Source organism: Microtus oregoni, unplaced genomic scaffold (assembly GCF_018167655.1).
Source record: "Microtus oregoni isolate MIOR12 unplaced genomic scaffold, Mior012 000027F_ref0000203, whole genome shotgun sequence".
Lineage (NCBI taxonomy): Eukaryota > Metazoa > Chordata > Mammalia > Rodentia > Cricetidae > Microtus > Microtus oregoni.
Genome location: NW_024543086.1, coordinates 4965532 through 5218142, shown reverse-complemented (window position 1 = coordinate 5218142; position 252611 = coordinate 4965532). Strand labels below are relative to the sequence as shown.

General features: G+C 44.7%; 2 protein-coding genes across 3 annotated transcripts; both read right to left on the bottom strand.

The window, feature by feature from the left end:
* Positions 1-6531: 6531 nt before the first annotated feature.
* Positions 6532-31225, bottom strand: Ttc1 (tetratricopeptide repeat domain 1). The gene is made up of 8 exons (XM_041676613.1): positions 31123-31225; positions 29587-29949; positions 22116-22176; positions 20293-20405; positions 17171-17207; positions 16146-16294; positions 14113-14167; positions 6532-7172 (listed from the first exon to the last, which is right to left on the bottom strand). Exons 2-8 carry the CDS (start codon positions 29914-29916, stop codon positions 7039-7041), a joined length of 879 nt encoding a protein of 292 aa, XP_041532547.1. The 5' UTR covers positions 29917-29949; positions 31123-31225; the 3' UTR covers positions 6532-7038.
* A 20816-nt stretch (positions 31226-52041) lies between these two features.
* Adra1b (adrenoceptor alpha 1B) lies at positions 52042-168902 on the bottom strand. Of its 2 annotated transcripts, none has more exons than XM_041676633.1 (4): positions 168779-168902; positions 109084-109130; positions 107436-108577; positions 52042-52749 (listed from the first exon to the last, which is right to left on the bottom strand). In XM_041676633.1, exons 3-4 carry the CDS (start codon positions 108382-108384, stop codon positions 52151-52153), a joined length of 1548 nt encoding a protein of 515 aa, XP_041532567.1. In that variant the 5' UTR covers positions 108385-108577; positions 109084-109130; positions 168779-168902; the 3' UTR covers positions 52042-52150. The 2 variants fall into 2 exon arrangements, with proteins under 2 accessions (XP_041532567.1, XP_041532566.1); XM_041676632.1 differs by lacking the exon at positions 168779-168902 and adding an exon at positions 111358-111482 and having other exon boundaries at positions 107436-108950.
* Positions 168903-252611: the final 83709 nt, after the last annotated feature.

Below are 252611 nucleotides of genomic sequence, written 5' to 3'. Positions count from 1 at the left end.
ACTGTTTGATTCAGTTGAGCTGAATATCCATAAGAAGAAGCCTCTGGAGTCTGGATCAGTTCATGAGGCAGAACTGCCAATAGCACATTCTGAGGTGGTCCAACCATGCTTGCAAACTGTCCGACAGACAGTAAGGCCCACTCCCTCAACATCTAAATGCTTACTTCTTTTGCTTCATTCAGTCCTCCAGCAAAGTTCTTCAAGTTCTGAGCTTGTGGATTTCTGGCTTCAAGATACTGACTGGAAGCTCATTTTGTTGGTGCTTGATGTGCCAAGTGTGAGCCCAGGCGATGGCCCAGTTTGAGTATCAGCCTGGCACTATACCCACAGCGGGACAGTGCTGCTTTTCCAGTGCAGCTGGTTTTCAAGTGTTTTTTTTCCCCTCACATCTTCTGTGACAGCCTAATGGCCTCTTACTCTCAGGGTTTGATAGCAGTTCTAGCAATGAGAACTAGCAGCTGACTGAGGAGTGACCTGCTGACAGTCACCATCACAAGCTGCTCTCTGTAGACTGCCATTGGCAGATATTGGGGGTGGGGATGGGGAGCAGTAGGCCTTGCTATGCCCAGAATGGGAAACTTGATGGAAGTTTCTGTCCCACCCAGACCCATAGCCATTCCGTTCCAAAGAAAAACACAGAGGCTTATATTAACTATGAACTGTTTAGCCTATTAGCTCAGGCTTATGATTAACTAGATCTTATAACTTAAATTAATCCATAATTCTTGTCTATGCATAGCCACGTGGCTTGGTACCATTTCTGAATGAGGCATTCTCATCTTGCTTCCTCTGTGTCTGGCTGGTGACTGACTCTGCCTGCCTTTCCTCTTCCCAGAATTCTCTTAGTCTGTTTGTCCTGCCCAGCTACTGGCTAATCAGTGTTTTATTAAACCAATACAGGTAACAAATCTTTACATAATATCCCATAGCAGAAAACACGAATTCCAAAGTTTCTCAAGTGAAGGAAAGGAGGAGGTGGGACGTTTTGGCTTGGGAAGCCTCTGTCTGTGTTTTCTTTTTTTTTTTCTTTCTTTCTTTTTTTTTTTTTTTTTGAATTTTCGAGACAGGGTTTCTCTGTGGTTTTGGTTCCTGTCCTGGAACTAGCTCTTGTAGACCAGGCTGGCCTCGAACTCACAGAGATCCGCCTGCCTCTGCCTCCCGAGTGCTGGGATTAAAGGTGTGCGCCACCACCACCTGGCTTGGGAAGCCTCTGTATGAAGGTGGAAAATTGAAAGTAATCTTTAAAAAATTATAACCATCTCAAAAGAATTGTGAAGGTAGTGCTGGTGAGATGGATGGCTCAGCAGGGGAAGGCACTTGCCACTAAGCCTTGCTGTTTGAGTTTGAGCCCATGTGGTGGAGAACTGACCTCCAAACACATGCTATAACAGACATGTATAAACATGCACATACACACACACAAAATGTCACCAGGGAGATTGAAGTTCTTGATGCTCTGAAATACAAGAAGGGTATTTTTAACCTTTGGAGGGTTTTATGTAGTCATTCTGATGTTCTAAGGCTAGCTTAGTCCAGCTTCTTGGTCACAAGTAGTACATTTTTTCTAATTTTAGGACCACTTAGGAACTCTGTAGTGTGCTCAGGTCAGCTGCACACTTCAAACATTAGGCTGATTAGATTAGAAATGACTAATATTCCCTGTACAGTATACTGAAGAGACAGACTCCCAGTTACTTGATGGAGCAATCCCTGAGCTAGTACTTTTACCTCTGTCACCTAAATTCTAGGGTTACATTGACACCATGCCCAGTTAAGGTGCATAGCATATGTATGTGTGTGTGTGTTGGCATACAGCATTTGTGATATTTGAACTGACCTTAGGGCCTCATACCCACTAGGCAACCTTCCCATTGAGCTGTAGCCCTAGCACAAACTTTTTAATTATTAAGATTTTTTAAAATTTATTTTTGAGACAGGGTCTTACTATGTAGACCAGGCTGTCCTCAACTCATTTCCACCTGCCTCTCTGCTTTCTGAGTGCTGTGATAAAAGGCATATGCTATCATGCCTGGCCATTAGATATTATAAAATTTTATGTAAATATTTCACTTGCATAGATACTCGTGTGTGTGTTCACATGTGCTATACATACATGCCTAGTTCCCACAAAGGTCAGAAAGCACCAGAGTTCCTGAAATGGGTTATGAATTGTTGTGAGCTATCATTGTAAGTTCTGGGAATTGAACTTGGGTCTTCACCAGGTACAACAATTTCTTAACTGCTGAGTTGTCAGCCCTACCTGACTTCCTTTTATATTGATTTTTTTTAAAAAAAAAAAAAAAGGCTGACTTCATACTGACAGATCTTCCTGCATCTGCCTCCCAAGTACTGGGATTACAGGTGTGAGCCAAGCTCAGCCTCCAACTTCCTTTCTTGAAGGGAATCCAAATGATTGAACTGATCAAGGATGGAGTTGACAGGCTGAAAAAGGTCACAGCCACCAAACTGAATTCATGGGGATTTGCAAAGGTTGTGTGAGTGCAGAGAACATACATTATGCACAGGACTGTCACAGAACTCAATTCCTTAAGGAAGGTAGGGGCTGAGTGTTGGGCACGGTGGCACATGCTTGAGGATTAGGGAGACAGAAGTAGGGAGATCTCTGAGTTTGCGGCTGTCCTGGTACTTTATAGTGAGTTCTAGCCCAACCAGGACTAGATAGATAGGGAGACCTTATCTGAAGAGGAAAAAAAAAGGGGGGTGGGGCTTAGTAAGAAAGGAGGCAGGATAAAGGAGTAACCACAGAAGACCAAAGAAGCAGAGGTATAGGGCTGACAGCTGCCTCTGGACATAGGCTAACAAGGCTGCCGCACTGTATTGGACTAGCTCTGGTCAACTCCAGCAACTAGGCCATGCTTTTAATCCCAAGGACAAGCCTAGAGGAAAACCTAGGTAAGGTAAGGAAAGCAGAGGCTTGCTACTACTTTTTTTCTGTGTACAGTCTCCCTTTAAAGCTCTTAGCCAGGTCCCAGAACTCAGGAGGGTGAAACAGGAAAATAATGAGTTTGAGGCCAGCCTGGACTACAACAGAAGTTGCTATCTGAAAAGCAAGCTCAGCAGGGATAGGAAATTCAAGGTCATCTTTAGTTATATAACTAAATTCAAGACCAGTCTGGGATACAAGAGACCCTGTCTCAAAGAAAGCTCCCCCACCCCCAGCAAATAAAGCTATCATTAACTTGCACAGCTGTCTGACCTGTGTCTCTTGGGCTCCTATCATACTTTTCCATTTTGACATCCCAGCCCCTGCTAAGCTGGTTGTAAAAGGCAGGGTTTTCAGGCCAGCTTAGCACTTAGGATAATACAGCCTCTGCAAAACGTATCTTTCAGGTTTAACACTTGCTATTCACTCCCACCCTGCTGTCCATTCAGAATGCCACTACAACGTCCTTATCTAGCTTGAATACCTTGTGAACTGATAGCAGTAGTTTTATAGGCAAAATCAGGGACTCAGCATCAAAAAAATTATCAGCCCAGCTAACTTTTTTTTTTTTTTTTGGAGACAGGGTTTCTCCGTAGCTTTTGGAGCCTGTCCTGGAACTAGGTCTTGTAGACCAGGCTGGCCTACAAGATCTGCCTGCCCCTGCCTCCCAAGTGCTAGGATTTTTTTTTTTTTTTTTTTTTTTGCAGCTCAGGAATTTATTAATGAGGGGGGTTGGGCCATTGGGTGTTTATATGGTTGGCCCCCAAGTGCTAGGATTAAAGGCGTGCACTACCACTGCTTGACACCAGCTAACATCCTTAAAGTGGTCCTTATCTTCAATGCCAAGACAAGCACAATGCCGTGTACCTGAGCAACTCTGAAGAGCCAATGTCTTGGCATTCTGCTGAATTGTAGCTGTAGGTCCATTACTGTAACGGGAGTCATGAGGCCAGACGTAGCAGCGGCCCAGCCTGTGTCCGTATGTCTCCACACTGGCTGCAGTGCTGTTAAGACAGGCACATGCAGAAAAAGATTTGAACATGACTGGTGGTTCAGGCTCTGTCAACTGAGGCTGAGATAGGAAGATCACAAGTCTAAGCTGCCCAAGACACACGGGCCTTAGAGTTTGAACTCAGTGGTTGAGCCCTTGCCTAGTATGCCTAAGTCCTGAGTTAAATCCCTAGCACAGTGTAGGAGGGCATCCAGGATCCTAAGAGTAGAAGGAGAAAATAACAGTGGTATAAACCCACAATGTAAGTGAAAAATTAAGTAATCTATGGTGAGCTGAATAGACTCACATGAGTATGAATTTACTGTATAAAAGCCCTAAGTTTGGTCAAGCCTCTGGAGACATTCCACCACTGGACAAGTAGTGAAAGTTGCCATATGGTGTGGGTGTAGATATGAGAAATGGTGGAAATATAGCCAGAGAGGGCAGGGACACTGAAATTACAGGACAGATGGGGACTTCTGAAGTCTGAGGACAACGTCTAAAGCAAGACAGGAAAACTCTAAACCAGGAGACAAGCCCCAGCCGAAGGTGTTGTACATGACTAAGACTGAGCAGAGTAGTGTCATGGGTACGACTGCTGGACTAGCTGCCGAGCAATCCTGGTAGAGCCCTCCGTGTTTGTCAGAATTACACTTTCCCCAACAGAGCACTGGTGGAAAGTCCTGGTAACAGCAGGGCCATACTTTTATTTTTGAGACAGAATCTCACTCTGTAGCCATGATTGGCCTGGAACTCAGTCTGCCTCTGCTTCTAGAGGGTTAGGACTAAAGGTTTGTACCACCATACCCAGCTAGTTAAGTAGGATCAGAAACACCAGGGTACCAAGTGTTTTCCTGACCACACAGAAAGTATATCAATTTGATGCCCTTTCACTACCTCCCATTGATGTCTGTGAAACATGAGAAAAAGCATGCACACTTCCTACGCTGACACTGGGGTTACTTTGTAGCTCTTTAGAATGGGTGTAGTGGCACATCTGTCATCCTGGCATTTGGGAGGTGGAGGCGGACTTGGGCCGCATAGAGAATCTGAGGCTAACTTTGACTGAGTCTTAAGAAAACAAAAGCAGTCAGGCGGTGGTGGCTGAACTCTGGAGGCAGAGGAAGGTGGATCTCTGTGTTCAAGGCCAGCCTGGTCTACAGAGCTAGTCCCAGGGCAGGCAGGGTTACAGAGAAACGCTGTCTCAAAAAAGAAAAAACAAAATATAAATAGCCACCATGAGACACAGGCAGGTAGAATCCAGGGAAAGCTGACTCAGCAGTTAAGAGTACTTGTTGCTCTCGAAGAGGACCCAGTTTTGCCTCCTAGCATCCACATGGTGGCCCACAACCATCTGTGACTTCAGTTTCTGGGGACCCTATGTCCTCTTCCGGCCTCTGTGAGCCCTGCATGAAGATGGTCTATATAAACTTACATAAACACAGAGGCCTTGAGGTCCTGCCCTGTCCTGGGTCTCTTCCTAAAAGCCTTGGAACCTAGGGGAAGGTGTGCAGTGTGAAACTCTTGATTCCCATGCCTGTCTTCCAGAACTGAGACTTAATCAGACTGGAATTTATGGTGATCATTGTGCCTCAGTCTTTCAAGTGCTGAGGTTTACAGGTATTGGCTACTATACTTTTTTTTTTTTTTTTTTTTTTGGTTTTTCGAGACAGGGTTTCTCTGTGGCTTTGGAGCCTGTCCTGGAACTAGCTCTGTAGACCAGGTTGGTCTCAAACTCACAGAGATCCGCCTGCCTCTGCCTCCCGAGTGCTGGGATTAAATGGCTACTATACTTAACTTTGCTGTCTACATGCTAAATCTGGCATCCAGTTTTCCTGAAAAGGGTATGTGGAAAAAAGTCACAAAAGTTGTACAGAAACCCTGGCCAAAAGGTACTTGGTGTTAGGTGCTTTTGGCCAACCTAGATTATAGTGCAAGTTCCAAGGCAGCTGTCCCACACAGCTCACATAATGACGGCAGCTCATCTCCAAAATAAGGTCCACATGTCACTGGTGCCAGTTAAGAACTAAAAACTCACTAGCATCAACAGATGCCTAAGGAAAACAAAACAAAAAACCAACCCAACCTCTCCTTGCAACTTCTGCCTTAATGCAGTCTGAACAGGTTCTGTTTGGAAACGCATACCAATCTCAAGGAAGCTATTTTAAGCTGAGAATAGCACTGATGCTTGGTCAGAACCACTTTTTTTTTTTTAAAGAGTATGTATGCTGTGTTCTGCTTGCATACCAGAAGAGGGCACCAGATCTCATTACAGATGGTTGTGAGCCACCATGTGGTTACTGGGAATGGAACTCAGGATCTCTGGAAGAGCAGCCAGTGCTCTTCTCCAAGCCATCTCTCCAGCCTAGAATCACTAATTTCACAACCACACAAAGCTAAAGGTTGCCCCAGATGGCTGTCTCCAGGATTTCTAAATTCTGGCACACTGGGTCATTTATTCAAGATAGTTAAACAGCAAAAATCTTCATTAGACTTGTGAGTTCAGAATCAGTGATTGAAAGCAGAACTGTTTCTGAATGTCAGAGTCTGCTTCAGCTGCTGTTAAGGAAACAAAATTAACAATGCAGTCCCCAACTGTCACAGAAGCTTTTATTAACACAGAGGAACTCAGGAATGCTGAAGCCCCTATAGTACAGTCTCTGAAAGAGTATGAGCAGGGAGGGGCAGCAGGAGGGGACTCTGTCCAGCAAGTATGGTCATCACCCAACTGACAGGCTTGCATGGTTAGGGAGAGGCTTTTGCTGGCTAGCACATTTGTGTGGCTCTAAGAGGTCAGCCTTGACAAGCAGGCTTCTCCCAGGCCAAAAACACCAGAAAAAACAAAACAAACAAAACCCCAAACCAGCCAAAACCAGGGACAGCAGCTGCACAGACACCACCTTAAAATGGAAATAACGAGGCTCATTCCACCAGGAGGCACATCCCACCCTGATCATAAAATAAGAGCAAGAAGGTGGCTCGGGCTCTACTACACAGCCTTTTTTGGGTAAGATGCTTTTAAACATTAAACACTGGCAGGGTCTTGCTCCTTGTGAACAGTTCATGGCCTCCCAGTCAGCCTTTACGACTACTGCTATGTCTGTTATCTATTATTATTTGGATTTTGAACAAAATTGATGGAATAGGAGCCAGTAGAAGAATCCTGCTTGATCTGGAAATTTTCTGTAGAGAGCCCAAAAGGTCGCAGAACCAAGTTGCCAAGATCTTTTAGTTTACCTGCAATATAAAAACAGCTCAGATAAATGCTGGAACAAACAAGCAGGAAGGTATCAGTTGACTTTGCCTTTTGTCACAAGTTATAGATAGGCTTGCTTTCAATAACTTGACACTTTGGGAGGGTTTCTCGGCCTCTTCTCAGTGATGCTGTCTGTCGCTCCCCTGCCTGAGTGACGCTGGAGCTTGAGGTCCTTGAGGTCCTCCAAGGAAGATCAAAGCTGCCTCCTGTCAAGCTGGCTATATAATTACCAAAGAACAAGGACTTCCATCCTGAGTGTTGGGCGAAGGTGCTGGCCAAGCCCGGTCTTCTGGACCGTGAGGACAGCAGCCCCCAAACTGACCTATCTGCTCCCAGGAACATGGTAATAGCTGCCTGCAGAATCCAATCCAACATGACACATGTCTACTCAGCCTTCTTCATTTCCAAGCACACTCAGCCTCCTACTCAGCCTCCATAAGACTCCTGGTATTTTTTTTTTTTAATATTTTTTCATTTGTATAGCGCCATCAACCTCCACAGCTCAGTGTCTACTGCCCCAGCTTTCAGCTTTACTCACTTATCTCTTAGGTAATGAAGACATACCATAAACAAGGATTCTTCTACTGCTCTAGGACAGAAGAGGCCCATGAGCTTGTGTGTTGAGATGGAACAGGAGGTATTGGGGATTCATGCAGCAGTGGAAAAATTTTAAAACTCTGAGTGTTTGGAAACTCCTGACTGGGACGGGAGAATACAAAGTTTCAATGTTTCCTAAACTGTTGACTTTTTTCTAGGTTTTTCCAATGGAGATAAGGATGAGGGTAGACTGGAAGAGACAGCTTAGTCCTCAGAGCTACATGCTCCTTCCTGTGCTCCTTGCAGCAACATTTGCCACCCTGAGTCCCCAGCCAGAGTGATGACCAACTGAAGAACTTGTGGTCTCATGGTTTTCACCATGGGAACTTCTGGACTTCATCTGGAGAGCTAGTCCACAGAACGTGTCTGTGAAGAGTGAATCCATTATTGGAGACAGCTACCAGAACCGGGGGTGATCACTCTCTTGCAGGTGTCCGGAACTGAAATCTGGAACACACATGCTCACTGCTGCTGTCTTTGAGCATCACTGACACAAACCTTGGGGACCTACACCCCCAAGCAGCCAAAAGACGAGGAGCACAACCATAGGGACAGATGTTTTGGTGGGGCATCACAGCATACCAAAATTAGGCAGGTGTCCTCAGAGAAGCCCGAATCATGATCAGCTCCCCAGAACTCCAGGAGCCAGCCCATTCTAAGGTTGTTAAAACAGGCAAGGAGAAAAAGTCACCAAAATACAAGGTATCTTTGGGACAGGTGTGGTGGTACATGCCTGTAATTCCAGCACTAAGAAGGCTGAGGCAGAACTATCATGAGTTCAAGCTAGCCTGGGCTATAAAGTGAGCCATCATGCTCTATAGTGCAGTGTTCTTAGGCTTGTCTGAATGGTCTTTGAGTATTAAAGACTATTGCAAGCTAAGAGTGAAGTACTCAAACTTCTCTAGGTTCTCATTTTCTCCAGCTGGCTGAAGGACCTGCCTATAGAGGACCTCTAAATTCCATGCTTCTCCAAATGCAGAGGAAACTACAATCTATCAGCATGCTCAAACCAAGGCCAACCCAGGCATGTAGGCATAGGTCAAGTGGAGGCTACTCAGGCTCCCAGTGGCTTTGCTGAAGTTGTAGTGGAAGACCCCTCCTGATCTGGCAGGTAAAGACACGGAACAGAACAGGATTAAGTCTCCATAGCTGCAGAGACCTATGAAAGACCTTCTGATGGATTAATTCACTTAACATGTGCAATGTGCATGTGTGCAGCTTCTTTTGTAGTACAGACAAAGTAAAAATGTGCACAATGTGGTCTACACAGTCCCATAGATTAAGAATTTGAGCTGGGCAGAGGTGGCAGATGTCTTCAATCCCAGAACTCGGGAGGCAGAGGCAGGTGAGTTCGAGGCCAGCCTGGTCTATATAGTGAGTTGCAGGACAGGTGCCAAAGCTACACAGAGAAACCCTGTCTCAAATCCCTCCTTCCCCCCACCCAAAAGAATTTGATAAATAAAAGACACAGAGACAGTGAGCCATACATCCAATGGAACATCCAATGGATGGGGAAGAAGACAGGAGGCTGCATTCTGTATTCAGGTCCTGAGCCAGGCCTAGTGGCCTGTGGCTGTTATACTGCAGAAGTCCACTGACAGTTTGAAAACAGTTTCAAAGTTGACACTTCTGGTGGCAAAGTGAAGAATAGACCCAAGGGAAAGCTTAAGGGTGTTGTGGAAGTTAATTCTGTGGCATTATGCAAGAGGCCATCTATTTATGGAACAAGCATCTCTATGATATTTGGTGAAGAGTCTGAAGCCAGAACCTAGCCAGGGTGAACTCAAAGGAACACAATAACATATATGGTAGACTCAAATTATGAGTGTCTGAAAAAGTCACCTTTTGCTGTTTGTGATGATGATGCAGAGAAGCAGTCAACTTCCATGAAGACTGCTTAATACACACAATCACACGCACTTTCCTGCTGCTATTTAGACCAGTCAATGTTCAGAGGCTAAAGCAGCCTCCTCATCCCCAAGACAGCCTATCTGCCATACTTGTCCCTGCCCTGCTAATCCTATGTCTCTCTTGCCTTGACAACAATCAGATTTCCTTATTCCCTCCTGTAGCAAACTTGGCACTTTCAACCTGAACATGCCAATATATCCCTTGTAAGGTAGAACCTATTGTACTAGGATGTTATGGCAGTGAAAAGTTCAAACCAGCTGTACTGACAAGGCTGTTTAGGACTAAAGATCCAGCTCTGATTAATCTTAGTTTCTCTGACTCAAAGCAACATTTTATCACAATATTCCAAGTGATTGATTATACAAGCATCCCTTTGAAGATCCTAACTGTGTGAGGGACAGCTTACTGCAAGGACAAGCAGGGATATTCTTCTGTGCTGTGCCTACAGCACAAAGAGGGAAAGATGAAACCCAGTGACTGACCTGATGTTCAGGAAATGCTTCTTAGCTGAGCCGAATTTCCTCCTTGTGCTTCTGTGGTATGGCCACATCCTACTCTGGCTCAGAAGCCCTCACGTGAGTTGCCTCTACCACATCTCCCTCCTCAAGTAGGGATCATTAAACATGAGTTGCCAAAACATGGATTGATTGCTGGGTTCCACTCCAATTTCACTTCAGTATGTCTGGAGTAGATATGAAACTGAGCATTTTGGCCACTCTACTAAATTTTGAAAAACAGTCTCCAAAGGCAACTTGGCAACTTCCTTTTGCAGTTAGTTACTGGAATCTTAAGACACTGATGAAAAACTAACTGTAACCTTCCATCTCTAGTAACAAGAGGAACACAGCAGCTGGTATAGTTCCCCTTTCTGTGAAAATCAGTCAGGAGCCTATTTGCACAGGTAGATGACTCTTACCTCAGTTCAAATAACTGAGATGACAGGAGATTCAGAAAGAGCCACTAGAGCAGAATTTTCACAGTTCTACTTTTGTCTGGAAGGGTTCCTGGTCAGAACAGCATAGGATAAAGCATTTTGCAAATGATGAGAAATACCTAGGTATATATAATCAGATACTTCTGAGACTTACATTAGCAGCATGGCCACTGAGTACAAACCTCTTACTCTCCCAGTAAACCGTCAAGAACAGCTCACATCACCCAATCATGCGCGTCAAAGCTATCCCTAAGCAAGCACTCCTGTGAAGGATGACAGCTTTGCTCACCAAGCAGCTACCTAAAGCTGGGTAGTAAGTAATGCTAGGAATTTATCCTTGTCCTTCTACAGCTGAACTTTAGGAACCACGAAAATGCCTGACCAGTTTCACTTTTATTTACTTTTTAAACAAAAACATTTATTTTATTTTTGATTATGTGTGCATGTGTATCTGAGTGTATGCGCATGGGTGCCTGAAACCAGCCTCAGATTCAAGACTACTGCATGTATCTTACTGGACATATGAAAGCCTTCTGCTTTTTGTTTGTTTTTATAGACAGAGTTTCTCCATGTGGATTTTTGACTATCCTGGAACTCACTCTGTAGACCAGGCTGACCTCAAACTCTCAGAGATCCACCTGCCTCTGCCTTCCTAGACCTGGGATTAAACGTGTGCGCCACCATGCCCAGCTGCTTTCTGCAACAATGGTTAATTATTGGAAACGATAATATTTTCCTATCATCATTCCCCTGCATTGTAAGTATCAAATTAGTGTAAAAAAAATCTTTGGATTTTGTTGTATTAGAATACTTGATTTTAAAAACTGTATTGCTAATCCAAAAAAAAAAAAAATGGAGCACAGATCTAAACAGAGAACTCTTCAACAGAGGAATCTAAAATGGCTGAAAGACACTTAAGGAAATACTCAAAATCCTTAGTCATTGACAAATGCATATCAAAACAACTCTGAGATTCCACCTTATACCTGTAAGAATGGCCAAGATCAAAAACATTGATGACAACTTATGCTGGAGAGATTGGGGGGTAAAGGGAACACTCCTGCATTGCTGGTGGGAGTGCAAGCTAGTATAGCCCCTTTGGATATCAGTATGGCAATTTCTCAGAAAATTAGGAAACAACCTTCCTCAAGACCCAGCAATACCACTTTTGGGTATATATCCAAAGGATGCTCAGTTGTGCCACAAGGACATGTGCTCAACTGTTTCATAGCAGCTTTGTTTGTCATAGCCAGAACCTGGAAACAACCTAAATGTCCCTCGACTGAAGAATAGATAAGAAAAATGTGGTCCATTTACACAATGGAGTACTACACAGCAGAAAAAAATGACATCTTGAAATCTGCAGGCAAATGAATGGAGCTAGAAAATATCATTTTGAGTGAGGTAACCCAGACCTAGAAAGACAATTTCATATGTATTCACTCATAAGTGGTTTTTAAACATAAAGCAAAGAAAACCAGCCTACAAATCACAATCCCAGATAACCTAGACAACAATGAAGACCTTAAGAGAGACATATATGGATCTAATCTACATGGAAAGTAGAAAAAGATAAGATTTCCTGAGTAAATTGAGAGCATGGGTACCATGGGAGAGGGCTGAAGGGGAGGGGAGAGGCAGGGAGGGAAGCAGAGAAAAATGTAGAGCTTGATAAAAATCAATAAAAAAATAAAAACTGTATTGTTGACTTGATTTTCATTTAAAAAAATTCATGAGATTTTGGTTTAATATTAGGGCAGAATTTCTCAAACGGCCCTAAATATACTTCTGCCACTTTGCAGTATGTATTTATGTCAAGTGGCATTCTCAGAATTGATAATTATAAAACCAAAATATCACGCAACTCTGAAAACAATGCTCTATGTCCTACTGCATCAGATATTCACTCTAAATTTAATTATGTAAAAATACATTTTCATTACCATGCAAATTTGCTCCTATATTTAAGACATGGTAAATTAAAAAATAATCATTTCTAGAATACTAATTTTATCTTATGTGAATGTGTGTCTGAGTGTGTATATATGCACCATGTGAATGGAGAAGTCTGAGGTGGTCAGAAACAGCACCGGATCCTCTGAAGTTGAATTCCAGAAGGTTGTGAGCTGCCATGCAGTTTCTGGAAGCCAAACCTGGCTCTTTGGAAGAGCAATAAATGCTCTTAACTGCTGAGCCATTTTTCTTGCCCCTCAAAGAGTTATTTTTATATCTCAAACACACACACACACACACACACCCCTGTATACATAGGATCATGTAAAAATTTCATGGGAGGCAGAGGCAGGCAGATCTCTGGGAGTTCGAAGCCAGCCTGGTCTACAAAGTGAATTCCAGTACAGCCAGGGCTGTTACATAGAGAAACCCTGTCTCAAAAAAGAGTGCAAAAAGTCCATTAATTCACCTACTATTGACCTATTGGAAAGTCTGTTTGAATTTTCTAGATACTGATGCTAAGCCATATATGCCTAAGCTAATGTGCTTTACATTAATTTTCCTTTAGGCCTATGCCTTTGCAATGCACAGCAAAGATTCAGAAAGTATTCATAGGAAGATGAGGCAGCTTTTGAAAAGGGATGTATGAGAAAGGTTAAACAGACAATGCAAAGTTTGTCTGGAACGTTCAGGTTTTTAGGAAAATAGAATGCAAGAGACTCTGATTCCATCTTGGAAATATTCTGGCAAATATGAGAAGTAATAAAATAATGGGATAAGTGATTGCTCCAACCACCACTTGACCCTTGCCCTATTTTGTGTGTGAATAGAGACCAGAGGTCAACAATGAGTATCTTCTATTCTTGTCTATTTTTTCAGACACGGTCTCTCAATGAACCTGGAACTCTCCAATTCAGTAAGAGCAGATGGCCATCGAGGTCAAGGGACCCTTCTGTCTCTGTCTCTGTCTCCCCAGCATTCGGATTAAAGGTGAGTACCACCTTGTCTGGCTAACAGTAGGGCTTTGAACTCAGGGTTGCTGAGTAATCTCTTCAGCCCACCCCCCATCTGTTTCCCATATTTCTCATGTCTTCTCAAGCCCTAAAGGGATATTTAGTGCCATTTTCAAACAAAAACTCCCGTCATTCTGACATTACTAGCTGTAATGGCTACACATTAATGAACTTAAAACCTTAAGAGGAGATTATGCAAGGGAGAAACCCAACTGTTTTATGAAATTATCATGTAGAATTTCCATTCCTAAAAAAGCTGATCCCCTCTCTAAGCCATACTGCGTCCCTTGAAATTACAAACAGTTGAGCAGGTCCTCATTCCTAGTATTGCTGCAAAGAAACATCCACACACACACACACACCCCAGTCTCAATGACACACGTGTACATATGAGCACACACCTCAAAGAAATTCTGAGCTACTGTGTTCTCTAAGCCAATTAAAAACACCGATGGGCCTACTCTACTTCTCCTGGCTGTTACGATCAAGGGAATGGAAAGGAAGCAAACTTACCTAACATCTCTTCTTTTAATCTTTCATTACGTTCTTCAATTTGCTTAGGTAATCTCTGAGGAAAAAGGGAGATTTATTTAAATCTCAGAAGCGTTTAAAAATACGATGTAAATAAAAAGCACGTTAAAGAAAAAACAAAAAAAAAAGGCCAGATGTTGCAAATGACTAAAACCGAGGAAACAGCATCTTGTCTAGTTCACACTGTATTTGCAGCTCATTCTTTAAGATAGATTTATTTATTTATTTATTTATTTATTTATTTTTGGTGAGACAAGGTGTTGTTCCAGGCTGGACTTGAATTTATGGCATTCTTCCTGCCTCAGACTCCCAACTGCTGGGATCAATGGCATATGTGCACCAGAACACTGGGGATGTTTCATTAGGGTTAGTTAATTATACAAGCTAATGCATTGCATTTTAAAGTATAGCATGTACTTTAACCACATTCACTTCCAATTATCCTTTTCCTATTTCCTCATATGTTGGTAAATAAGAGCTGTAATTTAATAATGGAACAAATGAGTTCTTTATCACAAGCCCCACTCCCACTAACCTCCTATATTCAGTTCTCTTAAAAATAATATTTATTTTAATTTGTGTGTGTGTGTGCGTGTCTATGCTAGGAGGCCAGAAGAGAGTGCGGGATACTCTAGCTGGAGGTATAAGTCGGTTGTGAGTCACCCGCTGTGGGTTCTAAGAACTGAATTGGGTCCTCTGCAAGAGCAGGAGGTACTCATAACCACCTGGACATCTCTTTAGCTCATGCTCGCGCGCGCACGTGTGTGTGTGTGTGTGTATCAGAAAACAATTTTCTGGAGTCAGGTTTTTCCTGTCATGTGGGGGTTCTAGAGTTCATCTCAGGACATCAGGCTTGGCAGCAAGCACCTTTAACTGCTAAGCGTTCTCATCACCTTCTCAGTTCTTAACAGCGTCTAACCCAAAGGAAGACCACAATAAAAGTTTGGTGAATAGGCTAGTTGGTGCACACACCTGTAATCCCAATAACTTGTGAGACATAAGCAGAAGGATCACTGAGTTGGAGGCCAGTCTGGTTTATATGAAGAGTTAGCAGCTACATATTAAGACTTTGTTTCAAAAATCCCAAAACAGGATGAGACGGAGTGATTGCTCAGAATTTAAGAGCACTGGCTGTTCTTCCAGAGGTCCTGAGCTGAATTCCCAGCAACCACATGGTGGCTCACAACCATCTAGAATGAGATCTGGTGCCCTCTTCTGGCCTGCAGGCATACAGGCAGTCAGAATGCTGTATACATAAAAAATCTTAAAAAAACAAAACCAAAACAAAGTAAGGGGTAGCAGGATGATAAATTTGAGGTCAACTTGAGCCACTATCTCAAACAAAAAAATAACACAAAAGGGTAGTTCATAATCACCTATTACCTCCATTTCTGGGGAATCAGATGCTTTCTTTTAATCTCCACAGGCACTGAGCACCATGTGGTACATATACACTCACGCATGCAAGCAAAACACTCATCCACACAAAGTAAGATAACATTTTAGAACTCACTATGGAGAACAAAATACCCCTGATGCAACAAAGAAAAGCTTATACAGGTCACTTATTTATTTAATTTTTTGAGCTAGGGTCTTTCTATATAGCTCAGCTAGTCCCAAATTTATGTTCTTTTGCTCCAGTGCTGGGATTACAGGAGTATGCTGTCATGCTGGCTCCTGTTTCTTTCAGAGTGCAGATCAAATGGTACATGGTCACAGTGAGTAGGTAGCTTCATAAAGATCTATCTCCCATATATTTGGGTAATCATAAAAATAGAATTTAGTTGTAATCCAAAAGACTAAAAAGTCGCTGAGTACAAAGCAAAAAGAAACAAAATATTTTGGGGGTGGGGAGACAGGGTCTCTATTACACAGCTCTGGCTGACCTGGAGCTTGCTATATAGACCAGGCTGGCCTCAAACTCAGAGACCTGCCTGCCTCTGCCTCGCGAGAGCTGGGATTAAAGGCGTGCGCCACAATACCCAACCCAAGAAAACACTTTAAATTTGTTTTACCATACAAGCTTCTCTTGCTTGATGTACCGATGGATCTTTTTCTAATATCAATTTATAATCTTCCAGTGCTTCATCTAGTTTGTCTGTTTTCTCATACAACTCCGCTCTCCTCAATATTGCACGGATGTAGCTGGGGTTTAACTGAATTGCTAAAAAGAAAAAAAACTGTTATCACAAGAAAGGGTCCTGAGTACCTTTGGAAGAGCCCTCACTCATTGCTGCTGGTGGTGCAAATTAATACAGCCACTATGGACCTGTTTGGAAATTCCTCAAAAAATTCATACTAGAGCTACCATATAACCCAGCTATTCCACTCCTAAGCATATACCTAGAGAGCTCCATATCCTGCCATAGAGATAAGCACATCAGTGTTTACTGCTTCTCAGTTTATGATAGCACAGAAATGGAACCAAGCTAGATGCCATCAACAGACAAGTGGGCAAGAAAAATGTTGTACATATACAAAGTAGACTATTATTCAGCTGTGGAGAAAATTTCAGAAAAATGAATGAAATTAGAAAGTATAATATTAAGTGAAGCGATTCAAACACAGAAAGAAAAAAAAGAAGCCTACACATTCTCCCTTTAAGTGGATACTAGCCTGTGCTGTATACATGTAGATAGCTAAAGAACTGTGAGCGTGAGTTCTGCAACTAAGATCCTCCACAAGTCACAAAGGTAGGTAATTTGCATGTTCTCCCTTTACGTGGATACCAGCCTGTGAGGTATACATGTAGGTATCTAAACAGCTGTGAGTGTGATGAGTCACAAAGGTAGGTAATTTGAAGGCTACAGGAGGTAAACTCTGTTCCACACTTGATTCTGATATTTACTGCTATAGGAAATAGGCTGGAGTCCACTGGAAGGATGCTTACTGAGATGATGCCTACACAGTGCCTCTGAAAATGCCATCCCATAAAGCCGCTTCTTTAAAAGCCTCAGTGTGAGGGGATACTCGCACGAGTACACATGCAAATCTGTACGTCTAGCTGAGGCAACGTCTTTTCAGTCAGCACAAGTTTTACCTTTGCTGCAGTCACTGATGGCCACTTCCTTCTTGTCCTGAAAGGAAAGATGACATTAACATATCATATTCCTCTGGCTTCATCTCAAGGGTTAAAGCGCTCTACATGGCAGCTCTGCTGGAATTAAGAGTTCCAGGACATCAGACACCCTCTTCTAATCTCTGAGAGCATCAGGCATGCATATGACATACATACATACATGCAAGCACTCCACACACACATAAAACAAATGGCTGACACACAGAACAACAAACCAGTCCTCTTCAGTAGCTAGCGGCTACTCTACCACATCTAAACTGGAACCATCAGGCCCCTCTACAGGGCACAGCATCTGTTACAAACCTACCCACTGAAGACAGAAAGATAAACAAGACAAACAAGCACCTGGTTTAGCTTCTGCCTCTAGAAACACAGCTGTAGCAAGGACACTGGATTCTGGTCCAGCTGACATGGTCATGCTACTCTCCCTCTGTGGGACTCAGTTTCTCATGTCATTTACTAGCAGGCTGAACTGAATGCTGGATAACAAGCCTTCAACTTCAAATGTCTTTTGTCCAAACTAGTAGTACAATATCACAGAAAGAGGTTGGTTTATATAACTGTTCTACAACTGTAATGACCACTTTAGCAAATACTATTTTACAGAACATTCTAGAGCAGCATCTAAACTGTATTTTGGGATGGCTGAGTGACTGGTGGTGAAGTATGAAATAATCTTTCAGAGTCATGGAGGTTCTGGAACTAGACAGTGGTGATGGTTGTACAACACTGTGAAAATCTTTAATTTATACTGAAATCAGTAAATGTACAAGTATGGACAAATGCCCTGGGTTCTAGCCCCAGCTCCACATAAAAACAGCTGTGTTTGAGAACATCTTTTATCCTAGTCTGAGGCAGGAGAATCCCGAGTTTGAAGCCACTCTGGGCTACAAAGGAAGACTGTCTGGTTGGTTTTTGTTTTCCCCCTCATATACAATGCTACTGTATTTTAAAAATGGTCAAATATTTTGGCGAGGGTTATCAATGAACTGCCTATGAAAACTGTGGAACTTAGGCTGCAACGTAACACTGACAAGCTTAAAACACTGCTCATGTGAATAGAGAGAAGGCTTTTAGATGGGAAGGTCAGAACTATTACTTTAAATGGAAAATAGCTAGCCCAGCATATCTCTTTTTGCAAACTGGAGTTCCTGAATAACTACCGTCATCCCGCTTGCTGTAAGGTATCATGTTAGTTGCTCTGACATGCTGAGGTCTTGGGCTGCGGCACTTCTCTGGGCTCCATGTTTGCATTTCTGCTCCTGTATACTAATGTTAGCTTTGCTGTAATCTTTGTCCCTGAAACTGTGCATATTAATGATCCCTGATCTTTCAAACATGTAATAATAACAGCCTATAAGAAAAGAAATGCAGGAGCCCAAAGAAAGATGCTTGTTTCCTACAACTTCGAAATGAGGACACTAAAAGCCTTGACATAGGCGGACCATGTAGAAAGCACACTGATGAACAGGAGTGAACTGTACATGAGTGGAGGGAAAACTTGAAGTATATTAGTGGTATAGACAATTACTTTTGAAATGTCTTATTTATTGTATGCTAACTCACATATATAAATCCAATCACAAAATATAAATCCATAGTGGAAAAGGCCTTAGGATTTGTGATAGATTTGGAGATTGAATGTCTAGTTAAAATTTGCTATGTTGGGTCAGCATTATTGGCAGTATGTATCATTTTAATAACCTAATTTTAGTTATTAATGCAAAAGTATTAATGAGAAGTAAAAACATTCTATAATCAGGTTTTATCAAAGTAATCAATACAATGAAACAATTTAAAATTCCGCATAGAGAAGATTTCTATTATTTTGGAAGATACTTGGAAGATAAGTGGGGGCAGGGGACTATTTTCCCCACAGAATCCCTGAACATGAAGGTCAACCCCACATTCTTATTCAGTATTTGCTCAGGCCTGGAATTCACCAAGTAAGCTAATCTGGCTGGCTAGAGAGTCCTAAGGATCTGCTGCCCCAGCCCCAGTATCACAAGCACATCCACAGCACACAACTTTCTCTTAGGTTCTGAAGACAGAATGTGAACCCTTGTGTGTACAAGGCAATCACTTAACCGAGATATTTCTCTAGCTCTCTAATTCTATTAGTCTTTTATGGATTTATAACCTGGAACCTGGAACTTCTTTATAAAAAAGACTTAGATATAGGAAGACTCTATCTCTTGTTTTTTCTTTTCTTTCTTTCTTTTTTTTGGTTTTTTTCGAGACAGGGTTTCTCTGTGGTTTTGGAGCCTGTCCTGGAACTAGCTCTTGTAGACCAGGCTGGTCTTGAACTCACAGAGATCCGCCTGCCTCTGCCTCCCAAGTGCTGCGATTAAAGGCGTGCGCCATCACTGCCCGGCTTCTTTTTTTTAAAGATTTTATTTTATTTTTTACTATATATACAGTTTTCTGCCTGCATGCATACCTACAGGCCGTAAAAGGGCACCAGATCTCATTACAGATGGTTGTGAACCACCATGTGGTTGCTGGGAATTGAACTCAGGACCTTTGGAGAGCAGTGCTCTTAACCTCTGAGCCATCTCTCCAGCCCTGTTTTTTCTCTTTTCTTTGATACACGGTTTTTCTGTCTAATAGTCCTCGTCGTCCTATTTTGCACTTAAAGACACCTTTCATCTCAAGTGTCAGCCACTTCTCCCAGTGTTCCTATTTTTTAATAGAAAACCAAAGCCTTAGTAACAAGTGTCTTTTAGCCTGGAACTAGTGTTTCTCGTGCTTCCAAGTCTTTATCATTTCAGAAGCTCAAAAGCAGCAGCTGCAGTTATTCTGGGATGTGCACCACTTGGCTCCCTGCTTCACTAAGCCACCCTAGTGAGTGGGAACTTGTCAGCCTGCCTTCATGAAAGCATTCATCCTGCCACTTTAATGTTAATGAAAGCCTTGGCCAAATTTTTCTAAGTATTTTTCTATATACTTTTCACCAAGGAAATGCATGGTAGAAAAAGAATAGCAACTTCAAGTTCCTGCACTTGTTTTGGACACCGGAAGATCACACACGAGCCTATAAGCACTGGGCATCATGCACTTAGGAAAAGGTCAACAGCTCATACCTGTTTCATCCTTGCAGCAGCTCTATTTGAAAATAGAACCGACCGATCTGTCTGGAAACAGGATGGGCACATCTGAAGGGCTTGACTGTAAGAACTCTCAGCTTCTATGTAATCTGAGGATAATACCGTAAGGTGAAACAGTCATCACGATTTAATTTTGTCAGATCTCAATGTAGTTTGCTACTCACAGAACCAAAGGTTATTAGTTTTAAACATCATTTCCCACTTTTTCCTCTCTGTAAATAGTGCTCGCTCTTTCCAGTGGCACCAGGCATGTGTTTGGGAAAGTGCTGCACAAGCTGTCAGTCAGGAGCCCTAAATGCTCAGAGCAGCAGCATGCCTAGCTGCTCAGCTTCCATCTGCTTCAGCAATTTAGAAAAGAATTTTCAAAGGTGTTTAAGGAACTGGATAGGTGAAAGACTAACATTTAAGGTCCATGATTCAAGGTGCAGAAGACAATGCTAAGGTTTGGGGCTCAGTGATGGAATGTTTGACCAGTGTGTGTACAGCTTTGGCCCAGTCCCTAGCACTGGGGGTGGGAGGGAAGAAACAAACTACTGGTTTAGTATTAAAAAAAGTAAACCAGGGCCAGGCATGGTGGGTGGCCCATGCCTTTAATCCCAGCACAAGGAAGGTAGAGGCAAGTGGATCTCTGTGAGTTCAAGGTCAGTCTGGCCTATACAGTGAGTTCCAGGACAACCAGGGCTAGAGTGTGAGACCCCACCTCATAAATAAATAAATAAATAGTAAACCAGTTGGGTGTGGTGGCATGTACATTTAATGTCAGGAGACAGGTGGATCACTCACAGTTCAAGGCCAACTTGGGGGGGGGGGTGTTTAACCTAAAAACCATGAGAGGAAAACTTGAGTGCCCTCTATTTCTTAGCTATGTGCACTTTGAAAATGTGACAGACTGCATAACACTGAGTATGTTCTGGAATGAACTAAAGTATTCCTGAAAATGGGAAGAAATCAAGAGCACTGCTTGGGTATGAATGCAGCTTGCTCCTCCAATGTTTCATGCACTTGTGGAGAAGATCTACAAAAATCAAAACTAAGGTCTACTGGCAGGTCATAGAGCGGTGGTATTGCCCAGGAGGGAGAGGAGGTGTAGCACACTGGCGTGAGTCTGTATGGCAGCAAATCGTCACAAGTCTGAGCCTGATTCCCCTCTCTCTCATTTCCTGTGTGGTTTGAGATGTTAGTGCTTCCTCCTGCACACATTCCCGCCATCTGGCATGGGACCCTCAACAAGGCAGCCACTGTGTTTTTTGACTTTTAGCCTTCAAAACTATAAGCTAAATCATCCTGTTTCCTTATGAAGTTAGCCTGCCTTAGATATTTTGTTACAATAATTAAAATCTGACCAACAACCCAAGAAAAAGGCACATGAAAGCCAGAGAAAGAGGCAGGTGTGTTGGCAAACGTGAAAGCTCAGTTCTTGGGAGGCTAAGGAGGAGCGTCACAGCCTATCCTGGTCTAGAGAGAGAGAAGGGATCTTGTCTCAGAAACAAACAAAAAGACCAGAGAGGAAGCACTAACAACTACAATATCAACATCAACTTAGTTTCCTCTCCTGCTGGAAAGCAGCAAATGGGGGCTGGGACGCTATTTTCACAGCAATGTTGAGGTTAGGGGTTTCCAAAGCTAGCTGAAGAGCGCTCTCCCCAGTTTCTGGATTCAAAGCTAAGTTACAGGAAAGAAAACCTCCGCTGGTGCAAGAGCTTCATGGTAACTGCCCCTTGCTACTGTTCCCGGTGTGCTGGACTGTGAGAGGAAGTGTCGGGTTGGGCGAGCAGACATCAGGGCACTGTGGACCTCACCTCCTCTCTTAAACTGTTCGTTCCCCTCCTCCTTTAGTTTAGCACTCTCTTCTCTTCTTTTCTGAAAGAGATCAAAGAATTACATAATTTCTCACAAAATTATAAATGAAGTGTGGTGGCTCGTGCTGTAGTAATTCCAGCGTTCAGGGGGCTGAGGCAGGAGGATGCTGAGAAATTGAGGCCGGCTTGGGTTATAATTGAGACCTTGTGTCAAAAATTAAAACTTAAGTTTGAGTGTCTCCTATCAGCTTCTAATAATTTTAGCAACTTATACAGGTGGCTTCAATTTATCAAACACAAGGCAGAACAAATGCTAGCCTGCAGAGAAAGATGGGGCATGCTGAGTCTGCTTCCTTCAAGGGACAAGCTGACACTGTGCTTGCTCCAAAGCCAACTGGAAGAACCATCTGGAGGTCTGCTTCCCACCAATGGACAGTGTTCTGTCCAAAGCCCCCGTCCAAAAGCAAGCAAGCAAAACATCCCATAGAAGCCTCTCCCCCATCTCTTTGTTTAATCCTGAAACCTGATTAAATAAAAACTTCAAACGGAAGAAAATAATATAAGCAAGCTATTTCATGAACAAGTGAAGCTTAAAACCTAAATAACTGGTACTCTCAAGATCAGGAGCCATACCTGGCGGTAGTGGCACACACCTTTAACACCAGCATCCCAGAGGCAGAGACAAGCAGATCCCTGAGTTCGAGGCCAGCCTGGTATACAGAGCAAGTTCCAGGACAGCCAGGGCTCAAGAGAGAAACCCTGTCTTGAAAAAAAGATTAGAAACTAAAATAAAAAATTTAATTCCCTGGAGAAGACCTGTTAATGTATTAGTGAGGCCATGTATTGTTAGATGCTGGGTCAAACAGAACACCCAAATCTCGGTAAGGGTGCTAAAATCTAACATAAACTAATACCACTCTTTATCAGATATCTGTATGTGAACAACAGAAATTCACTTCAGGAGACAGCATGCCAGTAGTATAGCATCTGACTAGCATACTTAAGGCTCTGGATCCAACGGCCAGCACCAAAAGTAAAAGGCAAATGTACCCCTTTCCCATAGGAAGCCATGTGTTCTAAGAGTGTACAGCTACGCAGGCAGTGATGATAAAAGAAAAAGAACTGTAACACTAAGATCCTATTTTCTCAATACTCTTAAGATTAGAGAGTGTGTTCTCCAGTGCATGGGTTACAGGTTTAGAACACCAGAAAAACACAATCCTAAGCAAAATATATTTGCTAGATTTATTTGCTAGAGTAGATTTAGGGAAAGATACCAGGAACTCAGATATCAATGGGAAGCTTCAAGTACAGGTTGAAGAGACAGGTAGGGCACAAAGCAACACTCCTGATGACCAAAGCAGAAAATGATTAGTCTAGCCAAACAGACTGTAAGAGCAGCTCTAGTTACCTCCTTGTCTAGAGTCAAGGTCTTGGTCAGAAGTATCCAATAAGCCACACACAGGCTACCTGACTTGCCTGTTAGGAAGGGGAGTAATAGACATAGGTTGTAGCTACTCAACCTGATGCCAACATAAGAGGCCTGCAAATGGGAATGCAGATTTGCATGCCGAAGAGCCAAGAAAACCCCACAAGAAATGCAGATAACAGTTATTTTAATGCAGAAATCTGTCAGCTTCTGTCCAGCTTTTAGGGTCTTTCAATTTTCTTATTTTACCTCTAATCTCAGCCTCCTTTCATGTCTGTTCTCCAGAGGCAACTTATAGGGTGGTTCTACAGAGTCGGATTAAGCAGCAAAGTAGATGAGACTCTTGAACGGAGAGGGAGGAAGACATAGGAGACCACTCATTCCTTGGTAAATTTAACATTCAATTTTCAATGGGCAAAGATGAAAGCCTTGACACATCTACAAAGGGACAGATTATCGGGGTCAGCCCAAGAAATTTTAATGAATTCTTTATAATCAGAAGGATAAAAGTTAAACTACCAGAGACAAGAGTTCTGGAATATAATTATGAGGTCATTATGAGGTCAATTACTCTATTCTGGCTGATAAACTGTCACCCAATGACCTACAGTGCAGTAGAGAGTCACTATCCCCTGCTCCACTGATGGTGTAAACTGAGGGAGGATAATGCAGTTATCAATACCATGTTGACTGTCTCCATGGAAAGAACTAAAAATAGCACTTTGAGGAGAAAGCTAACTATCTCCCAACTGTGCCAAAGATGGACTTGACTCCAAAACAAAGATGGGTTCATTCTGTGGCCAAAGGACAGCCCATGAACCCTATCCTATGATATTCCCGGAACCCAAGGACAGCCTTCACCGATAGGAGTGAGTCTCTCACGCACATGCTGGCAGCTGTGCTGGTATTCTGCAGCACTACGGTACAAATCTTCCCAGGTCCTGTTTTATGAACACAAGTTTCCCGTGTACACAGAGCCCTGTCACACACCTCCACAATGACCTTTCCAGAGAAGCCTCACAGGGTAACATCTGATCTTGAATTCTATTTCCACAGAAATTGGAATCAAAAAATATTACCAAGCTTTTTACTCAGTATGAGCACAGAGAACTTAGGGGAAACAGTAACATTGCTCTGTATAGACCATCAGAAAAACTGGCAAGGAAAATCCCAAAACTTGTGCCACTGATGTGTGACGAAATTTTCAACAGTTCTGTCCCCGCTCAGAACGGAATTGCCCTCTCACTCACAGCAATCCTCATGCTCCAGCTCCGCCATGTGCTAGAACAGCACACCTGCCTCCAAACCAGTCTTCAGCACAGCACTGAAAACTCAGCACATCTTACTAATACAACATTTCTTTGCTTTCTGTCTTCTGCCACACACGTCAGCTCCTTTGTGCTCCCAAGACAATGAGAGGTAAGCATGGAGCTCCTTTTACATATAAGAAAAATCAAGATTCAGAAATCTCTTGTTTTTGCTGGGCCTGGCTATAAGAGGATTATGAAGTCAAGTTCTCAATGGACTAGTGGTGCACTCCTTTAATCCAGCACTGGGGAGGCAGAGGCAGGCAGATCTTTCTGAGTTTGAGGCCAGCCTGGAGTACACATCAAGTTCCAGGACACTGAGGGCTACATAGAGACCCTGCCCCCTCCCCCAAAACAAACAAACAAACCACGTGTGTGAGTGTGTGTGTGTGTGCATACACACACATGCAAAAAGATAGAAGCTTGATCCACAACCAGAAAAAAAAAGGAGTCAATAAAAACTGTCTTGGGGGCCTGGGTTTAATCCTCAACAGACACACACGTACAGACATAAACCATATGCTCATACACACATACCCCAAATCTGTTTCTCTTGAGTATCTTCAGACATTAGATCTAGCACACTAATAAGTAGCTAATCAAAAGAGGAAATCCAAAGAACTAAAACTGTTTAAGACTGTAATCAGCATCTGGAAGGTGGAAGCTGGAGGATCAGGAGTTGGCTAATGCCAGGCTTAGTTCAAGAGACTCTGTCTCAAACCCCCCACACCAAAAACAAACAAACAAAACCAGTCATTATGATCGCTCAGGAGGTTAAGGGATGAGGATTGGCATGAGCGCAGGATGATACCCTCTTTTAAAACAAAAACAAACAAACAAACAAAAAGAAAACCTCAGCCCCTATAAAACTATCCAGGGCATAAGAATGGATGGATCTGTACAGATGGGGGAGGGAGTGCAGCGGTAGAGTCAAGGTTATGCTCAGGTCAAATAAACAGAGCTAGACACAACATTGGTAGGCTAAAAAGAGTGATTTTTTTTCTGCACATACTTAGTATGTAGACAATAACACCGAACTTAAGGTCTTAGAGAGTAGATTCTCTGATGGTCAATATTAAGTGTAAATTTGACAGAATCTAGAATCACCTGGCAGATGGGTCTCCAGGCACGCCTTGGAGAACTGAACTATCTTTTTTAAGACAGGATCTCTCTCTGTAACAGCCCTCACTGTCCTAGAACTTCTTCTGTAGCTCAAGCTGGCCTTAAATTTATAGATCCACCTGCCTCTGCCTCCTAAATAGGCAAGTCAGGTAACCTGTGTGTAGTTTATTGCTACTTCTGCGCAAGACCTTGAATCTACATATTATATTACTAACATAAAATAAATGGAAGCTAATAAAGAGTTGAAGTGTAACCCAATAGGATAACACTGGCTTAGCATGTGTAAGGTCCTGGGGTTTACAGGCACACACCACTGTGCCTGCTACTAACTTTTTTGTCTTTTCTTTGTTTGTTTTGTATTTTGAGACAAGGTTTTTCTGTATAGCCCTAGCTGTCCTGGAACTCGATTTGTAGACCACCTGCCTCTATCTTCCGAGTACCAGGACTAAAGGACTGGTTTGGCTACTAACTGATACAGATGTTAGCTTAATATTTCTTAAAAAAAAAAAATAACAAGACAAAAAAACAAAAGCCTGCACTACTGACATTAATTGAACCCTAAACTGACTTTCTGGAGAATTATTTCTGTAATGCTAGACAGTACTTGATTTAATTTGCTGAGTCATTTTTTGTTCAGATAGTTCATGAACTTGGTTATTTTTGCTCTTTAATTCTCTTTTGATAAAACACATTAGCAGGAAATACAACACCTTAAGACAGACGTAGTGAATGACTATAATCTCAGTTCCTGGAAGGTAGAGGCTGGAAAATCAGAAGTACAAGGTCATCTTAAGGTACACAGTGTTTGATGTTTAAAGCCAGCCAGGGCTACATATATGAGACCCCATTTCAAAATGCTCTCCACCCTACCCCTTAAAGATAACTTTCATGTTAAAAGCAATTTATTTAATAGTGAAAAGTGTCTGTGAGGTATATGCCAGCAATACTTGCATGCAGGAGGCTGAGGCAAAGGCATAATGAGTTCAAGTCCTGGGCCACATTTCAAGGCCTTGTCTCAAGAGGAAACTAACTAGAGCACAGTAGCTTATGCCTGCAATCTCAGGACTTTGGGGAGCTGAAGCGCTGGGATCGGCAGGATTGCCATGATTTGAAGTCAGCCAAGGCTACATCTTAAGAGCCTATCTCAAAACAAGCAAACCACCTCAAAGAAAGAAGGGGGAGAAATAAGAGGTAAACTAAGAATGTTTCATGTAAGACCACAGATGATGTGCAGTCAGGGGATTAGTCACTTAGTGACTGTGAGAACTGAAAAGCTCTGAGGTGGGCTAGAGGGCAAGAGGATTAGATTCCTGCCACCCAAGCCCATGATGGCCTGATTCATGATCCTGTATCCTTCCTGTCTAGTGCTTTTGCTAAATTCATAGCACATGGTAGGATCAGGGCATGCTCATCTTGAAGTAGGGCCACATTTCAAGTAAGCTACTCTCCCTTCTAAAAGTTCATTAAAGTTAAGAATTTCCTTGTTTTGTGTGTTGTTGCTGGACCTCTTCTTAGCTTTGTCAAATGATATTTCATATGAAATCACTTTAGTGATTCTTTTTTTTTTCCCCCTTTCAGTTTTCTGAGACAGAGTTTCACTGTTTAGCTCTGGCTGTCCTGAAACTCGCTTTGTAGACCAGAGTGGCCTCGAACTCACAGAGATCTGCCTGCCTCTGCCTTCCAAGAATTGGGATTAAAGGCATGTGCCACCAACACCAGGCTCATTTTAGTAATTCTTTATGGACCCTGAATCTGCCACATGAGTTATCTCAACCTATTCCTTTGGTGTTCTATCCCAAATACTTCACCAAAGTAGCTCTTTGATGGTATAAACTACAATCTGCATTCAAGCTTTTTGCAGATAAGCAAAGATACCATGGGAACTTGTCAGACTATCTGGCTTGTCAAGTAAGGAAGGAGGGCACCAAGGAGGGCAGCTGTGTCTCCAAAAGAAAACCCTGCCCAGATATCCATGGGCAAGGAAGTTGAGAATGATGTTTTGTTATTAAATGCTACACCACACTGTGGAACTGGGTCAAGGAGATCTGAGCTGGAGGAATCTGCTTGGCCATTTATTAGATGTGTGGTATTGGTCTTACCACCTGCCCCACACACATGAACTTAAAACAAGTAACATTTGAGCTTAGTGGCTCGGACACTGTAGGCTTCCTTCACAATGTGTTCCTTGACACTTACTGTGCTCTGTAGCCACAATGCCAACAAGGTATTCGGGATTCACCAGTCATATTTTGTTAATAGTGATTAACAAGTACAACTCATAACATAGTTCTAAATCAATTTACAAAAAGTTCATTACAGAAATTTCAGCAACTTACTTTAGGAGTAATCATTTAAAAAGACAAAGTAGAAGGTGGCAATCAAGATGTAGTTTAGCAATTGAGCACCTGCCTGGTATTTATAAGGACTTGGATTTGATCTCTAATGCCACACAAAACAAAACAAATCAAAACACAACAACAACAACAAAAATCTAGCCTGGCAGTGGTAGCACATGCCTTTAATCCCAGCACTGGGAGGCAGAGATAGCTGGATCTCAGTGAGTTTGAGCTCAGCCTGGTCTATAAAGTGAGTTCCAAGACAGCCAGAAATGTTACAAAGAGAAACCCTGTCTTGAAAAACATAAAAACAAACAACAACAACAACAACAAAAAAAAAACCCAGAAAAACAACAACAAAAAAACCCCCAAAATTCGTATGTGTAGAAACATGGTATAAGCATGTTACAGACCTTTAAGGTAGAAAGAAGACAGAGTTCTAAATACACAGGAAAAACCCAGCAACTTCTTTGTTAAGCTGCATGCTCTCCTGTGCTACTGCCTTATCTCAGGTCTGTCACTGGGAAATCACTCAGGACAGTGTTACTCATCACGGATCGGGTGGTCTATTAGACTTTCATCCTAGACCACTTTTTCTTTTCTTTTTTTACTTTTCTTAATTTTTTTACAGTCAAGGGTCTCAATGTGCACCCCAGGTTAGTCTCGAATATATGGAATACTGAGGTTGCAATCAGGTGCTACCATGCCAATACTATATTTATTTATATTTAACATGGTATGAACCAGGCTCTGGCTGTGCATGCCTATCGTCACGTCACTAGGGAAGTGGAGGCAGGAAGACTGAGAGTCAAGTTCAGCCTGGGCTATGTGGTCACACCCTATTTGAGAAAACAAATAGCCAGGCGGTAGTGATGGTGCATGCCTCTAATCCCGGCACTTGGGAGGCAGAGGCCAGCAGATCTCGGTGAGTTCGAGGCCAGCTTGGTCTACTAATCAAATTCCAAAACAGTCAGGACTGTTAAACAGAGAAACGGTCTCAAAAAACTAAAAAATCAAAAAAAAAAAAAAAAAAAAAACAAAAAAACAAAACAAAAACAAAATAATGAATTAAAACCTTAAGAGTTTTAAGCTAGGTAGGCATGGCGGCTCAGGCGTATAACCTCAGCATTTAGGGCGTAGAGTCAAGAGGACTGCTACAAGTTCATTTTACATACTGAGTTTCATTCAGTCCAGCAAAGATGACACTGAGAGACCATATTTCCCAAAAGTAACAACGACCAAAGTGGCTTAAGAGGCAGATTAAGCATCAAATTTACCTGTTTCTCTTCTTCTGGCATGTTTTTTTCCAGTTCAATTAGGTATTCCTCATCGAGTTCAGAACTAGACTCATCAGTGGCTTTGTCCCCCACCATGTGTGCCCCTGGCTGCTCCTCGTCAAATGAGGCACTGCAGTCATGAAAACACTCCTCTTCTCCATGGTCCTCCTGCAGATGGGCACTATCATCCTTCGGTAGTTTGCTCTGGGAAGGCTGACCCTTGGGATCAGAAACCTGGGGGCTGGCTGACTCTGCTTCCGGAGACTCTGTAACTTTCAAACCATTGAACAGATCTTCTGGAACCTTACAGTTTTCTGACTTATCATCCATGCTGAGTTCAGGGAGGGAGGTGAGGCTAAATGTCTGGAAAAAGGGGGAAAAAAATGTGTTATGTAATATATGTATTTACGTATTCTTAAATTCTGTCTCATACCTAAACAAACCTCCACATCCAATCTCCAAAAACAACTTTCTATTCTCTGACTGGGAGTCATTATTTTTAAAAATAGGCTATTACCAAGTGTGGTGGCCCACACCGGTAGTCATTAGGGAGATGGAAAACAGGAAGTTCAGAAGTTCAAGGTCATCCTTGGCTACCTAGCAAGTTTGAGGTTAGCCTAGGCGACAGGAGACCCTGTATTAGCCCGTTCTCCCACCAAAAATAGATAATAAACTCACACTCGATACCAATTATCATTTTAACTGATAGCGTTTCCTAGCCAAATATGGTAAGACCAATATCCCACTTCCCAACGATGTTGGAGATAGAATCTCAGACCTTGTGATGCCACCGTTACAACCACTGAGTCACACCCTCAATCCATACCCTAAATTAAAATGCTGATTCCAATGTGACTCTTCCACACCCCTCTGTTTTCTGGGTAGCACACATTAGGCAGCAGCCAAAACGTGGCAAGAAGAAAAAGAAAAGGTTCTAATCTTTGTTAATAAATGACCAAGTCGTCAATAGGAAACAACGACGTCCGTCTGGGCCACCATCGCCACCGGAAGGCGAAGAATAAGTTTCTTGTGGAGTGCAAGATGGCATCTGTGCCCAAACCCTGCCCATCAACTTAACCTAAATGCAAGCGGTATAGCTTAGGTAGCTGATTCTGGAGGGGGAGCCTTTGCGCAGGAATTTTTAAAAGGCTACATCAGGGGGTCAGAACCAGGCATTGGAAGGGTTGGTTCTGCTGTCCAGATCCTGACATTGATCTGCAGTCGGGCTAGGACACCGGTATTTTTTTTAAGTGACCAGGTGATCTTTATCGTGCAGCCTATAACTACCCCTGTCCTAAAAGCTGAGTCAGAACACCCACTCTCACTCTGGTCGCAGCAAAACCACGCCAATGGCCCAGTGTCGCGTTAAAGTCCGAATTCGTCCTAGCCCGTTCCAAGAAAAGTTAAAACGGAGGGTCAGGAACGCGCAGGCTTCGCCTCTACGCGGATGTCGCTCCCCTCCCGGATCTGAGTCAAGGCTGGGAAAGCGCCTTCCCGTGCGATACCACGCCTGTTCCCCCCGGCCACACTCCTCACCCCACGCCGCGAGACCCACGAAGTTCTTCCCAAGCTCACGGATTTCTCTTCAGCTCTCTGGCCCCGAGACCTTTACTTCCTCTTAATCAGGTGCACTTCCGGCCTCACTGACCAATGGCGTCGTTGTTGGCAAAGCATTCTGGGAAATGTAGTGGCCAACTCAAAGAGAGTGAGCGGAAGTGGCTGTGTGACGTCACTGTGCGGCTCAGTACTTTGAGCCACTGCTGCTATCTTGAGTTGCGTCAAAACTTAGTCAGCACATTTTTTTTTTCTCCCCAAGACAAGGTTTCTCCGTAGCTTTGGAGCCTGTCCTGGAACTAGCTCGTTTGGAGCAGGCTGGCCTCGAACTCACAGAGATCCGCCTGGCTCTGCCTCCCAAGTGCTGGCATTAAAGGCACATCACAACTTTTTTTTTTTTTTTAAGCGAGTATTCGTTGTTTTAAAAAGTCACTCTGGCGTTCCTCGTGATAAGAATGTGTAGAAGAATCCGAAAACAAACTTTATCACCAAATAAACATTTTCCTTCAGTATTTTCCTAAGTACCTTTTAAGATGTCTGCTAGGAGAGTAACTGTTCTATGACACTAAATATTACGTAGGTGTTCAACTCATTTCCTCATGGTTGTACGGGGTTTCTCAGAGCCTGTCTTATGATATAGTGGAACAGAAGGAATGCAAAAACAGATAGGTGAGTTCAGCTGCTGAGTGAGCCCCTCTACCTGTGAGATAAGGCTTCCATACCCTCAACTATCCTGTATTAAGCCAGGGATCTGCAAAAATGGAAACAATGTCCCTTTTCTTGAGACTGGATTGCAAAGATGGAGAAAATTAAAGAGATGTGGGGGAGAGAAAGGAGCCCCTCATCAGATCTGATTGAAGTCTTTCCTAGGCTGAGCCAAGAATTTCCCCAAGGGGCTAGAAATATGGCTCAGTGGCTGAGAGCAGTGGCTGCACTTCCAGAGGATCCGGGGTTCAGTTCCCAGCACCCACATGGCAGCTCACAACTGTCTGTAACTCCAGTTCCAGATCTGATACCTCGTCTGGTCTTCATGACCACCATGCATACATGTAGACATTCATACACACACACAAAATAAATTAATAGGGCTTGGAGAGATGGCTCAGCGGTTAAGAGCATTGCCTGCTCTTCCAAAGGTCCTGAGTTCAATTCCCAGCAACCACATGGTGGCTCACAACCATCTGTAATGAGGTCTGGTGCCCTCTTCTGGCCTGCAGGCATACACACAGACAGAACATTGTATGTATAATAAATAAATAAATATTTAAAAATTAATTAATAATAAAAAAAATTGAAAAAGAACTTCCACAGAGCTATACAAAATATCATAGACAGAAACACTGTTCTCAGCCTGGTCTACAAGAGCTAGTTCCAGGACAGGCTCCAAAGCAACAGAGAAACCCAGTCGCAAAAACTAAAAAACAAACAAACAAACAAAAAACAAAAAAGAGAGAAAAGTTAGAAACACTGTTCCTTTAATTTATTTTTAAAAATATAGATACTTTAAGAATTAAAATAGAAATAAAACATGCTTAAGGTTTAATTATATCCAATAAATCATGAACCATATCTCTGGCTCTAACCTGTAGTTTTCCCACAAATAAGCTTGTGAGGGGCTGGTGACATGACTCAGTGGGACAAGGCACTTGACAACAGTTTGATGATCAGAGTTTGATCTCCAGGACCCACACGGTAGAAGGAGAAAACCAACTCCTGCAAGCTGTCCTCTGATCCACACTAATATATCCTGCATTCACACATCGGTACTCACCTCTTACTGTCTGCCTTTCTTTTCTTGCTCCCCCGGATACTAACTGAGATAAACAAAAGGTATACCATTCCCATAGCGTTTATGTGATCTGGTTCACCTGGTATGATGTACAATGTTACTAGCTTAGCTTAAATTCCCCTGATCAAATATTTACTATGTGATAAAAAATTAAAAAGTATACTACATTATGCTTCATAATTTTCTTTTGAGGAATAAGATAAGAATCCCACTTCAAGGGGCTGGAGAGATGGCTCACTGGTTAAGAGCACTGGCTGTCTTCCTAGGTTCAAATCCTAGCACCCACATGGCAGCTCACAACTGTCTGTTACCTCCAGGGGATCCAATACTCTCACACAGACATAGATGGAGGCAAAATACCAATGCACATAAAATAAAAAGAAACAAGTCATTAAAAAAAAAAGAATACAGCTTCAATCTGGGTTCAGTGCATAAGGCTGTAATCCAACCACTTTCAAGGTTGAGGCAAGAGGATTGTTGTGTGTTTAAGGTCAGTTTTGGTTATATGTAAGTCCTAGCCTGTGTCTACAAAAATAATAGAAGCTAACCCTCCTAAAGAATCTGAGCTTCACGGGAGTAGAAATATTTGAAAGAACTCAGGTTGCCTGGGCATCTTAGGGAATACCATTAATCCTAGAATTTGAGAGATAGAAGCAAGAGGACCTGGGAGGCTCAAGGTCTAGCCTTGGCTACATAGTTAGTTTGATTTTGTGATAGCTGGGACCCTGCCTCAAACCAAACCAAACCACAAAATCCCAGCCAGCCAAAACAACACAGCATGGCTATTGACTCCTGATACGTCTTCCACTGTTGCTGACAACTGAACCTTCACAATGCCATCAGGATGGTTCGTGTTCTTACCCCATCATGGTTCATGGGGCTTAAATGAGGCATTGAGCCCTGAACACCTAGTAAGGCCTTGGCACACAGCTCTAACATAGAATAGGTTTCTTTCAACTGGGCTTGGTGCTGCACACCTGTATCCCCAGCACTTGGGCGGTGTAGACAAGAGGATCAGCAGTCTGAAATCATCCTTGGCTACGTAGCACATTTAAGGCCAGTCTGGGGCGAGTGGGACTTTGTATCCAGAAAAAAAAAAATCCTAGTACTCAGGAGAGGCAAAAGGATTATGGATTCATGGCTAGCAAAGACCCTGTCTCAAAAAACAAATAAAACGAAACGACAGGGGCCAGTGAGACGCTCAGTGGATAAAAGGCCTTTGCTGTCACAGCTAAAATCTGGGTCCAACCCCCAGCTTCACACTGTAGAAGGAAAGAATCAGCTCTCACAAGTTGTCTTCTGGTTTCCATATGCACACCAAGGCATGTGTTGTGTGAGCAAGCGTGTGTGCATTCACGTCCGCAAGTGTGCACAAGCACACACACACACACATGTCACCACGCCACACTAAATAAAAGTTTAAAAATCAGAACCCAAACCAGTAAAACCAAACCCTTGACATGAATCACATACAGTTGTTAACCATTTTACTGTTAAAACATTTGCATAACTTTCTGTCCATCTTGGCTAGAATAAAGCCTGAAATTCCTTACTGTGACCTCCTAGACCTTTGTGGTTCAGCCTCCTCCTCGGTCTCTGATCTTTGTTGGGGGTCACTTTTCTTTTTAGCCATTCACTATTTGTAACTTACAGATACTCTTTTCCCTTCTCTAGATGTTTGTCACTGTGTTCCCTCTGGGGGACACTGGTGACAGCTGCTCCCTATCTTGCTCACACTCTTTCTTCAGGTCTCCCCTTCACGCCACCTAAGTGTGTCACTCTATCACATGGTCTCCTGCATGTCCATCAGCATCTGGAACAGCCTTGATGATTTGCTTAGTTGATTTGTATGCCCCTTTCCCCAGGACGTCAAGATGCACAAGGACAGCACTCTTGGCTGCTTGATATCCTGAGCAGCATCTCAATTTCTAGATTTTCCTGGTATCAAGGAGAAAATAGGAACTCAAATACAGCTTTTTAGTTCAAAACAATTTTGAGACAGGCTTTTTTGTGTAGCCCTTGCTGTCCTGGAACTCTCTGTTGACCAGGCTGGCCTCGAACGCAGATATCCACTTGCCTCTGTCTCTCAAATGCTAATATTAAAGACTTGTGCTACCACTGTCTGGCCAAATATGGCTTTTTAAACTACTTCATTTATTCATTAATTCACTTATATAAGACAGGTTTTAATTTTTCCTAGTCAGGCCTTGAACTAAAAATCTAGCTGACCTTGAACTTCTGATCCTTTTGTCCTAACTTCCCCAGTGCTGGAATTACAAGCTTGTACCACCACCTCTGGTTTTATTCATGCTGGGGATCGAACCTAGGTCTTTGTGTATTGGAGGCAAGTACTCTATCTTTTTTCTGGTTTTTTGTTTTGTTTTTTTTTTTTTTTTTTTGGCAAGTACTCTACTAACTGAACCATATCCCCAGTTCCAAAACTCAAATATTCATTGTGTAAACATATAACCCCAGTAGGTTCTATTATTGCAATGTTAAGACAGAGGCTCAGAGAATTTAAAAGTCTATCCTCACCCCACCCACCCCCAGTTACAGACAGCTGGGAAAACAGAGTGTGGATTTAAAATCTGAGCTAGCCACAGGGTATATGTTCTTCTAAAGGACTAAGACACTGAACAGATAGAGTAATTTAACTGAAAAAATAAGAAGTGCCTTTGAAAGTCACTTATACCTACAATAATATTTGTGGGTGTATAGTTGGCAAGAGAATCTTGTAATTGTTCAGTTTTAGGCAAATGGCTCAGAGCCTGGTTGCAAATGAGATCTTTGTGGCTGGTGATGGATGGCTGAAGATACCATGTGTAATGGAGACTGGCAGTCTTGGAAGGAGTTACCCAGGAAGGTCAGCATCCTGTTGCCAGATGCCCAGCCCCCATTTGCCCTCAACCTTGGTCATTTGGCCAACAAAGACTTCAAAACTGCCATTATAAACAGAACAGTGAGCTTGCCTTCTCCCCAGGATTCATCAGCCGGGGCAAATAATTTATTCTGAGTTATGAAACACATTGTCAACATCTTATTATATTAAATATTGATGCCTATGTTAAAGGATAATGCATTGTGTGCATTTTCCACTTTGTAAGTTCAGGCAGGAAGCCAATTCCTTCTCTCTCTCTCTCTCTCTCTCTCTCTCTCTCTCTTTAAATTTGAGATAAGGTCTCACTAACTATGTAGTCAGAGTTGGCTTGGAACTTACTACGTGGCCCAGGCTGGCCTTGAACTCACAGAGATATGCCTGCCTTTGCCCCCCCCCCCCCCCGAGTGCTGGGATTAAAGGTGTGTGCACATGCCTGACGTTTTAAGCTAACTCTTTCATACTAGTCTTCTCTACTAGAGGGAAAAATGTAGTAGGATTTTCCAACATGGATCAGAAAGCATTCCTACAAAGGGTCAGGCTGCCAGCATTTCTGATTTTGTGGGCCATCTAGTCTCAGGTGCAGCCACTCAACTGCTACTGTCCTGAAAGGTAACGCAACAACCCTATAAATGAGTAAGAATGTTTGTGTCTCAATAAAGCTTTATTGCAACAACAAGCATCAGAGGCTGATGAGGTGGCTCAGCAGGTAAAGGTGCTTGCTACCAAGCCTAATGACCCTAAAGTCCAATGCCTGGAATGCTTGTGGTGGAAGGAGACATCTGACCTTGAAGTGTTAGTTACGATCATGGGCACGTGCCACTCACTACTCATTCCCAGCTAGGTTCCACCTCTTAAAACTTCTGTCACATCAGAATACCGTCACCGTCTGGTGTCTGAGCCTTTCAAATATGGGAGGCGTCTCACCCAAACTACAGCATTAACTTCTGAACTTCTCTTGAAGCCAGAAGAAAAGGGCAGCTTCTCCCCTCAACATAAATAGCTCACAGTTTCTATGAATCACTGGGGAAATAATTGAAAACACCAGCTTCTTTTAGACACTTTTAGTTATTAGTTACTTTTATACTGCTGTGATAAAGTACCATGACCACGGCAACTTACAGGAGAAAGAGTTTTGTTAGACTTACAGTTTTAGGCGGTTAGAGTCCATGATGGTGAAGCAGAGGCATCAAGGGGAAAGAACTGGATGCTCTCAGCAGGAGATGAGGGCTCAAGTCTTGAACCACACTCAGGAAACAAAGAGGGCACACCGGGAAGATGGTGCCACCCTTTGTAACCTAAAAGCCCACCTCCAGTGACATACTTCCTCCAGAAAGGCCTTACCTTCTCTCCCAGTTAGCTTTTTTGTTGTTTTGTTTTTGAGCTTTTTTGTTGTTTTTTGTTGTTTTGTTGTTTTTGAGACAGGGTTACTCTGTGTAACAGTCCTACCTGTACTGGAACTAGCTCTTGTAGACCAGACTGGCCTTGAACTCACGGAGGTTCAGTTCATTACGTCCATGAAGCAGAGCATGGTGGCATGCAGACAGATGTGGTGCTGGAGCTGAGAGCGCTACATCATCTTCACTCAGAGGCAACAGTCAAATGACGGCCACACTGGCTGAAACTTGAGAAAAGAAACCTCGGAGTCTGCCCCCAGAGTGACACACTTCCTCCAAGTGCCACTCCCTTTGGGGGCCATTTTCTGTCAAACCACCACACCTCCTAAACCTGTCTGAGCATCACCACCAGCTAGGGACCAAGTGTTCAAACAGCTGAGCCTACAGGGGACATCCTCACTCAAGCCCCACAGCTGCCTTTGTTTTGCTGTGACTGAAATACACCCTAGCAATAGCAGAGAGTAGGAAAGTTTGGTTTCATCTCATGGTTTCAGAGGGGTTTCAGTCTGTTCTGGTTGTGAGGACATCACAGAGGGGTTCTGTCCCTGAGAGCAGACCAGGAAATGGGAAAGCGAGCTGAAACCCAGCGTGGGTATACTCTTCAAAGGCCTTCTCCTGGTGATTTACTTCATTCATCAAGGCCAAGATTTTCAAGGCTCCATAGCCTTCAAAATAAGACCTTAAGGTGGTAACTAAAGACTCAAAGCAATAAGCAATGGGGAACTTTCCAGTGCATTCGAACCACAATAGAAGGCATTTTGCCATCTCACAGAGCCTTGTTTCTTTGAATATATACCATGAAAGTACTCAGCAGCACCCCCATGTGACTGAGATCCTGTCTTAAATATAGTACACCATGTATTTGTAAAACTTTGGTACTTATCTATTTTTATTATATGAAGAAACTCTTTTTAGCTTTATTTATATTTATTTTTATATTTATAAATATATTTATATTTATTTATTTTTATTTATTTATTTATTTATTTTGTTTATTTGTTTTGTGAGATAGGGTCTTACTATGCAACCCTGGCTGTCCTGGGATTCCCTATGTAGACAAAGTTGGCTTTGAACTTATGGGGATCCTCCTGCCTTTGCCTCCTGAGTGCTAGAATTGGAATTATAGGTGAAAGTCACCTTGCCTGGCTTTGTTCAAGTTCCTCCTTTCCTCTTTCCCTTCCTCCCTCCCTTGCTCCCCCCCCACACTTTTCCCCAAGACAGGGTTTCTCTGTGTAACAGTCCTGTCTGTCCTAGAACTTGCTCTTTAGACCAGGCTGGTCTCAAACTCACAGAGATCTGCCTGCCTCTGCTTCATGAACACTGGGATTACAAGCATTTGCCACCAATACCTGGGCTTTTTCTTCTTTTTTAAAAGATTATTTTTCAGCATTTTAATTTAAATTTTTAATGATATTGTATGGGCTAGTTTGTACGTCGACTTGACCCAAGCTAATGTCCTCAGGGAGGAAGGAGCCTCAGCTGAGGAAATGCCTTCATGAGACCCAGAAGTAAGGCATTTTCTCAACTAGTGACCAATGGGAAGGGCCCAGCCCATGGTGGGTGGTGCCATTCTTGGGCTGGTGGTCCTGGGTTCTATAAGAAAGTAGGCTTGAGCAAGCCATGTAAAGCAAGCCAGTAAGCAGTACCCCTCCATGATTTTTGCATTAGCACCTGCATCCAGCTCCTGTCTTGTTTGAGATCCTGTCCTGACTTCCTTCAATAATGAACAGCCATATGGAAGTGTAAGCCAAGCAAACCCTTTTTCCCCCAACTTTCTTTTTGGTCATGCTGTTTCACTGCAGCAATAGAAATGCTAAGGCAGGTATGTGTATGCATGTGGGTTTGTGTACGTGAGTTGAGTGCCTGAGGATTCTTGGAAGAGGAAAGCTCAGTCTACAGTCATTAGAGAGGAAGCCAGACACAGAGAAAGCAAGATGAGAATGCCTCACTGATAAAAGGTATCAAGCCACTATGTAGCTAACATAGACAGGAATAATGGGCTAGTTTAAGATGTAAGAGTTAGTTAATAAGAAGTCTGAGCTAATAGGCCAACCAGTTTATAATAAATGTAGTAGACCTCTGTGTATTTCTTTGGGACTGAACGACTGTGGGATCAGGAAGGACAGAAACTTCTGTCAACAATAACTGTCTGGGGGCTGGAGAGATGGCTCAGAGGTTAAGAGCATAGCTCTTCCAAAGGTCCTGAGTTCAAATCCCAGCAACCACATGGTGGCTCACAACCATTTGTAATGGAGTCTGGCGCCCTCTTCTGGCCTACAGGCATATACACAGACAGAATATTGTATAAATAATAAATAAATATAAAAAAACAATAACTGTCTGGCATCTCCTCTAAATACCTACCTGTCATCATTTCCAATCCTTTACAACATGGTCTGGTTCATTACTTAATTCAGCCATATATGTCAAAATGTGGATGTTTTTAGGGCATTATTTTAAAAGATACTAAGAGCTCTCTCAAATATCTAAGTAGACAGGTGCCACTGTACACATGGTGAAACCAAAGGACAACCTTGGGTATCGATCTTTGATTTCTACTACATTGGAGACATGTGCCTGTTCTTTGCTGCTGCTGTAGACCAGGCTAGCTGGCCTATGAACTTCCAGGGTTATGTTTCTGCTTCCCATCCTGAGGCACGTGAGTTGGGATTACAGCCACATGATATCACATCCGTTTTCACATATGTTCTGGGGATGCGAACTCTGGTATTTGTGTTTGCATGGCAAGCATCTTACACAATGAGCCATTTCCCAGCTTTCTATTTTCTCCTCTGGGGAAATTGTGCAAAGAACTAACTACAACAAATTGTTTTTGCTAATGGTTATAATCAATAGCCCTTTAGGTCTTAATTTTCTGTTATCACTTTGTGTGTGTGTGTGTGTGTGTGTGTGTGTGTTTGTGTGTGTAACTGTGCATGCCACAGTGAGTGTGTGTAGAAAAGAGACACTGGTTCTTTTCTACACTTTGGTCCTGGGGATTGACTTCAGGTCACCATAGTTGTTGGCAATCACCGCTACCTGCTGAGTCACCTCACCAGCCCTTCAGGTGCTTAGACCTTAGATTTGGGGATGAATTTCTTGGAAATCACTGCTTTGAGGGGCTCCTGGATATGATAAGAAGAAACCTGAGTATACTTGGACTCTCGGGTCATTTCTGCCGTACTTGCCTTTCAGGGGAACCAACTCCATCTGCAGCATCCTCCTGGACGAGTGTGAATAAATATAAATATAACAGAGGACTGTTTCTACAACGTTCCCTTACCTCAGGAGGATGAAGTGGAGGAGGCTACAGCCCTCGCTCTCTCGTCGTCCCCTTGGAGGGATTCTGCGACATAGTCACATCCAAGTCCCCATGCTCCCTCAGTACCAAAGGTCTGGACCAGAAGTCAGCTCCTCCGTCCTCAGTGACAATTCCCAGACCTCAAGCATCCTTCTGGATCACTGTGACAGGGCTAGGATTGGATGCAGCTGGTAACAGCCTGAGCTCTAACCAACATTTTACCCACAACCTATAATTTTTACAATCTTGAGGGCTGCAGCTCCTATTTTCAATTCCTGAGACCTTACATCAGTCATTGAGTAGCATAGTGTTTCTCCAACCTCAGCAGTTAGGGTAGCCCAGCAGAACCTCTGCTGTCTCAACAGCCCTCCACTATGTAAATAAACTTCATTGCATCACTCTCTCACTCAGTACCATTTATTTTCTTTTTGAGTTCTGAAGTGAGGTCTAGCTAGGTAGTCCAGGCTGGCCTAGAACTCACTTCATGGCTGAGGCTGGACTTGAACTCGTGGCGATTCTCTTACCTTGGCCTCCCATACTAGGATTATAGGCGATCCCATATCCTCTTCTGTCTCCCTGAAAACTTCACTCATGTGCATATATACCCCCAGCTTTAGTGATGAGCACCTTGTTGGGGTGTAGTGGATAAACACATGGACACTTATGCTATTAACCTTTCTCAGTGCCCCTGATCAATGCAGGTGACATCTTTCTTCCACACACCTGGACCACTGCCAATCTGCTGACCTTCAGAGTGACCACATACAACCTGAGCTTCACCATCCTTTTGAGGGTCCACAGATTGAACATTATACTTATGACTCAGCTCTTTGGGAGACCTCATCTTCCTTGGAAGGTGAGCAAGAGCACCGAGATGGCTCTCATGGCTCTCGCTTCACAAGAGAGAAGTCACAAAGGGATTGAACATTTTGGCAACTGCTGCTCCACTGATGGATGCTAAAGGGAAAAGCTCTGTTTTCTTTTTAAATAGGAAAGTTATGTATATGACATTAAAAAGCATGAACCAAAAATAAAGGTATCAATAAATTATGCATTGTCAAAATGAAATATTCCTGCACTTCAAAGGGCATGACTAAGGAAGTCAAATAGATAGTATCAACTGGGAGAAAATGTTTGTAAGGCACACACACACATACACATACACACACACATATGGAACTGCATGCAATATAAATAGAGAAATCTTTTCAAAAATTTTTATTTTTAATTATGTGTGGTGTGCACTTGAGTGTTGGGGACCAGCCTTGACGAAAATACCTTCTGCCAGGGTAGGGGCATGGGGATCAGAAAAATAAGTAAAGAGTACAAAGACATGAGTAAAATTATAAAACAGAAAACAGGATGGTATCAGGAGTGTATTCCAATGAATACTGAAATTCCTGTGTTTAATTTTCAGATGCTTTTATGCCCGAATTCAAAAGGGGGATGAAGGCAACAAAAGACTTCTTAACATGATACAAAAGACAACTCAGACAGTTAATTGCTTTAACACTTTGAGACATCTGCTGTGGGACAATGGTCTGTACCCTGTCACTTGTATTTTAAATAAACGCTGATTGTCCAATAGCCAGGCAGTACGACCAGGCAGGAAGTAAAGGTGGGGCAAAGAGAATTCTGGGAAGAGGGAAGTTTCAGTCTGCAGTCATCACCCAGACACAGAGGAAGCCAGACACAGAGCAAACAAGATGTGACTGCCTTGCTGAAAAAGGTACCAAGCCACATGGCTAACATAGACAAGAATAATGGGCTAATTTAAGATGTAAGGAAGAATTAATTAATAAGAAGCCTGAGCTACTAAATCAACCAGTTTATAATTAATGTAAACCTCTGTGTGTTTCTTTGGGGCTTAATGACTGCAGGACCGGGCGGGACAGAAACCTCTGTCAACAGACATCAGGTCATTAGCACTTTGTTGTTTAGACAGTGAAGCCACCCTAGACCAAATATCCTGAAGTCAGCCATTCCCTAGGTAAAACCTCCTGTTACAAAAGAAGGAGCAGAAGTATGCTTACATATCCTGATCATCTGTCAGGATGGAGTGGATCTACCTGTATGTGCCCTCTTAATGTCAAAAGAACCAAGTCACCGCATCCTGGGTCAGGATGTGTGGCCCTGGTTGTTGTCAACAATTTTTAGCAACCTCCAAACTCTGACCATCTGACAAGGTGGAAATCGGCTCACATTTCTGGGCTTCCACACCTGAGTGTGTGCACTTGCACAGACCAAGAGAGGATGTCGAACTTGGGTACTTGGAATTGAATCTGGGTTCTCTGGAAGAGCAGCAAGTGCTCCTAACAGCTGAAATATGTCTCCTTCTCTATAAATTAAGAAATCTTACACCCCAGCTTGAAACAGTACATCTTACTAAGATGAAAATATCTAATTAAAAAAATAAAAATGATTAGTCGTGGATATACCATCAAAAATGCATGGAGGGCAAATAAGCACATAAATGACATTTGACATTATTAGTCATTAGGGAAATGCAAATGTAAGCCCCTGGAGAGTAGCAATTATAGCCGACTAATGTGTCTGGTGCTGGCCAGGAGGCAGAGTTAAACTATCTCATGCCTTGCTGGCAGGAATGCAAATTGGCCCAGCAATATTAGAAACAGTCAGGAAAATTTTGTAAAGTTAAATATGCATTTACCAGACACCCCAGCAATACTACTCTTAGGTATTTACCCAAGAGAAAGTAAGTGTGTGGGTGTGTGTGTGTCTACAGACTATAGCATTATTAGTCAAACTTAGGAAAACTACTCTTTTCCAGAAAAATCATCAACCCTGAACGATGTTTTCAAGGGTCCTAGAATCGCTGAAGCCAATACACAGGTTCCAGGTTAAGTAGTCTTAATCTAGAATTCCAGAACATTCCCCCAAATGGGAGCCAGGGGAAGGGCTGCAGAGAAAATCCAAGCTGAATTGCAAAGCATGTGTTCATTTGCGTCGCTTACTCGCCTTGCACAGCAGGTGGCGCGCCCGCCTGCCTCAACTGCGAGTTGGTCACAGTTCAAGAACCTGTTGGTCGCAAGGAGGCGTGGCTCGGTGCGGGTCCCTGTCTCCTCCAAAGTACAGCTTCCTAGTGTTGCAGGCAAGCAGGAAAAACGTTCGGTTGTAGGCGGCGAGGAGCAACCCCAGGGTCCTATTCTTTCCCAGTGGTGAGCTGTCGCTGTGGCGTTGCCCGCCTGCAGAGCGCGGTGAAGAGACACGCACGTCAGGGGTGCTCCCAGCGCTCGGATGTGGTGTCCCAGCAGAGCTTCTGGCAAGAGCAGAAAACACAGAAATCCGACTGCAAATACTTCCACATGTAAAGGAGGAAGTTGAAACCTTCCTGCATTATTTAAAAGGCACGAAAGCTGGAGATGTAGCTTAGTGTTAGACTCTTGCCTAGTTTGTGCGAGCAAGGAGGATTTAGGTTCAATCCCTTGTACTGCAAAATCCAAGTAAAATAAAACCAAACCGAAACGCATCAAAATAACGACGGTTTGCTTTTTGGAAACCCTGACTCTCTTACAAAACTGTCATTTGCCTGTACACCGGGCTTCTTCCTCGTGGGCAAGAGTGTACATGTAAACCAACCGGGAACCGGGAATGGAGGGTAGAAGTTAAGCCTGGAAAGCAGCGAAGCTCATCCTGAGGAGGGAAGGAGAAACTTCTCTAACACAGCGCTGGGGAAAGTGGGTCCCAGAAGACGGTAGACATTGTCAGGCTATCCAATTAGTTGACACGTATATCCGTCCTTACAAGATGAAGGTATCTGATGTGCAAGCAAAATAGTGTTTTGTAGGAGGATCAGGTTTTCCAAAAACCAAACAGGAGTTGTTTGTGTGGGGTGCAACCTAGCTCTGTTCCTAAGGCAATGATGCCTTAGAGCAATGCAGGCATGGTGGAACACATCTGTCACTCCAGCACTGCCGAGGTTGAGGCAGGAGGATTACCTGGAGTTCAAGCCTAGCTTGCGTGAGTTCCAGGCTGACCTGAGTTAATATGTAATGTCCTGTTTCTGGGATGATGATGATGATGATGATAATGATGGTGATGTTTGGTCATGGACCAACTGTGTCTTATGAGTATAGATAGACAGATCAGGTGCCTGCCTGGGTCTTCCATTTGCTAAAGCAGTTGGAAAGAGTGGCAGGTAGGATATGTCTGTTTTTTTTTTTTTTGTTTTGTTTTTCTTTCTGAAACGGGGTTTCTCTGTGTAGCTTTGGCGCTTGTCCTGGAACTCACTCTGTAGACCAGACTGGCCTTGAATTCACAGAGATCCTCCTGTCTTTAATTTAATTCCAGCAATCAGGTGATTGCTGGAATTAAAGGTGTACACCACCACCTCCAGACATGTCTGCTTTTTTTTTTTTTAAAATAAGCTTTCTGAATAATCCTTCCTCTCTCCCGGTTTTTGTTTGTTTTATCATTTTGTTTGAGACAAGCTCTTGCTCTGTAGCTCACCTGACCTGGCACTCACTGTGTAGCACATGCTGGCCTTCAAACCTCTGATTCTTCTGTCTCCATCTCCCAAGCGCCGGGTTCACAGGTCTGCACCACCACACCTGGAAACTCTGTGAGTCTGAGAACTACGGCCTTTGGTAGTTTAGATGCAAGAGCCATGTTCTGAGTATACAACTCCTTCTAAAGTTGATTTTCTACTCCAGACGTTCAGATGTGGGTCTGTAATCCCAGCCCTTGGGAGGCTGAAGCAGGAGAACTTTGGTGATTTGGAGGCTAACCTTGGCTATGTAGTGAGTACCAGACCTTCTTGCAAGGTGACTCAGCCGATGAACAAGCTAACCACTGAGCTTGACATGAAGTTTGATCTCTGGGACCTACATGGTGAAAGAGAACAACTTGTACAGATTGTCCTCTGGCCTCCACAACATCAGGGTGGCATGTGGCCTGCTCCCCTATGTAAAATAAATAAATAAATAAATAAATAAATAAATGTAAAATAATCTAATCAGAAATAAACAATAAAAACAAAACAACTTAGCCAGAATGTGGCTAAGTTGGTAGAGAACTTGCTAACAGGTATGAAGCCCTGGATTCTTATCCCAGCCCTGCAGTAAGCCAGACATAATGGTACATTCCTGTTGTGTTTGGAAGGTGGAGGCAAGAAAATCAGGAGTCCAAGGTCATCCTCCATTGCACAGTGCATACCAGGCCAGCTTGAGTTATATGAGAACCTCTCTCAAGAGTCTCTCTCCTTATTGTTGATAGTGCTGACCTATCATTAATATTGATACCATTGAATATTAATTAGCTGTTTCTTCTTCTTCTTCTTCTTCTTCTTCTTCTTCTTCTTCTTCTTCTTCTCCTCCTCCTCCTCCTCCTCCTCCTCCTCCTCCTTCTTCTTTTTGAAACAGGGTTTCCCTGTAGCTTTGGCTATCCTGGAACTCACTTTGTAGATCAGGCTGGCTTTGAACTCACAGAGATCCACCTGTCTCTACTTCCTGAGTGCTTGGATTAAAGGTGTGCACCACCGATGCCCTGTTTTGTGTGTTTCTTATATGTTTCTCATTTCTGTTTCCTGCTCTTTGATTTCTCATTGTAATGGCGTATAGAAGATTATATGGTAACTCCAGTTTTATCTGTGAAGTTTGGGGCTCAGGAGCATCAAACCTCAACAAAAACTAAAATCCAAACCAACTAACCAACCACAGCTAAACCCACTGAGACCTGGGGAAGGGTGTCTAACAAAAAGGGCTAAATTCGTGACTTTAAAAAGTTTCAAAAGACAAGTATCACATGGAAAAATCTTCCAGCCCCTTTTCTCATCACTGTGACCAAATGCTTGGGCAGAAACAACTTGATAGGGGGAGGATTTCTTTTGGCTTATGGTTTCAGAGGTCATGGCTGCATGACATCATGTATTCAATCAGAATACCACTGTGGCATGTTACTGTGTAGCGAGACAATTATTCCCTCCCTAGAGAGATGCAAAGTAGAGGAGAAGGAGAAACAGGAAGAATCTGGGTCAAGATGCAACCCCTCCCTACATGCTCCCAATGACCTAGGTCCTGCCTCCTTCCTTTTACTGCCTCCCAGTAATGCCATACATTAAAAATCCATCACCATCCCATCCTCAGTGGAAGATAATGCTTGATGATGAGGCCTAACCTGCTGAGAATGACGCCGGGCCATCTACCCCTGTGACACACTTGATGTGGCAATTGCTGACCTAGTGTGTTCGAGCCAGACTGATTTCCCTGAAACTGAACCTGGGTTTTCTACATTGTATTTTCAAATCTGACACAGGCCAGGTCCATTGTTCTTATTGCCTTCCCTCCCCGTCGCCGCCTCTGTGAATTTAGATTCTTCTGTATTTTGATGGAATTAGATTTGTTGAGAGATCTGTAGGCTGATTTCCATGTGTTCATCAAGAGATTTAAGGCATGAATAAAACATGAAACTAGCCTTGCTAAGCTTATTTTTCATTAGCTATCATGAGACCAATTAAAATTTAATTTCTTTGATTTATTTATATGTATGAATCTTTTGCTTGCATGTATGTATGTGTATCGTGTATGTATGTGACTCACATATGTGCTTGAGGTCAGAATAAAGTGTCATATCCAACGGGGTTGAGAGCCACAGTGTAGATGCTGGGAACTGAATCAGGTCCTTTAAAAGAGCAACAAGTGTTCTTAACCACGGAGTCTCATCTCTCCATCTTCATCAGATAATTTTAAAAAGAAATTTTATTTGTTTATTATTATCTCTGTGTGTGCATGCATGTACGTGTGCAGGCATGCATGCGTACACACATGCCATGGTGCATGCTTGAAGGTCAGAAGACAACTTTTGGGAATTGGTTCTCTCCTTTCACTGTGGATTTTGGAGACTGAATTCACACCATCGAGCTTGTAGGGAAAAGACATGTACCTGCTGGTTCATCTTTGAGACAGGATCCCATGTAGCTCAGGCTGGTCTTGAACTCCTGATCATCCTGCCTGTGCTACCAGGTGCAGATATGTCACCAGATATTTGAAGAAGCTGCTGATGTTGGAAATATTAAAGATGGCTGGATGGAAGGCATGGGATACATGCCTATAACTCTTAACACTTGGGAGACTGAGGCAGAGGGATTGTTGTGAGTCTGAGGCCCACTTCAGGCCCAGTTCAAGGCAATGTGGATATGTGATAAAATTCTGTCTCCCAAACCAAACCGGAACAAATAATATAGTGCTGATTCGTGCAAAGTCTTTCACATTTTGTCTTCTTTATCTCCCATTTTAACCTTGAAAGGTAGGTGCTAAACAGATCCTCAGCGTACTTGCAAGACTAGGCACCTAGGTGGCATCTGGTCTGGGTGGGAGCATGGTTGCAGCTGTTCTGTGCCTCCTTCGTCAGGCCCTCACCCACAGCATGTGTGCTGTCTGAGACACCCAGACTTGCTTTCCCCAGTCATACTCTTAGAACCACCAGCAATGTGTGTGTGTGTGTGTGTGTGTGTGTGTGTGTGTGCATGTGCAATTTGTGAGCATGCGTATGTGTTCACATGGGCATGTGTACATATATGCAGCTGTGCACCTGATGTGTGTTTCTGCAGAGGCTAGAGGTGAACGCCGGCATCTTTCTCAATCGTTCTTCACTTTAGCTTTTGGGACAGGAGCTCTCACTGAACCCAAAGCTTGCCATTTCAGCTGGACTGACTGGTCAGTGAGGCCCAGTGTCTACCTGTCTCCATCTCCCCAGTGCTGGGGTGACAGATGTTCACCATGGTGCCTTGCTTCATTTTTTTTAGTTATTTTTTTGAGAATCTTATATATATTTATATCATTTCCACCCATCTCTCTCCCTACTTTAACTCCTCCAGTGTTCTCCTACCTCACTCACTCCCAAATTCATGACTTTTTCTATAATTATTGTTGCCACACACACATGCATGTGAATACACATGCACACATGCATGCGCACACACACGAACATGCACACACATGCAAACACACTATCCTGAGCCCATTTAGTGCTGCTCTTACATACACGTGTTCAGGGCCGACCACTTGGGTTTAGATAATCTACCAGGAGGTTCTTCACTAGAGAAGACTGATGCCTGCGCCTCCCCTCCCCCCCCCGCCCCGCAGCCATTGATTGCCTATAGCTCTTTATCTAGGGGTGGGAACTTGTGAACTCCCCCCTGAGTTGTCATGTGGGCTAGTGCTGTCATTATGCAGGTCTTACTTAGGTAACCGTACTGTTGAGAGTTCATGAGTACAGCATCCCTGTCTGGTCTAGAAGAATGCTAAGGATCCTGGTCCTCTGGTTCTTACAATCATTCCACATTCCCTGAGCCGTACATATAGGGGTTGTATTGCATATGTATATTGGGGCCGGGGCCCTGTTTTTCTATGAGTGCTGGAGATTCAAACCCAGATCCCCATGCTTGTGCAGAAAACACTTTATCCACGGAGAGGCACTTCCTCACTCCGCCCACAATGTTTTAGTAACTTAAAAATACTTTCTCTTGAGAAAGTGTCTTAGGTAGCTCAGGGTTGCAGAGGCTGGCCTTGAACTCCTGAACTTCCTCCTGCCTCACCTCCCAAGTACTGGGATTACAGGTGTGCTAGACTAGTCCAACTTTTATTCATGTATTAAAATTTTATTTTTACTTTTATTTTGGCCTGATCTCTTTGAGTAATGTTTCTTTAAGCTTCAGGAAATACACACACACACACACACACACACACACACACACACGTATTTGTGGTTTTTTTTAATTTGTCTTAAGACTGTATCTCACTCCACAGCTCAGGCTTGCCTGAAACCATGTAGCCCAGTCTGTCTTCAAACTAACCTCAACTTCCTGAGGTTGCAAAAGTAAGACACCGGTTCCGGCCCACAACATTCTTTAAGTCTGTGATGAACATGTGTCTTTCTTTTTAAAGACGAACCCTGGCAAGGCATGCTGGCACACAGCTATATACCCAGCACTTGGGAGGCTGAGGCAGTAGGATGCTTCTGGACGGATAACAAGACCTATCTAAAGAAAGAAACAAACCAAAAGAACCCCCTGCAAAGAAGTGAACCCCGAAATCTAAGGCTCTGGAGTCTATGAACAACTTGAAGTTCTTTTTTGGTCTGTATATTTAGATTTCCTAAATTTCAAATATCCACGTAGACAACTGAATAAGGAAAACCTCTGTGCATAGCTGCCGTTTGCTGAATGCTCACCGAGTGTCTGGCACGGTGTTTGCTGTTCCGCCCTCACTGTATCCTTTGGTCTCCTCAGGGCTAAAAGTACACACAATTGTTTATCGTCCATTTCTCATAGTAAATTAAGTTGAGGTTAGACTGGTGACATAAACTGCTGAACATGACAAGCTGCTGAGTGGCAGAGGTGGGATTTGATCTTGGCTCTGGAGGGAGATCTGTCAATCCAGCTTGCCAGGCCGCTTGCTTCGTTACTCTGATGGGCAGATTTACTCTGACGCAGGTCTGAGCGGTGACAAATGGACCTAAAGCATTCGGGTGGTCAGAGGCTGCAGAGTGACACGACTTTGTCCTAGGCTGGAGTCCACATCACAGAGGACCTGTCCATTCCCAGTGCTCTGGTAAACTGCCCTCCCTGGGCCAGCACACAGTGAGGGATGTGGAGAGGCCAGCGTCATGCTGGCTTGGCTCGAGGCTGATCTGGGGCCCAGTACTCTCTGGGGGGGGGTGCTAGCTACTACTTGGCCAATGTTCACTCCGGAAGGAGGCAGGCAGCTGCCACCACTCTGCACGCCCCCCCCCCCCCCCCAACGTCTGGGCGACCGCCAGATACCAGACACTGATGAACTAACTGTATCCAAGCAGCGCAGGAAATGCCTTTGGTGCCTGTGGTTTCAGATTTCCAAGATCCAAATTTAAAACCCGAATCTGTCCAATCATTAGCATGTCCGTGTTGATGCCAGGGAACAACCTCAGCGAACCTTGGTACTTCCTGGTGGGCTGTAGGAGCGTGCCTGTTTGTGAAGTGGGAAAGGAGGTCAGAGATAGCAAGGCGAAATGCCTGAGGCCCCGCAGAGCCAGGGCTTGACCCCAAGTCTGGCTGGGCCAAATTGCTTTCATTCTACAAGACCTGCAAGACCTGCGAGGTTCCGGGGTGATCCGGACAGGCCCAGGGAAGGAACTGAGGGAGGAGGAAGCTGAGAAGGCCAGGCTCTGTCCTCTCCATGTGTCCCCACTCTCTTCTCTCAGGATCCTGTAGAAGGATCACTTGAAGGAAGATTTGTGCTGCTAATAAAATGTGTTTGGAGGACCCAAGTTATTTCTTCTTCCCTGGGAATAATAAGGTTTATCCCCCGCTTCTATGTAGGAACAAGAAGAGGTGGTTGGGAGGATGTCCTCAGTTGTAGCATGATAACACACAGTCCTGGAGACACAAGCAAAATTAATGGGTTCTTGTAACTTTGGTGAAACTTCGGCAAATTCTTTTAAAAAATATTGCTGTTGCATTTTAGTGTGTGTGGTGTGTGTGTGTGGTGTTTGTGTGTGTGTACATGTGACACACTCCACAGTGCCTTAGAGGAGGTCAGAGGATAACTTGGCCAGATTCAGTCCCCTAATTTCACCATGTGGGTCCCAGGGATCCAATTCAGGTTGTCAGGTTTGGCAGTGAACACCCTTACCTGCTCAACCATCTAGGCGACCCTTGCCAAATTCTTAACCTCAGTCATCCATCTGTAGAAACAAGGACTTGGCTGAGATAATTCTAGTTCACTTAGGACACCTGGGCATCTAGGATTAACTCATGACATCCTAGATGGAGGATTCTAAATTGCTTGATTTATTTATTTTTTTAAATTTTGGTGTGTGTATTTGTGTGTATACTTTTTGGGATGGCATTGTCTATAGTTTCTGTGGTATTGACTCCCGTAAGTTGTCCTTGGGCCCCCACACCTGCTGTGGTACCTGTTCACCCTTACAGCGAAATAAAATAATAAATACGATAATGGTAATAGCAACAGTATCACTTATAATGATAGCTTAACCCCTTACCCCTTTGTCTGTCCCAAAAGAAAGGACCTAGAATTTGATCACACATGAAGGAAGAGGAAATGCGAGGCTCTCCTTGTCTCTCTCCTCACAAATTACTCAAAGCCACACACGAGAAATGATTTTTAATATCTGACTTGGTTTCCAACCCCATTAAAGTGCCAACATTGACTAGAGAACACGGAGGGGCTTGAGAGGTACAAAGTCAAGAGACGAACAATAAAACCTGACTTCGCCAGGGCTCACACACACTCCGCCTCCACGCGCAGGCGGGCAGGCCCCCCACAACGCACCCATGCAGCCCACACGTACACCGCACAGACACACGCACGTGTACCCACAGATAAATACGTATAGAGGAGACTCTTAATATATATATACAGAGAGAAAAGAGAGAGAGACTTAAGTCCCGGCCGGCCGGCGTCAGGGGGCCCCCAGGCTCTCAGCATGCTCAGCCCAGCTCTCCGCTGTACCTGGCACCCATGCCCCTGCCAGAAAAGCAGCTGCCCCTCTCCCCGCCCCCCTCCCCCTTGTCCCCTTGAGACCCTGTGTCTACCCGGGGCTGACACTTTTCCCCCACGCCCTCCCTCCCCCCACGATGGTGTCCTCCCCCGGGGTGTGTGTGTGGGGGGTGGGTGGGAAGGAAAGGGACCCTAATAGTGCCCGGGCGCCAGGGGCATGTTGCTCTTGAAACCCGGCTGCCCATTAACCAGATCGGTCGTGGCGTCGCAGGCCCCGTTGCTGGCGTCACCCTCGGTGCCGGGGCTCTCTGGCTCGCCCAAGAGCTTGAAGGTGAAAAGGGGCCCGGAGTCGAGGCGGCTGCGACGGCCCTGAGGCTCTGGCAGGCTGAGCAGCGCCCCGGGTTTCCACTCGGGGAAGGCGCACAGCTCCACTGGTGGCTGCGCTCCACGACCCAGGTAGCCCGGGCTGGGCGAAGCCGAGGGCAGGGTCCTCTGGCTGCCACTCATGCAGCTGCCGCTGTCGTCCAGAGAGTCCTTCCGCGACTGCGATCGCTCCAGCGATCCGCCGCGCGTCCACGGCCGATAGGTGTAAGCGCAGCCGCCCAGACGGCGGCGGCGGCGACGCCGGCGGCCACCGCGGCACTGGCACCCAAGGATACGCACGAAGGCGCGCTTGAACTCCTTGCTGGAGCACGGGTAGATGATGGGGTTGAGGCAGCTGTTGAAGTAGCCCAGCCAGAATACCACCTTGAACACGGCGTCCGGGGGCTTTAGGGTGGAGAACAGGGAACCTGCAGGGGTGCAGACAGAAAGATAGCGGTTGGTCAGTATACTCTCTTCTCCGCTGCTCTCCTAAACTCTGCTTGGTGGCAGTTTCCCCACACCCATGTTTTGTCCCAGATGATTTTCTATCCCTGCAAGCTAGCCTTTTCCATTTTTAAATAAACAAATTTATTGGGGGGTGGGGCAGGTGCTCATTGGTTAAGAGAACTTGATGCTTTGTCACAAAGGCCAGCCCCCACAGGAAGAAATCCCCAAATTCCGGATCCAATGCTTCTGACGCCCTCTTCTGGCCTCGGGAACACTACACACATGCGCATATGTACTCACACAGATAAACACATGGAGCTTGGTGATGGTGGCACACACCTTTAATCCCAGCACTCTGGAGGCAGAGGCAGGCAGATCTCTTTGAGTCTGAGGCCAATCTGGTCTACAGGGCGAGTTCCAGGACAACCATGGGAGTTACACAGAGAAACTCTATCTGGGAACAAAACAAAACACGAATAAACGAACGAAAGATAAGTCAGGTGTGGTGGAGTACACTTTTAATTTCAGCACTTGGGAGACAGAGGTAAGTGGTGCTCTGTGAGTTCAAGGTTAGCCTTGATCCCTAGTGAGTTTCAGGTTTACAAAAAAATAAATAAGAAAGAAAGATGAATGAATACCAGCTAATAACTTCTCTTCTGTCTATGAAACCTCTCCTGATTTAGGTAAATAGATTCTATAGTCCCAGCTGTTAGGTTTCACAGTTCAGCGCTTATTCCTTGTACCCACGCGATCTTAGCAATCTCTTGTAATGGCATACCTCATTTGGTCCAGGCTGCCTGTGCCAGGGGCTTTACCTATATTATTTAATCTTTCTCAAAAACTTAGGGAATATGTACCGATTTGTTCCCATGGTAAATAGGAGCCATGTTAAAAACCCCAAAACAAAAGCAAAAGAAGACAACATAAAAGACTTTAAGAAAATGTTGGAATGAAGGAAAATGACATAGTATTTCAAAAGGATAATCCACCATGCAAAAAGAGAAGCTGTTTATATTCTTTCAAGCAGCTAAAAGGTTGATATTAAGAATATAAGAAACTCTCTAACATGGAAAAAGAGCGGAAGAGGTCTTGTGTCCAAGGCCTCAGGTTCAGTTCCAAGGACTGCAAAGACAAATGAGGGAATAGCCTTCCTCCTTGTCTGCTAGGGGACTGTCAGCATTCGGGTATCTGTACTGGCCTGACCTTGGAGTAACATCCTCAGCTGCGGTCACTAAGAGCACCTCCTGTGCACATTCACTATGTTCCCTTTTAAAACACCTCCTTTCTCTCTCTCTCTCTCTCTCTCTCTCTCTCTCTATCTCTCTCTCTCTTTCTGTCTCCATCTGTCTGTCCCATCCACCTCCTCTCTTCTCTTCTGCTACTCCTGTCCCCAGAGGCTGATCTCCCCTCTCCCTCCCCCCTTTTCCTATGCATTTTCCCCCAATAAAAACCTCCGCCACCTGATCTCTGTCCCATGGTATGTTTCTCCCTCTCTCTCACCACTTTTTAAAAATTACAACAGAGACGGCTCAGTGGGTAAAGGCGGTTGCCACTAAGCCAGGCAATATGAGTTTGGTTCCTGGAACCAATATGGTGAAAAGAAGCAACTGGTTCCTGCAGTTGGGCCTCTGACACCCACATCTGCACCATCTCAAATAAATGTTAAAAATAAACAAACAAATCTATATGCTGGGTTATGCCTGTAAGCCCAGTGCTCAGGAGGCTGAGGCAGGAGGATTGCTGGAAATTTGAGGTCATTCTGGAATGCATATTTCTAGGTCAGCTTGGGCTTCTGAGTCAGGTTAGTGTGCAGTGCAAAATGAGATTCTGTCTAAAAACGAACAATCATAAAAAAACAAAAAAAAATCAACAACAAAAATCTCCCAACCAACCAACCAACCAACCAGCCAAAGGTGCAAAACTAAACAGCTCCCCAACACAAAAGCAAGACCAAATAAGAAACTCAGAAGAAGACAGGGTTCCCAGCAGCAGTGCACTCAAAGGAAAAAAAAATACAGGCAAAGAAAGCAGATAATTCACACGAATGCAGACAAGATGCTCCAAGCATCAGGCTGTTAAATCCATTGAAATAGAAGCCACAAAGCGAGAAAACACGTTTTCTCAGATGATAGAAAACATTAAGAAGCTGCCAAGTAAGGCTGTGAGGACATGAGGAGCCCCCGATGTTGACCGCTAAAGGGACAGGTTGTGTAGACATCTGGGAGTAGATACTGGCATTATTTGGTTCAACTAGATGTGAACACACTTTGAGCTGGGACAGGTCACAGCACTCGAAGAATTTCGCATCGGACCATAAGGTGGCACATAGGAGGAGGATGCCTTGATAGTGTTGTTGTTGGTGACAGAGAATAGGAGAGAACCTGGGGAAAAGAACGGAGGCATACGTAAACCTGGATAATGTATAGCACTGATGACCCACGGCGGCATACCTTATGGCAAGATGGAAACAGTCTAAATACACCATTCTTCACGGGAAAAAGTGTAAAACAGGGTGAGATTTATGAATAATTTCGTTCAAGTAATTCACCAAACAACCAATGTGTCTTGCAGAAACATTTTCAAATTAAGAAACACATCACAGAACCATATGAAACATGTAGTGTTTGCCTAGGGGTAGAGGCAGAAGGACATGGAATAGGAAATGGGGATAAAAGGAAATAAATCAATAAAATAAGAGCGCTCGGCATAGACTGATGATGAAGCAATGCTGCCACCCACAAACACGGCCAGCTTACCCTCCGAATTTGAGACCCTACGTCATTTTATGGCAATGTCAAATTAGAAACAACCTCTATTTTAAATATGAGGCAACTGAGACCTGGAGTGGGTAAGTGGTTTGCTCCCGGTTACACAGCACGTCTGTAATTTAGCAGGCACTGAAACTAAATTCTATCTGAATACGAAATATGTTTTTAAATAAAAAGATGCAATCATTAACACTCTTTTTAGAGAAAGAGAAGCTATAAAAAGAGCAAAGAGAAGATGCATATTTTAAAAACAAGCAAAACCTTATAACGCAGAAAAGTCACATTTAAACAGCGTTATTTTTGAGACAGGATCTAGGTATGTAGCAGGCTGGATTCAAACGTGGAATCCTCTTTGCAATCCATTTTCAGGTTTTCCTGTTGTGTTTACTTATTTATGTATTTAAAACAACAGGACTGTAATTTACAGAACATTTTGTACTTTCAACCCATTACACCACCATGCAGCCTATGGCATACAGACTTCCGTGTTCTGTCTTATGTGTCCTGTCATACAGTGAGCCTGACTTGTGGGAAATCTAACTTGATGGATGGATAGAGGTACTTCCAAGTGGTGTGGATACTTCTAGGATCCCTTCCCTTGGGCTGGTGAGTTGGCTCGGTGGGTAAAGGTGTTTGCTGCTAAGTCTAACAACCTGCGTTTCTTCTTTAGGTTTCCCACAGATGAAGGAGGAAACCAACTCCTGAAAGTTGGCTGCTGGCTTCCACTTGCAAACTATGCGCCCCTACTTGAACAAACAAAAGTAAATAAAATGCATTTGAAAAAAATCTCCCTCTTTGTTCCTGGTTTGTGTTTACATTCTTCTCTGGGGGACACTTTACCTTCCTTGTCTGTCTTACTGTTTTGGGGAGTTCCAACTCGTCTGTCTCCATTTAGCAGCCCATGGTGGTGGCTGTTGTGGGATTGGCTGGGCTACAGGAACAGGACTAAGCTATCCTGGAGTTTATGCCTAGAAAGAGTACTATGCATAACGGATCTCACCTTTAAACATATGGAAACGTGGAAGTGGGTTGCCATCTGTGGAGCCGAGATGGATAAGGGTGCTGCTTCATGTTCTGATTCTGACAAATTACACCAAAAGCCTTGTGACCTATTACTAAATCCAAAGATACTGCTTTGGATGGAGACACTGTGCAGAAGGCTCCTCCCTAAATGTGGCTTGTAGTGAGTGAATTCACAGTGTCCTGTGATGGGAGTGAGCTGTATGTCTTAGGCTATGGGCTTCTTTCCATAGCAGAGTCTGAGGGTCCAGGAAACAAGTCTTAACAAAAGAGAGAAAGGAATGAGAGCCTTATGCACTACCAGAGGAGGGACGTGCTGATGAGCACAAAGACAGACAGCCTGCTCCTTCACAAGGGGACGAATGGGAACCAGCATGGTGGCTATGGATACAATGTGACCAAAGGTGGGACGGATCCAGAGCAAGACAGCCCACTTGCTGGGCATAAACGTGTAACTTTGCCAGGTGTCAAACCTGTTGAAGATGGTGGTGAGTTGAGTCACTACACAAATCACAACATCTCATCTGCACTGTGTGTTGTGTCCAAGGCCTGTGCTAAACTTCCTTACAAAATGACCTCCTGTGGCCACGGCCTTGCAAAGTCTAGGCAGAGGACTGATGACAGTTTTCCTTATGGGAATTCGTAGCGATATATTGTTCACTCCTGTGAGTAAAAGGTACTCTTGGCTCTCAGACAGTTCGGGCAGCATAAGGGGTGACTGAATGTAGAATTCAAATGACCTGGACCGGTGTTAGGAGGTGACTGTGGGACTTTGGAAGTGCCAGTCAGTTCCCTCAGTTTCTTGTCTACAAAGTGGGAACAGTAACTTCTCACAGAATTTTTAGAGTATGTGTGTGAAACTATCTATCTATGGACATGGGGTGTGGTGGCGTGTGTCTAAACTTCCAGCACTTGAGTGGAGGAAGTGGGAGGATTAGAAACCTAATGTCACTGTCAACTACATATTCAGTTCCAAGGTCAGCCTGGGCCACAAGAATCTCTGTTTCAAAAAAACAAAACCAAAACAGAAATGAAAAAAATAAGGGAAAAGTAAATGAGAAAGGAGAAAGGAAGAAAATACCCAGGTTAAAACCTTCACAAATGATCTGGCACCTTAAAAATAATAACAAAAGGTGGCTTTTTGAAAGATGCATGGGGGGGAGGGTGAAAATGAAACACACATACACACACACACACATACACACACATACACACAGACACACACACACAGACACACACACACACATACACACAGACACACACACACACATACACACATACACACACATACACACAGACACAGACGCATATGTTACACACACAGACACACACACACACATACACACAGACACACACACACACACACACATACACACACAGACATACACACAGACACACACGCATATGTTCCTCTGCATCAGCACGAGTGTGGTTCGGGTACCTTCTTCCTTTAAATATAAAAATCCACAGCTGCTCAAGATGCTTTCGTAAAATGCTGCAAGATTTGCCTGTGACCTCCTTGCCCATCTCCCTTGCATCATCCTCAGGTGACTGATGAGAAATCCACTGCTTATAATATCCAGTACAATACAAACGACACACGAGTGGCCGTTACACTACAGTGTTTAGGGAATAGCAAGAAAAAAAAAATGTCTGTACCTCTTGAGTACAGTCGCAACTTCTACCCTCAAATATATAGGCAAATTATTTATTTATTTACTTTTGTGTTAGGTGGGCACACGTCATGGAGTGGGTATAGATCTCATGAGAGATATCTTCCGGGGGGTTATAATTATTTCCTTCTTCCGTGTGGATCTGGGGTGTCAAACTCAGGTCATTGAGCTTGGTGACAAGTTCCTTTACCCACTGAACCAAGATGGTTAACCTCTTGGGTGTAGAACTAGAGGATACAGAGGACCAACACCTCCTGACCAGCCTTCAGGCCACCAGGAACTTCGCTCTGATCCTCCCTGGTCAAGTCAGAGTGACATCTTTGTTCTGCGCCCTACGGAACACACCCGGGCGGATCTCATTTCACCATTTCATTGCTAGTTTGTTGCTATTGCCAAGCCGTGCCCACTACCCAGACTGTCAATTCCTTCCATATAGGAAACATTAATTTTACTCTCCCTGCAGATTTATGTATTTTACTATAAAATGATAGTGCTGAGTTAAAGATTACCTGTTACAAAAAAAAATCTATAAAGGAATAAAAATTTTTTCTCCAGTCAAGTACAGAGAACCAGAGTTAACGGCTGTGCTTTTCTTCTGTGATTTTTTTTTTTTTTAACTAGAGGTCACAGTATGTGTACCTTTTCCTAAATTGCTTTGCTCAGATCTTTGCCCTTGCCTGGGTCTACACAGCTATGTCACCCCCTCCAATGCCACATCATACTCTGGTCTGGATGCATAGTAATTTATTTTACACGCTCTCTAATGCCAGTCAAGCAGGTGATTGATTTCCAATAGCTACCCGTTGCCAACCGCAGCGATAAAAAGCCTCAGGCATTTACTTTCCCCGCGCTTTGTTTGTAGGCTACACTCCCCTGTGAGACATAGCTGGGGCAACTGTACTTTAGGCACTGACAGCTAGCCGGATTGGCTATCGCCCTTGTGGTCGTTCTGGCCCCATTTGTGTTCTGTTTTATTTTCTCTTCCTTCAGACCTTGGTGTGACACCACCCTGCTCTCCAATAGCACTTCTGAGACAGGGTGGTGTTTGCTCTTCGACGCTGGCTGTCTTCCAACTTTCTAGGCAGCATATAGACCGGCTTTAAATTCAAGATCCTTGGTCTTCACAGTGGAGACTCGGAAGCGTTTGTCAGCGCGCATGAGTCCTTCAGCGAGGCCATTTATTGCTTGTTAATTTCTTTTAAAGACAGACTCCCTGTAGCTCAAGCTTGGTTACATAACTGAGGGTGACCTTGAACTCTGGATCCTCCTCTGTTTACCTTCCCAGTGCTGGGTCCACAGGCGTGTGCCACCCTACCCAGCATCCTCAGAGATTTCTGATGGGTTGGGATGGAATTTGTTTGTGGGTAGAACCCTGAATATTCTGCCTGCAGCCATGTGACCGGGCAAGTTTCATATGGTCCTTAGGAACCTCAGGTTCTCATCAGTCACAGGGAGTGAGCAACAGCAACTACACCCGGTGTTGTTTAGGATTAAGCAAGATGCAGTTTGTTAAGTCTGTAGGGGAGCTCTGTGAACTAAGTCTCTGCCCCCAATCAACTCCAAAGTCATAGACGTTTACCACATAGTAATTATTCCTGTACCGATGGGTCAGGGAATGTCATTAAAAAAAAATACTTGGGACCTGTGATTGAAAACTTTACATATTATTTTGGGTTAATTACTTTCCCATCTGGGGCCTCAGTTTCCCTTCTTTGACTTAGCTCGAGCTAAGTACTCTGCATCTGTGAAGTTTAGTGTCTGTGAAGTCACAGTTCCTTGTGGGATTAGGGCACGGGGATGGGCTTCCCTTGGCCCGCCACACGGGGGCACTGTGAGTCAGGGACTGTCAGTGCCCCGGTACAGATTCCAGGAATAGTTTGGCTTCCTCTCTCAAGTTCTCCACTGGCAAGTCCCACTCCCCACCTCCACCCCAACACATTGGAGGATTAAGGCTCTACTTGCTGGACCAGCCCATGCCCTGGTAGAAGCCAGAAAGCCATAGTTAACTGGAGAAGGTGCTAAGCCTCTTTGGCATGAAAGAAGATGGACCATGTCGGTCTTTTCCCCTGGGCACCCAAACAGATCCTTTCTTAGAACAGGCTGCCAGGAGACAGGAGTAAAAACAACAGGAAAAGTGGGTTCCTGGAAGGCAGGTGACCTGTACTGGGCGGCAGGCTGCAGCGGGCTCTTTGGCAATGTCACTAACTCAATGTGAACATAGCTTGTATCTGAGCCTGGCTCTGTTTCTCCAGCTAGTGAAACAGTCCCAGTGCTTCTGCCCCTGCTCCGTAGATTTCCAGGCCTTGGCAAGTCGCCTGCTCAGGGACGAGAGTGACTCACTCAAGGTCACTCAGTCTGGTGGAGAGCAGATAGCCATTAGGACCTAAAGGACTCAACACTTGTTTCTGGAGGGGTGGAGTTGGGGAAAGCGAAGGTAAGCAGATCTTCATTCTCAGGAACCGAGTGTGGGAGAGGCACCTTGAGAGTGTTGGGCTCAGATGCTTGGAAAAAGTAGAGCTTTTTTTAATTTTTTCTTTTCTGCAGGAATGAAGCAACTTGATGTTTGAAGGCTGGGCATGCTAAAACTCTCCGTGCATTCAGCTCTCATGGCTGCTGTGAGCACACTGTCACGCAGCTTCTGCTCTGCTATGGACACCAGTGGGGCTGCCACCAGGAAGGGGACAGAGGCCGCTGTCCACAGGCAAGGGTTCTCACTGTAATGCCTTTTCTCATTTGTGCCCAAGGTGGGGTCCACACGGTCTCCGAGCTGCGTGAAACCTTCTTGTATTTTTTTTTCCTCAGAAAACATCTGTTTTGCTGTCATATGGTTGTAAATTGACCAGGAATCCTCCAAAGGCCGAGACTCCTGACCTTAAAACTCGGCTTACTAGTGTCCTTCTGGGCCACCATTTACTTCATACTTTTCTTTAAATTTATTCACATTTGGTACCTAATCTATAGAACACAAGGTGGAGGGGAAAGAGGTTGGAGAAGAAGCAGGAGGTAGGAGGATGAATTAAAACAAATTGTATAAAATTTCCATAATGAAACCTATTTCTTTGTAGGATAACTAAAAATATATCATCTAATAGATGCATACAAAAGCTGTGTTTGAGCTGGGCGGTGGTGGCACACGCCTTTAATCCCAGCACTTGGGAGGCAGAGGCAGGCGGATCTCTGGGAGTTCAAGGCCAGCCTGGTCTACAAGAGCTAGTTCCGGGACAGGCACCAAAGCTACAGAGAAACCCTGTCTTGAAAAAACCAAAAAAAAAAAAAAGCTATGTTTGTAAATGTTTAATCATTACTTTAATGAACATAAATTAGTAAACTAGGCTCTTGTGTGTGTTGTATATGGTGGGTGTACATCGCTGCGAATGTACACTGAGGCTATCTGGTGTCCTGCTTGATCACTGTCTACCTCATTTCACCAAGATAGCATTTCTCACTGAACCCTCCTGTCTCTGCCAAGCCCTTCAAGGGCTGGGGTAACAGGTATTTGGGACCATGGTCTGACGTTTTACATGGCTGCTGGGGATTCGAACTCAGGTCTTCATCCTTGCATAGCAAGTGCTCTTAATCACTGGACCATCTCCCAAGCCCAGAACTATACTGTGAACTCGACGTCCCTCAGAAAGGAATCAAGGGTCTCGAGAGAAGCTTTTAGTACTAGTTGAAAACCTGTGTTATTTGCTATAAATGAAAAGCCATGGTTAAGAAAATAAGACTGAAACACAATACTCTCAGTACCTTTTGGACTGTTCCATACTAGCAGGCCTCGGGCCTGCTCTCTCTCCCTCAGAAAAGAGAGGCTAGTACAAGTGAAACGACTTGACATTTTGATGCTAAAATGAGAGGCATTTTTTTTTTTTTGAGGGACCCAAAGTATTGAAAGATGTGACCTGAGAATCCCTTTCTCCTTCAGGAGCTTAGTCCCTGGCACATAGTAGGTGCTATGTAAATATTTGATCAGTGACTAAATATAGAATTCAGAGGTACTTGGCCATTTAGAGCTGTCATTTGAAGCTATCTCATAGACCACTCAAACACGTATTGGATTTGATTCGACCAGCAACTGAGGTAGCCCTGGGAAGCACTGTGCTGGAGGCCCCATGGCACCACGCTGGTTACTTGGTGACTTGGGATCAGGCTTCTTAAGCAGATCTAAAGAGACAGCCTCTCTGAAAGCGCTGAGGGGCTGAGACCTCGCCACTTGCTTGAGGCATTTCTATCATTTCTCTCTACCTTCTACCAAAGGGGTGCTGGCAGGAGGAGGTAAGGCTTGGGTGAGGGGGGATAAAGTGGAGGAACAGATGGTGTTGTAAGCCCACCTACGTCAATTGGCTTCTGAGAGTCTCTGAGTGACGTAGGGGGATTGTGAAGTTTAAGGATCAAAGGCTAGCACCCAACCGGACCTTCCGGAGAGAAGAGTGCAAAGAGGTCATCCCGAAGGGTCTATCCCACAACTCTGAAGAGTAAACTCTGAGGGATGCTCTCAACCTGCTGTGAGGGAGCACTCGTCGCGGCTACTGTGCATGCTTGTCGAATAATAGCTATGATTTAACAAAATGCCTTCTTAGCACTTAGCGCTGGGCTAAACGCAGGACGGCTTTTTGACATTGTGGTGGTTAGTTTTAGTTGTCAGTTTGGTGCAGTCTGGAAGAGAGCCTCGGCGAAGGGTTGTCTAGACAGGCGGGACTATGAGTGCACCTGTGCGGGATTGTCACAGTTCCCTTGGTAGGGGCTTCTGAACTGTGCACAAGTTCAGCTAAGCACAGGCGTGCAGGCGTTCACTCTCCCTCTGCTCCCTCTGTGGGTGTGGGCTGCTTCACCTTCCTGCTGCTTTGACTTCTTGCAGTGATGCACTGTAACCCGGAACTATGAACTGAAACAACCCTCCTTCCCATTAAGATACTTTGGTCAACATATTTTATCACAGCAACTGGATAAAAAGCTAGAATAGATACCCTGTTTTATCATTCCTATTCATAGGAGAGCCCCACTCAGGTAATGTATATCCTCCAGCCTGCATTTCTGGTCTGTAGCCTATGGTTACTCCGTGCCGATGCACAGAAGCCCAGATTCTACAAATAAGTTCCCAGAGGTCGTGGAGCAGGTGGGAAGTAGAGATTAGAATTTGAGTCTTTGAATCCAGGCAACCTCGAACAAAAGCTTACCCAGCAGAACAGTAGAGAGGAAACCGAATATATGTGCTGATAGATATACAGACTGGAAGGATGGACAATGAACATCTATCAACACTGCTTACCCCCAGGTGGGAGGAATTATGGGTGAATTTTCCTTTTGGTGCTTTTTTGGTGTTTTCCAATCCCCACCTCCACACAAACCAATTATGTAATCAGTTAAAACCCAGTTAATATCACTTAAAGACTAAGAAATCCAAGCAAACCAGATATTATGTTTAATCACATCCTTGTTGTGCATTAGCCCACTTTAAAAATTACATATTTTGACCCACACTGGAGCACTGGACTGAGCTCCCAAAGTCCCAATGAGGAGCAGAAGGAGGGAGAACATGAGCAAAGAAGTCGGGACCACGAGGGGTGCACCCACCCACTGAGACAGTGGAGCTGATCTATTGAGAGCTCACCAAGACCAGCTGGACTGTGACTGAAAAAGCATGGGATAAAACTGGACTCTCTGAACATGGCGAACTATGAGGGCTGATGAGACGCAAAGGACAATGACACGGGGGTTTGATCCTACGTAATGTGATGGCTTTGTGGGAGCCCAGCCAGTTTGGATGTTCACCTTCCTAGATATGGACGGAGGTGGGAGGTCCTAGGTCTTACCACAGGGCAGAAAACCCTGACTGCTCTTTGGACTGGAGAGGGAGGGGGAAAGGAGTGGGGGGAGGGGGAGAAGGGTGGGAGGAGGGGGCGTGGGGGGGAGGAGTGGGAGGGAAATGGGAGGCTGGGAGGAGGTGGAAACTTGTTTTTTTTTTCTCCTTTTCTCAATAAAAAGAAAAATTACATATTTTATGTCATTCCCATGACAGCATGATGAGCGAAGCAGGATTGTCCCTGTGTTTGATGAAGCCACAGTGCCACGGATAGAATGCTCCACCAAGGCCCCTACAGGTAAGGGGCAGAGACCTGGAAAGGAAACCTCTGTTCGTCCCCAGTGTGGACTCTGCCCTGCTGACCTTATTCTCTCACCGTGGGGACAAATGGAGACTCTTTTTATTTCTCACACACTCCTTGCTGCACATACCCAAAGGCCTTCACTTAACACTGGTGCGAGGACCGGGCCAGTGAGCATGCTTGCAGACTGCTAGAGGGAGTCCCCAGAGTTTTCAGCCTTGTTCATCGGGTGCCCGGAGCATCAATATCGAGCCGGGTGGTTCGCGGCATCCCTCTAGGTTTGGCATTCAGAGGCTCTGGATTATAAACTCGGATTTGACTTATTTCACAGTTATCATCACCAGGCAAACCCATGATCTCAGGGGAGCCAGTGGGAGGTGAAATCGTTTTGATTAACTTGGAAATTGAGTGGGAACTTATTTTTATTTTCCTCCCCGTGCTCTTATTAGCAGTATTTGGTTAAACCTTCAGCCAAGCTGCGTCTTCCCAGCTGAAACAGTTTGGCCCAATAAAAACCAGAAAAAAATATAAAACACTTGCTAATTCCTTCAGTGTTGGCTCTGTAAAAGGAAGCCTTCCTGGATTTGGAAACTCCCTTCGAGGTTTTTCATTTGCCGTTTAACCCTGGAACAAGATCACAAACTCGCCCGACAAATAGTACGAGGTTGGGGCCAACAGACCCACGTGAAGTTTGAAAACGAACTGGAAGTGAGAGTCGGCAGACTAGCTGTTTACAACTGGTTCCTAGAGGAATTATCAAATAGCATATTTGCAGATGGCCTCTACGGCGTCCTCCGGGTGACTCAGCCTTTTGCTGATGAGGAGGACACAGGGGGGTAAGTGGCCAGCAAGGTCCCATGTCCAGGAAGGGATGGGCTAGGACCGAAAACCCATCTCTGATGCCCAAGTTCTTGTCCATTGATAGATAAGAAGGGAAGCACACTCCTGTTCATGTCCTTAAACACCAGGTGCCCCACCCCCCATCTAAGGTTTCTTATCACCCAGAACATTCCAAGTGCCTTTTCTGTACCTAAAATGTGTCCCCTGTCACTCTTTACCTTGCATTTCAATTCTTTGGTCCATGCCTCATCTCTGATTAGACCATGAACTTCTAGAAAAGAGAGTTTAGGTTTGACTCCTCTCTCTGTCCAGAGCCTAGCATCGGGCCTAGCAGGTTATGATAGGCACGTAACTAACATACATTACACGAATAATAGCAGAGGTAAAAATAATAAAATAGGCATACGTGAATGGCCAGTCAAAGTGAAACGTCTGGGTAAATAATACCTAGGCATGTGTAGTATGTAATATCTGGGCGGGGGAGATGGTGGACATGGGTTAGCTATGTAATATCTGGGCTGGGGAGATGGTAGACATGTGTTAGAATGTAGTATCTGGGCTGGAGGGACAGCTTAGTAGCTAGAATGCTTGTACAACCGTGAGGATGGGAGTTCCGATCTCTAAACCCACATACATGCTGGGTAGGCCTTGTGACCTGCCTAGGAGAAGGAGAGAGGGTGTATCTAGAGCAAACTGGCTACTGAGACTAGCCAGGAGTGAGCTATGGGCTTGATTAAGGTATATCACCTTAACGAGTAAGGCAGAAAAGCAATGGAGGATAATTCCCAGCACCAACCTTATGTCTCTACATGTCCTTGTACACACACATGTGTGCCCATGTCCATATGCAACACATACATACAGGCAGACGAAGATGGACAGGGACAGACAGACAGACAGGCAGGCACGCACACACACCACACACACACACACACACACACACACACACACACACACACACGGGAGTAAAAAGAAACACAGCATCTCTGATCCAGAGCGTCAGATCTACTTCTGCACAGGACTCTGAGGTGAGAGGTGTTATCCCGCGCCACACTGTTGGACTTAACTTATTTGAATTTTGTGCGAGAGTTTACACGTGCACTCAACTATGGCGACTCCCCAGCAGGCACATGCTACCACGCTTGACTTTTAATGTGGGTGCTAGGAATCAAGCTAAGGTTCTTACGCTTGCATGGCAAGTGCTTTACTGACTGAGCCATTTTTTTCTGTGCCCATCTTATTTCATTTTCAAGACAGAGTCTTGTGTGGCCCAGGCTGGCTTTAAATTCTATCTGTAAACAAAAAAAAAATTAAAGAAGAATATAAAACCGGGAGGAAGATTGGGTAGGAGGTGGCTGGAGGAGGTTGAAGGGAGGTTACAGTGGATAGATATGATCAATATATATTGTATAAATGTATAAAACTGACAGATAATTAAAAAACACTGTCTCACCACCAGCAACAACAACACATGTTGTTGTTCATTCAGTATGTAGCTCAAGACCACCTTGAACTTTGATCCCTCTTCTTCCACCTCCTGAGATTATAGCTAGGCAGACCACACCTGTTTATGCATGCTGAGATAGAACTAGGGTTTTAATGCATACCAGATAAGTACTCTCCCAACTGGGCTACAGCCCCAGGCATACAAATTTATTTTTAAAATTTGTTTTCTTGCATCTCTTGGTACTCAGGGAAAAGCATGGGATTGGCTCCCTCGTCCTCGGTTCTCTTGTGGCTCCAATAGTTAGTAGGATAAAGTTCAAGCTTCTGGGGCTGGAATTTAAGACTCATTGAAATTGGCTGCAATGAACTGAGCTGCAGCAACACAGGCTGGTTTTTCTGGCCTCTTTTTTACTAGCGCTCGCTGTCCACCGGCCTGGGATGGATCGCCCTTCCTCCCCCTCCTTTCCAGACCTGGCTCAATATCCTCCTTCTTACAACCTCTTTCCTCTAGGGTGTGAAAACAGAAGAAGGAACAAGCACACAGAGAAGCTCTCCTAAGATCTGGGTGGTGCTGGCAGCAGTCCGGCAGGAGGGACGGGCTCTGTCGTATCAATTTACATTGGTACACATTGGGGCCTTGTGCAGATGGGACTCATCTAATACCACAAACAGCTCCTAAGGGATAGAACTAGGACTCAAGCTGGAGTATCTCTGGGCACAAAGTTGGACTTCCATAACACACAATAATTGTTTCTTTACTTTAGGACATGTCTGAGATAAGGGAAAGCCAACATTGTTTACTTATGTCTTTTTAATGGTGTGTTCATTATATATTTTTTCTTTAGTCCTGAAAACCTGTGCATGTATCTAGAAGTCAAGAGTTCTGTGGATTCTTTTCAGCTGGCAGCACTGGTTAAGCAGATAGCTTCATGTCATATGGTTTCAGGGACCCACAGGCCCAGCGAGTCTTCTCTTTGATTACCCAGGAAGCGCTGAGCCCCAGGATTAAGACTATGTGCTGTTTCTGCATGTGGGCGTGTACCCTTGAGTGCAAGTACTCTTGGAGGCCAGAGGCATCGGATGCCCTGGAGCTGGAGTTGCCTCCATGTGTGTGCTGGGAATTGAACCTGGGTCCTCTAGCAGAGCAACAAATACTCTTAATCACCAAGGCATTTATCTAGTCCCATCTCTGTTCTTTTGAGACATGATCTTGCTCTATAGCTCCAGGATGTCTTGGCTGTTACTACACAGCCCAAGTTGTCCCTGAACTAATGGCAGTTTGCCTATCTCAGCCTCCTGAGTGCCAGAGTCACAGGCAAGCACCACCATATCTGTCTCCCTTCCTCTTCTTTACTTAGCATTACTCTTATTTTACTTTACCCAGCTCAGTTATCACCTCTGCCTTGAGACCTTCTGTGACTGCTCCAGGCAACTTCTTTCTCGTTTCTCACCAAACAGAGCCCATAGTGCACAGGCCAATGTAAGAATTCATTATGTAAAAGAGGTGCCACAGGTATCTTTAGACATCACACAAACTCTTTATAGATGGGGTCTAGGTTTCATACTGCTAGCATGGGGTTGGACATATGGTCAACACCTATTAATTAGCTGTTGATTAATTGATGGGACTGAGATCCACCTGATGGCATCAGCCCAAAGAGAGGAGTAGATAAATCTTCCACATCACTGAAGATTCTATGCTTTGACCTCATGGGAAATAGTGATTTTTCCCTATTGAAGGTTTTCACAAACTGAGCATTGGTGAGATTTGTGGGGAAGGCAGCTACAAAACTTTATAAAGGGGCATAAAAAGAAGACATGTATAAATGGAGAGACATAGCTTGCTTTTGTACAGAAGTTCCTATCCAACATAAATCTGTTTCTTTCCAGAATCCCATGAACGTAATAAAAAAAAAAACCTTATTAAAATTCCAACAATTTTTTGGGGGGAGGTGGTGTTTTTTTTTAAAATCCAAAATCAAACATAAGCACAATTATGAAATATAGAAGGATAATTACGAGAAAATGTCCAGGAAATTCGAAAAACGTGAAGAGGAATTATGGGATAAATATGGGGGGAAATGGGGGGGTGTATACGATCTCTGTTATAAAGTATTAGAGCAGGAAATACAGGAAAGGGTAGAGAGATTCATAAAGTTATATAGTTTAGATAAAGAACCAAATGCTCATGAAATTTTATGTGTCATTTCAATGCTTTCAGGAAAAATAGATTATCTGTAAATGATGTTGAGGAAATGAAAGGAATGAGGTTGCATCCTTTCTTTATCCATTTCTTTTCTTTCAAGACACGGTTTCTCTGTGTAGACATGGCTCCCATGAAACTGACTTTGTAGACTAGGCTGGCCTCAAACTCACAGAGATCCACTTGCCTCTGCTTCCTGAGTGCTGGGATTAAAGGTGCGCGCCACTACTCCTGGCTTTTTAATCTACGTCTTATACAAAAATAGATTTGTAACAATTCAAGATTTTAAATATTCGAAAACTCCATTCAAATATTAGAGGAGAGCTGGGCCTCGTGGCACAGATCTGTAATATTGGGCACATAGGAGCTTGAGGGAGTAGGAGTAGGGTCACAACTTGTAGGTGTACCTAAGCGTTTACCTATGGAGCAAGTCCAACTCCTGTCTAGGCAACTTAGTGAGACCCTTTCTTAAAAAGAAAAACAATAACAAAAGAAAAAGTCACCATAGGACTGGAGATGTAACTCAGAGGCAGAGTGCTTGCCTGCTTGTGTAGGGTTCAGTCCTCAGTATTGGGGGAAAAAAACAGAAGAGAATATACACAAATATTTTTATGGGTTTGATAAAAGGAATACTTTAAGGTGTGGCAGAATTTTAGGACTGGTAAGGAAGAAATATAGACGAATTTGTTGAGATATGTCTGTAAGGCCATGGATTTTATTTATTTATTTACTTATTTTGGGGGACAAGACATGGCCTTGAACTTTCTACATAACCAAGGATGGCTTTGAACTTCTGATCTCTCTGCTTCCATCTCTCTGATGCCTAGATTACAGGCATGCATGACCACATAGGGATTAAGTGGCACTGAACCAGGACTTCATGCTTGCTAGGCAAACACTCGATTAACTGAACTAAGTCTCTATCCCAAAGACTGCAATCTTTCAAAGCAAAGATGTAAGAAGAATTGAAAGAAATACTAATTTTGTTTCTGTTTTGAGATTCTTTGGTTGAACCCAGGACCTTGGGAATGTGAGGCAAATACTGTGTGATTGTGCTACATCTCCAGCCCAAGAGAATAAAAGGAAGGGCATCTCTGATACAGAAAAGCTTTCTTTGAAATCAACCAGAGAAAAACAATTAAGTAGAAAACCAAGCAAATCAGATGGTTAAAAAATTAAGGTAAGGACAGTGGTCAGCTAAGGACTTGGTGAAAAGTAAAATTCTTCTACAAATAAACAATACAAGATAAAAAGCAAGAACATGTTTGAGAGCTAACGGTTGAGATGAGAGCTTAAAAGTGCTGTGGGGGTCGGAGAGATGACTAGCAGATCAGAGCATTTATTGTTCTTGCAGGGGACCAGAACCACAAAGTGACTCACCATCAGCTGAAACTCCATTTCCAGGGAATCTAATATCCTCTCTGGACTCATTAGGCACACACACACATACACACACACATACATGCACACACGTACGTGCACACACCCACACGTACACACACGCAGACACACAAAATCTTAGATGGAAAAAGTGCTCATGTTCTCTTTGCCAAGGGAGCGGGAGAGGAGACATTTTTGTGTGCTTCAGTGGAGGGTGTGAGTGAGGGGTGGAACGTGGTATTACCTAATAGGATCAAAATGAGCATGGTTTTTTATTTATGTATGACATCCAGGAACTTGCCCTCTAGAAGTGTTCTTGAAAGAGAGCAAGATGAAAAGAGTAGGGAACCAAAACAGTGCTCCCCCAAACTGAGAAATAACCTACATTGCCAACAATAGGGGATCGTAAAGTAAACCATGTGGCGTTCATGCCGCGAAAAGCCATATAGTTACTAAAATGGTAAGTTTAGTCTGTGGTGACTTACGTAATAGGATCAGAAAGGAAAAGGTAGCAGGTTTCAGGAGATCATGACTACAGTCTAATTTTGAAAGGATTTATCTGGTTTATTTTATGTGTGTGAACGTTTTGTCTGCATGTATGTGTGTGCGCTGTATGCATGCCTGCTGCTCACTGAGGCCAGAAGCTGGCCTTGGGGCCCCTGGAATTGGAGTGACAGAGGATACAAGCAGCCATGTGTGGGTGCTAGGAATGGAACTCAGATCCTCTATGAGAAGAACCCACCTCTTCAGGGCTGACCTCTCTCTCCTGAGCTGAAACATCGGATTTTTATAAAAACTCTTTCTTTCTGGGTAGACTGTTATCTTAATAACAAAAACAGTCAGAATGGATACAGACTGAATTGTTGACAGTGTGTGTTTCTGAAGGATGGGATATATGAAAAAAAATTCACTTTGCATCTATTTTTTTTGTAATAAACAAATTCTGCTTGACTGGAGGGTGTATGGGAGAGGTAGGTTGAAAATATAGGGTCAGAGGGACATCTACACAAAAAGATCTGGTGGACACCGTGGGCTGGTCTTTCCAGCCCAAGCATATAGGGTATGAGGCAAGGGACCAATGAACTCTCAGGGTCTCTCCTCCGTCTGCCCGTAAGCCTTGTGCTCACCATTTTGAAATGGGCCTGAAGCTACAGGAAAAAGTACCCGGGTCTCTTTGGCCTGAGTTTCCCTGAGCCCAGAACAAATAGGCCGCCCAGTGCTTGATTCTTCCTCCAAGTTGGTAGATGAGCGTGTCCTGGACTGAAAGACCTAGGTGTCTCAGATGAAAGGCTCCACGACAGAACAGGGACAATTACTGGCCTTGGGGAGCCAGATGGGAAACCAGGCAGATTGGGCCACTTAGGCCATTAGACGCCACAAGATTCCTTTCATCGTGTCTCCCTGCCGCTGTTGGCTCATTTGAGTTTTCTTTCTGACTCATCCCTTTGTTCCATCCTTTGGTTGGTGGGAATCAAACTCTTCCTAGCTCCAGACCAGTCTTCCATCTTTAGCTTGGCCCTGGACCCCCGGATGGCTCTGCGCATCTCCCTTCCACCTGTTTGGTCCCATCTGGGACACAGTGTTCCCTCAGAGGCTATGTCTGGGGATCGTGCTGTCTTTGTCATCCAGAGCCCTCTGTGTTCCTTGACTGCACGGCGAGTGATGCCAGTCCCCAGCTCCAGGGTATCCTGCCTTCTTACTGGAAACCCCCCCTTTGCCTTCTTGTGTCCTGAGAGCAAAGCACGCTGCCTGGCATTGTGAAATTTTATATGATGAAATGACTGTTCTTTGCTGTGTGACTGGCAGTCACTCTCCAGATTCTAGAATTGTGGAGTTTGTCCTGGCTCTTAGCTACGTCTGTGAGCATGCCCTAAAATGACCCTGGGTGCTGTGTCAGTCAGATAGGAACAAGAAACTCCACAGAGGCGTGGCTGGGGAATATTAAGAATGCATGGTGTGTTTCAAAAAACTAGAAAAATCAGTTTTTGAAAGTTTTTTTTTAAAATCATAAATGATCAGAATCGTATGTGGTGTCTTATGCTGCAATTCCATTTGTCTTGCGTCAGAAGCAAGCAGGGGGACTTCTGAGGTCTAGGTCAGCAGGAGCACTTAGTGAGACTCTGCCTCAAATGTAGGAAGAGATGGAGGGACGGAGAGACGGTTCATCTGGGAAGAGCACTCGCGGCTCTTGCAAAGGACCTGGATTCTGTTTCCAGCACCCACCTGGTGACTCACAACCACTGTAAATCCACTTCCAAGGGACTCTGCCTATCTGGCATCCATGGGTACCAGGCATGTGTGCAGTGCATGAAATATACTGTAGCAAAATCTTAATATCTATGAAATAAACATAATAAACCATAAAAATATGTAAGAGAAAGGAGAGAGAAATGACCAGTTTAGTGCTCGAGATGCTACCTATGTTCACCCCAATTTAGAGATTATGTAATGTGTAACTGTATCCAAATATCACATGGTATTCCATTACTATGTTCTTTATGTTTTTTATGTTTTTATGGATCATTGAAAAAATTTAATTAAAAAAATTCTGAAATTCCTGCCCTTTATCACAGCTAAAAACATCTCATAGAAGGGCAGCATTCCGGAGGGAAGGGCCTGGAAAACAATTCCTTGCTCAGTTCACTGACACGCTGTAGGATAGATACAGAGATGGGTGGGGTTGGCTGTGGCCACATGGGAAGACTTTGAGAATTCTGAATGTATTCTATTTGTCCCTGTATCATTTATACACGTGCCACTGCCACTCAGACATCACCAGGGGGCGCTCTTCTTGAAAGGTAGGTGAGATGCCTAGTCATTTCTCTACAGTCCTTCCAATTCAAAGCCCTCCCTTGGAATGTCTGGGTTCCTGGGGGATGTCTGACTGCAGCCTGCCTCCTGCCTCCTGTTTTCCAGACCCTTGATGATCTCCCTGCTTTCCTCCCAGGTGGCAATGGTCCCATGAGAGAGAACAACCTCTCACACAATGTGTAGTTATGAGTCCTGAACTTCATGGCTGACAACCATAACCTCCACTGTGATGGAATGTAGACCTAGGGCCTGTGGGGATTCAGTCTTGAGGGTGGGATCCACAAAAAGCAAAGAAATAGGGCTCTAATAAATGGGACTCTAGAGGGCAGGGCAGTACTTGCTTAGCATGTCTAACAGCCTGGCTCCTATCCCCAACACAACAAAAAGTTAGGGTCTCCAGAGTGCACTTATTCTTTCTCCTCCATGTGAGGATGGAGCAGTCGACCTGAAATCTGGAAGGGGCCATCAAAAGAAACACATTGTGCTGATTGGAAAAAAAAAGAAAAAGAAAGGACACAGGCTGGGGGAGATGGCTCAGTAGTTAAGAATACTTGTTGCTTTTGCACAGGACCCAGGTTCAGTTCCCAGTACCCATATGGTGGCTCACAATCTTCTGTAACTTTAGTGCCAAGGGATCAAATGTCTTCTTCTGACCTCCACAGGCACCAGCCATGCATGCGACATACATACATACATACAGCCAAAAACTCATACAATAAAATTAATATTCAAAAAGAGAAACAGAAACCCATCTGTACTAAAAATAGAGCAACCTGACAGTTCTAGCCTATGGCTCTTTCTTGGAGCAACCTGAACTGACTAAGACCCCAAATATGCAGAGAAAATGCTGGATGCTGGGCTCCCTGACCCATTCCTGATGCATCTCTGTTCTTTTGGTGGCTCTGGAAGACCTGAATTATTGTTATTTTTGAGAGAGGGTTCCATGTAACCCAAGCTGGCCTTAAACTCCCTAGGTGGCTAAGGATGGCCTTGCACTCCTGATCTTCCTGCCTCTACCCCTAGAAGCCCTGGGATTCTACTCGTAAATGGGCTCTATGAATGCAGGGTTTTAGATTGTTCCCGTCAGCAGAAAGTTCTCAGGCTTTGCTCTACTTCACAGTGAGCCTCAATCGAAGATCTCCTAGTGCCTGCAGTCGGCAGAGCATTTAATCAAGCAGATTAATATTGATCCTGGAATCAAGGAAATTTCACTGATTATTTTGTTCAGCATCCTCAAGCTTAGGAGGTGAGTACAAAAATTTTGTGCCGTTTAAATGTTATCAACAGCAGCAGCAACAACAACAATAGAAAACAACAACAACAATAGAAAACAACAACAACAACAACAACAGAAAACAGCAGTTCAGTCATTAAGCAAGTTGTTCAGAACTGCACAGTGGTAAAAATGGGATTCAGTTCTAGGCCTGACCGCGAAACTCCTGGTCTCCCCTCTACCCCTGACTTTTTTAGTTTAGAGACTTGTATGCCCAATGAGGCATTGGGTATGGGGGTGTCTGGAAGAAAACCAGAGGTGCTGGTTACACATAGGGAAGGAGAGACTCGTAGGGGATTGGTTGGGAAGGAGGCATCATTGGAAATTATTGCTTTAAGAAAAAGTTCCATCTTTGAAAGGACAGACCAGAATGGTAGGGAAGAGTACTCCCTTTACTCGTGGAGGTGCGGGAGCTACTGAGTAAATGCATTTCAGAAAAGCCTATAGTAGGAACGATATTCAGCTCCTGAGAGGAGTCCAGCTTCCTGATTTCAGAGTAGAGAGCAGGTGCTGACTCTCACTGTGGTTAGAAATGGACTTGGCCTTTGTGATGGCTCATGTTAACCAACTTGTCAGGGCTTAGAACTACTGAGGAAAGCGGCCTCTGGCCATGCCTGTGAGGGGTTATCTAGTTATATATCAACTGGTGGGAAAACCTGCCCTAACTGGGGGCAACATTACTGTTGGATTCTGGACTGAATAAAATGGAGAAAGCAGGTTGAACATCGGCATCTGTCACTCTGCTTCCTGACTGCTGATGTGGAGGGACAAGGGATGTGGAGGGAAGGAGCTGCCTCAAGCTCCTGGTGTCATCTGCGTCATCATCAACTGCCCTGAAGCCGAGAGCCCAAACAAACCTCTCCTCCCTTCCCTTGCTCCTGCCAGGTGTTTTGCCACAGCAATGAGATGAGTGACAGATATGGTCTTTATGATGTGAAGATGGCGGTCTGATATAAATAACAAAACAACAGTAAAATCAGTTACCACTAACTGATAGCAGGCAGGTGGCAGGGGCTTACTAACACCTATGGCACATTATCCTGTTCAGTACCCAGAGGTTAGATGTAGGAGCTACTGTTAATTGCCCCACCCCACCCCCCATTTTACAGGTTATTTTCTTTGTCAGTTTGTTTATAGTATGGGGATTTGAACTTAAGGCTTCATAGTGCTAGGTAGTAGTACCTCCCACTCAGCTATACCCCCAGCTTTATTTTCCCCTTTTATTTTGAGACAAGGTCTCACCTGGTTGTCCCAGCTGCCCTCAAATTTGCAACCGTCAAGCCTCAGCTTCCCAACTAGCAGGGATCACAGTCCCAGGTCTCCAGGCTCAGCACACCTCATAGATGTTAAAGCTGAGGTTTAGTAGGGAAGCAGTATCTCAGAGCTCACTGTGAGTTCTCCTGTTACTATCTTCTATGGTGTTATTCATATGCAAATACCAAGATATCAGGTTCCCTAAAGAAGTTCTAAAAAGGTGTGAAAATTGGTGCAAACACCGTGGAAACCAGTGTGGAGCTTCCTCAATAGGAATGAATAGAAGTAGGTGAATTATATGACTGAGCTATACCTGTCCTGGGCATGAAGCCAAAGGACTCTATTTTCTGACACAGAGATGCATGCTCAGCCGTGTTCATAGCCATTTTCACAATCTCTATGACATAGAAACAGCATAGATGCCCATCAGCTGGCAACTGAAATGTGCTCTCTACATACAGTGAAATCATATTCAGAAGCGTAGGAAAATAAAATTGTGAAATTTTTAGGTAAATGGATAGAAGTAGAAAACATTATATGGGACTGAGACATTGCATACTCTCGCTCATGGAAGGGTCCTAGTGTGGAATCTTTAGGTTTGTGTGTTTACCTTGGAGTATGTGATGAATCAAAGAAAATAACAAAAGGCCCACTGGCAGAGATGAGGAAGAAAGAGCTCAATGGAGGGGCATGGTAGAACACTCCTGATATGGAGGGAGAAGGACAATAATGGGGAGGGAGGTTTACGTGGAAAGAGGGATGGGAGGCTAGGGTAGAGGAAGGGACCAGGGGAAGGATAACTCACACTAAGGATATCTGAAAAAAGTCAAATAGAAGCTTGCCCACATTCCCCCTCTCCACAAATTCATATTTGCATAAAAGAGACAGAGGCTAATACTCCTTCCAGAGACACAGGATGCCAAACAAAAAGCCCAGCATCAGATGTGGGAGACCTCCCCTTGAGTTGTTGATCAGGAGTGTCTTGGAGACTCCCCAGACAATACAGTCTGAAACCACTGCTCTTGGCTGACCCCTGGAACTTTATGGTAAAACTCTATTGTCGAAGACACCGCACACTTTGAGCACAGAGAAAACAAAGCATTTGGGAGGTAGAGGCAAGAGGATCAGGAGTTAGAGGCAAGCTTAGGCTACATGACCTTATCTCAAACCAAACAAAATACAAAGCAGAATTCAAAGGGAATGCACGTAAAGAAGGGGGGGACCATGTCAGGATATGAGTACATTAGCTTTCAGATGACCTTTTCTCTCAGGCAAATTGGGAGAAACTGTTAAGAAATGAAAAATCATCTTTCCCTTTGTCTGGACCTCACAGACCAAAGCTCATAAGAAGGTGGAAGGAGAAGGGATCTTAAGTCACAGATCTTCCTGAGATTACATACAGACGAGCAGCTTCCATGGAAGCCAGAGACTAGCAAAAGGCATGTCTGGAGAACAGAGGAAGCAAAGAAAGATGAAAACACAGAATTCAGCAACTGTTAAAAGGAACCTCAAATCCTTGTTTCTGTCATCTTATCATATTTTTGACTAGGATGAAAGGATTTTGTGTATGATAATACCCCAATGGTGGCTGTGATTGGGTGGTTGGGCCAGCATAGTTTGGATTCTAGTCTGAGAAATTGCTATATTCTTTCTGTTTCCCAGTGGCCTGGCCTTCCCGTCCCAACTTAACAAACGCAATTCTGCTCTGGGCCACCCCAAAGGGATCAATCAGACCTGCCAATTCTTTTGTCTACTTCCTTCCTTGCAGTCTCAACTTGATGTTCAACCTCAAGCCTGACAGTGTCACTGAGCCTCAATGGCTCATTTTGAGAAATGGCCCTATTTCTCGCAGAGATGTCTTCTTAGAATGAGGGCATAGAGAAAGCCCCACCTGGCTCAGTAGCAGCGAGAAGAGGTGACTGGCTGGGCTTTGGTATTCATTTTTCCCTTGTGCCTCTCCCCATGTGCTAACCCATTGATTGCCCCAGGAGGGCATCAGGAGAGCTGATGCAGTCTCGAAGGGCAAGACGTGGGTGGGAAACTAATACCGCTGGAGCCCTTATTACATCCTGAGAGGTGAGCCAACTGCTTCTCTGTGTCATCTTATCTAAGCGTCACCACAGCCCTCTGAGGCTGATCCACCTGACCACTAAGCAAACCATGGCCGTGAGTCCTCAGGGCTTACAAACTAAATACTAAAAGAGTAGGATGCAAAGAGAGGCCATGTGCAAGGTCAGCGTGTGAACGAACATGTTTGGCAAGAGCATCTCAGACTCCTTCTTCTGCAAGAGCATCCCAGACTCCTTCAGAGGTCGCTGACACGCATGAATGGAGGCAGGCTAGCCCATCTGCTCTGAGCTCTTGCTGGCTTAGGAGAGGACAGAATGACCTTAGGAGACAATCTTGACCAGGCTACCTGCCTCTGTGTGGCTAGTGTTCCTTTGTCAAGCTGGGTGCTTTATCCTTGTCTCTTTGGAGCTGCATCTTTCCCCTATGGATTTATTAAAAGAAAAAGGATGATCTGGTAAAACCAGCATTTGAAGTAGGGGTTCATTAGCCCCACTTTCTGTTTCACTTCCAATGTTGTTAAGGCATCAAGCCTCCAAAAAACGGTGTCTGTGAACTCCTGAGAGGGAAAGGGTCACCCGATGCTCAGATGTGCGATTTCTTTGTAACTGGTTCCTAGCTTCCATCAGGGTTTCCAAAGAGCCCTGTACTAAAAAAAGGGATAAGGACCATTGATTTAAAGAAAATCACTGTTTCAATCAAGAGCTGGCTTGTCCGCATGCAGGACCAAGCACTAAGAATGGGCTCCATTTCGCTAACGAACAATTCGAGGCTAATAGTGTTGGCGAGGAGAATAGCATGCCCTGATTGTGGGAGTATAAATTGGCTCATGATGTCTGGAGGGAAATTGAGAGCGATGACTGAAGAGCTTGCAAGAGTTATGTATCCGAGTTCTCTGGAACTGTGGTTCTGAGAATGCATCTTAGCAGCTACTGTCGTTAAGTCTGGAGTTGGAGTGACAGATCAAAATTTAGAGTCATTGTCTCTATCTCTGTGGGAAAGCCAATCTCTCTAAGCTACATATTCGCCACCTACAGAGATTTTATTTATCCCTAGAGTTCTTTGGAGGGTTAACTGAAAACACACATGTGAAATGTGTAGTATGGCATCCAAAGCATAAAATTTCAACAAGTATGGGGTAAGGGCACTTGCTGCCAAGCCTAACGGCCTGAGTTCAATACCCGGGACCCACATGATGGAGGAAGAGAACCAATAAACATAGGTTACGATTTGTATGCAAAAATTTGTTTGTCATATGGTGTGGGACGTCCTTCTGTCTATGTGTTTCTTTTATTGGTTAATGAATAAAGAAACTGCTTTGGACCTATAGCAAGGCAGAACTTAGGTAGGCAGGGAAAGCTAGGCTGAATGCTGGGAGGAAGAAGGGCAGAGTCAGAGAGATGGCATGGAGCCACCGCCAGAGACAGAAGCACTGAAACTTTGCTGGTGAGCCATGACCTTGTGGTGATGCACAGATTAATGGAGATGGGTTAAATTAAGATGTAAGAGTTAGCAAATAAGAAGCTAGAGCTAATGGGCCAAGCAGTGATTTAATTAATTATTAATTAAATTATTTCAGGTCTAAGCTAGCGGGGCAGCCAGGAACCAATAAGCGGGACTTCTCCAATAGCCATATTATTTATAATGACTGAAATTGGAACCAACTTCAAAAATGCAACATAAGTAATTGGCCTAATGATATATGGCATTAACCAGTTAAGGTTAATGAAGTAAGTATGACCAGAATAGAGTGTGTCTATTTCATAATAGACATATACATACATATACATATAAACTCATAAGCATAAGTGTATGTATTCATATACAAGGAACAATCCTCCTCCCAGAAGCCATAAGTTACTAAGCAAATGCCCAGTGCCAGGTGTGGGATACCTCATGTCAAATTGTTGGTCAGGATATTCTGAAGACCCTCCAAACAATACAGGTACTCATGACTGGTCTTGGTTGCCAACCAGAATTCGATAAAATCCTATTGCTGAAGACATCACATACATTGTTCACTCGACATGGAAAAATTTGAGTTGATATTAACTAGGAAGCTTCCTATATGCTGGCTAGTTAGCATAGTTCTAGAACGTTCTATGGAGGCTACTGGGGGGAAAAGTTACAACAGTCTTATCCATCTATGAACCCTGTAAATTGCAACAATGACCAGTGTGTCAAGATATGCCCATGGGGCAGCAGTGACATGAAAATTATGAAAATAACCAACTGCTTCCTGAATTAAAGTCCATTCCACAGGGGGAAATCTGTGCCTGGTACTGCAAATATGGCCAAGAACCTGTGGTCAGGGAGCTCACAGGTGTTGAGGTGAACCTACTATTATTTTACTAAATGTTTATACTATCAAACTACTTCCTATAGTAATATCTCTATACTCACAAATTAGTGCACCCCTCATATCTCATCAGAGAAGGGTCTTTTCTCGATGGAAAGTAATTAATGCAGAAACTCCCAGCTGGTTAAAAAGAAGAGACGATGTGTCATGGCGAACTCAACCACAAATGGGACATCTCCGACCACAAAAGACTCAGGCACCATTGTGAAAGAGAGAGAAGAAAGACAGTGAGAACCAAAGGTCAGAGAGGACTGTAGTTCAACAATGCCTTCTGCACATGGCAGGTCTCCTGTATCAATGAACTCAGCAGCTATGGTTGCTTGCATATGACTTGCATAAGATCAAGCCAGTCAGCATTCTAGCACAGAAGCAGAGGGGCCCATGAGTCCTCAGCCCTAGCTGAGGAGCTATTGGCAGCGGAGAGCCTCTGGAGGAGGGAGATTCAGCTTTCTTGAAGGGTGTGACTGCTCTTAGGTCAACCACACACCAGTGGGCCCTACAGTTATGAGTAATATGGGCACCACAAGTAGGAACGGGTGGGTTATTAAAAAATAGATTTTTAAAAGATGCCATGAAATTGGAAGGAGGTAGGGAGGTGGGGTGGATACGAGAGGAGTTAGGGGAAGTAGTCACAGGTGAATATGATAAAGATACTTTGCACGAAATCCTCAGAGTTAATTACACTAATACAATATTATAGTGAAATATTTGTAGTGTGGAAAGACACTGGGGAGATTACAAGGCAGTATGTATGATCTTCCACAGAAAAATGGCTCAATAAATGTTCTAGACTTTTCAGTGGCTTTGCTTAGGGCATGGGTTTTTATGATCTTTTTGCTTTCTAAATTTTTTGTAATGAACACATGTAGTTTTTTGCAATAAGACAAAACTGACTTAATGAAGCCATTTCATGAAAGAAAAAAACAATGGCTAATCACTATTGAGAAACGTGCCATGATTTTGACCGCTCTGGGGCAGGTTCCTTTTCTTATACTGAAAATCAGAGTTTTTGTTTGTTTTTGAGAGGCTCTCATTGTATAGTTCTGGATGACCCAGAACTCACAGAGATCCTCCTGTCTTTGCCTCCCAAGCATTGGGATTAAATGTGTGTGACACCATGCCTGGCTGGAAATTGAGAATTTGTAGCCACGCAGAGTGACACATTCCTATAATCCCAGTACTCAGGAAGGGAAGACAGGAGGATACAGGAATTCAAGGTCATGCAAATCTTAGATCAGCCTGGGTTCCCTGCGACCCTGTCTTAAAAAACCACAGCCATGTTCAATGGGCAGAAGAGCTTGTTCAATTATGAGCACCGACTTTGAATCCCTAGAACCTACGTAAAAGCCGAGCCTCTAGCATGATGATCCTAATTCTAGTGCTTCTGTGGGGAGATGTGAGTCTGACACAGAAGAATCCTCAGAACTCTTGGTGTAGCTAGCCTGGTCACAAAGCAACAGATAATAGAAGACTTTCTAAAACAGTAGAAGGGTTTGGTCCATGGCTCAGTGGTTAGAGTGCTTGCCTAGCAGGTCTGAGGCCCCGAGTATTTACTTAGCTTTCTATGACAGTAAAAGAAAAGAAAGATACCAAACAAGGATGAAGGTGAGGAGCAGCACCCAAAGTTGTCCTCTGACCTCCACATACACGCCTGTACGCAGTGCACACATGATTAAAAACTAACCAAAACCAAGGGGCTGGGGGAGATAGCTCAGTTGGTAATGGTCTTGCCTTGCAAGTCCCAAAGCCCGAGTTCAATTCTTAGAACTCACGTGAAAAATATGTAGGCATGGTGAGGTACACTTGCAGTGCCAGCTTTGGGAGGTCTAGAGTCCATGGGCTTACTGGCCAGACACCTTAGCTTGCTTGGCAAGTTAGAGGCCAAGGAGACATCCTGTCATAAGGGGAAAAAATGTAAGGAAACAGAAAAAGGTGGATGGCACTTGAGGAGCAACACCCGAGATTCTTTGCTTTCACACTTACACGTGTAATCTCACGTGTGCACACAAGCAGGCACACATACGTACACGCTCCAAACCACACACACACACACACACACACACACACACACACACACACACACACAAGAGCTGTGCCTTCTTGTTGAGACCTTGGGAACTATAAATGAAATCTGTTGTTGTTTTGTTCTGTGTTTTAGAGACAGTGTTTTCCTGATTGCCTTGGATTGGCAATTGAACCCTCACTTCTCTTGCCTCAGCCTCCAGAGGGCTGGGGTTACACACATGGAGGGCGAAAATGCTTAGTAATGTTTAGTTCAGGTGGTAGGAGGGGAAGGGAGACTCCTTCACCTTCAGGGCTTTCCCAAAGCCACCTGGGTCACGAGACCGTGCATTCTAGAGGCCCAGCTGGTTGGATTTTTGAGGAAGCACCTCCAGCTCTGGGCTCCAGAGCCACTGTGGTTGACTCCAGGGTATGGACTGAAGAGGTCAGGGACCGCGCCATTCGGCAGTGAGCATCGGTCTGCAGTCAGGGTTCCAAGCTTTATCTCTGCGGAACTGACGCAGGAGGGTGGCCACGCTTGCCAATCAGACAGCAGCAGTGCCATTGATCGAATCAGTTTCTTTCACAACACAAAGCCAAAGAACTCGGCAACAGCTCGTACCAGCTTTTGGGTAACCAAAAAACACCATGACGTCCTCTCCCTGAGAGGTTACTGTGGCCAGTCTAGATTGCCCGGCTAACTGCTGGCTCCCTTCTCAGTGACAGATAATATGGAGTTGTCGCGGTAGCTTCTGGGTCTCTCATGTGGTCTGACTCCAGGCTTGGGCGATTTAAACAGTGCTCATTCATTTCTTTCCTGGATTTACGGCAGGCATTAAACTTCATCAGCCTTAAAGAGCCATTGCTCTCTGAAAGGAAGCAAAGCCGGATCCATGGTTCCCCACTACATTTATGAATGGCTCTGCCGTTAATTGGAAAGTCCAGGTATGAAAAAGACAGTGAAAGTGGAAACCACTGGAGAAAATGGGGCTTATGGCAGCAGCTGAGTATTGGGACCCACGTTTCCAGTCTGTGTACTGCAGATCGAAGAAATGCACAAGAAGTGGCTGTGGTTGAGGGACTGGGGGGACCCGCAAAGCAGGTTGGAGGCTTGGCTTTGCTGTGTGTAAGCCCCGAGGACTCACGGCCATGGTTTGCTTAGTGGTCCAGTGGATCAGCCTCAGAGGGCTGTGGTGATTAGATAAGATAACGCAGAGAAGCAGTTGGCTCACTTCTCAGGATGTAATAAGGGCTCCAGCGGCATTAGTTTCCCACCCTCTGCCCTCTGAAGAGAGTCCCGAAATCCTGGCTTCATTCTGCGTTACAGGCTCGTGGATCTCAGGCTCCCTGCCCATGGGGTTGGACTTCCTGGTTATCAGTTATTCTTCTAGACAAGGCTCGCTCCTGGATCTCCAGAATTTGATCACATTTATGTGAACTCTAATTTTTTTTTTAAATACCTGGTTTCATGAGGTAGGTGAGGCTGGCCTTCAACTTCCTAGGATAGCCCAGGCTAGACTTGCGCTCACCGGCTCCCTCAGTTTCCTTAGTGATGGGATTGAGGTATGAACTGCCCCACCAGGTTGAGTTCTGACTCTTTATTTTTATTTTTATTTATTTATTAAAGATTTCTGCCTCCTCCCCGCCACCGCCTCCCATTTTCCTCCGCCTCCCCCAACCAAGTCCCCCTCCCTCATCAGCCCGAAAAGCAATCAGGATTCCCTGACCTGTGGGAAGTCCAAGGACCACCCACCTCCATCCAGGTCTAGTAAGGTGAGCTTCCAAACTGCCTAGGTTCCCCCAAAGCCAGTACGTGCAGTAGGATCAAAAACCCATTGCCATTGTTCTTGAGTTCTCAGTAGTCCTCATTGTCCACTATGTTCAGCAAGTCCGGTTTTATCCCATGCTTTTTCAGACCCAGACCAGCTGGCCTTGGTGGGTTCCCGATAGAGTTCTGACTCTTAAGACAGAACGGCCAAACAGAATTCTGAGGTAGGAACTTATACAAAGTTTGAAAGTAGCATGCACAGCATTATCTTAACCTTTAATATGACAGTCTTATTGTATTATGTGTATAATGAAATGTAAAATTATATGTTTTTGGAGGACGGTATAGGAGAATCCCTGATGGAGGAGTAGATCCTGCTGTCATTGTAGAAATGGGGGAACGTGTTAAGCAAGATGGAGTGAGCTGGTTTACAGAGGCCCTAAGGAGCTATGTACAGATACACTGTGACGCTGGAGGATGACACCCTTTTCTGTCTCATTTTGGGGGTTCCTTACAGGGGTGTGCTCACTTGGAGAAAGGGATAGGGTTGTATGCTACGCTCAGCACACTTTTCTGCAAGTGTTCCCATGTCAACAGAAAGTTAACCTAAGGAAAAACAGAGGTTGAAATCCATCACAAATCCTGGATCAAGCTTTTTCCCAGTGACTCAGGTTTTCCTGTTGAAGATCAGAACTCATCCCATGCTGCCATTTCTTCCTCTTGGACCACTCCTGCAGACTCTCTGCATCTGCCCTGGAGCCCCTACAATCCACCCTCCTACATCCAATGAGAAAACAAGGTTTGTGGGTTCTTCCTCCCTCCCCTCCTTCCTCCCTCCCTCCCTCCCTCCCCCTCCCTCCCTCCCTCCCCCCCTCCATTCTGCTGCCATTTTAGATGACAGCTATCTGAAATACAAATTCACGTTAGGACCTTTGCCTGAGTGGTCCCTGAGATCCCTGCAGGACAGCTCCAGTCACGTGAGTTTCAGTCTACAGAAGGGAGCGCTCCCCCCACATTGTCTTCCTCTGATTTCCAGCACCCTGTCTCTTCTAACTCACCGCTTCACTTTCCTTCCTCACTAAGGCGTATAAGCACCTGGCGTTTGTCTGTCTGATGCTTTACTAAATCAAAGTGGGGTGGGGGAGACTGTGTTTCTTTTCCTCGTTCCCGTATCTGCAGCACCCGTTAACACTTGGTACGTAGGTGGTGCCTGGAAGATCTGACTGTGAGCTCCTCACGTGCTTTTCACTTTCTGGACATCAGCTTCCACATCTGGAAACATGAGGCTGATGACAAGCCTCTCCCGCGGCCCCAGGGGTCTTAGGAAGATTAAAGGCGATAATGTGCGTGACTTTCTTGGCACAGAGTGGGGCCGTGTGCCTGCGGTGCTGACTGTGAGCCTTTGGTAGGCTTACATCCACCAGACAGCTTTTAATTCAGCTATCACAAGCTCCAAATCATCTGTTATTAAGGGCATTTTGACAAAATGATAACATGGCCTGCAGAGAGACTAGATCTCTCAGCATTATTCTGATGTTTTCTTGGCTGGGTGTTAGGCACAGTGTGGTACTGTGTGATGTGTAATAATAAGTGGACAGAGGCCTTCTGCTGCTCGGGATGATTGTTCAGAAGATAGGGGATCGGGATGTGGAAGGATAAACAGCCCAGGGTGTTGCCCTGTGATCATGCATATGACAATAGCCCAACCCTCTGTCCTGGAGATGCAATGGAGGCACGACCCCTGACCCAGGAGATGGCAACCATAAGGAAGTTCAGAGACAATGCTGTAATAAATGGGGCTGTTCATTCCTGGGGCATCTTAAGTAAATTGGTATCTATAGAAATGTTTTATTAGCAAAGCGAAACAAATCAAAGCTTGCTTGTGAGAGTCAGAAGTGGACAGGACCTGCATCCCACACAAATACGGGTTTGCACACTGAGAGATGCTGAAGTAAACTAGCAAGTCTTGGGTAAAGAATACACTCGAGGGCCTTAGAGTTGGCTCAGTGGTGAGGAGGCTTGCCACAAAGCCTGAAGACCCGAGTTCGATCCTGGAAGGAGAGAAGTGACGCCTGAAAGTTGTTCTCTGACTCATGCATGCTGTGGCATGCTTGTGTACACACACACACACACACACACACACACACACACTCAGACATGCACCACAGACATGGGGAACCCCAGTATCGCACTCCTGACAACATGGAGCCACCTGTGACTATGTCTTTCTCTCCATAATGGAATGTATCTCCCAAAAACTGTAAGCCAAAGTCAGCCCTTCCTCTCGTAAGCTTCCTCTAGTCAGATATTTGGTGCCAGCAATAAGAGAAGTAACTCACACCATGTCTCATATTTGTTAGCATGCTAGTTACGAGGACATTCCAGGTGCAAACAGCTGTGTTAACTGATAAAGGTTAGCAAAAAAGAGAGCTATTGACTTGAAAGGAGGAGAGAAGCTATGGGATAAAAGTAGGAATAAGAATGAAGGAGATGAGGAGTGGAAGGAAGAGGGGAGGTGAACTACAGAGGGACTGTGGCTGAGGGTCAGTGTGGTGGTCATTCAGCTACCCACGCTGGAAGAAAGTCACAGCGGGATTTTAGCGACATGAGAGTCTTCCACGTGTCCTCTTAAGCATCTTCTTTCTTTTTCTTATGATAGAAGTAAAGATTGGGGGAAGGGGATATCACATGACAAGCAAATCTCTTCCTCTTCCTAGCCATGAAAAAGAGAAAACCTTTCCTAAGTAGGTCACACATAGATCCTCAATCCTCTCACAGAGTTCAGGATACCAGAAACAAACAGAAATGGGAGGCAGACGCTACAAGGGAATCTGGTTAGGGAAAGGTGACATCAGACATCGCAGGCAGGAAATCAAAGCCTAACTCAACACCTTGAGGGACTGGAGTTACGGATTTAGAGCTGTTCAGGTCTGAGCTCCTCCAGCAGAGTCTTAACCAGAGCAGTCTCCTGTGGGTGTGTGCTCAGTGCTAGAGAGCTCAGTTTGAAGCCAGGCACAGCATGTGGGATCCCAGCAGTTGGGAGGCAGAGACAGGAGGATTGCCACTTCTGTGCCCACCTGCGCAACATAGGGTGTTCAAGACCATACTGAGCTAATGTTTTTGAGGGAAATCCTCAGCTAACAAACAGGAGTAACTGGTCTTGCTTAGGTACTTTGTTCTTTGAAATTTCTTTATTATATTCCTGCCCCAGAGGTGATCCAATTTCTATTTTAATCTAATAAGAAAGCTTTGAGATGTTAATTATAATGCAATAAATCAATTTTTTTTCAAAAAATGAAGATAGCGCTCCTTAACTTGTATTCTCAACCCCATGGCAGTAGCCCGTGTTTTAGATGACCCACTGCCAACTCTCTTCTGTTTGTAAAAATTGCAGCCACCAGAGAGGTCATCATGGAGATCTGGGTGGGGCCCAGCAATCAGTTCCCCACGGGGAACTTTGCAGTTAAAAAGAAACTTTGTCACAAATGTCACATGAAAGAAACCCAAAGGCTGCCAGGCCACCAACCGGAGCCACACTGCAGTGAAAGTGATGGAACTCCCAGATCTGCAGAGATACGTTTGGTAAAGTTGACACTCTGTGTAGCTCCTGGGAGCTTGCCCGTTTATAAGGGATTTATTATTATTATTATTATTAATTATTTGCATGGGCATGGTGTGTGTGTGGGTATGTGTGTGCCACAACATACACGTGCAAGTCAGAGGACAACTTCATGGAGTCAGTTCCCTCCTTCCAGCTTTGAGATGGATTCCAGGGACCAAACTCGGTCACAAGGCTTGCATGGCCTTTATTGGGCTGAGCCATCCTGCCAGTCCTATCTCACCTGCTTAAATAACTGTTTTTGCTGTTTCCTTTCTTCTTATACAATCAATGCACGTGGTTGACTGAGAAGCACGAGAGGAGAATAAAAACCACCATCGATGCTTATAGCCGCTGCCACATGGGCTGTGTATTCCATATATGATTCCATAGTTAAAGAAGAAAAAAATCCAACGATACTGTTAAAACATGATCAAGGAGACTTCACCCAGAACCATCTTCATTCAGGACCATCCCGATAAGGATGAGAATGGCAGCAATGAGGTTTTTGCAGAGGGGAGAGAGATGGTAAGACTCCAAATACGGCAGGGGCAAGGGGGGAATATACGGCCAAGGTGGAGTGGGTTGGGGGGCAGTGGAAGGAAAGTCAGGTGGAGGGAGTCGGTGCTGCGCTAACCTGTATAGGATACTTGTTGGAGACAAGCCAGAGTCATGATGTCTGTGGGGGCTGGTGGAGGATGGACAGAGACGGAGGGTGGGGTGGAGTTTACTTTTACACAGATTAACCAGATTCTTGCTGAAACTGGACCACACAAGGAAGTGCCAAGGTCAGTCTAAGAGAAGGCTTAGGAAATTGACCGAAATTTGATCCAATAAGGAGTCTGTCAAAATACTCTCTGTCTATACTGCAGCTGACTCCAACGCTGGACAGATGTTGGAGCCAATCTCACCCTTCCTCACAGTTCCTTTGATTTCATTTTTTCCCCATATTATGAGTCCTTACTGTGGGCCAGGCCTCTGCGAGGTGAGACCCTGTCTCCTGAGGCAGAAGGACATCTGAGCTCATCTGAGCCCTGAGTGCCAAAGCAGGGGTGGCATTGGACAGAGAAGGCACAAGGGAGGTAATGGCTCCTCCCTGGGACTTTGCAGTAGGTTTGCAAAGAGGAATTCACATCTAAGCTGGAAGAACTCACAGTGCAGAGCTGGGTGTGGAGGTGCATGCTTGTCAGCCCAGCTTGCAAGAGGTAGAGGTAGGAGGATCATGAGTTCGTGCCAACCTTGACTGCATGGCATGTTTGAAGGAAGCCTGGAATACCTGAGATCCTGTGCCTTCAAAAACGAAGAGCAAACAAAAGTAGAATGTTTAGTACAGAGGGGGAAGGGTGTATGGGTCCCGGGTGCACAGGCTTCGGGTATAGCTAATCAGGGAGGTCCTTGCTCCTCTGGCTGGAAGGGTCTAAGTGTGGGCCACTCATAGGTTGCCTGACTTAAAGTCTTTTAAATTCTCATACAGACACGGTGTGAAAGTAAAGTGCCACCCCCTTGTAGGCAGCGAGTGGAAGCCCGGAGAGATTAAGTCATGTCCAAGGCTGCACAGCTAGTGAGGGACACAGCCCAAAGTCTGGAGAGAGGAAGTAGGTGTGACGGTTAATTTACCAGTCAACTCGACAGGCTCGAGGAGCACCTAGAAGATAAGCCTCTGGACTGGTGTGTGAGAGATTTTCAAGGTTAGATCAGCTGAGGTTGGAAGATGCCCTCTGCATGGGGTGGCCCAGCCACTCGGAGTCCTAGACTGAATGGGGCAAAGCAGGCTGAGCACCAGTGTTCATTGTTTTCTAGCTGTGAGCATCTCAAGCTTCTGCTGCCGTGCTTTCCCCACAACGGTGGGTGCATCCTCAAACTGCGCAAATAAACGCGTGTGTGTGTGACTCCAAATGTGGACAGCTAGTTCTGCATGCACAGGACTTCAGCAGTCACCCACCGGAGCTCCGCAGGGCACCAGCCTGGCCAGGATTGTGTCCTGGGAAAGGTGCTGTGGCAGCAGTGAGTAGAGTGCTTTTAAGCAATGCAGCAACTTAGCTTGTGGTGACCTACTTCACACACAGACAGACACACAGACACAGACACACAGACACACACACAGAAGCACACATACAGACACACAGACACATACACACAGACACACACAGACACAGAAACACACAGACACTTTTAGACACACTCACAGATACACACAGACATACAGACACACACACAGACACATACACATATATGGACACACACACACACACAAACACATACACACACAGATACACACACACACATACACCCTACACTTTTTAAAACCACCAACCCACCCAACCAATCAGGGCCTCTGAGAACCTAGCCCTTCTTGCTTCTTTCTCATTCCCAACTGGACATCCGCATGGGTATCCCAAGCTCTGTCCTAGTTCTAGAAGACAGGGCGGAAGGAGATTCTCATCTCACGTGAGCTCACTTTCCTCGTCTATTAATGAAGCCCCGGCATTTTCCTTTAACTACCCCTTCCCTCTACAATTGGCTCTCAGAGTAATGGGGCTATGAAGATTCTCTCTGGCCATCACGGTTTTAGGGGAGCTAAGGCTACATGAGGCTTAGACGTCCCAAATCGCGTAGTTTCTTTGTGCGTCTTCATTAGCTCATCCATTTTGAAAGAGGGACTCATGTAGTGCAGGCTGGCTTCAACTCCCTGCATAGCTGAGGATGGCTATGAGCTTCTGATCTTTCTGCCTTTGCCGCCCGAGGGCTGGGATTATAGGCATGCACCACCATGCTGGGTTTATGTAGTATTGGGAACAAAACCCAGGACTTCCTGCATGCTAGGCAAGCTCTCTCCAAGCTGAGCCCCATTCTCAGGCAATGTTGGCTTTCTTACTGGGTCTTGCCCAGCCTGAGGCCCAGCTTTCCAAGCATAGTGGAAGACACAACACAGTCATTTTTTTTTTTTTTTTGTCTTCAGGCGCAGCCAATGGCAGCAAATAACCTAATTAGGACCGCACAAGCAGCCTGCCCAGTGAAAGCTAATTTAATTAGAGTCTTATTAGTTGTTATAACTACTTTTTAATGAAGCCTTATTGCATTCAACTTCACAGATCTCAAGCAATTGTATTAAACGTTGGCAAATGAGCCATCAGTCTTTGATTTCTATCTGGTGGTGTTCACACCTATCCTGAGATTCAGGTGCCTGAGGTTCCGTTCTTTCCTCTTTATTTATTTTTCAATAGCCACTTGCAGCTTTTAAGGCACACTCCCTTTCTTGTCTGGTTGTTAATTCCTTGGGATTCTCTCACTCTGACACTGGTGATGTGGCGGCTAGGGAAAAGACGTGGAGAAAGGCTCCCTGTGTGGGAAAGTCTCTCTGCACTGGGCCCCTCCCCTTTATTTCCACCCTTAATCATATCCTAATGGTGAAACCGCAAGGCCCCAGGTTGTGAGGCAAATGGTGTTTTGGAGGCTAACACAGAAAACCACTATCATAAATTCACACCTCCGCAAGGATTAACTCATCACATTAGCTAATTGGTCAATAAACAAGACTTCCAGAGAATCAATCCTGGATGGGGTAGTTTTCATAGCGGAGGAGAGAGAAGACAAGCAGCAGCTCATTAGTCTCTACTGTGTTTCAGGGACCGGGGTAGAGATGCTTATATCTGGTATCCTGATTAGCTCTCATAACAACTTGATATGAACACATTACTATTATTAGTTTACAGATGAGAGACGGGAACCCATGCAAATCTCAGGACAAGTGATCAAGGAACACTAAATGATGACAAGGTTCACAGTTTGGCCCCTAGGAGGGGCTGATTTGTGTTCTCCCTCTGACTCTGTGTGTGAGTGTGTGTGTATGTGTGTGTGTGTGTGTGTATGAGTGAGCCACACACATATGTAGAGGTTCAGAGGGCAACTTGTAAGAATCAGTTCCTTCCTTCTACCACGTGGGCCATGAGGATTGAACTCAGGTCATCCGAACTGATGGTGGGTGTCACTACTCAATGAAATACATCTCACTGGCTCACTGGGCTGGCTAGTTCTATAGTACCTGGTTACATCCCAGAATCCTCAGAAAGGAGCGAGCTTCTGATAGGAAGAGGCCTCCATAAGACTGGGCTGTAGGCAAGTCTGTAGAGAATTTTCTTAATTAGTGATTGATGTGGGAGGGCCCAGCCCCTTGTGGGTGGCTCCACTCCTGGGCTGGTGGTCCTGGGTTTTATAAGAAAGCAGGCTGAGCAAGCCATGGGAGCAAGTCAGTAAGCAGCATTGTCTATGGCCTCTGCATCTGCTCCTGCCTTTTGTTTCTTTCCTGACCTGACTTCCTTCCATGATGGACTATGATGTGAAAGTGTAAGCCAAATAAATCCTTTCCTCCCCAACTTGGTTTTGGTCATGGATTTATCATAGCAATCATAACCCTAATTAGGGCACTTTTTTAAAATCTTTCTTGATATTTCTAGGCAGGGGGCTGTTATTCTTAAGAAGGTAGAATTTAGTATTAGCCTGGTCTAGCTCAGGCCCCACTCAGCGACATTTTCTATAGGGATGGCTCTGGGAGCACTGCTTAAACACAAAAATTTGGTTTCCTCACCTCTCGAAGAACTTAACATTCTTGCTGTGACAGTAAAGGGTATGTGTCAACTGTAACACCATGAACAGCGTCCCTCATCTTCTGAACTCTGTTAGATTGGTGTGAACAGGAACTGATGCAGGGAGCATGGTCTAACCTCATCCAACTGTTGGTTCTTGAACTTGAGCCTACATCAGCATAGCCCAGAGGGCGGGGTACCTAGAGATCCTTCCTTGGCTGTACCTACTGTTCAGAACACAGTGCTGGTGATGCTGTTGAATCTCAGGGGAGGTGGCTCAGAGCTGGTACTCCCAGGACAGACACAGGCAGAATATTCTTGGTCCCCTCTAAGCCTGGGATGAGTTAGAGGAGCTGGGCTCGTTCTTTCCTCTTTTCTACCTCACTGCTCGGGCTCCCTGAGCTGTTGGAAGTCATGCCATGTGAGCAGGAGCCAAGAAGTTGACTTCATTAAGAGGCCTTATTTATTTACATATCACTATGCCAGACCCTGGGCTCATTCATTTGGGCTGGAGGAATGTTTGTGGTTTCAATGAACCAATTCTGAGGCTGAAAGTGATGACACATTCCCTTTTGCACAGGGGTAAGAGGCAGACAGGCACTGAGGAAAAGCTTCCAGTTAATCTATTAGCCTGCAGTTCGAGGTTTTTAGGTGAGGCTTATACTTCGATTTACCAAAGAGAATAAACCTTAGGTATGTGGAAGAAACAGTGCTGGACTTAGGCCATTCCTTGCCCAGGAGGCTCACCTGGCTGATCAACCAATGAGATGCAGAGGGTGAATCATCTCAGACAGATTAGAGTCATTTATGGCAGTTTGGGTTTTGTTTTTCTTTTACAGACTAATTAATTAATTAATTAATTGTGGTGCTTGCGTGAGTGTGTTTATGTGTGTGTGTGTGCGCGGTCGTGCGTGTGCACATGCACACATGTGCACCAAAGTGCACACATGGAGATCAGAGGGCAACTTGCAGTAGTAGGTCCTCTTTATCTAGGAGGTAGGTCCTGGATATTGAAATTGGTACCTTGACCTGTTGACAGGCTTGGGATACTACCATTTTTTGAAAGATGCATTCCTTTCTAGGAATTCATGATGATGGATTTATCATAACGATATGGGCAGGTTGTTATCCTCGTTCCTGGGCCGAGGTTGAATTCGAATCTTTGTCTGTTGACAGTTGATGCCTGCAGACTACTGGCTAGTGTTTGTGGCCTGGCTGAATCCTTCCTGTATATTTCTCACCAATTCTTCACTACACTGTACGAGGGGGAGGATCTTGTTCCCTTTAACATCTGGACTAATCAGGGCTCAGCGAGATGGGTGGAGACAGTGCTCTGGGCATCCAGGGACCCTGAAGAACACTCGAGGATGTTTCTGAGGAGGGGGATGTTTGTGATGCCCTCTTCACAAAGATAAGAAGTGGCAGGGCTGAGCTGGTGACAGATGACAGGAAGGGCTTCCCAGTCTGGTTCTGAGATGCCACTGACTGAGGTCTTGCCTCTGCTCAGTTCCTTTGAAATCCTGGTTTTGTGTAAGTGTGTCAAAGTTTACCTCTTACCCATCTGTCTAGCGGCCAGTCCCAGCAACTCTAGATTTAGTCCAGTCTGAAAAGAACGCTGCCTCTCCTTCTGGATCAGCGGTCAAGGTCAAGATTGAATTATACCCTGTCCGGCCAGAGCCCATCCACTTGTTGAAAAGCTCCCCTTACAGGGTGCAGAGTGGTGTTTGAGTGAGTGCCCAGAGTATGAGCCTGGGCTTTTCAGGGGACAGCTTGAATACCGAAACTAAAAAGTTGAGAGCATATCATCCTCTTGCCTAAATATAGATTGTAGTTGTTTTTTTTTTCTTCTAAACTAACACAGCCCCTTGGTGCTAGGGGCTACAGCTACAACATTTTCTTTTTCTGTGACAAGGTCTCCAGACTAGGCTGACTTCAGACGTCCTATAATATAGCTGAGGATGATCTTGAACATTGTTCCCCCTGGCTCCACCTCACTGGTGTTGGGATTATAGATGGGCACCACCACTCTTGGCTTATGGGTGCTGGGGATGGAACCCAGGGCTCTGTGTATGCCACGTGAACACTCTATCAACCGAGGCCCAGCACCAGCCTGGAATCAGCATTTTCTTTCATTTCTTCATGGTTTTAAGTTGGGGCATCACACCTGGAGCCCGGAGGCATTGATGGGAACCATGGTGGGCTTGGCTGCCAAGTGGACGATTGAATCTGGTTTGCACCATAGGCAGCTACTCTTTATTCCCAGTTTTTGGGTGATATGCACACATTCCAGGCTCTCGCTTCCTCTGGCAGATCGCTGCTGCATTCCAAGAGGGCAGCACCAAGCCCTGCTTGAACTCTGGGAAGCTGACCAGACTTAGCTGGGAGGATCTGAGGCACTCACGCTTGTCTGGGTGCCTCAGGGAGGAAGTTGACTTGTTACTTTGACGCCTGAAATTTCCGGAGCCCTGAGTAGCAAGGGGCTCTCAGTTAAAAGGCAGCTTTGGGATCAGGATGCAGCTATATTGGTAGAGAGCTTGACCTTCAAGCACAAAGCCCCAGGCTCTGTCCCCAGCACTGCATAAGCCTGTCTGGTGGCACACATTTGTAATCTCAACGCTCAGGAGGTAGAGGTGGCAGGGTCAGAAATTCAGCTCCTTATCAAGTTCAAGGTCAGCCTGGGTTACTTGAGATTCTGTCTCACCCCTGCCTCTCCCCACCCCTGAATATTTTCATTTCTACTTCAGGGATTTGATCTTATAAAAATTTACCAAGGTAAAAGGTGGTGAAGCATATGTGAGAGATAAGCATGTGGTTTTGTAAAAACAAAGACTTTCTAGATGATAAATGCCGTTCCACAGAATTCTGTTTGGAGAAATGGGAATGCTATGCAGTCCTTAAAAATGAACAAGGCTGTTCTACTTATACTGAAGTGGAAAGGTCTTCCTCATACACTGTACAATGAAGAAAGCAAGTGTGACATACTGTTATAGTATGCTACTTCCATGAAAAGGAATATACACATATACCTATGTATACAGATACATCTACACAAATACATATACACATACACCTTCGTATACATATACACCTACATATATACCTACAGATACATATACACAGATACACATACAAATACACCTACATATACAGATACACCTACATATACAGATACACCTACATATACAGATACACCTACATATACAGATACACCTACATATACAGATACACCTACATATACGCATACATACAGATACATAGCACAGACTATTTCTGAAAAGTTAAACCAGGAACTGGTGACAGTAGTTGCCTCCAAGGAGGAAAGGGATGACCAGGACGAGGGTATAAGAAGGACATACCTTTAGTGTAAACTTATACCAAGCGAGTGGGTGGTCTCATGAGTGCATTGCCGATTTATTTACATAATGGGGTTGGCTAGGCACATCCTGGTATCTTTTATTATAGAATTCAGCAGCACACCGAAAAGAAGGGAAAAACAAAAAGAAAGAAAATGAGAAGATTGAGAATTTATTGGTATGGTGAGAAGTTTGTGTTTGATAAGCGTTGAAAAAAAGCCTGGGTGATCCAACTTTCTCTCTCTCTCTCTCTGTCTCTGTCTCTCTCTCTCTCCTGGAAAGTCCATAGAAAAACACTAAGCGTGATATTATAGACGGTGCTGTAGTCTGAATGCCTCAACCTCAGTTCTGCTGTTCGTGGATTTGCATGTTAGAAATCTCTGTCAGTGGCGTTGGGAGAGGGGTGTCTGGGAAGAGATGTCATAAGAACAGAGCCTTTATGTCTGTGGTTAGTGTCCTCATAGAAGAGGCTTGGGAGTGCTCACTGGTACGTTTCCTTATGGAAGGTGCTGTCTATGAGGGTGTGAATCGGCCACCGTCATGACCTCCGGCTCTCTAGTCCCCAGAAATGTGAACAATAAATTCCCATCGCTTATTAATCACCAAAGTCTGATACATGCCATGAGAGAGTCTCCCTTTCCTGTCTTTTTCATTTATGATATTATGTATGAATGAATGGTTTCTTGCTGTTGAGAACAGTAGGAAGAATTCTTATTTTGACAAGAACACAAAAGGAAAAAAAAACATCAAACAACCTGCTGTGTTTTTGAATGGAAGAGTGGTCAGGGCAGTGGCAACATCAGGGAGAACCAGGAGAATTTGAATGTGTTTCTGTGGCTGAGAAGCAGAGAGCAGGATATGGATAAAATTACAGGGAAAGCCGGGCGATGGTGGCGCACGCCTTTAATCCCAGCACTCGGGAGGCAGAGGCAGGCGGATCTCTGTGAGTTCGAGACCAGCCTGGTCTACAGAGCTAGTTCCAGGACAGGCTCCAAAGCCACAGAGAAACCCTGTCTCGAAAAACCAAAAAAATAAAAAAATAAAATTACAGGGGAAATTATGAGCTAATGTTTACTGCCTAAGTGTGAGGACCTGAGTTCAAATCCCCGGAACCTACACAAAGCTTGTGGAGGCAGCTATTATCACAGCGATCCTAGAGCAAGATAGGAGATGGAGAGAGGAGAGTCCTCAGGAACCGGAGGGTAGGATAGCCTGAGCACACTACAGAGAACAGCAGGATCTACCTGGTCTCAAACAAGGTGAAGCGTGTACACACGCACGCACATAGATTAAGTGACTAAGGATAGATACCTTCTCTTTCTTCTGAACTCATTAAATAGCATGGAAGTCCAAACAAGTCTGTCAAACCGAATTTTCATTCTGTTAATCTTCTTAATCTGGTATCTTTAATTCCAAGTATTTGGTTTTTGCAGTATGTGATCTCAGAAGAGGACTGGAAAAAGTTAATAATCTGCTCCTACTCATTAAAGTGGCCCTTGAAAACGAATAAGCTAAAAGTTTTAATTTTTGTTTCTTATGAGTGCGCGTGCGCACGTGTGTGTGTGTGTGTGTGTGTGTGTGTGTGTGTGTGTGCAGGTCTGAAAACAACCTCAGGGATGATCTTCCCCCTCCATCTTATTTGAGTTCAAACCCTTTGTTAAGCCCTGTGTGCAACAGGCCATCTGATCTATAATTCCCACCTTGTTACACAAAGCCTGGGTTCCAGGCAGGAGGTACGGAGCCTGGCTTTAGGTGGTCCAGGGTTCCAAACTCATACTTCTTCAATGAGCGCTTTGCCCACTGAGCCTTCTCTGCACACCAGTACAGTGATTTTGAAAGTGGGATTGCTGGTTGGCACGATGGCTCAGTGGGCACAGAGGCTCAGTGAAGCCGGACTGCTTGAGTTCCACCCTCGTGGCCCACGTGGTGGAAGGAAAGAGCTATGACTTCCGTGGTTGTCCTTTAACCTCTGCCCTCTGGCACATGCATCCCTCTACCAAACAAAATAAATAACATGTAACAAAAAAAAAATAAAAATGAGATTGCAGGGCTGGAGAGATGGCTCAGTGGTTAGAGCACTGCCTGCTCTTCCAAAGGTCCTGAGCTCAATTCCCAGCAACCACATGGTGGCTCACAGCCATCTGTAATGGGGTCTGGTGCCCTCTTCTGGCCTGCAGACATACACACAGACAGAATATTGTATACATAATAAATAAATAAATAAATATTTAAAAAAAATGAGATTGCATATAAAGGCTTGACTTTCTTTTTCTGTGCAGATATCATGGATATTCTACTTCCTGATAGATTAACAGACCTATATCTAACCAATTCGTTCATAATATCACATTACATTTTCCTATACTCAAATTGATTGCTTGATAAAACTGAACACATCAGAAGCTAAGTTCCTGTGGTAATTTACCATTGACTTTACTGCCGGGAAGATAGTGTACTCGGGGTATGCGAACTCTGGCCCTGGAAGGAGCAGATTTCGTTTCTCTTTTCCCATTTTTCTTTTTCTTCGGACTTAATCAAGATTAAAAAATAAAGTAGGTCATCAAAGCAATTGCAAGAAGTAGTCAAGCAAAAGAGAAAGTGCACTGGCGTAGACTGAACATCTTGTGCTCCTAAGACAGTAGTTTGAGAAATATGTTTGCTGTTGTCGTTGTTTTGTTTTTGTAATCCAGACTCTAGAAATCTCACACCCAGAAGTCTATGCTTGGGACCTCCCAAGGAGAGGTCCTCAGCCTAGGCTATGAGGAGTCTGTGAATTTGGACGGGAAGAAAAAAATATTTCAACACAACAAACAAAATAAACCAAAGCTTTTGGCCGCAAGTTTGCCTTTGTTCGGCGAGAATGCAGGCCAGGGGGCCACAGAGGACTCTGCAGGGGTTGTCGCCAATAGAAGTCAGGTCTACACGATCCTGCTCCATCTGTTGCAGAGCTCATGAAACGTTTCCTCTCGTCGCCACTTTGAAACTATGGTACTTGCTGCCAGGCTGTGTTTGTTTAATATGCTAAGCACCTTTCCCACTCAACAACCAATTTGCTTTTCAACATAATAATAACTGCATTTTAGTATAATTGGTAAGCTTTGACTTCTTGCCTCTTCCGTGGGCTTACTTGGAGGAGGGGCTTTATTAGACTGCCAAACTGGTCATGGAAGTATAACAGCCCTCCTCCCCCCAAGAACACTCGTATTCAGGTAAATTCCGAAGATCTGGGTACAAACGGATTTTTGGAGAAAGGGCCTTCTGTCTTCTCTTCATGCTAGGGGACCGCATCTGGCCTGACTATATGAGACGATGTTAAGCTTTTTTGATTTATACTTCCCTGCCTCTATCTGCGAGCCCTGTGCTGATCCTGAGAACTATGGGGTAGATCCATGCTTGCAGGTGACAGTGAGCCCTACCCCTTGATCTCATTCTGACCTCCTTCTGGGGCTCAGCCTCCAATACACACATAAGCAGAGAAGTGTGATGCCAAGCTCCCCATTCATCCCACCATGCCACAAGAAAGTGTAGGGGAGCAAGACTGTGGACAGATAGCCCACTCAAAAACTCAGTAGAGGCTCTTCGAAGAACGGTCTGCGTGGGCTAGACCACGATGTTTCTGAACCTGTTGGTTTGACTTGCTTACTAGGGCAACGTTTGTAGCACAGTGTATGTGGAGGAGAGCTCAGCTAACTTGTGGGTGGGTGTGGCTGAGAATGCTGACCACCTTAAGAGGACAGGCTGCTCTGGAGTTTGGATTCCATGGTATCCTGTCTGACCCATGATGCACCTTGCCAGAGGCTAGGTGAGGCTGACAGATGGGCTGAGGACCCCCTCCCCAACAGTCACGCCAACCCTACAAGTTCCTAAACACACAACTAGATTTCTTTGTCGTTCCAGCCCACCCTTCTGTCTGTTTCTTCTATAATCTGTAGGCTTTCACTATTTAAAGCACTTTCCCTATCCGGTTCTAGAAACGATCCATTTCTTCCAGCCACTCTCTTGGTCATTAAGGATTTAGGACCAGTGAGCCTACTGGGTATCCCAGCCCTAGCTCAGCTGCTCACTTGTAGAGCCAGAGCAAGTGAATGAAATGAGGGATACTTGCTTTGAAAATTTCCTACCAAGGGTTAAACTAACCTCTGCCTCCCATGAAATCCACAGATGGCCAGCTGCAGTCTTGCTCATCTGCCTTCCTGGGCTGTAGATGAATGCAACCGATTCCAGCTTACTGTCGGTTCTGTGGATCTGAACTCTGGTCCTCATGCATATGCAGCAAGTGCTTTATCCACAAACTCCATCTGCCCAGCCGACAGGCTCCTTTCTTCATGCGTTTTTTTAAAATCCAGGAAGAAACCTCAGGGATCCAAGGCCATTACGTAGTTTTCCAAAGTAAGGCCTATTAGCTGAGATCAACCAGGACCCCTCTCTACTCCTACGATTCTGTTCTGCTGAGGGATCGCTTTCCTTGCTCTCCCTTTCCCCTTGCAGGTGTTGTTTCAGGGGCCATGAGAATCTGGGGGAGCGAGTGGGGTTAAACCTACATTCTGTTCCATTGCAGTTCTCTGCACTCGGTGTATGTAGTTCATAGCCTTCTCTTTCTGCATAGCTAGGTCATCACTAGCCAGTCGCTGCGGAACACAGTGTCTAGAAATACTCTCTTCCACAATGCCAGCTTGCCTGGCCTGTGACATCAAGGGAAGGACATAGGATGACTTGTGATGGAGAACTGTCCTGCGGTGCTGGCATCATTTGTAGGTTGGAGGAGGAGGCAAATCCAGTCTCAAATGTACAGAAGCCAGAAACGGCACTGGGGGGAGAGTTTCTAAATATTTCTGTCCTCCAATTTGATAGAAATCTGATCAAATATGCTTGTCATTAGCAGCAATAAAAGTCTTCAAAAAGTGTCAACAATCAAAGAGAGGTTTTGGTTCATCTTGCCAGTGGAATGACCCAATTATTTTTATGTTCTTTATATCCTTTTGAGGTTATGATCAGTGGCCATCTGCCCTTCCTTGTCTCCTTCTAAGAATAGAGGTTTCCCTCATGTTTTCATACACTTCCACCCCAGAGCTCTTTAATGACAAGCCCCTCTGACGGCTTGGATTTGAACTCATAGCTCTTCATCGGCCGCTCTGAGGCAAAGCTCCCCAGCTCCCCTGATGTTCACATCCATAACTATGCAGTAGGAATCATTTCAGTGACTACATCACAAACCAGAGTATAAGACAGGTCAGGGGCTGTGGGGTGGCACCAAGTGGCAAGGTCTAAAGTATGGGGGTCGCTAGCGTATCATTATCTGAGGTGTTCAGGGAGTAGGGGTGCTGCAGACAAGTCCTGCTCATGTGGGAGACAGCAGTTTCCAGACAGAGGCTGGCAGCCATCCACTGTTCTTACAGCTTCACACATATTCAGGTAAAGCCTTCACAGGGTCCTTGATGACCCTTTGGTACTTATGTGGCCCCCTGTGCCCTAGCAGATTTGCCCACCTCCACCGTTGGCACCTGCCCTGTGTACCCGACCTATCTTTTTCTACAGCCCATCCCTCCTTCCTGGCTGCTCTGTCTCAGCCCACTTGCTTTCACTGGAAGGCTGAGACTGGCTCATTTCTACAGCCTACATTTCCTCCTTTCCTCCTTTCTTTCTCCCTTCTTTTCTTCCTTCTCTTTCCCATTTATCTTTATGTATTGTCTGCGATTTCAAGACCTTAGGAAATTCAAATTTCAGATTATTTTTAGAGGCAACTGACAGAGTTGCCAAATTTTTGTTTTCTTTTTTTTAAAAAATATTTATTTATTTATTATGCATACAATATTCTGTCCAGACCTCATTACAGATGGTTGTCAGCCACCATGTGGTTGCTAGGAATTGAACTCAGGACCTTTGGAAGAGCAGGCAATGCTCTTAACCGCTGAGCCATCTCTCCAGCCCCCTGTTTTCTTTTTTTAAAGTTATCAAGAAGGACATTACAACACACACACACATGCACGCACACACACACACACACACACACACACACACACTACATACAACTATTACCATTCATTATCATCTTTCCTTCTAAAATGCTATTTTTGGTGTCTTAAAATAGAAAGGATATAGTCTTCAGATTGAAAGGACAGTCATTTAGATTGAATACATCTCATTTTTAAAAGAACACAATGTTTTCCTCATTTTGTCATGAGCCAGTGGAAACTCTGGGCATCAGATCTCTGACGAATTTGGGGGAAGCAGTGTACTAACAATAGAGCTAGCACAATGAGTGTTTATTGAGTACCACATGCGGAGTAGGATTCTACCATTTGCTAGGTGTGTGACTTTGGGCAAGTGATTAACGCTCTCTGAACTTGGTGTCCTCATCTTTGGAGGCAGGGATGATGTGGCTTGCCTGCAGGGTCACGACCCCACACAGTATGCCCTGTGTGGAAAGGGTGCTCCATAGTCCTCATTCTATGACACCATGCTCTGGTATAGGTTGATGGTAGGGTCCAAGGGCCAGGGCTGTCAAAGCAACACCTGTCAGATGCCTCTTAACATAGCTGGGTTTCCCCACAGGGGCTGTTAGCCTCAGGTCACATGTTCTTTGCTCAAATCATAATAACACCCAGTAGGTCCTGCCCGCTGTCGGGTTTCATGAGTCTTGGAGGATGTCTGGAGAAAACTCTGGGAGACATCCTCTTGCCTGTGCTCAGGTTTTCCCTGATCCTGCCTTCCCCAGCTCAACAAATAGTACCCAGATGGTTCTCTGCCACCATCAGAGTTATTCTGGACACACGTCTTTCATTAACCTTCCTGTGCCCCCTCACACCGAGTCCTCAAATCTGTCTGTCTCTTGCCATTTCCACCGTCACCTGCCTTGTGTAAGTCACTGTTTCCTCTCAGCACATTTGAAAGCTTCCAGTCCCATATCCAGTCTGTTTCTACATGTTGGCCAGAGGGACCTTTTTCAAGATCTTTGTGTGTGTGTGTGTAGGTAACTATGCACATGAGCATAGGTGTTCTTGGAGGTCAGCAGAGGGTGTAACAGATTACCTGGTTGCAATTCCAGGTGGTTCTGAGTGACTCCATGTGAGTGGGTGCTGGGAACCAAACTGTGGTCCCCCGCAAGAACAGCAGCTGAACCATAGTTCTTTAAGTCCCATAATATGGCCTATAGTCCCAGCATGGCTAGGCTTCTGCCCATGCTTGCAATCTTGTTCCTATCCTAAGCTCTGGGAAATTTCCCATCATTTCCTGCTCCAGAAGACCTTCCTGCTGCATGGATCTCTCTTCTACAAATATTCTTGAAGAAGAAGCTGCTCTAAACTGTTCAGCCTTCTCCCTCCATGGTACTCCCCTGGGATCTCATCATATACTTATTCCTTTTAAATAGTTTCCGTTTCTCATCACAGATACATTTGCGCTTTTTCTTGTGTTTCTTCAAATACCTCCCTAGAAGTAAGTTCCATGACACTTACTTATTTTACTTACCATAGTTTTTCTAGGAAGATCCCTGGACATAGTACCCGTTTGGTAAATTCATATTAACTCAGTGAATGAATGCATGATTAAAGATGTGATCCATATTCTTAGGAGGAAGGCAAGTTCCCTCCTGCTTTCTCCTTCAGTTTGGCTGACTGACTGACAAAGGCCTTGTTCTTGAAGATGCTTAGCACCCACATTGCAGGAGGTTTGGAGAAAATCGAGCTTTAAGTTTGAACATGGATAGCCTGCCCTGACGCTTTATTAGCTGGTCTCCCTCCCTACCCCCCCTTAGGTGTGGACAGGATTTTACAATGACGGTGTCCTTCCTTTCTTCTGACAGGGTGGTGACAGGGTGGTTTGCAGTTTCCTCAAGAACTTTCACTATGATAGCAGGTTGCCATCAGTGGGCAGGGAGGTCAGGCGCAGTGGGACAGACAGTGGTCTCTTCTGAGAGTGCTGGACTCAGTCTCTGGCTCTAGTGATGTCATGCTGTGTGACCCTGGGTAAGACTCTAACAGTGGTGAGCTTTGGTGTCTTCATCCATGAGGAGCTAGCAGTTAGCTCACAGGGTGTCTCTCTGAGAGTTAATGGGGTAATACCATAGGAAGTCCAGGAGAATGTCTGGACAAGGTATGTATTCGATAACCATATGTTGAGTAGGCAGGTAGAGACAGTATTTAGCTTTGGTTCAACAATTCAGCTTCTAGTACAGAAGCAAAGACATAGTAGACACTTTAGGAAGACTTTGGTTAAATATTTAATAAATGGCCAAATGTATTTTAGCTCAGTAATATTTCCCTCTTCTAGGAAGGATTCCCTGTTTATAAAAAAATTTCCCTCCTCCCCGAGTTCTCAAAGCCACTGTTTTCCTCGAGGGACTCTCCAAGGCTGAATGGGAGGATCCACCCCTGTTTGTGAGGGTGACCATCCTAGCTGATGTCTGAGACCCTCATTCTCACTTGTGCTCATGGTTCATAAATCCCGCTTCCCTCCTTTGAATGAGAAGAGAGACAAACGGACGAAGACAGATGGCTGTTTGGTTCCAATACTATATGGAACACAACTGCTTCTTTCAAATTGACCTTCATTTATTCGGAGGGGAGAGCAGTTAGTTCAAGAACGGCTTCCTGGTGCCTTTCAGCATTTGAAAAGGAGGAAGAAGGATTTGGAGTAAGGCAACTTTCCAGTGTTTTCTAAACAGCCCACTAGACCCAGCCGCTTGTTGGCTGACTGGCACTTCCTACCACTCATCCTTACAGAGAAATATATACTCTCTGAAGAGTCCAGCCAATCCATCAGACCTTGGCCAGCCTGTCTCCCCTCTGGTGGGAGTTGGTCTTCATTGTTTTACCAAGCAGCTTGAGGTTCTTTTGGACATCATGCATGGTCCATGGGATAGAAATACTACTATATTCTGGTTCCAGATTCTCTGTCACTCCCTGGCCCAATTCCAGGGGCCAAAGAAAGAGGTTTTTGTTTGATGAAGCGCATCCCTGATCTTGAATAAATGAGCGCTGATCCCTGATGCAACTGGGTCTGAGGCCACAGGGAAAGGGTGGGGAGAGATGACTGGGGTGGCGCAGGTGGGGAGGGCTCCATGGGAGGCTTCTCTGCAGGTGGCCCAACCCTGCTCCCAAAAATAAAAATCAGGGAGGAAGAAAAACAAGTGGGGGGCCCAAGAGCAGGGTCCTGTAGGGCCATGTCTATTTTCCCTCCTTCAGGAAGGAATCCCAACCCTTCTCTCCTATGGAGAAAACAAACACAGCTATGGAAATCTCATGCCATCCAGGCACCTGCAAGTCTAGCTGGACTGGAAGTCGCTCCTACCTGGACGGTCCTGTGTGTCAAGCGTAGCCTTCCTCACATCTGCTTTTGCCTCCTTTGAGGAAAATGCCTTTGATGGAAAATTTAGAATTGAGAGCCCCCTTCAGATTCCCCAAATGCTCCTATTGCCCCATGTGCTGGGCATCACTGGAGGAAGTAGGAACCTATAGCCCCATCATCTTGCTGTAGTGTTCTTAAATTATTCAGAAAACAAGCATTGAGATGCGCCTTCTGTTTCAGTTTTTGACCTTTCCACAGCCATTACAAACCCACAGCTCATCTACAGGGATGACCTCACCTACTGGGTTTCCGTGGATGAACAATGCTTATTGGGCCCACTCAGTGACAACACACTGGAGGGTTCCCTGGTGATCATGGCATGGACTGTCAGTTTCCACTGACAGGAGAGGGGAACAAGCCTGAGGGCACCACAGGCTGGGGAAGTGAGTGACCTTTCACTTCTACTGCATGGACACTAAGGACCCCAAATATTAGAAGGTCAGGGTCTCAACAGGCATGAGCAGAAAGCAAAAGAAGACACGGAAGGCAGGTTTGTCAACTTGAAGCATAGGATACAGAGAGAAGCCGTGTCATCTCATACCACTGGGTGGCTAGGGAAGGTCCGAGCTTGAACCACTTAAGGATACTAGGCTCCAGAGGGGGTAAGAGATGCTCTGACCAATGATTTTCAAAGTCTCGACTGTGGTCCACCCCTTCAGAATCTAAACATGTAGACTCTAGATCCATCTGATGGACTGAATCTGAGTGTCTGTAGGCGGCACCCAGGGGGCTGTGTTACTATGGGGTTCCTTGGGCGGTCATTATACTCAATAAATTTTCCCTCAGTCTCATTCAACCATCTTATCCTCCACACATGAGATCTGAAGACCAGAGAGACACACAGCAACAAGTCCAGTGTCACAAAGTTAACTGATGAGCAAGACCAAAGCAGAACTCCGTAGCCCGTACCACCTGAGTCTATTCTTTCTATTTCAACTTGTTGAAAGCTCCCATTCCCCTTGAAGCTCGGAGCCAAGGATTGCACCAGTGATCATTTCTGAATCCCACTGGACTGCTTTTCTTCTTAAACGTGCCCTGGTCATAGCCTCTGTATGTTGGTGGGTATATCCAGGAGGAAGTAACAGGTGCAGGATTGGGAAAGGATACAGGAGAAACCCTCTGTTACCTCCACTAGGGTGAATGGGGCTTGATTTAGAGTATTGACATCTAACTTGGATTAAATACTTGCTGAGGTTCAGATCCTTTCCTTTCTTTTCATTACAGCAACACAAACCCCTTGGAGCAAAGACTAAGTAGTCCCATTTTGCTGATAAAGAAACTGAGGCTCACTGAGGAGCAGTGATTACCCCAAGGTCATATAGCTGATGAGAGACCAAATCACACCTACACAGAACCATGATATTAGAGACGGCCCTATGCAGTTCAAGCTAATCCATTGTTAATCAAACAAGGCTGACAAAGATCCCAAGACCTTGAGAAGGAGATTCATTCTCCTCTGCATTGGGACATAATCACCCCTGGGACAGAATTTCAAGCTCTTTCTGTTTAATACCATTGAAAAAAATATTTCTGAATAGCATTAGTCTGCCAGACTTCCTTTAAAAAAAGATCACAGAGACAGTATGTTACATAGGTTTTTTTTTTTTTTTCAAAAAAAGGGAAACTCTTGGTAACCATTTACTGCCTTTTCATTCACCCGTTTCTCGCAGAAGCGGTGTGACTCTGGAGTCACAGCTGCAGCAGGGGTTTGGTTATCTAGAGACCCTGCAGGGATGGCTGGTGTGTGAGGTCTGTTGCATGTATGCGGTTGCTGCCCTCTGGTACCAAGCCCTGAGCACTTCCATTCATCTCCTTCCCCCCTCCTTCTCATCAGAGGATAGGAGAAGAAATCAAAGCAGATCCATGCACCAGAGAAGGAACAAGGATTTCCCAAGCCATGTGAATACTATGTCACGGCACCTCCCCTCTGTTTATTTTAGCTAGACCTTGGGTTTGTTTTTGCTCCAGCAGGAAATGGACAGCCTTTTGAACAGTTTACTTACTAGGACCCCCAAGTCAAAACTGATGGACGCATTTTTGTAGATGGGGCAGGAGGCACTGAATTCCATCTTGCTTAGTTTTGGCTTCTTATAGTTAAAGCTGAGGGTCAGCTATCATTAAATTCTGAGCATTTCCTAAATCACCAGAGTTCGGAGCTTTTTGGGGGGTGAAAACTGAGGATGTTTCTCTTTCAAATCCCGAGCTTCAGAAAACTTAAAGACCCCTGAAAAGCTGTGTGGCTGTAAAATGCTGTAATATCTGGTAAGGACGACGGTGCAGAGAGAGGAGAGCCCGCAGAGAGGGAGGAGGGTGGGGGAGGCCGCAGCCACTGCAAGGTTGAGAAACGTGGTCCCTGCAAATATTGAATGAACACTGCCTCTCTCTGTAGGAGCCGCCTCCCTGCTTCCCCAATGCCGCGTCTGCAGTAACTACAAACTATTTGGTATGCTGCCTTAGTGACGGTGCCTTCTCAGACACATCGTTACTACCAAAATAACACCGGTGTGATGTTGGATCCCCGTGTCCTTTTTAATTATTAAACCGAGGCCAGTGAGTGAGTCATTCCACATCCCAGATTCTCCTCCAGAGCTTCTATTTCAAGTGCCTAGTACCTTAGCTTTTTTTTTTCACCAACACCTGAAGTTGGTTCTTAGCCAGTTCCCCAATCTGCAAAGCCTTTGCAGAACAAACAGTATTATCCAATCTCCAAACACACATTGATAAAATAAAAATAGCCAAACCAACACAAAAACTTTAAGGGTGAGACTATCAGGAAACCCAGGGGAAAAAAGGTCTATCTCCCCTCTGCCAGTCCCCAACTTACCAAGTGGGAGAGCGATGAAGAAGGGGAGCCAACACAAGATGAACATTCCGACTACAATTCCCAAGGTTTTGGCTGCTTTCTTTTCCCTGGAGAACTTAAAAAGTTTGACAGCTATGGAACTCCTGGGGTTGTGGCCCTTGGCCTTGGTACTGCTGAGGGTGTCCTCATGAAAGTTCTTGGAGTGGATCCGCAGGGTCAGCTCCTTGGAGTTGGACATCTCCTTCATGACTCCCGCCTCCAGGTTCTTGGTGGTCCTCTTGGCCACGATGTAGACCCGGCAGTACATGACCAGAATGACCGCGAGTGGGATGTAGAAGGAGCCCAGGGAGGAAAAGAGGGCGTAGAAGGGTTCTTCGGTGACCCCGCATTCCTTGTCATCATTGGGCGCAGGTTCTTTCCAGCCAAGGAGAGGCCCGATGGAGATGACCGTGGACAAGACCCACACACTGAGGAGTGCCAAGATGGCCTTCCTGCGGGTTACCAGCGTAGGGTACTGCAGAGAGTAGCGCACCCCAATGTAGCGATCAATGGAGATGGCACATAGGCTCAGGATGGAGGCCGTGCAGCATAGGACATCCACCGCTGCCCAGATGTCACAAAAGATGCGCCCCAGCACCCAGTAACCAAGCACTTCCAGGGTCGCGGAGAAGGGCAGGACTGTGAAACTCAAGAGCAGGTCAGCAATGGCCAGGTTGACAATGAAGTAGTTGGTGGGCGTCCGCAGGTGCCGATTGCAGGCCACTGACAGGATGACCAGGATGTTGCCCACGATGGCAAAGAGGATGAAGGCGCCCAGCACCAGGCCCACAGAGATGGCCCTGGTGATGTCCAGCTGGGGCAGTGTGGAGTTGCTCGAGGTCTGGTTGGGGCCAGTGAAGTTGGCATCTTTCAACTCTCCCCAGTGGGCAGGTGCTGATGTGTTGTGGCCGGTGTCCAGATCGGGATTCATTTTAGAGTCCGCCCTCCATAGCCAGGAAGGAGATTGGGCTCGGAAGGGCTGCGACCAAGGCTCCTCAGCTGCCCTGAAACTTTGCTCCCTCTGTGGTCTTCTTTCCAGAGGCGTCTTCCTGACGAGAAGTCATCTCCCCCGGGCAGCCCAGCCCGGCAGCACGTCGCCTGCCTGCACCCAGCGGCTCGCTCGCCTGTCAGAGGGAGGAGGAAAGAGGGGACGAGGCGGCAGCTCCAAGTTTAATGGTCCACGTCAGGCGCGCCTGGCCGGGCTGGCGCGGGAGCTCGGGGAGGAGCGGGCGCCGGGCCGGGGGTGCCCGGCTGTGCCCGGCCGGCGGCGGGACTGCGGACCGCGGTGCCTTCTCCGCCCAGCGATCGCGAGGAGGGTCTGCTTTCAATGAGCCGCCTCTGGGCTGACTGCACGGCGGTGACATCAGGCGGGGAAGCCCGGGCGCCCTGACTCTGTGCGGCACTAGGGGGCAATGCGGGTCCAGCCAAGGCGCGCAGCCCCGACGCCGCCGCCAGCTGGGTCGGCCAGGAGACCAACCGCGCCAGGCACTGTTCCCTCTGTGGGGATGGGGCGGGGAACAGAACAGGGATCCGGGTGTGGGCATCCCGGTTCATACACCCCAGGGGGCCCGCTGGGATTATTTCCCCTCCTGTTCATGCTTCAGTTAAAAGGTGGGCTGGGGATGCTTACCTCTAATGGGGTCTCCTGAAGTCAAGCCAATGCAACTTGTCCGACTTCTACAAAAGGAAGAAAATCCCATTGTTAGGCAGGTGGTAGGGACTTGAGTAACATCTGAGACCAAACATATACTTTTTTTCTTCTTCCTTGTAACCTCTTTGGCCTTGATAAAACCTAGAGGTTCAATTATTCATTCATTCTTTTGTTCACTTATTAGGGCACGCATTCCTTCAGTGGGCTGTTAATGTTCACTTCCAGAAAACGGTTCGGTCCTAGGCTGTTCTCCAGCAGCTGCAGGTGTAGCCAGATTCCTGACTTGTGTGTGGGAGCTTACATTCTAGAGAGACTAGACAAAAGACACGAACCAGTGAGATTGAGGTATGACATCTCAAGGCAGGAGTGAAGATAAATTGAAGACAGGGACACGCAACCAGCGTATAGAGGAACGTGAATTTGGAAGTTTGTTTTGTTTTTAAAGACAGTCAGGTTGCTCTCCAACTCATTGTGGAGCATAAGAATCACTCTGAACTCTCGGTTTTTCTGTCTCCCGAGGGCTGGAATTACAGGTATGTATTGACCATTGCCAGTTTGTGCTGTACTGGGGATGGAACCCAGGGCCTTATGCATACTAGGCAAGCACATACTCTACCAACTGAACAGCATCTACAGTCTGAACTTGACATATAAGTAGGTGTTTGGAATGTCACAAAAGATAGTGTTGAGTAAGGGAAAGAGGGGAATGGGGGAGGGAACTAGCTGGCCCTATGGGAGTAAATAGTGTGGACAAACAGCCTGCCAAACTCTGCGGAAGGGGCTTGGGTGATCTTGGTTATCTGTTGGATCTTTTCTTGCATTGCCTTATGTTCATGTTGGATATTAAGCTACAAGGCCTGTTTGCAGAGTTGGGTGATGGTATGCAAATACAGGAAGAGAAAAAAATAAAGGCAAACCAAGAGAGTGTTTTATTGTTAGTTTGATTTTTTCCTTGAAACAAGGTTTCCTTTTATATTCCAGGTTGATTTTGAACTCAAGATCCTCATGTCTCCATCTTCTGGTGTTGGTTAAGCCAACACATAGGTCCTCGCCTGTATGCTAAGTTCATTTTGCTTTTTCTCAAGACCTGATGAGAGAAGAACTAGCCTTATTCTGATTTCTGTTTCGAGGATGGGACTCCAACTCACAGGGAAGGTAAACCCTTCGTTCCAGTACATATGGAGGAGTAGAGCTGAACCCCACTGCTGGTTCTCCCTACTCCAGTGCCGAGTACTTAGCTGAGATTCACACAGGCTCTATAGGGCAAAGTAGGGGTCAGAGTGGATAGAGGTTTTTTTTTTTTTTTTTAAATGGCTCATTTTGGGGCCCAAGTTACTGCTGCCGGAAAGGGACCCACATTTGCTGAGTGAGCTCCTGCTGGTAGTGAAACATTTACTCATATCCCTCTCTTTCCCCTCTCCCCTCTTTCTTCTTTTCTCTTTTTGACTGGGTCTTGCTGTGTAGACCACATTGGCCTTGAACTCACTATCATGATGCCCCAAAATTCCAAAATCTTCTGGCCTCCGCCTCCCCAGTGCTTGGGTGGCAGAAAGGAGCCACCACACCTGGCTTGCTTATTTTCTTTACTCTTTAACAGGTCTTTGAGAGAAGCATAACCATTCTCCATGGACTCACAAGAACAGTGGAGCAGAGAGTTAGCCATATACTGGAAGCATGAGGCAGGACAGGATAGTGGCTGTTGAACAGAAAGGAGACACCCGATACTCCTTTCTTTGAGTCTACAAGCCACAGCCCAAATTTCTCATTTCGGCTTTTTGATAACCACTGTGTTTTGATTAAGGGGCGAGGAAGCAGGCACAATGCAAGATGAGTCACTTGCGAGTTCTTCAACCTAAAGTTGGATTCCTCATCTCTTTCTATTTGTACTTTTTTAAAATTGATGTTTTATTAAACTCTACATTTTTCTCTGTTCCCCTCCCTGCCTCTCCCCTCCTATTTGTACTTTTTGGATCGAATTAATGTTTTATTTGTTTGCATTTTTTAGATTCATTGTATTATTTTGTGTGTATGAGTATTATATCCACATGCACGTCTGTGTGCTACACACAACATTCATGCCTGGTGCCTGCGAACGTCCAAGGATGGCATGGGGTTCCCGGGAACTGGAACTGGGACAGTTGTGAACCACTGTGTAGGTGGTGGGAGCTGAATCCGAGTCCTCTGTAAGAGCAGCAAATGCTTTTGACTGACGAACCACCGCTCCAGACCTTGATAGTTAGAGAGATGCCTTACTTGTGGCCCAGGCTGGCCTAGAACCCACTGTTAGCTCAGGATGGCCACAAATCCATGGTAATCTTCCTTTTGTCCCAGCGTCTTAAGTGCTGCTATATATTTAAAGCCTTAATCTTCTCCAGTGAAAATGCACAGGTTCTCCAGTTTCACAAAGTATACAATTCCGAGGAGTTTCTCTGAGGTAAAAATCAATCAATCAATCAATCAATCAGTCAATCAGTCAGTCAATCAAATGAACCTAACTGTGGTGCAGACATTCTTGAAAACCGACTCCCCCATTTCAATTATCTGACCTAAATTGCCTTTAGATATTTAAAACTATGCGATGTCTAGGCTCATGGTAATGCGAATCGTAGGAGCTCCCAAGACCTTAACTTACCATTTTGGCATCATAGAAATGGTGCAGAGGCAAAGGGCAGCTGGCACAGGTAGTCGGGCCATTGACCCTTTTCTCTGACCCACAGAACAGGGCTTCCCCTGATGCATAAAAAAAGCCACCAATAGCCATTCCTGACTTACACAATGAGATGTGGACCAGGACAGTGTCTGCAGCCTTCTGTCTGGGATCTTAATGAAGAGGTTTTGTTTTGGACAGCTCTGGTACTATTGTGTACAGAGGCTAGTCCTGATGACCTTTGCAGATACCCTTGTGTGCTGGCTGGAGAGACTAGCCCCTAAGTCCATCCGGCTACCCTCCCTTTATTGCTTCTCCTGTGGGAGGTGGCAGTGGGACACCATCCCAGTTTCCTATGTATCCTGAGGGCTAGGAAGGCTGATATTTCCTGGAGTTGTTTCCTCTCAGGGGTGATGCGGGGCATGAAGAAAGCACTGGTGAGCTGGGGCAAAGCTGATTTGTACGAAGTCAGGGATGTGGATACAGCAAGGGAGAAGTAGAATAAAGAACAAGTTCCCAGTCCACGTTTTGACTGGTGGCCTATTTCTCACTTCCCGGGGCATTACTTTTGGAAGCTACTAAGCAACCAGCAGCGCACCACAGAATCCGCTGAAGTTGTCTCTATGTAGTCACAGCAAACAGATGCTGTGTGAAAACTCAGTGCCTCCAACATTGTTTTCTTATGGTGGCAAAAGACCAGGAGGGAAGAAACACACACACATGCACACCACACACACACACACACACACACACACACGCACGCACGCACACACACGTATGCACGCACGTGTGCACCCACACACACATCATAGAGAGCAAATTTGGGATTCAGGGTTGCCTTATCTATATTATCAAAGAAAATAGCTTATTGTCCAGGTGAGGACTTGTGGTATCAGTCAGGTGTCAGGATGTGGAAGAGATTATTGAGGCCGAGGGGGAAGTCACACATCCTTGCCGGTTTCTGACATGCTGTCTTTCACACAGGCCAAGCAAACATGTCCCACCACCAAGCAAACAGGTAGCAGCCTTAATAGCAGACACGAGGCAGGGCCCCCACTAATCGAACCCTGCTGACGGTCACCTCTTTACTCTCCTCCGTCCCCAGTCTCACTGGACATGCCTCTTTGCCCTTCTGGAAGAGTTTTGACCCATGGAATTGTTTAGGTATCATGAGGCTACAGACGATATTTCATTTTCTCAGTACTCCCTGGGGCAAAGCCAAGCACAGAGCTCTGACTCACTGGAGGCCTGGGGAAGAAGGATCTTTTCATTACCCATCTTATTATATTAGAAACCTCTGATGTTGCAGACTTCCATTTATGTGAGTCCTCTAGGAGAAGCTGTCTCTGAGTCTGAAGAGAGGGGAAACTGAGGCTGGCAGTGTTTTACCTAGGGCACTTATGGGAGGTAATCTCTCTTCTGAAATTGTACAGTTATTTTATTTGTACTTATGGCTTACTGTGTCTCACTCTCTGCAGGTTCAATCCAATCAGATGTTGACAGGTTCATGGCTTTTGTGTGAGGTACCACACAGAGTGCTGGGGGAATCAAAGACGACTTAACTAAGCAAACGCTAACCTGTCACACACCACCCACTAAGCATGGGGAATAAAAAAATGCATGCTATAGAGAGAACCTCCTATATGCCGGGCACTCCTCGTAACAGTCCAAGTGAGGACTCATGCTCATTTTACAAAGGAGGAAACTGAGGCTCCGCAAGGTTCTGGACACGACCAAGGCTATCCAGTGAGCAGTCAGCCTCCGTATGCAGAGCAATATTATCTGGCTTCAAAGCTGCAGTACAGTCGTCTCTGCACCAGACTGAGATTTTTTTAAAAAAAAAAATGCAGCCGAAGGCTCTGTGTCAGCCTGAAGGAAATCACAGCAGGAAACATTGAATATGGCCAGGGCCCTGAGGGAGGGGAGGTCAGGCAGGCGGAATGGCAGGACCATTTCCCATAGAAGGTTCTGCAGAGGTGCTCCTCGAGCCAGCCTGCCTTACCCACTGGTACTCCGGCTGACAAAGACTTGACGGCTGGTTTGGATTCATTGTAATTTCCACTCCATTCTTTAAAAAAATGTGGTTTGGGAGAGGGGAATAAAGTATTAAGAGTCAGAAGTTTGACATCTAACTAACTGGGTTTATATCTTATTTTCATAATTGGTGATCTTGGGTAAATCACATAACCACCTTGGACTCCGAGCTTCCCTAGTGGTGAGATGACAATCACCATAGTTCCTGCTTCCTAAGGACATGGTGAAGACTTGAGTGTGACATTATGTGAATAGTGCCAAATGCAAGATGATAGTAACATCGATCAGCCAGGGATGGCAAGACGTTTCGTAAGTACTTGGCATGGGGCCAAAATTCTTGCCATACTATGTCTTATTTAATTGTGACAATGATATCAGGTAGATGCTGCTATTGTGGACAATGGGTGGATGGGGAAACTGTGGTTCAGTGATTAAATGAGGCGCTAGGACTAGCAGACAGTATGGGTAGGATACAAAGCACCCCATAAATGAGGTGAAAAAGAAAGAGGCACTGATGGTGTGGGGTGCCTACTCCATGAAGTACCCTGGGGCTGTGGGCTCCCAAGGGAGAAGTTTTGCTAGAGGCACGAAGAAGGGTCCTGTCCTTTTATCTGGACAGGGGATGCTGGCTGCAGCAGACATACATGCTACTTCTAAAGACAGCATACATGTCAAAGACTACCAAGAGTGAGGGATCTCAGCTCCCTGTGTGCAGACTGGCTTTTGTCTGCGGTAAAGTTCGATGAGATTGGATTCCCCCCAATCCAGCGCATGCACCCCATCCTGTAAGCAGGGAGGGTTCCGGAACAGCACTCAGCAGCAAGCTGGTGAAGATAAATCGACTAGTCATCCAGAGGCTGAATTCACGTCCCACTTTAAGGGAGAGCCTGGGAGCCTAGGGCGCAAGGCTAGGGTGCCTGTGCATAGACTCGGACAGTTCGACTCTCTGTGGGTCCTGAGATTGAGTCTTTTATGCCAGTTAGCCAATGTCTGAGAAAATGATGCCAGAGTCAACTAACAACACCTGTGGCAGCCATCAACGCTTATGGCAACAGGCTCCTCACAGTTGCCTCTTCACCCTGAGCACTACCACTACACATCAGGACCAGGAACTTCTAGAATGTCAGAACAGCATCAGCATCAGCCGCTGCCACTGCCGCTGCCGCAGTAACAAGCAGCAACGGTAGTAGCAGCAGCAACTACACCAACAACCCACCCCAACTCTAAAGATCATCTAGCCCAGGGTATACAAACTATAGCTCGTGGATTAAACCAACCGGTGCGCCTGTTTATTTGTTTTAATTTTAAATAAAAGTCTCATTGAAATCTAACCACACTCGTTTTGTTTGTGTGTAGGCTAGGACTGTTTTCACACTATATGGGCAAAACTGAGTTTTTGCAACATCTGGGTCATCTGGCCTATACAGCCAGATTTTGCTATATTTGCTCTCTGAAACGTTGTAGAAAGATCTTAATTGAGTCTGGCTTTCTAATTTTACACGTGGGGACACAAAGGCCCTGGAAGAGGATGGGGCTTGTCTTGAGGCCGAGCCAGTGTCAGTAGCCAAGAGATGTGACTCCACGCTCGTAGCTCTGTTGCCACGGGTATCATATTTCTGCATCATGCCACAGGCTCCCAGTGTGAATGCAGTTTTAGTAGCTCAGCTGGGTGACCTTTGGACAAGCTATATAGGCTGTTGCAGTCCCTTAACTTCCTTGTGCCCCAGGGATAATGCTTTCAATTCCTTGAGACAAAACACACGGTAGTAGATGGTTGTGCAAATGAAAGATGCTCAGGTCTTTAAAACTTAGGCTGTCAAAAACCCTCAATAAAAGGCTGCCACTGTTATTACATTAACATGCTCTGTAATTTTATATTTATAATCTAGGTATGCATGTATGTATATTATCATGGTCACCTGTGCATCTATTTATTTATCATTTATCTGTCAATTACCTATTATTTTTTATGCATCTATCATGTATGTATGTCTATGTCATATGTACGTATGTATGTATTTACCTATCATATATGCCTGTATGTATGCATCTATTGCTCTTGATTTTCTTTAATTCTTTGTTGTGACTTGTTCGGGATCAAATTCTTTTTTTTTTTTTTCAAGACAGGGTTTCTCTGTAGCTCTGGTGCCCGTCCCGGAACTAGGTCTTGTAGACCAGGCTGGCCTCGAACTCCCAGAGATCCGCCTGCCTCTGCCTCCTGAGTGCTGGGATTAAAGGTGTGTGCCACCACCGCCCAGCGAGGGTCAAATTCTTGTTTGGACCCTTAACCAATTTATTTCTATCCTGCTACTCACAACTGTCCGTGACTCTTTGACTCTCTCCTACTCTCTGTCTCCCTCCTTCTCTCTTTTACTTTGGGGCAACAACATGAATCCAATGTTTTACTATTTATTATTTATTATAGAACACAACTTGAACTGATGAAGTGAATTGATGCTGATCTTCCTTGTGCTCATGAACTTTGCAGTCTGAAATGATGGGGAGGCTGAGGATTGGGTCTAACATTGAACAAGGGGGTGGGTTAAAGGAGGAGAGAGAGGAATACAAGATACAAGGCTTGAATTTCTCTGTCCTTTTTCTTCTTCCTCATTCGTACTTTCAGATCCAAACCACACAAGCCTTTTGGAGGATTGTCACTTGTGGTGGTCACCACGTTCAAAGCGTTCTAAAGGAAGTGGTGGGAATCTTTTCCTTGGGGGCATCTAAAAATTGTATCTGGACAAAACGCCTAGCTCGGGTGTGTGTGTGTGTGTGTGTGTGTGTGTGTGTGACAAACCAGGCCCCAGGGGAACAAGGCAGAGGAGTGGACTGAGACTGGCTTCCACTTTCTTATCTTTCTTCTTGGGTAGAGATATCCTGGGATGAATATAGGCAAGCTTGTCAATTGTGTGGGGCATCACTTTGGGCACAGGGACATGGTGAGGGGGATGACGGAGGGAGGGAGGAAGGGAGGGAGGGAGGGAGGGAGGGAGAGAGAGAGAGAGAGAGAGAGAGAGTTTCCTTTGCTCATCTCAGTAGAACACTGGGTAATGATGAGACAGGAAATGCCCAGAGATTCTCAGCTGTTTACTGGACACCAAATAAAAGATTTGGAAGCTTGCCTGGAGAGTCCTTAAAAGATGAGGGGATGAAGAGGAGGCTTCCTGGTCTCTTGTCTTCTTATGGGGACTCTGATGGTGAGTAGAAAATGTTTTGGAAACTTTTAAACAAGAGAAATCTGGGATAATGGATGTTAGTTACAAGATGTGCTTCCCAAGAGGCCCTGTCTATCTCTTCTGCTCCCACAGAAGTGTGAAGCACTTCATGATGGACTTTGCCTGCTTCCTGTGGCCCCATTTATATTAACAATGATTTTTTTTGGTGCGCATAGGCACCGGCATATGCCAAGGTCACCCACATGAGTCACCTCATCTAACCCCCCACAGTATTTTTTTTTTTGGTGACAGATATTGTTGGCTCTGTTCTATAGGTAAGGAAACTGAGGTTGGGAGAGATTCAGCAACTTGCTTGGGAATATGCAAACGTGGGATTGGAATAGAGGCTATCTGATGAGAAAGCTGATACTTTTTATCTCTTTGGTACCCCACATTTGGCTCTAGTTTGATGTTGCTGCTAAAAAAAATCAACAGCAAAAACACTTCAGAAAGTTCTGGGCAAGTCTCAGTAGAATATGGAGGCAGAAGTCTTTGGGGTTGTGATATGGGAAAGCATAAATGTGAGCCCTTCTCTGTAGGATCCAAGGATTAGATCTCTCCTCCTATGAAGAAAATGTGTCCTATGCACAAATGAAATGTTTTTATCTGTAAAGTTTGAAATCTTATGCCAAGTGTGGTGATGCATGCCAGTAATTCTGGCACTCAGGAGGAGGAGGCAGGAAGGTCAGGAGTTCAAGGCTTGCCTCTCCTATATTGCAAGTTAGAAGTCAGTCTGACATCCTTAGTCATTAGACAAATGCAAATCAAAAACAATTTTGAGATTTCATCTTACACCTGTAAGAATGGCCAAGATCAAAAACACCGATGACAACTTATGCTGAAGATGTTGTGGGGAAAAAGGGAAGACTCCTGCATTGCTGGTGAAAATGCAAGCTGGTACAACCCCTTTAAATGTCAGTGTGGTGACTTCTCAGAAAACTAGGAAACAACCTTCCTCAAGACCCAGTAATGCCACTTTTGGGTATATATCCAAAGAATGGTCAATCATACCAAAAGGACATGTGCTCAACTATGTTCATAGCAGCATTGTTTGTCATAGCCAGAACCTGGAACCAACCTAAATGCCCCTCGACCGAAGAATGGATAAGGAAAATGTGGTATATTTACACAATGGAGTACTACACAGCAGAAAAAAAAACCCGACATCTTGAATTTTGTAGGAAAATGGATGGAGCTAGAAAACATTATTTTGAGTGAGGTGACCCAGACCCAGAAAGACAATTATCACATGTACTCACTTATAGGTGGTTTTTAAACATAAAGCAAAGAAAACCAGCCTACAAACCACAATCCCAGAGAACATAGACAACAATGAGGACACTAAGAAAGACTTACATAGATCTAATCTACATGGGATGTAGAAAGTAGAAAAAGGCAAGATCTCCTGAGTAAATTTGGAGCATGAGGACCTTAGGGGAGGGTTGAAGGGGGCAGGAGAGGCAGGGAGGGAAAAAAAAGAAGTCAGTCTGGAATACAAACAATAGCGACAACAAAGATAAATGAACAAAAAATTGAAATCTGAAATTTGGGGTAGAAAAGACAGCTTAGTCCTTAAGAGTACTTGACGCTTTCGTAGAGAGCCCGGGTTTGGTTCCCAGCACCCATGTGGTAACAAACAGCAGTAACTCTAGTTCCAGAGGGTGTGATGTTCTCCCCAACCCTTTTTGGGTCTTTATGGTAAGTAGGCCCACAATCAGTGCACATATACAAAGGAAAACCCCTCAAATAGGATTAGTATAAACAATTTAAATTTTATGGGTAACATGGATGGAACTGGATGATGTCACTCATCTGTGGGAGCTATAAATGTCAATTCTTAGGGTGAAGAGAGCAGCAGAGTAGTGAGGAGAGACCACAAAGGGCAGAGGGAGTCTGGGTAATGGGAGCTGAAGTAGGAAGAAGTAATTCTAGAGGCACAGCAGAGTTTGTATGGTAGCAACACTCTATTATCTAAAAATACCTAGGAGAGCCTGAATCCTTTCAGTGCAGAACAGGACAGACCCTGCAGGAGGTAGAAATCCTCACTGTTAGGATTCAGTCATCACACAGTGTGTGTATACACAGCAGATTATCATACTGTGCCCTACAAATATCATGTGTTTCTTTAAAAATATTCTTTTTTAAATCTTTCTGGGCATCTCAAGTAAGCTTACATCATCAGGCTCCTACCTCGATTTCTCCAAGAAGTGTGAGGGATGGTAGTGTCTAATTTTTGTTGTCAACTTGACAGGAATCTGGAATCAACCCAAAGAGAAGCCACCGTGAACTCCTGGGAGAGATTCCTTTGATTAGATTATTTAAAGGGGAAAGACCCACCCTAAATGTGTGTGGCACCTTCTGGTGGCAGCCTAGATAAAAGGATATGGAAATAGGGAACATCCTTTGCCTGCTTGCTATCACTCTTACTGGCAAGTCCATCCATCCTGTTGCTGCTACTGGTACTAGAACCAATTTCTCCTGGTTTTCAACACTGGTTGAAGACCAGCAACTCACCAAGTATCTTCCAAGCCTTCGGTACTAGATTGGGACTGCTGAGGTATCCAGGCTACTGGACTGATCAACCACCAGATTAGTAGACTCTCTGATGTGAGACAGCCATGTTGAAATACCCAGACACTGTTTTGTAAGCCACTCGAACAAATAGACACATACACACACACACACACTCATTCATTCTATCAGTTCTATTTATCCAAAGAACCATGACTAATATAGAAACCCAACTAAATAACTGTTATTTATTTTTATGTGTGTTGGTGTTTTGCCTACATGTATGTCTGTGTGAGGGTATCAGATCTTGGAGTTACAAATGGCTGTGAGCTGTCATGCGGTTGCTGGGAATTGAACCTGGGTCCTCTGGAAGAGCAGGCAGTGCCCTCAACCTCTGAGCCATCTCCCCAGCCCCAAATAATTGTCTTTCTAAGGTCTGTAAAGCTTGCTCACTAGCTGTTGCTGGAGCAAGCGCGAGAGGATGAGAGCGGGAGAGTGAGAACCAGGTGGTGGTGTAGCTCCAGACCCCAAGGACAGCATGAGATGCCAGTTAGCCTTAAGGAAGTAGCTGGCTGCACACCAGACTGGTTTCATCTGGGTAGATCGTATTTTCACTCTCGCCTCTTCTGGGCTTCGCAATCTGGAAAAGCGCCTTCATTTGTTTAACCTCCCATCTGTTTGTCTATAAAATGGGGGTTTTAATAATATTTACCACAGCAAGTTGTTGAGAGGATTAAATGGAACTGTGCCTGGAACCTAGAAAGCTTTCAACCAATGTTAGTTGTTGTTGATACTTTTTGTATAATCTGAAAAGTACACAACAGATTTCTCAGTCCTGAATGATTTAAGTACACACTCGCTGAGCCAGCCTCTCATCTGTCCTTCTGACTCTTGATTGACAGTGGACATAACTGATGTATTCTTTTCCTTTGTTTATTTTTTTCTAAGATAAATTTCCATGAAGAAACAGGAAAACCCGTAATAGAGAACATTTGTAGAGAACTTTTTGTATCCCAGGATACATACGTTGTATGCTTTATAAAGATTTACCTCCTCCAAGTGTTTGCGTAGGATGAAGTGCATGTGTGTATATGCACATGTGCAGTGGTGTGTGTGTGTGTGTGTGTGTCAAGGACAATCTCTGACATCATTCCTTTTTAGGTACCATCCACCGATTAGGCTGTCTGGTCAGTGAGCCACAGGGATCCGCCCGTATCTAGGTTGCCAGTCCTGGCATTAGAATCATGTGCCACCACAACCATCTTTTTTACGTAGGTGCAGGGGATTGAACTCAGTCCTAGATTCTGCAAGGCAAATATACTGCCAGATGAATTCCCTCTTTAGCTCACGGGACTCTTTCATTTTAACACACAAATACTACCACGTACACAGAGATAGTCTATCTGTCTTTACTTTCCAAATGGCCATATTCAGAGAACCCAGAGCTCTCTGGAAATCATTCTGCCTTTCCTGGGTTGGAGGCGAAGCCAGTGTGGGTGTTGGCGATCTCAGGGAGTGGGGTATGGTGGGCAGCTGGCCCAGTGGCTCTTGCTGTGCACAGAGAAAGAGCTGAACTCCACAAGCAGGGCGGCAAGCACATGGCCTGTGATTCTTGGACACTGGAACAATTATGTCAATAGGAATTTTCCTTGTGCATCAGGCCAACGAGGCTCATAGATATTAATGCTTTAGTCAGGGAGACCATTCGCTCCCTAGGAGCACAGGGAAGGAAGGGGCGGGAATGTCCATGTGTATCCTCCCTGATCCCAGACCTTGAGAGGGCCATGAACCTGGGAAGGAAGGGGACGAAAAGAAGGGGGCAAAAAGCAGGAGAAAAATGCTGAAGAATATGCATTTTCAGTTAAATTCCAGGGCCTGAGTAGAGTTCTCTACTTGAGCTGAGAAAGTAAGCTACAATGAGTCCTAAAATTAGATTTCTGGGCACTCGATGCTCTTGCGCTGGTAAAGTACGTGGTACAGGAGCTTGTGTTTCGCACAGGTAGCCTAAGAGGTTCTTTTGCAATAGACTGGTGGACCATGTTTAGGAGACATCATTAAGTCCAATGTGCCCATTTTACAGATAATCAAATAGGGGCCCTGAAGGTACAAATGATTTAGCAGAGGGTCTTGGGCACAGGGTTTTTGAAGGACCAAGGCCTTTAAACCCAGGTGATCTGAGTGATAGCCCTGGCCCTCTTGTCTCTGTGGGGCCCACGACCAATGGCCTTGCCCTTTACTTGCTGAGCTTCACTCCTGCCCGTACCCCACCTTCATCCCCAGATTGCAGGTCACTTACTTTTTCTTGTTTTCTACTTTAAAAAAATTTAATTAAAAGCGTTAGCATATAAAATCACCAGATTTCATTATGCCATTGTCATGCATATTTATCAGTGTACATTGCTCATATCTACCCATCCATGACCTTAAAAACTGTAAAATTAATTTGTGTGTGAGTGTGTGTGCATGTGTGTGTTAGGGCAGAAGACAATTTTTAGGAATTGGTTTTCTCAATCCACCACCTGGAGATTGACCTCAGATGTCAGCCTGAGTGGCAACCATCTCTACCTGCTGAGCCGTCTCTCCTGCCCCTCCCTCCTGTTACTTTTGGGGTTCTTGCCCTCCTTTTACTAGTTCACTTCCTGTTTTATGATGCCCCACCCCTGCCTGTGATCTTCCTATGACTGACTTCCCTTGCTGATTCCAGGCAAGGGAAGGTTACCCTGTTCTCTGTTTCTATCGTGGCTCGTGGCTAAGAGCACCGAGTTGCTCTGTGGCCACACACTTCTCTCTGTGTTAATTTCAGCACCGTCAGATGCTCTCCCTAGACTCAGGCTCCTTGTGAGATGGAGAAATGTTTCTTTTTGTTTATCTAAGGACCCAGGGAGTGCTGGATGAACAAGAAAGTCTATAAGTGGGCAAATGCATATGAACGAATGGGACGAGGCTGACAGTAACCTTAACTTAAGAGTTAAAATAATCAAGATGCCTGTGAAAACTTTGACCCCATGGCATCCCATTTGTAAATATTTTTATTCATGGTTAGTTTTACTTTTTAGGTTTATTTAATTAATCAGTTTTTTTTTGGAGACAAGCTCTCATGTATCTCAGCCTTCTTCTAACTCATGATAATGCTGAGAATGACCTTGAACCTGTGGTCTTCCTCTTGCCACCATCCGAATATTGGGATTCTAGGTGTTTGTCACTATGCCTGGTTTATACCATGCTGAGGATCAGACTCCAGAGTGTCCTGTATCTCAGGCAAACACTCTTTCAACTGAGATACCCTTAGCCCACTTTTTGGAGACAGTGTCTCATACCATAACTAACATAGTCTGTCCTGGATCTCACTATGCAACCAAGGCTGGCCTCAAATTCATACTGCCTGCATCCTCGGCCTCCTAACTGTTGAGACTATGGGTGTGAGCTACCATGTCTGGCTGTGTGCAGATATTTCTAAAGATTTATTTTATGAGCATGAATATGTGTCTGCATGTATGTCTGTGCACTATGCATATGCCTGGTTCCCTTGGGTGTCCTGAGTTACAGTTGGCTGTGAGTTGCCGTTTAATTGCTGGGAACTGAACCCAGGTTGTCTGTAAGAATAGCAAGTACTTATAAGCCCTGAGCGATCTCTCCAGCCCTCACAAAGACATTATTTGAAATTGTGGGTCTTTTTTTTCTGAAACAGCACTTTTTGCCACCCTCGTATCAATTCCTGAAGCCAGAGTTTGCTATATGCTACATGTCAAGAGAAGGTTTAAAAGTTTTATAAATTTTGTATTTCTGTGGGGAGATTTTGTGTTGGGCATGAGCTCTGCTCTCCTTGACCTTCCCTTCTATTATTTCCAAGAGCCCGGTGAATCCAAAGGTCCCATACTGCCCTCAGCAACTCCTAAATTGTGACCTTCTAACCTGTTCCCAGACAAAGTCTGCCAGCCTCATGTCCTGTTGTCTTGAGGCTTGGAGTGTCAGGAGCACTTCCTGGGTCAGATTGTTGCCCCTGAGAAATAGCGTTTTTCTGTGGCTCCTCTTCCTCACTTTTGAACTTGGGCTGAAATTATTCTAAATTACTCATGCTCACCAATAACAGCCTCAACTCCTTGACTCTGTGGAGCCCAAGAAACACTGATTACAGAATTCTGGTGGCCTGAAGAGACGCACTGGGCATTTCAAGAGAGTTCAGTCGAGTTCCATGCTGAAGAGTGGTGACAGCAAGTGCTGTGAATTAGGTTAGAGTGTGGATAATGCACCTTGTGCCAGGCCTAACCCACAGTAGGCCCGCTCAGTAATGTTAGTTCTTCCTACCCGTAGAAGGCCTGGAGAGATTTCCTAGATGGAGTGGCTAGGAGGTAGTAGTCTCTCTGAGTTCTGCAGAGCACATTCAGCTTCTGATGGAATCTTTGGGGCTTGCAAATGAGCCCATTTACATTCAGGACTGATTTCTTATCTATATTTTTTACTTTGCTTGAGTGTATATAGGAAAGAAATGTTCAGAATCACAGCTGGTGGGGACGGGAGAAGTCATGTGGCTCTTCCTTTATGTCACAGGCAAGGAAGCCGAGGACAAACGCCTTGACTGTGGTCACCCAGAGGCAGAGCCAGACTGAGGTTACTGAAGTCCAAACAATAGTCATGAAATTAAGTGTATTCATATTAACCACATGTTATTTCATTATTTACATACTAAGTGAGTAGCAGCAGATTTATCAAGGCATATTGTACAGTGAACTGTAGGAAGGCATATACAGTGTAGGTGTGAACTATAGGAAGGCATATACAGGGCAGATGTGAACTATAGGAAGGCGTATACAGGGCAGATGTGAACTATAGGAAGGCGTATACAGGGCAGATGTGAACTATAGGAAGGCGTACACAGGGCAGGTGTGAACTATAGGAAGGCGTACATAGGGCAGGTGTGAACTATAGGAAGGCGTATACAGGGCAGGTGTGAACTATAGGAAGGCGTATACAGGGCAGGTGTGAACTATAGGAAGGCGTATACAGGGCAGGTGTGAACTATAGGAAGGCGTATACAGGGCAGGTGTGAACTATAGGAAGGCGTACATAGGGCAGGTGTGAACTATAGGAAGGCGTATACAGGGCAGGTGTGAACTATAGGAAGGCGTATACAGGGCAGGTGTGAACTATAGGAAGGCGTATACAGGGCAGGTGTGAACTATAGGAAGGCGTATACAGGGCAGGTGTGAACTATAGGAAGGCGTATACAGGGCGGGTGTGAACTGTGAAAGGCAGAGAAAGCCAATAGGAAGCCTTCAGCCTCCATTCAGAGAATACCACTGCTAATGTTTTAGAAGATGTTTATCTAGGCTTTACATACACATACACACACACACACACACACACACTCAATCACACACTCGTTCACAACTTTCACACATACTCGCATACTCACACACATGCTCATACACTATACAAACACACATAGACACACTTCATACACACTCACAAACTCACACACTCATATACACTCACACACTCTTTCTCACACACTCATACACACATTTACCCGTACCCAGAACGCTTATACACGTACACACTCACATACACGCACACTCACTCATATGCACACTAACACACATGCAATCACACACTTGTTCACAACTCTCTCACACATACTCACACGCACACTCATACACATATGCCTATATACACACTTACACATACACATATTCATGCACACTCACGCTCTCACACCTTTTCTCACACATTCACACACACTCACCCATACCTTCATACACGTATACACATACATGCTCACATACACACACTCACTTATACACTCATACACACACTAGTACATACACACACACTCAAATATACTCGTGTACACACTCACTCATGCATTCTCACACACACATATACATACTCACCCATAACCACACATACTTGTACACACACACACACACACACACACACACACACACACACACTGTTTGGGCGGTCCTCTGGGTCACTGACCTCCCAGATCCAGGCTGACTTTTCCCTTAGATTTAGGGGTAGACACATGGGCCACTCAGAGCTCACCAGTGCTCAAGACTCTTTTGATGAGGAATTTGAAAACAAAAAGATGTGTTTGAAACAAGGTCTGGAGGTTTTCCACAAGGAGGGGGCCTATTTGGGTGAGTAGAACTGACTGCATCGGGAGACAGTCCCCCCCCCCCCACGCGTTCCCATGGAGTTATCAGAGTAACTTCAGTCCTTCAAAGCAGCTAGCTGGTTATTATTTCCAGATCTGATTCTTAGCTGGAGGCCTTTGAGCAAATCACTTAACCTTTCTGAGCCTGGTTTCCTCATCCGTACACGAGACAATACTTGAGAGAGTCGAGTGAGGGCAATATGTGTTTACTGCTACTATGCCTATGAACAACGGAAACAATTACATTTCTATCGGTGTCTATTAACTCTTGCTATATGTCAGGACTTATGCCAGGCAGTTGATAAATGTTCCACTTAATTTTCACATCCATGAAAGGCGGAAGAAAGAGTGCCTGCCTCTGGGTCCTGATGGAAGATGGACAGGCGGAGCAAGGCCCCAATGGTCTGATTCCTGGTGCCATCGTTTTGCTGATTGCTTTTGCTTCCTTCAGCTTTTGGAATAGAGACCTTGATACTTTTCAGGCCTTCTTGACTGGGACTTTTTTTTTTTTTTTTTTTTTTTTTTTTTTTTTTTTTTTTTTTTTTTTTTAAGCCTTCCAGAGGGACAGGACTCTGACTGGTGTGGAAGGAGGAAGCATGCCTGTTGGCCTGTCAAGGGAGAGTGCTGAGACACTGGCCAGAGCCCTCTGTGTCTGGGAACCTCCCTTTTGGCTGGGTCTGGGTGTTCCCTAGGTAACAGTGGGGGAGGGGGACACACAGCAGAGATTTATGTGCCTGCTGCTCCCAGCAGCTCCTTGCCATGCTCTGTCCAAGAGAGACAGTGTCTGGTCTCAGGTGACTCATCAGGATGGAAGCAGACACAAGCTGGTGGTGTGGGAGGAAGGATATCCCCCACATTCTCACTTCCCACGGTCAAAGCGGGGCTGAGGGGACTTCTCCAGCACACAGACTGCTGAAAAGGCAAGTGTTTTGGCTCCTTTTATAGCCGGAGAAACTGAGGCCCCATTCTAATAGCGCCGTTGTTTTATTATTAGTTTTTCGGTAACATTGGTGGGAGAGTGGCTCGGTGCCAGATAGAGAGTTAGCCTGTGTGGCGGAAACAAACACACGCAAAACACAGACTGTACCCTCAACAGTGCCGTTGACTAAGCGGAAAGGGAATAAGATACAACCACAGAAGACTGTCACGAAAGGTGCTGGCCCCAAGGGCGGGCCTGTTGGTGCTTTGAGTTTGAATACCTTCAACTTTCCTGCAAACATCGTTCCTTCTTTTCCTTTCCCTTCTCTGTTGTCTCTTCCTCCACCTCCTTCTTCTCCTCTGTACACTCACCTTCACCATGTCTTCTTCATTGTAGCAAAAACTCATAGCACAAAATTACCCTCTTAATTTATAAACTGGCACAGTATGTGTGTTCTAGAACTTTCCATCTCATCTGACACGAACTGTGCCTATTAAGCAATTTTTGGTATGTTCTTCCTCCTGATCAATGGGATTTTCTGTTCTACATTCCTGTGTCTGTGACCTCACCTGCTAGAGCAACAATTAGTAATTGGGACCTCCTGAAACTGAGAAGCTTCTGTAAAGCAAAGGACATGGTCAACAAGACAAAATGGCAACCACAGAATGGGAAAAGATCTTCACCAACCCCACATGGAACAGAGGGCTGATCTCCAAAATATACAAAGAATTCAAGAAACTGATCATTAAAAGAACAAATGATCTAATAAAGTAAATCATGTGATATTTATCATTTCCCCCCCAGTGGATACTATATTTAACAAAACATCCTCAAGGTCGTCCAGTGGGATCTCCTTTCGGCAGGATTAGTGATATTCTATTGTACCTAAGCACGGATTTGTCTTTATTCATCTATGCATGAATAGACATTTGGGTTGCTCCTGATACTTGGCTCTTGTGACTAAGACAGGGCCAATATCTCTCTGAGATCTTGTTACCACATCTTCTGGTTTGTGCCCAGAGAGAAGAGTGCTGGCGTTTATGATATTTCAGTATTTTTGAGGAATTTCCACAGTGTGTTCTCCAGCAGCGGTGCTGTTGTTACAACCCCGCTGTCAGTTCAGAGGGATTCCCAGCTTTCGACGTCCTCACCAACACTTGTTATTTCCTGTTTTATTCCCCCTGTGGGTTTAAATGTTTATTTATTTTTGTGTGAGCATGTATGTGTGTGCACACATGTATGTGTATGTTCGTGGAGACCAGAAGTCAACCATGTTGTTTCTGAGGATACTGTTCATATTGTCACGTGAGACCTGACCTCTCACTGGCATAGAACTCACTGATCTAGGCAGAAGGTCTGGCTGGTGACCCCTGCAATTTGTCTTTCTCTACTTTCACAGTGCTGAGATCGTAAGTGTGTGTGTGCCAACATACCCATATTAAAAAAATAGTTATTCATTTTCATGTCATTTGATGTATGTAGGTATTTTACCACATGTGGCCACAAAGGCCAGAGAAAGTGCTGGACCTGTGGAGCTGGGGTTAGAGATAGTTGTAAGCCATCATGGGGCTGCTGGACCTAGGTCCTTGGAAAGAGCAACAAGTGCTCTTAACCACTGAGCCGACTCACTAGCCTGGGTACCCAGATTGGTTTTTTTTTTTTTTTTTTTTTTAAATCTAGGTTTTGGAGATTGAACTCAGGTCCGTGGTATTGCCGACAATTTTTTGACTTTTTTTTTAAAAAAATGACTTTTTAATCATTCTGGTGACTTCTCTAATGGGTGTGTGGTGATAACTCATTGCTTTGATCCGTATTTCCTGATGATTAATGACAGTGAGCATCTTTCCAACATGGGTCATTTATATAAAGTCTTTGAAGGAAATGCCCATTATTTCTCTCACTTTAAATTACGTTATCTTCCATCGCATATCCTTTGAGTATTTATTTCTGATGCCAAGGAGGACTGAGATGATTTTGAAATCCCCATGAAGCCTTCAGAAGGCTTTGGTGGGCAGAGGGAATGGTTATCATCTGTGTAATGCAGGTGGTTGTATCACATAGTATTAAAATTACATCTTAGATGTTTCCCAGTTTACAGTGGTATGCCGAGAGACTGAAAACAGTATTGAACCTGCTGGGAGTCTTGCGGTTTGTCTAGATGCCCAGGGTGAGTGATGGGGGTGGTCCTGCCGATAAGTCCCCCTCACTTTATCCTGTGAGGAATGTGGCCCTGCCATGCTTAGGGTGAGAAGGAGGAAGTCAGATTCAATGGGCTCTTCTAGAGTAAGGTGTCTGTGGTCTTCAGTCTTGGGAGACTCTTGGAATGACATGCATTTTACACGGTAAATAAATCTACATTTCGGTTTCTACAAAAAAAAAATCATAAATGCCCCTTGAGGAAAGTTTCCCGTTGGAGGTGATAAGCTTGCTTTGTTCATCCAGTTCTGCACCTGTTGGTATATTCTCAAACGGCGAACATCCTGGTAGATATTGTGGGGGCGGCAGCACTGGCATTAGGAACAGGCATGATCTTTAGAGGTGTCGGAGCCTTGAAGATGTCACAAGCTGCCCCTTGTGTCTGTCCGAGGTCTTTGGCCTCCCTTGCTTATGTGTCTGAGGCTATCTGTAACTCTGTTGACTCCACCTCACCAGCTTCTGGCTGGGTTCTCAGTGGGGGAGCGGTGACCCGGGGGCGGGAGAGACAGGAGAAGTGACACTTTCTTTGTCTCTGTCCTCATCCTCATCTTCATCTCCTTTCTCCTCTTTCTCCTCTCTACCCTCTTTCTCTCTCTGCCTCGGGCTATTCTGGTCCACCACCTCCATGACCCTTGCTCCACCAGACAGGTATACAGCAGTGTGTGTTAATGGACTTGCTATATACCAGCATGAATTCACAATAAAACAGAATAATATATATATATATATATATAATATATTTCAGAAATCATTTTAATAACGGAATAAAGGGCCTATATGATAAAACTTTACTGAGAGGCATAAAAGAAGACTTGTGTAATTGAAAGGATACATTACATTTCTGGAAGTATTGAGAAGGTGTCAATGGCCTGCAATTCAATTTATCCAGTTACTGCAGCTCCATAGGAAAGAGCAGAAGGATTTGGAAGGAACTTAGCGAAATGATTCCATAACACTTCAGCAATAAATGCTTAAAGAGAGATAATAAATTTGAAAAAAAAAAAGGGCTAGAGAGGGAATACTCTACTGGATTAGATTCTCGATTGTGTGACTGGGGTAAGATAGTAGTGTTGACAGAGGCTAGCTTGGAGTGGACTGTCTATCTAAACGTGGGGCTATTGGTGAGATCGAACATTGTATACAGGTGATATCTGTTTGTTGCAATGATAATGATTTTCGGATGTTTGAAAAGGATAAAATCAAAGCCCTACCCACTTCCTTTCTTGCACAAATTGCAAAGCCTAGGCATGTGTGTGGCTCAATAATAAAACTTAACTAATATGCACATGATTCTGTCTTCAATCCCCGTATACATTTATGCACATATACATATAAATTAGATTTAAATATAAACATATAAATCACCAAAGTAGGAAAGTATAGGTAAATATTTTCAAAATTCAGAACATCCTTTTCTTTTCAATTTTCTTTTTTTAAAACTATGGTACTAATCAGGAATAACCATTAAAGCAAATGAGAATATAAATAAAAACGTATTGGGGCTGGAGAGATGACTCAGCAGTTAAGAGTATTGGCTGTGCTTGCAAGAGGACCTGGGTTCAGTTCCCAGCACTCACATCATGGTCCAAAATAGTGTAAATCCAGTTACAAGGCATCTGCTGCCCTCTTCTGTTCTCCATGTTGTACTGCATGAAGGTAGCGCACAGCCATATATGCACAAACATAAAATAAATCTTAAGCATATAAATAAAAATCTAAAACTCATATTTCAAAACCTTCATGTCACCAACTTAAAGCACAAAGGATACATTAAAGTATATCTTGAGCATGCATGAGTTATAGACAACGAATATCCTAATATTAGAAAAAATCCTAGAGATCAATCATGAAAAAGTGAATAGATACCCAAGCAAAATGTGAAAAATATCCACAGTTACATAAAAAGAAGGAAGATAGTAAAATAGATGCAAACCGCATACCAAAACTCACTGTGCAGAGAGAAAGGAACGAGATGTATTCTGAACGGAGTAGAGGAAAGACTTAACACCCCCTTTGATACAGAAAGCCACTTCTTGAACGTGTCCCAAAAAATGCAAACACACTGGAGACTGGAGGGACGGCTCCCTGGTTAAAGAATGCATGTTGCTCTTGCAGAAAATCTGGGTTGACTCCCAGTATCCATGTCGAGCAGTTTACAACCACCAGTAACTCCAGCTCCAGGGTATCTGTGTCCTCTCACAGGTGCCTGCATTCATGTACATGCACACACACACGCACACGCACACACGTGTACACACACATGCACGCACATACATGCACACACGCGCACACATACACACACGTGCACGCATGCACACAATTATGTAAAACAAATCTTATAGAGATGGCTTAGCGGTTAAGAGCACTGAATTCTCTTCCAGAGGACCTAAGTTCAATTCCCAGCGCCCACATAGCTACTCCCAACTGTCTGTAACTCAGCTGCCAGTGGATCCGACAATCTTCATACAGACACACATGCAGGAAAGCATCAATGCACGTAAATGTTTTTTTTAAATAAATATACAGACCTATTTCTCAGAGTTTTGATACAAAAGAGGTGCACCTCCCTACACTCCCAGTAGAACTGAGAACAGCCTGGATGGCAGGCTCACTCGTAAGGAACTGCCTGAAATGTCCGGTCCCCTACACTCCCTCTGAGCACTCCACCCATTATGTGTTTAAGATGATGATAAAAATAGTCACACCAGAGTCCATGTTTGGTGTCACTGTATAAATAAAATAATATAAAGTGGAATACAAAGATATCAAGTCACACAAAAAATTAAAAATCTACCTAAATAAAACATAAACATTTAGTCACTTTAAAGAGACCACAAGTGTGTTCGCATAAACATATCCCTCTGCCTCTTACGTTGTTTAGGCCAACAGCAGAGAAAAGCAATCACGTGGGATTTCCAGATAACTGAAAAATCTCTACTGCCTAACACTAGGTGTTTTTAAAACACTGTCTTCTGCATGTTTAGATACACAAACACTTACCATTCTGTTACAATAAATTACTGTATTCAGGGCAGCCACATGCTGCATAGGCGTAAAGCCTAGGAGCAATACACTGCACTAAACAGCCCAAATGAAGTCGTAGGCTAGACCTCTATGACAGTCACACGACAACTAAATCATGCATTTATCCAAACAAATTTTCCCCTCTAAGTGAGGCATGGTTGAGTGTATTAACTGAGATCATGTTTGAGCAGGTAAGGTAGGGTTCTATGTGATTTTATGCTTCCCCATATTCAGAATGTCTTTGAAGTCAACTGAGTATAAAGCGCACTTGGAAGGCTATTACATAACTGGGCGTCCCTAGCAATAGGGACCTGGGATCCCAGGTAAGCCCTTAGCAAACCTCACATACCAGTTTACTTCTGTCTCTTGATTTCATGGTACAGAACAAAACCTTTTCTGGCTCATGTGTTGAGACTGAAGACCACGAAATGTCCCAACTTGTACGTCTCAGACTGGAAGGAGCCACACAAGCCCACCTCGTTTCCCCAGTTTCCCAAGGACGTCTGTGTACAGCCTGTGGTGTTTATTGGCTAAGCCTGTTGGTCCGAGGGGTGGCCGCACGAGCAGTCAACAGAGTAGACCTCTTCTCCCTGCCCATCTACTGGGGTCTGTGATAGCCCCTCCCACCTGATACGTGCTCACAAGGGTTGCCTGCAATTTTGGTTCAGAGCCTCCCTGTGAGTGTGTGTCCCTGCTAGTGTGCCCATGTATTAGATCTCGGCTGTGGATCCTCAGGAGCCGCTCACATGTGCTTTGAGAAGGCTAGCTCTGTGGTCTGGAGTTCAGCAATTAGGTTAGACTGGCTGCCGAGAAAGCCCCAGGGATCCGCCAGTCATTACCTTCCCAGCTCTGGAATTATAAGCATGCATCGCCATGCCTGACTTTTGATCCAGAGTCTTATTGGCAGGTTCTGCAGCCTAGGTCGGAAGGCCTTCAAAAGAGTGCTGGAAGCATTTGTGATAAGAAAATTTAAATTCATAGCCCCCTTCCCAGTGACTGCTTTGATGGCATTGGGCAACGAAAGCCTTGGTATATAGGAATGGTGTATTTCATTCCTGGCTTCATTACACACTGCGAGATCTGAGCTGTGTCTGGGTGGGGCAGAGCAAACAGCTCACAGGCTTTTCCTCTGTGTGGCTCTTGTCGGTGACAGCAAGGTCACATTCTATCCAGACTAGAAATACGCTCTTTAGATCGTACCTATATACATAGCACCCTGAACTGATGAAGCAAAGGGCTGACTGGGCTCATGTGAGTGACTACCTGGTGCAGGTGAAGCTGGGGGCAAAGCTCATGTGGCATGGCCAGGATATTGTTTCTCTATCTGTGGACCACGAATCTTTGATAAAGGTCCTATTTTCAGAATTTTCCTTCATTGTCACCTGAAGTACTGTCCATACTTCTTGGGGGGAGATGTCCCCCAAGATCTCAAGCCAACCATCCTTTAAGAAAATCCTTGGGCTTGCGAACCACATTGGGCCTGATTGTGCTGCCAGTCTGGCTTGGAGAGTCATTGTGGCTAAGGGCGGGTGAGTCACACTGCTTGGTCTAGCTCGGTTGCATGGTCTCCACTGGAAGGAAGCTTAGGAGCTGAGGGAGGAGAGTCCCGATCCCCAGACATGAGGGTGTATGGTGCCATCGGATTGGGAGGAACTGCACAATAGCGAACCCAAGATCAAAGTTCACTACATACAGATCTGGCAGCAACTCTGAGGGCACTGTCTTTTAAATAACTAATTCCACAGCCTATAAAACTGAGGTCCGTCCAGGAAGGGGAAGGAACTTTCTAGAAGACCCAGAACATATTAAATGAGGGCGAGGGTTCTGCAGATTTCATTTGCTACTCTTTGCATTGAATAGGCTCCTTTAAGGCAGTGGTTCTTAACGTCCTAAAGCTGCAACCCTTTAACACAGTTCCTCATGCTGTGGTGACCCCCCAACCATAAAATTATTTTTATTGCCACTTCATAACTGTAAACTTGCTATTGTTATAAATCATAATGTAAACATGTGTGTTTTCTGATGTTCTTAGGCAACCCCTATGAAAGGATTGTTAGACCCTGCCCCCCAAGGGGTCTTGACCCACAGGTTGAGAAACATTTCTTTAAGGGCTGATCTCTATAGCCAGTCATGTCCCTAGCACAGGTTTAATTTTCATGAGGTATCATGGCAGCGGGGCTGTCATGTGTAGCTGTGTAGATACTCAACTACACAGTTTAGGAATTTTCGCAGCCATCAAGATCTATATGATAAAGCTGTGCAGAGTGTAGCCTGGGTGGGCACCCTTAGGCATCTGGAAGACGGATCAGTTCTTCCGTTAAGATGGCAAATGTGTGTTACACGTAGTGACACTTTTGCCTGCAGTACTATGACAGGCACTACCTATCAATCACACCACTTCTTCCTGCCAGTCCAGACTGGGTCTCAGGATCGTTCTCCCTCAGCCCTCCAGTTCCTTGCCAGTTTTCCAGCTATAGCAGGCTCTTGAGCCCAAACCTAGTCACCTTACTGCTCTAGGTCTGTAGGCTGAGGCAATCCTCAGTCCTCTGAATGATCCCATCCTGGCTCACTACCCTACTCTCTAGGGTTATATGAACTAATATAAGCAAAGGCCTTGGAAGGTGACTAGTGCCTTGTGAAGGACTAAGGATTAGTATTTTACAATAATAAACATCTAAAAAACCCAACGTCTTTAAAGTTGTCTTGTTAGAAGTTGCACATGTGACCAGCCCCAAGTGTCCGTATTCTCAGTCTGTCTATCCCCTAAGATATAAAAATAATACTGGGGAGTGTTGTTGGTGCTGATCAGAGTTTCAGTTCCCTCCCTCCCTCCCTCCCTCCCTCCCTCCCTCCCTCCTTTCCTCCTTCCCTCCCTCCCTCTCTCCCCCACTTCACAACACACTCCTTTTGAGACTAAGTGCTTGTATTTTTTTTAATAACATAGGGGTGGGCAGAGACTAACTGCTGGAGCAGGAGTCTCCTTGTCCCTTTCTTTGTCTCTGTCCCTTGGTCTCCTTCCTGCTGTCGGTGCTCACAGGACACCAGGTGACTAGTAGGCATGGTCGTATGGTAGTGCCACTGGAATTTTAGAGGCAGATGATCATATATGGCAGCTGCTGAGACCCCTGCATGATTGGCTTGCTTACATGAGAGTCAGAGGCAGCGAAGGCCTTGGACCAGCCCTGCCTGGGGCTTCCCTGTCCGTGGTCTGCTTAGCAAGCCAGGCTGGTGTGCGGAGAAGATGGGTGGGAAGGAGGGAGTGCGGGTATGGTGTGGAGTTATATGGTGTGGCACATGGCTAGCTTTGTGACATTAGACTCATGTTGGTCTATAAGGGTGACAGATGGGCTCCAACCCACTTGCTGGCCTGTGCCAGGAGTTCTCACAGTGTGCCCTGCATAGATATCACCAAGCAGCCCGCGGAAGGAAGGACTAAAAGTTTTAAAAGGCTGTGCATTTTTAAAGTATTTTTGCAAAGATACCATCTTTCTATTTATGATGTTTCCTTTAATAATATTTCCTTTTAAGATAAATGTTGTAAGTTTTTTTTAAAAAAGATTTAATTTAAAAGTGAGTTAAACTTCTTAGTTTAACATAATGGGTTGTGTGACAGTGGTGTAGCTTGGTCTGTCTGTAAGACTCCTAACAGTGAGATCAGGACCCGTCCCTGGAGCTTGGCTGGCTTTTGGGAACTTGTTCCCCATGCTGGGTCCTCCCTCAACTTGATGAGCCACGCTTTGTGCAAGCCAGTGGGAGGCCTGCCCCTTTGTGAACAGAGACTGAGAAGGAGTGGATGGGGAAGGGGGTAAATGGGAATTGAGGGAGGGAATGGGAGGAAAGGAGGGAGGGGAAATTGGGATTGGTATATAAAATAAACAAAAATAATGTTAATGATAAAATAAAAAAATAAAAGTAATGGGCTTGTCATGCTGCTGTCATTGTTTGTTGTTTTTCTCTTCCCCAGTGTCCTCCACAGGCCCCTCCCCCACTCTGTCTGATTCTCTTTCACCCCTCCTTAGACCTTAAAGGGGAACCCCGGGGGCTAGCCATGAGCTGCATATGACTGTGTCTCATTTGATGGCGGCTTAGGGAATGCTGACCTAGAATGAGGTTCTGAGTGGTATCAGCTCTCTGTTTCTGAGTCTGCAAGTTGACAGTGACCTTGTTACCTTCTAGGCATCTGGAAGGGTGACATGAGGGGCACACGAGCGTGAAGGGTTCTGCACGGTGCTTTGAATGAACGCTTGTAGTTCCACATCAAGTGTGATCATGTTACTGTCTCATCTTCATTTAGATATTGCCATCTAAAATGATCTGGTTTATAATTGTTCTCCACAGTTCTGAGAAATTCCAGACACCTTGAAAGCTAGATGTTAAAAATATAAAATATAACAAGAATGTAAACATTCATGTTTGGAGTGTACATGCACATTCATGGGTGTGTGTGCCACACCTGTGTGTGTGGGAGTGTGCATTCGCAGCGTGCATTTGGAAGTCAGAGGACAACCTTGGATGCTTTTTTCCCCTCAGGCTCCTTTTGCTTTTGATTTGAGACAGGGTCTCTCATTGACACTGGACTTTGTCACATAGGCCAGGCCATCAGGCTCCTGCACTTCCAGAGATCCTTCTGTCTTTGCCTACCATCTCTGAGCCTCACTTTATTCTATGTGGGCTCTGGGGATTTGAACTCAGATCCTCACACATGCAAGGACAGCACTTTATCAACTGAGCTATCTCTCCAACCCATCTATTTGCAGTTTTTGCAGCAAAATCTGTACCTTGACAGATGTGAAACTCTCTGCTTCCTTAATTACTTCTTGCAGGGTAAATGTTTATGAGCACAGCTGCAGAACTGTTAACATGTCTGGCTCTGCCGTGCTGGCTCAGGTACTACATGGTAGAACACATGGGATGCTATTGAACATGTTGGGCAGCAGACCAGAAAGAAAATCTTTGTCTCCCAAATAAAGGAGGAAAAGAACTTTGGATAAAAGGTTACAGGCTCTTTGTTGTTTGTTTTCCCAGGCCAGTGCTCGAACCTAAGCTAGCAGGGGTCTTGTTTGCCTGTTTAAGGCTGGATCTTGTATCCTGCATCAGAGCTGGCCCAAAGCAGGCACTTTGTGTCTGTGAGTGGAATAATTCCATAGGCGTGTGTCTATGGAGCATGGTGTCTGGTGGTGGTAAGGGGCTCACTGGTAGCTCAGCAAGGTGCAGCTTTTGGCTGACTGGCCTATTGTGGTCACAGGTGTGCTATGTGAAAGGCTGGTATGAGTTCCTTAAAACTGAGTTCAAGAGTGACTGGGTTTACTCGGGACAGTTTGGACTGGTTATTCAGAGAGCCCTCTCTAATCCAGCCTACCCGGCCTCTTAAAGTCGCCATTCCTAGTGCAGATTCAGTATTTGCTGTGGTTTTAGAACCACAAGAGCCTACAAGTACCCAGCCTGCCTCTGATCCATCAGCACAGCTTCCAAATCTCTGGACTGGTATTCTCAGAAGCTTCTTTCTGAAATGATGGTTGTGCTGTCATTTTGGCCATTTTCCGTAGATAGCACTGCCCCTGTCCTCTGTTCAGTAGAATAGGGCATCTTCTATGGAGCAAGGACCTGGGAAGCACTTACTGAGTAGATGGATGGATGGATGGATGAGTGAATGGACAAACCATATCTTTCGTGACATTTGATGTCGTGTCTTCCTGGCTTTGTATAATCCTTAGTCTTTACCTGTGAGGTGTTGGTCCATGGGCCTTGCTTTCCATTTTATTTTGTAATGAACAATACTTCACAGTTTATGGTGGGGTTACATCCTAAGAAACCCATTCTAAGCTGCAACCATTGTAAGCTGAAATGTGTCTGATACATGTAATCTATGTACCACCATAACTTAGCAACAGGAGATGAACAGAAGACCAGCGGCTTTTCCTCTTGATACAAGGTGACTGAGCTCTGTCTAGCTCCACGGTAGAACACCAAGAGAGTATTAGATTGCATATCACCATGCCAAGAAATGATGAAAAATCAGAACCAGCTGGGTGGTGGTGCACGCCTTTAATCATAGCACTCGAGAGGCAGAGGCAGGCAGATCTCTGTGAGTTCAAGGCCAGGATGGCCTACAAGAGCTAGTTCCAGGACAGGCTCCAAAACTAAAGAAAAAACCCTGTCTTGAACCTCCAAATCAGACTCAAAGTAAAGTTTCTACTGAACTTGTTTCATTCCACACTTATTTACTTAATTTATTTAATATTTACTTAAAGTAAAATATTCTTTAAGTCAGAAGTTGGGATGGCTAGTGTGAACTGTCAGCTTGACTGGACCTAGAAGCATCGGGGAGATGGACCTCTGGGCATGCCTATGAAGGTTGCCATGATTACATTAATTGGCATGGGAAGAGGTCACCACTATGGGTGGAGTCATTCCCGGACAAGGATTGTGAACCATGTATATGGAGAACGGTGCTTGCTGGACAGCAACTTTCATTTATTGCTCCCTTCTGGCTGCAGATGTGTGACTGCAGATGTAGTGTAAATGCAGATGTGGTGTGACTGCAGGTGTGTGGCTGCAGATGTGGTGACTGCAGATGTGGTGTGACTGCAGATGCAGGGTGACTGCAGATGCGGTGTGACTGCAGATGCGGGGTGACTGCAGATGTGGTGTGACTGCAGATGTGGTGTGACTGCAGACGTGGTGTGACTGCAGATGTGTGACTGCAGATGTGTGGCTGCAGATGTGGTGTGACTGCAGATGTGGTGTGATTGCAGATGCGGTGTGGCTGCAGATGTGGTGTGACTGCAGATGTGGTGTGACTGCAGACGTGGTGTGACTGCAGATGCAGGGTGACTGCAGATGTGGTGTGACTGCAGATGCGGGGTGACTGCAGATGCGGTGTGACTGCAGATGCGGTGTGACTGCAGATGCGGTGTGACTGCAGATGTGGTGAGTGCAGATGTAGATTTAATGTCACTAGCTGCTTCAATCTCCTCCCTTAATTTCCCCATTGAGATGGTACTAAGAGCTAAAAAGAGCCTTTATACCCTAGAGGCTTCAGTCAAGATATTTAATTCTAGCACCAGGAAAGGACACAAAGGCAGGTACTGTTTACTTTCAGTTAGCAACTTTGAATTTTCAGGTTCGGGTGCCCCTTGGAGCATCTGCTCCCAACCTCCTCCTCTTCATCTTCATCCTCACTAAGCACAAAGTAGCCACTACCTTGGGCCAGAAGCTCAAGTGAGCTCATTATTTTACTATTTTATTTCTTATTTTCAGAGAAGGCCACACAGCTAGAAAGTAGTAGAGCCAGAGAGATGTAAAACCCAGGCCTGACATTCCTCTGAATAGACTGAGCCCATTCAACCTTCTCCACTTTCCTCCTCGAGATAATCCAGTTTACCAAGGCATGTTCTAAACTCTAGCTTGGCCTACTGAAGCTTGCAGTGCAATGTCAACCCTTGGACAGTTGGCACCATCACCTCAAGTCACCAAAGACATGGTTTACCACCATGGGATTTTGTGGCTGTTCCAGGCTCTGGGACCTCACCTAGCTGCCTCTCAGTCACATTTCAGTAGCTACATCAAATAACAATCCTGGTAGGCATACAAAGACATGTGTTTGCTTAATTAATTCTTCTCAGAATAAATAACGCTTGCTTGGGAAACCTTCAGTTCAGTGATGGGCCCATACCAAGTATGCTCAAGGAACACTATTTTCATTAGCTACAGGATCTCTTTCAAATATTTAAGGTCTTAGGCAAATAAGCGAGACCCAATGCTGCCCTTTCTCATACAGTGGGGACCTGGTGTGTCTACACTGGGTGAACAGTTTGGAGTTTGGACCCAGTTCTGGCTCCCCTGAACACAGTTTTGCGCTTGCCTCTCAGGGAGGCAGGTCTAGCGAGTGTGTGAGGTTGCAAGAAGGGGTTCCGCAAACCCTAAGCAATGATTCTAGGACGCTTCGCCTGAGGGCTAAAAGAGAAGTCAATTTATTTGGTGCTTTTCCACTTTTAAATTATCCAGTTCCTGCAGGATTCTCAGCTCAGGAGCAGTTGAGTGCAGGATGGCCAGCCCCCTTGTGGTGGTAGAAGCGGCCTTTTTACCTGATTCTCTCCCCTTCCCAGCAGAGTTATCAGAACTGCTGAGGTGCCCGCCCCTGAGGGATTGGGTCTTAATGGATACAACACAGGAAGGCAGAAGTTGAGCAGAGGAAGGGTAGTGTGAGCAATTACTGAGCCTCCTTTGTACTTAATGCTGCATGTACCTTTATTTATTTACTTTTCAGTCAGGAAAGTCATCTTGGAGGTTATTGATTGAAGGCGAGCTGAAGTATAAAGCAGCGTATGGCTCGAAGGGTTATTGAAATGAGTATTGCTGAGTTAACGCTTGTAGCAGAGAGCCCTTTGAGATGACATTTGCTTTATGATATTTATTTTTCTTCAGAAGAAGAAGCCAGGAGACCATCTGAATCTCACTGAGCTGACGCTCCACCCCCCTTAGAAAATGGGTAGGTATCAGGGACTCTGTATGCAGGCGGTGGAGTGCATAGGCAAGGGCAGGTAAAAGGGAGTTGTCACAGGAGCTAGGGACAGCGGGTCCAAAGGGGTCTCTTTAGCCTGGCTATGACTGAAAGTGACTATGGCAGAAATGTCTATCCGAGGCGGTGACACTGAATGTCTCCCCCTCCACAAGCTTGTTTTCATCATGTGACATTGCACTCTATCAGACAGGCAGGCCTCTCCATTCTCTTCTCTTGAATAAGGGCAGATCTTCGCACCTGGCTTGAGTAACTGTACAAGTAGCCTCACGGGGCTTCTGAGTGGTCTGTAAAAGGCAATGAAGATTCTATTGGCTCTTGGAAGCCAGTAGCCATCTTGTAAAGAGAATCCGGGAGTCCTGTGTGGGTGTTTCAGCGGCTGGCTTCAGCCAGGCCTCTGGCCAACAGACCGCATCAACTACTGGACATATAAATGAATGAGCTGTGTGCAAGTGCAGCCTCCAGTCCTTGAGTATCCTTGTTGAGACCTCAAGGTATCGTGTGTAGATTGGAGACAGATTATCTCTATAAGGCCAGAGCTGACTTTCTGATCCCTAGACACCATTAGCAAAGATAAAGAATTGCTGCTTTAAGTCACTTAATTTTGGGGTGACTTGTACAGCTGTAAAGGACTGATTTAATAGATAATGGTTTAGAACAGGAAAGTGAGGAAGTGATCTTGTTCCTCAAACAATCCCTGGTTGATATTGGAAGGAGTTGGGGGTTCAGAGTTTGCAAGGATTAGTCTCTCGCTAGATAGGGTCTGGGAGAGGTGGGAATACAGTGAAGAACTTTCTAGGTGGGTCAGATCCTTGTGAGCGAGACAGGAAGACAACTCAGAGTGCCATTAGGTTTTGAGTTGACCCTCAAGGTCATAAGCACCCTTCCCCATGGTCATGGCAGGAGCAACATGCTCCTAGACCCCTGGATGCTTTGAGAAGCCAGCACATTCCCATATCTCAAAACGTCTGGAACTTTCATGACAGTACCCACTTATCTTCTAGTGCTTCTTTCTCTTCGCTAGAGTTGAGAATGAACTTCCACAATCCCTTAGGTTATCACAAGTTCAGAGTTCAAGGTGCAAGATCTGAGTCACAAATGAAGATGTCATACTCATTGAGGCTCTCGGTTATAAGTAACAGACAGTTCTCCATGACTTAGACAGAAGATGAGATTGCTGAAATTCTTATTACTGGAAAGATTAGTGATCAGAAGCCAGTACACAGACAGAGCCGGCGTTGAGATTTTCATAGACCTAGAGCTTGTGTGTTGCTAAACTCCAGATGGAGCCACTGGAATGATCACCACTGTAGTCCTCACAGCCTGGGTGTGGCTTCTCTGTAAGGCTGGAACTTCCCTGTCTCTGTCTCTTTTGGTAACTAGATTCTGAGTCCAAGTCCAGGAGCCGATGTGACTAATTGGGGGGACATAGGTGATATGCTATCTCCTGGCTTCAAGAAAGCTGGGAAACCAAGACTCTAGGGCAATGACTCTCAACCCGTGGGTCACTACCCTTGGGGGAGGGGTTTCCAACAACCCTTTCACAGGGGTCACATATCAAATATCTGGCATATCAGATCTTTACATTGTGATTCATAACAGTAGCAAAGTTACAGTTACAGAGTAGCAAAGAAAATGATTTTATAATGGGGGTCCCCACAGCCTGAGGAACTGTATTAAAGTGTCCCAGCATTAGGAAGGCTGAGAACCTCTGCTGTAGAATGTAGTCTTTGTGTGATGGGGATTTCTCCCCGGATGTCAAGGAGCTTCAAGTACTGGGCAGACTACAAATGTCATATGCCCACTTCCGGATTGTTTTGGAATTGTGATTATGAGCACGTTTGTATTGGTGTGTATTTGTAAGGTAGAAGGGAAATGAGACCTTGAGTTTGAGAACTCCAGGGAAAGTCCTAGGGAGGAAGATTGCTTTTAGAAAATATGCGTGCATTGCCAAACTGCCTACTTTTCCCCAGTGTCTTTCCCTGTTTTGTGCTGTATCAAGTCCTGGATTACTCCAAATCACAAACCCCAGCAGGTGGAAGGTTGGATGGAGAGAGAAGTCCCTCTTTCTGTGCTGCTGTTCCTTGTGTGGGCTCTGGGAGTGGCTGAGTCTGATAATTTCAGTGTTGGCCTCAAGAACTTGGTGCTGGTCTGAGAAGCCATCCTTGTTGGACTTTGTTTTGACTTGCTTCTCCATCTCCCTTTCTGACATCATGAGTTGCACCTCTGGGCTTGGGTAATGGAACGTTCTTTTGCTTGTTCCAGCCCTGAGGGTTGGCTGTCTTCTGGGCATCCTAGTCTCTGGTTCTGGCCCCTCTTCCTTTTGTGTTCTCATGTTCAAGACTTTGCAACAAGTTACTTGGAACGAATCCCCTCTACTTGAAATTCCTCATATGGTTCTAGTTTCCTGAGTACACTCTGATATACATCCTAATTTGGCTAAAAACAATATCCATCTGCAGCATAGTTCTCAACAGCGAAAAGTTCTAATGTTTAGAATGCTCCATTCTATCTTTTCCCTTCTGTCTGATGAACTCACACGCACCAGATAAAACTTCATTTGGGCATCTGTTCTCCCATGGAATGTTCTCCCAATACTACTCTCACCCCAAAGGGTTAAATGCAGCGTCACATACACACAGTGAGAGGGGACAGCAATGCTTGTTCACAAAGAGTGTCGTGAAAACTACAAGTTTCTGTGCTCAAGAAGAAACATTTAGCAGCATTTCCTTTTATTTTTTATATCTGTCTGTCTGTATACATACAGGTGGGCACACATATCATGGCCTCATGAGGAGGCCAGAGAACTACTTGTGGGAATCAGTGCTCTCTTTCCACTATGTGGACGAGGGATCGAGTTCAGGCAGCCAGGCTTGGCAAGCGTCTTTACTCTCTGAGCCACATTGTCGGCCCTCTAGTAGCTTTTCTTAGGCAAGCGTGCGGATCTTGAAACCTGAGGTTCTAGCCCAGACTTGGTTCGTGTTGAGCTGTGTAACCTTGGGCAAATCAGCTGTCTCCCCTGGGGTGCAGTTTCTTCTCCCAAGAAATTAGTGTATATCCTTAGAAAAGTGGTTTCCAAACCTTTAAAAGTTGTAAGAGGAATGATTTGAACGTTCAGTTTGGAAGATAGAAATAGACGTGCTTGTTACTGTGAAGGATGGAAATGGTAGAGTTACTCCATTGTTATCCCATTGCTCCTAAACTCCCAAACTTGCCGGCACCTATGCCAAACCTCAAGGGTTCCCTGGAGGATGCGGATAACTATGCTACATGGCTTTCTCTAAACATCCCAGTTAAACAAAATGAGGATCAAAGCCACTCAATATGTCGCTATACATTGCTCAAATGAAACTTGGACCATGACCTTCTATTATTAGTAGACTTATAAATCGGTATGCAAACGTCCCTTAAATTCATTTCAAATAAGACACACATATTTTGTTACCCCAAGTATCATGCAAACTCAGTTACGTGTATACATGAAATCCTAGGGGATATCTGCAGAAGATGGGCCAAATCCTTTCACCAAGAACTTGAGAGGAACATCAGAATATCATTGAACACTTTGGTCCAAAAAGTCTTTGAATACTTGGCTTGGTTTTCCTCTTGGCACCAGGGCCTCTTGAAATGAGCCATGTCTGCGTTGGTTCATCAGCTGACTGATGGGCGCCATTGAGCGTTGGTGGTACTCACCATTATCTCAGCTTGGTACAGTGGGGAATTATCTTTGCAGGCAGCCACAGGGGAAACACTTGATATTTTTTTTTTGGGGGGGGTAAACATTTGTACTAAATTGTGTTTTCATTAAGGAGAGAAGAAGCATGGGCCAAGGGACAATTTAGAGACAGAATCTGTTCTAATGAGGCTGGGATTTGCTCTGAGTTGCTACTAAGGAGAAACTTTGACCGTGAGAACTATTACAAGATTTTCTGTCCATTAAATTTACCACCACCACCACCACCACCACCACCACCACCACCACCACCACCAGGACCAGCACCAGCAGGACCAGCACCAGCAGGACCAGGACCACCACCACCATCAATCACCATTGCCATCACCCCTCCCCTTTGCCCTCCCCTTCACTCCGTCACTATTACTGTCTCTGGAGACCCTACACACCACTGTGTCAAGTAGCACACTTATCATCACCACCATTCCCCATTTCACTATGCTTACCCTTGTTCTGCCTTTCCTTTTGAGACAATGCCTCATCCAACCCAGGCTGGCCTCAAGCTAACTCTACAGCTGAGGGCAACCTTGAATTTCTGATCCTCCCGCCTTTACTTTTTTAATGCGGAGCTTACAGACACCTACCACTACACTGGTTTATGCAAACGGGCTTCCTGCATTCTAGGACAGTCTTCTGGGAAAGTCAACTGAGCTATGTCTCCAGTTCCCTCCTCACAGAGAAAGAAGTTTAAAGAACTCTTTCTCTCTCTCTCTCTCTCTCTCTCTCTCTCTCTCTCTCTCTCTGTACATGTGTGGGTCAGAGGACACCTTTAGGTATCATTTTTAGGAATGCCATCCTTTGAGACAAGGTCTCTCACTGGTCTGGAGCTCACCACTTAGGAGACACTTCTGGCCCTAGACCTCTATACCTGTTTGTCCCCGCCTCCCCAGCTCTGAGATTACAAGCCATGCACTACTCTGCTGGTATTTTTTTATTTATTTATTTATTTATTTATTTATTTATTTATTAAGGATTTCTGCCTCGTCCCCACAACCGCTTCCCATTTCCCTCCCCCTCCCCCGATCAAGTCCCCCCCCCCCCCTCATCTGCTCGAAGAGCAATCAGGGTTCCCTGACCTGTGGGAAGCCCAAGGACTGCCCACCTCTATCCAGGTCTCGTAAGGTGAGCATTCAAACTGCCTAGGCTCCCACAAAGCCAGTACGTGCAGTAGGATCAAAAACCCACTGCAATTGTTCTTGAATTCTCAGTATTCCTCATTGTCCGCTATGTTCAGCTAGTCCGGATTTATCCCATGTTTTTTCAGACCTAGGCCAGCTGGCCTTGGTGAGATCCCAATAGAACATCCCCATTGTCTTAGTGTGTGGGTGCACCCCTCGTGGTCCTGAGTTCCTTGCTCGTGCTCCGTCTCCTTCTGCTCCTGATTTGGACCTTGAGATTTCTGTCCGGTGCTCCCGTGTGGGTCTCTGTCTCTGTCTCCTTTCATCGCCTGATGAAGGTCTGCTGGTATTTTTACACTGGTCCTGGGGGTAGAACTCAGGTCTTTACAGGTTCATAATGGAGCCATCTCTCTGATCTTGTTCCTCACTGTTTTGCATTTATCATCTAGCAAATAGCTGGACTGGAAGCAGAAATGACATTTAAGCCATGTCTCAATTACAAGCCTTTATAACTTTCCTCCTGTCTCACGAACCCCACAACCCCAGGCTATCGCCACATGCTCTTTGTAGCATGGTGTTAGTACCAACATCAGTCTGTCCCCTCACTCAGAAACCACCCAGGGCCTAAGAGGTTTGAGACAGTTGGACTGTCTGCTGGCCAGCTCAGGAGACCTGCTGAATCAAGACCAAAGCCAATTAGCATGGGAAATGTGCCAGCTTCTCTTGCAGGCCCCAAGAGACAGTCTGGCTTTCTCGCTGGTGAGAACTTCCCACAGGCAGAGTGCTCAGCCCTGCAGGGGACTCTCCAGAAAGAGTGACCTGTCCGTCTACTAGTATCACAGAGTCAGTGAATGAGCAGATGAGGAAGAAATGGAAAAGAAGGGGAAAGGGTGAGGAGCACAGAGAACAAGGGGTCAGGGCAGTGACCGAAGAATGTGCTAAACTAGGCAAGACTGGCTCAGGGTTTCATGAGAAGGGAGGTTTAGGCTATGGTGTCGGGGGTGACAAGCTGAGATCATTGTTACAAAAGCATCAAAGGAACACTGCATCTTTTCCACTTTCAGATGACATTGACTTACAGCATTTTTTTTTTTTTTGAAACAAGCTTTCCCCTTTTGGGTGGGGGGTTATATAGCATGGAGGCTAAGAGGGCAGGCTCTAGATCATTCTGCTTCAGTTTTCAACCTCAGTTTCACCATTCACCAGTGGATTCAGAGCACATTATTTAATCTCTTCAAGCTTTGTGTGTCCCCCCACCCCTTACAAGTATAGAAAAGATGGCGCGTGTTCAGAGCAGTATGGTTATAGATTTGTCCTGTATAGAATGGGGTTCATATGTTACCAGTCTCACATAGTTCTCACAAGGGTTAAGGAAGGATGTCTGTAGAGTAGCAAGTGTAATGACTAGCAAGCACATAGTCATTTAAGATGCTTTCGTCTGCTGCCAAATCGTCTACTCAAAACAACTTTGAAATGCAAATATGGCGATCTTGTGTGAGCCGAGATTGAAGGAGATGCTGTCTCTAAAGTTGGTTAGGTTAGTGATGTTTTTAAGAACCTGGGTTTGAGCTGGAGAGATAGATTAGGGATAAGTACTTGAGAAGACTTGAGTTCAAGTCCCCAGAACTCATGTAAATCTTGGTGCATTGGGGTCATTACAGCTGCAAGACAGGAGACATCTGGATGCTTGCAGGTCAGCTAACCTGGTACACACAGTGACAAATAACACAGAGACCCATTTCAATAAGGTGGAAGGTGAACACAAACACTTGAGGCTGGCCTCTGAACACCATATGTGGCACATGCATACACACACACACACACACACACACACACACACACATGAATATGCACATACATCACACTCACATATATACACATCACACTTATAAACACAGAGGGAGCCTGTGCACCTCCTCCCCCATTTCTATTTTGCAGTCCTGAGTTTCAGCCACCCACCCTTAGCTGGAAATGGGATGATCACATGAGTCTTGGGTGTGGCTTCTAGATATGGTTCTATGAAGTGAAATAGGCAGGATGTCTCCTTTAGTACTCTATTTCATAGGGAATAGGATCCTAACCACAAATATCTTCCTGTGTCTCATCTACTAGAGCTGGGTCACATGCTTATTCTAACCTATCACCGGCAAGAGACCTTTGAGCAATGGTGCTCAACCTGGAATTAGCGGTGGCCATCACTTCACCAGAGGTTGTGTGGAGGGAGGTTGGAGGCCTAAACAAAACTGATGTGCTCTTAGGAAATTGATTAGGATATGACTCCTGTCTAGAGACATGATAGAAGTCTCTACAATCAATATATAAAACCAATAAAGCAATAAGTGATCGCTTGTAAGGTGCCTTTGAAGACAGTATTTTATATTTATAAAGACTTTTATTGAGGCTGTCGGACTAACTCAGGGACTGGAGTGTTAGTGACACTTCTACACGGATAAATAGAATGGTGGGAATGACAGTGGCTTCCTCTCAGTGTTTTCATAAGCCATCCCCTGTATCTTGTCACATTTCCCCACAGAGTTGGAGAAAAAAAGCACATTTAATTTTATCTATACCACATTTAATAATTTAAAGGAGGAGAGAACAGATTTCTTTAAAATTGAGTCTTCCTATATCACCTCAAGAACGTGGTTTATATTTAATCCGGGACTAGTATTGCACAGCTGTAGCTCTAGCTACTCAGGAGACCAGCACAGGAGGACGGCTTGAGTCTGAGGTCAGCTTGGCAGTGCCGGGACCTCTTCACCCCTTGTCGACAACAGAGGCGGCCTCTTTGAAAGCAAGCACCAAATCAGTATCTGCCCTGGGTGGTGACCATCTTGAAAAATGCATCAAATGTACCCTCTGCAGAGACTTTGTCCACGGCATCTTTCAAATATAGCTGTTGCTTTTTCTTTCAGGGTCTTATTCTACCTTATTGTACACAACTTGTGCAGAAGACTTCCAAGAAATAGAAATGACAGACTTTTGGCAAGCAATTGCCTGGAATACACAGCACTTCTGCGTTCAGTCTGTCAAGTACTCTCAGGCTGTATTTTACCTATTGTATTCTTATTCAGATTTTATGTTGAAAATGGAAGAGACTTTCATATGTGGATAGCATAATTAATGTACACAGATTTTTTAAAATGATATTCCAGAGGATAGCAAGGTTTCCTACTAATTAAATCTTCCTGTCTGCCAGTTTTGTTATCGTCTGTGAAATAGTTTCATCCCCCTTTGAAATAGAGACTCAGATTTTAGGCAGGCCCTAAAAAGGTGGTCTTAACATGGTGGCATTGTTTAGAGGAGATCCTCAGGTTGCCGATTTTGTTGACATCACTGGTTTCTCTCTGGGGCAGGAATATGAGTCTCTGTGATTTGTAGTGATACTTCATTTATATTTTAATAAATAAAACTTGCCTGAAGTTCAGAACGTAAAACAGCCGTATTGATCAACCTTACAGACGAGACAGTGGTGACACACACCTTTAATCCCAGCACTAGAGAGGAATATAAGATGAGAGGAGACAGCTCTTGGATACAGTCTCATTCTGAGATTCCTGGAGGCAGGATCACCATTTCAGACTGAGAGACAGCTAAGAGCCAGCGGCTGGTGGTTTTGCTTTTCTGAACTTCAGGCTGAACTATGTTTATTAAAATACAAATGAAATATCGCTACAGTGATTTGCCTTTTCTCCAATACTACAACTTTAGACATTGATGCCATTGCATCTATGAGTATATAGGAAAGTGTTGCCCTTGCATCGAGAAGGAGAGCCATGGTGAGGCTGTTTTGTACAATGGGTGATGTCATCATTATTTTATTGGTATAACAAATGCTCTTTCAGGTTAGAGCAAAAATTCACTGTATAAAAGATATTTCAGTTTACTACACAATGCCCTGATTTTCACTTATGTTTAAGCTAAGTGAAGTCAATATAAAGTAGTTTATTTTAAACATTAGTTGTCTAGTTCTAGACTGCAAGCCACATAGTTCACCAGCTAACTACTCTCTGTATTTCTTGACCTGTTTTAATAATTGTTAATAGTAAAAACAATTGTTGAGGTGGGTTTTTTTTTTTTGATTTTTTTTGAGACAGGGTTTCTCTGTAGCTTTGGAGAGTGTCCTGGAACTAGCTCTTGTAGACCAGGTTGGCCTCAAACTCACAGAGATCCACCTGCCTCTGTCTCGTGCTGAATTGTTGAGTTTTTTTTTTTAAGATTTATTTATTTGTTATATACAGCATGTTTTCCTGCACACCAGAAGAGGGCATCAGATCTCATTACAGATAGTTGTGAGCCATCATGTGGTTGCCGGGAATTGAACTCAGGACCTCTAGAAAAGTAGTCAGTGCTCTTAACCTCTGAGCCATCTCTCCAGCTCCTGAATTGTTGAGTTTTTAAAGTGTGTATGTGTGTCTGTCTCTCTGTATGTGGGTATGTGCATGTCAGGTGCCTGAGAAGTCAGAAGAGAAAGCCAGATCCCCTGGGACTGGAGTTTCAGGTGAGCCATCAGCACTCAAGCCAGAGGGATGTTACGATTATACAAGAATCTCTTTCCTTGAAAGTCTGTGTGGTTTACCAGCACATGATTTAATAAGAGCTAGTGAGATGACTCAGTTGAAAAGGGTGTTTTCCATTCACGCCTGGCAACCCTAGTTGGGAAACTAAGTTGACTGGAAGCCAAGTTAAAGATGGAAGCAGAGAACAGGGAACTTGATGGATTTGAAACTATTTCAGAAATCTTTAGTACAATCCATGTCTCTTTTCTCATTGAATTATTATTATTATGTTTCAGCTAACTTCTGAGGTATGATCAGTGTTCTTATTATAACAACCATTTATTTTACATGCAGTAGAGTTCCTTTTCTAATGATAAAGTGAAATTAATGCATCTCAGTTCATCTCTTATGCTAACATCTTCCGAGTTCAGATTGATCTTGGTCCCAATCAGACAGCGCATGAAGCAGAAGATAATACAAGTTGTTAGACTGTATTGGGAATTAGAAAACTTTGTCTAAGGCCCCAGACTTACAGACCATTGCGATGAGGAATCTGGTCTCACAGCGTAACAGCACCTATGACTAATTCTTAAACTGTACCCTAATAATTACAGCCCATAGGTATTGGCCAGATTTGGACTCCAGCATACAATTTGCCAGCCCCAGGCTACTGCACAGGTCTAGTTTCATCCAGAGGATCTTTGGTAGATTTAGAAACAGAAGTTACACAAAGAACATCTTTCATACCCATTTTCTGAATCCTCTACACTATCAAATATGCAGTTACATTTGCTAGTCACAGAAATATTTAAGTGTTTTGATACTTGGCCCTTAAAGCATTGTATTTTAAGCTACTTTTACAGTTAGATGTAAAGTTATATGTTACATGCTACATGTTTTAGTACATTGAAATATGACCACTAACAATGCTTAAAGTAACCTGTTAGTCATTCATTCTTAATTTTCCACAACCATTTTACAGTATTGATGAGTTAACCACTCATGGAACATATAAGTGGTCAGTAGCTTTCTTATGTTTATATAAATGTATGTGGAAGTTTTAGGTTTTTGATCTTTGTATTAATGCTTTTTTTGGGGGGGGGTTGAGTCTGTATCCCAGTTGAAAACTTGTTATGTAGCTGAGGATGACCTTGAACACCTGTTACTCCTGCTCCTTCTGCCTGCTTTATACAGTGCTGGGGATCAAATCCAGGGCCTCCTGCATGCTAGGCTGCACTCTTTCCGCTGAGCCAAATCTTCAGACCCCTGTACTTATGCTTTCCAGCTTTCTATGGAATATGTCATGGAGGTATTCCCAAACTAGTAAATATAACTTACAGATTTCCTATAAGATATATATTATGCATGATAATGGATTGAGCTATTTTTTTTTGTTTTGAACAATGCAGTTTAAGCTTATAAAAATGTTCTTTGCTCCTACATGTGATACTGTTGTGGACAATTATAAACCTACAATAGTATATTTGTGTTCCTACTTATATAATAGTTCTCTAGGTAAGGTAATATTAGTCTATCATCCACAGATGCCTTTGGTTTCTGTCAATATTGTGAAATTGCCCTTTAATATTTCCCCGGGCTAACTCAGAGCAGGGGTGGAATGACAGTGCTAATTTCAATAAACTGGTGTTGGCTAGTTTTCAGCAGCCTTTTAAACATTAGTTAACCGAATAGGTGAAATATCATTTTTAAAACTTAAGCCTAATTTAAACGTTACATGACCATGATTGTATAGAATTCAATAGTTCTTTGGGTTATGCATGATAGAAGTGGAACTTGCATTCTTTCTTCAAGAACTAGCCAGATTTTTAGAACTAAAAACCACTAAGCGTCTCCAAATTTAGCCCTTCTTCATGAACCCTTCAAATATACATTATGGTTATGAGTTTCTCTTTCATCTTTGATATCATTTTAGAGCCTTACAGATAATCTCATATGCACTTTATCCAGGTTGACTTGCTCTCTGCGCTCCTCTCCCATCTCTTCCTTTCCTTTCCTCTTCTTTCTCTTTATACACATCACTTTGTTTTCTGATCTCTATATTAGCTGAAGATACAATGTTCATATTGGCCATTGTCTTACTGTGTGTATTTTCTAAAAGCTTGTGTATGCCCTCTAAACCTGGTTGAAAATGTAAGACCATCAATAATTTAAAAGTATGCCCTCCACAGTGTCTGCATTTACACATCACTATTTGTTTTAGTCTTTTCTTTCTTACATTCATTCTTCCCTTACATGGGATCAAGCAGCCTCTGAAGAAGCCATGTATTTTTCATGCTAATCAGAATCAACTCTGTAGACAGTCTTTGTCTTAGATGGCTTTGGTGCTTTGAGAAGTAACACCTTTCAGGTTTGGAGATGCCTCAGTTCCTGATTATTTTTCCTTGTGAAAGAATTGACAAAATGTTTTTGTGGTAGAAATACTTCAGATCAAATGTGTGCTATCTTCAATAAAATTGCATATATATATATATATATATATATATATATATATATATATACAAGAATTGCCCAAACTGGTATAATACTTGCTATGTAGCCCAGTCTGGCCTCAAACTCACATGATCCCTTCCTCCTTAGTCTCCCCAAGTGCTGGAATACAGATATTGGAAATTACATTCCTGGCTACTATTTTATTATTAGTATTATAATGTTTCTGCCTTGGACTTTGTCTTAGTTTCATTTCCTATTGCTTTGATAAAATACTTTGATAAAATACTATAAGCTTAGTGAGGACACTTAGGTTTGGTTTACGCTTTCAGGTGCTAGTCCATCATAGCAGGGAAAGTCACACCAGCAGGGTATTGATGGAACTGGTCACAAGGCCTCCATTATCAGAACAAAGCAGAATGGTATTCAACTTGCTTTCTCTACTTGTAGGCAGTCCATGATCCCGCCTAAGGAATGGCGCCACACATAACGGGTGTGCCTTCCTACCTTGGTTAGGGCAATCATGATAATCCCTCTTAAATACGCTTATAAGGCTCATCACCCAGGTAATTCTAGATTTTTATCAAATTGATAGCTAGCACTATCACAGATGGCTTGCTTTTCAGTCTCTTTTCACTTTCAAAAGTCCATGATTCGGATCTTACTCAGAGTTCTCAGTGTGGGTTGGGCTAATTTTGGTCCCTGCCTCTTCTGATGAGAAAAGACTCAAAATGTACCATTTTTGCTTCCAAGTTTCTTATCTCCTTAGAAATACCTCATGTGGAATAGCCAAGTACTCAAGAAACAGCCAAAGGGAATTAATTTTAAGATTCCAACATCTGCCACTCACACCAGTGTCTTGTGTAACTGAGCTGGTAATACCGTGGGCTACATGAAAAAGCATCTTTCCCCATCTTTGCGTGCAAATTTACCCCAAAGATGTCAAGCTGACCCCTTAGTAGTTCTGGTTGTAAAAGCATGTATTTGAACATTTGTAGCTCACTGAGCTAGCTCCTCCATGTTCTATGAACACAGATTGTATGGTTAACACATTTCTTTCTTTTTTTGAAATTACTTTTTGTATTTTGAAGAAGGATCAATGCGGATGGCTTGATGAAAAACCATTCCCATTTTTGGAAAGAAATCCTAAACATGATAGCATGTCACTTGAGGGTTGGCTAAGTACTTCTCAGTTATATGGGACAACTGATTTGTTTTTGGTATCCCACCCTGAGATATAACTAAGATCCACACTGATAATTGAATTGATTTTTTTCTTTTTAATTTATCATTGGCATTTGGCCACGGGGAAGACTGTCTGGTGAGCAGATGGCTCAGACCACGTCTGTCTGCTGCTGCCAGCTCAGTCAAACACGGAGAACCTCATCATCTGCTGTGAAACAGGCCAGAGGCACCCAGAAAGGGATGTTTGGCTTTGAGGGGAGATGTGAGCCTATTGCCTCATCGCTGAGATAACATTTTTCTCTTAGGGTCAGGTCAGGCCCCTGCTCTCTGATGTCATAAACTTCCAGGCAAGCGGCAGAAGGTCAATATAATGGGAGTGCTCTCCAGAATCAACCAGGAAGTCTCTGGAATCTGGCGGAGCGAATTATAAGTCATCGAGTAAGGCATTCATCGCACTCTTCTGAGAAATAAATTCCACTTGCTTCGTCAGCTAACCATGGGCTTTAAAACAAGCAGTGACTTTGGAGGTTATGTGTTTAAATGATTTTGTAGCCAAGTCCACTGAGTGTGCCTGATTTGTGTCCCACTGCAGGGGCTCTGAGGCAGAGGTTCTGTTTGTTTTATATTCCTATGGGCCTTCCAGGAGACCTGGTAAGGGAATAGATTGGAGCTGAATGCTGGCTCTAGCTAAATGTCTTCAACCACGAGAAAGGTGAGGATTGCCTTAATTGTGTCCCATTCTTGGATGGCATATCAGAAAAACAATACTTTTGTAAGCTACACTTTCTGAGTCTTGCTTCCTAGTCCAACCCCAAAGATATCCCTCCAAAGTTCTGAGGAAAAGAGGATAGGGTAAGAAATTGCATGTGTGTGTCAAATATAAGAATCCTAACACTAGTCGGCAAGACTCTGATAATACAAAGAAACTCTGCTTGGGGGACTGATAGAAGGAGGGTCTTGTGAGGTTGGAAGTGGAGGTCAGAGAAGATGCAGGAGGGACTGGGAGAGAAGCCACTCATCAGACAAGGCTTTTGTAGTTACAGCATCCATTCATCTTGACTTGGGTCAAGAGAAACAATAGCAAGGTGGTGGTAACAGTTGTCTTTAATTCCAGCACTTGGGAGGCAGAGACAGGTGGATCTTGGTGATTTTGAGGCTAGCCTGGTCTACAAAGTAAGTTTCAGGATAGCCAGGGCTGTTATACAGAGAAACCCTGTCTCAGAAAACCAAAGAGGAGAGAGAGAGAGAGAGAGAGAGAGAGAGAGAGACCCTAAAATCAACAGTGGCTGAAGAGAATATTATTAGTATTCACTAAGGAAGTGGCCATGGGAATGAGATCAACTAGTCTATTTTTCTGCAATGTTGATTTGTCATTCCTCATTTCAGCTCAGAGACCTTGACACTGTCAGCTACCCAACATTCCTCTTCGTCAGCGTGTCTGCGTTTTGAACTCTCCCTCTTTCCCCTGATTAGAGTTAAGATCTGTTCATTGCAATGAAATCATCCTGTTATCCCTTTTACCAACTAGCTAGTAATTGCAAGATAAACATATCCTCAAGGAGCAAGCTTGGCAGCGTAAGGAGATGGAGACATGCAGCCGCCAATTCCTCGCTGTTCAGCGGCTTGGACCCTGCCAAGCATACAGCTGTATGCTCAGACTACTGAGGCATGGAAACATCAGTAGTAAATGCCTGGTGCCTCGCTGCAGGTGGAAGGCACAGATGGTTAGCTGTCATGACACTTGTCCTTGTCAAAAATCACTGTTCTCTTTCTTGTCTCAGTATGACCCGTGCTAGCATAAAGAGGGCTCAGGGAACTGGCACAGCTGGGAAGCGATGCCACCCGGGGCCTAGCTGGCTGTGTGATGATGCTTAGGTTCTTTCTTTAGTTTCTCCCAAGCCAGTTTCCTTGCCTATAAAATAGCAAAACCATACATAGTAACCAAAGATGTAGAAGTAACAATGGAACAACCGGAAAGATGCTCCAGGGTTGAAACCTGCATGCCCACTGATTTCCATTTTCTTCACTTTCGGTCCTGCAGGTACTTCTGTGAGATTCCAAAAGTTTGAGGAAGCTTTTGGTGTTTTGGTGGCAGTGTGGCTAGCAATGTCCAAAGCACTGTCCAGTCTATAATTCTATTAATTTCTTTGATGCACACTGTAATGTACCCTGTTATGAGAGCAACCACATAGTTTATAAATCTAGGAAGGTAGGTTGTGGCTGGGTTTTGTGTTCAGTGTTTGCTGATTGGATCTTCTGTTTTTGGAGAGCACTGGGATCTATGACAAGATGCTAAAGGGCTATAACAAGTCCAGAAGAATATGGTTCCAGAAGAGGGGATCCTGGGGGGATCTCCAGGTTGCCTGTGGCCATCAGTAAAGCTTTCCAGGGCTCTGTAGCTCCTGATTCTAAATATGAGAAACACAAGAGATCTGGACAGTTCTCAGCCCCCACAGTTTATGGCTGGATTTGCTAAAGGCAAGTGCTCCTTTGACCTAAGATCCAGTTACAATAATCCCCTGAACCATTTACAATACTAGAACTAAAAAGCACATTTAAGTAAAACTCAAACATAGGGTATGACACCTGAAATCCCTGCAATCAAGAGGCTCAGACAGGAGGTTCTTGAGTTAGGAGTCAGCCTGGATGATGCCGTGAGATTGTCTTAAAGCAGTTTCTGTAAGAAAGATCTCTTCTGTTATACAGCTCCCCTCAGCCTCTCTTCTCCTATAACACCACTGTCCTTGCTCTCCAGGCACAGTCTTGTGCCTTTTCTGGGTTGTTCTTCCTCACTGCCCTGGTCTAGGCATAGTCTGGCCAGAAAATTAGTTCCTCTTGCCTGGAACGAGGAGCCTCTGTTATTGAGATCTGCGTGAACACGCAGCAGTGTGCGGATATGGCTTTTGGACAGCTGCCATGTTGGGCAATGAGCAGTAGAGGAAGGCAGCATTCCAAGAGAGGGACACACAGAGTTAGAGAACGGGACGGAGCTAGGAATGGGGAAGAGGGAGGGAGGTGTCGAGGAGGGGGGGGGGTAGTTTTCTTACACTTATCTCATTCCATAAGACCCTGTAATCAATCTACCTCCACAGAACTTCCTTTTCAGTTTGAGGCATCCTTCCATCAAACCTGAACTTTTCCCTCTGGAACAAGTCAGGACAGAGGTTTTCTTGTTTTTGTTTTTGTTTTGCTTCTGGCAACCAGCTAACCCTTAATGAAGACAAAAGACTTCAAGCAGTAAGTCATGGCACCAGCGACCCTGAAAGAGCTCACTCTTCTCTTCATCCTTCCAACTGGCATTTATCTAACCCAAACTGGCTGGTCCTGTGGGTACCAGCCCAGAGGATACAGTGATGAACAAATACATTCAGGGATTGGAAGTTTTGTCAAGTGTGAAATGGGTGAAAGTCTGCTTGAGTGAGGAGACAGCACAGTGGCTGTCACTGGCTATTTGAGAGGCGATGATAAGAAACGGAATTAGGGTTGGCCTCTCTCTTGCCGGAGGGCACGAGAAGGCTTATGGGTAGAGATGAAAAGGGTGGAGATTGAGAGTCAGTGCTCCCGGGGGTTTTGGCAGTGAGTAAAGATGGAGGAGTGGTACAGTCTGGGTATTGTTGGACTATTCTCTATATATTCCTGAATGGAAAGCTTGTATTTTCCTAGTGTGGTAGATATGGTACCTTTAAGAGGAGGTGCTCTAATCAAGAGTGAGAATACTCTTTGTGGAAGCACTCATGGCATTCAATGACATTTCAGGAGAACGAGTTACCAAAGCTGCAGTGGAGCCCCACCCCCCCCCTCCCCCCATTTTCTTTTTTCTTGCTTCTGTATGTGTGAGCTCCATTGCCATCCACTATAGATAAGGTGACATACCGCTAGCCAGAGCTGAGCCACCACCGGTTGTCCTGCTCTCTGAACCTGTGAGGGACATCAGCCCCTATGTGTCACAGGCAATCCGCCTCCAGATTTCCATCCCAGTGGCAGGGAGCTGGCTGATGCCAACAGCTTGCCTTGGGCTCTGTGTTTTCTTCTACCCAGGACTGGAAGGACCGTTGTTCATTGAGTCTGGTACATGAAGCCTTTGATGAACATTGAGGTGAGAAGGTTGCTATGACTCTGCCCCAAATTCCTGGATGGAGCTCACTGCAAGCCTGAGTGATTTCAGGCAGGTTGTGTAGCTCCTCTGGGGTCAGGTTGTCACCTACGGATGCTGGGATATGACACAGGCTGGAGTTGTACAGTGTTCAGTGAAATCCTGGCTGAAAGAAGAAGGCCTCAGGAACCAAGGCCTTCCTTGTTCTTCCCTTTCGGGAGAGACTCTGCTCTTCATGAAGTGTTGCTTCTTCAACCTCTGACACACCTCAGGGATTTTATTTGCTTTAAGCAACAATAGTCCCCAGAGATGCGAGAGAATGTGTCACCTTGCTCAGCACAAAGCAGTTCTGCAGAAAAGGTATTATGAGGTAATAGGGAGTCTTAACTAACGGCTTCCAACCGGGATCTGTGTAAGAGGTGCTTCCTTAAATCGAAACAACCTTGTCCCAAGAGGCAGAGGTGTGCACACACACACGCACACACACGTGAGTTCACGACGGCCACACCTAAGTGGATGCTTATGGCATGCGGTGAGAATGGACACCTCTGACCTCCAGGCCTCCCTAGACTCACTCTCCCCTGGTAATCAGGGAGATGGATGCAGAACTGGCTTGTGGGATGAGTCACAGAGGCTGCCAGGATGAAGGGCACGATTCAGCCTCTCTGGGGAGCTTTATTTATAGCTCTGACTACTCAAGAGGGAGGCTGAAATCACTCCCAAGGAGTACCACCGATGTAGAGTGATCAGATAACCAAAAGATGTCACTCCCACTGCTGCGTTCTCTTCCAGGCAGGCGCCTGTTGCTCTCGGAGCTGTGGCCCGGAGAAGTGCTGCGTCACTCCAGGGCTGCAGAGCTACAGGAGTAGCTGAGCTGACTGCTCCAGCTGCTCTTTCAGCAGCTGCTGAGTCTCTGTCCCCAGTGTCCAGGAAATCCCGATGCTAATCTGAGCAAATCTTCCCAACACCAAACAAACAGAAGCTTTCTAGGCTGACAGAGGCCACTGATCACGAAGGATGCTGTTTTGATTCAAAATGACACAGTCTAATCCTACATCCAGATGCCCCTACCTCTGTCATACTTCTGTAATAGGACACCCGACATGGCAAATATGCATCCAGGGATCTGTCCTTCTTTCCTGAGGGGGTGATGGCTCTTTGCTATGTTGTATGTGTATGTGTGCATGCGTGCATCCATGTGTGTGTGTGGGGGGGAGGTAGGCATGTATATGTGTGTACGTGTAGGCAGAGGCCAGAGAACAACCATGTTTTTCACTCACAGGCACCACTCACTTTATTTTTCGAGACAGGGCTTCTCATTGGTTTGAGACCTGCCAAGTAGGGTAGGCTAGTTGGCCAGAGGGTGCTTCTCCATATCCTGGGTGCTGGCATCAAAAATATGTGCCACTATGCCCAACTTTTCTTTTATGTGGATTCTGGGGATTGAATTCAGATTTTTGTGCTTTTAAGGCAAGCACTTTGCTGGCTAAGCTAATTCCCTAGCCCTTTGTCTGATGTTGAAGGACGCTAGGAAATCAGGGAGGGAGGAGAAGAGGGCTGTTGAGCACCAAGTTCCTTGAGTAGGCTTTGGGTCTCATGCATGATGGCCCACAAGTTTCTAGGACTCTTCTTGACACAGAGGTGGTGCTCAAGAGGTTAGCTAAGCGAGGGACGCATGGGTGATCTTGTCAACTTCTTAGTTACAAAGACCTCATAGCTCCTGCTCTTAGGTAGGGTACATACTACAGAGAAGAGAATATTCTCCCAGGAGCCAGATGGTTCAGGGCTCTGACCCTGTCACTTCTGCCAGAAGGCCTTTAATAGGCCACCTAATCTCTCAAGCCTCATTTTATACGTGTATAAAATGGAGACTCATGGGTCTCTACTGCTTTTTGAGGATTTGTAAAGATTAGCGATGGTGCCAGCATGGTGGTTTACAGTTCCCCCTGAGAGGAGTGAGATGTCACCATCATCTAGTAATACTTTGGTTGAGTTGATTGACCTTGCTTGGCAGAACTTCAGGACTGCTGTGAGGTCTGTTTGGAATTTTGCTTCCCACGCATTATGACAATATTAAATGTCAGCTTTATAGGATATACAATCACCAGGGGGACAAACTTCTGGGCAGTATTATGAGGCAGTTTCTAGACTAGGTTAACTGAGGCGAGAAGACTCACTCTGACTGGAATCGGGACCTGGACTGAAGAAAAAAAAAGGAAAGAGAGCTGAGCACCAGGGTTCACCTCTCTCTGTTTCTCCACTGTGGTTGCATTGTGACTAGGTACTTGAGGCTCCTGCCGCCATGCCTTCCTCACCGTGACAGACTATACTCTCACACTGTGGGCCCTAGTGAACCTTTCCTTCTTCAAGCTGCTTCCTTAAGTTCTTCTGTTTGTTGTCATAGCAATGAGAAAAGACTGCTCAGAATGTGAGTGCTCCTCCTAACTTGTTGGCTCAAGCATACCATGAACTGTGTTCTGAGTTGAGACATCTGGGCTGGACACCAGTTGCTCGGTGCAAACCTCAGACTGTGACCCTGGACCATGATCTTGGCTGCTGGTCGTGAACATGGCTTAGGCAACACTCGACTACTTACTCTGGACTCTTGATCCCAGTGGGTCACTCTGAGCTTGATGGCCCTGGCCTAGAGGTCACTCTGGCATTTGGTCTTGCCTGATAGTTTCCTCCTTTGATTCTGGGACCTAATGAAGTCACAGGATCCTGGTCACATCCGCTGAAGATACGTAAGTCAACTTATCTGTATTGCAAGACACACAATTTACCCCATGGGCCTTAAGGCTGTGCCCAAGGGAGATAAGAAAACAAAGAGGGCCAATTAATGAAGCTCAGGGAAAGGAGAGAATCAGGAGGCAAAACATAGCTACCTTTCCAGAAAACTCAGAATTTGTTTTATCTTAGAAGCCACAGGCTTGCTCTCCAGTTGAAGCTGAAGCTATGTAGTCGAGCGTGATCTAGAACTTCCAATCCTCAGTCTCTATCTCTCTAGGGCTGAGATGACACCCATGTCTCACTATGTCTAGTTTATGTAGCTCCAGAGCCATACTCAGGACGTTGTCTATGCTGGGTGATCAGTCTACCTACAGAGCCACATGCCCAGCTTGAGACTAGTAGCTGTAATGACACAATGCTAGTTATTTGTCAGCACGATTTCCAGAAGCCTTTATTTGGGCTCTTCCTAGACTGTGAGGAATGCGGTAGTTACTGAAAGCTCAGATTTGTGCTAGGTTGATCATGACTTGGCTACTCGCTGTCTTGGGCATCCTTGGGTGAGCTGCATGGCCTTTGGGTCCCTGCTGACAAAGAGGTGTTAGTATGGGAGTCTATGAGAATGTTAAACGAGATCAGGAATGTAAGTGCCTGGGCACAGTGGGGAGTAAAGAACTACGAGTGGATGTCATTTGTGGCCCTCATGTCAAGGCCATCAGGAAAATTTGATGAAATGAAGGACTGGAATCCTGGAAGCTCAAGAGCATGGTGCTGACACAGGGCTCGGAAGCAGTTACTTTGTTTTTTTTATTCAGTTTTTGGAATTTGATGGATGTGCTGTTGACTCGGGTGCATAGCAACCAGAGAGCCTGGAGGGCTCCCTAGAGACAGCCCCCCGGGGTGACATTTCAGTCTGGTGCAGTGTGAAGGAAGTGGTTCAGACTGAGGCTTTCATGGCCCCAGGGCCTTGCATGGCCAGCAGCTATGCTGGCTCCTTCTGTGTTAGCAGGGTGACTTGATAAGGAGACATGTGACATGCCAGGTGCTGCAGCTTTAGACTGTACCTGTTTCCCAGGGTACACAATACAGGGCCAGGGATTGAGCCCGGTGTGTGACTCAGTTCCATGGACTGTCATGTCTGCAGCATTTTCAGGCAAGCATTTTAAGCAGACAAGCTAACCTTCTGACCACAGCACTGAGTTTCAGGCCTACACCAAAGGGCAATGTCTTCCATTCCTTGGGGGAAGAAAACGTGGAAAGTTCTAGAACTGAGTCAGAAGGGAGAGTTGCTTCCTACTGGCTGATACATGTGTGAAGGAAGAATCAGGCCCCACGGATTAAAAGGAGAGTGGTCAAGTTCATTAAAATACGGTGAGAACCAGCAGTCCATATAGAAAGTCCTATAAAAAGGGCAAGGAATCCATACCTCTAACTCTGTAGACTTTCCCAACCATCATAGTCATAAGACACCCTATATGCCCACACCTTTCACAGACGCTAAGTGTCACGAACTCCTGCCATCTTCCACATGCTCCTTTTCACCAAAATTGTACGTGTAGCCATGAGCTAAGGTAGAACAATCTGTTAGATCCAAGGAGGGACATTGTGTGCTTTCATTCAGACATCACAATCCTATTCTTATTTGCTAACCATTGGTTTGGGGATAGCCATATGGTCCAATTCTGGCCAAAGGGACCTGCTTCAGTCAAAGTCTCCTAGAATTTTCTAGAAAAAGAGAAAAGCATGGCAGGAGGAATTCTCTTCTTTTCTTTTGTATGCCACCATATATATATATATATATATATATATATATATATATATATACACACACACACACACACACACACACACACACACACAGATAGAGTTTTTTCCCTCTTCCCCCTTTTTTGCCAGCAGAGGAAAACACCTGAAACATGATAGAGAACAAGATTCAGAGCAAGAATGTTGTCGCGTCCTGTTCTAACCTTGCAATCATCAATATGTAAACTTCTGTTAAATAAAGCATCGAAAATACATATTCACATCTACCCCAAAGCAGTTGAACTCATATGTGAGGAAACCTTTCTGTACTTGGCATTCCTTCTTTCCTTCTTTTCTTTCTTAATCCCAAGGACTCAAACTCATATATCCCTAGGGCCAGGACAATACCTGAAAATACATTAATACTAATTGGAGACTGTACATCTCTTATACAAGGGCTGCCGCTTCTACTTGGCTTTAGCTGGTGGTGTCAATTCTGACTCTAGAATGCTATCCCACTGAGACCAGATGCTTTTAGTTTTTGGAAGAAGCTGGAAGCTATATTTTTGTGTGGTATCCCTCAATTTTGAGGTGCCTATTTAAGTGATGAAGAAAGAGGGACTATGGACACCAAACCATCACTTCCATGCACTGCTTGCCCGAGGCTTACACATTTGTATTTGGCTTTAGCTGCATAATTCCAGATCTGTGGACATCCATCCTTTGCCATGCCCTGATGCCCTGGTGACCTAAGCCTCCACAAACCAGAGTAGTGGGACTAGCGACCGTGGATTGAAGCTTGTGGAACCAGGAGCCCCACACAAAGCTTCTTTCAGTGTGAGCTGTCAGGCGTTTGCCACAGTGTTGCAAAGTGACTAACGTGAGTAGGTTGGAGGGGACTTAGCCCCATCCTACTAGTCCTGTTACCAAATAACTGACAAGAAGAGCTTGTGGAAGGAAGGGATCCCTTTGGCTCCCAGTTGGAGGGTAGAGCCTGTCATAGAAGGGGAGGCAGGGCAGCAGAAACTTTAGGCAGCTGGTGCCATTGCCTCGACGGTCAGGAAGCAGGAAGAGATGAAAGCTGCTGCTCAGCCGGTTCTCCTTTGTATCCAGTCTGAGATCCCAGCCTACGGCATGGTGCCACGGCCCATTCAGGAGAGGTCTTCCCACCTCCATCAAGTGTCTCAGGAAAAGCCCTTATACAAACATCCAGAGGTGTGTTTACAGGGTGACCCTAAACCAAGTCAAGCTAGCAATGATAATGAACCACAGCCGCCGCGAAGCTAGGACGTTGAATGCTATTGCTAGGACTTTGGTGTTTCATACAGTTTTATCAGTGCCGGGAAGACTCACGATATTTTTCTCACAGCATCCTTCTGAGTTTCAATCCATCCTAGTGAATGATCAGTTCTTTTCCAGAAAAGTGAAAATATCCCCGGGGAAAGCAAGGACCATACAGAAAGAGGCCTGCATTGAATGGCCATGTATGTCTATAGCATATTGGTGGGAAAGCTCAGCCAGGTCCCTCTAAAGAAGGCCTGGAGGCTATGGACATGTTAGCCCTTACCGAAATGAGTGTCCTGAGACCTAGGAACCTGGCTCCCTCCTGAGAAGAGCCAAGCAAGCTGACTAATTTTACCCTGACAGTTATAAAGCTGGAGACCATCAGGTTTGCCTCTGGGCCACCAAATTAAGTCTTCAGAGCACTCCGACGGAAGGTGTCAGAGAACAGTTAACGTGAACTTCATAGGGAGAATCGTGTACAGTGGAGAGATGATCCCTGAGACATGAGTCACCACCAGCTTCGGGGAAAATGCCAATGATGCTGCGAATAATGGGTGCAGTTCTGACACCGAAGGAGGAATAGGACAGGTATTAGTTGATGGGGGTAGGGGTGCGGGGGTAGGGGAGGCCAGGCACACGGCTACAGAGCTTGTGGCCATATGATGGGATTTGAATAGTGAAGAAAGGAAGAGCATGTGCAGCAGGTGGTGGTGGTGGTGACTCCCTCCTGAAGGAAATAATGTCAGTTTAGACAGCTTCTAGAAGCTCTGCTGGGCTCTGGGTTTTTAATCATGATTGTAGGAGCTGGCAGGCGTCAGTGATTTTGAGCACTTCTGAAAGCATTCTGGGATCTTCAGATGGAACACTCTACAGAAGGTCAGGGACAACCTCAGCTACCTCTAGAGGGCAAGAAGGAGTTGCTAAGGAACACGAGAATGTGTCTGTATCAGCCACTTGTCCTTGTGGCAAGATAACTTAGAAAAGAATGTACAAAAGAAAAGATTTATTCTGACTCAGTTTCAGAGGCTTCAATCCGTAGCCATTCGCTTCTGTTGCTTGTGGGCCTTGCGTGGTACGGCGGGGCATTGTGTTAAGGGGCCTGTGTTAAAGCAAACTGGCTCCCTCAGTGGTGTACAGGAGGGATGGGAGGAGGGAGAGAGGGAAGGAAAGAGAGGGAGACAGGGAGAGAGGCAGGGGACAAGCTCCCAAATGTCTCACTTCCTCTCTCTAGACTGGTGGTTCTCAACCTGTGGGTTGCAACCCCTTTGGGGGGTGATGAACAATGGAGGGGCCACGTATCAGATACTCTGCATGTCAGACATTTTCATTACCATTCACAGCAATAGCAAAATTATAGTTATAAAGTAGCAATGACAAAATTAATTTGATTGTTGAGGTCTCTACAACATGAGTAACCATCAAAGCATCTCAACACTAGGAAGGTTGATAGCCATGACTCTAGACCTCACCTTCTATAGTCCGATTAGGAACAAGTTCATCAACAGACATGTAAGAAGCCAGCAACGTCATGACGTAATCACTACTCAGTACTGCCACCGGAAGACAGAGGGCCCATTTTACATCTAAATCACAGTGTTTTCAATCCCAGTGGGGAAATGCCACCAAGGCAGTAAGTTGTTCTGGAGACACATTTTCTCACTCCAGAAGACAAAAGGTAAGGTCACACAAGTTGTTGGCTGCGTTTTCAGATATGCCAGTCAGTACTTCGTGGTGATTTATTCTGGGGAGGGGGCAGCAAAGAATACCTGTCGAGAATATAAGTTTTGGCATCTGATGGTGTCGTCATTTGTTAGAGTGAATCAACCTGAAAAATCAGCCTAGTGATGAAAGCTGATGAAACCACCTCTACCGTGGTCGCCACCATAGTGGGCACCGTTTGTAACCATATGTGACTGGGGGCAGGGCGTGTCGTGCTAAGATGGGAGCCATGCCAATACCAAAGCCCGCTGTGAGCAAAGTTTGGCCTTAGGGACAGATGCCTAGAGGAAGGAGAGGAAGCAAGACTGGACAGAGGAAGAAGTTGAGACACCATCCTGGTTAGAGTTGCCTCGCAGTGGACCCCGGTAGCAAAGGTGTTATCAGTTACTGACCAGAGCCTGTATGAAATGGCCCCATTCTGGACAAGCCCCTGTCTGCAGGTGATAAAGCCAAATTCAAACTGACCTAAGTGTTTGCTGTCAGCAATGCCAGCTGTGTATTTCTTTCTGAAAGGAGTTATGGGGGGGAGGTGTCACTATATCCTGTATAAAATCTATATCCACAATTCAGGGAGGACCTTTCTGCTAATTCTTTGTGAGGTTGTCTCTTAGCGCCTCGTGCTAACTCTTGACCACAGCTGTTGGATGGTACTGGTGAAATTCTCATGATGGTTGACAACTGAGTTAACTATCGCAGCTGAGTGTTGACCTGGACTCTGAAGCCCAGTTTACCTGCTCCTGAGATCTGCAGTATTGTTACACTCTCCTCGCCCAAACATCATAGACAATGGTCCCCAAGTGTTTTTTACAGATCTCCTACTTTCATCTCCACGACAACACTATGAAGCCAAAACTGCTATTACTCCCTTTTGTAGATAAGAGGGATACTTACTGGACCAACTTTCTGGGGCAGAATGAAAATATCCGCTATAGCTATTCCAGGTTAGTTTTTGTCTGTCCATCCGTCCGTCCATCCGTCCATCCATCCATCCATCCATCCATCCACCCATCCATCCATCCACCCATCATTACCCACCCATCCATCTGTCTGTACTTCCACCTATGTGTGTGTATGTATGTATGTGTGTGAATATATGTATGTTTGTGTGTATATATATATATATATGTGTTCTTGTATGTATGTATGTATGTATGTATGTATATATGTTTGTATGTGTGTATGCGTGTTTAGGTGTAAATGTGTGCACACCGAGGTCAACCTCAGCTGTTATTTCCCAGAAACTGTCCACCTTGGTTTCCTTTTGAAACAGGATCTTTCATTGGTCTAGAGATCACCAGTTTGTCTAGGTTGGCTGGCCAGTGACCCTCAGGGATCCCCTTTTCTGCCTCTCAGCTCTGCGATTACAAACATGCACCAGCACTGTGGCTTTCTTTATGTGGGTTCTACATATCAATCTCACTCTTGTCCTCATACCTATGCGGCAGACATGGCCATGATTTAGCTCTCTTTCTAGGGCATGCTTTTCATTTTGCCGAAGAAATACTACAGATAGTAAGTAGTGGTCGGTGCTTTTGATCTCAGTATCAAACGGGAAGAAAAGAGGAAACTTTATATAGTCTTAGTAACTGATCAGAAAAGACTTTCTGAGGAGACTGGCCATGATGTGGGGACAAGCTCTTGACAAGTCCACCTGCCACAGTAGCTGAGACTCCGGGTCTGGAGTCTCGCGGTGTCTTAACAGGGAAGAAATGTGTCCCTAGCAGTCGGAGTGAGGGAAATACAAGAGGGAGGACCTGTAGAGTCACAGGGAGAGAACTAATCATCTGTGCTAGGTTGTGCTCTGTGTAATCACCCCAGACCGTCACCAGATACTTGTCAGTGAATTCTTGAAAACTTAGAAAACTTCAGCACAAAGAAAATAGATTTTGTTTGAAATAGCATCTATTAGTTCAGGCTGGCCTTGAGCTTACCACAGTCAAGAGTGTCCTTGACTTCTGATCCTCCAACCTCCACTTCTCAAGTGTTGAGATTACAGGCTTGTTTATGTGGTGCTGGGAATCGAACCCAGGGCCTTGTGCATACTAGGTAAGCATCCGATCAATTGAGCCACACTCTTAACCCACACACAGATTTATTATGGAAAATGGAAAAAGGCCTGGTATTTCTGGGGACCTGGAGTGAAGTGCGTAGATAATAGGAGTCACCTCACACCACCAGGAAAAGGCAAGGATCTTGAGGACTGTTTGAGACGTTGCTGCACCACACAACTTGGGGTTCAAAGCATCATCACTGAAACCGCAAGAGTTTGGCAGAGAGTGAATGTCTGTCCTTGGTAGCATCTCTGAGAGTCTGTAACTTCTAAGTCCAAGAGAAGCAGAGTAAGAAGACAGTTCATAAGGGCCAACCTTATACAAGCCATCCCTGGTCAGATATCCTTCAGGGCTGTCAGGGATAGCTTCCCTTTTTATGATTTATTTTGATTGTAGTTTTATGATTTATTATATTGGTGTTTCGCCTGCATGTACATCTGTGTGAAGGTGTTGGAAACCTTGGTACCAGTGTTACAGACAGTTGTGAACTGCCATGTGGGTGTTGGGAATTGAACCTGGGCCCCCTGGAAGAGAAGCCAGTGCTTTTGATCACTGAGCCATCTCTTCAGCCATGACAGTGAGAACTTTCAAAGCTGATCTCTAGGACTGCTCTTCTCATGGGCTCTTCCCGGAAACCTCTCTCTCTTCTGCCAGCCATCCCCCAGTTCCCACAGGAATCAACCCACTCCTTCAACAACAGAACCCCAGCATGAAGAATTTTTCTTTCTTTCTTTCTTTCTTTCTTTCTTTCTTTCTTTCTTTCTTTTTTTTTTGCCTGGTCAAAACTCAATTACAAAAGCTATAGGATGTCTTTAAGAAAAACCTAACTCAGACTCGGGAAGAAATCTCTGTTCTGGAACTTTCTTGCTCTTGGACTTAGGTAGGACAAAGCACTTACGTTTACTTCTCTGAAACAGTTTATATGTGTCTGTCACTATATCTATGACCAGATACAGGATAAGTAAAGTTATTATCTGTACGTATCTTTAGCAGCCCCGGATGGTGCTTGGAAGGCTATAGCTTTTGAGGGAACACAAAACTGCCCATGCTATTCCTGGGAAACTCACTGTGTCATGAATATGCCATTGAAAAGGCTTTAAAAAAAAAGATAATTTGCCTGCTTATTAGAAACCCCTTCACACCTAGCTACCACCGTGGAAATAATTTAGTAAAATCAATTTCATTAAGGACTTCCTTTTTGAGAGTTCTCTTCGCGGCTAGCTGCCGCTGGGGCTGTTTGTGTTTTCATGTGTGGGCTTTAGGAAAGGAGTATTTATGCTTTATAAAGGAAGTTTAATTAGCACGCAGGAGTCAGAGGCAGCGCAGACGAGCTTATTGAAAGAGGAAATTTTTGTCCAAAGAGGAAGCTTTCTGAGTTTCTTTAAGCAGGAAGCAAAAGCTGTCACCTTCAACAGTCCCTGGAATCACCAACTCTTTGGAGTCTTCCTAAGACTCCTGAGAAGTCACAGTGCAGTGGCAAAGGGTGCAGCTCTCTCCAGTGAGCCGAACATGAGACCCCAAGAGCAAGTCATAGAGTAAGACCACGACCGTGGGGATCCGTGACCATCGCGGCTACAAGCCACACGTAAATGCACATTTCCTTTACCTCTCATGTAAAGCCTTCTCCCCTTCCATCTTAAATTTGTCTGCTTTACTCAGTGACTTCTTTTTCATAGTGCTACGAATGACCCAGGGCTTTATGATGCCACATCCCAGAAGATTGCATAAGGAAGAGAGAAAGACAAGCGATGGAGCCAAACTTACTAAGGAAATACAGACCAAAGAAAACGCGAACAATTTTAAAAAGTAGATTCATCCTGGCTACAGCCAGCTGACAGTGTTGGACTCACCGAAGACGGACGTTTCAAGGTGAAGGCTGTTTCTGTGAGGATCCCTTAGATTTCCTGTTGTCACCAAGCTAAGGCCAACTCAGGTTAGGTCCCCAGAGATGACCAACAATGCCCACTATTCCCCAAATACTCCTCTTTGCCCCCGAAGTGAACTTTGCTGTTTAGGTTGCAGAAACAGCCCATCCTCCTGGTTAATGATTGGACAAAAGTATCGATGGGAGTAAGCTTGATCAGGATGATGGTTTCTTATCTTTTCTTTCTTTCTTTCTTTCTTTCTTTCTTTCTTTTTTTGGTTTTTTGAGACAAGGTTTCTATGTGTATTTCTAGTTGTCCTGGAATTCACTCTGTAGACCAGACTGGCCTCAAATTCATAGAGATCCACCTGCCTCTGCCTTCCTGAGTGCTGGGACTAAAGGTGTGCACCACCACTGCCCGGCTGGATGATTGTTTCTTTAGTAGGTCCTGAGAAAATAGGACTCATTGTTTCAGGACCAGGGGTGATCTGGTTTGATGAGTAAAGAAGCCAATGACCAGAGAGCTGAAATGACTTGCCTAAAGTCACACAGTTAGATCATGACCAGCTAGATGGACATATGCCAATCACAGAGCAACATGTCCTGGGCATCTTGTCAATGAGCGTCCATCTCCTTGTTTAAGTAGAAGAGGTAACATTGTGTACTTTCTTTCCTTTCCTCTTTGTTCCTCCTTTGTTTCAATTTACTCCTCCTCTCTGCTTATTTTCTCTCTTCTCTTCTCCTCTCCTTCCCCCTTTTCCATCTCTCTCGAGACAGGTCTTGTGCAAACCAGACCAAAGGTGAAAATGACCTTGAACTCCTAATCTTCCTGTCTCTGCCCCCACGAGTTGGGATTACAAGAGTACAACCAGCACAACTGACCAGTATTTCAATTTTCGACTTAAGGGGCTTTGGAGCTTATTGGATGTGAATTCTATTGCTGACCTCTTTACTCAATCAGAGCTACCCCGGGGGGTCAGGGCAGGCTGGCAAACCCCTGCAAAGCAAGGGTTGTACTGAAGATTAGAGGCTGCCAACAGTTACAGAGAGGTGACACCTCAGTTCTTGGCAGAAGTGTCTAAATGACAGGGATGGGAGTTTGTTTAAGAATGAACTCACAGAAACTGCAGCAACACACACAAGATCTGCACGGTTTAATTCAGATGGGATCACAGCACTGAGAGGGGAAGTGGACACGGGGTCCTACCCCTAATTGAGAAACTGTTTGCAATTGTTATTCACAGACAGAGGGAAAGTCAGTGTTCGCCGGTGGAGGGTCACAGTACCATATATCCAAAACACTTCAGGGCAGGCTCCATTCCCAGGGGTAGATGGTTAATACAAAACACACTCCGTGGTATTTTGTTTTATTTTATTGTGGACTTTTTGTTCTGTTTTGGCATTTTCCTGTCTTTTGCTTGCTTGTTTGTTTGTTTGTGTGTGTTGTGTAATAATCTTTTTGTATACTGTGAAGATGCGTCTTTGCCTAGGTGTCTTTAATCGGTTTAGTAAAGAGCTGAATGGTCAATAGTTAGGGTAGGCAGGACTTCCAGGCAGAGAGAGAGAGAAAGAAAGGCGGGGGGAGGAGATGAAGGAGCAAGAGAGATACCAAAGGACATGTAGAGGAAACGTGACGTGCATGATGAGAACTAAAAACTATGAGACAAAATGTAGATTAATATAAATGGGTCAATTTAAGTTATAAGAGCTAGTGGGAAAAACCTAAGCTATAGGCTACGCTTTCATAATTGATAGTAAGTCTTGGTGTTGTTTTTTATGAACTAGCAGCCCAAAGAAAAATTTGACTATGTGTGTATTTTGAAACATGTGTTTGGGTACATGTTTGCATGTGGAGGTGTATGGTGTGAAACAATGTGTGCATGTATGTGTGTGTATATGTGTAGGTTCAAAGAACAACCTCAGGAATTCTCAAGTGTTCCCCCTCTCCCCACATAAGACAACACATCTAATTGGTTGGAACTCCCCAAGGCTGGGTGGTCCGCAAGTCCCAGGGCTGCCTGAGTTGGCCTCCCCAGCATTACAGAGACACAGCATCCTGGTTTTGTCCCCCACATGGGGTCTAGGGATTGCATTCAGATCCCTGTGCTGGCCTCCAACTTTACTGACTAGGTTGTCAGCCTGCCTCACTTGGCTCTCATCCATCAGCCATGCAATTCCGGGCAAGTCACTCAGCCCTCTCTTGCCTTGGGTTTCTCAACAACACAATAAAACCTGCTCTACTGATTCTCCGTAAAGTTCTGAGACTCAGAGCACAGTGCCTGGCACCGAGAAAGGGGATAAAGGAGGGAGCTGACACAGTAACATGTAGAGCCTGCTGGATGCAGAAGAGCCTGAGAACTCGACTTTTTAACCTGGCATGGCTACACTGGCAATTCACTTCATAAACACTCTTTTTTATTTCTTAGTTTATAGTATTTAATCTTCACTCTTTCATGTATGTCTTCACGATGGTTTTCACCTTTGTTTGTGTATTTCTCAGTAAGGTTTTAAGACCGCTGATTATGTTTCTCAGTTTATTACTGAGATAGTCCAGCAAGAATACAGTCTATGACTGTATTCTTCAGCCACATCTTATTTGCCTCTTCTCTTGTTCTGAAGGCTTTTCTGTTTTCTTTTGTCTTTATCGTCTGTCCTTTTAATTATTGCTTATAATCTTCCATAGCTTTAACAATCTCTAAAATCTACAGACCCTAATAGTATCTTTTCTCTCTTTTTTTTCATTTTCCCCCTCCCATCTGTTTCTACTCCCCGATGCATTCCATTTAGGAAAGGGCAGGTCTCCCTGAGTATCAACAAAACATAGCATATCAAGTTGTAGTAAGATTCAGTACCTCCCCATGTATTAAGGCAGTACAAGGTGACCCAGTATGAGGAGTAGGGTCCCAAAAGCTAGTAAAGGACTCTAAGAGACAACCCCTGTTCTCACTGCACTAGCAGTATCTTAACCTTCCTTTTTTTGACAACTTTACCCACTACAATATTTTTTTTGCTCTTCAAATTTGATCTCATAATCGTTATCCTTAATGCCTAAATTCTCTCTCTCCTAATCTTATTAACTAAAATCCAAGTACACTCCATGTGATCCTTGGTTGTTTATACTTCAACAGTTATCAAAATCAAAGTGGTCCACTGTTATAGTTGATAAGTAAGAGATTTTCACAGTGGTCATAACAACTAACTGTGGCATAGAACACATTTTGAAAAGGATTTAGAGTTTAATCCCAGCACTTGGGAGGCAGAGGCAGGCAGATCTCAATGAGATTAAAGTGAGCCTAGTCCACATGTTGAATTCCATGATGTCTAGAACTATATAGAGAGACACTGTCTCACCCTCCACCCCAAGAATGATAACAGAAAAATTCCCAGAGTTAGGAAAAGTGATGACAATCCAGATGTGGAAGATATTCAGGACACCAAACAGTCATAAGAGGGAAGTTTATGGCTCTAAGTGGCCACATTAAGAAATTATAGGTATCTAAAATCAGTAACTTAAGGATGCACATTAGGGTGCTAGAAAAAGGACAAGCCAAACCTCACATCAACAGACAGAAATAAAGTTGTAAGGTTAGAACAGAAATTAATGAAATGGAAAAAGTATAAAGAATCAATAAAAAATCTTCAAAAAGATAAACAGGGTTGACAGTCTTTTAGTTAAACTCAATGAAAGAAAAAGCCCAGATTAATAAAATCATAAATGAAAGAGAGTCATTACAACAAATCCAATTTACAAGAGTATGAATAGATGATTAAGATATGGAAAATGTTTTACATTTTTTTCATCTTCTGTGGTGTAGTTCTTATAAGCTGGTAGAGCAATGATTACTTATTGTTTGCGTCACAAGCTCAAGATTTTAGATTTATTTTGGTTGTCATCTAGGTATAGACTTTTTATCAGGTCAAAGACATTTCTGTCCAATCCATACCTGGCTCTCTGTATAGATAAAAAATGTACCCAAATCTGTAGTTTTTGCTAGGACTCAAAAGTCTATTCCTTCTCTTTTACAGATACCCACTATCTGCTTTTTCTATGATATGGATTTCAATATGGGCCTGAAAGTTTCAAATATAATATTTTCCTTTATGTTTATAAAGTTTAACTTTTGTTCCTAGTTTGAACTTGTATCAACAGGTTTACTCTTGACTGGCAGACACAGTCAAGCATCAGTTGCTGACAACAACCTGCTCCAAATGACTGCGAGACTTGCTGAAAGCTGATGTGGACCAGTACAGTCTATGTGAATGTTTCCTGTTGCATCAGCAGAGTCAGCAAACCAGATGCTTCTGATGAGTGCCCCATTGCCTGAATCTCCTCCTTACCTTCGATTAGCCATTCAGCCTTCTTGGGCCCTGATAACAATGTCCCAATATCAGCGTGAAGTAGTTACAGAAGAAAACACATCATCCTGTGCTCCCTGCCCAAAATAGGTTAAAATGTTGAGTCAAGGGGGAACTCCTTGGTGTGGGGGAAAAATGGCTACCTATAATGCCTATTACGAGGAAAATTGGTTCAGAGTTGTCAATTGATGAATTTATTAACTAATATAATTCTTCAATAAGAGAAAACATTTGATCTTTTTAAAAAATGTATTTATTTATTCATTATGTATACAATATTCTGTCTGCGTGTATGCCTTCAGGCCAGAAGAGGGCACTAGACCTCATTACAGATGGTTGGGAGCCACCATGTGGTTGCCGGGAATTGAACTCAGGACCTTTGGAAGAGCAGGCAATGCTCTTAACCACTGAGCTATCTCTCCAGCCCCATTTGATCTTCTTTATGCAGAACCAAAGAGGTATTTTATGTCCTTAAAAATTATTATTTCTATATAAATCATTTAGGATTATAACCTGGCTGTACTCGAAGATCAGAACTACAGGACTTTATAATAGCAATAGATATCATTATAAAATGGCATCCCTTCACCCCAACCTCTACTAGGATAAAAGCCCTACCCCAACTGGGCTTGGGGCTCTCTGCTCTCAACTGCTGCATCGGACAGAAGGAGACCCCAAGCATGAGCTTGCATAAAGGCTCTTTGTTTTGACATAAAAACAAACAAAAAACACCCAACAAATCCAAGAAATTAAACCCCTCAAAATACAATGAAATTTAGAAAATCATTGGATCTTACCTTGAAAACATAATATTCTACTAAGTTGTAAAATCTAAAAGAAAAGAACAAATTACTAGATGTATATGATTTACCAAAATTAAATGGAGGCAAACAGTTTAAACATCGATAACAAATTGAGATAGAAGCATAGTTAAAAATCTCCTACCTAAAAAAAGCCCAAACCTGATGGATTCATTGGTGAATTTAACCACATCTTCATAGAAGTGCAAACATCAATTCAAATTATTTCAAAAACTAGGAAAGGAACATTATCAAGCTAGTAACAGGAGACTAATATTACCCTGATATCCATAGTGGATAAAAACACAAAAGCAACCAAAGGAAAATGTAGACTAACTTCCTAGATGAAGTTAGATGCAAAAATTTTCAATAAAACACTGAATTCAATAACATATCAAAAAGATTGACCTCCTGCCTCAACTTCTGTCTTAGCTAGTGCTCTATTGCTATGAAAAAAATACCAGACTAAGGCAACTTATAGAAGAAGCATTTAATTGGGGGCTTGCTTATAGTTTTACAGTGTTAGACTGAACATCATGATGAGGAACGTGCAGAAAGCAGATAGGCATGGTGACAGGTGCTGGAGCAGTAGCTGAGAGAGCATATCTGATCTGCAAGTTGCCTGGAGAAGGAAGGAGAGAGAGAGAGAGAGAGAGAGAGAGAGAGAGAGAGAGATATCAAGGCTGGGCAAGTTGTGGATTTTTAAAACCTCAATGCCCCCGTCCAGTGACACACCTCCTTCACAAGGACACACCTCCTAATTCTTCTCAAATAGTTCTACTAACTGCAGACCAGGCATATAAATATATGTGCCTGTGGGGGCCATTCTCATTCAAACCGTTCCAGCTTCCATTCAACAAACATTTGATGAGAATCTACAGGCTAGACACAGAGCTAGAAAGAAAAACAGAAGAAAGGAAAGAAGGACGGAAGGAAGGGAGGGAGGGAGGAAGGAAGAAAAAGATGAAACCAGAGCTAAAACAAAACAGAATAGGCTTTGTTTTGTTTGTTATAGATAAAGGTTCATATTGTATGGAATCTCAAAGAACTAATAATACATGTATGCAAAGGAAAAGAAAAACCTGCCTGACTGGAACTGAAAAGCTGGCATTTTATCAGTGGACATTCCATTCTATTCCTTCATGATCTTAGCCAAACAACAACACCCCCTTCTTAGTTACTTTTCTATTTCTGTGACAAACACCATGACAAGGCAACTTTTAAAAACCCTGTTTGATTTGGGGCTCACAGTTCCAGAGGTTTAGAGTCCATGACCGTTGTGGTGGGGGGTGGTGTGGCAGCAGGCAGGCAGAACTGGCGCTGAAGCAATAGTAGAGAGCTCACATCTCTGTCCACATGCACAAGAGAGAGAAGGGCTTGGGGGAGAGAGAGAGAATGAGAGCGAGTCTAAATGGAATGGTGTGACTTTGTGACCTCAAAGCCTGCTCTAGTAACACACCTCCTCAACAAGACCACACCTCTTAATCTTCCCCAAACAGTTCCAACAACTGAGGAACAAGCTTTCAAATATATGAGCCTAGGGGACCCATTCATATTCAGACCTCCACACCCTGCTTCAAGCTTCTGAATTTTATTTATTTATTTATTTATTTATTTATTTATTTATTATGTATACAATATTCTGTCTGTGCAGGCCAGAAGAGGGCACCAGACCCCATTACAGATGGTTGTGAGCCACCATGTGGTTGCTGGGAATTGAACTCAGGACCTTTGGAAGAGCAGGCAATGCTCTTAACCTCTGAGCCATCTCTCCAGCCCCAAGCTTCTGAATTTCATCTGTTAAAACAGAAGTTGAGAACTAAAGAGGGAGCTCAGTGGCTAAAGTGTTTGATACGTGAACACGAATACTTGAGGGTTCGGATTCCCAGTACTTACATAAAACTCAGATACAGTGATATGTACCTGTAACCCCAGCACTGGAGGTGTGGACCTAGGTGAATCCTGAGGACTCAGTGGCTGGCCAGACTAGCAAAATAATGTGGTCCAGGTTCAATGGCAGACTGCCTCACAACAGGGAGAAGAGCAATAGAGGAGGAGAATGACAAACTTACACCTCCATGTGAGCGTACCTGCGAACACATACACACGCATGTATATACTATGTACAAACACATATTCAGACAAAACAAAACAAATAAAACATGAAGGTCAGGAAAGATGTTCTGTTTGGGATGAGTCTTCAGTGTTCCTTTTAGAGACTGGAGCAGTACACAGAGCTAATTCCCACTGGGTTGACCCATAGTCATTCTTTGTTAATTTTCTTTAGAAAAAAAAGTGCTTTTTGATTGAGACATGACCTTTGTCTACTATTGGAGCACACATTATAGTAATTCCATACACCTTCCAGGTCAGCAGAGGGAACACCCAGGCCTCACATAAAGACAAGGCAAGACTATTTCTCCTCTACCCGTGAATCCGTAAAACCAGTAGGTCACTTTGCTGCCTCACACCCGTTTTGGACTGATGTTAGGCCTGGAAGGAAAGCAGCTGGCCTGGAAATTTCAGTTTTGGCAGTGAAGAAGTCTGGCTTCAGGGACTAGAGGTGGGTAGGCACCAAGTCCTTGGTCCAGATGTTGCCATAGGAAACCTAACTGCTCCTGGGAGGCAAGGCGGAAGCATATTCTTCCATGTTGTTCTCCTTCCTTGTCCAGAAAAACAGACAGTTCATTCCAGCTTCCTGACCTCAAACTTGGCTTCCTAGGATGAACACGTGGACTCAAAGCTCCTAGGGAGCTCGCTCCTGGCCACTCTCCAGGTGCAGCACTCAGCACACCTTCGGAGGGCACGAGAAGATCGGTTCCACATGGGTGGATGGAGTCCTCTTGGCCATGGTGACAGTCCCCTGTACCTGTGGAAAGAGAAGCTGCACTGCTGACAGCGGCCATGCTGACTTGTCCCTTGGCTGTTAACATGTGGCCTCGGACTGTGGACATGAATGAAAATGGAAATGATGGAGGGTTGGGACCTTTGGCTTGGATAGGGACAGCTTGAGGCTCAGACAGGGTTCTTGGGCAATTTCCATCAAGACTCCTGCGCTATCTGAGCTCCCATGTGGTGTTCATCATCATTGCCCCAACGTCGTGGCTAACTGCTAACTACCAGTGCAACCTCACGGCATCACCAGAGACTTGGCTATCTGGGTCTTATTTGTGAAATGAGGAGGATGAATCGGCTCATGGCTTAACTCTGCTCTGAGACGCCCTTCCATGCACCTCTCATATGCGTGTGGTGATGAGGGAGGGTGATGGGGCTTTCACCTTTAACTCAGGGAACTTCTCTTCTAAAAGAATATTTAATTTTTATTTATGTATATGTGTCTGTGTAAGTATGTGACGTGTGTGTCTGGGTTCTCTTGAAGGCTAGAAAAGGAAGCCAGAAACCGTGGAGCTGAAATTATAGGCAGTTGTGAGTTGCCCAGTGGGGGCTGAATTCTGGTCCTCTGCAAGAGTGGCAAGCACTCTTAACCACTAGAGCATCTCCAGAGCCCCAGGGACCTCCTCTTTAATTTCCATTATATTTTGAACTTTGCTTACAAGATCTCCCTTGAAAGAAGCAGCTTTTTTTTTTAATGAGAAAAGTTTATAAACCAATGGAATAAATGTGTTCATGCATCTTTTTTTTTAAACCTGCACTGCACACCAGGCAGTGTTATGTTGGCTCTAGAGAGTTCCGATGCATTAGCTACGATTGCGCAGCTTCTCTGCCACCTTTCATCTCTAAGACGTTTTTTTCATCGGCTTCTTATTGGAGGCACCCAGGACTCTTTCCCTCAAGTTCCCTTTGCAGTAGGAACACACTCAGCTGATGTGCAGGGCTCTGTAAGTTCTGGAGACTGACTTGTGCAGGAGTAGCCTTTACTGGACTGGTGGGAATGGCTAGAACAGCCCTTAGTGCGGGCACCCAGGGGGCTATGCTTTGTTGTGTTCTGGAAATCCTGTGGGGGAGTATCACTCAGTTGCACTTTAACACATGGTGTTTTAGCTACTTCTTCAAAATTCTCCCTGGTGCTTTTGAGGGTCCCCTCTGAGACAAAGGGTTTGCACTTAAACACTTGGTTAAATGGCAGCTCTGAGAAGGGACAAGGGATCCTAATTTATTCTGTGCAGCTTATGATGTCATGGATCGTATATTTATTAGGTCATGGTTGAGGTTCCCTCCATCTCTGCCTAACCAAGGGAGCAGGGCCAAGGACCCGAGAATGCCTTTGAGTCTAGTCAGATTTTTAATCAAGCTCCTGATTAGGCTGCTAAATATTTACCGAGTGCCAAGTGTGAGCTAGTTCTGGACAGGGATCTGGGACAGAAAGACAAGCAGGAGGATGGCAGGCATATAATCTGGAAAATGAAGGAGAGACAAACCTATTGTGATGGCTATCTTCATTATCAAGATAATGAAGTCATTGACTGGACCTGACACCCAGGAAGCACACTTATGGGCATGTCTTTAGGGGCACTTCCAGGGACGTTTAACTGAGGAGAGATGATCCACCCTGAATGTAGGGAGCACCATCTCTTGAGCTGAGGACCCAGATCCAATACAAAGGAGAAAGCAAGCTGAGCACATATCCCCTCAAACCACGGGCTGTCGCAAGCCCTCCTATTCTGAAGTAGCATTTGGCGGCGATTTTGTCTCAGTAAAAAATACACCTACAAGAGAAGAGTAATAATAATAGGTAATAATAAAGCAATGGGAGATGAAAGTTCTTGTGTTGCGTCATCCCTCACAGGTATAGAAAATGATTAATACTTGTATCTCTCTATATAAGAGTGTTACTAATATATGTATGTGTGTCAATAGAAGATGCTTGGCTCTTCAGTCCCGGAGAAGCAGATTGGCCATCTGTGACTCTACTTAGGGGCATAAGAACCCTCTCTAGTACACAGGCCTTAGGTATCAGGTATCAGGGCACATCATACTCCAAAGCGAGTTCTAAGGAACAGAATGACTAGGGCTGGGAGTGTCTCTAGGGCAGTGGATCGCAACCTGTGGGTTGCCACCCCTTTGGGGATTGAACAATCTTTTTCACAGGGGTCACAAAGGCCATCGGAAAGCACAGATATTTACATTGAGATTTACCACAGTAGCAAAAATGCAGTTATATGAAGTAGCAGTGAAATAATTGTACCAGTCGAGAAATGTATTGAAGGGTCACATTAGGAAGCATCAGGAAGGTTGAGACTCACTGTTCTAGAGCCCGCCAATCTCAGTGAGTGCAGTTCCACCAGGGAAGGATCTGACTATTGTGATTGGGTCCAGCTCCAAAGAACTGTTTTCCATTGAGTTCCAAGGGCCTTGGACCTTCATTACACAGAGACTGTTTGACTTTGTCATGACATTGGCTCAGTGCCTACGTGTTTAAGTTGCACATTCCATCAGCTGGGCAGGCGTGCAAAGCTGTCATGTGAGAATTTTGTGAAGTTGCAGTGGGATACTAAAAGCTATGCTGCTGGCATGGCAACAATTGTTCTGTTTGTTCAAATGAAACAGGTCAATCCGTTTCAAGACCACAAGATGATGTGGACGGTTGTTTGGCATGGTCCAGACCAAAATGCTAGTTCTGTGCTTCACCTGAAGCCTTTTAATGCACACCCTTAGCTACTCTCTGGCTCCCTCAGGTCATCCCTCCATTTTCCTTTTATTTGTAATGAACTAAGCTGGGTTAAGTTGCCTGGAAAGGATTTCTGTGCTTCTCTTGGCTCCTGCCGCTGCTTTTATGCCATGGAGACATGGGCCATCATGTAGTCAACTGCTGGGGTTAAGGACGAGGGCAGATGTAGCAAGATTAATAAAAACCCAGAGACGGATGTTGGGGTTCAACCTAGAGGTCAGAAAAGCAAAACAGTCAGTCACTGCTGGCTCTTACCTCCACCATTCAGTCTGAAATGGCGATTCTGCCTCCAGGAATCTCAGAATGAGACTGTGCATGAGAGCTGTAGTGAGAGGCTGCTTATGTGTCCCATTTTCCCAGAACCAAAATAACCACATAGAAACTGTATTATTTAAAAACACTGCTTGGCCCATTAGTTCTAACTTCTTACTGGTTAACTCTTACATCTTAATTTAACCCATTTCCATTAATCTGTGTATTGCTACGTGGCTGTGGCTTACAGGCTAAAGTTCTGTCTGTTTCCAACAGGGCTATATGACTTCTCTCCGACTCCACCTCCTTTCTCCCAGCATTCAGTCCGGTTCTCCCCACCTACAACAGATTGGTGCCTCTCATCTTCTAATCCTCTCAAGGGCTGGAATTAAAGGTACACACCATTACTGCCCAGTTTCTACAGCAAACTAGTGTGGCTACTGGGATTGAAGTTGTGGGTCATCACTGCCTGGTCTGTAAGGGCTGTTTTACTCTCTGATCTTCAGGCAACCTTTATTTATTAAAATACAAATGAAATATCACTATAGGCTATTTGTTTGGAGAAGGCTATAGCTTGTCTTCCCCCCCCCCACCAGCTGTCCTCCTTTGGTCAGGAGACAGAAGGCACAGTTTTGGGAAAATACTTCTAAGGTGAAAATCTAAGAAGAATGGAAGGGTTCAAACTTCCTCTCAGCATTCCTCAGAAGGGCTAGCTGGCTCTTGGAGACAGATGATAACAAAACATGTCTACTTTTCTCCCAATATTAGACCGTATTGTTGCTACTTGGAGCCTCCGGTGATATAGTTGGCGTACATGTAAATGAAATGAAAAGGTGTACCTTTAAGTTCTAGAGCCACTGTCCCCATGCAGAGTGGTTGGGACAAACTAATGGATCGCTCATTTCTCACACTCATCTCGGTACCGTGGTCATTGGATAGAGGGACAGGGAAGCTGTGTCCTGCTTACTTTCCCTTCTCTGCCTCTTTTGTTTGCTTGCTTGAGCATAGTCACTTGATGTGCATGAGTTGTGTGGGTCTGTAGAGTGAGTCCAACGAATGTTTTATGTCATACTTTGGAGCTTTAGAAGTTTTATTTATAATTATTGTATGTGGGTCTCGTTGTTGGAGGCACATGTGCCCTGACATATATGTGGAGGTTGGAGGACAAGTTTGTGGGGTTAATTCTCTCTTTCCACCTTTATATGGTTTCTGAAGATTTTTGAAGTAATGTTGCACATTACAAGATCTATGCAACAATCACATATACCCCCTGAGCCATCATCTCATTGGCACCATCTTAAAGGCCTGGTCTGCAGCTTGATTCTCCTATTGAGAGGTGGTAGAAACTTTAAGACAGGGGGCTTGACAAAACATTTCTGTACAATAAAGAAACTTCTGGAGGCATCACAATCCCTGACATCAAACTCTACTATAGACTTACTGTACTGAAAATAACCTGGTATTGGCATAAGAACAGATAGGAGGATCAATGGAACCTAATCAAAGACCCAGATATTAATCCACACACCTTCGATCACCTATTTTTTGACAAAGAACCTAAAACTATAAAATAGAAAAAAGAAAGCATATTCAACAAATGGTGCTGACATAACTGGATATCAACATGTAGAAGAATGAAAATAGACCCATATCTATCACCATACACAAAATTCAAGTTCAAATGGATCAAAGACCTCAACATAAAGCCAACCACACTGAACCTCATAGAAGAGAAAGTGGGAATCACACTTAAATGCATTGGCACAGGAGACGACTTCCTAAGTATAACCCCAGTAGCACAGACACTGAGGGAAAAAATTAATTAATGGGACTTCCTGAAACTGAAAAGCTTCTGTAAAGCAAAGGACACAGTCAGTAAGACAAAACAGCAGCCTACAGAATGGGAAAAGATCTTCACCAATCCCACATTAGACAGAGGGCTGATCTCCAAAACATACAAAGAACTCAAGAAAATGGTCATCAAAAGAACAAATAATCCAATAAAAATGGGGTACATACCTAAATGGAGAACTCTCAATAGAGAAATCTAAAATGGCTGAAAGGCACTTAAGGAAATATTCAACATCCTTAGTCATCAGAGAAATGCAAATCAAAACAACTCTAAGATTTCATCTTATACCTGTAAGAATGGCCAAGATCAAAAACACTGATGACAACTTATGCTGGAGAGGTTGTGGGGTAAAGGGAACACTCCTGCATTGCTGGTGGGAGTACAAACTGATATAGCTACTTTGGATATCAGTATGGCGATTTCTCAGAAAATTAAGAAACAATCTTCCTCAAGACCCAGCAATACTACTTTTGGGCATATTCCCAAAGGATGCTCAATTTTATCACAAGGACATGTGCTCAACTATGTTCATAGCAGCACTGTTTGTCATAGCCAGAATGTGTAAACAAACTAAATGCCCCGTGACCAAAGAATGGATAAGGAAAATGTGGTACATTTATACAGTGGAGTACTACACAGCAGAGAAAAATAATGACGTCTTGAAATTTGCAGGCAAATGGATGGATCTAGAAAACATCATATTGAGTGGGGTAACCCAAACTCAGAAAGACGATTATCATATGTACTCACTCACAAGTGGCTTTTAGAGATAAAGCAAACAAAACCAGCCTATAACTCACACTTCCAGAGAACCTAGATAACAATGAGGACCCTAAGAGAGACATACATGGATCTAATCTACATGGGAAGTAGAAAAAGACACACATGTGGGAATATCACATTGAAATTTAATGACTTTCTTGGGAGTAAATACTGTATGTACACAGAACCTTTCTGTTCAGGACTTCATGGATTATCCCCTGTAGAAGGAGCTGCAGGCTGCGTTCCTAACGCCCAGCTCCCGGCCGCCTGGCTAGCTTATGCCCCAAAATAACAACACACAAATTGTATTCTTTTAAACACTGCCTGGCCCATTAGTTTCAGCCTCTTATTTGCTAACTCTGACATCTTGATTAACCCATTTCTAATAATCCATGTAGCAGCATGAGGTGGTGGCTTACCGGGGAAGATTCAATATGTCTGACCTGGCAGCTGGCTCCATAGCATCTGACTTCACTTCCCTTCTTTCCAGCATTTTATTCTGTCTACTCCACTCACCTATGTTCTGACCTATCAGGCCAAGCAGTTTCTTTATTAATTAACCAATGAAAGCAAGAGATAGACATATGACCATCCTCCATCAATCCCCAACCTTTATTTTTTCCCTCTTTCATTTGCAGTGATTTGCATTTGTGTGATTCAATTTCAGTATAAATAAAAAACTGTAGGATGAAGTCTCTTGGTTTTTATTATTGATCCCAGGCAGGGTGTAAGTGCAGAGTGGGGAGAGTCTTCTCCTCCCTCTGGATGGGACAATTCCTTTTCCACCATGTGTCACAGGACAAGGAATGGATTACATCAATTGCAGCTTTGGCCTAAGGACAGAAGAGATGCACCAGAGATAGTAATTTCCCAATAATTAGTACTTTAGACTAATTATGATTTATGCTTAGCAAGCATTAGGAGACAGAAATCCAGACATCTGTCTCCTGACAGTCCCAATGTGTCCTTGAACCAGATACTGCTTTGTGGGTATTAGTTTCTACATTTTTACAATGAAGAGGTTGAGTTTTTTTTTTTTTGTGTGTGTGTGTGTGAAAAACCTTTTATCAAGCAAAGATCCATAACTTTCTGTAAGAGAACATATAAGAGCAGCAACACAAACCAAAATAAAATGTACCCTAGTGCAGCTATCCTGCATGCCTTGTAACTTTCCCCAGGAGAGGTCCTCTTTGTCTCCTCAAAGAACTTAGGACAGGCCTTCAAGATCGTGTGGGGTCTCAAAGGAAATAAACCTTTGTGTGTGTATGCATGTGTGCATTCGTGTTTGTTAGGTTGTATATGTCTGTGTGGGAATCAGAGATTGGACTTCAGGTGTTTTCCTAAGTCACTCTCCATCATATTCTTTAAACATTTATTTTATTTATTTTTTACTTTATTGCAAAAAACCTTGGAGGTAGATTAAAAACATCACACACCAAAATTAACCAGACAATTAAAAAAAATGATGTGTGTGTGTGTGTGTGTGTGTGTGTGTGTGTGTGTGTGAACATAACGATGGTGACTGTGGTAGCCGGAAGAGGGCATCAGATGTTTTACAGGTGGAGTTGTGGGCAGTTGTGAGTCAGATGATGTTGGTGTTGGGGACAAAACCCAGGTCTTCAGGGGGAACAATATTCACTCTTAACAGAATCCTCTCTCTAGCCCCCATTCTAAGTAGTTTTGACTAAGGGGCAGTTTCACTTTTAATAATCTAGAATCTGCCATATTGCTAGAAGCAAGGGCTTAGACCTAAGCTTGGCCTCTGAGGTTTCTGTAGAAGCAGACATCTTAGCTACCATCTTGGACTTCCTCTGAGCCACACTTTGCATCTTGCAAACACATTAGTCCCAGCAACCCTCCTTGAAAGTGCCCATTATTATTTCCATTTTTCTCAAGAGGAAGCCGAGACTTGGAGAGGTGAAGTGGCCCACAGCGGCATAGCTGTGGCAAAGACTCACATTCTTTCCTGCTTGTCAAGCCTCTGGCTGCTGACGCTAAGGGCAGATGGATTCAACTGGCTGCTGGATTTTATTACCTCACTCACTACTGAAAACCACAGATTCTGTGATTGTTTAGAAGTGGTTGCCAGACATAACTTTTGTTAGGGGATCTGTGTAAAGGCACATGCTACGAACATAAATAATCCGCACCCTGGATGCACTTGTTTCTTTGTGAGTCTTCTTGGCCAGGAGGAATCATTGCAGGCGAACCCTGGGGACAGACCATCGACTGAGTTTCATAGATGATCTAGTCGTCCTGAGGCCAGGTGGAGGATGTGGCTTTCTCTTTTGGTTTCAAGCCTAGCTGTCTTCACTTACTGGCCAGATTTATGAGCTTATCCCCAATAGATCATCCAACCAACTGGGTCGAAGTCAAACTTCAGATGAAACAGTCACCTGTTACTCAGGGTGAGTCAAAGGCAAGGCTAAGCCAACAGCTGTCTTGACAGTTCAGTGATACAGATGGCCCAGGAAACACGCTGACCCCAAACTGTCCCTCTGACTCACCGCCCTCTGCATGATTGGACTCTCTTGTTTCAGTCTCTCCTGCCTGGGTTGATTTTCTGTTTACAAAGCACTCTAAAACCCATTTTCTCACTCACACCCCCCCCCATTACCCCTGGAAGCTGCACTCCTGGCCTCTGTTTCCAGATGCAGGAACCACATCTATGTGGAGTTCATGATTTGTCCCAAATCTCACATCTATTAATTAGCAGAGCGATGACTCAAATACAGACTTTCTGTCTCCAAGTGACATATTCTAACTCTGACTCAGGCGAGGTGATTTGAAATTCTGTACCTTTCTCCACTCCCAGTCTGACCCTGACTTCATCAGCTTCAGGCTGTCCATGCTGACCATTTCTGCGGCAGACCACAGGCACCATTCCTTACAGAACAGACAGCGTGACAACTCCACGTGCCTGTCACTCCATCCTTTCACTGTGTCATTTGGTCACCAACATTGACTAAGTAGCATCAGGCAGAGGACCTTGTAGGACTTTCTCTCCTCTTTGTTGTTGCTCCAGTCTTCTTCTTTAGTGTCTTAAATCCTATTTGTCCCCCCCCCCACCATGAAGAAAAACCAAAATGGAACAAAATGCTGCCCTTCCTCAAGCAAAGAGGAGGACTTGGGTGGACAAGGACAGACCTACAGCTACGGGGAGGAACAGACGGTTGTGTCAACTGTGGAGTCATGGCTCAGGCTTGGTGATTGAAGTTGAGAAAGTTACCTCAGGGATAGGATACAGAGACACTAAAGGCTACAGCTGTATGAACAGGCTCCTGTGGAACTTCCAGAGGAGTTTAGAAAAAGCAAACTAGTCACTGACATTTAAAAGTCAAACTAATTTAAATACAAACCAAATCTAGGTTCTTGATGCCCTTCTTCTTCTTCTTCTTCTTCTTCTTCTTCTTCTTCTTCTTCTTCTTCTTCTTCTTCTTCTTCCTCATCCTCCTCCTCCTTCTTTTTCTTTTTTCTTTCTTTTTCTTTTTCTTCCTCTTTTATCTTCTACTCCCCCTTTCTCCTTTTTCTTCTTTTTTGAAACATAGTCTTCCGTTGCCCAGGCTGGACTTAAACTTACTATGAAGCTGAGGATGGTCTTGAATTTCTGATCCCCCTGCCTCCACCTCCCAAGGGCTGAGATTTTAGTACTGCACCATCACTCCTGGTTTAGATAGTAGTTAAGGGACTTTGTGCATGCCAGGCAAACATTCTGCCATTGGAGGCACATCCCCAGCCTGAATTTTGGCTTGTGTTAGCTTTGGGAATATTTGGGGATATGCCTGAATCACAAGGAAGCAGATGATGGGGCCTGAGTGATCCTCTGAGAGATGAACACAGTCTCTTTGTTTCAAAATGTACCTATGGGCCTGCTCCTTTCACTCCACAACCTGCCTGGCTGCTGAAGACATGACCATTGGGGATCCTCATGAACAGTGCTCCACCCTGGGTATTCCTCCATTTCCTGGAACCTGTACTCCTGGTATATATTTACCAAAGTCTTCTTTTTTCCCTGATCCCTGGTCTTCCAACAGGGATGGATGTTATGGATGTTCAGTATGCTTTTTGAAGCAAGTGGGGTGTGAAGGAGAGTGCCAACTCATACTAAATCATTGAGCCCAGTGTAGTGGTTTATGTCTTTAATCCTATCTCTTCAGAGACATAGGTAGGCAGATCACTGTGAGTTTAAGGCCAGCCTGGTCTACATAACAAGTTCCAAGGTAGCCAGGTCTATGCAATGACGTCCTGTCTCAGAAGTAAAAACAACAACAACAAAGCAAGCAGATCAACAAAAACAAGACCTCTAGCATGTTTAATAAAGAGCAAAAAAAGGGAAGACTGAAAAATGTAGTGTTTGGATATAGGGCCAGTAGCCACTCAGTATGAGCTGAAGATGATTTGTTTGTTACTCATCAGCTGCTGTTGGACTGATCTCACCCTAAGATCTGATCTTGTTAGGCAAAGGCTACTTGCTGACCACACAAATTCATCCTTTGCTCTGCAGTGAGACCTTCTCCCCCACTGCCCTTTCTGCTTCTATGAAAAGTCATCACCGTGTTTTCTGCTTCTGCCCGAGCGTGCTTTTGTGAAAAGAAGGAACCCAAAGGCATGTCTTGCACACTCGCCAAAGCAAACAGTATCCAGAGTTCTAAGTTGTTTTTGTGCCCTGCCTGAATTCTTTGAAAACCCTGAAAATGATCCGATTTCTTGCTTTCTTTCTTTGTTTTGTGAAGCAAAGTGGCTCATGGCAGCTGACCATTTCCTGGTAGTTATTGCTTGTTCTAGGGTTTCATAGGAGTGGACACTCATTCCCAAGGATGCGACTCATTAATTTGCTTGTGTGTGTGTTTTCATGTGCTGGGGAGCATCTGTGTGTTTTCCTTGTGAAACCTAAAGTTGTCATTGGGTGTCTTCCTCAATCACTCTACTTTACCGGGGCAGGGTTTCTCATTGAACACAAAACTTGCCGATCCCAGTTAGTCTAGCTAGTTAGATTACTCCAAGTTCCCCAGTCTTTGTCTCTCCAGTATAAGAATTACAGCTAGCTGTCACATCTGTGGGTTTTATGTGGGTTCTGGGGATCCACACTTGGGCCTTTATGCTAATGTAGCGAGTGCTTTATCCACTGAGCAATCTTTCTAACCCTGTTGACTTACTTTGTTGTTTTTTAGTAGTATATATTACTTCATTTTGTTTATTTATACTTTGTACATATGCATATGGGCATGCACGTGGCATGGTGTTTGTGTGTGGAGGGCAGAGCCTGGCTCGTGGGACTTGGTTCTCACCTTCTACCACACTGGGCATAGGGATCAAACACGGGTCATTAGACTTGGCAGCAGGTGACTTTACCCACTGAATCATCTCTCTGGCCTTTTGTTAGTATATATTGATTATATATAATAATGTGCGTCTCTGGCCTCTCCCCACTACTGATCTCCATCCTCTTTTCAATTACTCTGCTTCTACAGTCACGTCTTCTGAGTGCATGAGACCTAACAGTCTCATTAGGGTCACTCCCAGAAATGTGGGTGAGGGGTTATTTACAGGAACATGGACCACTAACCAATGGCTACCCCAGTGATAAAAATGCCTCTCCCTGCACCAGCACCCATCAATTACCTACAGATCCCCAGAAAGGAATAGGGCCTAGTGAGCATTCCTAGGTCCTATGACAGAATGCTTGTAGCTTCAATCTCACTCAGGTAATTTAAGTGCTATGGGTTCATGAGGGTACCTGTCATATCAGGCCCAGAAGACAGCACTGTAGAACACTCTACCCCTTCCTCTGGCTTTCAGATTCTTTTTGCTTCATCCTCTGTGATGTAGATGTCCAATTTAGGGCTGAGCACTCAATAGTCCTTTATGCAGAGCACTTTGGCTAGCTTTGAGTTTTTGCAGCAACCCCTGTCCACAGCAAAAAGAAACTTCTCTGACAAAAGCTGACCTCAGCACTAATTTACGGGCATAAACACAAATATTTAGGAGTCAGTTTGATAGGTGAAACCTGTCTATTTAGTGTCTATGTTTTCTTCAGCTATGGGCTTTTGATCAGATTTATGGTACCAGGCCTAAGTTCCTTCCTGTATAGAGGACCTCAAATCTAATGAGAAAGTGGTTGGCTAGCCCCATAACCTTCATTCCACTATTGCATGAATTCACTCATTCTGCCCAACACGTCAGTGTTGTGACATGCAGGGTTCACAGAATAAGACCATTCATGATTTTTCCCCCATCAGCTGGTACAACACTTTCTGGTCCTGTGAAAACTAGCCTAGACAGCAGGGAGGAAGCTTCTAGCTCAGTTCCAGCTTGATCTCTCTATGTCCGATAACCACAGTGTATGGTATCCTCAACCAAAGGGTCTTGCTCTAGTTCTTGTGGGCAACAAATTACAATGACAACAGCATATGTTCTTTTGGTGACATTAGGCTCTATGATTTGCTATGTAGACCAGGTTGCTGAGAACTTATAGAGACTCTCCTGTCTTTGTTTCCTGAGTGTTGGGATTGAAGATGTGAGCCACCATGATTGGCCTAGTTCTTAAAAATATATTTCTTTAATTTGCTTGCCATGTATCATGTTTCCTTATGGCTTTTTCATACAACCTTAGTTTTGATTGACACTCCTAAATTCTTCTCCCCCATTTAAGGAATACTGAGGTCATTCTTTCTTTGGACTGCCAGCTCCCAAATAATGAGTTAGATTTCTTATTAATTATAAAATCTTCGTCTTAGCCTAGTCTTGTTCCCAACTAGCTCTTGAAACTTAAATTAACCTGTTTATATTAATCCACATTCTGGCATATGGCTTATTATCTCTCCTCCATACCATACATTCTACTCACTCCATGTCTCGCTGGCAAATTCTGCCTCTCTTCTCCCCAGAGTTCTTATCTTTTCCAGGAAGTCTTCCCTATCCTTTCCTGCTTAGCTATTGGCCGTCCAGGTCTTTATTTAACCAATCAGAAGGTGCCTTGACAGAGACACATCTTCACAGTGTACAAAAAGATTGTCCTGCAACAGTGTAACTTGGTACTTTCTAATGCCCGCCAGCCTCATTACCACAGTCAATTTTAGGATCCTAGAGTCATTTTGTTGCCAGCTTGTGGTGTGACCTTGAGACATTTTCCTTCCTTTTGAATATCATTTTCCCTTTCTGAGTTTTAGGGCCTTCCTTGAAATGTTAATGAGTTGAACTGGCTCAGGCTTGCCCAAATTCCATCATTTGAGTATCATTTTCACAATTTTTACCACAATATTTTATTCTTTCAGGTTGACACACACATTTGAGCTGGCTTTGAAGTACCTGTTTTACACATTTATTTATTTATTTATTTATTTATTTATTTATTTATTTTTGGTTTTTTGAGACAGGGTTTCTCTGTAGCTTTGGAGCCTGTCCTGGAACTAGCTTTTGTAGACCGGGCTGGGCTTGAACTCACAGAGATCCACCTGCCTCTGTCCCCCGAGTGCTGAGATCAAAAGCGTGAGCCACCACTGCCCAGCCACATACATATTTTTTATTTCGTTGTTAAAAAACAAAAAACCTGGAGTATGTTCTTCAAGCGGAAGGTAACCCCATGTGTAAATATGAGGATAAAAGCCCACTACCCTCCAGGCACATGTCCATACTAATCTTCCTGGTTATTGTGCCAGGTCTTCGGGATGTAATGGATTTATTTCAGTTTATAGGCTGCAGTCCATCACGGAGGTAAGTAAAGGCAGGAACCGGAAGGCAGAAACTGGAAGTCAGGCCTGCTGACTCTTCCACACAGCACTACTTCTGACCAAGGAACTCATTCCAGTCAAGGATATATAGCAGGAACCATAGGACGCTGCTTGCTACCTGACTGGCCGACAGACTATGGTCCGCTAGCTTTTCATATAGTCCAGGACTGCCTGCCCAGGGAATGGCACCACCCACACTGGGCTGGGCCCTCCTACATCAATTAAGAATCAAAAATAATTGTTCGCAGACATGCCACTGGCCAATCTAATGTAAGCAGCTCTTCAGCTGGGCTTTCCTCTCAGATGATTCTAGGCTGTAAAAGTTGACTGTTAAAGTCAACCAGGACAAACTTTTCCATGAGAAAAAAAGATTAAATGACCATAGGTTTTATAGGTAAATAAAATAGGTGTCAAAAATTTACTGCTGAGAGCTCACAAATAATTTCATTTTGAAACTCTTCTTTGGTATCCATATGATTTTACTATTTAGCAAAGATGGACCAATTTGCATTTTAATGAGCTGGGAAGATGTACTTGTTTAACGTGACACAATATAACCCAAAGATACACTAATTTGATGCTTAAATGATGGTAGGAAAATATTAAAAGCCTCCGCTCTCCATAATTAAACTATTATGTTTCCTTAAGAGCTTAGAATTTTTCATGTAATTAAGGACATGAAGTTTATAGCACACATCAGTCTTCAGTTTGAGCTAAGGGGATCCAGGCTGTAGGCGAAGGTGTGTGTCACAGCTCTGGAGATTTCCATCCTGACTTATTGAGAAGCCAGGCTATGCTTAGAGCTACGACCGGACAGCTCTAGAGGGGTAGAGTGGCAAGAGGACAGCTCTGGAGGCTGGAGCAGCAACAGGACAGCTCAGCCCTGCAGAGAAAGATGTCCTGACTTGTTGGGAAGCCAGGCTACTGGAAGCTGGAGTGCATGAGGTGGAGGGTGGTCTCTGTGCAGGATATAGCAGTCTGGCTCTTCTGGAGACAGCACTACAGAGCTGAGCTCTGTTCCCTTAGGGAACTTCCCAGAGGAGCTATTCACTTCTTCTTTGGCCCAAGATGTCTCTCCTGCTAACACTCTGCTAACGAGGAAGCCCCTATGGAAATGTAGCGTTCTCCTCTGGCTCAGGCGGAGAAAAGTTGTTACTTTGCTGCTCAACCTTGCTCAGTCCCCCTAAGGGAGGGCCCCAGCAAGGTTCTTCTGTTCTGCTCAGCTTTTCTCAGCCCTCCTAAGGGAGCATCTCAGCAAGGTTTTTCAGTCTTCTAAGGAACATCCCAGCCAGGGTCTTCTATTCTGTGCCAGTGAATGAAGATGGTCACCCAAGACTCCTTTGAGAAAGAGATTTCTTTCTTTTGAGAAAGGAGGAGTCCAGGAGAGTGGCTGCCTCTGCCAGGGTGATGAAGGACAGTCCCCTACTGAACAGGAAGAGGGGCTTATATAGGACTTCTTTGGGGCGGGTTTTTCCAGGGAGAAGAGAGATTGGTTAGTTTTCCCTGCTCAGGGATTGGTTAGTTTAGTTGGTCAGAGGCAGAGGTGGTTCTGATTTCAGGGCTGGATTGTATTTCTTTTATTTTAGCTTTTTGGCTCTAATCTTAGGGCTAGTGCAAATTTCTTTCACTGGCTCTAATTCTAGGGACAAAGTGTGCTATTTTGGGATTGGTTTCAGACTCAGGGTACATTTCTTTGGTTCTGGGTTCAGGGATAAAGTTGTTTCTTTCCCTGGCTCAGGTCTCTGATCCAGGGTGTGTTTCTTTCGCTGGCTCTGGGTCCAGAGTCAGGGTGCTCAGGGGTTGGTTGGGTTTCCTGCTTCAGTTGGCTCTTTTAACCTACACAGGCAGTCTACAGGTGCCCTGTGGCCTGATGCCATGCACACTAGGACACGTGCATGCTGTGTGAGCAGAGAAGATGCACATGTGGTGTAGTCTGGAGTGATCCGAAGCACTTTAATTCATTACATTTTGATTTTTTTCAATTCAGTTTTGGTGGTCCTGGGATCTGAAGCCCTTTAGGGTTGCCAAGTTTCTCCTGACACCCACCCCCCCCTCCATCTAGCTACCTACGGTATAAGATGCTTAACTCTAGGGAAGGAGACTGTTACTAATCACATTTGGATAAATTGGGTCACAGAGCCCCAGTCTTCAGCTGGGCTGCAGCCCCACAGCCCGCCCTGAATGGCTCATTGACTGAAGGGCCCACCCCACACTGCAGCCCACCCTGCGCTGCTCACTGGTGCCACTGGCCGCTCCTGCTGTTAGGAAGGGAGATGAACTGTGTTGAGGGTGTTGAATCCTCACGAGCACTGAGAGAATTTCTCGCTGATGTAATCAGAGGTGGCGAAAGAGGGTGGAGAGGGAACAGTGTGCTCACAAGTGACTCCTGTCCTCTGGCCCCGAGCTCATGGGTGTGTGTGTGTGTGTGTGTGTGTTTATTGTCTCCCGGGTCTGCTGGGCTGAATAAAATGCTCGGCTTTGCAATTTACCTTCTCTGTATTTTTATTCTTATCTCACTCATTTTTAGCTGTTGAATATCACATTTTGTCCCTAGCTATTTTTCTTAAACTAAATTTTAGAAAAAAGGGCACAGAATGGGTTCTTTTTTTTTTCATGCTAGGCTCCCCTCCATTAGGAACACAAAAGGAGCCAGAGATTAGCTGCAATCAGTGGAGTCCCACAATGCCACCATAATGACTTAGGGTATCTTTTAATAGCATTAACAAATCCTGGAGGGCCAGTGTGGCAATTGCCATTCACCTCATCGGCATCTCTCATCCCTGGCTCCTTGGGGATGCAGGGCAGTGGCTGGAGATAGCAGGTGGGGAGGGTGGGTAGGAAGAAAGGCGGTGGAAGCCTCAGGACGGCCTCTGGCTTGAAGATGGGATTGTAAGTCTGACTCATAGCCAGCCTGGGGCCAGAGCCATGAAAAGTTGATGCAACATTTGTTTGTGCAAAACGCTTCCCTGATGTGCGAAGAAGGCCCCCGTCCATGTGACACAGTCTGCATTTGCCTATGGGAACAGTGTGAACATGCTGGCAGGTGCAATAGCTGGGAAACTTTTCGCCAGAAGTGAAGTCATCCACACCATCCAAGCCCAGGGGCTGAAGCACTCACTGCAAGGGCTGGGGGTCTACTTTGATTTTTACCTGAATGATGACACCCGCAGTGATGAGAGAGCCTGCCTGCTGTGTGGGTCCGTGGGGTAAGTGCTCAGCCTTCATTTTCATAGTAACCCTCTCCAGGCTGGGGATGTAGCTCAGTTTTGTAGAGCCCTTGACTAATAGGCATGAAGTCCTGGGTTCAATCCTCAGTGTCTACTTTACCAGGCAAGGTAGTATAACAGATGTATACAAGGTACATGCCGGTAATCCCAGCATTTGGAGGCAGAGGCAAGAGCGGTGGAAATTCAGGCTTCTCTTTGGCTAGCTACCTAGTGAGTCTGCGGCCAGCATGGGCTGCACGAGACTGTCCATAAAAGAAAAAAAATTTCCCACCGGAAACTTTGCACTGGTTATCCTCAGAGTGTAGATTGGGGAAACTGAGTCTTTCACTGTTAAGTGACTTGTAGGTGGTGAACTGAGTGAGGCTGAGATCAGAACCCAGGCTTTCAAAGCCTGTGCAATGAACGTAACTGTTCACAGGATGGAAAGGAGAGAAGTACCATGTGGGGGCAGGAACCAGGGAAGCTGGAGAGCGGTTCTTAAGGCCACTGCTATTAAATGACTCAGCTCTCAGCAAGCTTCAGGAGTGTGCTGCGGCAGGGGTTGTCCTTATGCTGTGCAGTTTAGAGGGGCAGCTGGTCCAAGAATGTGCCATTTGTCATTGTCGTCTGCCCTGGGTGCAGCTCTGACACGGGAGGTTTGCAGACCGCATGCTGTGTAGCATTGGGTAAGTGATACAGCCTTTCTGGACTATAGCTTCTCTCCCTTACAGTCTGTGAAATAGGGACAAATACACATGTCATTTAGGAATGTTGTGGGGCATGTTGGTACAGTAGGATTTAGGACAACACCTGCCACCCACAAGGCTTGTCATTCGTCCCACCGTTGTGCATCCTGAACCCATGTGCAGGGCCCACCTCTCGCTAAGGTCTTCTCTACCAGCCTGTTCTGGCTTATGTGACCATGTGGCCTCGGAAGAGCCTGACCACGCAGAATGTGTTCTGTGACCCAGTAATAACACAGTCATTCAGGCACACACCAGTCCTCCTGAACTGGACAGCAAAGGGGTGGAGGCACAGTCAGGTTGAGGTCAACCTCAGAACTCTGAAAGGCCAATCTAAGCACAGAAGTGGCTTAGGTTTCCTCCTCTTTCCTGGGAATTCAGTCCAGTGCTGGGTGTGATCCATAGGAGTCCAAGGAACAAACAGGCTGTGGGCCTCTATGTGATGCTGTTTCTGCCGTATCTACTTTGTTATTGCCCAGCTCTTGATCCGTTCCTCAGATGTGTAAACTGAGGCACAGAGCTAAGAGTGAGAACCATTGTAAGCCAGCACCTGGATGCCAGGCAGAGTCAAGCCTAGGCTCCTGCTGTCTTAACCCAGGGTTTGCTCTCTGGATTCACAGCCAGAGAGTGAATCGCTGTAGATTCTTCTTCCTTCTTGGGTTCCTGGTCATGGCTTCTCTGTATGTCCCCAAACTGCATTCTGTGAAAGTGATGTGGGTTCAAGCTTTTGGTCATCATGGTGATATCATTTAGGCTGCATCCGGGGTCTTCTGTTCATGTATCATCTTCATCCTCTGCCCCCCGTGCATCATCATTGTATCGCAGATGGAGCGTCATCATCTTATCGCAGAGGGCAATCTTAGGCTCCAATTGAGGAAGGTGCTCAAAGTCGAACAATGTCAAGAAGTGGAAGTGAGATTGGAATGGGTGGTGCTCATCGCTGTAGCAGGCTTTCTTTTGGGCCACCAAACAGCTCCCATATCATGACCCATATCATGATATTTTATTAGTTATGAAAGCTCAGGCTTTTCTTAGGCTTGTCCCACTAGCTCTTATAAATTATTTTAACCAGGTCCTCTTCATTGACTTTTCACTTGGGGCTGTTTTACCTTTCTTTCATTCTGCACGCCCTACTCCGTGTCTTTCTGTCTGGTGGCCGCCTGGTTGGCCCCTGCGTCTCCCATTCCTTCTCTTTTGTTCTTTCTTCTTTCTTCCCTCAGCCTGGATTTCTCCTCCTCTTACTTATTCTCTCTGCCTGCCAGCCCCGCCTATCTCCCTACTGCCCAGCTATTGGTTGTTCAGGTTCATTAGACCAATCAGGTGCCTTAGGCAGGCGAAGCAACACACCTTTACATCGTTAAACAGATGCAGCATAAGCAAATGCAACACAAGTTTACATAGTCAAGGTAGTATTCCACAACAAGTCTTCCCTCCATGGCAGCACCAGTTGCCCTGCCCACAGTGCTCTCTGAATCTGTGCAGCACAGGCCTCTTCTTGACATCTTTCATCTTCCTTCCCAGGAGCTGCTGTCATTGTGAGCCCTGCGCACTTTACACTCATTTGGATTTACTCTTTCCGAATGTTACTCCTTCAACTACTGAGCAGGTGGCCCCGTGTGGGCAGGAGCTGTTTGTCAGTTGTCCTAGGATGGTAACTCACGTGGAATAAGTGCCCAGGAAGTGAGTGGGCATTAAATGACTACATCTCACTGCATAGCTTGACTTTTCCACCTGGGCCATAACTGTAAAATGGGGAGCATCCAACATGACTTTTGTACACCCTAGAACATCTCTTCCACTTCCAGAAGGATGTGCTGATTGTATTTATTCGTACAAAGTCGTGCATTCTCCTAGGTTTCTTCTTTACTCAATAAGGGTTTGTTGGAGAGTCAGGATGACTATTGGTATCCTGTCTCCTGGCTTTCTTAATCTCCATGTATGACAAGGAGAGGCAAAATGTCATTGCCCTGCTTATCACCCCACAGGGACCTGTTGCAGATTCCTGGTGAGGAGATGCGTGACCCCAGAGGACACCACAGACTGAGCTGCTGTTCTCTGTGACAAAAGTTCCTCTGACTACAGCCTGGTCCCAACTCGTGTGCCTGGCAGAGGCCCATGGGAGGCCAGAGCCCGTCCTTTCTCTGGATCCTTGGCACAAATCAGTGCCAACAAACTAGAGGAGGAATCTTTGTCTTTGAGGCATGAGCCAGCTGGGCTGTTGGAGCTCAGCTAAGAAAATAACTCCTCCCAGCCTCCTGGGGTTCACCCAAGGGCAACAACCAGAGCGGGATGGGTAGATCTTCCTGGGAGGGCTGGAAGCTGCTGGAGAGAGCAGCTGAGCTCAGGTGAATGCTTTCTGGTTAGACGCCCAGATGAGAAAGCATATGACTGATGCTTTTGTTGACAGGCTGGGGTTTCACACCCACCTCTTGGCTCAGCTTCTGAGTGCTGTGGCTTACTTGAAAGAACTGCTGGGTGCATTTATGTAAGCTAGGTGGTCAGGGACCTCCTCGACAGCATTTCTTACAGGAACACAGGTTGAGGTTGTTTACAGAGGAACACAGTAACTTGCTGGTGGCTACATCACTGAAGAACATGTCTCTCTTTACTCCAATAAACATTAACAGCCTGTATCACCCATGGACGGGTGGGGCCTTGTGAGCTCTTTCACAGTAGAATGTTGACACAAGTAGTCTTGTACAGTCCTTACACAATTAATTTCAGAAGCTGAGCATTCAACTGTGCCATCATGGCCATGACCTGTCCAGAAGGTGGCATTCCACAACATTCCACAGCTTCTTCTGTCTCATTCTCTTTCTTGATGCTCCCTGGACCTTAGAGGGGTGGAAATGGATGAGGGGCCCTTCCTTCTGTTTCCAAGGGTGAGTAGATCCATCTTAGTTTGATCAGATGTGAAGAAGAGGGTCTGAGGACCCTTCTCTTTAGCAGTCCAATCCCAGGAGGGCCACCTGCACTCAGTTCACCACCAATCCCTCATAGGAGTCCTGTCCCTTACCCCTCTGTCCTCCTTGCTGTGGATCGGATAAGTTTTCCCCCAGCAGGATTATGCTGGAAGCTTAGTCCCTAGTGTGGTACCATAGAGGTGGTAGAACCCTGAAGAGGTGAGACCCAGTAGGAGGTAATAGGCTGTGGGAATCCCACACAGAAATGGATCCATGCTGTGTTGCTATGTTGCAGATCTTATTGGAGACCTCTGTTCGAGAGCCGGGCCCCTCTCCCAATGTTTGGCTTCCTCTCTCAACACCTGGGTTCTCTCACACACTCCTCCCATCTGCTGTGTTGTGACATAGCCAGAAGCCCTTCCTCAGGGCCTGAAGAGACGGGCCAGCCAATTCGAAACCATCGTCCTCTAGGACTGTGTGCTCAGCAAACCTCTTTTCTTTATAAAGTTTATAACCTCTGGTGTTGTGTTACAGGAGTGGAAAATAGATGAAGATACTTATCATCACCCGGTTAGCCTGCACTTAATTCTCCACAAAGGCACAGGCAGTTACACTATCAGGATCTCAGAAGACAGCCTTAAAGTGGTAGAGGCAAATAAGGGGCTTATTGCGACTGTGACGAGACCCGAGTGTAGCTTTGAGAACGGTCTCTCAGACGTCTGTCTGCTGCCTCTTAATCCCTCTTAACATTCCTCTCATTTCCTCTCATCCCCACCCATTCACCTCAGACCTGGTAGATGACACCTGGCTGAGACTCAGGCTTAGGCAGGGAGTGAAGAATAGCAGACATTAGAACGACTTGGGAAACAAGATGAGTGACTGGAACTTTAATCTGTCCTTGCATCTTCTTGATTTCTTTTTAAAGAAGAGGATAACTATCAAACTTGAGCTTGAGGTTCAGGGTTAGTGTGTGACCTCTGGGTTTTGGGGTGAGACCCATTTGGGGAACAGGTCTTTTTCTTTGACGGATTTCCCCTACTAGTTGCTTGTGTTCTCTGTCCCTTTGACTTTCCTTGGATTCACTCACTTCATGAGCATCCCCGGAGGGCCTACTACTGAGGGTAGATAGAGAGGCACTTGGTGTGCAGACAGTGCTGCCTGGCTGGAGACTCACAGACTCATGGGGAGACACAAACATGTCAGATAACCCTACAGATAGACATATATGCACTATACCCAGGAATAGCAACCTAGAGATAAGACCTGCTGCCGCCAAGGTGATCTAATGTGGGGGTGCAGGTACAAAGGGAGTGGCTCAGAGAAGCAGGAGGCACTGTCTAAGCCAAGCTTTTTTAACTATAAGGCTTTTATTAATCTTTAGAAGAATTTCTTCACACATACAAGATATTTGAATCATGTTCGACTCCTACTTCTCCCCATAACCTCTCCCATATCCACCCCCTACTCCCCTGAAATTTTTGTGTTCTAAAAAAACAAAAGCAAAAAATGACTCAGCCCACCAAGTCTATGTTTGTGTTGACAATATACTCGTGGGTGTGGAGCCATCCCCTGGAACCTGGGCGATCTACCAGCAGCCACACCTAAAAGAAAATTGACTCTTTCTCCACTAGAAGTCTTCCGCTGTCAGTAGTTCCGTGGCTGGGAGTGGGGCCTCATAAGCTCCTTCCCCCATGATGAATGCTGAGTGGCTTGATCTTGGACAGGTCTTGTGCAGGCATCTGCAGTTGCTGTGAATTCATGAGTTCAGTGGTCCTGTCGTGTAGGCAGATATTGCTAGTTTGTTTCCCGGCCACCCAGACCCAAGTAATAAGACAGAAACTATATAAATTACAACACTGTTTGGCCTATGAACTCAGGCTTCTTATTAACTCATACATTTTTAATTAACCCATTTCCATTATTTTATATTTTTCCACAAGGCTCGTGATTTCAGGGCATCTGTTTCCTTCAGCAGCTATACTGTGTCTCTCTGACTCCACCTACTCTCTCTATTATCTCTCTCAGCCTAGACATATTCTGCTCTGCTATAGGCCCAAAGCAGATTCTTTATTAACCAATGGCAATAAAACATATTAACAGCATGCAGAAGGGAATACCACATCACTGTCATGTCCAGAGGACGGCATTTTGCTCCAACCTTCCTGACTTCTGGCTCTTATAATCTTTCTACTTTCTATTCCACGATGGTCCTTGTGAGATGAGCTTTTGAGATGAAATGAGGTATGTGTGTGCACACAGGTACACACATGTGTGTATAGAGAGACATATTCAAAGACAATATGAAGAACACTGTGGAAGTTTGTCAGGCTGGGAAAGAATCCTGGTGCCTTTAAGGACAGTAAGGACCATGTGACCACACAGAAGTAAGGTTCAGGAAGGAATAGGAGCAAGGTCATCCAGCACCTTGGGCATCAGGTTGGGCAGTATGACCAGTTTAGCTGAAGAGTAACGGGAGGTCACTGAAGGCTTTTAGGTCGGGAGGTGATGGGATCTTACTCGCATTTCTCAAGGATGATGCCTACTGACCTGAGTAGCACAGGTATGGGAAGACAAGAACCGGGGAGAGCAGGGTTTTCTAAGGAGAAAGAACCATCTGTAACTATGTGGGAGGCACTCAAATGTTACTAAGCAGAAAACAAAACAAGCACAACCCAGACCCACACGTGTGGTGCTTGTGCTTCTAAAGAAATATGTAGATCTATGCGAATGTGTTCACACCAGGGAGGTTTGTGTACACACAGCTCCTTCCCAGCCTCTTGCTGGTATGACGCGCCTTTGTAGAACGGACAGTGTCTTGGATGGGTGGGCTACAAGTATGCTGCCGTAGTCACTGAGATTGCCAGTGTTCTTTAACTTCTTAAGACCTCCCTCTTGCAAAATAAGGCGTTGGCTTGTCTAAGCCTTGGGACAGCAGAGACAGGCAGACCCCTGATTGTCCAGCCTACTTTGGAAGTTCCCAGCTGATGAGAGAACTTGTCCAACAGGAACAGAGAGCTTAAAGTGGGCAGTACCTGAGCCATGGCAGCTGAAGGTGTCTTCCTAATGCACAGTGCACAGCAGTGCACAGCAGTGCACACGCACACACTCGTACCTTTCCTTTACATGCACTTGTACACGCAAGCACACACCCACAGGTGCAAGAGGATTTTAGACTAGATGCAATTTAAACTGAATGCCTTCCGCTGTTGGAGTCCTGTGCCTTTGGGCAGAAAGGCGGAGCGCCTAGGGGAGGCTGTGTGTGTTATGCCGGTGAGTCACACACTTTGGCTCAGTGTCAAATACCGCAGAGTCAGGGTGACATTCCAGAAGAGCCGCAGCAGGACGGTGCAGAGTGAGAACATCTCACAGAAGGAGGAGTGGGCAGCTGTCTCCAACTATGACTTACAACCGGTTAGACCAAAATATCCCTGTCTCCTGGCATGTCAAAGAAGCTTCTTCCTGTAAAATTGGTGGTAATGTGTCCAGGCTGGACATTAGAATTGCGTGAAGCCATTCCCAGCTAGGGTCCTCTGAGCCTAGGCTATAGATATAGAGTTACAATGGCAAAAACAAGGAAGACCAGAAGAAAGGGAGGACTCAAGACTAGACCAGTTTGGGAAGCCTCCTGGGGTCTGACCTGACTGGGGTGAGGAGTGTAAGTGTCTGGGAAGAGGGGTTATACCTAGCAGCAGAAGGTCTGCAGGATGAAATGGGAATCATTCAAAAGGGGGATTTCCCATTCAAACACCCAGTGAAAGATTTGTGCAAAGCAAAACTACCCTCCTTAGAGCTTTACCAAGATGGCTTCACCAAGGATGGGAGAATCTGCAAGTAACATGTAGGGGTGCAGTATGTCCACCTTCAGGCTTTTGCTTGTATATTATGATTTCTGATTTTGTGGGTTTTAATTAATTAATTAATTAATTAGGGTGTGTTTCTTGTGCTTTTTTTATTTGGTTTTATTCAGTTTAGATCTTTTTGTCTGCTTGCTTGCATTCTAAAAAAGAGAAGAAGAAGCCATGAAGTTGGATGGGTGGGGAGGATCTGGGTAGAGATGGGGGAACCATGATCAGAGGTTCTATATAAATTTTCAATTAAAATTAAAAAAAAAGAGCACTCATGGGACAGTCTCCCTCTAACCTCACTGTAGGAATAAAAGGCAAATCAGGCTTCCAATCTTAGCTATTGTGGTGAGTGAGGTCTGCGAGGGGTACGTGATAGTTATGGTATAGCACAGAAAGTTTCCAAACTTAGTGATGCGTGTGTGTGTGTGTGTGTTTGTGTGTGTGTGTGTGTGTGTGTGTGTGTGAGAGAGAGAGAGAGAGAGAGAGAGAGAGAGAGAGAGAGAGAGAGAGGAGAGAGAGAGACAGAAAGACAGAGAGACACAGAGAGAGGTGATTGAGCCTAGGTTCTTGTGCACACAACCGCACTACCATTGTGTTATATTCTGAGCCTTGAACTTCCTATGCAGTCAAGATGGCCTTAATTTCTGACCTTCCTACATTCCCTGAGTGCTGGGACCCCACTCAGTTTGTGCGGTGGGTACTGTGGTATTGAACTTTGTTCTTGCCAAGCAAGCACACTACCAGCTGAACTTCATCCCTAGGCCTCTTTTTCCTGTGTGAAGCAGAGTCCAGCTAAGTTGCCCAGAGTAGCCTTGAATTCACTGTGCAACCCAGGGTCACTCACCAGCTTGTCATCTTCCTGCCTCAGCTTCCCAAACAGCTGAGCTCACAGGCCTGTGCCATCAGGCCCTGGTTAATTTAGTCTAAGTTTTGACATGGTTAGGACATACCCAGATGTCGACATTCCCATATAACTCTTGTTAGTGCTTGTCACCGATATCAGTAGAGCGGCCACACTAATTGAGAGTGGCTTCCCCATGCGCTTTTAGTCTACTGTGTTATTCCCTGACCAAATTTTAATGTGCTTCTATTGATGGGTAATGACAAGAAACCCCAAATTTAAGCTGTCCCAATAACTAGTACATAGCAGCGCCAATTATCCAGTTACCTAAAGTTTTAGAGCCTTGGCATGCTTGCACTGGAAGGCCAAGCATGGACTATGCACAGCTTTTCATAGGCAAAGAAAGGCACTACCAAAGGCTGTGCTCAAGACTGATGCCTTTGTATGTGGACACTCTGGAATCTCCATGCTGCTGTCATTGAGGGTGTGGCTCTGATGTAGGCATAAGGAAGTAGAGGTGCCTCACATCTGCCCATTTCTCATCACCCAAAGTGAGCTGGTCGGTGAAGCTGAACACTCACAGGGCAGGGATGAGTCACTTTGCATGGGAGGGCATTGAAAACCAGTGGTGGAGAAGCCCCGTCTCTGTACTAACAACCACTGGGAATATTGACACAATCTGCAGCGGCCTAGAGGATAGGGAAGCTGTTTCGGTGGTGGTTTAGAATTCCTGGTTTTCTTTTAGAATGAATACAAGCTTGATGGAAAACTTTGAAAAGCTGGTTTTTAATGGCACAATGAAAGCCAGATGATCATTTTGGGATCCTAAGTAGAGAGCAGGCTTCTGCTGCTGGCAATCGACAGAGAAAATGCTAGAACGAGTATTTGCATGGTGATGAGCAATTGGGTTAAGGAGTGGCGTGTGCGATTCAGCTGGGTTCTCTGAGAATCGTGCCAGATGGAGCTCATTTGGTTTTGAGTGGCTTTGAGATGGGCAATGTGACATGTGGCATGAGCAGTAAGTCTGGGTTTCAGAAGAACTTGGGAGCATCTCTTGGCTGTCATGAGCTACAGGGCTGCTCGGTTCATTTGCTTCCAGTGACCAAATGAAGATGAGCAGGCTTGCTGTGAAGCCTCAGGGCTCTGCACTTGAGAGCTTCCCATTTGGGTCTCTCTCTGTCTCTGTCTCTGTCTCTCTCTGTGTGCATGCATATTTTTTCCCCTCAATTACTCTCCACCATGTAGTTTGAGACAGGGTCTCTCACTGAACTTGGCGCTCACCACTTTGGCTAAGATGGTCTGCCCATGAGTTCCAGGGAACCTCTCCATCTCTGCCACTTCAGTGCTGGCTCTGCAGGTGTGCATGGCTGTACTCAGCCTTTATGTGGATCCCAGGGATCTGAACTTAGGTCTTCCTGCTTGCACAGCATGTACTTTACTGACTGAGTCATCTGTGCAGTTCTTGGGCTATATTTGTTTTTAACAACACTTATATTGAACCGTAGTTATCAGATCCATCCTGATGTTCACTGAAAGATCCTGGAAGGGTCTTAAGGTATCCGGTATGGAAGAATTGGAATTTTAAAATGACTATTGTAGATAGGAATTGTGGATAAAGCTAATATCTTTATCCATATTTTAAACTACACAAGTTTTAATATGGGAAGGATGCAAGAAGAACAGATATTTCCTGACACAATGAGAAGCCAAAAAAGGAGCGGTGCAGAGTCAATATGTAGAAAAGAAGTGCCTTCTGAGGAACATGGAATCACGACTGAAGTTGGCACTTTTACAGGCCCGTCAGTCACAGGAGCCAACACGTTTTGCTGTGTGGTGAGACACTGTGAGGAAGGATTGTAGTCACTTGCGAACGAGAGTCCTTGATGGTTACGATATACGCCACGGGCTGTGCCTCTCCCTGTGATGAGTTACAGTCTCACTCACCCACGTACCTCACAGAGGTGGCAATGGAGGAGCTAAATGCCACCACCAGCCTCATGAGCAGTACAGCACACCACGGGCGGCAGAAAACCAAGCTCAGAGCTGGAGCCATTTTTCTTGTGCCCATCCAGAAGATCTCTGCTTATGACAGAAGTGGAAAAAGAGAATTTTTCAGGAAGAAAAGGAATGGCATTTGATTTGATAATTTTCTAGTGTTGGTAAAGTCACTTAAGAATCTCTAGCGATAGGCACTCATTTGATTAGAGGTGACCTGTGTCATTAGATGATGTCAGTTAGTGCTGAAGATCGTGGGCCAGCAGCCGGGATGTTACAACTGGGTCAAAGGAATTTTGTGAGCTCAGATGTGGCACCAAAGATCACCTGCAGAGATGGAGAACCACTTTTTTGAAATCTAGACTTGCAGGACCTGGAGTGTGATTGTGGTACACACGAAGCCGTGGCCTTCTGGTTCCAAGATCCAGGTCCTCGTGTCTCTTTTGACACTGAAAAGAAAGGCGAAGCCATGGTGGTCCGTATTCATCCAACAAATAATATCCCAAGATTGATTGATTGATTGATTGATTGATTTATTATTTGACATGCCCAAGAGTGCATCAGACACTGGGGTTGCTTCAAAGAACAGGCTAAGTCCCTGCCCTCATGGAGAGTGTCCCTTCTTTGAGCAAAGATAGAACTTACCAAAATAATATGCATTATAACTTCATTTGTGGTGTTCAATTTCAGTTGTTGTTGAAAAATTATTGCCTCAAACCTTTTGGCTCAGCAAGACTCCAATTCGTTATCTTATAGATCTGAGAGCCAGCTGCCTGGTGTGGGTGTCACTAGGTCAAAGTCAAAGTGCCTGTGGAACTGTGTCCCTTCTGGAGAGTCTTTGGAGAGTCCCTCTTTCTGTTCATTTCCAGCTTCTAGAAACGTCTCTTGTTCCTGAGCTGATGCCTTCTTCACATCACCGAGACTTCTGCCTCCACTGCCACGGCTCCCTGGACCCTCTTCTTCCCTCTGATACAGACATCCTTGTCCTCCAGCTCAGTTCAGCATCAAGTCCCTGACTCAGCATCTGGATCGTAAACACACCGCAAAGCCGCTCTTCCAGGTAAGGTGACATCCGTGCAGGACCTAGAGCTTCGGATGTGGACATCTGTGGAGGCCACGAATCAGGCTGCCATAGGTAGTTAGAGGTTCTACAATAAAAGCAAAGTAAGGTCAAATCAGGTCCCCAACACTGGACAGAAGGCACCCAAGGGGAGTGTGTTAGTTACTTTCTTTTTGGTGTGGTCAAACAGAAACAAGTTTAGGGTGGAAGGATTTATTCTGGTTTACAGCTTACAGTTTTTTTTTGGGGGGGGGCGGTGGGGGTCATTCCATCACAGTGGGGGAGGATGTGGTGCAGGAGCAGGAGGCTGTTTGGTTACTGTCCATCTACAGTCGGGGGAACAGAGAGTGGACAGGAGCTGGGGGTCAGGCTTTAAAACCTCTGGTCCACCACAGTGACCCACTCTCTCCAACAAGACTCCACCTCCTAAAGGTTTTACAACTTTTCCAAAATGCCCAGTAAGAGCTGAGAACTGAGTTGATTGGCAGCCGTGGTGGTAGTGGTGGGGGAAGGGCATTTCACAATCAAACCTCAGCAGAGCATCATCGTGTGGGTGGCGTTCCATTTCACAGAGGTTGAGTGAGACCCTCAGGGACTTGAGGACACAAGTCGGGGAGAAAAGGATCCAGGGGAAGAGAACATTACCGTGTAGAGGGCAGGGCAAGGTTAAAAACAAGGAGCAAAGAGTTGACAGAAACATCAGCTGTTGAGTGACATTCACACTGAAAGAAGAACTGTGGGAGCTGAGTCCCAGCCACCCACTGGGTCTGTGATACGGTCACAGTTAGGGTCCTTGGGACAGGGAATTTCTGGAGTGGTTTAGAAGCCTGGTGGACAAGGATAATGCTGGGAAGGGGAACAGAAGGTGGCAAGTGGAGACAGTCTTTTCCAAAAAGGGTTGTGCTTGGGAGAGAGATGGGGGAGTAGTTGGAAGAGGATATGGTTGTCAAAGAGATGGGAGACGTTATACCCAGGCTGTGGGCTGAGGAAGAATGTGTTCAGAAGAGCAGGTGCCCACACGGGAGAGTATGCAGAGAGATAGGCAAAGTCCTGGAGCCGGAGTGGAGCAAGAGGTCCCCCACTCATAGATGGAGGTGTATTCTCTAGTCAAATGGCCAGTGAAGGCTCTGGATCTGTGGCTCAAAAGCTTAGGTGAGAATAGTTAGCCTTGCGTGTGTGTGTGTGTGTGTGTGTGTGTGTGTGTGCGTTTCCATGTGCAGCTGGAGATTGGAGAAAGAGGAATGTATGCAGGACTGTATCAAACTGGCAAACAAAATGGGACAGCATCTGCGAGCATCTATGTAGAGGTGTGTGAAGGGTGTAGTCCAGCATTCTATGCCCATCCTCACGAGCATGAGTATCTCTGGCTGGCTTCTGCCCTGGTCCTCATCTCTGCTTTCCAGTATGAGGGCAGTGTTTGTGGGTGGTCAAGGAATGCCTGGCACTTGATAGAAGGTTTCAGGACCCCATGCCCATCCCACTGAAGTCGGATCTTTGGGGATGAGACTAGTGTTCACATTTAAGACCAGTTCCCTGTGATCTCAGCGTTCACAGAGTGCTCTGCGGGTAACTTTAATAGGACGGTGTGTGACATTCCCTGCTCTGGGTCTTAGGAGCCACTTGCTTTAAAGAAGCTACCAAGGAAGTTTGATCCTCTGATAATTCTTTTTTTTTTCATCCAAACTACAATTTTCTTTTTTTTTTCTTTCCTTTGATTTTCAGTTTCTTTCCATCCCAACAAGCTACTACTGAATCCTTCCCCCTCCCTGCCATGGAAACTCCTGGGAAATGTTAATATTTGATATGAGGAGGTTCCAGGGGTGTGGTGTGTTTGGCTAAGGAAGAAGAGATTTGTGGATTTAAACGTAAACTCAAAAGACATATTCTTCTCTCCCTGATGTTTGCTTCCCAACAGGAAAACTATCTCTTTTTCCACCACCCCACTCAGTTTCACCGTCTTTGAAAGCCCGCTCATCCATCCCCTTCGGCTTGAACAAAAGATAATTGTCTCCACAGAAGCACCATTATGCCCAGAAATTTACTTCATATGTTTAGAGTGCAGGCTAGTAAGTTGGGTTCTTGTGGGTTTGTTCCTTGTCAGTGGGCTGAGAGACGAGCATGCATGCCTTGGCTGTGTGCCCAAAAGTGGCTCCATTCACTTAGGAGTAGGGCTCTCTTTCCTACCTTTAAATTTACTCACCAGATGATTCTGTTTCCCACCTTGTTCCAGAGCAGACGGGAGTGGGGAAGAGGCTAAGGCAGTCATGCTAACAGAGCCGAGGAGTGGCAAACAGTGAGCAAATTACATCATCACGACCTTTGTGGAGCATCTGAACATCGTGTGATCTTCCTGGGACCTGTGTTTTCTGTTTTATTTCTTCTTTCTTGTGTTCTTTCCGCCCCAGTGTTTTCCCATTCAGGGACCATGGTGCAGCTTGGGGGTTCTTCTACCTTAGCTCAGCGTTTTAGCAGTCTGTCCTATTCAGCATTCAGAGACAAGGTCTTGCACTTTAGGAAGTCTCCATTAACCCCACTACATTTACTTCATGCCCCGCCTTCCTTGTGTATGACATGTATACTAGCCTCCCTCCATCCCTCCCCCCTCTTTCTCTCTTTCTCCCCCCTCTCTGTCTGTCTCTCTGTCTCTCTCTCTCTCTCACACACACACACACTCACGCGCGCGTGCGCACACACACACGCACACACACACACCACACCACCAGGCTACTTCTCAGAGAATGAGCAGAGGGACTCATAGAGCTGGGAGGGAAGGAGAGAGATGCATAGAGGGTTGCGGGCATTTCAAAGCCTGTGATAGTCACTTCCTTGGACAGTCACGCTCTTGATGACTCTCACTTTGTCACACACATGGTGATTCTTGAAGAAGTCTGCCCACACAACAGTATTACATTTATGTCACTGGTCATTGTTCAGCTCTGTCAATCCCTGAGAAGTGGCTGAGCCCTTTTGAGCCAAGATACCTGTAGAGACAAAAAAAAAACAAAAAACAAAAACAAAAACAAAAAACCAATGTCTTCCAGCTCAGCCCACTGCCCCACAGGTGCTCCCGAGCATCTGTGATTTGCCATCCAGGCTACTAGCTCCTGGGATCACTCTCTTGTGCATATAGCCATTTCCCTGACATTCAGAGTTGGATGGGCAGCCAGTGCCTCAGTATCCTTTCCACAGCAGCGTTCAACCACAGCTGCTTTTTTTTTTAACGAATGATATTATTAATATTATGAAAGAGTACTAAGCACCCGCTAGGAGTATTTGACTAATAAAATTTGGGTCAGCAAAGAGAACACAGGGTGTCAGAGTTCTATGGGGGCGTTTCGAAACCTTCAGAATAGGCTAATTTATAGCCTGATAATGTTCCTCATGATAAAAATAGTGAGGCTGCCAGTGGGACTGTAATTCTCAGGTCACATTTGAGCTGCCGGGGACGGGGACGGATGCTGGGATGGATTAGGGATGGTTGCCTGGAGGAGGAGGCTGAGAGCAGTGGGGTGCTATCATCACCTATCATCCCACATCTTAAGCAACTTCCCAGGCCAGGAGTTAGGCCAGATCCTGCCTGAAGTAAACCCGACCGTGGGATTAGTTCTTAATCGCTGCTCTTAAGAGTTTATAGGCCTTGAGTTTATAGGTTCATTCAAAGGGCAGACGAGGTGTTCTGCTCTCTCACTTTCCCCCTTGTTGCCTTGAGACACAATCTCGCACTGAATCTGGACTTAAGCTGGAAGTCATCGAGCCCCAGGGATCTCCCTGTCTGTCTGCCACACTGCTCGAGTTAGAGGTGTTCATGGCCACACCCTGCTTTCCTGATGGGTTCTACAGATTAGCACTCAGGTATGGGACACTTGCACAGCAAATGCTCTTTCTTCCTGAGCCACCCTCAGCCCCATCCTTAAGTTTCTATGCTCGTGACTAAAATGCCCCCCATTGCGGTTGAAGTTCAGAGGTCAACAAAACGGGTGTAGAGAAATTAGTGGTTTATTTATTTTCTCCTTGTTTTCTCGTTTCTCAGGTGCTTCAGCTCCCTTCCTGGGAATTTCTTTGCTTAGTTGAATTAAAATAAAGTCATCTAGCTTCTCCCTCTGCCATTTTTTTTTTTTTTGGCAGGTACAACAGTCAGCCTTTAACGAGCTTGCAACTCTGAACCGTGGTAGAATAATTCCTGCAACTCTGCACCTTCCATTGATGAAAACACATTCATATTAGAAGCTCATGACCTCTGGGAAAAGACCATTATTCTAAATATCAGGATGAAGTCTTAGGAGCTGATGGCGGGCTTGAAGCCGGGGGGGGGGGGGGGGGGGAGCAAAGAAGAGCAGGAGAAATCAGATGCGAACATGCATGAAAATGCACTGCCTCTGTTCTGAGTCAGAGGAGGTTGATGGCTCTCCAGGGAGGCTGGAGCAAAAATCATATAGATGGAGTAGGGTCTGGAGGCTGCTTCAACTTTTGGTCTGGGTAGTGTCAGATGATGTGAAGGATGGCGAGAGAGGTCCAGCCTTTGAGCCGAGATGGCACAGGGAGGGCTGCAGGGGGAGGAAGCTATGGTTAGTGACTGCATGCTACCTTGGGCCTAGAGTGTGTTCTGTATGGAGGTTTTACATGAAGCAACATGGTTTTTGTTCTGTAACAGGCAGAGAAATAAAAACAGTAAACTGAAGTGCATAGTCACACATAGTCCAATTCCTGTCATTACTATTAAACACCCCCCCTCCACACACAAACAGAGAGAGAGAGAGAGAGAGAGAGAGAGAGAGAGAGAGAGAGAGAAAGAGAGACAGAGAGAGACAGAGAGGTGTATACCATATTTTTGTGAGCTGGGGATATCAGCAGGTACGCTCTTTTTACTGTGCAGTGTGTTGTGAGTTCCTTCCTTGGCAAACAATACTGACCTGTGATATATTGAACATTTATTATTTGTCTTTCTTTCTAACAGTTGTTCCTACCTCTGTTTCTTTCTTTTTTTTTTTTTTTTTTTTTTTTTTTTTTTTGGTTTTTCGAGTCAGGGTTTCTCTGTGGCTTTGGAGCCTGTCCTGGAACTAGCTTTGTAGACCAGTCTGGTCTCGAACTCACAGAGATCCACCTGCCTCTGCCTCCTGAGTGCTGGGATTAAAAGCATGCGCCACCATCGCCCGGCCCTACCTTTGTTTCTTAACAGAACTCAGTGTTTCCAAGCAATAAGACAGGAGGGAGTCAATGCGCTGTTGTACCCCTGCAGAGTACACTTTGCTTAGCTTGGCCAATCAGATGTTCTTCTTATACAGTTCTTGGTGGAGGTGCATCTGAACCAGTTTGTACCAACGAGAAGACATTTACAGAGGACTTCTCTGGTAGAAGGTTTCTTGCTATAGAAGGATCTGGAATTGATGATTTCTATTCTATCGGGTAGGAAGACATAAGAAGGTGGTTTTTCAAGTTTTAGTGGCCGTGCTCACTAGCAAGAAAGGGGAAAGTTGAGACTGAAGATACACACGGCAGAATTAAGACTATGGCAGACATGCGAATCTCCAGACTCCCAGGGGCCTCTGGGTCAAACCATACCTGAGGACCAAGCAACTTCAGAATTTTCAGTTAAATTTAAGCCTGTTTGAACCTGATTTTTGTTAGTATTGCTAGCAAATATTACCTCAAATATTCTAAAAAATGGAACATTTTCTTTTCTACTGTCCAATCTGGCCTTCAAACCATGGCACGAGACAGGCATATGTCTATTTCACAAATCAAAAGTTAAGAAGCAGAGGGGACAATAGGCCTATTCAAGCTCCTTGACCTGTATAAGGTCACACAGTCAAGTAGTGGCCAACTCGGGCTCTCTGAGAAATACTTTTTCTAACTGGTATCTAATCAATGTAGGGAGATTGAAACCCCATGGAAAGAAGACAGCTCTAGCGAGTGAGATCACACTAGCAGGCTGATAGTGAGGACATAAGCCATAGCCCACAGCCCACGAGATCACACTAGCAGGCTGATAGTGAGGACATAAGCCACAGCCCACAGCCCACAAGATCACACTAGCAGGCTGATAGTGAGGACATAAGCCACAGCCCACAGCCCACGAGATCACACTAGCAGGCTGATAGTGAGGACATAAGCCACAGCCCACAGCCCACGAGATCACACTAGCAGGCTGATAGTGAGGACATAAGCCACAGCCCACAGCCCACGGGATCACACTAGCAGGCTGATAGTGAGGAAATAAGCCACAGCCCACAGCCCACGGGATCACACTAGCAGGCTGATAGTGAGGACATAAGCCACAGCCCACAGCCCACGAGATCACACTAGCAGGCTGATAGTGAGGACATAAGTCACAGCCCACAGCCCACGAGATCACACTAGCAGGCTGATAGTGAGGACATAAGCCACAGCCCACAACCCACGTCCATCGTGTCCTGAACTTGAAGTCACAGGTACAAAGAATGAAGGGATTTCATGACTAGAGGAGCAGTTCTCCAAGTGTGACTTGGAGGGACCTTTTCAGGAGGTTCGTGATGCTAAAGCTATTTTTATAGTTGTGTTAACATGATATTTGACCTTCTCTTCCCAAAGTCGACAGGAGAGGGTGGCAGAGGTTACTGGGTACACGATACGTGGTATGCTAAATGCAGAAGGAAGTATGAGATTTGTTCTCGGGTGTAAAATCAGGTAGCAGGGAGCTTGCAGAAATGTCAAACAACGGCACCCTTCCCATTATGAAGAGATACAACTTACTGTTAAACAAAGCTGTCTGAGGCTTTGGGATTGTGATGACCGTGAAGGCATTTTGAGAGCACACAAGTGGAACCTCTGGTTTGGAGGATAAATATGATCTGAAATTAATTCTTTTCAAAGACCATTCAAACAAATCAAACTTTCTTTTGGCTTTTGACATCTGGACTCTAGGTACAAAATACAACATGAAGTAGAGGTTTGGCTACTATACTATACTATATAAGATGGGTCATGTCTTCAGCCTGGCTTAAACCACATGGTATAACTTTGGTCCAAAGTTCACTTGGGGATGGAAATAATTTGTGTGTTGTTCCTTTCAATTAAAAATTGTCCGTCACAGGATGGTTTGTAGACTCGCAAAGCCACTAGAGCTGTGTGGAGAGAGGTATCTTCCTACTGCCTCACCAATCCCGGAAGAAGGCTATGACTTCTGCACATAGATGCCAACCTTGTATGCTGTCACCTCAGAAGCTAGGTCCTCACTAGCATCCATGCCAGCAGACGGCCTCTGCTTCAGTTCACCACCTTCAGAATCAAATTAAGGGAGAGCTTGGGCACATGCTAACGTATGAGCTGCAAGGGAGGCTGGTTTGATTTTCCTCTCCTGATTCTGCACATGCTAATAGCCATGAGGCTGAGGCAAGGCAATGTATGTGGATACTTGAAAATCCAGAATTAATCTTAGGCCATGTCCTACATGAATTCCCTGCTCCCAGGCCTTCATCTCAGGCTCAAGTATAAGGGGAACTCGTATGGATATGAAAGCAGTTTTACTGCTATTTTTGAATTTTTAAAAGCAGTTTAAATGCTATGCACTCATTAACAAAATTTTGTCTGTCATAGAAAGTGAGAAAGATGAATAAAATTGACTTTCCATTTCCCCACCTTGAAGTGATCAGCTGGTGCAAGATTGTCTGTCTCTTCACTAAACCTGCCACCTGTTGCTACCGACACCTTGACTTAGGACAGAGCCACAAGACAATAATTTCAGCTGTTCTGAGACATCAGTTTGGGGTGCTTTGTCATGGAAACCCAGGGATAGATACAGCAGATGTGGCCCAGCTTTGAAATGGCATGCCTAGGCTCTCTGTAAGTCAAGCCTGGGTCTGTGGTCTACATAGAACCGTTCACAGCTTGACTCCAATGAAATCCACTGGCCTCAGCCCTGGGTTCACAGTGTTTCTGTTTAGCAATTATGAGCAAGAAACCTGTCCTCTCTCTGCTAAACCCAGCGTCCCTCCAACCACCCCCCCCTTCTTGCCTCAGAGATAAGCAAAAGAACCTGGAGTTTCAGAAGTTAAAAAACAAAACAAAACAAACAAAACAGAGCTCCTAAAACTTTATGTCTGGCAGCTCTGCTTCCCTGTGCTGGACCACTAGGCCAAGGAATGTGACCTCTCTCTGAGGAAAGAGCCAAGGGCAGGTGTTGTTTGTGCTCTGGGAAGCTACCAGAGTCTGGGTGCAGTGGCTGCTTACATTTATCTGTGGAGATCTCCCTGGGGTGTTCAGTGTCTGGGTAGAGACTGAGCCTTAGGACATATGGGAGTTACTTCGGACTCGGTGGGTTAAGATCTTTCAGGTAGGTGCTCTTGAAGACTCAGAGGCACATAGACCAGCTTAATTCCCACACTGATGTTAGGAGGGACAGGGAATCCCCGTTCTATTGATGAGAAAACTGAGGTCCTGAGGGTTGAAAGAATTTCAATTCATTGCAGCAAGTGAGGCCATCCTTTCTGGGGCTCTATAGGCAAGAAATGGTTTCTAGAGGTGGAGAGACATTTCCTTTTTTAATTATTTTTAAATTAATTAACTTATTTATCCTATGTGTCTTTTACATCATGTTTCTTGATCCCACTCATTTCCCTGTCCCTTGCATTGGTCCTCTGTCCCTGTGCCCCCGTCAAATAAAACAAAATTTCAGAGAAAAAAGTGAAAAAAAATTAAAAAGGAAAAAAAATTAAAAGTATCTTCATGGAACCTGCAGTGTGACACAGTGACTCATGCCGTATACACCTTTGTCCGTTTATCTTCCTTGCAAGTGTTCATTGCAAAGGGCCATCGGGCTGGTTCAAGGCCTCTAGCTTTTGCTATGCTATGTAGATGCTGGGCCCTCCCTGGGACTCTTCTTGGATATCCTGTTGTTGCCCTGTGTGGTGGAGCTCCTGGAGCTTTGGGTCTGTGGGTCAGGTTCCTTCCTGTTCTCTGGCAGATCATAGATGAGGTGGATATTGGGGCAGGCTGACTTATAACCCGGGGTCTGGGCTTGGGCAGTTGTAGGGTTGATCTGCCAGATGAGAGAGAGGGACAGGTCTCCCACGTTTGACTCACTCACACCTTCGCTAAGAGGGTTGGCTCTCTCACTCTTATGATGACAGGGTCAGTTCTCCCACCTGTCCTAGGTGCTGATGAGTGAGTTGGGGTGCAACTCTCCCTGGCCCATGCTGCCATAAGACAGATGGATAATGGGGATAGCTCTCCCATGTTCACAATATCAGGGCTGGCTCCCCGACACCTGCTCTAACAGGGTTGGTTCTAGTGTGCTGCCCTGGTGAGGTGCAGGGCCTGCTATCCCCCGTGTTGCATCTGGTGGAGGTCAGGGTTGGCTCTCCAATTCTTATGACCACAGGTCCAGCCTTATGGGTTGATGGGTGAGGGAGGACTTTCCCCCACCCGTGCCACCACAAGGCAGATGGCTAATGGGGTCAGCTCTGCCACGCTCACAAAAGCATTTTCTTTAGTGTTATAGCCACTGGTATGGTATCCATGCTCCTGCAAATAACTCTACTGGAATTCACTGAGTCACACACAAATGCACACACACATATACATACATACATACACACACACACACGAAGACATAAAAATAGAAGAGGACTACTTTGGAAGAGGGAAAGATCACATCATATACATGTATGAAAATGTCATAATGAAATTCATATGACCTTTTATACATATGCTATACAAAAATTACATGCAGACATATATAAAACTAACCTATATATATAGTTAACATACACTAATAAAGATATAAAACAGAATTCATTCATAATAGAACTAAGATTGTACCTGGTCTAGGATCTGTAGATGGGAAGAATGGGTAATTCACTAGAGAATATATAGGATCAAAGCAATGGATCCCAAGGGATAGGGCAAGGGTCAGCTCCCTAGGGAAGTGCAGAGAAGAGGGATTTGGAGGGCCAAGAAGCCCAACTTTGGAGTCAGAGCCAGACTTTGATATGAGCTTGTAGGCTAACAAGTCATTCTGTGTCCCTGCTATAACTTAGAAATCAAGACAACAACTACATCCACTTTCAGAGATTGTACTGATTCACAACGGAAGGTGGTATTTTTAAATTGGCATTCAGAATGTGGCAATCACTAGGTAAGGCAAAAGTGTATGGAGGTTGTTAGCAGCCTGACCACCCTGTGCCTTTGCCTGGAGATGACCTTGTGAAAGTTAGCCACAGGTTGGGAAAGAAGGTGATTGCCCTAACGGGAGTGAAGGGTACTGGGGATGGACCTGGGCCATGACAGGTTCTTGGCAGCTCATGGGAGGAGAATGATGGGAGAGTGAGCCCTTAGAGGTGATGACTGCAGTTTCCTTTAAGGGTCTATGAACAAAACAAAATAAAAATCTTGTACAAAGTTTCTAGAATCCTCTCAAGTGCTGCCAAAACCTGGATGTGTTTTCTGAGCCCCACCGAGGCAGCTTCATCTCCACTCCTTTCAGAGTTTGCAAGAACCATGACCTTGTGGGGGTCAAGAATCCACCTTAAGCAATGGAGCAACACAGGACCCGGCTCGTTTCCCCAGGGAACTCTTGGCTCGGGTTCCTGTCCTCCCCTCACCAAGTTGGGCCAAAAGAGTGAAGAAACAGGACTGGAGAGAACGCAAGTTCGGGAGGTCAGCTCTGCTGAAGGTGAACATTAACCCCATCACCCTCTGGGATTGGACAAGAGGGCAGAGTTCTCAGATTCTTCACTCTTCTTGTGAAGAAGCACCATTTCCCAACCATGACTGACAGCAAAACTTCTTGCTAGCACATCCCTGGGGAGTGAGATGGAAATTCCTTGGCCTGGCATTCAAAACCCTGGAGGACCTGATTATGCTCTACTTCAGCAGATTGTTCCATGTAGGGTTTGTCACATGAGACCACGCTCCGGCCATCCCCAGGGCTAGTAGTCTATTTCCCATTGCAAGTGACTTGTGCCGCAGGAGAAGATGGATTAGTTGGGCAGTAGGGACACAGCGGATACCTAGACCGTCTCTGTCATTTTGACAAGTGTTTTCCCACTTCTAAAAAAAAATCAAAAAAGACAGTGAGAATAAGAATTCAGCCAAATATGCTTGTAAAAATCCTAGTTTGAACAACAGGCACAGCTGAGATCAGTTACCTATGCTGAATGTCTATCTTGTGTTGATTGAGGAATGTGAAGCCATCCCCTGTTCCAAAAGCCCTCGATTGAAATATCTAACACCTTCAGGAATCTTTGCCTTCCACTCAGCGCCACCAAACAGAACACAAAGCCTTTAAAAACAGAGCTGAAAAATCAGAAAATACGCAGGTAAAACAGAATTATTCAGGAGACCATTTGTCTACTTCTCTCTTAGGGACCACTTTTTGTTGTCTCTGATTAGGTAGCTAAAATTATTTTGGATGTAAAGCTTTTGGCCTGGAAAAGAACTGCATTAATTCCAGAGTCCTCATGACTCGTAGGTCTATCTCCAGTACCTTTCAGCTAGCCTTGATAGTGTCTTTACCTCCTAGGGACATTTGACAGCACTCAGTACCTAAAGACAATTTTGATGGCCATGGCTAATCCTTCCTGATATCCAGTGGACAGCAGACAAGGGATGCTGTTTAGTGTCCTTTGGTGCCAAGGATGGCCCTTTACCATAAACACTAACACTATATACATGAAACCTAACATCTGGAGATTTTTAAAAAAATTTAATTTCTGTTTTGGCGGCATTGATGGAGGAAGGTCATTGGTTAAAAAGTAAAGAAACTGCTTGGCCCTCATAGGTTAAAACATAGGTGGGAGGAGTAAACAGAACAGAATGCGGGGAGAAAGAAGCTGAGTCAGGAGTCGCCATGATTCTCCCACTCCAGACAGACACAGGTTAAGATCTTCCCTGGTAAGCCACCTCGTGGGCTACACAGATTATTAAAAATGGGTTAGATCAATATGTAAGAGCTAGCCAATAAGAGGATAGAACTAATGGGCCAGGCAGTGTTTAAAAGAATACAGTTTCCGTGTAATTATTTCGGGTATAAAGCTAGCCGTGCGGGCGGCAGGGTGCCAGGAACGTAGCCCTGCCACTCCTATTACAACACGGCATGAGCTGGGGAATGATTATTCCCCATCAACATCTGAGGCAGGTGAGAGAGCTGGCCCTGTGGTTATAAGAGAGGAAGAGTCATCCCTAATCTCCAACAGCAGCAACACTTGGGAGAGCAGGCCCTGCACCTCACCAGAGCAGTGCAATAGAGCCAATCCTGTTAACACAGACGTGGGTGGTGAGGCCCTGAAATTGTGAGCATGGAAGAGCTGTCCCCTCCTCAAGCTCACTGCTACAGTGGACTGCTACTTGGAGCTGTGAGCTAAAATAAACCACTTCTCCCTTAAATTGCTTTAGTCCGGGAACTTTATTGCAGCAACAGGAAAGGAAATCAAGACAGTGCACCTTGCAGTATTGTCCATCCTGCTTGCTCTTCTCCAAGATGACTTTGACAGTGCCCTACCAAGGATTAGAGTCTGATAATTCAGATCTGTTATCCCTTGAGAACATCACATAGACCTGTGATTCCATTGAGCAGTACAACAGAATGGAAATGACCTTGTATGACACTCACGTCTAGACTGGATAAGAAAACATGTGGCTTCCTCCTCCTTTTTTGTGGGAATTATTGCTATGGTGGGGGCCCCTGCTCAACCATTCCAGCTCAGCTCATAGACACCAGCTCGTCTGTCAGCCCTGTGAGACACTGCCATGACTTCCAGTTCTGTTGGACCTGTCTGGTGGTGCCTTCCCCAAACAAATTTCCTATTCTTATAAACCTTAAGCACAGGTCAGAGAACATCTGTTCAATCTGCCAGTTATTTAATAAAACCAAGGAAAATTGCTAGGTGTTGGTGGCACACACCTTTAATCCCACCACTCAGGAGGCAGGTGGATCTCTGAGTTCCTCAAGGAAAATAATGATTGATCCAAGTCACTGATTGAATTAATTTTTTCTTTTATAAATGATCTGAGTATTTGCCATCAGGAACTGATCCAAGGCACAGACTGAATTAATTTTCTGTTTTATAAATGTTCTGAATATTTAATATTTGGTATCAAAGAAAAGAACAAGTCTTTTATTTTTGTTGTTGTTTGAGGCAGGTCTTACATAGCCCAGGTTGGTTGGTCTTGAACTCACAGAGTAGGTAAAGACATTCTTGAATTCATGATACTTTTGTCTCCACTTCCTAAGTGATGGACATACAAATGTGAGCCACCTTGTCTGACTCTCTAGTCTTAACTTTAATGATAAGAAAGTTTCCTCAGCGAGCTTTCTGGTGGCAGAGTGCTCAGTTCGCATTGGGGGGAGCACCCAGTGTTAGCGCCAACGGGGAGAGAAAATGATAGCAAGCAGTTTGAGCAACAGTGTTGTTTAATCCACAGTACCGCTGTCTCATCCTGAGTGTACATGGCTGTGACCTCTCAGTCTCTATACACCACAGTGACAGAATAGCTCTGTTTCGGAGGCCATCTAAGGTCTCAGCAAGAAGGAGCCTTGTGTAAGCCAGAAAGAGAAACTTCTCCAGCAGCTGAACCTACCAACACCTTAATCTTGGATGTCTTGCTTCCAGAATCAAGGGATAGGTGCTTCTGTTGTTTAAGACACTCAGTCTATGGTATTTTATTATGAACACTGGATCAGAGTAATACATCTCCCTATTTGTATACAATACATATGCTGTTACATAGCTGTAGGAGCTATAATGATAAGACCAAGGAATTTACAGAAACTCAGTGTATTTGACCCACTCTATCTTTTGTAGCAAAGGGCCACAGAGTCTGGACATGGATGGAGAAGTTTCTTTTCATTTCCCAGGGATTATGAGTATCCAAATGATAAAATAGATATCAACACGACTGTGTGAGATAACAGCCCCCATCATCAAGGTCAAACCTGTTTCATCATCTGGTTCTTCGAGATCCCTGGGTGAAATCTTGTGAGCTTACCTGTTAGTCATCTTAATTGATTAGCTGAGCACTAATTTACATATATTCCTGATCTCCATATCCAGTTAATACTTTGAAGTCGTAACACCCAGACTGACTGTATTTGGAGATGGTGTTTAGGAGGCCCTGAAGACTGAGTTAGGATAAAAGGGTGGGGCTCTAATCTAACAGGATGGGTGATGGTTATGGAGAGACTGGGAAGGAGCTGTTCTCTGAATCCATATGGTGAGGAAAGGCCATCTAAGGGCTCAGCAAGAAGGAGCCTTATGTAAGCCAGAAAGAGAACCCTCTCTAGTAGCTGAACCTACCAACATCTTAATCTTGGCTGTCTTCTCCAGAACCAAGAGATATATGCTTCTGTTGTTTAAGACTTTCTGTCTATGGTATTTTATTATGGACACTGAAGCAGAGAAATACATCTCCCTATTTGTATTTATACCTTTTTATATTCCATTACTCTTACAAGAGTGAGAGAATCCTTGAAAGTTACTGATTAGCTTATGTCCATTGACTTCTCATGCCCAGTTGGAAGGCATTCACTTACTAATACTGCAGGTGATATGGCGCCTGCTTGTGTTCCAAGACTTATCTCTAAATTGCTCTCTCATTCTCAGTCCTGTAAATGCATTATGAACTTTAATCATTTCTGACTCAGTACCTTTACACTTCTGTGTTGTAGAATGAGCGGGGCCCTTTGTTTGTCCCGGCTGCCCGGCTAGCTTAACCCTGGAAATAACCACACAGAAACTGTATTAATCAAATTACTGCCTGGCTATTAGCTCTAGCCTCTTATTGGCTAACTCTCACATCTTTATTTAACCCATTTCTGATAATCTGTATTTCACCATGAGGTCGTGGCTTACTGGGAAAGATTCAGCATGTCTGACCTGACGGCTGGCTCCATGGCTGCAGTCTCTGACCCTTCTTCCCAGCATTCTGTTCTGTCTACTCTGCCCACATAAGGGCTTCCCTATCAAAAGGCCAAGCCAGTTTCTTTAATGACCAATGAAAGCAACACAAATACAGAAGAACTTCCTACACCACTTCTGCTCCCAATCATGACATTATTTGTCTCCATGTCATGACTCATATCAATTGGATCTTCTTCAAGAAGATTTTCCCTGACAAAAGTTTAGTCACCTCCTGGCTTAGTTAGGATTTCTACTGTTACTTGAGGGAGGAAAGGGTTTATTTCATTTTTTAGCTTTTAGTCCACTATCCAGGGAAATCATGGCAAGAAGTCAAGGCAGAAACTGATGCAAAGACCATGAAGGAGAGCTCTTCACTGGCTTGCTCCCCATGGCCTTTTCATCATATTTTTCATAGCATCCACAACCACCATCCCAGGAATGGTTCTACCAACAGTGAGCTGGTCCCTCCCACATCAACCATCAATTAAGAAAGTAAACCACAGACTTGATGACAGGCCAGTTAGGTGGGTACATACTCTCCACTGAAGTCCCTCTTTCCCAAATGACTTGTGTCAAGTTGACATAAAACTAGGCAGAACACTGTCCATGACAACAACTCCATTTAATATTCCTCAGAATGCTTGGCGGGTGAAAATGTTGTGTGTACTCATCCCTGTGAACCATTAGCAAGAGGGCGGAGCTCCTGCCTATCTCATTACCTCCTGTATCCCAGGTCTAGAGCAGCAACAGGCTGTGGGAAGTTGTCATACTCCTTGGCGAGCACATGGACAGCGTGAGATGGTGTTGCTTCCTGCTCACTCATGCTGCTGAATCCTCATTCATCCTCTCTACCGGCCTGAGCCCCACCTCTTCATGTAACTTCTTTATTGTAAAGACTGTGTTTTTTTTTATCTAACCCATTAACATTATTTTATTCTTATTTTATGTGTATGCATGTTTTGCCTGCGGTGTGTCTCTGTACCATGTGCGTGCAGTGCCCATGGAGGACAGAAAAAGCTATTGGTTCCCCTGGAACTGGAGTTATAAATGGTTGTTAACCACTATGTGGGTGCTGGAAATGGAACCCCTGTCTCTGGAAGGGCATCAAGTGCTCTTAATCACTGAGCAATATCTCCAGCTCTTACTGTGTGTATGTGTGGGCGTGTATGTGGAGGTCAGTGGACAACTTGCCGGAGTCGGTCCGCTCCTTCCAACCATGTAAGTCCTGGGAATTGAACTCAATTAAATTTGTCAAGGCTCGGTGATAAGGACTTTGGGCTGCTGAACTACCTTTCTGTCCCCTGTTTCATTTGTTTTAATTCCCTATAACACATTATAACTAATAGATCTTTGTCTTAGTAGGGCCTGCTCTGGGTTCCTTCGGCATGGTGTGAAACTTCCTGCTATACTCTAATGTCCTTTGAGGACCAAGCTATACCCGTAATGTTTGTCTATTAGTTGGTGACCTGTTGCCTGCATCTCTTTTGATTGACAGCCCAGCAGAAGCAGAGGGCTTTCTTCTCCTCCAGCATCTTCGGGAGAGTAAAGTGATACAGTCTTTAGCAAAGTAGATTTCACGCTGGCTGAATTCTCGAGTGGAGGAGTGATTGTTAAGGCAGGATATTGTTGAGTCTGGCTATTGTTGAACACCTCTAAGTGTTTATTCTCAGCAGCACTGAAGGAATTATGAAAGGAGAAGGGGAGACCTGCAAGAGTCGTGAAATTCCATGCTAGCAAGGGGACAGAGCTTCATACCTCTACTCAATTGCTCTTCTAGCCAGGCCCGAGAAGCATTCTGAGACTCTTTTGCCAGAATAATTTCACCTAAGAAGAGTAAGCATTATATTTCAGAGAGTTCAGGCTGGAAGGGAGATCACCCACCCGACTCTGCTCACTAAGGAAAGAATCGGAATCTGCAACTGAAGCATCGCCCAATAGGAGCAGGCTCAGGAGGCCCATGTGCGTCTGCTGACCCCAGTCCATGCTGCTTCCGTCTCCGTGTGAGTCCCTCTGTCCCAGCCACTCTACCCCTGCAGTCATGTAACGTGTTTGCATCGGCAAACCGCAGTTCACAACCCTTGTGCCCCTGACTGTACAAGAGGAACACACTTCTATGGTTTGATTTCACACATGCCACAAGAGCCCAAACTCCCTTCCACCCACCCCTTCTCGCAGTTTGACTTGTCTTGCACGAGTACAAACGGACTTGCAAACTAGGGCCAAGTTACTCTCTGCTAGGATGGAATTGGATTTTGAAACCAAAGGCTGCGACCTGGGATTCCTAAGGGGACCAGCAAGGAAGGAAAAGAAACGGTGCAGTGTCACTGTCATAGGTAGGAGTGTGGCCTGGAGGCACAGGCCATGTCCCCAGGGCCCAGAGCAGCAGCCAGTGTCTTCTACCTTAGTCCACAGAGACCATGGCTATGTTTTTTATGGAAGCCAGAAATATGCCTTTGTTTTTATTTGAACTCTTCTGAATTTTAAATATAGGCAAAACTGAAAGTACTCTCTGGCCAAAAATTAAACTGCAACCAAAACTCTGTTGTTTTACATAGAGTTATGAAGCCACCTATAGAAATTTCCGAATGATTTGGGCTGAATGCTTCCCCCAGGGAACTGCTTGCAAATGCAGATTGGGTGGGGGTGGGGGTGTTGGGTGGGGCATGTGTAGGAATGGAAGTAGTAGAAGTTGAGTGGAAGGGTTGGGGGGCTCCCTGTCAGGGCTGATCCCAACCTAGCACCACTCAGAGAGTGGGGACCAGCTGACATCTTGCCCAGGCACTTCCCTAGACTTTCTGGATCCCTACCCAGAATCTAGGAGTGGTCAGGGAAGGGAAGAGGGCCTTCAAAGCTACAAGTTAAGGTTGGGGGACACACCCAGAAGGTAAAGGTCATCCTGGGAAGGCCACTGAAGGACAGCTCAAAGCTGTGTAATTCTCTTCTGACTTCCCCGGGAGGGAGCCGGGCACACAGTGTCCTGTTCCTATGGTTTGCTTCCCTGCCACACCCTCTGGATGTCTTTACTAAGTACTGCCCGGCGGATCTCAGGGCAAGCATGAGAAAGACAGGAGCAGGCTGTTTTTATCCACAGATGAAACACAGAAACAGTTGGACCACGCTGTCTAGCTTTGGGGCTTAGAGTCCCTTAACTGTCCAAGAGCCCCAGAACAATAGGGCAGGCAAGATATGGGTATCAGCTCATTTCAGAGGACGAGGACTCAGGTGTACGGAACTGGGCAATACTGCCCATGAGCCTGCTGGTGAAGAGGGCAGATTTTCTGTCCTTGAGGCACTGCCCTGAGGGATCCTAATGAGACTAACTCTGGGCCTTAGGCAAGCAGCCTCTCTACCTCAGAGCAGAGCAGAGTGGGGATCCAGAGGAGCAAGCCTAGGAGTGACTCTCCCTGCTGGCTCCTTGGCTCACCAGCCAGACTCCTGTGGTTTCTGCCCAGCCTTGGGGACAGCTGGGTTTGTTTTGGTGTTCAAACGGGGCAGGGGCATGGTTCTAAGCCTGAAAAAAGAGATTGTTCTCAGGAGAGAGAGAGAGAAGGTGTCCAGTGGGAGCCCTTGAAGGCTCTTAACCTTGTCCGCTCCCTCCCAATACCAGAAAACGAATACCTGAGAGGAGCCCGCGGTCAGCTGCTCTGGGAAATAAAAAAGTAAAGTGTTGGGGAGTGGGACCCCCGAGATCCCAGACGTGGCCTCAGCATGGAGTCTGTGGGGCCTCCTCATTCACCTGGATCCTCGCTGTAAGCTGCTGGTGGTTTCCAGCGCCTGCTGCCAACATCTGGGCCTCTGGGTTCTGGAGGGTTGCTTCTGGAAGTGGGGGGTAGGAGTTTTGGGGTGATGATGGAGACAAGACAGCTGTGTGCACAAGTGGGGGTTGTCGTTTCAAAAAGAAAGCACAGACTTTTCTGGACCCGAACATGCAGTTAAGACCAGGGGCTAAGGTTAAAGGTAATAGTTGTCCTAAGGTGCGCGCGCGCGCACACACACACACACACACACACACACACACACACACACACACACAGTTTGCCAGGGCTGTGCCCCGTGGTGGCTTGGACCTTAGTAACCTCCTCAGTGCCGGCTTTCCATTTATCTCCCAACCCCCATCTAAAGGTGATCCTCCTTCCTGGCATTTTGTCTCCAAAGTCTGTTTCTTTCTTGCAAATTGCTTATCAAAATCTATAAATATCATCCTCTCTGCCTGGTTACTTGTTCATCACTCAGCGGCCTAAGTGAAAGATGACCCTGGTGAGGATAGGAAGTCTCGATGTTCCTCCTGGTCCTCGCGCTTCCTTCCTATGCCCAGCACAGTGCCAGGCATCAGGGAGGAGCTTAACAAATGTTCATAGAACGCGGGAGGAACGGGCGAATGAGCACACTGGGAGCAACCGAGTTCTTTATGACTGGAAGATTAAAGTAGAAGTTGGCTGGGAAATAGTTGGACACCCTACCCACGCCCTGGACTGGCAAATATTGGCAAATTTATTCTAGTTTTGGTGACAAACCAGCCTCAATTCTGTGATGACTCAGTCTTGGGAGGGAGTTACTTTTCCTCTTGTAAAGTCTGGGCTCTCCTCTAGGAGGTGCCTAAATATTCCTCTCTTCTCTAGGCTCCAACCTTTCTCATTTGTGATTCTTTAGCACCACATTCGAATGCATAAATATTTAGCAGGGAGGAGAAGGGGGCAGGCCTGATCTGGGGGAGGTCCTTGTCCATCCACCTACACCCCATTGGCTACAGCTCTAGCCTGTCTGGTCACAAGGGTCATGGCATGGGTCATGGCCCAGAAAGAAGGCAAGCAAGCTTGGTTCACAAATGGATAGGTTTCATCATGCTGCCAGGGCAGGAGGCGGAGCCAGGTGGCTTCTGGGAGCTTCTCGTGTTTTTATTAAAGGTTTTGCGTTTCCCCTTTGCATTAATTTAGTACTTAAAGAGAAGTAAGGTCCTTGTCACCTCTCTTCCTTTTCCAACTTTTTGATTCTTTTTCTTTGGCTCAAGGTTTCTCTTGTGTGCTTCTGGCGTGTCCTTATGAACAGTGAGAACATTTGCTTAGCAACCACAAAATTGCCCAAGGCAGACAGACCTGTCTAGAAATCCTGGCTCCACCAGCCGCTAGGTATGTGCAGTTGGGGAAGTTACCCAACCTTTCTGGCCTCTGCTTTCTCCTTGAAAGTGCAGATAATCACAATAATTATCCCTACTTTCTACCACGGTGGGGCTTAAAAGATCAGAGAGGTGCCCCATTTACAGTGCATTCATTCCGGGTCACTGTCCTAAGTACTTTATTTCTATTCTCTTTTAAAAGTTTCGCCTCAGCCCAATGGAGAAGATCTATTATTAGCCCTGGGTTTCTAGAGGAGAAAGCCGAGTCACAGGAAGATTAAGAGGCTTGCCTGAAGTCATGGAGCTAATGGGTTTGGAACCAGGACTTGAACGAAACCATCCAGCTCCAGAATCCACAAGGTACGTAAGCGATGGTAGCGGTGCGGTTACGAGTTGGAAAAGATGACATTTTTCTTTTAAAACTACTTTCTCTAGAAGCTGGACCAGTCCTAGACTTCATTCTGACATCAGTAATAATTTGTAAAACATTTCTAAGTTCACAAACTGCCTTGATGGCTCTTAGCCCATAAAAAGCCCCAGCCCTTCTGTCTCCTTATAGCTGGCAAATGAGCCCCACAAGGAACAAAGTACTGGCCAAGGTCACACAGCCAGAAAATGGCAGAGCTGACTTTTAAACTCTGACTTGTGATAAGGGCAGCAATCTGGCTAAGTTCACGTTCATATTTGCTAAGTGCTGAGCCTTAGTGGGGCCTGACACACAGTAAACGATATATTTACTAAATAACTAAAATCAGTAACTATCACACCACACTGATTCTTGAGCAAACATTTCTCTAGTACCTGAAACATCTATGAAGTGACAGTCATTGCTACCAGACATTTTGCTCCTCCCTGCCTTTTGTCCTCACTGTCCTAGCTTGCCTTAGGGCGGTGCTGGTGTGTGTCCCTTCTCTCCTTTCTCTGCCTGGCTCTGGCTCTTTTTTGGCAGTGTGCTGTGATCTGGGCTCCTCCTATGATCAAAGAAATTTGGCTGCTAATGTTCCTGTTTCGCAGGCGCCTGCCTGCTGCAGCCTGATGGAATCTTCTAGGGCAATGTTAGCTAGCAGCGGTCTAATGCGTAATCTCTGCTTACTCACTTTCTAACAGGGGCTTCATCAAATTCAAAGAAACAGTTAGTGGCTGAATCTCAGGCATCTCCATGAGCCCATTGGGCAGATGCCTGATGAGAGAGCCTGAATTTTGACAGGACTTAAAGAAGGAAGGAAGGAAGGAGGGAAGGAAGGAGGGAAGGAAGGAAGGAAGGAAGGAAGGAGGGAGGGAGGGAGGGAAGGAAGGAAGGAAGGAAGGAAGGAGGGAGGGAAGGAAAGAGGGAAGGCAAACTAGGCTTTAGGTACCCAGGGGTTTCACATGGAGTCTTTTCCAACTGGACATGACCGGTTATAGTTCTCTTTTATTCCTTTCCTGCTTATAAAAGCTCTTACTTAAGTTGTTCTAGAAGATTCCTAACATTGCTTGTCAAATTGGGCCCCAAATTATTTCTGACTTGTGCTTTTAGTGGAACAGTGGAACAGGTCCAGAAACTCTCAAACAATGAGAGCATCAGATTGGGAAACACACACACACACACACACACACACACACACACACACACGGAAAGCACACGCGCGCACACACACACGTACACGCACAGCACACGCACACACGCACACACACACGTACACGCACAGCACACACACACACATGCACACACACACACGTACACGCACAGCACACGCACACACACGTACACGCACAGCACACACACACACATGCACACACACACACGTACACGCACAGCACACGCACACACGCAACACATGCACACACACACACGTACACGCACAGCACACGCACACACGCGCACACACACACATGTACACGCACAGCACACACACACACACACACACACTTCTTTAGGAAGGGTCACTGAGCCTCTACTGTGTGTCATACAGCATCTCAGGCACCAAGGAGGCAGGAGGAACAAACAGGCCGTCCATGACCTCCTGTCTTAACCCACATGGGTAGCTGCGACCGTAACAGCCTAAGCTGGGAGGCATAAGAATGTTCATTTTTCTTCTTCTGGTTCTGGAGGGTGAGAGGTCCAGGATCAAGGTGGTGGCATACTTGGTATCTGACATGGGTCTGTTCTTTGACGGCATCTCCTTGCTGTATTCGCATGTGGCAGAAGGGAAAACAAGCTCCTCTATTTTGATAGTCTCCTATTCATTTTATTAAAAATGTTTTGGAGCAGGGTGTCACTTTGTAGCCCAGGTTGTCTTTCAAATCATCATCCTCCTGCCTCATTCTCCCAAGTTGCTAGGATAATAGGCATGTAAAACCATGCTTGGCTAACTTCTTTAAGAGCACCACTGTAGACTGTTGTCCTGTGAGCATTAACAGGCATTGCCATTTTGATTAGAGCCCCTATAACTAACTGCCTCAAGAGACCCTCAAGACCAAGCCTGCTGACATTTCCTCAGAGGAAGAGGAAGTGGGAGAGACCAGCAGAGTCTCACCTTAAATATCAGCCATTCCCTGCACATCCCTGTCAGCTCGACGCACTTCTGCCTAGTTGTATGTGGCCTTGTTGTCTGCAGAGGTGCTGGAGTCTTCAGAGGGAGGAGGGTTAACTTAAGAGGGGACTGTGTAGCCATGGGAAAGTCATCATCTCTGCTGGGGTGAGACCTGCCAGCGATGCAACTGCCTTGGGGTCACCATACTCTGGTAAGCAACCCCTCGACCTGATAAACTCATCGATTTGATAAGATGAACTTGGGTGAGCTCATACTTTGGTCTGTGATTGGCGAGCCTGCTCTTTTTTGAGTGTTCCTCAGGAAAAGTTAACAGAACAGGCCTTCATGAGGAAACTAAATCCATGATACAGCCTTTTCCCAAATGGCCCTATCTCATAATGCCATCATTTCGGGAATTAGACTTCAACATACAAAGTTTGAGAGACAGGGCACACAGATATTCAGACCATAACATCACAATCGGTTATACATCCCTCCATATGCCCTTCTCAAATGCAAATTAGATTCACTCTATCCCAGTAACCCCAGAGTCTTAACCGTTCCATCATCGATTTTAAAGTCTCATCTAAATATCATCTAAGTCAGATATGAAGGTATGATTCATCCCGAGGAAAATTGCTCTCCAGCTGTGAGCTTATGAAAGTGAACGTTATGTGCTTCCAAAACCTAATGGTGGGGCGGGCTGAGGGTATTCTCACTGCAAAAGAGAGAAAAGAGAAAAAAAGCAAGCAGTAACAGGTCCCAAGTAATCCCTGAGTCTTCGCGCTTAGGAAGATCTTCAAGTTCATCCTCTGCCTCCAGACTGAGTGGGGAGGATTGCTTCTGCAGCTTTGCTGAGCAGTGGTTGGGCCCCATTGCTTGAAGCAGCCCTGCCATCATACCCCTTTGGAAGGTCTTGTTCTCCTGAAGTTCTAAACCAGGCTGGCATCTCAGGTTGACTGCAGGGATCTCAGGGGTGTTCCAAAGCCCCTAGTGGGGGTCCCTAAGGTAGGCTTGTCTCTGTGGTTGAGTTTTCCTAGGGTTCTGCCACAGAATTCTCTGAACATCTCTTGCACTATAGATAGAGGCAGTCACATACCATAGCCTATTGCAAAGATGGAATCCCATGGACACCAAGCATATTGCCTGTACCTGGTGCAGGAAAAGGGTGGCTGCTCATTCAGCCCTTAAGTCTGCTGGAGCCAAACTTAGGGCGGCCTAAGCCCCAAAACATAAAACCTGCCAGGAAACTGGCTCTGGTACACTTGGTCTGCGGTGGCAGAAACAGGCTTATGGTCTCCCGTGTGCCTTCGTGATCATTGGTGTTAACAAACAGTACCCACCTTCCATGTTAACCTTATCTGTAGGTGGTATGATACATCCTTATAACCTTCCAATCAAGTTTTCTCCTCTTTTCCAATATGAATAGGTCAAGAACCCACATTTTAAAAGTACTGCTTCTATTTTAACAAACCATTCTGTCTTTAAGTTGATCTTCTCTTTCCCATTCTACTGAAGTTCCTGGAGGAGCCAAAGTGCACCCTTTACTTAGAAATAACTCCAAATAAATGCCTGTTTTCATTACTCAAAGCATGGCACATGAACACAATTCAGACAAGTTCTTTCCTGCTTTGACGAGGGTTGCCTTCCATTTGTCCAACAACACATTCCTCCTTTCAGTTTGAGACCTTATCAGAATGACTTGGTGTAGAGTAGCAATTTCCTCCAAAATGAAATAAGGAAAATCTTTTTACGCTCAGGAAGCAAACAACCCACAAACCTCAGGAAATCCCTGAAACCGGATTCACAAGGCTGATCCTTCCCAAGACTATACAAGCAGCAAGCACTGCTAAGGACCGAGATGCACCAACCTGTGGAGTTGGAGTAAGTTATACAGACAACCCCAGGGTTCCAGTTTTCATGTTGTCCCCATGAGCTTTTGGTCATGTAGAGTGGCCTTTGAGTCACCCTGGCTCCTGTAAGTGACCCCAATAAGTTCCCTCATTCACCAGGTTGGACTTTGAAGCTATAAAAGAACACCATTACAAATGATGTCCTGCTTGTTTGCATTTAATATCCTTGATGACATGACACACAGCAATAAAAATAATGGAAAACGAATTGTGGGGGCTGGAGCTATGGCTAACTACTTGAGAGTGTTTGCTGTGTCATCACGAGGATTAGAGCTCAAAGCCAGCACTCACAACAAGCTGGGTGTCATTCCCACAGACGTGCATATAAATGTACATACACTCACATATAGATACACAGTCACATTCACACACACGCAAATAAATCGGAGGAAAAAAATTGTCTTGCAAATTTAAAGATCAATCAAAGAAATCATGAAAATGGTTAAGTTTTGTCAAAGACTTTTCGTCGTATTCTGTGATGGTTAATCCTCATCGTTGACTCAATTGGATTCCAAGTCACATGCACACACATCTGTGGTCATGTCTTTAGACATGTCTGCAAGGACATTTCCAGAGAGGTTTAGCTAAGGACGGAGGATGCACTCTGAATGTGGATGACGCCATCCCCTGGACTAAATGAAAGTGAATAAAGCAGATCGTGAGATGGGCAGCAGCATCCATTTCTTTTGCTTCCTGACTACAGACATAAGGTGACCAGGCCGCACCTGATCCTGCTGCTGTGTCTTCACCATCAAGCTGTGAACCAAAGGAGACCCTTCCTTCTTTCAGTTGCTTTGGTTGGGTATTTTCTCATACAACGAGAAAAGTATAACTGACACATATCTTTATTCTTCTATGCTACCAGATTTATCTATGCTACCCCAGAATTCTAGAAGGGCATTTGGTCACACACAATAGGACTGCATATCCTATCCTGTTATGTATCTGGGAGTGACCGTGTGACTGAATTCTGACCAATGATATGAGAGCAGAAATGAGTGAGTGGCTTCTTGCCATGATCTGTAAGGGACAGGACATGTCCCTTCCCCATTTGTTCTTCTTACTTGGAAAACATAGTGTTGTGACACCAGAGACGATGGCAATGCCCTGGAGCAATGTATAAGCAAACAAGATGGAAGGAGAGACATAGACAATCTTTCTGGTATAACTTATTAATATTTTGTGTCTCCATTATATCACCCAGTTCATTTTATCAGTGAGAAAAGGAGTTAAACTTCCTGCTATGATTATCTGCTTACTGACTCAGTCTCTCCCTCACATGTTTCGATGCTTTTCATTGGATATTTACACATTAATAAATACTCCATCTTCTTGATGAGTTGACCTTCTATTAATTTTTAATACCTCTGTCTTTGATATTGCTTATTTGCCTTCAGATACATTTCATTTCAATTTATACCAGGCTTATTATTCTTTTCCGCATGGCACATCTGTACACTGCATAGATATCCGTGGGGCATCTGTTTTCTTTCTGCCTGTGGTATTTGGAATGTAATTGCCCCCATAAGACCATAGGGAGTAGCACTATTAGGAGGTGTGTCTTTGTTGAGTAGGTATGGCCTTGTTGGAGGGAGTGTGTTACTGTGGAGGAGGGCTTTGGGGTCTCATAAATGCTCAAATCATGCCTAGTGTCTCTGTTCACTTCCTGTTGTTGGGCAAGATGTGGGATTCTCAAGAGCCTTCTCAAGAACCATGTCTACCTGCAAGCCACCATGTCCCACCATGATGATAATGGACTAAACTTCTAGAAATATAAGCCATCCAATTGAATGCTTTTTCTTACGAGACTTCCAGTCATCATGGTGTTTCTTCACAGCAGTAGAAACCCGAAGACTGTGCCTAAATGTACTTTTATGTGTAAAGCACTTCTTTGCAGAAAGGTTTCCGGTCTGTCTTGATTTTATATATACCCTGTTACATTTTTCATTTATGTGATTGCTTCATCCATTATCTTTAGAAAACACTTTACATTTTATAACAATTTTAGAGTTACAGGAAATTTCAACTTTTATCTGAAGGATTTCCCATTTACTCCATATCCAGTTTCTCTATTATTAACAACCAAAATTATGAGTTCATCACCTTTTAATGACTGTTGACATGGTTGCACTTAGATGCATCACTTCAGTATCTGATTGTTTTCATTATTTTATTTATTTATTTTTTAAAATTTGAGACAGAGTTTCTCTGTGTATTCCTGGCTGTCCAGGAACTTGTTCTGTAGATCAGGCTGGTCTTGAACTCAGAGATCTGCCTGGTGAGTGTTGGGATTAAATGCATGTTGCCATTATGGTCCAACTTGTTTTCCCACTTTTTAATTTCTGCTTTCTCCTTTCAATTTTTTTGTAGGTCCTTTGAAAATCCCTTTAGCTTCTCTATTGGCTTTTCAGCGGTACTTCTTTGCATTTCATTATCAATTGCTACTCTAAGGATTACAAAGTAAAGTTTTTGTCTTGTATACTATAATTTGAATAAATATTTTGCCACCTCATACAATTATCCAAAACTCTGGCAATGATATAATTTTAGCTGTCCTTGCCTTCCTTTTCTATATTCTGTAGGCTATAGTGCTGTGTGTGATCTAACTATTTGCATTATAGACCCAGCAAAGTAATTTAAACATGGTAGGGATTTGATAATATTTCACAGCTCTTTGAGACACGTTTGAACCTTTTCTGCTTTAGATTACATAATTTCTGTGGTTCTCTCTTTGATCCGCTATTCTCTCTTATGGCCCCAATTCTATTAATAAGCTATTTGATACTTATTTAAGAGAAAAATTCGGGTACACTCTTTTGTTTCTATAGCTTCTATCAGGTTTAAAATAGTTTTCTCTTTTTTTAGTTCCCATTTTTAATTTGTTGTAAGTATTTGTGTGTGTGTGTGTGTGTGTGTGTGTGTGTGTGTGTGTGTGCTATTTAGCATGGTTAACTGAGTTGCTTTTAAGTAATTGCTTGGTAACAAAATCTGGGCCATCTTGGAGCTTGGTCAACTCTAGAAAATGATTCTCATTTTCTTAGTTCTTTATTTTGATTAATTTTAAGTTATAGTTTCCAGATCACAAAGTCTATATTGCAAAGACTGTTATAGTCATTGTGTTAGTTACATTTGTATAGCTATGACCAAAGACCCATAGTGAGCAAGAGGATGAACTGAAGAGAGGATTTGTTTTGTCTCGTGGTTTCAGAGGGTTCAGTCCTCATGCTTCAGAGAGTTGCATGATTTCTTGGCTTCATACTATTAAGTAGAATATCATGGTCATGGAGTTGTGTAGTAGGGGTTTCTATAGCTTATGGCAGATCAGAAGCAGAGAATGAGGCAGAGGCCAGTGACAGAATACGAAGGATCTATACTCACAACGACCTACTTCATCCAGCTAGGCCCTACACTGTCAAGTTTCCAGAACCTCCTAACCCAGCATCGCCACCTGACAGTCAAGCATTCAGATGAATTTATAGGGGACATTTCATTCTGAAGTCATAATACCCTCTCAGTGTATTTTTTAAAGCAGGCAAATATCTTGGCAAGAATTGAAGCATAATCTTGACTGTGATGACTGACAGCTCTCTTTTCAACTTTAGCTACAAGTTGCTGTTGCTCAGTTTTGTACATCCACGGTGGAAGAGTAAGCTAGAGGCATTGGCAGCATTGTGTGTGTGTGTGCGTGCGTGTGTGTGCGTGCGCGCGCGTGTGTATGAGAGAGAGAGAGAGAGAGAGAGAGAGAGAGAGAGAGAGAAAGAGAGAGAGAGAGAGAGAGAGAGGGAGCGCATCTTGGTTTCCCAACACTATTGATTGTCATAGTCAAAGTGACAGAGTCGAGGAGCACCTAGGAGATGAGTCTCTGGATGTGTCAGTAGGGTCTTACCTTGATGGCTTTAGCTGATGTGGGAAGACCCGTCCTAGTTATGGGCGGGATCATTCCCTAAGAAGGAAATCCTGAAGTGCACAACGTGGAAAGGGGAGCTGAGTACTAGCTTGCCTTCAATACTTTGTACTTCTTGACTGCAGGTGCACTATGACCACTTGCTTTAAGCTCCTGCTGCCTTTACTTCCTTACTACGATGGCCTGTACCCTAGAGCTGTGAGCCATAATAAGACCTTTCTCCTTTAAGTTGCCTCTGCCAGTTTTTAAAAAAATCCTAGCAATAGAAAAGAAATGAAGACCCTGACCATTTATTAAAGAGACTGTTTTTCCATATTTTTCTTTTTCTTTTCTCTTTTTTCTTACTTTTTTTTTTCTTCAGGGTTTTGTTATTTCTGGTCTGGTACTCATTGTGAACCCCAGGCTGACCTTGAGCTCAGAGCAATCCTTCTGTTTCAGTATCCAGAATTCTGGGATCACAGTATGCACTGCCATGTTTACTTTCTCTTGTGAACTCTTAGTATGCTCTTTGTAAATTAGTTGATCATTTATATTTGAGTTTATTACTTAGTTTTTCCCTTGGATATCCGTGTCTCTCCTAACATAGTACCTTCTAATTTAGTGTTATTGCTTTGCAATATAATTCAAAGTCAGAAAGTATTTTGTCTTAACTGTTTCTCTTTGTCAAGATATTTGGAGCCCTTTATATTTCTATACTAATTTTAGAATTATTTTTCTTTCTGTCTCTGTGAGAAACACTTTTGGTGTTTCAACAGAGATTTCACTGAGTCTGTGTATCACTTTGGGTCCCATAGATGTTCTAATAATATTAAATCTTTCTATCCACAAAAATAAGGTATCTTTCTATTTATATTTTCTCCTCAGTTTCTTTCATCAATATATAATTTTAAATATATGCCATCTTCTTTTGTAGTTACACTCATTTATGGTATTGGGGCTTAACCCAAATCTTCTTGTATGCAGACAATCACTATATCCAGTTGTTTGAAGTCAACATCTCTGGGATTCTCTGCCCCCCCTCCACTCTTTTTTTTTGCAGTTTGCTGTGTAAAGACTCACTTGTGAATTTTGATTCTCTATCTTGCTATTTTATTCAGTTAATTTAGTAGTTCCATCAAGTATTTGTTTGTTAATTTATTTTCAAAGTATTTTATTTTGCAGAATCTAGAGTTCTCTAAATATACAACCTTGTATCTATGACCAGCATAGCTGTGTGTCTTCTTTCGCAGTTTGGATGTCCTTTACGTAATTTTCCTGACTCTGTTCTTCTTGAAATATTGTCCAATGCTATCCAGAATCCTGAACAGACAAGGAGGTAAAAACATGTGTGTGGTTCTGAAGTGTCACCGCTCAGAGGCTTCAAGTAGGAGGGAGGAGAAGCAGACACCAGCCAGGTTTGGAAACCAAATGCACTCCATGGCTTGTCACTTGTCTTTGAGAACCACGTTCTCTGCTCTGGTGGGAAAATTAACTTCATGCTTTAAAGACAAGAGGTGTCAAGAAACTCCAAATGTCCAGTGGCCCTACAAAACATGGTGATAATTTGGGAGAGGCCAATCAGAAGCATATGGGTTAGATTTTGTCCGAAATCACATGAAGATTTTAATAGAGAAGTTCTCAAGAGAACAAGTATGTTTTGACATTCCTTTCTCAAATCCCAAACATTTGAGAGATGCCTTTGAAAGTCTCCTCAAAGTAAAACAAATGAAAAGTCTTTTAAGTTTTAGAACTTGAAAAGCCTCGTAGGTTGTCTCCAGTCTTTCTGTATAGTAGACTATATTACTAGTATAAAATCGTCTAGAAGAGGTCAAAACAAAACAACAACACATAGCCCAAGTTCAAGATCTCTTTTCTGCCACTCCTGGGAACTAGGGGAGGCTGTTTGAATTGTCAAAAGTTAAGTTTTCCTTGTGTGTTAAATAGGGCTATTGATTCATGAAGTTGTAGATGATGGAAGATATCTACAACATCACCATGTAAGTTTTGGACTACAGCTAAACCTTGATAATGTCCTTTCAATTTGTTTTGTTATAATGTTAAATAAAATTTGTACATATATACAGCATTTTTTTCTCATTCTCTTAACATACAGTGGTCATTTAAAAAAGTGAGCTAACAGGGCTGCAGAGACTGGCTCAGAGGTTGTGTGTTCATGCTGCTGTTGTAAAGGATCCAGATTTGGTTCCTAGCACCCACCTTAGGGCACCCACAGTCACTCCTAATTACGGTTCTGGGGGATCTGATAACCTCTTCCGGACTCCCAGAGCACTGCACTTAAGTGCACGCCCCCATATCCAAATAATTTAAAAATAATAAAAGTACATCTTTAAAAGTGTAATTTGCTATTTAATTTATCCTTTGCACTAGAAGGAGAAGCTTGGGATTAACTAGCTAATCACTTAAATACGTTATTTTTTATTGTATCAGAACTGGATATAATACTTTCTCTACTATTTATTAATTTTATGTGTTTGCCAAAGGAATTGACTTCTCTAAGCCTCCCTTCTCCAACTACAGTTGTCTTCTAGTATGCTGTGAAGATGAAATAATCCGTGTGATTTGTTTGACTTAGCACTATGGCTTGTAATTGCTAAAAAGAAAAAGCAATCAGTACCATTATCATCCATGACAAATAGTTACTAATTTCTTATTTCTCCCTGTATTAAACATCCCAATCCACTTAGGTACATCAGATATCCATCCAAAATAAAACATTACAAGTACAATTGCTGGGTACTTGGCTGCTTCTTTTGTTTCCTTCTGGGGTCAACTCGACTTAATGTCATCCTTTAGATTTATTTTCAGGCAGTATTAGAAAGTACATATTTCTTGAAAAGATGGTGTCTGGCTATAGTTTTACTACAATTGACATCATTGTAATCACAGAATATCACAGGGAGTTTTGATTTCCTTCTTCTAAAACAAAGGATAAATTAAATTTTGATGTCATAGGGAAAGGTCATAGAATGAAACAATTTCACAATTTTAACTGTTCTTAAGCCACAATGCTACAAAAAGAACGAGAGATCCTTGGTACCAACTTTCATTCTGCATCTTCTTGAGAAGTCTAAACCACCAAAGTCACCCCTAGGGACCAACTTCATCCAGTTAGGTTCCACCTAAACTTACCAGAATCTCCTCAAATAGTGTTACTGTCTGGAGACAAAGCATTTAATATATGAGTCTATGGATGACATTTCATAGTCAAGCCATAACAGAGCCTCACATTGCACTAAATGCAAGGAATTTAAAAATGTGTAAAATACAATCCTTCACCCTAGGCATCTCACTAATAAAGTGAGGTATTCGAGACTACTAAGATGGAAAATTTCCCCCATGAAAGAGCATTTTAATAGCAGGGGAAGCAGGAGACACTAATTGACATGATGATATGATCAAGGCACTAGGGGAGAAGGTGAACTAGTGGTGCTCAGCATGAGTTATCCTATTTAATTCTTACAACATTATATTATATGTGTATCCTGTGATCTTCATTTAACAGATGAAGAAATTACAAGAAAACAAACAAAAACGCCACAACAATTGTGCTGAATACCACACTGGCATAAAAATGGTCCTCCAGGCTTACAGAAAAAAGAAAAAGGTAAGGGAAACTTTGACAAGCTTTTCCACTGTATCCATCTGTAAAACAGGGTTCTACAAAGGAGACAAAGCAATATCTGTATGAGAATTTTTTATATGAATTGAATACATACAAGTATCCAATGCACACTCAATCTTGCTGCCCACCCCTTCCCTCTTCTCCGGCAGTTCCCCTAAATCACACTGGCTTCCCAAAGAGTGTTCTTGAATGTACCAAAACATCATCCCACTTCACACAATGAAAGACCATCTAGTGTATGTGCAGATCATTTTTCCAATAACATTGTGGTGACAAAAATCAACAAGTTTCTTGTCAGAGCATCTCGGTCATTAAAAATGCATTAACAACTCATTATTCAAGATGCTGTACTAATTCTATTCATTTCCTATTGAAGCTTATTAAATCCTAAGAGCCTAATCAACCAGAAGTAGTGTTCAGTGGCCACAATGAATATGTTCCATTAAAAGGGAAAAAAAGAATTATGACCAAAGTCGTAATTATAATGCATTGTATTTATCTGGCACAAGCTCTTTTAATGGGTTGAATGGTTTTGATGTCCCCATAGAAAAAGAGGTTGGGATGCAATTTATTAAAAAGTAAAATTAAAGGGGTGTTTGAGTGTGTGTATATATTATAGTCAGGTAATAAGGCCTTTAAGGGAATTCCAGAATTCTCTAAAAAAGACAGATGACTAAAAGCAGTTCCGCAATGGATTCCAAAAGTTAAAACCTTTTGTTAAGCTTACCTCAAACATCAGAATCTATTTTATTGAGGGGGGCAGTGCTATGGACAGTGCCCATGCCCGTGCTAGGCAAGTTATAGCCTACCCCTGTAAGAACAAAGTTGGAAGCGTCCCATGAGCAGAATTCTCAGCTCGACTTACACGTCATGGCTTTGTGCATTGAGTTTTGCTCTTGTGTGATGACCCTATGTTAAGGTTTCTGCAGGTGTGACTACATGACAATAAAGCCCTGCGTTGGTTCTTGTGCATCTCTGCAGCAAGATACCCGATGCAAGCAACTTAATGGACGGACGGGTGACTTTAGCTCATGTTTCAGAGGCTTCAGCCTGTGGTTTGCTGGTTCCATTATTTTGCTCTGGAAGCAAGACTAAATATCACGGAGACAGGAATAGGTGGATAAAGAGGCCATTCACCTACCAGAAGACAGAAAGCAGGGACAAAAGACACAGAGGTCTGGGGCAAGATGCAGTTCCTAGTAGCTGACTTCCTTAAGGTAGGCTCCACTTCCTAAAGAGTCTAGAACCTCCCAAACAGCAGTGTCCAAGCCTTTTACCTATGAGTCTCTTGGGTAGACATTTCACACGCAAATTCACCATTTTAGGAAGATTTCTGATTAGTATATATGGTAAAGAATACAAAATACATACTCAACAAGCGGCTGTATTGCTTTATCTACTCCATTAAGTGAATCCCTTTAAAGGAGGAGTGATAGGTAGTTTTGATTATCAACTTGACACGATCTGGCAGACAAGCTTCCAGAAATTTCTGTAAAGGATTACCTGGTTTAGGTTAGCCTCTGCATGTACTTTTGAGGGATGATCCAGGTTAGTAGCTTAGTTGGCATAGAAAGACTCGCCTTAACCGTGGGTGGCAGCATTCCATGAGATGGAGTTCCTGACTAAATACAAAGGAGTTGGTGAGCTGAGTGCCAACACCCATTGCTTTCTGGTTCCTGACAGCAGATGCCATGTGACCTCAAACTCATGTTGCCGTGTTTCCTCGCCATGGCGGACTATCCCTCCAAATGTGAGCCAAAAGAAACCCTTTCTTCCTTCCTTAGATTGCTTTTTTCCAGCAACAACCCAAGTAGCTCACAGTGACAAGGCCTAGATCATGTTGACTTTGTGTATAGAGCAGAAGTACTACCTTGGCACATGGCGGAGCTTCAGGCTACATTTGTCGCGCTGACCTGTGTTCCACATCCGGACTAATGTCTGACCTTGGAGATCGTTCCAAACACTCTACTATTGTGTTCTCTATGGGTACATGTGCCTATTTGCTTTTGAGTAATCAATAAGAATGTATTGATCATTGATTAAAGATTGAACCCTGCCTCACCCTCAAGGAGATGAAGCTTAATTTGGGAAAATCAAGACATGCATATGAAATAATGGGAGAACATGACTTTCGATAGATTTCCACTTTTCTTTTCAATATTCCGTTTCCCGTCTTCCTAGCAAGAGACCTTCGTTTTCTTCAGCGGGACTGCCAATCTATGCCCCATGCTTTCAGGGGCTGTTCACAGGCTCTGAAACATACGTGTTATTAAAACTCTCCAACATTATAGTTAGTGATATGAAGCTACTCAGGCAGTCACATGATCTAACTATCTAATTGGTGCATAATATTTCTCTAACTACAAGGCTTGGTTCAGCGATGGGCATAAAGTTACCACAAGTTTGTCAGAAGTGGGTTCTGAGCTAAATGTTAGGAATATTCCTAAAAATGAGCCTCTCCACCTATGCAAATAATCCCAATCAGACTGAATCAGACCAAATTAAAAAGATATCCAGGTTTAATTGGACTCCTGTGCTCTCAGGTGCTCAAGGAGGGGGTTGAAGAAAGTCGCTGACATGACCACCAAAGAGGAAGAGGGAAGACCATGTGATTATTTTCTGGGGAGCAGTTTAAATAGCCTGTGGGAGTGGTTTTGGGGAGGGTCAAAATTTGGCAGGCTTCTTTGACTCTCCCTGGGGAAGGGTCAAGGTTTTGCAGGGGAGGGGGCTTCCAGAGATGGAGGCCTGAGGCTGGGGTTACACTAAATTCTTACAGAAGTCAGGGCTCACAGTGACAAATTTAGAAGATCATTGTCTGCAGAATATGCCTGGGTTGTAAGAAGTTGTGGGCCATTAAGACTTCAGATACATGGCATGCCCAGGTGTCTGTGGGAGACTTTGGGAATGAAGTTGGAATGAGCTGCCATCAGTGAGCTTAGGAAGCTCTCAGTGTGCGTCATGCTGTTTAATTCCAGCCATTTAGAAAAACGACTTCACCATGTCTTAGCAGTATCTTTGTTTGCTCATAACACCAGCTATCACATACTCTATAGGTCATATTTTGGCAACCAAGTGTCCCCTATACTGATACTATAACTATCTAATGATGAAAGTATCTCAGAAGTCCCACAGGAGGTGAGCAAACCAGGCTTCCAAGAGGTATGGAGCCTAGACAAAGCCAGAGACCCCCTATTGGAGAACTCTAAAGCACCACCAGACAACGAGAACGTAATCCTGGATGGTGCTATTAACAAGGCAAGAGCTGTTGGCAACTATCTTGACGTCTTGAGATGGAGACTCTGCCTGACAAAAGAACCAGCCTAGAGAAAGGCAGCGATGGGAGGGCTTGAGTTGACTCCTCATGCCAGCATTTCCAGCTCGGAGAAGCAAGTCATGCCTGGAGTGAGAGCTACCTCCGAGCTTTTCAGTTTTGCAGCTAACAAAACGTTCATTTTCCCCCCATGTGCTTAACGCAATTTAAATGGGAAATTGTCACTTGCCAAACACCACATAAACAAACGCATGACTCAGATTACAAATGTGGTGATTTCAGTAAACAAAGCAGGAATGATCCCTATGGAAATTAGCATAGCTCGGGAAAGCGCATGGAATGGGAAACAGCCTTTGAAAATGTGAGGGGGTATCTGTGTTAGAGCCACAGAGAGGATTATACACGCTATAATAAATTCATCAAAGCTGCGTGGAAATCAGAAAAGAAAGGGAAAACAGAGGCAGCCTGATGTGACAGCAGAGCTAGCTGACCCAGGATCAAGGCTCTGGTCCTTGTTCTACCCTCAGCCAACCTTACGAACTACTATGAACGTCTCTGGGGACTCAGCTTCACCTTAGGTGGACGCACAAAGCTGGACTCCGGGATTCTGTACCTTTACCTTGTATGAATCTACCTAGGTTTGCATGGCTTCCCAGGCCTGTACAGTTGCACATCTCTGGGGTTATTTCTCTGCTCTTGGAATATAAATTCTCTGGGGTCTTTTGTCTCCCTCTTTGTCCCTCGCTTCTTATTCCCTTGACAAAGAGCAATCTTTTTTCCTTCGTGTTCCGAAGGAAATGGAAATGGACAAGCAGTGTGCGCTGAAGAGCGGTGACTTTTAAGCTCTGAAAGCACTTGATTGTGCCCCCAGAAAGCTCATTTCTGAGCGAGGGTGATGAAAGCCGTGGGAAGGGGCCGCCTGGTTAATTGTGCTTCCGTGGAGATGGAAGAGCAAGTGCGGAACTTGCAGGCACTTTGCTCTTGGCTCCTCTGCCCTCTTCCCTCTCAGTGGAAAAGGCTTTGGCACTCGGGCCTAAATGAAGATCCAAGATGTATTGTATGCAAATGAGATAGTACATTAACACTCTAGGGCAGCCCGTGCCATTTGCAAAACTAACTTCTGTGTATCCCCAAGACAACCGTTTTCCTCTTTGGCAGACTGGACTCCACACTCACCTGGGCTCAGAGTCTCAGCTGGAATGTGTCTGGGATCAAAATCGTTGCAGAGAACTTCTTAAATTAATCAGAATTCCTCAAGGTGCACTTGAGTGGAGACTTAAGGCATAGCCTCTCTCTGCCTCCCAAGTGTCCATACTGCTCTGAAAATGCACTTTTTTTTGTTTTTGTTTTTGTTTTTTTTTTTTACTATATGTTACTGCCTTGAAGTTGGGGGTTTTGTTTTCTTTCCTGCTGAATGCATAGGCTGGCATAGCACAATTAGTCAATAAATGTTTATTGAATGAGTGAGTGAACAAATGTGAATGAGGGATTTCTGTGAGTTCTTTTAATTAGCCAGAAGCATAAATAGATGTCTATCAGGGTTTCTGGTTAGCATGAGAAACTCACAGATACACAGTACAGCAATGATATACTTTTTAACCCTAAGCAAAGACATCAGACATCATATGTAGTTTAGTTGGACATCAATGTGTCTGGTATTCATAGAATATTCTGACATTTGGCAATAGTCTACTGCTTTAAGGAACCCAGTTTGGGAAGTATTGATCTCTTTTCACCCTATATTTCTGCATGTGAAGCATAAAAAATATATTTGTTTTCGAGAGAGGGTTTCCCTGTGTATCTTTGACTGTTCTGGAACTCGCCCTGTAGATCAGGGTGGCCTCGAACTCTCAGAGATCCACCTCTCTCTGCCTCCCTAGTGCTGGGATTAAAGGTGTGCGCTACCTCCTCCTGGGTCCAGGCTTGTGCTCCTGCCCTGAGTTTCCACAATGACTGTCCATTCCCTGGAAGTGTAGATGAAAGAAACCCTTTCCTTCCCAAGGCGTTTTGGTCAGTGTTAATCACAGTGACAGAAAATCAAACTAGAACAGGTCACCAGTTGAACTTTTACATTTTTGGTTGTTTCCTCATTTGTGTTTTTTATGTACAGGGCATGAATTTCCCATTTGAGGATGTTGCGGATATGCACAGGAGATGTACTTGCACATTTGAGGTCAAAGATGTTCACCGTAAGATGCATCCTTCATTTGCAGAAAGCATGGTGCTGCTGTTGAGGGCTCTGGATGACATGATGTCTAAGCCAGGCTTACATAGGTATTTGGAGGCTGGAGCCTGTGGCTGAAACTGGGATTGCATGAAGATAAGGCCAGCTAGGCAATAGAATGTTTTCGAAAGCAAGCAAACAAACAAATAAAAACCATGTGTAACAAAGCCAAAATGATTCCTTTAGAATCGAATGCCCTGTAACTGAGTTTGAATTCTAGCAGCCCTGGCTGCCTCACAGTTATAAGCCAGCCCAAAGCTCCCTGAGCCTCTATTTCCTCTGCCCTGACCTGTGGAAGTTGTCTTGGGGACATCAAGAGAGGATGCTGGTCCCTGTGGCCACAAGACTTGACCAGTGTCTGTTATTATTTCAGGGTTAATTGAGTCATTCAAAGTCCATACACCTGAAATGGCCAAAGCAAGGGCTAGAACTCAGCCTCTCAATCCCCACAGAGGCTCCATCACTGTTTTCAAGGTGACAAATCTGTATTTGTCTCTATAATAATAATAATTATTTTTTTAGCCACTGAGTGGCCGTCTCTATTTTCTCTCCCTGCCACACACACCTCTTACTCCCACCTCTGACCCAGGTTAGCAAATACCTTGAGGGACGGAGGAGACAAACGAGAATGCAGCCCCAGTTCTGGGCTTTTGCAAAGTCCAGCTGCTGCATAATCAAAAATATCCTGCTCACAAGGGGAATCATAAAAGTAAGGACTATTTTAAATAATAGCAGTGAATTATGACTTCCTCTATATTTATTAGGACAACGCTGTAAATGGGAAATTGTTGCGGTGTCCTCGGGGAGAAAAAGAATTTGTTTTCATGGGAATCCCATTGTGGTCTACAGTTAGAGATCTCTTTGCTGGGAAGGAGTCCTGCTAATTGGCTAACACATTGACAGTCTTCCTGAGACCCCTTTGCTGTTATACTGATGCCTGAGTCCTCTGAGACTGGAGCTTTGGAGAGGCAGTGGAGCAGGGGTTCGACTGGACAGGGGGCGCTGTTGTCTGGGTTCAAGAACCAAATGCTATTTCTTTTGTATGGTGTAAGAGGATCATTTCCTGTCTTGGATCATGAGGGAAGGGAAGCGAAGGGTGGGGTGCTGTGACTTAGGGGAAATTTAAAGGCCATTCTTCAGACACAGGATCGCATGGTTGCAGCAAAAGCCCATTCCCAGCTCCTGCAAATGAAGGCTTCTGCCTTTTGCTGACATGTCTGCACGCCGTTTGCGCAGGGAGCTCCTTGCGTCTGGGGGCCGAGCACACAACATACAGCTTTTCTTTTCTAATATGGCACTCAGGCCAGCTGAGCTCCCGGCCAACAGTGCCAAATTCTTCCTTTGTTTTGTCACCCAGATCTTTTTCCTTATTCTGTCCTTTGCCCATGGGATCTGCCCAGGCCTGTCCATGAGGATTCAGACTTTAGATGGAATTCATATTAGGTCTTCTTTGAAGATGTTCGGTTCCAAGAGGCTAAGTAAATTCCCCAAGGTCAGAAATGAGGCAGTTAATAGAGGATTTGAGCTTCGGAGTTTCCTTCTGCAATACTGTTGCTTTTATTTTTACTGTCCTAGCACAGCTTGGATGCAGTTTCCAAAGTGCTTCGCAAATAGCCCATTCACAAGGGAGGGACATCCCAAGGTTGAGTCCACCTGAATCACTGTGGAAACCCATGGCTTTCCAGAACAATGCCCTCTGTTGTATGCAAAAAAATCCTCATTTGTCCAGGTCATGGGGACATCGTACCAATCTTACAGACACAGAAAATGAACCAGTGTGGACTCAAGCATCGTAGAAAGACCAATTCTGAAATGGGTGTGATCCTGGCACTGGAAAAGCAAAGGCAAGAGAGTCAGGAGAGAATGAAAAGAAGATAGATTTATCTCATAACAAGGATTGTATTGGGCAAATGCAAGAATTCGTCATCAGTGCTGTTCTGCTCTATTGTCTAATCCACGCAGAATGAAGAAATGGTAAAATACTTATGAAGGGACTGCTGTGATCCTTGTTTTTTTCTCAGCAAACTGTCCTGGGCCATGGCATAGAAGTTCTTGGTATTAGTGGATATTCTCCATCTGTGGTAAATTCTCGACCATCAGAAGATATTGCCTAGCTCAAGTGATGTAAACTAGTGATCCCAGAACTCAGGAGGCAGAGGCAGAAGGCTCTTGAGTTCTATGTTGTCTAGCTCCAGGCTAGAGTACGGATTGCATAACAAGATTCCATATTTAAAAAGCAAGGCTGGAAATGTAGTTGAGTAGAAGTTTTCTTATCAGTATGCTCATGGGTTCTTAACACCCTGTTTAAAATAAAATCGAACACATAGCACTCAGGCATTTGCCTCACGGTTTCTCCTCTCCATCCACTGGGGGCAGATGTAATTCTTCGGTTCTGCAAAGACTTCAGTAGGTTCTTGTTAGTCCTGCAACCAACACAGCTGCTGGCCTGAGGTTTCTATTTCAATGATCCAGTCCCTGCTTGCTGCTAAGCACATGCTGAATGAATATGACAGGTCCTAGCCGCAGGATTATATCCGCACTCTGGCTGAATCCTCTTCATAGTCCCACGACACTCCGCAGGTAGGAGACCGATTTTTAGAGCGGTTTAGACTCTTGTCAAAGGCTCATAGGTTGTGGTAGAATTGACAGCAGGTGAGCCCCCTTGTTATGTGGATTCTAAATAACTGTGGAGTTCTCCATACTGGTCCCTGGCATTAACAATCCAAGCCTGTGGGCAAACAAGCTCATTGTGGTGGTTGGAATGAAAATCGCCATCCCCCACCCCTCAGCCTCATAGGCTTGAATGCTTGGTTCTTTGTTGGTGGAACTCTTTGAAAAGATTAGGTGGTGTGGCCTTGTTGAAGGAAGGGTGTCACTTGGGGAGGGCTTTGAGATTTCAAAGTCCCATGCCATTCACAGCCTTTCTCTCCTCCTCTTGCTTGTGGATCAGGATGTAAACTCTCAGCTAACTGCTCCAGAGTCATACCAGGCTGCCTGCTGCCATGCTCCCTGCAGTAATGGTCATGTTCTCACCCTCTGAAAGTTTAAGCAAGCTCAAAATTAAATGTTTGTTTGTTTTTGTTTATTTTTATGCTGCTCTGGTCATGGTGTCTCTTCATAGCAATATAAACGTAACTGAGTCACTCATGCTTCCTTCTTTGGTCTCAGGCTTTTAGCTGCTGAATTTAGAGGCTAGTATCCAGTCACATGAGGGAGACCCAGGCACCTGGCTTTACATCAGGACTTCTCAATTTCCCAGAATGCCCGGGGAAGCACAGGCATGGTGAAAGGCGCAATCACAGCTGCAATCAGAGGCAAGGAAATCAGAGACTCCTTCCCCTCCAATATTTTGATTCTCTGGCCATTTATTTGAGTGCTAATCTATATTTATGTCTCCGTCTTTCTGAACCAGATTTCAAAAAGAATGTGAGAAATGGGCAGGGAGATGGAAGCTTCTCTTTCCCAGACAATTTGCCAGGATTGTTTGCCAGAGGTTGATTTTGCCCTTTGCTAATTGAGTGGCCCCTTTCTTCTCATTGCCCCTAATAACATTAATTAGGATTTTAGCTGCCGATATTTGGGCTGTTTCCATAATGATGAGAAATTGCATAATGACTCCAAGGAAGCAACTGTGGCAGTGGAGGGGGGGGGGTTAAAGAGATGTCTAGTTCCTAGTATGAGATGTGGTTTTGTAGATTGTAGGACCTGTCATGCCTCCTTTCAGTAGTAGGCGGGAAGCATGAAGAACGCTGGGAGGTACACAGGGTGACAGGACAAATGATAACCTCTTGGGTTTGACTCCCAAATAGCTCCACAGTCTCAAAACTGTTCTCTTAAAATAAATAATAATAAGTACCATTAAAACAAAAAATATGCCATGATGCTGTCATCTCCATTTGTAGGTTAGAGTGTAGAGGTGTGCCCTTCCAAACCCAGTACAGGGAAGGCAGAGACAGGTGGATACCCAGAACTGATTGGCCAGTTGGCCTGTGCTATTTGATGAGTTTTAGGCCAGTGGGAGACCCTGTCTCAGAAAATAAAGGTGAGAATGTTTGAGAAACAACAACCAAGGCTGTCCCATGGGTGCACAGTCACATATGTGCATGTGACCCTGTTCCAGAGATAGAGAGATGACGTGTGTGTGTGTGGGTGTGTGTGTGAGAGAGGACCAACAGACAGACAGACACAGATAGAGAGATAATAGATGATAGATAGATAGATAGATAGAGTGTGTGTGTGAGAGAGGAGAGAGACAGACAGACATATAGGCACAGATAGAGAGATAATAGATAGATAGATAGATAGATAGATGATAGATAGCTAGAGATGATAGATACATAGATACATAGATGATAGATAAAGTGTGTGTGTGTGTGTCTACAGACAGAGAGACACAGAAATACAGAGAAAGAGAGAGAGACAGGCTAAGGTTAAATGAGGTTAATATTATATTACATAATACAACTCAGCTCATTTCTTTGTAAATAGCAGACCTGGGATGTGACATCATCTGAAGTCTGTGCACTAGCATCTTGGGTAAACTGCTTTGACCCCTCATTAATATCCTATTCACAACCACAGTCATGGCTTCTGTCGATAATAAATGCTCAAATACAATGTTTTATTTCATTCTTCTGATGTCCTCGGTGGAGTGGGCACTGTTTTACAAGTGAAGACATCCGGGCTAAGGAATTAGAGATGTCCTGGGGCCATGCCATTAGTAACTGATAGAGCTCGGGCTCAATAGTGTGTTCGATTTCATTGTTGTTCTTCTCACAACACCAGTGGCTTGGAATTTCTTTAATAACTGGAAATTTACTTGGGGTCATTTTAATGAGGCTCAAAAACACTGTGTGTGTGTGTGTGTGTGTGTGTGTGTGTGTATATATATATATATATATATATATATATATATATATAGTAGAAAAGTACTAGACAGGCTAAGGCTTATGGTTAAAAGGAAAAATCAGAGTAATCGCCTCTTGATAGACATGGCAAAATTTGGAGTAAAATAAAGTAGTAGAAGGCAGGATTTTGTGTAATGAACAATTTTGTCCTCACATTCACTTTGTCCCTGAGGCTGGCCTTGAACTCCCACTTCGGTCTTTGCCTCCTGAGTGCCAGGACCACACCCAATTCAGGAATGATCTGTCTACAGTACTTGAGTCCACTGGTCTACATTTCTGTGTCTGTGAGATGTGAACACTGTCCCCATGACCCTGTCAGATGAGGGTTTTGCATAGAGCATTGGGCATTGTTCTGGAAAGCCATGGACTTCCACAGTGCCTTGCTTCTTGACAGCTGAGGTGAGCAGGCAGAGGAGTAGTCATCCTAACGAGAAGGTACCTATTGCTAACTTCCGTTACTGAGAGATTAGGCATTTGGTGTCCAGGTGCCAGAGCCTGGGGAGACTCAAAGAGATGAAGTAAATTACCCAAGGTTGGAAAAGAAGCGGCCAATGGGATTTGAGCTTAGAAGTCTCCCTCTACAATACAGTTGGTTTTTCTACTGTCATAGCATAGATGGGATGTAGTTCCGTTTCTTCCCTATGGTGACCTTGAGTAAGGGCCCTCTACAAGGTTGAAAGACACACATTGCACCCAAATCTAGTGCCCTGCTCCACTTCTTGAACTCTCCCACCTGCCTCCCTCCCTCCTCTGCAAAGAATATTTTAAGATGCATGTTCAACTTGGAAGCAATTTTCTTATATTCTAGATATGAGTCCATATCCCAAGCAGTTGGGGTCTACAACTTGACCAAATCTGCTATCTGTGAACGTGATTTACCCATCTGTGGAAGAGACTAATAATTCTTCGTATTAATACAGTTTTCAAATACATTCCCATTCTTAAGGTTTTGTCTTGCTTTCATGTTTAATTAACTCACTACTACTGAATGCTCTTTTATCAAGTACTTATTATATGCCAGGGACACAAATGTTTTGTATTCATGTTGTCATTTATCCTTGCAACACCTCTACAGAGAATGTACACCATTAGTCCCATTTTAAAGACTAGGAAACCATGACAGTATTAATGGTTAACTTGACAGAATCTAGAGTCATCTGGGGACAGGAGATGAGCATCTGGCATGACTTTGGGGGACTATCTGGATTATAGTAAATTGATGTTGGCAGACCCATATTAATTGTGAGTAGGACTATTCCCTGGGTAGGGGATCCTAGGCTAAACAAAGTAGAGATAGCAAGCTGAACCCTAGCATGCATGCATTCACTGCTCTCTGATTCTCTATTGTAGAAGCAGTATAGCCAACTTCTTCATGCAACAGCATGAAGAATACCCTGTAACAATGGAGTGTAGGGTGAATAGGGAGCTAAGCCCTTTCTCCTTTAAGTTGTTCTTGTCAGAGCACATTATCACAGCAAAGGAAAAATAATGAAATAAAACTCTAAGATAGTATAGCTCATCCATAGTACACATCCAGAGAAAAGCAACTTGTCTGAAGAGGATATAGTGCTCTTCCTTTTTTTAAAAAAAATATATATACATGAGGAGAAGACTGAGCTCTCCAGATAGAGTTCATAACCAAGCACACAGATTAGCAGTATAAAGGTAAGAACTGGGGTTGCTGGAGCTGGAGAGATGCCTCAGAGTTTAAGTGCTGCTCTTCAAAAGGCCAGAGTTTTGGTCTTAGCATCCACACTGGTGGCTCAAAACCACCACACTTGTAAGTAACTACAGCTCTAGGGGATTTGAAGCCCCGGCCTGAGGATACCTGCACTCATTCGTACACGCACGCGTACACACACACACACACACACACACAGAGAGAGAGAGAGAGAGAGAGAGAGAGAGAGAGAGAGAGAGAGAGAGAGAAAGATACAACATTTATGATGACCTTAGGTATGCTCAAACTTGTAAGAATGTGGAGACTTGGAATTGCAATATTGTGACTTCAAGAAACAATTCTGTTTCAGTGAAGACTTCAGGCACAGTTGTCTCCACCCCCACCAGTTCTGGAGGTTGCTGAGGTCTTCCTCGGTTTTCTCTTCTATGGACTCTGCTGGCTGAGTCAACTGACTATGCCCATGCCCAAGTCTGTGGTTTATAGCTGTCCATCTTCAAATTTCCAGGGAGACTTTTCCAGAGTCTCCCAAACCTGGACTCCAACCTGGAGCCCTTGGTTCTGCCTTTCCCAGAAAGCATTGCCCACTATTGGCAAGGCGGGCTAAAGCCAAGGACAGGAGATGAATGAATGGAGACAGCTTGATTGTGTGTACTGGCTTTGGTGAAGAGATGCACTCAGGGGACTTTGAGTTTCAGAAGCCAGGCCTAAAAGCTTTCAGGGAGTTTCCATGTGGATTTGGCCCCAAGTAACCCCCTGCTGGATCTGTGGGTACCACTGTTGCCAAAAGGCTCAGGAACCACATGCAATCCTCCCCTATTCAGGCCTTCAACCCCAGAAGCCTTTTGGATGTGCACATTTGAGCCCTCCCCCCCAGAGACATGACCTTCAGGCAGCATGCATGTCTCAGGAAGGTCAACTAGGGCTAGATGAGCAGAGAAGGAAAGAGCATACCACCTTCCAAGAGCTGATGGGTCTGTGATTCAACTTCCCCCTTTCTCCTTCCTTCCACTCCTCATCTCTACTCTCTTCTCTCCCATCAGGACCAGGTTCAGATATCAGCCCGTTATCATCCACACATCAGCTGTAACTGCAGGGAACTGAGTCAACTCCCCCTGCCTTGGTTGTTTTCAACCTGAAAATAGAGATGATAAATCTTCACAGACCTTTTCCTTTCTGTGTATGTGTGTGTGGTGTGTACAGGTATGTACAGGTGTATAAGGTTGTTCAAATGTGTGTGGTCGCATATATGTGTGCAGGTGTATATGCATGGAGTCCAGAAGTTGATGTTGGGAATCTTCCTCCACTGCTCTTCCAAGTTGTTCTTGGAACGAATGTCTCTCAGACCCAGAGTTCAAGTAGGCCGGCAAGTGTAGGTAGCTAGCTTGCTCGGGAGATGCCCTTCTGGTCTCCGTCCTCTGTTACTGGTGGTTATAGTTGGGTTCCCATGCCCACCTGCCTGGTATTAGATTTCTATGGGCTCTGGGATCAGAACTTGGGTCTTGCTCTTGAGATTGGGCTTCAGTTTGTACTTCTGGCTGGCCTAGTACTCACAGGGATCACACTTGCCTCTGTCTCCTGAGCTCTGGGATTAAAGGCATGTGCCACCATGCCTGAGCAAAACTCTGGTCCTTTTGCACTTTAATGGATGCCATCTCCACACACCAATCTTTTCTGTTGTTAACAACCAGAAGAGGGTGCACGATGTGCCTAATATTTAATAAATGAGGATAATGCTAAACTTTGTTATTCTGATGTGTGGCATGGTAAGGAAAGCGAATAAAGGGTTTTACTTTATCTCCATTAATACCAGGTATGTCACCGCAAATGAAGACCTTTAGAAATAAGCCCTTCGTCAAGGCTCGGAGGGCTTTTTAAGGATGAAAATGTACTGTAGCAGCTAACAAAACTATTGCAGAGACTGTAGGGGCTCTGTCCCATGGTTACCTCTCAGAGTGGGAAATTGTCTCTGTTCCTCTGAGTCTCTCTAGGTCCCTATGTATATGCTCCTGTCTTTTCAGATCTGTCACTGAACAACATACACACTCACAGACTACACTTCCCTTGGGTCCTTCCACCCTGGAGAGAGTGGAAAAATGATTTTAAGTTCATTGGCCACGCTTCTGAGAAAGCAAGAAATCAGCTGTGATGATGGATGGGTTCAGGGCCCCTGTCAGTAGAAGACACTGTTGGTCAATGAAGCCGACCACGAGGACATGGTAGAGGTGCATGGGTTTGACAAGGGCAGTTGTGAGAGAAGTTCCTGTCAACCGGGCTCTTGTGGGTATTCTACTGTTCCAGATATGCGCGCATTCACACCGCACTGAGCAATCTGTTCTCCGAGCGACTGACGCTCTGTGTGCCACCCTGCAGATAACCAGATACTAGAGCAGGGAGGTCAGAGACCAGCTGGGGCATGGTACAAGACCAGGAAAGCAAAACGCACGAGGCGATAGGTAGGTTCTTTATGCTCAGGGCTGGTTATCTGCACATGCTTCTAGAGCTGGAGGAGGGGAGAAAGGGGGGGAAAGGAAGGAGGAAATATCAAGCAGTTTATCTCAACTTGAAATTCTTTATACTTGAAAAAAAAGCACACATCTGGAATCAATTCCCCACAGAAGCCAGCCGCAGACCAACTCCTTAGCAGGACGGCCCCGGCCACCACGATGATGACCAAGTCGGGCCTGTGCCTCATGGAGGGCTGATAGAATGTTTCTCTGACAAATACTCCTGCTGCCAAAGTTAGTTTTCGAGCCACAGCTCATACATACAAGTATTTCAGTGAAAGAAGTACAGAATGTCCTCCTAGGCTTGACAAGCAAATAGTTTCATAAATAAGCCTCTTGACACGTGCAAGATGTTAACATGTTTGAGGTTTGGGGCAGGGGCAGACTCGGATCTAAATTGCTCGATTCAGTCTGAAACCGCAACTGGACTTCGTTACCTCTTGGGGGAACCATGGAAATGTTTTTCTTGGTTCGAGAGTCCTCGGGTTGCTTGTCAGCAGCAAACACAAAACCACCTCTTCAAGGAGACCTTGAAGCATGGCAGAGCACAGGCCAGGTGAGTGACTCTCATGGGCACAATCAAATAAGAAGCAATGATTTATGTAAATGGAGACTGCTTTTACGTTTCCCAGCCACCAAGACCCAAATAATCACACAGAAACTATATTAATTACAATACTGTTTGGCCTATTAGCTCAAGCTTCTTAACTAACTCTTACATCTTAAATCAACCCATTTCTATTAATCTGTGTATCACCATGAGGCTGTGGCCTACTGGTAAGGTTCCAGGGCATCTGTCTCTTTAGGCAGCTACATGGCATCTCCCTGACTCTGCCTACTTTCTCTCTAGATGTATGTTCAGATTTCCCACCTGGCTTTACTCTGCTAAGCCCTTGGCCAAAGCAGCTTATTCATTAACCAATAAAAACAACACATATAAAGAAGGACATCCCACATCAGATTTATGCAAGCAGAGGTCTGGGATGAGCCATAGAATAGACTGTTATACATGAGACAGGTGATCAGCTCAGGAATGGAGACTTCAAAAGAGGATGAATATTCTAAGCAAATCTCCTATTTTATAATATTTTAAAAAATCAGCAGGGCCAGTGAGATGGCTCAGTGGATAAAAGTGTTTGCCACCAAGCCAGACAGCTTGAGTTCAATCCCCATACCCCACGTGGTGGAAGGAGAGGGTGATTCCTGCAAGTTGTCCTCTGACCTTCATGTATGTCCACATGCATGTGTGTATATGCACACATACACACCCCACATACAAAATGTGATCAAAGTTTTTTTTTTCCCGTGCAGTGAATTTGG

Excerpts from the sequence above, each read along its gene's own strand:
- Ttc1 (XM_041676613.1), bottom strand. The coding sequence starts at position 29,916 with ATGGATGATAAGTCAGAAAACTGTAAGGTTCCAGAAGATCTGTTCAAT. Across the intron at positions 22,177-29,586 it reads TGCCAGAAGAAGAGAAACAG|AAAAGAAGAGAAGAGAGTGC; the intron begins GTAAATTTGATG and ends GATCTCTTTCAG. Across the intron at positions 16,295-17,170 it reads CATCAGTGACTGCAGCAAAG|CAATTCAGTTAAACCCCAGC; the intron begins GTAAAACTTGTG and ends TTTTCTTTTTAG.
- Adra1b (XM_041676633.1), bottom strand. The coding sequence starts at position 108,384 with ATGAATCCCGATCTGGACACCGGCCACAACACATCAGCACCTGCCCAC. Across the intron at positions 52,750-107,435 it reads CTTCATCGCTCTCCCACTTG|GTTCCCTGTTCTCCACCCTA; the intron begins GTAAGTTGGGGA and ends GCACCCCTGCAG.